General features: G+C 41.3%; 2 protein-coding genes across 2 annotated transcripts; one reads left to right on the top strand and one right to left on the bottom strand.

Annotated features, from left to right (window-relative positions):
• The first annotated feature begins 4,482 nt into the window (after positions 1-4,482).
• On the top strand, positions 4,483-158,295 carry naalad2 (N-acetylated alpha-linked acidic dipeptidase 2). The gene is made up of 19 exons (XM_043691542.2): positions 4,483-5,074; positions 5,332-5,437; positions 28,774-28,960; positions 35,568-35,669; positions 51,415-51,540; positions 52,846-53,032; positions 59,281-59,368; positions 63,082-63,177; positions 68,970-69,055; positions 69,442-69,561; positions 72,070-72,152; positions 73,197-73,260; positions 80,649-80,716; positions 94,702-94,793; positions 121,756-121,846; positions 124,674-124,938; positions 141,488-141,569; positions 143,261-143,353; positions 157,671-158,295. The coding sequence occupies exons 1-19, from the start codon at positions 4,993-4,995 to the stop codon at positions 157,855-157,857; spliced, it is 2,205 nt and encodes a 734-aa protein (XP_043547477.2). The 5' UTR covers positions 4,483-4,992; the 3' UTR covers positions 157,858-158,295.
• An 18,948-nt stretch (positions 158,296-177,243) lies between these two features.
• On the bottom strand, positions 177,244-222,419 carry LOC122550582 (cysteine and histidine-rich domain-containing protein 1-like). Its single transcript, XM_043691539.2, has 11 exons — positions 222,159-222,419; positions 217,703-217,755; positions 209,045-209,101; positions 201,629-201,777; positions 200,700-200,803; positions 198,274-198,332; positions 196,705-196,775; positions 194,757-194,862; positions 187,124-187,243; positions 185,351-185,413; positions 177,244-177,697 (listed from the first exon to the last, which is right to left on the bottom strand). Exons 1-11 carry the CDS (start codon positions 222,220-222,222, stop codon positions 177,539-177,541), a joined length of 1,005 nt encoding a protein of 334 aa, XP_043547474.1. The 5' UTR covers positions 222,223-222,419; the 3' UTR covers positions 177,244-177,538.
• Positions 222,420-243,793: the final 21,374 nt, after the last annotated feature.

Raw genomic sequence — 243,793 nt, 5'->3', positions numbered from 1 at the left:
TTTAGATTAGATTAGATTACTTACAGTGTGGAAACAGGCCCTTCGGCCCAACAAGTCCACACCAACCCGCTGAAGCGAAACCTACCCAGACCCATTCTCCTACATTTACCCCTTCACCTAACTCTACGGGCAATTTAGCATGGTCAATTCACCTAACCTGCACATTTTTGGACTGTGGGAGGAAACCGGAGCACCCGGAGGAAACCCACGCAGACACTGGGAGAATGTGCAAACTCCACGCAGTCAGTCGCCTGAGGCAGGAATTGAACCCGGGTCTCTGGCGCTGTGAGGCAGCAGTGCTAACCACTGTGCCACCGTGCTGCCCCGGTGTTGGAAAAGTTATAAGAGGTAGGATTTATAACCATCTAGAAAAGAATAATCTGATCAGGGACAGTCAGCACGGTTTTGTGAAGGGTATTGACTTTTTTGACAAAGTGACCAAACCGGTTGATTTCAGCAAGGCATTCGATAAGGTTCCCCACAGTAGGCTATTATACAAAATGCGGAGGAATGGGATTGTGGGAGACATAGCAGTTTGGATCAATAATTGGCTTGCTAAAAGAAAACAGAGGGTTGTAGTTGATGGAACATGTTCGTCTTGGTGTTGTTACTAGCGGCGTACCGCAAGGGTCGGTGTTGGGTCCATTGTTGTTCGTCATTCTTATAAATGACCTGGATGAGGGCTTAGAAGGGTGGGTTAGTAAATTTGTGGATGACACTAAGGTCGGTGGAGTTGTGGATAGTGATGAAGGATGTAGTAGGTTGTAGAGAGACATGGATAGGATGCAGAGCTGGGCTGAGAGGTGGCAAATGGAGTTTAATGTGAGCAAGTGTGAGGTGATACACTTTGGACGGAGTAATCGGAATGCAAAGTACTGGGCGAATGGTAAGATTCTTAGGAGTACAGATGAGCAGAGGAATCTTGGTGTCCATGTACACAGATCCCTGAAAATTGCCACCCAGATTGACAGGGTTGTTAAGAAGGCATACAGTGTTTTGGCCTTTATTAATAGAGGGATTAAGTTCCGGAACCAGGGGGTTATGCTGCAGCTGTACAAAGCTCTGGTACGGCCACACTTGGAGTATTGTGTACAGGTCTGAACACTTTAAGTACATTTTAAGTCGTCATTGGACAGGCATATGGACGTACATGGAATAGTATAGGTGGGATGGGCTTCAGATTAGTATGACAGGCGGCGCAACATTGAGGGCCGAAGGGCCTATACTGTGCTGTAATGTTCTATGTTCTAGACGCCATAGGTTTAGTGTGAGAGGGGAAAGATTTAAAAGGGGCCTAAGGGGCAACTTTTTCATGCAAATGGTGTGTGTATGGAATGAGCTGTCAGAGGAAGTAGGACATAGAACATAACAGCGCAGTACAGGCCTTTAGGCCTTCAATCTAAAGCCTATTTATCCTACACTATTCCATTCTCATCCATATGTTTTTTTCAATGACCAAATAATGCCTTCAAAATTGGCAAGTCTTCTACTGTTGCAGACAGGGTGTTCCACACCTCTACTACTGAGTAAAGAAACTACCTTTGACATCTCTCCTATATCTATTACCGCTCAATTTAAAGTTATGTCCCCTTGTGCTAGCCATCATCATTTGAGGAAAAACGCTCTCACTGTCCTCTCAATCTAACCCTCTGATTATCTTATATGTCTCAGTTAAGTCACCTCTCAACCTTTTTCTCTCTATCGAAAAGAGCCTCAAGTCCATCAGCCTTTCCTCATAAGACCTTCCCTCCATACCAGTCAACGTCCTAGTAAATTGCATCTGAATCTTTTCCAAAGCTTCCACATCCTTCCTATAAGGCGGTGACCAGAACTGTACACAATACTCCAAGTGCAGTAGCACCAGAGTTTTGTACTGCTGCAACATGACCTCATGGCTCCGAAACTCAATCCCTCTACCAATAAAAGCTAACACACCGTATGCCCTCTTAACAACCCTATCAACCTGGGCAGCAATTTTCAGGGATCTATGTACATGGACAACAAGATCTCTCTGCTCATCCACACTACCAAGGATCTTACCATTAGCCCAATACTCTTTATTCCTGTTGCTCCTTCCAAAGTGAATCACCTCACACTTTTCCACATTAAACTCCATTTGCCACCTCTCAGCTCAGCTCTGCAGCTTATCTATGTTCCTCTGTAACCTGCAACATCCTTCGGCACATTCCACAACTCCACCGACCTTAGTGTCATCTGCAAATTTACCAACTCATCTTTCTACGTCATCAGCCAGGTCATTTGGGTCCACTGCTGTTTGTCATTGTAATAAAACAGATACCTTGCAGTACACCACTAGTAACTGAACTCCAGGATGAATATTTCCCATCAACCATCACCTTCTGTCTTCTTTCAGCTAGCCAATTTCTGATCCAAACCACTCAATCTCATGCCACTGTATTTTGTGCAATTACCTATCATGGGGAACCTTATCAAGTGATGGAGGCTGGTACAATTGCAACATTTAAAAGGCATCTGGTGGGTATATGGGCCAAATGCTGGCAAATGGGACTAGATTAAGTTAGGATGTCTGCTCGGCATGGATGAGTTGAACTGCAGGGTTTCCGTGCTTTACATCTCTATGACTCTATCTGCAAAAACAAATCTGCAAATGCAAATTCACCCCATAGTTTTACATGTATATTTGCATGTGCGTGGGAGAGACAGAGAGTGTGTGTGTCTGAGAGGGTGTATGTGTGTGTGCATGTGAGGGTGAGAGATGGAGACAGTGTGGGTGAGTATGTGCTTGAGAGGAGTGTGTGAGGGAGTACATGTGTGTGTGTGTGTGTAGTTGAGAGTGTGTGCAAGTGTGAGGAAGTATATGCATGCGAGAGAGTGCCAACCAGACATCCTAACTTAATCTAGTCCCATTTGCCAACACTTGGCCCATATCCATCTAAACTCTTCCTGTTCACATGCCCACCAGATGCCTTTTAAAGGTAGTATGCATGTCTGTGCTTTCACATTTCTTGCGGTGGTTGCCATGACAGGATTGTATAGTGTTGTGGTCAATATTGTCCTGCAGGCTGGACAGTTTGCTGCGAACAATGGTCTGTTTAAGGTTTGGCAGTTGTTTAAAGGTGAGAAATGGAAGCATAGGGAAGATCTTGACAAGGTGTACAAGGTCATTGATAACGTACTACAGGCTGTGACGAATATGGTGTAATCCTTCCGATCCCGGGAAGCACTGGACAATGAAGGGTATCTAACAGTCGTATCCTGTGTCCATCTTTTGAGCAGGTCAGTATGGTTTCTCGCTGTGGCACATTGGAACTGGTGATCGATGAGTTGAGCATCGTATCCTGTTCTTATGACAACACTCTCTGTAGGGTATGTCTATAGGGGATGGCTGTTTCAATATGTTTAGGGTGGAAGTTTAATTTTTTTTTTCGTTTTTTTTCTTTCTTTACTCCTGATTATCTTTTTTTCTCTACACTCCTGGTCCACACCCCCCACCAACCCAACCTCCACTCCCGGCACCTTCCCCTGCAACCGCAAGAAATGCAAAACTTGCGCCCACACCTCCCCCCTTACTTCCCTCCAAGGCCCCAAGGGCCACTTCCATATCCGCCAAAAATTCACCTGCACCTCCACACACATCATCTATTGCATCCGCTGCACCCGATGTGGCCTCCTCTATATTGGGGAGACAGGCCGCTTACTTGCGGAATGTTTCAGAGAACACCTGTGGGACACCCAGACCAACCAACCCAACCACCCCGTAGCCCAACACTTTAACTCTCCCTCCCACTCCACCAAGGACATGCAGATCCTTGGACTCCTCCATCGCCAGACCATGGCAACACGATGGTTGGAGGAAGAGCGCCTCATCTTCTGCCTGGCAACCCTCCAACCACAAGGGATGAACTCAGATTTCTCCAGTTTCCTCATTTCCCCTCCCCCCCACCTTGTCTCAGTCAAATCCCTCGAACTTTCTAACCTGCAATCTTCTTCTTGACCTCTCCGCCCCCACCCCACTCCAGCTATCACCCTCACCTTGATCTCCCTCCACCTATCGCAATTCCAACGCCCCTCCCCCAAGTCCCTCCTCCCTACCTTTTATCTTAGTCTGCTGGACACACTTTCCTCATTCCTGAAGAAGGGCTAATGCCCGAAACGTCGATTCTCCTGTTCCTTGGATGCTGCCTGACCTGCTGCGCTTTTCCAGCAACATTTTCAGCTCTGATCTCCAGCATCTGCAGTCCTCACTTTCTCCTTGAGGTCAGAATACCTGACATAAATTCACCAAAATGAACCTTCAGTGAGGAGCTTGATTCTAAGTCACGCGTTCATATTGGTCAAAGGAACAAAAACATTCTGAAGGCTTCACTTAACGCGTTTCGATATCGACCTTGACGAAACTCATTCGGGATCACTGAACATCGTACAAATAGGAGAAACATTCCTGCACTCGGACTCAAAAACGCAGTGGTCTTTGGTAGCTTGTCTTGTTGAAGCAGACACAGATACCTACTGGAATCCTACCAAATATCCAAAATGATAAATCTTCAACCTCAAGGATGAACAAGAGCCACGTCTTGAAAAGAAAATGATAGCACCGCGAGCTCTACCTGCGCGAATGAGTGGATCAAATTACAAGGTGTAGAGGAGATTGAATTACAGCAGACAGAATTAAGTTACACATTCCAAACTGGTGGATGTGTATAGAACAAAGTTACGGAACAAATAAACAATAGTTAGCGCTGTTTATTATCAGAACTGCAAACTGTGTAAATACTGAGCTCCAAAGTTGCATTGGCTGGACTCAGCCCAGCCACGAAGTAGATCAATTTCTTAACGTCTGCAAAATATCGCGTGCTCCATTTGCCTTAACTGCAGAGAACTAACTTTCCCTCCACTCTCGCAGACTTTTACAGCTGGGGCAGTGAATTGTTTCCAGCTCATAGTTGTTGGTCGAAGTTCAGTTCCGGCATTTCCATCTAAGATACCGGAGACCTGGCCACAACCTCAAAAATGAGGTCGGGTGTGAATTGGTGCAAGTGGGCGCGAATGTTACTGATATTCACCGCAATATTTTTGTTTGGATTTCTAATTGGTGAGTATTGAGTCCCCGAACTGTGCCTTCACGGGAAAGGGGGAGTGAGTTGAAGAGGTGAAAAACAGAGTTGAATTTACTTCTATTAGAACTGGACTGAGTCCACTGATACGAAACATGTCTTGCTAGTACGGCAAATAAATTTTTGCTGCATGTTATTAATCAAAACGAGGTACCGCTTAGCAGGTCATTTCCAAAGACCGGCTGAACAAAAGCTTCGGCAGAATGATTTTGAAATCTATAATTTGTTCTTAAAGGGTGGGTTGGAAGGCCCTGTGTGGATAACTTTCCGATGAAACCTCAAACTATTGGGAGCAAGCTGCTGCATGAAATGCAAGCTGAAAACATGAGAGTACATCTGCGGTAAGAGACTTTTTATGCTTCAGTTGGCCTACGTCAGCTTCTAGTCGTGTTGGTGTGAATACCTAGATTCTGCTTTCAATAAAGTAGTGACTAGACAGTGAATGAGTCCCATATTGCCAGCGGTTTCTTATGTTTAGATCGGGAAACACGTTTTAGATTATCTGCTCAGTGTCACATTATCTGCAAATTAGCTGCAATTATACTTGTGTCACAAAACTATACCATTGATTTGAACATCACAAAGTTGCCCTTCAGCAGTAAGATACTTTGGATTACCCCAGAAGTTGTGGAAATCGGAATGTTACAAAACATAAAGTATTAACTTGCAGTATGTATTCTGTGGAATTTTATACAGGTATAGGAAAGCATCATGAAGTGTTGTACTAAATCAAAATCAAAAGAACTGCAGATGCTGTAAATCAGAAACAAAAACAGAAGTTCACAGTGTGAAGATATATACAAAATATTTGTTGAAAGTCTCTGCCAGTTTCTTGCTCCCAATGATCATTTCTCCTATCTTTGCCTCAAAAAAGCTAACAATTGTTTTAGCAGCTCTTCTTTTTATATAATTGTAAATGCTCTTACAATCTGTCTCTTCCTATTCCTCATTATTTACATTCTGCTTCTCCCCACCCCATCAGCTTTTTGTGGACCTTGGTGGTGGAATCAAGCAGATTCTAAAATGCTCCTAATCCTCAGACTTACTAATAATCTTAGTAATTTTATTAGCCTATTTGTTTAAAATAATACTATCCTGAACCTGAAGTAAAACAGAAATGCTGGAAAAACTCAGTAGGTCTGCAGTTTGTATGGAGAAAGGAATAGAGTTAATGTTGCAAGTCCAATCCATCTCCTCTTCAGATTCTTTTATCTATTTATCCTGTCGTCATTAGTGAGCTTTCTCATTGTACCTGCTCCTTGTACCGATCTAACTGGCTTTATTTAAATTTGTGATTCTTGTTTTGGACTGGAGTATTTCACTTTCAAACTTAACTGTGGATTTAAATTGGATTCCTGTTTCCCAGGAATTTATTTTAGCCAGCTCGGAGTCAGTCCACTGAACTGAGGAGATTCTAAATCTAGAACTATTTTTCTAATCTCCTAGTTTTTTATATATGTATACACACATAGAGAGAGAGAGAGAGAATTTTTTGAAGTAAAGCCAGGAATCTTTTATTTTGAGATTGTTAATTAAATTTGCCCTATTACACAAAACAATGCCAGATTTGAAGTGCCTTTATATTTGATTCGACAACAGACAGCTCATTAAACTAATATGAGCATTCCAGCATCTCATCTTCCAGATCATCAAAAAGTTGATTTGTTTAGTCTTTACGATAATTAAAGTCCCCAACAATTACTACATTGCATTAGTTATAAGCTCTGATAATTTCTTGTTTAGTGCTCTGTCCAATGGTGTAATTAGGGAGCATATAAACTATTCCCACCAGTATTTTCTGATCTTTGCTATTTCTAATCATCACCTATAACTAATGCTACTCTTAATCTTTTGAGCCAAGATATTTTCTTACACATATCCTTATGCTATCCCTTTACTATCAGGACTGCCCCCTCACTTGTTGCATTTTGTCTTATAAAAGTGTTGTATACTCTGGAATACTTATTTCTTGTCTTGGTTATCTCTTAACCGTGTTCCTGAAACCTCTAACAAAAGGTCTAAACCATCATTTGTGTCACTAGTTGTTTCATTTTATTGTTCTCACATTCAAATGAAGACTTTTTTTTGTTTAAGAGCTACTATCTTCTCAGATTTCATTTACTCAATCATGGAATGTGGGCTGCTCTGGCTGGGCCAGCATTTATTGCCCTTCTTGCTTCAGAGGGTCAGGAGTCACATGTAGACCAGACCAGGTAAGGATGACCGCTTCCTTCCATAAAGGACATTAGTGAATCAGATGGGTTTTCCTGACAATCGACAATGAATTTATTTCACCATCTATGCTAGTAGGATATGATCCCAGGTCCCCAGAACATTAGCTGAGTTTCTAGCAATAATATACTAAGGCATCACCTTCCCACAGTATAAGTATTACTGTTGAACTCTCGACCTCTCCTGTCCCTGTCTGCTTCGGTTTGACCATATTGTTATCTTGTTCCATCATCTTAACTTTTTAGTTTGGATTTCTAAGTTCTACTCCCCCCCCCCCCCCAAGCCATTCTGTCCCTGTGTTACTTTTTGTCTTAATGTCCTGGTGAACTGTCTATATTAATGAAGAATAATTTAAGTGAAATGCATCCTGATAGAACAGCTATCTAAAACAAGCATTAAATTGTATAATCTGCTTGAATTACAAGGCAGATGTAATAATGCAGAGATGATTACCATTGAGATTTTTACTCTTTAATCTGGAGATAGTTTCTAATCACATATTCAGAGATATTATGACATATCTGTGGAGCAGATGGGACGACCCTGCGATGGGACAATGATCATAGGGATGCATTGGCCTATTTGTATTATCATTAGACTATTAACCGAGAGATACAGGTAATGCGGTGGGTACCTGGGCTTGAGTCCTGCCATCCTGATGGTGGAATTTGAATTCAACCAAAGTCTGGAGTTAAGAGTTTAGTGAAGCTCTTGTTGATTGTCAGGAAACAAAATCCCATCTGGATCACTAATACTCTTTAGGGAAGAAAACTGCTGTCTTAGCTGGTCTGGTCTACATGTGACTTCTAACGCACAGCAATGTGGTTGACTTTAACTGTCCCTGGACAATTAGGGATGGACAATAAATACAGGCATAAGCAATAAATACAGGCCGAGCCAATGACATCCACGTTCTGTAAATTATTTAAAATTTATAGAATTTACAACAAGCCCATTAGCCAGAAAGGGTCAAAAGTTGATCATATTTTGGAATTTTCTTTTAATAGTGCTAATGGAAATGAAATTTGCCCGAAGGATGCAAATTCCAATTTTAACACATGATATCTGAAAATTTGTGTAGGGATGCTGACAATCCCTTCTAAATAACTTCACAAAATTCAGATCTACAAATTGAGCTATTCACAGTGGAAGACACTTGCGTTTCCTATCTGCACATCTCAAGATGAATTCTGATGATCAATCCATGCTACTGGCATTCTGAAAAAGTAATCTGCAATCACTTGACAGCAGAGTCATAGACATTTACAACATGGAAACAGACCCTTCGGTCCAACTTGTCCATGCTGACCAGATATCCTAGATGAATCTTGCCCTATTGGCCAACAGTTGGCCCATATCCCTCTAAACCTTTCCTATTCATATCCCATGCGGACGTCTTTTAAATGCTGTGATTGCACCAGCCTCCACGACTTCCTCTGGCAGCTCATTCCATACGCGCTAGTCAAGCAAGAGGCTAAAAGCCAGGAAGCATCAAGATGTGGAGAAGTCAATGTTTTGGGTGTAACCCTTCTTCAGGACTGGGACCACGCTCTATGTGAAAGAGTTGCCCCTTAGGTACCCTTTAAATCTTTCCCCTTGCACACTAAAAGTCTGACCTCTACTTTTTGACTCCAGGGAAAAGACCTTTTCTATTTACCCTGTCCATGCCCCTCATGATCTTATAAACCTCTATAAGGTTACTCCCCACCCTCCAATACTCCAGAGAAAATAGCCCCAGCTGATATAGCCTCTCCCTAGAGCTCAAACCCTCCAATCTTGGCAACATACATGTAAATCTTTTCAGAAGTCTTTTAACTTTCACAACGTCCTTCATATAGCAGAGAAACCAGAATTGCAGACAGTACCACAAAAGTGCCTAACCACTGTCCTGTACAGCCACAACATAACCTCTTAACTTCCATACTCCATGCACTGACCAATAAAGGCAAGCATACCAAACACCTTCATTATCCTATCTACCTGTGACTCCAATTTCAAGGAACTATGAACCTGTACTTCAAAGTCTCTTTGTTCAGGAGCACACCCCAGGATCTCGCCATTAAGTGTATGTCCTGCCCTGATTTGCCTTTCCAAAATGCAGCACCTCACATTTATCTAAATTAAACTCCACCTGCCACTGTGGCTTATCTGATCAAGATCCAATTATATGATTAGATTCTCTACAGTGTGGAAACAGGCCCTTCGGCCCAACAAGTCCACACCGACCCTCCGAAGAGCAACCCACTCAGACTCCCCCTGACTAATGCACCTAACCCTATGAGCAATTTAGCATGGCCAATTCACCTAACCTGCACATCTTTGGGAGGAAACCAAAGCACCCGGAGGAAACCCATGCGGAAACAGGGAGAAAGTGCAAACTCCACATAGACAGTTGCCCCAGATAGGAAATGAACCCTGGTCCCTGGTGCTGTGAGGCAGCAGTACTAACCACTGAACCACCGTGCCACCCCACAGCAACCTTTGTTGTCCACTACATCTTCAATTTTGGTGTCATCTGCAAACTTATTAACCATTGCCTCCTATGTTCATATCCAAATCATTATATAAATGATGAAAAGCAGTGGAACCGACACCGATCCTTGTGGCACACCACTGGTCAGAGGTCTCTAGTCTGAAAAGCAACCTTCCATCATCACCCTTTGTCTTTTACCTTCGAGCCAGTTCTGTATCCAAGTGGCAGTTCTCCCTGTATTCTGTATAATCTAACCTTGCTAACCTGTCTACCATGAGAAAACTTATCGAATGTCTTACTGAAGTCCACATAGATCACATCCACTGCTCTGCCCTCATCAACCGTCTACATTACTTCTTCAAATACTCAATCAAGTTTGTGTGATATGATTTCCCACACACAAAGCCATGTTGACTATCCCTAATTAGTCCTTGCTTTTCCAAATTAATGTAAACCTTATCCCTCAGGATTCTCTCCAACAAATTGCCCACCACCAATGTCAGGCTCAACGGTGTATAATTCCCTGGCTTTTTCTCCTTAAATAGTGGCACCACATTAATCAATCTCCAGTCATCCAGCACCTCACCTGTGATTCTCAATGATACAAATACCTGAGCAAGAGGCCCAACAATCACTTTCCTAGCTACACACAGAGTACTAAGGTGTGGCTGATCAGGATCCAGGGATTTATCCACCCTTATGGGTTTAAACCATCCAGTACCAACTTCTCTGTAATATGGGCATTTTTCAACATGTCACTACGTATTTCCCCAAGTTCAATATCTACCATGTCCTTCTCCACAGTAAATACTGATGCAGAATACTTGTTTATTCTCCCACATTTCCGCACAAAGGTGGCCTTGCTGATCTTTAAGGGACCTCTCTCCCTAGTTATCCTTTTAGCCTTAATGTATTTATAAAATCCCTTTAAATTCTCCTTAACTCTATTTGCCAAAGCTATCTCATGTACCCTATTTGCCCTCCTGATTTCTCTCTTAAGAATACTTTATACCCTTCTAAGGATTCATTCGATTTCTGCAATCTATATCTGACGTATGCATCCTTCTTTTTCTTGACCAAAACCTCAATATCTCTAGTCATCCAACATTCCCAACACCTACCAACCTTGCTCTTTTCCCTAACAGGAACATACTGTCTCTGGGCTCTCGTTATCTAATTTATGAAAGCTTCCCATTTTCTAGCCGTCCCTTTACCTGTAAACATCCGCCCAAACCAACTTTTGAAATTTCTTCCCTAATACCGTCAAAATTGGCCTTCTATTAATATAGAAATTTTTTATCCTTTTCCATCACTGTTTTAAAAGTAATAGAATTATGATCACTGGTCCCAAAGTGCTGTCCCACTGACACCTCAGTCACTTACCCCGCCTTATTTCCCAAGACTAGGTCATGTTTTGCACCTTCTCTAGTGGGTATATCCACTACTGAATCAGAAGATTTTCTCGTACACACTTAACAAATACTTCTCCATTAAAGCCTTTAACATTATAGCAGTCCCAGTCTGTGTTTGAAAAGTTAAAATCCCTTACAATAACCACCCTATTATTCTTACAAATAATTGAGAACTCCTTCCAATTTTCGTGCTGACTGTTGGAGCGTCTATCGTGCAATTGCAAAAACGTGATCATCCCTTCCTTATTTTTTCAGTTCCATCCAAATAATATCCCTTTATGTATTCCCAGGAATATCCTGTCTAAGTACAGCTGTAATGTTATTCCTAATCAAAAAAGCCCAAGCAGCTTTAGTAAATCTCCCCACCAGTATATTAGTCCCCTTCAAATTCAGGTGCATTCCATCCTTCATATACAGGTCACTCCTACCCAGAAGAGATTCCAATTATCCAAAAATGTGAATCTGTCTCTTCTGCACCAGCTCTTTAGCCATGCATTCATCTGCTCCATCCTTATTCCTATCCTCACTAGCTCATGGCACTGAGAGTAATCCAGATATTACTACCCTCAAAAACCTTCTTAAATTCCTGCCTAAATTCCTATATTCTCTCCTCAGAATCTCATTCTTTTCTCTTCCTATGTTGTTAACTCCAATGTATACAACAACCTCCTGCTAGTCCCTCTTCGTTTTGAGACTATTCTGCACCTCCGCTGAGATATCCTTGATCCTAGCACCAGCAAGGCAACACTCCATTCTGATTTCTTGCTGTCGGGTGCAGAAACATTTGTCTGTGTCTTATGAAGGTGTAGAGGTACTATACCATTAAGAGAGTTGAAAAGCTAGCAAGGATTGCCTGACCCAGCACACAATGTTCTGAACAAGGTTACACTTGGTTGAAACTAATAGTACAGCTATATTGTTATGGAACACAAAAGCAAATTCAAATTCGGCCAATCAGTTTAAATTATGCACCAAGATACCAGAATCCAATCAAATTTGAATTTAGCATTTTGATAATATTAAAACCAACGAAACAATCTGATTTTTTGGGGTATAAAACCAGACATTTTGAACAGTTAGGGGGAGAACTGTCAAGCCACCAACAAGTACAGACTGCCAGCAGAACAACTCTCTGAAAAGTACCTGGCAATAAGAAGTTTGTGCAGCAGAACATTGAAAAGATAACAGAAGAAAATCTGCAGAGGAAGATACAAAGAGAAGATTTGACAGCTGACTGGTTTTGAAAGTTGAGGTTTTTTGTAAATCTAAATTGGGATTTTTTTTATCAGGCTAGTATTGTAGAGTGATGGTAAAAGATAGGTTTAAGAGAAAGGATTTGTAAATACTTATTGGTTTTAATATTCTCTGTTGGACTTAAAAAGTAAAGTTGTTAATTTTTACTTTAAATAGTGACCTCTGGGGTAAGTCTTTGCCTCTTGAATTTTAACAGTTTACAGCATGAGGTGAATCCTTTCTGTGGCTGGTTTAAATTAGCAGAGGGATTTACCCCATGTTGTAATATGTGCCTCTTGCAAATGTATTTTACATTTAATGTCAGACACTGTGTTACCCAACCCATTCATCTATCTATCTTTTCAAACTATATCCTTATGGAATTTTATAGTATCCTTACAGTGTGGAAACAGGTCATTTGGCCTAAGAAGTCCACAGCATCTCTCCAAAGAACATTCCAACCAGACTCACACCCCCACCCTGTCCCTGTAACCCTGCATTTCCCATGACTAATCCATCTAACCTTCACATCGCTGAGTACAATGGGCAATTTAGCATGGCCTATCCACCTAACCTGTACATCTTTGGACTGAGAGAAAAAACCCACACAGACATGGGGAGAACGTGCAAACTCTATACAGACTTTCATCTAAGGCTAGAATTGAATTCGGGCCCCTGGCTCTATGAGGTAGCAGTGATAACCACTGAGCCACCGTGTTGCCAGTTATCTCTTCCCTCTCTTCCTTCCAGGTTTTTGACTATGTGGTCACCTCATGTTTCCTGAAAATCCATTTGGAATCTCTGCACAGTTCTGTTGAAATGTCATGAGTTGAAGCAATGACCTGTTGGTCAGAAGTGATGCTGGGTAATTGGCATTCTCTGTGAAGATTATTGTGAGCCTGCGTTTTTACAGCTTTACATCTGTGTCTTTTTTGTCCTGGCTGCAACAACAATGCTTCAGTACGGTCACCCATGCAGAAAAATAGCAAAAATGAACTGTGAAGTTGATAATTCCTTTATATGACTTTCAGGTTCAGGTACAGTTATTAAATGATTCAGTGAGGCAGGAACAAAAGTAGTCAGGCCGCAGGATGAGGATGTTTTAATGTCATATATGAAGGGAAGTAGTCAAGTGGTGAGGAGAGTTTGGTCAGGAGAGGTAACTGGTATTTAGCCCAAGACTTCAGTCATAATTCAGTCTTTGAGATATTCTTGTCGTGTCCTAGGCAGTGTAAATTAACCCCTTAGAAAATTAAACTTTAAGGTAATTAGCATGAATGGGCATGGATCAGGACCTCTGATTGTTCACTAAGTTCAATAGTAGGGACATCCCAACATTCACTACTGTGACTTTGGAAGATTCAGCCATTAACTCTGTTTTTATCTTGACAGATGCTACCAGCCCTGCTGAGTATTTAGCAGTTACTCGTATTATTATAGAAGCTTTTCAGTTCGGTTTCCATACCTGCCATGGTGTTGAAATGGCTGATTAAAGTCACACTGATTTGTGACCATAACCATAATACATTAGTGCATCTGTATTTGCTCTGAAGGTTTCATCAGAGAAGCCTACACTATTCTCGTTCTATCCTTATTGTCTCTATCATTGGAATTGCTTTGTTTTGTTTTACTCACATGTGTCCAGTTGTAGTCAAAGCAGAAATGGCTTCTATCTAGTCCAGTTATTTCCTGAGTCTCCCATGAATTTGTCCTGATTGACTTTCTCATCCACATCTATTTGATTTCTCATGGTAATGTCTTCTGAAGATATGGGCAAACACTTCAGTAATGACCCTGATGCTCCCAGTTTTAAATCTCCACTGCCTATCTTGACACGTCCACTTCTTCTGACTTGTCTAACTTCTTACCTGTCAGTTAGTCATAAGAGATCTGTTATTTCCTTTACTTAAACATTGAGAAGACTGAAGTCATTGGGAAAAGTTTTCCCATTCCTGGTGTGGTGTTTGAAATGTAGAAAAATATGGGAAGAACGAAAAAAGTCACCTTCTTAACGTCAAAAAAAATGTTCCCAATTTCTTCCCTCAAGCCATCAGTGGCGACTTCAGAATCTCCCCACTGACAGCCACTACATTATTTCCATACATTTACATCTCCATAAAGACCCAACTCACCTTACTCAACAACAACAACAAAAACAGGAGTTGCTGGAAAAGTTCAGCAGGTCTGGCAGCATCTGTGAAGAGAAATCAGAGTTAAAGTTTGAGATCTGGTGATCCTTTCTCAGAACTCACCTTATTTTTTTGCTACTTCCAGTTCCCTTTCTTTCAGTGAAAAACTGGACGGTGCAAAATTCTGCCATGTAAACCAAAGAGGGTACCTGGTAGCAGTAGCTCACCAAATCCTTCTCGAGGCTATCATGCAACTGTCTATTCAGAACAACGTCCTTGCATACTCCTTGGCTACCATTTTCTTCGATCCTTCATCCACACAAGTCAGCATTGGCAAACCACCATCACATCATCATGCCTGCTCTCACCACTTCAGCAATTCAACTTTTTTCTTTGAAGCTCAGTCACCTCTCGTATTTAGATTCTTCTGCCAGGTTCATTTGCACTCTGGGGTGACACACACATCTTTTCCGTCTGTACTGGATGCATCTCATGGCTGTTAGCCATCTTTCTTTGAGAATTTTTGGAAGCTGCCAGCCACTGTGTGCTTCACATTGTTTTCTTAGTGCGCACTCACTGACTTCAGCACTGACTTATGAGCTGCTGCTGTTTGTGTAGCTTGCATTAATTTTTTGGAGCACTTGGTCTTTAGTCCTCTGTCTTAGGTAGCTAGCTTCTGTGGCTTGCATTGCTTTTGATCACAGACGGTTAGACTGGCAACTTGTAATAGTGGGAGCACTGAATCTATCAGCATGTCACCGTACAGCACTGTGCTACATCGTCATCAAAGCGGTAGAATGAGCCAGTCCTTTTGTGTATCAAGCTCATTACATATGCTTTTAGCAAATGGCTGTGTCTAAAGGTCAAAAGGGAGCAATCTTTTAGGTATTTGTGTGTAAAAGTGAGTTTAAGTAGAAATTAGTACAGTTATATGCTGATGGTTCATACCTTTAGCTATTTATTAGTAATTCCAATGGTGGTTTTTGGTAAGTACAGAACATTGGTCCATGCTTTCTGACAACCTGGAACTAGAAGACAGGTAAATTAGGGAATTTTGCATACTTTTAAAAATGTTTAACTTTGATGGTGACTGTGGGAATGGTGGATCTTGATTTTCAGTGTCCTACCCTAACGAGTTGTGAAAATATATGGTGTACAAACTTGTGGAGTTGGGGATCAATGCATTAGTGTGTCTAGAAGATTGTTAATGGATAAAATGCAAACAGTATTGATAGATGGGATTTTTATTAAATTGTTAGATTGTGATTAGTAGAGTGTTGCAAGGGTCAGTGCTGAAGCCTCAGTATTTGAGATCTGTTTATGCCTTGACAAAGAAACTGAGAGTAATCTACCTCATTTTACTAATGATACGAAGCTAGGTGGAATATAAGGAAAGCATGTACAATAACCAATCGGAAGACAAATAAGGTCTTGATCTTTCTTGCAAGTGTTTTAAAACACAGTGCAAAAATAAAATTGTAAATGAATGAAACCTGACAGATCACACAGCATCAACCTGTGTCAACCTAGGCACTGGCCAACAGCAAAACTAGCATTGTTGACCCTGCAATGTCCTCCATATAAACATCTGGAGGCTTGTACCAAATCTTGAAAAGCTTGTCACAGGCTCATCAAGCCACAGCCTGATATCATCTGATACCTGAATATGATTATGTCTCTGCAATGGTGTGACAGGACATACCCACCAGGAAGGCAGTCGGGAAGAAGTTGCTTGGGAGTCATTAGCGTTGAGTCCAGACCCATGAATTCTTACAGCATCAGGTCAGACATGGGCAAAGAAAATCTTCTTCTTAAACTGTACTCATGCCAGCTGATGAACCAGTACTCTTTCATGTTGTATATCACTTGGAAGAATCATTGATGGTAATAAGGGTACACTGAATGGAATACTTTGATGTCTAAGGACATACCTGCTGTGTGTCTGTAAGAAGTGGTGATGGAACCAATGAGAGGGAGAAATCTACCTCACCTTGTCCTTACCAATCAACCTATCGCAGAAGCATGTCTCCAAAAATGCAATCCATCATGTTGTATAGCACTGCTATTGAGTTAAATGAATGGATGTCACACATACCTGGTGACTCAGGACTGGGTATCCATAAATTGCAGTGGACCATCATCAGCAGCAGCAGAATTGTAATCAACCACGATCTGTAACCTTATGGCCTAGCATATACCATCAAGCTAAGAAATCAACTCTGGTTCAATAAACAGTTGAGAGGGGATACCAGAAATAACACCTGTTCCTATTCTTTACTATTCTATGTTCATATCTAAATATGAGCTATTAAACTAGTGAAGCTACAACACAGGACTACTTACATGCCAAACAGCTGGAGCATAGGCAATAAATTGGTCTAAGTGACCCCACAACTAACAGAACAGCTCAAAACGCTGAAATCCTGCCATAATCAGTTGTGAATAGTGGTGAACAATTAAACCACTCACTGGAGGAGGAAGAGGATGCTCCAGAAATATCCCTATTCTTAGTGATAAGGGAGCCCTGCATGTTAAGGCAAAAGACAAGCTGAAACATTTGCCACCCTTCTTCAGCCAGAGTGGCAGTTTTTGATCCATTTCAGCCTTCTGCTGAGGTTTGCAGTTGTCAATTTTCAACTAATTCAATTCACTCCATGTGATATCAAAAAATGGCTAAAGACACCTGAACCCTGCAAATGTTAAGGGCCCCAACAACAATCTGACAAGAATGTTGAAGGCTTGTGTTTCAGAAGTTTGTGTGTCCCTAGCCAAGCTGTTCCAGTGCAGCTATAAAATTGGCATCGACCGAACAATGTCAAAAATTGCCCTGGTTTGTCCTATTCACAAAAGGCAGAACAAATTCAACCTCGCCAATTACTTTCCTACCTATTTACTCTCACGTATTGGTGAAGGGATGAAAGATTAGATTAGATTATATTACTTACAGTGTGGAAACAGGCCCTTCGGCCCTTTCAGTGGCACTTAAAAATGAGTAACCTCCTTAATGACTCTCCATTTGATTTCTGCCAGGACCACTCAACTTCTGACCTCATTATAAATTTGGTCCAAATATGGACAAAAAATCTGAACTCTAGAGGTGAGAATGACTGACTGCCCTTGATATCAATGCTGCATTTGACCAAGCGTGGCACCAAGGAGCTCTAGCAAATGTAGAGTGAATGGAAATCGAGAGGAAATCTCTCTAGCCGATTAGAAGCAGACCTAACACAAAGAAAGATAGTATGGTTGTTGAGGGTCAATCATCTCAGGTCCAAGTCATCACTACATAGGTTCTGTCCTAGGCTCAACCATGTTCAGCTGCTTCATCAATTACCCTGCATCTATCATAAGTTGAAGATATTGGCTGAGTATTGCACAATGTACAGCACCATTCATGACTTCTAAAGTACTGAAGTAGCCCATGTCCATATACAGCAAGACCGAGACATCATCCAGATTTGATTTGATAAGTAACAAGTAATATTTGAACCACACAATGTCAGTCAGTGGCCGCCTCCAACAGGAGAGAATCTAATAATGGCTCCTTTTGTAATACTTCACCTGGAGCACTGCATTTAATTATTTTTCCTATACAAATGAAAGGTATGATTGTCATAGGACAACAAAGGGTCACCAGAGTTTGAGAGACTTGACCTACAATGCAAGGCTGAGTAAACTGGGGCTATTTTCTCTGGGTTTGAAGAATAAAAGATGATCTCATTGAAACATACAAGATGCTAAAGGAGCTTAACAAGGTGGACATTGAGATGATGTTGCTTCTACCTGGGGAGTCTAGAGCACGGGAACAATCTTGAGATAAGGAACAAATCAGTGAGGATTGAGATTAGACAAGGAGAACTTTCTTCACTCAAAGGACTCTGAATGTTTGGGATTCAGAGATGTGATACATTGTTCAATACATTTAGAGCTAAGATGGACATATTTATGGTCTCTCAGGAATCAAGTAATATGGAGAAAGGGTAGGCAAGTTGATTTGTGACCAATTAGTCATGTTGGGTAATATGATTGCTGTAAAGACTGTTGTGGGTCAGAAGAAATTGAGTTAGGTGCTACGAAGTGTTATGTTAGGTGTTAGGGCTTGAGCAGGAAGGACTGTTGATCAGATGGTTTCAATCTTAGTGATTAAAAACATGCCTGCGAGTTTCTTACACTGAGGGTTGAGAAGTTTGAGGAGAAGGGTTAATTTTTTTTGGTAGAGACTTGAGGCTAGGACATACCCTTTTATTCTTTGTGTGATCCAGTCAAGTATGTCAGTGAATGTCAAAACCATTTATTGCCAAGTGCAATGAAATCTGGATACCTTGTAAGACAACGGAATGAAGGCCAATGCAAGGTAATAAACAATAAGAGTCCTGGTTTTCATGGGGCCTAAGGCAGCAAAGGTGGAGGTGAAGTTAAGGTTGTTTAGGTTGATAATTCCTGAATGTCATGGTGAATCGAAGCCAAATGCGAGATAATTGGGAATTTTATAGTAAAACTGTAAGCGACATTAGAAAGAGTTATTTTTACTGGTGGATGCAGGAGCAAGTTAATTTGAGAAGGAGAAGGGAATACAGGTGAAGAAAGATACAAGGAAGTGTAATGTGTGTTTGAATATGATGAAAGTAACAAGGTCACATGAAATGACTTGTCCAGAGAATGGACATGAGTTTATACTAGCATAACCGAGTTATGAGGGATGAACTGATCCCTTGTCGTTTTCTTCTACTGGTCACAACAAAGATTGAATTTAATAAGGAGGTGACATTACATACAGTCTGCTATGTACATTTGGCAGTGTTATGATTCACTAGAATAGCCGACTGGAAATTGAGCCACTTTATTCCCAGAGTCATCACAAAAAGTAAAGGTTTTATAAAATATATAAAGATCCCCAATTTGCTTGTCTTCTCGATCCAGGTTTATATAAAGCATGGACGAGGTTTCTGTACTGAACAAGATTTACTATTCATTACAAGTAATTAGCCTCTTACTACAGGTAAACTGTTATAAACTGTCTTCATATAACACTATTTATTATAATGTCAATCCCCTTATAAACTCTCCCTTAAACATGCACATGGACAGTCAGACTAACCACAATGGCAAAAATAGGTTATGGCAAAGGAGAAGACTACAAAGACAGTTTTATAATCCTTGTCCCCAGGTTCTGTTGTTGAGATGATCCTAAGATTCTACTGTTGGCCAGTATGCGACTTCAGTCATCTATCTATGGAAACTTCTACTGGGTTGGTGATAAACACAAGGTGGCTGGTTCATTTATAATAGAAGTCTCTGAGTTATCAGTTAAAAGTCACAGCTTCTAACAATTGTTGAAGTCAAGGTAAACTAGTTTTCTTCAGGTTTACTGTGAGTTTTTACTGCAGAGAACAGAGATACCATTTCTTTTTCTCTCTCTTTCTAACACTTTCCCAGCTCCAAACTGTTCAGTTACCCAAGAACCAACAGGTTTTGCAGGCAAAAAAGCTCTCTGTCATAGAAAGCTGTTCACTTGCCCAGAGACCAATCAATGTCTTGCCAGCAAAAGCTGCATTTGTGCACTCCATTAGCAAATCATCTACAACTCAAACTTCAATTATTGCTCGGTCAAACAGTTGGTTGCATAATGCTTGTAATGGCTTACTTTTCTTTTCAAAACAGCCAGCCATCCTTTTAAGCAGTGTTTTTTTTAAAACAGCCCTTTCTCAGTTCAGTGCACAATTATTAAAACACAAAAATTAAAATACTTCATATACACTTTTTCTTTATCTGTTCTGAAAAGTTTTAATTACTCACAAGGCCATAAGAATAGAGGCCAGGGTCTTGAGATTTTCCTGAGAGCTACGTTTGATTTTTGTGGGGTGGGTACTTATAGAGTCATAGAGATGTACAGCACGGAAACAGACCCTTCGGTCCAACCCATCCATGCCGACCAGATATCCCAACCCAATCTAGTCCCACCTGTCAGCACCCGGCCCATATCCCTCCAAACCCTTCCTATTCATATACCCATCCAAATGACTTCTTCATTCTCACTAACTCACTTGACAGATGATGAAGTATGTATTACTAATTCCTGCTATAGTTGTGTTGACCAACAGGGTATTTATACTTGCAACAAAGCAGAATTAGAATTCATCAATATCCTCAATTATCAACCTCCATTAAAGTTAAATCCACCAAACACAAGCAAACTTTGTAGATGTCATGGTAGTTAAATTTCCTGAAGATAACAGGCATAAGTTAGCAACAAATACTTTTTTTCTAAAATAAGAAATGCACACTTCACCACACACACAGATTTCATCCTGCATACTGTGTGGTCAGAGCCAATAGTTATAATCGTATATGCATAAAGCTGGAACATTTTAACAAGGTTAAAGTTTAAAGATTCCAGACTTAACTTTAACAATTAAAACTGTAACAGCTTTGATTACAGTATTATCCACTACCATTTTTACCTCATTTAGAAGATCCTGAACAAATGCTGTTTGAATCAAAAGACTCCACTGTTGATTTCAAGGAATTCGTTTTTTTCACTAAGCTTCTCCAGCTCCCAGTTAACTGTATTTATTTGTTGTCATATTGAAAACTCTTTTTCCTGCTTTGCACAATCTATTACTCAACTACTGCAGCTGTCTTCTACATATACCCTTACCAAATGTTTTTTTTTGCCCTCAGCCACCCTGGACACTACCTTCACCTCCATCTCCCACCCCACAATCTCCCCCCAGCAGACAGCATCCTACCTAGACTTGACACCTTCTACCCTAGGTAGAAGGTACCTAGCCTACAGCACCACTGTGGATGTGGTGTACGTGGATTTTAGCAAGGCGTTTGATAAAGTTCCCCATGGTAGGTTCATTCAGAAAGTAAGGAGGTGTGGGATACAGGGAAATCTGGCTGTCTGGATACAGAATTGGCTGGCTCATAGAAGACAGAGGGTGGTAGTAGATGGAAAATATTCACCCTGGAACTTGGTGACCTGTGGTGCTTCGCAGGGATCGGCTCTGGGACCTCTACTGTTTTGTGATTTTTATAAATGACTTGGATGAGGAAGTGGAAGGATGGGTTAGTAAGTTTGCTGATGACGCTAAGGTTGGTAAAGTTTTGGATAGTGTAGAAGGCTGTTATAGATTACAACAAGACATTGACAGGATGTAAAACTGGTGGTAGGAGTATCAGATACATTAGGCATATCTAAGTGACTCTTGGATAGGTACATGGAAGATAGTACAATAAAGGGTATGTAGGTCAGTTTGGTCTTCGAGTACGATAAAAGGTTGGCACAACATCAAGAGTCTGTACTGTGCTATACTGTTCTATGTTCTAAATTGAGACTTGGCCCATAACAATGTGTGTGACCCAATTTCTGAAGCCAAGTATTTTCCTAGCTGCTTGTCCAAACTTAGGCTGTTACTTGCTAGTGAACCAGTCAGCTGAAAATGAAGATTAAAATTGATCTGTGATTGGAGAACATGAGAGATGCAAAATTTGAGATTGTCCCATTGTTTGTTTCAAGAATTAACTAAGGCAGATAGATGAGCTGAAATTGGATGACAATCTGGGAAGTAGTAATCACAAAACAGCAAATCTTAACATTCAAGCTGAATGTCAAAACGTAATTGGAAAAGTTAGAATATCAAATTGGATAGGGCAGATATTCGAAGATAAAGAGTGATGCAAGTGAGGTTGAAAGGGAAACTGGCATGGCATTGGTAGTATTTCGCAAGATTAAGTGATACAGAAAATAATATATTCCATCAGAAAAGGAAGCGAGTAGTTTTAGAATTGCATTGATAAGTTTAGGTTAAAGCACTCAAGAGTCTATGAACAGGCAGCACTTAATTATATATCACATTCAACATAGTGAAAAAAAGAAAATAGATAAGATTTGACAAAAAAAAATCACATCGGAAGATATTAAGACTGGGAAGCTCAGGGAAAGAGGCCCAGCTACTTAGATGGTATTATTAAAATGTGAAATTCTGCAATTTTATCGTGAAACATAGAATATTAAGGCCAAGGGGTCTATATAAAGCTTCAATTAAACTATTACATTGGGAACCACTCTAAGGAGAATATTGTGACATTAGGGAGAGTGCAATACAGATTCACAAGTATATTCTAGTTCTGAGAAAAGGCCACTGGACTTGAAACATTAACTCTGCTTTCTCTCCATATATTACCATACCTGTTGAGTTTTTGCAGCAATTTCTATTTTTGTTTCAGATCTTCAGTGGTCTGCAGTTCTGAAACAAAATGTGTACATTGTCTACTATCAGGAAGACTTGGAAAGCTCAGAGCTGATTTTTGTAGAACAGAAGAGATAGCTGCATAATTGCACAATAAAAGTTTAGAAAGATAAAGAATAGAACAGAGTACTTTCCAGTAGTTACTTTCCAGTAATACTTTCCAGTATTACAAAGTACTTTTCAGTAGTTGAAGGGCTTAAAATGAGAAGTAAGTGCATAAATACCAGATTAAATATCAGGCATTTTGAACAAAGAATATGAGGTCACATTAATCAGTAAATACAAGGAGAAGTCATATCGATGTAATTTGAACTAATAAATTTATGGCCCTCGTAAAAATTTAAAACACAGATAAGCTGACTGACCATCTGCTAATGTATATCATAAAATATTGCAAAGTGCATTATTGGAGTAGCTAATATGAAGGAAAGAAATTAAAATTAGACATGATCTAGATATAAAAATAATCACTAATTTTTGAAAAATGATGCTGCAGTAATTATGTTAGCAGAGACATGAGAGTGCCTGTTTTCTGCCGAGACCTATTTCAATTATAATGCCTCAAAATAAATTAAAATTCAAGTACTTTGTGATAGCAGTTGCAGGAAGGTTAAAGCATATATAGTGCAAACAGAAATTAAATCATGGAATTATGCCTTCTGTCTTTCACTTGAGGCACCATAATGTTGTTCAGGTTGACTTGAATGGTGCCGTTTTTTAGATTAGATTATTTACAGTGTGGAAACAAGCTCTTCGGCCCAACAAGTCCACACCGACCCGCCGAAGCGCAACCCACCCAGACCCATTCCCCTACATTTACCCCTTCATCTAACACGGGCAATTTAACTTGGCCAATTCACCTAACCTGCACATTTTTGGACTGTTGGAGGAAACCGGAGCACCCGGAGGAAACCCACGCAGACACGGGGAGAATGTGCAAACTCCACACATAGAGTCGCCTGAGGCGGGAATTGAACCCGGGTCTCTGGTGCTGTGAGGCAGTACTGCTAACCACTGTGCTACCGTGCCGCCCAGTTCGGCAGTTCCTCAAGATCGAGGATGACTTTCTTCTGCTTTGGAAGCTGGGTCCTGAAATGTCTAGTTGGATACTGGGTTTGCAAACCCTGCCACAGGTGGGGCAACAGGTGTTGGCTGAAGTGGATGGGTCGAATGCTTGGTTTCTTGAATGTTTCTTCTGCAATCTGCGGTGGCCTCTGTATTGGTTTGTCTGAAATACTCAAAATGGTTACCATCTTTGTGAATGTTTCCCCTCAGTTTGGGCAGTTATGAATTAGAAATGAGTCCATTGAGATATTGCATTTTTTTTCAGGGAGGCTTATGAGAATGAACTTGCAGCATTTCCTCTTTCCTCCTGGTAACTGTATACCATGACAGAGTAGAGAGCCTGTTGAGAAGTCTTGTGTCAGGCATTTGAATAATGTGGTCAGCCCAGTAAAGCTAATTAACTAACTAGATTTTGTGGATGTAGGCTTGAGAGAGAACACTGATATTAGAGCACATATCCTGCCAGAATATTGACAGGATTTTGTGGATGCATTGTTGGTGATCTTTGAGAAGCTTGTGGTTTAAAGCACCTTTTGAACATTAACCGTGTTTCCACCCATACGGAAGTGTTGGTAGATCAGCAGCTTGGAGTTGGATTTGAAGTCTTTATATTCAAACACTCTGGTCCTCACATGGCCACATGCACTGTCATTTTGGAGGCGGTGTGAATTTTGTTGTTGGTATCTGCCCTTGCTGAGAGGAAGCTTCTAAGGTAAGGCAATTGATCCACATTGTCCAGTGGCTCACCTTGAATCACTAGGTGAACCCAGTGTTGTGTGGTGGGAGAAGGCTGCTAGAGGATCTTTGTGTTCAGGATGTTTATAGTGAGGCCCATTCTGTCATATCCCTCCATGAATGCATTGACAATACTTTGATGCCTGGCTTCCAAGTGTGCACATGTGTGGGCAGACATGATATCTGCATACTGTAGATCGATGGTGGAGATTATGTGGTCTTGGTTCTGGCAGGGAGATGATGCAGGCTGAACAATTTCTCACAGATCCTGTAAAGAAGCTCCATACCGGCAGGAAACATCATGGATATGGGGTAGAGAGTTGTAGCAAGGAAGATGGAGTGAGCCTTGGTTCAATGACACAACGTGATGTAATCCCAGTTTGCACATATTGTGTTTGTGGTGAACCCATTGATGAGGATAATGACTTGGATGCCAATATATGGATGATGGTAACAAGTTTCTTCAGGTAGCCACATCTGAGGAACATACTCAATAGGTCCTCATGGTTAAGAGTCAAAGATCTTTGTGATGTTAAAGAAAGAGATTTCTGGAGGTTGATGCTGCTCCCTGCACTCTTGTTGAATGTGCATTGTTGTGAAGATTGTGTCCCCTGTATCTCTTGATAGATAAAATCTGCATAGTGACTCTCATTGGAGCTCTTTGGCAATTGTGGCAGACAATGGGCACAATTACAGCATTGTTTATCCCTGCTGTACTTTCCTGCTTCCTGATGAGGGAGTTGAGTTGGTGTGTACAAATCATGTGTGCTTCCCTGCCATATTTTAGTATTTGCATGCTCCAGTGGCTTATTGGTTCTGAACTGTTGGGCAATGTTTTCAATCTCATGTTGGGCTGGGGTTGTGCTGGGATGATGAAAAGTAAAATGCTGTGGAACGTGGTGTTAGAGCACTTGCATTGAGGACTAATTATGAATGAGAGTGGTGTAATGTGAGAATTCATCCAGGAAAGCCTGCTGAACTTGGTCTGTGGTACAGACCACAACATTCTTTCTCACATGGGCTGACTGGTGATCTCCCCTTCTCTTCCCACCTGCTTTTGGTCTGTATTGAGAGGATTTGTAGCTCTATGCTCAACCTACTTGACTCTGTAAGGAATGAAGCTTCCTTGACTATCAAGTCCTGGGGTGGGACTCAAACCAGAGCCAGGGGGAGGTGGCTGGGTATGGAGCACAAAGAAATAGGTATCCTCTTTTTCTGTGGGTGGGTGAGTGACCCAATGGGCACAGGGAACTCCAAAGGAGGTAACAACACTCATTTCCTTGCTGTCTTTTTACCTGAGATGTTGTGGGTTAGCTACCTTACTATTACCCCACTCCCAGCTGCACATATTATATTGTCAGAGGTTGAATAACGTTCTAGGTGGCTATTAATCAGTCTCTTGACAGGCCAGTCCAAAAATGGTGGGATAGCCATCCATTTTATCATTTGTGTTACTCCTGCCTTCAGATAGGCTGGTGGGGATTCTAAATTTCACTGTGTAGTCTTCATTCGCTAGGTTTGAAAACAGTTATTGATCACTTGACTAGTGATGGATTCCTAGAGAAGACCAAGTAAAGTAACTATATAACATGTATGAAGTATAGAGCTCATATGCTCTGAACATAGAGAGTGCAGTGATTAAAGTTAGAAAATATAATGCTACTATTTAAGAAAAGAAGAACAGAGAAAACAAGGAATTAAAAATTTGTTAGCCTGAAATTAATAGTAGGGAAAATGCTGTGATTCTGTTATGAGGCATCTGAGAACTGGAGACAGATGGTTGGACCAAGTCAATATGGATTTAGGAAAGGAAAAATCAAGGTTGACAGATGTGTGGGAGTGTTTTGAGGATGTACTTAGCAGAGTAGATAAAGTGATAGTAACATAAGTGGTAAATCTGTATTTTCTGAAAGCTTTTAATAAAATTCCACAACAGGTTAGTAAACAAAAGTAGAGCATGTGAGATAGGGGTTGATAGATTGACCTGGATTGAAAATTGGCTGATGGACAGAAAATAGGTGAGGAATCAACTCTTGGGCCCTGGGTTTTCACAATTCATATCGATGACTTAGATGTGGGTATCAAAGGTAATATTTACAAGTTTGCAAATGACACAAAACCAGGTGGGTATGTGAATTGTGAGAAGGATGTAAAGACACTTCAAGCTGATTTGGACAGACTGAGTGAGTGGGCTGTAATGTGTAATAATGATTATCCACCTTGGGAGAAAGAAATACTGTGGAAAATTTCTTAAGTGATGTAGAGAGATTGATATGTATTGACATCCAAAGAAACCTAGGTGTTCTTAGTCACTGAAAACTAACACACTGGTACACTAAACAATTTACCCTTTATTGCAAGAAGTTTTGCAATTGTACAGAGTCTTGATGAAATTAGAGTGTTGTAGACAGTTTTGGTCTCATTATCAAATGAAGGATATACGCACCATAGAGGGAAGACAACCAGTCTGATTTAACCCAGGTTACAAGAAATGAAAAGTAAAAAGATTTTTAAGATAAGAATCACAGCAAGAGATTATAACTGTGATGGGGTGTTCGCCGGTGGGGACTTGTTTCTACCCTGTCAGCAGTCTAATCTAATCTAATCAAATGATTAGTATGTAGGAAATTAAGTGGAGTCAATAAGCTGTGCACTGATAATCATATGTAAAAGGCTAGGTTAATCTAAATGTTTTTGGAATTTGAACTGCAAAGTGAAATTTGCTATATTTCCAGAGGGCCATAGATTGTGTTCTCATTAGAGATAACTTCGTGATAAGTTAGGGCAGTATGGTGACTCACAAATCATGGGCACCGTTTCAAATGGTCTGACATCTTCATTTTGGTTTGAAAATCAATAGAAACCTCATGATTAGATTAGATTCCATACAGTATGGAAACAGGCCCTTCGGCCCAGCAAGCCGACTTGACCCTCCGAAGAGTAACCCACTCAGACCCATTCCCTTACATTTGCCCCTGATTAATGCACCGAACACCATGGACAATTTAGCATGGCCAATTCACCTGACCTGCACATCTTTGGATTGTGGAAGAAAACTACAGCACCCAGAGGAAACCCACGCAGACACAGGGAGAATTGCAAACTCCACACAGTCACCCAAGGTGGGAATCGAACCCGGGTTCCTGACGCTGTGAAGCAGCAATGCTAACCACTGAGCCACCTTGCCACTCTGAAGTGAAATTAATCATAAAAGGAAGAATAAATTATTTTTATTTAACAAATAGATTAACATCTGGAGCAACTCTGGAAAGATGCAACTTAGCATATTTTGTGGACACTTCCAAATGTGATTAATTTGCTCCGTGTACTGTTCCTTGTTTTGTGGCTCTTTTCTTGTGCGTGTTGTTTTTTTTAAACACGAGAAAATGCAGATGCACAAGTTGCCTTGAATGTAATTTTTGTTTTGAAAATTCCATGATCTTTTGCATCGTTTGCACCAGTATCAGGACAGTAGTGATGGAGAAAATCAACATAATTGGGCACAATCTCTTCAGAATGCCATTTATTTCAATGATCAGGTTTTTCTGGCAAATTTGTGAATAATTACTAATATTACTGTACTACGTTTTAGTAAGCATCGCTTTTCATTGTCTTATTATGCCTATAGGATGTGATGTCCTGCCTCTTTTTTGCTAATAGATATAAGTGCTCTCAAATGTGACTGCCTGTCTAATTTGACAAATTCTCACCAAACAAATATAAACTGATTCTTTCTTCTGTTGTTTTAATTGTTCTATAATGAACTGAAAAGTGATACTCTAACGATACTGCAATCAATTTTGAATTGTATCTTTAAACCCTCCTGACATAATTGCTCTATTACACTACACAGAGAGTGACACTGCTAGGATTGAGTTAATTTACTCCTTTGTTTAATGTATTGTTAGGCCATGAATGTCAATGTATAAAACAATACACTTTGAGCCAATCAACTAGATTGATGTGTTCAGTTCAGATGTTATAGAGCCAGACTTTAATGAAATCATGAATCAGTTTGGATTTTTTTTGCATATACTAAATTATTTCCTATGTTAAAATTTTCATTTTTTCACTCTACAGGTTCATCAGCTTTCAAGTATTCAGGAGCATTAATTTGATTTCCTTCAATTTTATTTCATTCAGGAATTGGACGCGATTTCCTCACTTAGCCGGAACTGAAAAAAGTCTCCAGTTAGCCCAACAGATTCAAACACAGTGGAAGAACTGGGGACTGGACTCTGTTGAATTAGTTCACTACGATGTCCTGTTGTCTTATCCAAACAAAAACAATCCTAATTACATCTCTATTATTGATGAGAATGGAAATTCGGTAAAGTGAAAGGTCTTGCATTTAATTTAGATATTTTTGTTAATTTAGTTTTATTTATTTAAACAGCTCCGATTTTATTTCAGAAACCATGAACATTGCGGCCATTAGGTTGTACAGAATTTGTGTATTGCTGAAAAAAGACATACTTTTCGCTTTGCACTCAACAGCACATTTCACAAGAATACATATTCAATGGAAAATCTATCATCTTTAATGGTTGAATTCTGTATGGCAATGACTTTTATCAATCAGATTCCACTTGCCACTAAACTGCAGTCTTTCCTCATGACTATTATTATTGATTTTCCCTTGACTTTGTATTCTTGAGAACTGTCTTAATGAGAACAAATTGGAAAATTATGATTAACATATGTGTTTTTCAGCAGTGCAGAGATTTTAATTCATTTTTGGTATAATTTCTTCATGCTATATGTTTAACTAGTTTATTATACTTCCAATGTAAACTCTAGTTTTGTTTTCCCTTGCCATTAATATTACTCCCTTAATTTGTTCCTTTCTCCTGATCTGTTACAACCCCCTCCATGTTAACTGCATGTGGTTCAAACAGTATTTCAAAGATTTTTACTTTCGAGGTCCTCCTTTCAATATCAAGCTTAATTTCTGATATTTTTTCAGCAGGGCCTACTCTCTGTTCCAACCTTTGTCATTCATTCTATCATGACAGTTCGAGTCATCCATCCCATTTTCAGATTCCTCACCAGCTGCTATGAGGCACCCATTATCTTGGCAGCAGGTTGACAACAACCCTTCAGGATTCTTGGCTTGACTGCAGAAAAAGTTAATTATCCCATATTATAGAGGCCCTATTTACTACCATATTGTATTAACCTCCTGATCCTCATCCTTCTGAGTAACGATCTTATCTTGGTCTGGTGACTGTCCTCCCTGCAGTCTATCTCTTTGCTCACGTGAATATAGTGCACATTGATACTGACTAACAGGTGTCTCGAGGACTTCATTCTCAATCTTTCCTAATTCCCTGGTACCAAGCTCCCAATCAGTCAAACCCTCCTTTTCTTGAGAACGGGACAATATTGGAGTATGTCTGTCTGTATTCTGGACAAACTATCCAGAAATCGTTCCCTCCCTTGTCAGCATCTTTCCAACTCTCACTCCAGCATAATACACCATGAGACTTGGGAACAGAAGTAATCCATTTGGCTCATCAATTCTGCCATGCCATTCAATTAGATTATAACTGATTTGAAAACCCTCAACTCTGTGTTCCTGTCATTTTTAATAACTCTTCATTCCCTTACTGATTTAAAAATCTGTCTATCTGTGTCTTGAATACTCTTAATGAACCAGCCTCAACAGCTCTCTGCAATAAAGAATTGCACGGATTCACTATCCTTAAAGAGAAGAAATGTCTCCTTAACTTTGTCATAAATATGCAACCCTTTATTCTGATGCTATATATGGCCTTAAGACTCCTTCACAAACAGAAACAGTCTCTTAACCTTGTCAAGCCTTCTGAGAAACTTGTTTGTTTCAATAAAATTGTATCTCCTCTTCTAAACTCCAATAAGGACAAGCCCAACCTACCCCTCCTTTCCTTGTAAGAAAATCCCTCCATACCCAGGATCACCCAAAACCTTCTCTGAACTTCTTTCAATGTCAGTATAACTTTCTTTAGATAAGGGGCCCAAAATTGTACACATTATTCTAGCTATAGTCTAGCTAGTACCTGGTATAGTTTTATCAAGACTTCTCTATTTTTATACTTCATTCCACTTGATCCACATTCCATTTGCCTTCCCTATTACCTTCTGAGCATGTATGCTCACTTGTTGGATTTCATGCACAAGGACCCCCAAATCGCTTTGTGTTGCAACTTTATTTTCCTGGTAAAGTTCATACACTCACACTTTCCCTTATTATATTCCATCTGCCAAGATTTTACCCACTCATGTAATCTGTCTACGTCACTCTATAAACTATGTTCACCACAGTGACACTTTCTTTAAATGTTTAATGAAACTCTTACTGTCTGTCTTTATATCATTTGCTAAAATTGTATGGGGATCCATTCCAGGTAACTGGTCATACACTGAAATCTGCAATCTCTAAACCCAGACTTGCAACCCATCTGGCAGGTCTGAACCTATCTGCTGGCCATCTGTTATATGGTCTTCATGCCTTGTCACTGGGCTCTGGACTCTCAATGCCTCTCTTAGGCCTTCTTTGATTTGAATGTATCCCTTGACTCTTTCCATAACACTCTGATGGGTCTTATTATAACCATCATTATAAATGGTAAGATTCTCTAAAATATGTTTTCAGTCATGTTAAGCAGACCGAATTAACTCCTGTTGATGCCTGTTTGAGTCCGGCAACCACCAGCTGCTGTCTGAATTCAGCAGTTGCCAGGTGCAGCAGCTGGTGTGTGCGGAGAGGAGAACAGTCAATTCTTATAACTTCACAAGTTACTTTATTAATATATTAAACCATGCAAGTTATGTCTTATATGTTCTCTTACAAACTAGAGTTTATATATTTCCCACAAACCTATTTAAATGTCTACTCGAGTCCTTGACATATCCTGAACAGTCTCAGAACACAAAAGGTAATACCCAATCTGGATAACTATTTTAAAGTGCTGCTGAGGAGGACTGATGTTGACCACACGCTGCTCTTTCTCTCTCCACATCCCTGACGTAGGATCTGATTTGCGAGGGTTGGTCTCTGGAGTTATTGCTGCCTGTAAGCCTCAAAGATCATCTTTTCACCTCTTGCCTTATCTTTCTCAAGTTGTGGTGCCTTTTTCCTGTTGGCTGAGGCATATCTGCATATCGCATGTCTTTACCTTATTGGCTCCAGACCAAGGAGCTAGGTAGTATTACCTCATTGCCTCTTGTCCAAATAAGGCTTCTGTATTACCTCACCTTACTTACTTTTTCTGAAGAATATGGTTGATACCAAGCAGGACCTGGACTCTGATCATTCTCAGTTCACAAGCTGTTTTTCCCTGTGTGTCGGGAGATATTTTTTATACTGAGGCCTAGTATAAATCCTAACGATTAGTACCTCTGTGTTTCTGCAGCCTCCTGGCTACCATTTCATTTTCTGGAGCATATCTCCAACTTGTCCCCATGTCTCTCTCTGGCCTTCCTTGATTTGGATATACCCCCGACTCTTTCCATATCACTGTGATTAGTCTTCTAATAACCATCATTATAAATGGTAAGATTCTCGAAAATATGTTTTCAGTCATGTTAAGCAGAGTAAATTAACTCTACTCCTAAATATGTGAAAGTTTCTCTATCATAAAATCATAACACTTGCACGCCCAAATAAAACATTTCAAAAAGTGAGGCATTTTTTGTCTTCAGGAAAGCAGACTGATAAAATAAATGTTATAAATCCAGAAAAGATATTGTAACTAACACTGTTCATGATATTGAAAGTAATTTCATAATGGCCATGTGATTAAAATGTTTTGTAAAGAAAGCCACTTTATTTTGAAATTCATAATCAATTGGGTATTCATAATGTTACAAAATGGCTCCTAGATATCTCATGAATATCCTTCTGAATTTCAACTGGTAATGGACTAGACTACTTATCTCCGGCAGGAATAACAAGATGCTTTTTGAAATAGAATGAATATTTCCAAAGGTACCCCAAAACCCCTTGGGATCTTCAAAGCTCATGACAATCTAACATCAGTGCTAAGAGCTGTGGCAGCCAGAAGTAAATTACTTTGACTAAAAGTCTAAAGGATAGGGTCTCTGCCTCAGACCCGGCATCACAGCATTAATATGGAAGATTGGTTCATCAGTTTTTGGTCAGCATCAATGTTAAGTTTTAGGTCATCCTGTAAACAACCATGTTGAGAAAAAAATGGAGGGTGGCATCTTTAATGTGGTGCCTTTATTTAAGAAAGGTTGTAAGGAAAAACTAGGGAACTATGGTCTGGTGAGCCGGATATCTGTGGTGGGTAAATTGTTGGAGGAAATCCTAAGATACAGGACATAAATGTATTTGGAAAGGCAAGGACTGATTAGGAATAGACAACATGGCTTTGTCCATGGGAAATTGTGTCTCACTAATTTTATTGAGTTTTTTTAAAAGTCAGTCATGAAGATTGATGAAGGTAGAGTGGTGGATGTTGTCTATATGGACTTCAGCAAGTCATTTTACAAGGTTCTATATGGTAGTCTGGTTAGTAAGGTTAGATCACATGGAATCCAGGAAGGGTTAGCCATTTGGACACAAAATTGGAACGAATGTGAGGGAGACAGAGGGTGGTGGTGGAGGTTTCCTTTTTGGACTGTGACCAGCAGTGTGGGCATAACAAATAATACAAGATGTAAATCAGTGAGTGAAAGAGAAATAGATTATTTTTAATTTGCAATGAACTGCTGTGATCTAGACCGGAGCCATTTTCTTTTAAATGAAAAAAATCCTTTTGAGATTTTCTTGAGGGTTACTTGTTGGTTTGCCAAGGCTACTTTCTCATTCTTTTTAGCTTATTAGCTAGGCACTGCAGTCATGCAGTAACAGTGCCTCTAAATTTGTGTTGACTTAAAGAATATTTGCATCCAGAAGCAGAAATAGAATAATTCATCAGCATCCTCAATAGGTATTAGGTTTCCATTAAATTTTAAGTCAAAATGCATAAGCATTTTTCAAAATAACTGACAAATAATTCTATGCAAACAACCATCACTCTTCCATACATTAGTGTGTTCAGAGCTAATCCATTTTTATCACATATGCACAAAGCTGCAACACATTGATTTAGCAGTTACAACCCTGTTTACTACATCTGATTTCAATCTCAAATTTAAAATTGAAGTGTGTTCATTATAATAGGAGCCACTGCATTTTTTCCAAGTATAGTAGCTTCATAATATATACCACCTTAATATAGACATTCCGCATTCATTTGAAAGGAATTCATTACCTCAGTTACTTCATCCCAGTTAGCTGAACATTCCTTTGTGGAAACGTTTGAAACTGCTATCACTGTTTTGCAGTCTCAATCTCGCTGTCCCCTTGTAACCTCCCTCTTTCCTAACAGTTCTCTTGTAGACTCATTCTCCTGGTTTTGCTTAGCAGATACTCCAATCCATACCTGACTGACAGAACTCCTGGATGTGGCAAAAGATCTTTGTGGCCTCAGCAAAAGGCCACTGAAGCAAAGATCCATCTTACCTCCTGCCAGCCTCCGTTGCAGGCAGCAATAATTATCTCCCTCCCATCCTCAAGCTCTCAGTCAATACTCAACTGGCAGACAATCTACTGACAACTCCCTTACTGCCAGCATTTGCTTCACTAGGGAGCCTGTCTGCAGCAAGCATGAAACCAGCCTGTAATTGGAGGAGCAGTTGATCACCATTTTCTTCCATTCTTGTGGGAGCAAGTTTTCTCTGGTTGCTGTCTCCCATGAGTGCAATTTCCTGGATATTCTGTGGACTTTTGTCCATGTATGTTGAACCTTGGTCTGGAAAACACTATCTGAAAGAATGTTGAAATAGCTAATATCAGAGATCATGGTGATTCAGTAGTTAGCACTGCTGCCTTACAGTGTCTTAGATATGTCTCGATTCCAGCCTTATCTGTATTAAGTTTGCATGTTCTCCCTATGTCCGCGTGGATTTCCTCTGGGTGCTCCAATTTCCTCCAACAGTCCAAAGATGTGCAGGTTGGTGGCCAAGGTAAATGTGGGATTTTGGTAGGGTTGGGAGCTAGGTCTGAATGGGATGCTCTTCAGAGAGTCAGTTTGGATTCAACGGGCTGAATTGCCTGTTTCCGCACTAGGGATTCTATGCTAATGATCAATTCCAAAATATCACATATGTCAGCCTTAAAATAAATACTTTATTATTTGTAACTTCAACTAAAGTTATTTACTCTCCAAAACCTATACTATTTTGACTCCACAGTATACATAGACTTTAAAAAATGATATCCCTGCCCAGATGTCAACCTGTTTGGTGGGGAGCACTCAGTAAGAGGCTGCATCCATAGATAAGGCACTTTTAGCTGTTAATGCTGAGTGAGGAAGCCTGATCTCCGACTTCAACGAATCATGATTTGAAACCTTTAGATTGCAGAGGTGGGGGAGTAAGTAGCTTAGTAGCCTGTGGGAAAGCACTTCTTATCCTCATCTCTGAGTAGTGCAGGAAGGTACTCGCCTCACTCCAAAACTTGCTTTGCCTCCTTTGAGTTTCTGAGTTTAACAAAACCTGTAAACTCTGCGCTTCAATCTGCAAGGAATTTGAATATGATGCTGCAACCTCCTTTTACCACATTTAAGTGAGTAGCCCATCCTGCTGGGAGCAGGTTGGCTGCCTGTACTATGTCCTGCTGTATTCAATCTAGATATTGATGGTGGAAGTAAGTTGAGGTCAGACTTGAGATGTTATCATATTTAGAATCTCCACCTGTGCAATTTGGAGGTTTTGTAAACCATTACACAAGACTCATGTTGCTTTAGCTGTGAGATAGGCAGGAGTCAGATAAAAAAACTGAAAAGATGTAACAAAACCACAATTTTAATTTTGTACAATATCAAAGTAACAGAAGCTGTCTAATAATTAAATACACAAAAATAACAAAATGTTTACTTTACCTTCAGATCTTCAACACATCATTCTTTGAACCGCTACCACCTGGATATGAAAATGTAGAAGATCATATCACACCCTTTAATGCCTATTCGCCAGCTGGCATACCAATGGTAAGTTCATCTCTCTGTGGAAGTTCTAGGAAAAGAATTCATTTGCATTGCACCACGTCCAGCTACGATATATAATACCGCTGAAGAATGCTGTGATGAACTGCTCCCAGAAAAATTGCAATAAGTCTTATGTGAATGAATCTCTTCTCCTGTATCTAATGAGTTAAACATTGCTCAATTTGCAAATCTTATAAACATTCCATAATTTCATTGCTAGTATACTTTCCAAAGATTTGCCACTTGACTCAGCCAGAATTATGTATAAGAAACAAATTATTTCCTCATTCCTCAAATGTAAAGATGTCATAGCTGATTGAATATAGTGAGAATCCTCTGGGGAAAAATATTTGAAATTTAGTTTAATAAGTCAATTTCTCACACTTAAAATTTAAGCAAGTCTAATACTGCATGCATGCTTTTAAAAATGTTATTGGGCCTTTCAACCTAAAATAAATAAGCCAACACCAAAGTTGCTTCAAATTTACAGCTGAATTGAATTGAAATAGCTTTATTGTCACATGTACTCAAATGATTACAGTGAAAAGTTTATAAGTTGCTACTTACAGCGCCATCTTAGGTACAAAGGTTCAATCCTTAGTTACAGAGTAGAGAAATTAAGAAAAAGGTTCCATTACAGCTATACATAGTATAACCATAGGTCAGAAAAAGTAACAAACAAAGTTAAAAAGATGGACATCACAGTGTCTCTCCAAAGGCATTCTGCAGCAGACCATTGCAGGGGGCTTCTGTCATGTAGAAGGATAATGGAATTGGATACATAGGAACAACACCATCTGCAAGTTACATGCGATCCTCACTGGAAATACATCACCATTCTGACACAGTCATTGAGTCAAACTCTAGAACTCCCTTCTTTACAATATTGTAGATGCATCTACACCATTTAAGCTAATTACTACTCTCGAGAGACATTAGAACTGAGCAATAAATGCCAGCTTTACTAGTGATATTAACATCTTAAGAATGAATAAATTTAAAAAACAAGATTCAGGTGCTGTGTTGATTTGCTTCCAACATTGTTACCTTCAAACCTATATCACATGATATTGAATTTTGATGCTAATATCTCTGAAAGCTGTTAGTTGCGTGCAGCCTGTCTTCAGTACTGTCTTTCATCAAGGAAAGTAGTCAGTTTTGTGTCAGGCGGTGGGGTAGTTGGCTCAGGTCAAGGAAGGTGTTTTCACCTTAGGGATGTTGGAGATAGTCAGACCAGAGGATAAGTGAGTCATACTGGGGAGGCAGTACAATCTGGTTATATAAGGGGCAGCTGTTTGGTTGGTTGGGGTGCTATTGACTAGGGTCAGAAAATAAATGGTTTGGTTCATGTTAAGGATGAAAACAGCTTTAGTCAGGGACTAGTCGGGATGGTTTGGGATATAGTGAATTGTGACAAACAGGGGTGATGAGGGAGTACTTGTTGAATCAAGGGGTTATTAGAATTAGTTTGGTAGTGTGGCTGAGATCTTTGAGGCTATGTGTGGAATGTAGTGAGTTGAGTTCTGAAGTTACACCGATGATTAAACTCTGTTGTATTTTTATTGTAATATATACTATGGTTATCCATTTCTGGAAATGCAGCATGCATCTAGCTCAAATTTCCAGCTCCGAAATCAGGGTAGGACATTCATGTAGTGTTTGGAACAGGAAACATCAGCCCATCAGAGTTTTAAACTTCCCAGGTAATTACGGTGCATGCCTGTGTGTCAGGGATTCTGCAGGGTCCTGACACAACTCATTTGCTTCAGTTCACATTCACCATTCTGAATCACAGAGGACCCAGGCCATAATTTTTGTCAGTGATCAACCTCGTCTGCAACTTATGGTTGTGAGGACCTGAAATTAATTTGAAAAATCTCTTGTCAAATGGACTTTGAAAAATGCTGTGGTAAGGTGCACCACAATTTCTAAACAGCATAAGCCATTTTCCATGTGAAAGACTATTGGTTAAGGTCAAAATGATAGAAATGAAAAATGAGCATATCCTGGGAATGAAAAAGAAATTTAGTTTAAGTTTTTAATTAAATTGGTATGAGGAGCTGAATATTATTTAAATGGAGAAAGACTTCAGCAAGCTATAGAATAGAAGGGTCTCGTGCATATTTCATAAAAATTAGCGTGCATATTTTTCTTTTGTTCATTCATGGGATGAGGGCATTGCATTCATTGCCCAGAAGGCAGTTAAGAGTCAACCAAGTTGTTGTCTGGAGTCCCATATAGGCCAGACCAGATAAGGATGGCAGATTTCCTTCCGTGAAGGACTTGAGTGAACTATGAGTTTTCTGACAATTATCAGTAGTTTCATGGTCATCACTAGACTCTTAATTCCAGTTGTTTGAAAAGATTGAATTCAAATGGCCATCATCTGCCATAGTAGAATTTGAATCTGGGTCCTCAAGACATTACCTGAGTCTTTGGATTAATGGACCAATGATAATATTCCTAGGTCACTGACTCTCCTTCAGCAGGTAATACTGAAGGCAAAGTGAATATTAACGTTTATTTCAAAGGGAATGGTGTATAAAAATTAGAATGTTTTGCTACAGCTATTCAATGCACTAGTCAGATTGTAGCTGAAATGTCTTACTATTGAGTGACTTAATGTGTCTCAGTTTGGGATTTTAAAGGGATATAGCTTATGTTGCACAGTAGTCTTGAGAAATCCATTTTTGTTTGCCAATTGTTAAAGAATATGTTTGTTTACAATAAGTAGAGCTGTTTTCTTGATTACCAACATGAGAGCGTCTTCTCCTGCCTGCAACAATTTTCCAAGTGCCAGTGACCTGGAAAATTTCTTCCTTGCCTAGCTGTGGAGTGTCACAGTGAAGTGCACAGCAGATTGTGGTCCCACATTTCCTAAGCCTAAAGTTGCAACTGAGGTGTTGGTGTCTAAGCTATTGCTTAGACAATGCTCCTTCTGAGGCCTTGGTACACCCAGTTTCAGAAGTTAAGGAGGTTGCTTCTGCTTCTCAGAACAGTTCTAAGGAAGGGTCACTGAACCCGAAACGTTAACTTGATTTCTCTTCACATTTTCTGCCAGACCTGCTGACCTTTTCCAGCAACTTCTGTTTTTGTTTCTGATTTACAGCAGTTCGTTCAGTTTTTATTTTGCTTCTGTGGGACCCTGCTGTTTCACTGTGATAATGGTGAGCAGGTATGGTGACACCTGCAAGACAAAAGTGAGAGAAGGCTTCATAGCCCATAGTTAGAAGAATGATACTGTCACAAAGCTAGTCCCTTGTTTTTTCTAAAATCTATTCCTTGGTTCAAGGAGACTCTGGCCTTGATTTTTTTCAGTGGGACAATAAACCAGGATGGGCTCTGATCAGTCTGGTTTGGTACAGAGATGAAAAGGATTTTGAGAGGCCTTTTGTTCATATGTAAACAGATGAAACTTCAGGCCAAAATGGTCATGTTTTAGAAGTGACCTGTATAATGAATGGGGAGTGGTCAGCTCTTTAGCTGGGCTGAGCAGTTTTAGTTCGGTCTTGAATTGGGAAGTTCAACAAGGAGCTGTGTGAAAACTCTCTCTTTTCTGCCCTTCAACTTCAACCTGTAAGCATGTATTCAATTTAGACTGGTTTTTAAAGGGAGGCTGCTTATTGGGACTGGCGTGTATGTTCGGAACAGCATAATTAAGTCTAGTTGGATAGGCTGAGTTCTGTAGGGTTTTTTTATTTTGTTCTTTGTGTTTCTTTGTGTAAATTTGTGAATCAGTTTTTGTCTGTTTTAAAATCTAGTAGTCAACCTAGCTAACTTACTCCGGGTAATTTTCACTGTACACTTATCGAAACAAATTGCAAAGTTATGGTCTGAGGCTGCCTGCTTAAGAAAGTTTTGAGTGGTCTGGCCTAGTCCATAACAACACTGACAGCAGGATTATTATGAGAAGCAAAGTGGATACAGAATAAAACCTACTGATTTGGCGGGGCATGAATCCTTTGGCATCTCTGCAGGAATCGTCCTGGTCGTCTTCTGAAAGGGCCAGGATTTTCTCTTCATGGAAGTGATGAGTGTAATATCAGGCATTGTGCACCCATACAGGCTCTTTGTATGTTGTTATGAAATAACGGGAGGAATGAATGAGATAAATGTTGGTGGCACAGCTGCCTTCTAGATGGTAGAGGTTATAGATTCTTAAATGTTATAGAGTCATAGAGATGCACAGCATGGAAACAGACCCTTCCGTCCAACCCGCCTATGCCGACCAGATATCCCAACCCAATCTAGTCCCACCTGCCAGCACCCGGTCCATACCCCCCGAAACCCTTCCTATTCATATACCCATCCAAATGGCTCTTAAATGGAGCAATTGTACCAGCCTCTGGCAGCTCATTCCATACATGTACCACCCTCTGTGTGAAAAAGTTGCCCCTTGGGTCTCTTTTACATCTTTCCTCTCTCACCCTAAACCTATGCCCTCTAGTTCTGAACTCCCAGACCCCAGGGAAAAGACTTTGTCTATTTATCCTATCCATGCCCCTCATAGTTCTGTAAACCTCTATAAGGTCACCCCTCAGCCTCCGACTCTCCAGGGAAAATAGCCCCAGTCTTTCAGCTCTCTTTATAGCTCAAAACCTCCAACCCTGGCAACATCCTTGTAAATCTTAACCCTTTCAAGTTTCACAACACCTTTCTGATAGGAAGGAGACCGGAATTGCACACAATATTCCAACAGTGGCCTAACCAATGTCCTGTACAGCCGCAACATGATCTCCCAACTCCTATACTCAATACTCTGACCAATAAAAGAAAGCATACCAAATGCATTCTTCACTATCCTATCTACCTGCGACTCTACTTTCAAGGAGCTATGAGCCTGCACTCCAAGGTCTCTTTGTTCAGCAACACTCCCTAGGACCTTACCATTAAGTGTATAAGTCCTGCTAATATTTGCTTTCCCAAAATGCAGCACCTCGCATTTATCGAATTAAACTCCACCTGCCACTTCTCAGCCCATTGGCCCATCTGGTCAAGATTCTGTTGTAATCTGAGGTAACCCTCTTCGCTGTCCACTACACCTCCAATTTTGGTGTCATCTGTAACCTTACTAACTGTACCTCTTATGCTCACATCCAAATCATTTATGTAAATGACAAAAAGTAGTGGACCCAGCACTGATCCTTGTGGCACTCCACTGGTCACAGACCTCCAGTCTGAAAAACAACCCTCCACCACCATCATCTGTCTTCTACCTTTGAGCCAGTTCTGTATCCAAATGGCTACTTCTCCCTGTATTCCGTGAGATCTAACCTTGCTAACCAGTCTCCCATGGGGAACCTTGTCAAACGCCTTACAGAAGTCCAAATAGATCACATGTAGCCCTGCCCTCATGAATCCTCTTCGTTACTTCAAAAAACTCAATCAAGTTTGTGAGACATGATTTCCCACGCACAAAGCCATGAATGACTATCCCTTATCAGTCCTTGCCTTTCCAAATACATGTACCTCCTGTCCCTCAGGATTGTCTCCAACATCTTGCCCACCACTGACATCAGGCTCACTGATCTATAGTTCCCTAGCTTGTCCTTACCACCCTTCTTAAACAGTGGCACCATGTTAGCCAAACCTCCAGTCTTCCGGCACCTCATCTGTGACTATCGATGATGCAAATATCTCAGCAAGAGGCCCAGCAATCACTTCTCTAGCTTCCCATAGAGTTCTCATGTACTTATGATCAGGTCCTGGGGATTTATTCATCTTTATGCATTTCAAGACATCCAGCACTTCCTCCTCTGTAATATGGACATTTTGCAAGGTGTCACCATCTATTTCCCTACAGTCTATATCTTCCCTATCTTTTTCCACAGTAAATACTGATGCAAAATACTCATTTAGTATCTCCCCCATTTTCTGCGGCTCTACACAAAGGTCGCCTTGCTGATTTTTGAGGAGCCCTATTCTCTCCCTAGTTACCCTTTTGTCCTTAATATATTTGTAAAAACCCTTTGGATTCTCTTTAATTCTATTTGCCAAAGTTATCTCATGTTCCCTTTTTTGCCCTCCTGATTTCCCTCTCCTTTATACTCTTCTAAGGATTCACTCATTCTATCCTGTCTATACCTTACATATGCTTCCTTCTTTTTCTGAACCAAACCCTCAATTTCTTTCGTCATCCAGCATTCCCTATACCTACCAGCCTTTCCTTTCACCCTGACAGGAATATACTTTCTCTGGATTCTTGTTATCTCATTTCTGATGGCTTCTCATTTTCCAGCCTTCCCTTTACCTGGGAACATCTGCCCCCAATCAGCTTTCGAAGGTTCTTGTCTAATACCGTCAAAATTGGTCTTTCTCCAATTTAGAATTTTAACTTTTAGATCTGGTCTATCCTTTTCCATCATTATTTTAAATCTAATAGAATTATGGTCGCTGGCCCCAAAGTGCTCCCCCACTGACACCTCAGTCACCTGCTCTGCCTTACTTCCCAAGAGGAGGTCAAGTTTTGCATCTTCTCTAGTATGTACATCCACATACTGAATCAGAAAATTTTCCTGTACACACTAACAAATTCCTCTCCATCTAAACCCTTAACATTATGGCAGTCCCATAATTTTGTTTGGAAATTTAAAATCCCCTACCATAACCACCCTGTTATTCTTACAGATAGCTGAGATCTCCTTACAAGTTTGTTTCTGAATTTCCCTCTGACTATTGGGGGGTCTGTAATACAATCCCAAGAAGGTGATCATCCCTTTCTTATTTCTCAGTTCCACCCAAATAACTTCCTTGTATGTATTTCCAGGAATGTCCTCCCTCATCACAGCTGTAATGCTATCCCTTATCAAAAACGCCACTCCCCTCCTCTCTTGCCTCCCTTTCTATCCTTCCTGTAGCAGTTGTATCCTGGAACATTAATCTGCCAGTCTTGCCCATTCCTGAACCATGTTTCTGTAATTGCTATGATATCCCAGTCCCATGTCCCTAACCATGCTCTGAGTTCATCTGCCTTCCCTGTTAGGCCCCATGCATTGAAATAAATGAAGTTTAATTTATTAGTCCTACCTTGAACCTGCCTGCCTTGACTGTTTGACTCACTTCTGTTCTCCAACTGTACCAGTCTCAGATTGATCTCTTTCCTCACCAACTCCCTGGGTCCCACCCCCCCCAACCTTACTAGTTTAAATCCTCCCAACAGCTGAAGCAAATTTCCCTGCCAGTATATTAGTCCCCTTCCAATTTAGGTGCAATCCGTCCTTCCTGTACACCTCACTTCTACCCCAAAAGTGATTCCAGTGATCCAAAAATGTGAATCCTTCTCCCATACACCGGCTCCTCAGCCTGCATTCATCTGCTCTATCCTCCTATTCCTGCCCTCACTAGCTCGTAGCACCAGGAGTTATCCAGATATTACTACTCTCGAGGACCTCCTTTTTAAATTCCTGCCAACTCTCTGTAATCTCCTTTCAGAATCTCAACCTCTTCCCTTCCTATGTTGTTGGTTCTGATGTGGACAATGACCTCTTGCTGGCCCGTTTCCCCTGTGAGAACATTCTGCACCCTCTCTGAGACCTCCTTGATCCTGGCATCAGGGAAGCAACACACCATTCTGACTTTTCGCTGCTGGCCACAGAAACGTCTGTCTGTACCTCGGACTAGAGAATTCCCTAACACAATTGATCTTTTGGAACCCAATGTATCCCTCATTGCATTAGAGTCAGTCTCAATACCAGAAACTTGGCTGTTCGTGCGATGTTCCCCTGAGAATCCATCACCCCTTACATTTGCCAAAACAGCATACTTGTTTGAAATGGGAATAGCCACAAAAGTATCCTGCACTAGCTGTGTTGGCTTGGGAGCCACAGTGAATTTTTGTGTCTTTTAGATGGTACACATTGCTGTTATTGTGTGCCACTGGTGGATGGAATGAATGTTTTGTAGGTGTGGTGCCAAACAAGCAGGCTGCTTTGTCCTGGGTGGTAGCAAACTTCTTGAGTGTTGATTTGGAGATGCCAGTGTTGGACTGGTTGTGTACAAAGTTAAAAATCACACAACACCAGGTTATAGTCCAACAGGTTTAATTGGAAGCACACTAGCTTCCGGATCGACGCTCCTTCATCAGGTGATAGCAGAGGGCTCGATTGTAACACAGAATTTATAGCAAAAATTTGCAGTGTGATGTAACTGAAATTATACATTGAAGAATTGATTGTCTGTTAAGCCTTTTGTCTGTTAGAATACAGTGGTAGTTTCACTTCTTTCATGTGTAAATCACAAAACCTTTTTTTAAAAGTTGCATTCTTGGGTTAGCTGTTAACAATGGTGATAGCTAGACAATATGTTAAAGGCGTTAGCCCCCTGTGTTCTCTGTCTATGACCTGATGTTTAGATTGATTCTAATCTAAAAAGTGAGATAACAGAGTTTTACATAAATTCACCCAGTTTTTGAGCTCAGAGTTCTACATGAGTGTATGCAATTTTTGAGCAAAGTGCAATGTAACTCTGCAAGTACAAATTCACCCCACAAAATATATGTGTGCATGTGGGTCTTTGTCTGTCTGTCTGTGTGTCTGTCTGGGGGTGGGGGTTGTGAGTGTGAGAATGTGTGTGTGTGTGTAGTGAGTCTTAAGTCTGTGAGGGGGTGCATGTGTGAGTGTGGGAGTGTGTGTCTATAAGGGTATGTGTGGGTGTCTGTGTGTACCTGTGTCTGTGTGTATGTGAGAGTGTGTGTGTGTGTGTAGGAATATGTGTGTGTGTGTGTGTGTGTGTAGTGCAATGGTGATCACCTATAATGTGACATGAACCCAAGGTCCCGGTTGAGGCCCTCCCTATGGGTACCGAACTTAGCTATCAGCCTCTGCTCGGCCACTTTCCTCTGCTGCCTGTCCCGAAGTCCACCTTGGACTATGGTCACCCGAAGATCCGAGGCTAATTGATTCTAATCTAAAAAGTGAGATAACAAAGTTTTACATTAATTCATGCAGTTTTTGAGCTGAGAGTTCTACATGAATGTATGGAGTTTTTGAGCAAAGTGCAATGTAACTCTGCAAAAAATATATGTGTGCATGTGGGTCTTTGTCTGTCTGTCTGGGGGTGGGGTGTGTGTGTGTGTGTGTGTGTGTGTGTGTGTGTGTGTGTGTGTGTGTGTGTGTGTGTGTGTGTGTGTGTGTGTGTGTGTGTGTGTGTGTGTGTGTGTGTGTGTGTGTGTGTGTGTGTGTGTGTGTGTCTATCTATAAGGGTATGTGTGGGTGTCTGTGTGTACCTGTGTGTGTGTGTGTGTAGGAATATATATGTGTGTGTGTGTAGTGCAATGGTGATCACCTATAATGTGACATGAACCCAAGGTCCCGGTTGAGGCCCTCCCTATGGGTACCGAACTTAGCTGTCAGCCTCTGCTCGGCCACTTTCCTCTGCTGCCTGTCCCAAAGTCCACCTTGGACTATGGTCACCCGAAGATCCGAGGCTGAATGTCTTGGACCACTGAAGTGTTCCCCAACTGGGAGGGAACTCTCCTGTTTGATGATTGTTCTGCAGTGCCCATTCATCCGTTGTCGTAGCCTTTGCTCGGCTTCCCAATGTACCATGCCTCCGGGCATCCTTGCCTGCAACGTATAAGATAGACAACGTTGGGTGAGCCGCATGAGTACCTGAATTCCTGAAGAAGGGCTAATGCCCAAAACGTCGATTCTCCTGTTCCCTAGATGCTGCCTGACCTGCTGCGCTTCTCCAGCAACACATTTCCACCGCATGAGTACCTGCCATGTACAAGGTGGGAGGTGTTCCCTGGACATAGATACCACTATTACGCGTGGGAACACCTCCCACCTTGTACATGGCAGGTACTCATGTGACTCACCCAACGTTGTCTATCTTATACGTTGCAGGCAAGGATGCCCGGAGGCATGGTACATTGGGAAGCCGAGCAAAGGCTACGACAACGGATGAATGGGCACTGCACAACAATCAACAGACAGGAGAGTTCCCTCCCAGTTGGGGAACACTTCAGTGGTCCAAGACATTTAGCCTCGGACTTTCGGGTGACCATCCTCCAAGGTGGACTTCGGGACAGGCAGCAGAGGAAAGTGGCCAAGCAGAGGCTGATAGCTAAGTTCGGTACCCATAGGGAGGGCCTCAACCGGGACCTTGGGTTCATGTCACATTATAGGTGATCACCATTGCACTACACACACACACAGATATTCCTACACGCACACACTCTCACATACACACAGACACAGGTACACACAGACGCGCACACAGACACCCACACACCCTCCCACATGCACCCCCTCACAGACTTAAGACACTCTGCACTCACTACACACACACACACACACACTTTTTCACACTCACAACCCCCACCCCAGACGGACACACACACAGACAAATCAATCTAAACATCATGGCATAGACAGAGAACACAAGGGGCTAACACCTTCAACATATTGTCTAGCTATCACCATTGTTAACAGCTAACCCGAGAATGCAACTTGAAAAAAAAGTTTTGTGATTTACACATGAAAGAAATGAAACTATCACTGTATTCTAACAGATGAAAGGCTTAACAGACAATCAATGTTTCAATGTATAATTTCAGTTACATCACACTGTAAATTTTTGCTATAAATTCTGTGTTACGATCGAGCCCTCCACTATCACCTGATGAAGGAGCGTCGCTCCGAAAGCTAGTGTGCTTTCAATTAAACCTGTTGGACTATAACCTGGTGTTGTGTGATTTTTAACTTTATTCTTGAGTGTTGTTAGAGCTGCACCTATCCAGATAAATGAGGAATGTGCTTTGTAAATAGTGAACAGTCTTTGGGCAGTCAAAGTCAGTTTCTCGTTGTAGTATTGCTGTCCTCTGACTTGCTCTTGTGTGTCTATATGTCTAGTCCACTTCAGTTTCTGGTAAGTTGTAACATCCAGGAGGCTGGTGGTATTGAAAGTGAGGACAGATTTCTCTGGAAATCTTCCCTCTCTCTTCCAATGCACTTCCCTATAGCCAGAAGCTATAGAAGTAGAAATAAAAATATGAATGGATGCAATGGAAAATCACTTGACCTTTATTAACCCTGAGACAAAGTGACATACTTTCATTCCTTCCTCAGGTTAAGTATGTCTTTTTATTTGTAAATGCACTTTGGATTGGAACATATCGTGAATGAATTATAGCAGACCCTTCTAGTTCTGATTGTTTCAGAAAATAGGAAAGTTCATGTTCTAGTGATTATTACAATGATGGTCACAAACAACAAAGGATTAATTGTGCTGTGCATATTTAGAGAGACTTCCTGAAAAATACATTTCTAGATATTGACAGTTAAGTGTTACCAGTTCCAGTAGGAGACAATTTCTGACATGCCATATATTATTCAATGTTTAAAACATGTAAATATTTTCAAGAACTTTGGAAAAGTGTTAATACTGTGTTTATATTTTCTGAATGTTTGAGACAATTTAATTTTCCATTACAAGAGCACCAATTTAAAGATGTGCAGGTTAGGTGAATTGGCCATGCTAAATTGTCCATAGTGATCAGGGATGTGTAGGTTACGTGCCTTAGTCAGAGGTAAATGTAGAATAATAAGGTAGGAGAATGAGTCTGGGTGGGTTACTCTTCAGAGGGTTGGTGTGGACTTGTTGGAACAATGGCCTGTTTCCACACTGTAGGGATTCCGTGATTCTATGATTCTATGAATTCCGAAGAAACAAAACTCTGTATGTGTATTGTTAGATATTTCTTACTGGTGGCTGAAACATCTGTGGACAATAATAAAACATTTGCTCTGCACAGGTGAGCTGAAAAGTTAACCCATCCCAGGTAGTTTATGTTGTCCCATGGCATTATTTTACATCAATGCCAGTACGCTGTTACAGTGGAAAATGGGGATCAAGATTATTTTTGGGTGGATCAAATGCCTTTGATACTGCCACTGGGAGTGAAGGAAACAATTCAGACAAAGGGTTTTGGCTTGAAACATTGACTTTTCCTGCTCCTTGGCTGCTGTCTGACCTGCTGTGCTCTTCCAGCTTCACATCGATTGACCTCAGTGCTTCATTTATTGTCCAGCACCTCATTAGATGTTTGTCCTTTGAGACTACCTAAAGCTATCAATTGGTCACTGTATTTGTGGACTCATGATACATGATCTGCCCATGCCACGACATAGAGATGGACCTTACTCACCTGAACATGAGGTAGGGTTGTGCTACCAGGCTGCTGGCTAATCCTGAGATTATAAAGCAGCTTAGCAGTATCTACAAAATCACACAATGCAGCCAGTTTTGTGTTCTTAAAGACTTTGTTGTTTTTTAAGGAAGCTGCTTTTGATTACAAAAGGCTACCATAATGGAATACAGGAGGCTGCTGCTGAATATTTAGCTGCAGTTGTAAACAAGGAATTTGAGGAGGTTCCATGTGTGATGATGCCACTCCTTTAGCAAGGTTATGTTGCCCTTTTTTTTCAGGAGGTCTTAAAAGTATAGGTTCCGAAAAGTCCAGGCTTGCATGGGCTTTAGGACTAGTTTGATTATAGCTAACAGATGCTACCTCAGGTAAAAGGCTTTCAGGTTTAAAAAAAGTCTCTTGTACAATGCAAGGGGAGTAGCCAGTTCTTTCAGCTCAGCTTTCCTCTGATTTGCTTTTTTTTTAGCAGCCCAACTATTCACTGAAAGCAGTCAGGCAGTTTCAAAGCTGTTGGACCCAAAGAAGCAAGTCCATGCTCAACTCCTCTCTCTCTCTCTCTCTCTCTCTCTCTCTCTCTCTCTCTCTCTCTCTCTCTGGCACCTCTCCTGTAAGACCCCGTGTTTGATTTTACCTTTTGTGCCAAGGATGTTTATGGGGATTGTTGCAAGTATTGTGAACAGCATCATCTAAGTTGGCATGATCTGTTGGGTTTTTGGATAGGTTAAGTAATTCGGTGTTCTGTTCTCGTTTGTTTGTGTTTCATTTGGCAGTCTTGGAAATAAATTCTGGTTTGTTTGAAACTAAGTGGTTTGGCCATCTTTCCTGGAATATCCACTTTACATCTGCTTAAAAAAGCGAGCAAAGTTGGGGCCCGGGCTACTTCCTTGAAATGTTTTGAGAGGGTCTAGCCTGGTCGTTAAGATGTGGCACTGAAAACCTTAGTGATGGAGATGACAAAAGGAGAGATGTCACTGATCCATATGTCAGAGGTCCTGAAAGGACCACTTCAATAGGGAAAGTAGATCACTATCTCCTTCAGGATTATTTGCAGCTGCTCAGTGACATCCTTGACTTGGCATGAGGAAGGCAAAGCAGCATCTTGGAGTCACATTCTTGAACCTGCATCCTCTCTGAATCTCCTGCTCCTTACCTTAAATATATGTCCCTCATCATTGATCCCCATACCAATAGAAACATTTATTCCTGTTTACCCTGTCTTTGCTCCTCATAATTTTATACATCTCCATCATGTTCCCTGACAGTCTCCTGTAGCTCCAAGGACAGCACCGATATGTCCAGTCTCGAAGATACTTTTGATTTGATTTATTGTACCTAGATACAGTGAAAAGTTTTATTTTGCATGCAGTACAGGCAGATTATATGGTACAAAGCGCATTGGGGTCATAGAACAGAGAGAAGAATATAATATTATGGTTACAGAGAGTTTAAAATTTGAGAGGTCCATGATTTGGGTCTGACATTCTGTCGGGCATTTAGGAAGTTTCTTACTTGCATTTACTCTATGTTGCTGCGCTGGAAATGTGTTGAAGGTGAAGGGATGGAGTGGAAGAATACATGACCATGTGTTACGATATGGCGGTGAACACTTCTGTTAATTAAACCAAACACCCCCAAAAGCTCACCTCGCCTCATAATCTGTGACAGAGAGCTCCCAAATTTTTCTATTTAAAGAAAATAATATCAATTTATTCTTTAACTTTAACTTTAAAAGTGAACATTAAACAACAGCTATTCACAACTCTAAGCCCCCCTTTCTCTTAATGGCTTATTACCTCCCTCGAACTCTATAACAATAAATAGTTTCAATAAAATTACTTATTAAAATTACATCAACTTAATTTCAAAACCATGTAGCGGCTGTCACCTTGTGTGTCTGTTGTCTTCTAGCTGAAGATCTCCCTGGGTTGCCTTCTTTCTTTTTACTGTGAACATATTTCATATGAAAAGATACCTTTGATAGTGTTTCCCGATTTCTTGGATCTGTTTGATGGCAGTTGCTCTGTCTGATTTTCAAAATGACTCTTTTTTTATCATCGGATAAACATCGGATTGTCTCATTGGTTCGACATTGGCAAAGCAATAAATTCAAATTCGATTGGAATTTAGTTTCTTGGGGCATAATTTAAACTGGTTAAATTTGAATTCTTGTCAAAACAGCAACCAACACAGGTGACTATTTCACCACAAAATGTTACATATTTTCAATTTTGTAGTACACTCTAAGACTGCTATCTAGTTATATGACTGTTCAGAACAGCACTCACTCTGTCTTAAATATATAGTACATGCCTTCAACTGCGTAACATACGTTAAGCTTCAAGGTATCAATTGAAAAGAGAAGGATTACTACTAGCCACACTTAGAAGCCTTTTTGGAGGAAATTTGTTTCTGGAGTTGCCTTTGCAGAGCACCAATCTTCATATCGCAGCCTCCAATAAAGGTACATTTGTAGGCCAACCTGAATTTGAACTGTCGACTCTCCTGCTCCTCCGTTGCTGCCTGACTGGCTGTGCTTTTCTCGCACTGCACTTTTTGACTCGGATCTCCAGCATCTGCAGTTCTCACTTTCTCCTCTGAAAGTCACAACAGGCAGATTTTTTCTTCAAAGTCAATTTCAAGTTCTACCAACTGCCACAACAGGATTCAAACAGAGGTTCCTATGGAGCTAGATCTCTGGATTAATAGTCTGGTGATAATACCATTTTCCTGCAACATCAGACAGCTCTAGGACACCTAATATTTGACAGTCATTTGTTTTACAAGCTAAAAATGCAGATAACTGTTGAAAATGAACCCAGTGTCTCTAGATCAATGGCACTTTAGGAAATAAACTGTTCTTGCTGGGGTTTTTCTTTCAGGAGAAAACCTGACCATAATATACTTTGGCTTTAATGAAAATTTTTCGCTGTCAAAATGTAATGTGTCAAAAAATATATATATTTCAGAGTATTGGCAGGTATTTGTTCAATTTGTTTTTAGCAATTACAGATCCACCTATTGCCGTGAAGTGTGTGCAAATGTGACATGCACGGATGTGACATGCACCTTCTGCAAGGATTCTTTGAAACCCTTATTGTACAATTCTTTGTCCATCTCTAGGTGGAAATTGGTCTTATTTTAATAACATATTCTTTGCTATGGCAGTGTGAAAGTTTCCTTCACCTGATTTTCTTTTCCTTGTAGCTGTCTATTTTAATGAGATGATATGTTGTTAGTTACAGTGTCCTGCTTTCTTAACTTCAAAAAGCAGAACATCTTTGGCCTCCAGTTCTCATGAAGATGGCTTTAGTTGCCACAAACTATGACGAATATAAAGTTGGTGATAAATTTTTAGTAAACAGCATCTCTAATCCAATTTGTTGCTATTCTTCATTTAATTAGGTGTAATGTATTGCTGTGGCCAAGTTGTTTTTGGTTATTTTAAATTTAGTTCATTACTTGTCATTTTCAAATTTAGAAACTACTTCAAATTCAAAGCCAAATTCAAATTTAATTCTTTGTTATGTTATCTGTGAATATCTGTTATTAAAAGAAGTATTTGCATGATTCATTTGGATGTGCCATCACATTTCTGTGCAGGGTGATTTAGTTTACGTTAACTACGCTCGAACGGAGGACTTCTTTCAGTTGGAAAGAGAATTGGGTATCAACTGCACTGGAAAAATTGTGATTGCTAGATATGGGAAAGTCTTCCGAGGAAACAAGGTACAAATATGTTGTTTATGTTGATTTGAAATATTCTGTATCTGCAGCAATACTATGATCAGCAAATAAAGAATTTTCTTTTGCTTTGGGAGAGAAAAGCTGCCTTAATCAAATTTTCCAGTTTCAAATATAAACTTTAATGGTTATAGAGCACCTTCAGAGTGCTTTGTGTAACATATGGAGGAAGTATGTTAAGTGTTGAATGTAAACTGGCTACAGTTTTAATTATAGTTCAGAACTATTTCAGAAAAGGACTAATAATATGCATTTTCTGAAGAGCTTTTAAAGAAAGAGTCTTTTATAAGTCTCCATTCCAGATTTTATCAGCTATCTGAGTACTTTACAAAACCCACACAGTAATGGAATACAACAGATAAAAGCAAAAACTGTGGATGCTGGAAATCTGGAATAAAAAACAGAAATACTGAAGAAACTCAAATGCTGAAGAAACTCCGGCAGCATCTGTGGAAAGAGAAACATCAGCTATAAATGAAAGTGTGAAAAGGAAAATGGGTCAGCTCTGCTGAGAATTAAGTCAACCAGACACCAGGAAGATTAGGTCATAACCTGCAGATGTGTAACTCAATATTTAGTCCTAGAGTCTGTAAGGTTTTCTCTGTCTTCACTGTCCAAAGCCCCAAACATACTTTTTCAATCTAGTATACTATATTCAATGTTCACAGTGCAGTCTCCTTTGCAGTGGTGAGGCCAAATGCAGACTGAGTAATTGCTTTGTAGAACACCTCTGCTTTGTTCGTAGGAATGACCCCAACCTTCCAGTCGCTGACCATTTCAATAAATCGCCTTGGTCCCTATACCAGTATTTTTATCCTGGGCCTATCTACAGTGTTCTAACAAAACTCAACACAAGCTGGAGGAATAACGTCTCATTTCTTTCTTCTAGGGCACTCTACAGTTTCTTGGAAGAAGAGTTGGAAGATGAGTTATATTGGAGCCAAAATATTAACTTTGTTTCTCCCTCCAAAGATGCTCCAAGAACTGCTGAGTTTCTTGAGCACTTCGCTTCCACTTTATATTTTTAGTCAAGCTTTTCTAGTAAAACTACAATACTGGCATCTAGCAAACAATGTTGAAAATTACCTAGGCGTGTTCTGTTCACAAAAAGCAAGAGAACTCCTACATGACCAACTACCAGAGACACATACAACACTTTCTTTTAGATTAATTCCTTGTTTTTATTTGAATGTTGTGAACTGTTCCTGTGTTTGAACAAATAAACCAAAGTTTTTTTTTTAAGCATAACTTGGATTTTCAGCTTTATATATCATTCTTCCTATTCACTAGGTTAAGAATGCAATGAAAGCAGGTGCGAAAGGAGTCATCTTTTTCTCAGACCCTGCTGATTACTGTGCACCAGGGGTGAAACCTTATCCAGATGGCTGGAATCTTCCTGGAAGTGGTGTCCAGCGTGGAAATGTATTAAACCTGAATGGAGCTGGAGATCCTCTTACCCCAGGCTTTCCAGCTAATGGTAGGTTCTAGAGCAAGCGACTGTATTCTTGAGTAAGACAAAATGAACTGCTACATGTAATTATTTTAAGCAGTGTAATTTGCTTGAAGTCTGGAGGAATGACTTGAACAAATGAAAAGTTAATTATATATAGTGGAAGATGAAAATATGGGCATAGTCATACTGTAATTGTTGCCAGTATTTTTATGGAAGAATTTAAACAAACTGTTTTAATTCAATCAACTCATCATCAACCTAATCTTTACCTTTAATATGTTGACAATACTTTTATCAAATAGCAACAGAATATGAGAGAACTTCATAGTTTCCTGTAACACTGTCCAATCAACATGTAAATTAATTTTACCATGGAAATACGGCAACAATTTTCCATGCCATTCCCTGATGCTTTCATAACTAAGTTTCACAGTAGCCCACCAATACATTTTGCCAATATCCCTCCACTGTCCAGTTTCCAAAATCCTTATTCAAGAACTTCACTCTCTCAAAGACAAACAACATTTAAAACAAGCACTTCACCACATTAAGTCAACATTTCAATTCAATTAATTGTTTCAGATAATTTATGCCTGTTTACATTGAGGAAGATAGAAGAAACCTTCCAGAATTGGAGATCCAAGTGACTGGAAAGAATTGAAATGAAGGAAATTTGTATTAGTAGGAAGGTTCCACTGGAAAAATTAAAAGACTGAAAGTTGGTAGATCCCTGGGACCCAACAGTGTGAAGGAACTGTTTACTGAAGTAGTCAATGCATTGATGATCATCTTTCAAAATTGTATTGATTCTGAAATGATTTCTTCAGATTGGTTCCAGTTGAATCATGCTGAGACCTACAGCATGGAGACAAGCCCTTTGGCCCAAACTGGTTCATGCTGACCAAAATCCATGCCAACACCATTTCCTTGCACTTGGCCCATATCTTTGCACTTGGCCCATATCCTTCTGAATCTTTGCTATCCATATATTTGTCCAAATACCTTTTAAAGGTCGTTAATGTACCCGCCTCCACCACTTCTGCTGGCAGCTCATTCCATAAACATACCATTGTTTGTGTAAAAGGGTTGCCCCTCAGATTCCCTTTTATTCTTTCACTGCTAACCTTAAACTGATACCCTCTAGTCCTCAATTCCCCAACCCTGAGAAAAAGACAGAGTGCATTCATCCTATCCATGCCTTTCATGATCTTACACACTAGTATAAGATTCCCCTCTCAGTCTCCTACGCTCTAAAGAAAAAAGTCCCAGCTTGTCCAACCTCTTCCTATAACTCAGACCTTTGACTCGTGGCAACATTCTTGTAAATTTCTTCTGCATTGTTTCCAATTTAATGATACTCTTTTCATAGCAAGATGACCAAAACTGAACACAGTACTCCAAGTGCGGCCTCACCAATGTCTTGTACAACTGCAACAGACCTTCCCAACTTCTATAGTCTTGATAACCCACCACATACCTAGAGCTGTAAACTGAATGTGGGGGTGGGGGTTCGGGGGTGGGTTTGTGGTTGTTCAGTTGCATGGAAAATTATAGAAAAGGTTAGAGAGAGAGAGGTTTAGGCAGAGGTTACTAAAGTTTCCATGACAAGCAATAGGACAGAGAAGATAGAAACAGCCAAGAATCTAACTTCAGGTACAAACCGATAAAGGGACAACTATCACAAGGGTGATAGTCAGTGCAGGAGAGTGTGTTGCACTATATGACAGAAGGTAAACAAGTTTGCAGTGCAGATTGAAAATGGCAGGTACGATGTGGATGGTATCACAGAGACGTGGATGGAAAGGGATACAAGGATAGACATCCCACTGAAAGGACAGGCAGATTGGGTGAGGGAATGGAGCTGTCTTCTTAATAAGGAATGAAATCAAATCTAGCAGTAACCAGGATGTGAGGAAGAAAATAAATCAGGAGTTAGAAAAGGCATGTAAGAAAGACATTATTACAATAATCATGGGGGACTTTAATATGTAGGTGGTAGCAAATCACATGAAAAGGAATGGCTCTTTGGAACAGTTTGTGGTAGAGCTTTGTAGGGAACAGACGATTCTGATTTGGTGATAAGTAATGAGGCAGACTTGATTAGTAAGCTTAAGATGAAAGAAACCCTAAGGGGCCGTGACCATAATATGATAGAATTCATTCTGCAGTTTGAGAGGGAGAAACTGGAATCAGATGGAAAGGTATTACAACCGATTAAAGAGAATTACAAAGATATGACAGGAGGGGCTGGCCAGAGTTCCTTTGAGGCCTAGCAGGGAGAACAGTAGAGTAGCAATGCAGATGTATCTGGAGATAATTTAGAAAGCACAGCAGAAATTCATCTCAAAGAAGAAGAAACATACTAAAGGGGAGGATGAGGTAACAGTAGCTGACAAGGGAAGCCAGGGACAGCATAAGAGCAAAAGAAAAAGCATACAGAGTGATGAAGGTTAGTGGGAAGCCAGAAGTATAAGAAACCTTCCAAAAATCTGCAGAGGACAACAAAAGAAACAATAAGGTAGAAGATAAAGTATGAGACATGGCAAGATATTTTTTAAGATATCTAAAATGTAAGAGAGAGGCAAGAGTGGATTTTGGACCACTAGAAACTGAGGCTGGAGAAGGAATAATGGTGAACCAAGAAATTAACTAGGAACTGAATAGGTACATTGCATCAATTTTCACAGTAGAAGACATAGCAAAGGTTAGTGATGGGCCACAACTATTCACAATATGTATAAATGATTTGATGTGGGGGACCAAGTTTAATATTTACAAATTTTAAGATGATATAAAGTGAAACAGGATTGTGATGTGAGGTACTAGGAGGATTTGAACAGGTTTGGTGAATGGACAGGAACATGGCAATTAGAATATAGTTTGGAAAAACATGAGGTAATCCACTTTGGTAGGAGGAACAAATGTGCCAAGTATTTAATAAATGGTGAGAGGTTAGAAAGTGTAAGTGTACAAAGGGACTTTTGGTGACCTATCACAAAGTCACTAAAGGCTAATATGTAGGAGCAGCAAGCTATAGCAATGTTAATGGAATGTCAGCCTTTGTTGGAAAAGGATTAGTGATTTTTGTTTCCGTTGTATTGGTCTTGACTAAACCACACATGCAGTATCGTGTGCAATTTTGGTCTCATAAGTCAAGAAAGATATTATCACAATACAGAGCTTGTAATAATGTTATATGACAGTGGGACTGTCCTATGAAATGAGAAAAGTTCTGTATTCTCTGGAGCTTTGAAGAATGATAGTGATCTACTTGAAACTGACAAAATATGTAAAAGGATAGGCACGGTAAATGCAGGTAAGGTGTTTCTCCTGGATAAGGGTTCTAGAATGAGGGGGCACATTTTAAAAATAAGATTTACTGGTTCTTTTAAGAAACTTATTTATCTATCAGTGTGTGTTTAGCTTCTATCATCTGGGAACTAGACTAATAATATAAACACCTTGTTGAACTAACTATAGACTCCTTGTTCCTATCAGAAAGTGAAAAATAGGTCCCCAATGTTCAAACATGTTCAAAGTTCTGACTTCATTAAGTAAATACTTTGTAGTTTGGACTATACATATTCCAGTGTTGATACTTGTTTCTACTCAGGTGTTTCTGTTTATCAGATGCATTTTATCATTTTGTGCAACAACATATTAATGTAAACTATGAAACAGTTTAATTATGAGGGTATAGCTGTTGTTGGAGGTGTTGGGGTATGGGGGGATCTACAAAATGCTTTCATTATTTCTAATCTCTGCCCATACTGACTCTGCTTTATGTTCTTCTAAGCCTTGATTCTTTCTCACTAATGACCTTTTGTCTTCATTAAAAATCAAGGCTATCCTTCCCTTTTCAAAATGTCCTATATCCTGAAATGTTTACCTTCCAACCTTCATCACATCGTAACCGCAATATCTAAGAAATAAAGATTAGATCTACACTACGTATTTCTATTTCTGTCACAGTTTTATCAATGATTTGCTGATAATCTGTGCATTCAGATAAAGTTCTTAATTTTATTTCTTTACTACTATTCCCTGTGTGAACCTTATGACCTGCTTTATTATTACCATAAAAATCACTATTACTACTTGTCATGATCTTCTTACCTCATCAACATCATTATGCTGTTTTATTTGTCTTGACTTTTACTGCGTGGATTTCCAAATCTCTCTTTACCTGACACCTACATATCCAATTTAAAACTGTGCTGGTGCCATATTGCACAAGTTTTTGTGTCCTCCGTGTGAGGAAAATACTTCACTTTCTTAAACATTGGGTGTTGGTCACTACTGCCATTACTGTTATGGACCTATTTATCTATCACAGATAAATTTGAGAGGTCATGGTCAATAATAAAATCAGAGATGGACCAAAAAGACCTGGGTTCAAGTTCCTCCTGCTCCAGAGGCATGCAATAATATTTTTGAACAAGGTTGATTAGAAAAAAAAAGGTTAAATTAAAAACAAAAACACATAATTCTGGAGAAACCCAGAAGATTTGGCATTGTCTGTGAAGAGACAGTCCAAAATGGCACTTCTTCAGAACTGAAAGGTGCTGGAATAGTATCTGCAGTAGATCAAGTAGGTTGCTCCATGTGTTCATTCTCTCACTACCAGCTTGGGCCAGTCTGGCGTTTGTGCCCTTGGGATATGGCCAACCTAGTCAGCAGTGCACCTGAGCTTTTCTTGTTGATGGACATTGCAGTTTGCCAGCTAAGATGTGTCCTGGACCCTTATTACCATCAGTGCTTCTACTAAGTAGTGTTCAAAGTGGAGGTTTACAGATTTGTTAATTGAGGGAGGGTGCTAATTGGTAATCAGTGATAGTTTCATTACCCAGCTTTGATCTGATGTTATGAAACTTCATTGCATGTAAAGCTAATGTTGAGGACTCCCAAAACCCAACTCTGTTCAACTGGTCAAAATGAAGCATACTCAGGAAAAATGTTGAGGACATTGAATCATTCGTAACTGTCAATGAGTATGATAATGTTTGGCTGTAGCTTAAGTAGTTTGTGGGACAACTTTCCAGTTTTCTAGATGGTTCCTAGATACTTGGTTTTTCAGGACTGATTAGTCAAGGTGTACCTTGTTGTTTCTAATTCAATGCCTGATGGTCTGCCTGATTTTTAGGTTTTATACTATTTTTGAGAAAAGACAGTAGATTAAATGTTTCTGAAGACTGTTAAGAACCAGGGGTAGATCTACGGTTGTACATATACAGCTCTTTGAAAGGGCATGCCAACTTGATTTAAAGAAACGTCCAAACAAAAAAGTTCCATAGCTTTATAAACAGAGGCATGGAGTGTAAAAACAAAAAGTTATGCAAATCCTTCTGTCGATTACTTGACAGCCCTTGGTTTGAATATTATGTTCAATTTGAGGTTTCATATTTTTGGAAGGCTGTCAAAGCCTTGGAGAGATTGGAGAGAAGATGTGGTTGAATGTTAACAGGGATAAGGGGTTACAGTTAATTGATTAGATTTGAGAAACGAGAGATGCTGCCTTTGGACCAATGAAAATTAAGGTGAGATTTAATAAAGATGTTCAAAATCCTGTTGTTTTTGTCATAGTTAGAAAGAAATTGTTTGGGAACCAGAGTACACTGGTGTAACTTGTTAAGAAGTCTGAAGAGAGTTTTTTTGTTGTGTGGCATTCTGTAACAGTTGGAATGCTTTGCCTGAAAAGGTGGTGGAGTTGGATTGAATAGTAACTTTCAAAGGAAATAGGGATATATATGATATACATGGTGGTAAATCTAGTTATTGTATGGGAACATTGAATTTGTGTTGCAAAATAGTGCAAAGATTATTCTGAATATGCTAATGAACATTGGTAAAACTTTTCTTAATCATTTTATTGGCTCATTCTGAAGTGTAACCTAAGACAAAAAAAAATGATGATGATGATAAAAATCTGTGGTTTTAGATTAAGATATATCCAGACAAAGCATTTTTAAAAAAAGTCTCCCTTGAAAATTCTTGTAGATGCCTATTCAGCATGGTAATTGTATGATCATTAAGAAGATTTTTAACTTAATAATATGTAGGTAATGAAGTGTCTTGATCAGCATTAGAAGATACAGTCCAGTGTACAACATTAACATTAGTCACACTGGTTATATTATTTCACATGAATGCTTCATACCAGTTCCTAAGAATATTTACTGCATACAACTTACTCAAAATTAGCATGGTATTGACCAGATTTTACCAGAGAAAATGTTTTTGTAATATACCTCATTTTCCATTCTTGTTTTCAGAATATGCATTTAGATTGGATGAAGGTATTGGTCTTCCAAAAATTCCAGTTCATCCAATCGGCTATAACGACGCAGAGGCAATACTACGGTAAGTTGTCTGTAAATGCATAGGAATTTGGTTTAAACCAAGTTCAATTTCATTTCAATTCATGGACTTTGGATTATTATGCTGTCCTGCTCAACACTAGCCCCATAAGGTAATCATGGCACCGCACTTGTATGCCATTTGGAACTTGCATGTGCCTTCCTCTGAACCTTAAGATACAAATATGACCCTTCTTCACAGAAACTGTCAAATCCACTCAATTTTTGATTTTTGTTTTGGATCTCTAGCATTTGTAGTTCTTTATTTTAAATTTATAAATGTGTTTATCTCCAGAAAAAAGAACACTTGCACAGTTTCTTTGTATTGTACTTCACTATTTCCCATAAACTTGTGATGCTGTTGATCAGATACTGCATCAAAATCCATGGATTCAACAGGATTGCCAACTTGAGGAATACTTTAAAGACATAAAAATACTCGTTTGTTCTGTAGTTTTTCTTAACTTGCTATATTCAATATTAAAAATTCATAAGACTTTGGTTCTGCAGATGCAAAGAAGTATTGAAAATTGCAAGAGTCTGTCACTCAGCCAAAGCTATGGACAATCCACAGTTATTAGCAGCAGAACCCATGGCTGCATTTTGCCCATTATAGCCAATCTGTTTTGTTGACATTAAATTAAAGATGGTGGTTAACACCCTCCTCATTGCCCAGATGCTGCTACACCACTTGGAGTTCATAGCAAAGCAATGGCATTGTTAGTGGTAGCCAATGCCCAGCAGTTGGGGAGGGGTTATGGGTTTCTTAGGGCTGGTGGTGTTGATGTTGCATTGTCATCTGGTGGTGGTGGGGGTGTGCTTACATAAGCTAAAGACTGCCTGTTCAGGACTTGCACCCAATGGGGCCTGCTGGAAAGCAGCCTCCTTGTACGAGATTGTCAATTGGTCTCTGGGTGGGAGGATCATCTGCCACCTTTCCTGGCCACTAGCATAACGGGATAGTGACAAGAAGGTGTCCATCACCCATACCCCTCCTTTCTCACAGCACTTTGTCAGTTTTACTGCCTCCAAGCCCATAAAATCCTGGCTTTAACAATATTTTAAATGTAAATTTGAAGAGTATTGTATCCAAATCAGCACTGGCTTACTGAATGCAAACTGTGAATTGAATTTTTCTACACAGTGATTATAATGACAATTGAAACATTTTAAGACATCTTGAAATCATGAAAAATGTCATATATATGACAAAGTCAAAAATCACACGACACCTGGTTATAGTCCAGCAAGTTTATTTGAAACTGTAGGCTTTCAGCGCCCCAGTTCCTTTCTGAGAAAGGAGCGGGAGCTTTGAAAGCTTGCCATTTTGAATAAATCTGTTGGACTATAACCTAGTGTTGTGTGATTTTTAATTTTGTCCTTCAGCCCACCACCAGCACCTCCACATCATATATATATGACAGAGAGGGTTTCCAAAGCCTGAAATTGCTGAAGTTAGAGTGGAATGCTGCAGATAAGATCTTTATGACAAAGGTCAACTTGAACATACAAGAGAATTTAAGGCCTAATATAGAAGTATAGAGAAATAACAGAACCAAAGACAAGTACAAGAATAGACTCATAGTTAACAAAAATAGAGATGCAAACTTCTTCTACAAGCACATTAAAAGTAGAATTGTCAGAAAAACAGAGGGTGACTGGAAACCAAAATCTATCTGTAGAAGCAGTAAGCATACCACTAATGTATTTTATCATTGTTTTGCATCACTGTTTAACAAGGAAATTAACTTTATAAAAGCTGCAGTAAACAATGATGTTGTTAGAATTCTGGATGATATAGCAGTTGATAAAGGGAATCACTAGAAATACAAACAGAGCCATACTGGTGAAACCACCAGGCTGGTTTGGATGGATTCGAGTGAGGGAAGTAAATTTAGAACCTTCAGAGGTGGTGGCCACCATGTTGCAATCCCTCTGAGATACAGAGGATGGGGCCAGTTGGTTCAGTTGGTTAGATAGCAAGGGTGTGCTACAGAATAATGCCAACGGCCCCTTCCAAACCCACAGGCATCTATAACAGCAAGGGCAAAAGATAAATGGGAATACTACCACATGCAAATGCCCCTCCAAGTCACACACAATCCTAACATGGAAATATACTAGCATTCCTTCAGTACTGCTGGGTCAAAATTTTAGCACTCCCTATCAACATTCTGGATATATCTATACCAAATCAAGAAGGCAATTCACCATCATCATCTCAAAGGCTCTGGGATGGGCAATAAATGCTGACACAACCAGCAATGTTCATAACACCTGACTGAATAAAAATGGCTAAATCATTGTACCTGCTGTGGTAGCTGATGGAGGTCTGCCTACTTGTCTTGCTCCATACTTGATGTGGGAGTGATGCCTTCAACATATAAACCACTTGTCTTAAACCACTGTCTAACAGAGAGATGCTTGTAGTTTTTTTGTGGACTATGGCTAATACAGAAATGGTGCCACAGGACTGGGGTGTTGCAAATATTACACATTGTTTAAAAAAGAGAGAAAGAAAAACCTGTAGTTGAAGTCTGCTCAGTTTAACAAATGGAGTGGCCTCAAAAGGCTGAACAGAGAGGGAAAATGAGGTAATGCAGTTGTTTTTGTGTATTTGTACTTTCAGAAATTTATTAATAAAGAATCAGATTTAAGATTTGTTGGAAAAATTGAAGCCCAGGGATTAAAGTGGGTAGGAGCAGCATTGACACTAAACTAAAAGGTGCAAATTGAAATCAAGAGCATGAGCGGAGAAACCTGGAGGTGTTTATGCAGAAATCTTTGGTAGTGGCAGAACAGGCAAACAAAACCGTTAAAATGATATGGATCCTGAGTTTGATCATGAAAGAGCATACAGTACAAAAACCAGGAAGTTATGTTAAACCTACATAAAACAGTAGCTTAACCCCAGCTGACATACTGTATGGATAAAGTGCACCACACTTTTTCAAAGAGTACAAAAGCTTCTGGAAAGGATGCAGAAGCATTTTACTGGAATGACTTCAGGCAACAGGGATTATAATTAAATGAAATAGAGAAGGATTGAGATATATTAAGTGACAATGTTAAAGGATCAACAATAAAAAGACTCTAGTTTAACAAGAATAGTAAAAGAACCAGAGATGACAAGATAATAAATATTTTTTGCATAATGGTGTGTGTTGGATACATATCCATCGTAGCCTTCTAAAGGGAACCGAATAAACACTTAAATGGGAACAACTGTCAGGGATATGGAAAAATAGATGGACAATGGACTGAAATGAACTATCTTCTGAAGAGCCAGCACAGACTCAATGGACTAAATTGCCTCCTCTGTGTCACACTAATCTGTGGTTTCACATGGTGTCACTGGATTTGCTTCAATCAATAGATTATTCAAATATAAGACTAAGAGGAGGAGGAATTTCTTCTCTCAAAGGGTTCTGACTCTTTGGAACTCCTTGCCACAGAGAGCTAAGGGTGCAGAGTCATTGCATTTGAAGGCTGAGGTGATTTTTGATCAATAGGGGAAAGCAACGGTTGCAGGGAAAGGGCAGAAAAGTGGACATGAGGAATGTTGGATCAGCCATGATCCTATTCAGTTGCAGAGCAGGCTTGAGGGGCTGAATGGCCTCCTACTGATCCTATTTCTTGTGGTCTTAGGGTCTTGTAGTTGCAAAAGGAAGTTCACTGTTATTTTCTTTTAATGTAATTGCTCATGCTCTTCAACAGTAACATGGGAGGAATTTCAGCCCCAGGTGAATGGAAAGGGCAAATGAATATTTCATATAACGTTGGACCTGGTTTCAAGAACAGTTATTCCTCAAGGTAAGTGCTTCTGAAACAAAAGAGCAGACTGCAGTGTTTCTGAATATTTTGCATTATTTGATGACATCATATCTTGCCCTTTATAAGTTAGTCCATTGTGATATTTACATTTGTGCCCACAGCATTGAGGACACCAAATCTCAGATTGGTATACATCCTAATAATACTGATATTCTCAATATGAAGATATTTAAAACACACCCCAAAGCCAATTTGTGATCTTGAATCGTAAATGTAAATATGTAGTACAATTGGTATCTATATTCTACTAGAAATGGTTACTGCTGTCAGGATTCTGAAGGTAGTGAACTAGTAGATAAAAGGTCTAGACAAAGGTAAAGTTGCTTTAGTCTCAGAGGACCATTCTTTCATAGAGAGAGGTGACTGGTGATAAATTTAATCTGAGGATCACCATGCCTCAGGTGAGTGACAAGGTTCAGAAGGACAGTGACTTCAACTGGTGTGATATTTGAATCCATTTGGCTGGTGTCATTATGTACTGCAAACCACCTCCAGCCAACTGAACTAACTTACTCCTGATACCACTGAGAATGTAATATTGATGTAAGTTGCAACAATGGGTAATTACCTAATGTGATGTGTCAGCACCAAATAAAAATACTGGTTATTGCTATGATTTATATCTGCAACTAAGTAGTAATTGAAGGGTCCAAAATATAGATTTATTCTTTTCCCTTGCCCCTTCCTTAATTCACCACCTAACCATTCTTGATACAGTTCTTTCTGCTTAGTCGTCACCCTTTCTGCCTTTCTCCTCGCTCACCCACTCTTTGTCCCTACTCATCCTTCTTTCGAACTTTATGCTCTTCTCTCAAATATTTGTAGTTCTTTGAAAGAAACTTCATTAGGTTGATGCAGAATATGAGATGGAAATGTGTTGCTGGAAAAGCGCAGCAGGTCAGGCAGCATCTAGGGAACAGGAGAATCGACGTTTCGGGCATTAGCCCTTCTTCAGGAATATGAATCTGTCAGTTTAATTAGCAGAATTAATAAAGTATGGATTTTATCAAAACCCCATTAACTTCTGAGATTATTGCTAATCAAACCTCAAGATTTAAATAACCTACTAATAGTTTGCCTTCAGATAGTTCAGCATTTAGTAATTCTATGTGATTCCATCAATCTGAAGCTACTTAACCTTGGGGTGGTATAACTAATTCCAGCTCTGTATCACCATACCAAAGATAATCAATTAATTTATCTAAAATCATCTTAGGATTGCCTTTCTGTGATTTGATACTGAACCCAATGAAGTCACAGTCAGAGCATCTGCAACATTTCTGGCTACTGATCCAACTTCAAAGGGTTAATCCTGAATGCATCCAAAGGTTTAACCAAAGTTTCCAGCTCTCCTTCATCTGCATGCTGCAATTTGGAGACATTATTCTCACTCAGTAACTCCGTAGTCAACCCTTTATTTAACATCATATATATTCCACAAATTTCTCCAGTAAAACATTGAGTGGACTTGAAACATTGTGATAGATGTTCTATGGAGGCAGCAATTCCTGACAATCTAGAAGGTTGCACAATAAAAAAGAGCAAATCTAACTTAACCTAGCCAGTTATCATCCCACTAGTCTTCTCTCAATCAGGAATATGATGGATGGGATCGCCAGCAATTCTATCAAGCCGCACATGCTAAGCATGAATTTGCTCATTGACGCTCAGTTTTCCAAATCATTTATGTAAATGACAAAAAGCTGAGGACCCAGCACTGATCCTTGTGGCACTCCCCTGGTCACAGGCCTCCAGTCTGAAAAACCACCACCCTCTGTCTTCTACCTTTGAGCCAGTTCTGTATCCAAATGGCTAGTTCTCCCTGTATTCCATGAGATCGAAGCTTGCTAATCAGTCTCTCATGGGGAACCTTGTCGAACGCCTTACTGAAGTCCATATGGATCACATCAACTTCTCTGCCCTCATCAATCTTCTTTGTTACTTCTTCAAAAAACTCAATCAAGTTTGTGAGACATGATTTCCCACGCACAAAGCCATGTTAACTATCCCTAATCAGTCCTTGCCTTTCCAAATACATGTACATGCTGTCCCTTAGGATTCCCTCCAACAACTTGCCCACCACGGAGGTCAGGCTCACCGGTCTGTTGTTCCCTGGCTTGTCTTTACTGCCCTTCTTAAACAGTGGCACCACGTTTGCCAACAACCAGTCTTCCGGCACCTTACCTGTGACTATCGATGATACAAATATCTCTGCAAGAGGCCCAGCAACTGCTTATCTAGCTTCCCACAGAGTTCTCAGGTACACTTGATCAGGTCCTGGGGATTTATCCACTTTTAACCGTTTCAAGACATCCAGCACTTCCTCCTGTGTAATCTGGACATTTTGCAAGATGTCACCATCTATTTCCCTACAGTCTACATCTTCCATATCCTTTTCCACAGTAAATACTGATGCAAAATATCCTAGGATGCGTCCCTTCAGGTTTAGGGGACTTATTCACTTTTAGGCTTATTAACTGCTTTTGTACATTACCGAACAAGTGCTGCTTGATAGCATTGTTGATGACCACTTCCATCATTTTTCTGATGATCAAGGTAGGGCAGTAATTGGGTGGGCTGAATTTGTCTTGCATTTTGTGTATAAAACATAGTTGGTGTTGTAGCTGGACCAATTGAAGGCAAGGTATCATTTTCCATGCACAAAGTGGAATTGCCAAGACACTACTATGAGGCTTTCAAAAGCACTTGGATGATTTCTAGCATTTTCTATGCACTAATCAGGAAAGTGGACAAAACGTATCAACAAAAAAAAGAGGAAGATTTATCATCATGCATGCAGAGATCACTGGCCTTGAGCATCAATTGATGTTTTTGCTTTCCAACAGTTAATGGATCAGGGTTGTTCAGGATTATAAAAATTGTCTACTGATGTCAGGTGAAATATCAGCTTATTGAGATTGTTGACAATTATGTACAACTCCACTTTTCTTGAGGCTGTAAAGACTATATCTTTTTATTTAACTTTATTTTTGATTGTGGACTGGACTGAGAAAAGGGCTGTTTTACAAAAAAAAAACTGAGGAAGAAATTGTGCTTTTATAAAGGAGGTCGTCATTGTTGCGATGCAAAAGGAGATAGCAAAGCTCTGGGTGTGGACACAAATTGAAATTTGACTAGCAAACAAAAGCTGATTGGTTTGGATTGTTGTGACCAGTTGTGGATGCTAGATGTCATTACCCTGATGACTATCTGAATATTCCTGGTCAGCTGAGCAGTTTATGGGTGTGAATGATGCAGGTAGTGGATCAGTTGGTTTCAATTTTCTGCAATTCTCTGATTCAGGAAAAGTTTTGTTGAACTAGAAAGTAGCAAATTTAATTTCTATGTTCAAAATGGAGGGAGGCAGAAAACAGGGAACTAAACACCAGTGAACTTGATATATGTCTTCGGTAAGTCAGAAGTCACACGACACCAGGTTATAGTCCAACAGGTTTGGAGCGCTGCTCCTTCATCAGATGAAGTGACCTCACTTGATGAAGGAGCAATGCTCAAAAGGCTTGTGATTTCAAATAAACCTGGTGTTGTGTGATGTCTGACTTTGTCCATCCCAAACCGACACCGGCAAATCCACCTCATGTCTTGGGATGGTGTAAGAATCATTATGAAAGAGATTAGAACTGCATACGTAGAAACACTCAGGTTATTAGGAAAATTAAGCATAGTTTTGTCATTTAGAAATCATGTTTAATCAGCTCATTGGAGTTATTGAAGAAGTAACATACTCTCTGAATAAAGAGGAACCTGTTGGCATGGTATACCGATCCTTGGATTTCTGGAGGGCATTTGGTAAGGTGCCATGATAAAGGCTGTTGTGAAAATAAAAGCTGGTCTGGGGGTATGGATTATGGATAGAAGGTTGTCTGGCTGACAAAAAACAAAGAACATGCATAAATTGATCTGATTGCAAGGATGTGATCAGTAGAATCTCACAGGACTTTATTCTGGGACCTCAACATTTTATCATTTATGTCAGTAACTTAGATGAAGAGATGAAGGGAATGAATATTTGCTGGCTATTGTGAAGAAGACATCAGGAAGTTGCAATTGCATGTAGAATGGGCAGAAATCTGGCAGATGGAGTTTATGTGGGAGAATACGAAATTGTTTACTTTGGCAGGAAGAATATAAAATCAGACTTTTACTTAAACGGAAACCGACTGCAGAATTCCAAGGCAAAGAGGATTTAAGTATTTTGTCACGAGTCTCAAAAGTTATAATGCAAGTACAACTCACAACCAAGAAAACCAATGAAATGCTATCCTTTGTTATGAGAAGAATTGCACACAGTAAGTCAGTATGTTATACTTAAGTTATATAGTGCATTTGTGAGACTACATCTCCAATATAAGTGAATATGTTTAATGAAGGATATAAAGGCATTGGAGATGGTTCAGAGGGGTTTATTAGATTGATGCTTGGAATAATACCTAAATATCTCTTACGAGGATAGGTTGGATAGGCTGGGCTTGTTTCCAGTGGAATAGAGAAGGTTGTGGGAAGCTTGATAGAAGACTTGAAATATCCTGAAAGGTCTTGATGAGAAAAATGTGGAAAGGCTGTTTCCTTTTTTGGGGGAGTCCAGAACTAAGGAACACTGTTTTAAAATTGGATGTTGGTCTTCCAGGACAAAGATTAGGAGATTTTTATTCCTCTCAAAGGGTTAGTGTGATTTTGAATCTCTCAGCCTCAGAAGGCAGTGGAGGCGGAGTCTAGAGTCATGGAGTTATACAACACGGAAACAGATCCTTCAGTCCAACTCATCTGCACTGACCAGATTTCTAAACTGATCTAGTCTCATTTGCTAACATTTGGTCCATATCCCGCTAAACCCTTCCTAATCATGTATCCATCCAGGTGCCTTTTAAATGTGTAATTGTACCCACCTCCACAACTTCCTCTGGCAGCTCATTCCATATATGCACTACCCTCTGCGTGAAATAGTGTTGCCCCTCAGATCCCTTTTAAACGTTTTCCCTCTCACTTTAAACCCTATGCCCTCTAGTTTTGGACACCCCCACTTGGGGGAGGAACCTTGTCTATTCACTCTATCTACGTCCCTCATGATTTTAAAAACTTGCACAAGGTCATCCCTTAGCTTCCAATGATCCAGGGAAAAAAAAATCCCAGCTTTTCAGCCCGTCCCTGCAGTTTAAACCTTCCAATCTGGCGACATCCTTGTAAATCCTTTCTGACCCCTTTCAAATTAAATAACATCTTCCCCATAGCAGGGACACCAAGACTGAATGCAGTAGTCTAACAATAGCCTCACCAATGTCCTGTACAGCCCTAACATGACATCCCAACTCCTATACTCAATGGAATGTTTTGAAAATAGAGATTCTAGGCAGGGGAATCAAAGTGGAATTCAAACATAAACAGTTCAGCCATCATCGAAATTCATTCCCTGTCCATCACAAAGACCATCCACCTCCACCACCCTTCCAAACTTTAAGTTCATCTGTAGCTAAATCTTCATCCATGCTTTTTGTCACATCCAGACTCAACTATTCAAAGCTGCTTAGACTGAACTTTCATATCTCAACCTCCAACAGTTCAAATTATCTGAAACATTCTTACTGTAATTTATTCAAATCCTTTTTAAACCCTCACTCCTGTTCTTGTTAACCTGTGTTTCCCCACAGGCTGAACTTTCCAGTGGCAAGAGTATAAAATGGATGAAGTGAATATTAACTTTAGTACTTGAATGACTTCTTTCACTGGAACACTAAAAGATTTATTTTAAATTTTAGCAAAGTCAGAATGAATGTTTATACGAGAAATGAGGTTAGACGAATTTACAACGTGATTGGCAAAATTCGAGGAGCACTGGAACCAGGTGAGAGTATTTCTGGATTTATTTCAATTTTATATTTCAAAAGATTGCATATTTTTGTAGTGCTGGGATTTATTTGTCTTGTAAAACATTGCGTACAATATCCAATGAATAATTTCTAGCAAATTATACAGTAGAGGAGTTCTGAGATTGTATCAAATGTAGAGAACTTTATTTACCATTTGAACCGGAAGTGCATGCTATTGAACACAAAAGCTAAAAAATATTGTTTTCACTTTTAACGTTAACATATGGATACCTTATGGTTTCATAACACATCACTAGCCTTCTATTCAATAAAAAAAAGTGGGATTGCCTACTGGTATTGGTGAAGATTCTGTTGTACATAAAGAGAAAAGAATGGTTTCTGTGTTTCTTTACTGTTACAGATCGGTATGTCATTCTTGGAGGGCATCGTGATGCCTGGGGATTTGGTGGTATTGATCCAATGTCTGGAGCAGTTGTTGTACATGAGGCAGTGAGAAGTTTTACAAAGCTTATGGAGGAAGGTAAAAGTCTCTGAGTGTACTACAAACAATGGCACCATTTTGCTATGTAGATGAATTTAACTCTTTTTTTTAATTTCAGAGACTGAGAAATACAATTGATTGAATCTCACACAATGCAATATCTGTATTTAGTATTTTGAACTGAAAAGTTTAAATTAAATTGCAATTAATCAATTGGTCAATCTTAGATGACCACCATCATCTGGATTTGAATTGGTTAGCTATCTGCATGATCAACTATTGGCTGTACTGTGTAGTCTCAAATTGTCTTCCATTAATTTAGCTATATAAGATTTTTTTTCTATTTGACTCTGATTATTTGTCTGGCTTTAACCATTTTTCTTTGATTTACTGTTCGATTTCAATTTAAGTTGTCACATTTAATACAGCAGTGTCTCCCAATTAACAGCAAGTATCGCAATCATACATTTTCTGCCTAACAAACAGTACTCTGAACTCAAAGCCAACCTGATTACCTTCTCATTACTACTATAACTGGCCTTTTGTCTACTGAATTTTCTCTACTCTTGAAACTTACCAACCTTTCCTGAAGTACAGTTCCACATGCACAAGCAGACATCTGTCACAATATCCAAGTGACAATTTAAACGAGCCTAACCTCTGCAAGTAACATGGAAACAATCATGGTTGAGACTATTCCTGGTTATTCTAAGGGGTGCACTACTAATTTTACAACTAGGGTTGCTGTTTAATAATGAGCCATATTCACCAACTCAGTTGTTCATGTTACAGCCCAAGTGCACAGATTCACAAGGCATAATACTCAGATTTCCACAGAAGTAAATTATTTAATCCAAGTATGCAAAATCCACAATTTTCTTGTCTGATAGAATCAGGTTACTAGAAAATATCGATCATGTTCCTATACTTTATATTGTAAGACCATAAGAAATAGGGACAGGAGTAGGCTGTTCACCCCCTCAAGCTTGCTCCACCATTCAATAGGATCATGGCTGATCCAAACACAAACTACTGTTCATTAGAAATAAGTTCTAGCCATCAGTAAACAAAATTATGAACCATCAACATATAACTTTAACCCCCCCTTTAAAATCCCTGCATACAAACAGATGTACAAATAAAATATGTATGAGTAGAGGAAGATTTACTGGGAACCACAGTTTAGCAGCACCAGTCCATAGGCTTTGATGAGGGGTTTCCTTATCTTCTCAAGATCTTCACGTCTCTGGTCTCCTTCCTTCCAGATTTTTTCTGTTCTTTGCTGAAGACACAAGGGATTTAGACATTAATCATTCAGTGTCACAGTTACTGATGAGAGGCAACAGCTTTTAATAAATGTGGGAGGAATCACTGACTGCTCCAGGCACGAATTACTTTGCTATAGAGAAACAGACAGACCCTGCTTTCAAGTCTGAAGATTTTTTGCCTCTACATAATTCTCACACACCAGCTGTTCAGCTGCCCAGAAAACAGAACTGTTGTTAGATTGATGACTTCTGGCATCCACAACAAGTTGCAATTCCACCAACCAATTATCTGTTCTTGACTGAACCTCATTCTGCACACATAGACAGGCATGCACAAACACAGATAAACAGACAGACACATACACACACTCCAGTGCTATGGCATTTTATCTCCACTCTCCTACCGCTTGCAAAGTAACTGGATAATAAACACAACCCCCAATGAATTCAGTGACCTGATTTTAAAAGTACAGCAATTCTTTCCTCAGTCCTTGGTTGAAGACAGACCTTTTCCCATTTTGGTCGACAATCAAGCATAAAGAAAACTAAAAAGAAGCGGTCTTTACATAGAGATGATGCGATCAGCACTCCAGCCACCGTCTTAAACAGTCACTGGTGCCAAAGTGTATTCTGTCGACAAGATCTCCTACATCTCACCACACCTCCTTCAAATCCATCTCAAATGTATTCAAATCCTACCACCAGGAGGAGAAGCACAACAGATGAATGGGAACATCACCCCTTCAAATTCCTCTCCGAACCACACATCATTGTGATTGAAAATTATATCATTTGTTCACTATCAATAGGTCTAAATCCTAGAACTTCCTCTCCAACAGCACTGAAAGTTTCCCTCTACCCTCTGGACTAGAATAGTTTTAGTGGATTGCCACCACCATCTCAAAGGTAATTGGAGGTAGATAACAAATGCTGGCCTTGAAAGTGAAATTCCCAAAGCACAATCGACTGTACAGATTTGATTGTACAACCTGTCTGTGTGTTTCCTTCTTAACCTGAATTTCTCCAGCATTCTGTGTTTGCTTCAGATTTCCAGCATCCGCAGTATTTTCCTTTATTATTGTATAAATGTTCACCTTTCCTTGTGAACAAAGCAATGCTTAGATGTTTGCCTTATGTAGCATGTTATTACTGTCTATCTTTAGGGCTTAATACTAAAACCAGTTTGTTATTACTACTGTTGGTAAGTGAGAGTTGATGAGCAAAAAATATGCCTTTTAAAGGCAAACATTTTGCATTGCTATTATTTGATTTTATGTAGGCTGGAAGCCCAGAAGAACCATAATATTTGCCAGCTGGGACGCAGAAGAATTTGGATTATTGGGCTCCACAGAGTGGGCAGAGGTAAGTTGTTAGAAATTTTACAACAAAGAATAGGTCCATTATGTCTAAATTTCAATCTCTAAACAATGAAATGCACAATTCTCTTAAAACTCCAACTTCTATTGTAATTTCACCCTTTTTAATTATTTAGTTTGCAACTTTTCATCTCAGCAATGCTATATCTGTGTTGGATTTTAAATTACTTTGGAATTTTTGAAACAAAATAGTTATCTGCCTGAGATTGCCATTCCTTAGAAAATTTGGCCCAAGGTTCCTTTCTCTTTTGTTTATGTAATAAACTTTTATGTTCTTTTTATTAAAAGTACATTGGCTGCCTCTTGTGAATATTTTCAGTGACTGATCACCACAGTTAACAAATCACAAAAATAAAATTTATAATCTTCCAAGCCAGGTCTCTCTCTGGGATGTTGCGTGTTCCATATTACTATCAGCTGGGATCATCACATTATCCCCTAGTAAGGTATCACTGTCCACTCCGGTTAGCTCAGCTTTCATGCCTTTATTTAAGTTTAAAATACTAGTTGTAGCTCCACTCTTCTCCCCTTAAAACTAAATGTAGAATTCAAATTTGCTGTTCTTCTAACAAATACAAATATTTACAGTGAAATAGGAAAATAGGTTAAAAATAGTTTGTAAAGAAACTTGGATTAAATGTTAAAATAAATTGCTATGTTCTGATAATTTCCAGAAGGAAGGTAAATTTAGTCAGAATCGAGGTAGACTGTCTACTTAGCAATAGCTAGAAAGCTTCTATCTCCCATTTTATCTTAAGGAAATTATTCATATTAGGAATTGTTTCTTGAATTCTTCTGAATTTATTACCATTTAAGTAGGAAACTCGCATGCACCATTTACTACCTCTTGCATCTAAAAATACTTTACAGTCAATTGAGTACCTTTGAAGTGTAGTAACTCGTAATATGAAGCACTAACTTTGAACTTACCAATGAATGAGGTAACACATGCATACGTATAGGGACATCAGATAAAGGAATGCATAAATTATTGCTGGTTTCAATAATGTTTTGATATTTTTACATTAAGGACAATGCAAAACTACTACAGGAGCGGGGAGTGGCATACATCAATGCAGATTCAGCCATCGAAGGTAAATAAGACAACTGTATCAGATTTCTTTGTCAATTCTTCACCTATGAAATCAATTTGTAAAGTGTGCGTCTCTGCATACACAGTTATTTTGTGTATCCATCAGTCAATCGTATACCACACTTGTTAATGGTTTATCAATAATAATATCTGAAATTCTAACTATGGACCACCAGGATACATGAGCACCAACTAGCCACCAAAAGACATGACCAACTATCACTAGTATCCATTCACACAGACAAAGAGGGAAACCAATTTGACTGGGCCGATACATTCATCCTGGGACAGGCTAAACAAAGACATGCACGGGAATTCCTAGACTCCATTCACAAACATATCGATTTCGACCCAATATACCAACCTCTCAGAAAAAGAACCCGAAGTGATATCACTCACCACAACAGACCAATGCACATGAATAGCAAGTGGGACAGAACACCAGCACTTCATCGGAGGCTCACTGATGATGTTACCTAGCATGGTGACGGAAAGTTTGAGAACAAATCTACCAGCTCAGTGAGCAAACGTCCAACCTCATGAATCAAAAGTTTGGTCATTGTGCTAGAACCCTAGTGCCTTGGAAATCCCTGCAAGAGAGCAGAATGTACCATTCAAAAACTTGACTACCATCTCAAAACCATATCTGAGCAATTAACTGCTTCATGTTTTTTTTATTGCAATGTTGTCCCATTAGAATGGAAAGAACAAAACACAATGCTTGTGCATGTCAGTCCTGAACTATCACTACTTGTAGCTGCTGTTGCAGGAGATCTGTCATGGTATGTCAACCACTTAGTCTTGAACTCAATGACTGTATTTTTGATTGCATCAAACATGATGTAAATCAAGTGACCTACAATTTAGCTTTGAACCATAACTGAGTTGTAATAGTCTCCATTCAATGCTAAGAAATTTGCAGTAATTGTTATCAGGAACAAAATCAAAATTGCAACCTTAGTATTTTTAGATCCTTTGATAGGTGTGTAATGCCAGCCTTATTTATAGAATTTGACCTCTTGTGAAACGTGCACTGGCTGGAATTCACTTCGCTCAGAAGGTTATGAAGAATCGACTTTTATTATCTTGTCTGAACATACAGCAGAGATAAATTAAGAAGCATACGCGATCTGATTCTATTTTGGGAAACCTAACAGCAGAAATGATATTGTTCCGTTTCCAGGTGATTAAAAGGTGGTGACTTGAGCGTGATCGAGTCAAGAGCTATAGACAGAAATTGGTTACAATAGTGTATTAGTCAAAAAGGAGATTATGTCTCTTTACACTGACTGCTCAGGGGGGCATTTAAAGAAATGAAATGTTATGTTAATTTATTCTATACTTTACAGTTCTCCACCCTGATGTCTAGACTTGCATCATCCTTTTCCATTGTGAAAACTGGTACAAGGTAGTTCCTGAGGACTGTTTCACATCTTCTGTATCTGCACACATTAACTTTATGGTCCCTAATAGGGTCTACTCTTTCCTGAGCTATTCCTTTGCTCTTTATATATTTAAAGAACACCTTTGTGTTGTCCTTTATTTTACCCACCAATGTTTTCTCATGCACTCTCAGCTTTTATAAATTCCTTTTGAAGTTCCACCCTGTACTTTTTATACTCTTCTAGAGACTATGTCATATTAAAAGCCCAGAACTTGCCGTAAACTGCTCTTTTTATTTAGTTCTTTTCATCTGCCTTTTTAGGCTAAGTATTGGCCAAAAAAAATCCCCTTGTTGCTATTTAAGAGTTTTGCTCCCTCCATAACTTGCACACTAAAAACATCCCTGTTCATATTTGGGTATTTAAAGTCCATTGTTGATACTATCAATTTCTTCTTATATTTCTCTAAAATGTGATTACATATTTAATCCTCTATCTCTCCTATTGTTTGGGAGTCTACAGTACATACAGTTCATGGGCGGCACGGTGGCACAGTGGTTAGCACTGCTGCCTCACAGCGCCAGAGACCCGGGTTCAGTTCCCGCCTCAGGCGACTGACAGTGTGGAGTTTGCACGTTCTCCCCGTGTCTGCGTGGGTTTCCTCCGGGTGCTCCGGTTTCCTCCCACAGTCCAAAGATGTGCAGGTCAGGTGAATTGGCTATGCTAAATTGCCCGTAGTGTTAGGTAAGGGGTAAATGTAGGGGTATGGGTGGGTTGCGCTTCGGCGGGGGCGGTGTGGACTTGTTGGGCCGAAGGGCCTGTTTCCACACTGTAAAGTAATCTAATCTAAATACCCAAAAACGAGGTTGCCTCTTCCCTGGTTTTTGCTTCTATGTGTAGGGTTACATTTGATGATCCATGATCAATATTGCAAACCTCTTCCTCTTCTATCGCTTTCTCTATTTTAGATTAATACTCGATGACCAGGAAAACTGAGTTGCCAATCCTCACAATCTTTCAGCCAAGACTTGATATTGCTATGATAGCATAATCCCATATACCATTCTGTACCCTTTGTGCCTGTTCTGAAGGATCATTGGACTTGAAATGTTAACTCTTTTTCTCCACAGATGTTGCCAGACCTATTGAGTTTCTCTAGCCATTTCTATATTTGTTTCCCCTCAGCACATCTGTCTTATCCCTCAGGTTCCTTGTATTCAAATACATTTCATTTAACCTTATTAAACTCACTTCTTGCTTCCTCTATTTTCCGGACTCTCTCACTAGTGTTGTAACTTCTGGCAGCCTTGCATTTTGTGGGATTCTAGTTTGCACCTTGTAGTCAGCAGTGGTAAACCTTGCCTAGTTTTGTTCAGACATATGACTGTGGTATGCTGCACTTGCTGCAGATGGTGATAATGAGCTGAGAAGCTGAAGAATTCACAAAGGTGCAATCTAGAGACCCAGAAAATAGCACTGTCCTACTGCTCTAAAAACACTGCTCCAGGCTAACTTAATCCCTGTGTTTTCTATTTTTAAAGTTTAATCAAGAAACAGATCTCTATAAACTAGAAAGAATTTTGAAGAATAAGATATATCTACACTTGGAGAGATATTGATTTATCCATGAAAGTCAGTATAAATTTGTTAAGGACTTGATTGTAGTTTTTTTGATTACCTTTTTAGAGGCGGTAACCAGGAGTGTTGATGAGGATTCTACATATAATGTAGTCTGCATGGACTACAAGACTGTTGATAAGGTCAATCAAGGCAGACTGGCCAAGAAAGTAACAATTCTTGGGATACAAGTTAAAATGGCACATGGGATTCAAAATTGAAAGAGACAGAAGGCAGAGGGTGATGATAGAGACAGGTTTTGGTGAGTAGAAGTTTGGTTCCAATGAGATTCTGCTGGGTTCTGTGTTCAGGCCCTTGTTGTTTGTGATGTACATTAATGATTTGGACTTAAGTATAGGAGGTATGATCAAGAAGCTTGCAGATGGCAGAAAACTTGGCACAATAGGGAGAACTTAGCCATAAACCTCAGGAGAATATCAGTGGACTAGTCAGCTGGGCAGAGCAATGGCAAATGGAAGAGTAAGTTAATGCGTCTAGCAGTGCTAACAAGGAAAAGGATCACATTGAGTGGTAGCATCCTTGAAAGTACTGAAGATCAGAGGGACCTTGGTGTACATATCCAAAGGTCCTGAAGGCAGCAGTATAAGTAGATAAGATCGTTAAGAAGGCAATGGGTTACTTTCCTTTATTGGCTGAGGCTTAGAATGCAAGAGCAGAGATTTTAAACTGGAACTGCAGAAAAACTATTTGGGACCACAGCTGGAGTACAGCATACTGTTATGATCACAACATAGGAAGGATGTGTTTTCTCAAGGTTGCAGAGGAGATTTGCAAGGAGCTGTCTTAACTGGGCAAGCTAGGGTTCTTTTCTTTGGAGCAGTGAAAGTTGAGAGGGGACCTATAGCGATATAGAGAAGCAGAGAAAATAGGAGCAGGAGGAGACCATTTAACCCTTCAAGCCTGCTGCACTATATGCTATGAACATAACTGATCATACAATTCACTACTTTGTTTCCACTTCTGCCCCATACCCTTTGTTCCCTTTAGCCCTAAGAACTGTATTTATCTCCTCCCAGAAAAAAAATCGTTTTGACCTCAACTGCTTTTTGTTCCTTGGCTTGTCACTTTCTGGGTGAAGACATTTTTCCTCATCTCAATCCTAAATGGTCTACTCTGTAACCTTAGACTGTGGACTTCCTAATCAGGAGCAACGTCCTGCATTTACAATCATCATATTAGAATTTTATTGGTTGCTATGAGATGCCCCCTCATTTTTCTAAATTCTCATAAAGATAGTCCTAAATAAACCACTCTCTTCATATGCCAATTTCCCTTAAATGCTATAAGATTAGTAGGGACAAGATAGTAGTGCAAAGTTGTGTGTGAAATCTGAGGACATGGGGAAGTTCTTTATGAATACTTTACATCAGTATTCACATTGGAAAAGAGCAATGTTAGTGAGAACACAGATGCAGGCTACACGATTAGAAGGGATTGAGGTTAACAAAGAGGAAGTTTTAGCAATTTTGGAAAATCTGAAAATAGATAAGATCCCGAGACCGACGGGATTTATCTTTGATTCTCTGGAAAGCCAGGGCGGAGATTGCAAAGCCTTTGGATTCAAACTTTATCGTTGTCAACTGGAGTAGTGCCAGAAGACTGGAGAACAGCAAATGTTGTTCCTTTGTTTAAGGAGGGGAGTGGGAATAACCCTTGTAATTATAGGCCAGTGAGCTATACTTCGGTTGTAGGTAAGGTCTTGGAAAGGGTTATAAGAGTTAGGATTTCTAATCATCTGGAAAGGAATAATTTGATTCAGGATAGTTAATACAATTTTGTGAAGTGTAGGTCGTGTCTCACTAACCTTATTGAGTTCTTTGAGAAGGTGAATGTACAGGCAGATGAGGATAAAGCGGTTGATGTGGTGTATATAGATTTTAGTGAAGTGTTTGATAACGTTCCTCATGGTAGGCTATTGCACAAAATATGAAGACATGGGATTGAGGGTGATTTAATGGTTTGGATCAGAAATTGGCTAGTTTTAAGAAGCCAGAGGATGGTGCTTGATTGGAAATACTCATCCTGGAGCTCAGTTACCAGTGGTGTGCCACAAGGATCGGTTTTTGGGGTCACTGCTGTTTGTCATTTTCATAAATGACCTGGAGATGGGCGTAGAAGGATGGGTTAGTAAATTTTCAGATGACACTAAGGTAGGCAGAGTCGTGGATAGTGCTGAAGGATGTTGCGGGTTACAGCGGGACATAAATAAGGTGCAGGGCTGGGCTGAGAAGTGGCAAATAGAGTTTAATGCAGAAAAGCGTGAGGTAGTTCACTTAGGAAGTAGTAACAGGAATGTAGAGTACTGGGCTAATGATAAAATTCTTGGCAGTGTAGATGAACAGAAGATCTGTGTCCACGTGCATAAATCCCTGAAAGTTGCCAGTTTTATAGGGTGTTAAGAAGGCATATTGTGTGTTGGCTTTTATTGTTAAGGGGAATTAAGTTTCAGAGCCACTAGGTCATCCTTCAGCTGTACAAGACACTGGTAAGGCCGCACCTGGAGTATTGCATGCAGTTCTGGTCACCGCATTATAGGAAGGATGTGGAAGCTTTGAAAAGGGTTCAGAGGAGATTTACTAGATGTTGCCTGGTATGGAAGGAAAGTCTTATGAGAAAAAGCTGAGGGAATGAAGGCTGTTTTCGTTGGCGATAAGAAGGTTGAGAGGTGACTTAATTGAGATGTATAAGATAATCAGAGGGTTAGGTAGGGTGGACAATGAAGCCTTTTTTTCTCAGATGGTGAAGGCTAAACAGAGAGGGGAACTTGGCTTTAAATTGAGGGGCAATAGATTTAGGACAAATATTAGGCGTAGTTTCTTTACTCAGAGTATTCAGGACGTGGAACGGCCTGCCTGCAACAATAGTAGACTTGCTGACATTAAGGGCATTTAAATGGGCATTGGACATACGTATGGATAATAACAGAATGGTGTAGGTTAGATGGGCATCAGATTAATTTTGCAGGTTGGCGCAACATCGAGGGCCAAAGGGCCTGTACTGCACTGTAATGTTCTGTAGATTGTGTGGATAGCGAGGCTCTTTTTTCCCAATTGTAGAGGGGTCAATAACCAAGAAGTAAGACAGGACATAAGAGAAGAGTTAAGTACACCACTTAGAGGATGGTGGGAATCTCAAACTCACTGCCTGAAAGGATGATTGAGTTAGAAACTCTCAAGATTTAAGCAGTGTTTAGAGATTCAATTGTGTTATCATAGCTTATTGGGTTACGGGCTAAGAGTCAGAAAATTGAAGTAATGTCATCAAATGTTTACTAAGTGGTGTGGACACTATGGGCCAAATGGCTTCCCCCAATGTTGTAAACATGATGAATCTAATAAAATTTGTTTTCCTTAGTGTTGGGAAAACAAAGACAGAGATCAACCAGATTTCTTAACAGAACCTTGTTTTTGACAAAGCAGTTGTCATGAAGTTTTGAAGCAGACATCATTGAGCAGATGTCTGCCTTGACCTATCAACCCTACATTGATGAAATACAGTGAAGTGAAATAAATGAGAATGACTTGTTCCATACCAACGATAGGTTCATTGTCTTAGACAAGTTCCACCTAAATTCCAAGAATGACATTTCCATAAAAGAACAGAGTTAACATGGTTCTATGATTCTATGGTTCTATATTCTATGGTTCCACTGAATGGTGGAGCAGAATCAAGCAAACAGTGACCTCTCCTCCCTCCATTCCTTAAACTATACCAATCCAAAGATTCTGGTTCGAATATCTGTGTTGAAACTTCCCAAGATACATTTATTTTGTGCCAGAGATATTGGATGGAATCTTTTAGGGGCTGGAACAATGTGGACTATGGTAAGACTTGTGGCAGAATTTCTTGAGAAGTCTGGTTCTTGATGTTAGGTGCAACTCACTACATCTCATGCATTTGCACGTGAGGTGTGTTTTCACTGGGCAGCAAGGAGTTACTAATTAAGGAGGATTACAGCTTGTTAAATACCTTATAAATAAATCCATATCTGAAGTTGGCCTTTGTCAATCTTGATAATATCTTAATTATGGAGCTCTCTTTACAGAACTAATTGAAGAAAAATTTGTGAAGAGTATTGACTGATCACCAGCATTCAATTTCATGATGCTTGTTGAACAGGCCTGTGTGATGTCATTCAGCGAAGGTCAATAGTGTTCTTTGAACTGTTTCTTTAAAAAAAACTGCAATAAAATAACTTAAATGCTCAGAAAATGACACCAATATCTGACATTGAAACAATTAAAACATAAGTTTTGCTGCACTTGCAAAGATAAGCATTCCATTGGAACAATTGTGGGCTGCAATTTGTGATTAACTGCGCCTTTTTGTTCGTGTCCTTTTAATCTTGATCTTTCCATCTTTTACACAGGTAACTACACACTCAGAGTCGACTGTAGCCCTTTGCTGTACCAGTTAGTTTATACATTAACCAAAAAGGTAAGGTGTTTATCTGTTTCATATACACTACACGGTGGAATTTATTTATTGAAGTGTGACAACAATATGAAAAATAAAATGATTTTGTTTCTCTTCAGCCAGGTATGGATACAGATATTGTAGAGTATTTCAGATTGAATATAGGGCAGGTTGCTGGGTTAGACATGGTGCAACTGCCTTATCTTTACCAGGTATGGCATGTCTATTTTAGTGGCATGGTGACAGTGTGGTTAGCACTGCTGCCTCACAGCACCAGGGCCTGGGTTCCATTCTAGCCTTGGGCAACTGTCTGTGTTGAGTTTGCACGTTCTCCCCGTGTCTGTGTGGGTTACCTCTGGGTGCTCTAGTTTCCTCCTACAGGCCAAAGATGTCCAGGTTAGGTGGATTAGCCAGGCTAAATTGCCCATTGTGTTCAGGTGCTAGGTGCATTCATCGGGGGAATAGAGTCGGGTAATGGGTCTGGGTGGGACATTCAGAGGGTCAGTATGGACTTGTTGGGCCTAATAGTCTGTTTACACACTGTTGGTATTCTATGACAACTTATATTTTGTACCTTGAGAAAAAGCCTTGTGAAATAAAATTTTGTATGGAGTTCCACAATGTGACTGATTAAATATGGAGTTGAAACATGATATAAAACTATCACTGATTTACTAATATATAGATATGTAGGTGGTGCATCTTTGTGTAGAATAGTAATATGTGAGACTATAATTGGACTTGTGTACAACGAATATCTTATCTCTAGAAAACACAAAGCAGAAATCAACCAGTTTTTGAAAAGACGGACATTTTGGGTATGAAATGCAAGATGTAATAAGTAATATGTCCAGACCTTGGTTAGTAGATGGAAATCAGTTAGGCAAGCAGATTTTGCTTCCCAGAGAGTAGAGTGGAAGTGCTATATCCGAGTGTCAGTACTAATGCACTTTTGTTCTCAATACGTGTCGACAAATGGAACTTTGGCATTAGGAAATAAACTTACAAGTTTTCTGACAAGAGAAACAGGAGTTTAACAAATTACACAGAATTAGAAAGAAAAAAAAAGGAATAGAAAAAGAAAAACACCAACTGGCCACCGAAAGACATGACCCACTATCACTAGTTTCTATATGTACAGACAAAGAAGGATACCACTTTGACTGGGACAACACACACGTCCTAGGTCAGGCGAAACAAAGATACTCACGAGAATTCTTAGAGGCATGGCATTCTAACCAGAACTCCATCAATAAACACATCGACTTCGATCCTATCTACCTCCTTTTGAAAAAAGAACTGGAAATGAGATCACCCAGCTTAAGAAAACAAGACCTATAAATAGAGAGGTGCGACATACTACCAGCACTTCACCAGAGACTCTCACTGATGATGTTACCAAGTATGGTGATGAAGCCTCTGAAAACAAACCTCTAAGCTCAGTGAGCTAACTTATAGACTTAGACAATAGGGTAGCAATTTATATTTAAGGTCACATTTTGAGGAAATAGAGAAATGGGATTGCGCACTCAAGGAAAGGCACAAGTGAAGGTTGATGAGTGTAGATTTTGGTAATTTTCTATAAGTCCTAGTGCTGGTAAATAAAGCTTACAGCATTGAATGCCATAAAGCACTTTCAATTTTTTTAAATAATTTTGGACCAGATGAGCATATACCTACAAACTGCATAAGCACAGATGGTTAAGGCCTTGAGGCTCAGTGATTGCATTCTTAACTCTATACTAGAAGATCTGGAAGTTCCTACCCATCAGAGGTATGTCACAATGTGTCCAACCAGGTTGATTAAAAACATTTTTTTTACTCTGTACATATGAAAATGCATGTCATTAGCAGTAGGCAAGTGTTTAAGTTTTCAAAATAGCGGGAAGAGAGGTGGGTACAATCTTTGAAAACTGCCTTTTGTCCATTGGGAGTATCTCCAAAAATACAGTATCACTGTTTTTCCTCTCCACTTATACTTCAGAACTTAACAGAGAGCATAGAATGTTACAGCGCAGTACAGGCACTTCAGTCTTGATGATGCGTTGACCTGTGAAACCAATCGGAAGCCCATCTAACCTACACTATTCCATTATCATCCATATTACCCAATGGCCATTTAAATGCCCTTAAAGTTGACGAGTCTACTGCTGTTGTAGGCAGTGCATTCTACGCCCTTACTACTCTGAGCAAAGAACCTACCTCTGACATCTGTCCTATATCTATCTCCCCCCAAATTAAAACTATGTCCTCTCTGGCTAGCTATCACATCCGAGGTGAAAGGGTGGACAACGAGAGCCTATCTAATCCTATGATCATCTTGTATGTCTCTATTAAGTCACCTCTCAAACTTCTCTAACAAAAACAACCTCAGGTCCCTCAGCCTTTCCACATAAGAACTTCCCTCCATACCAGGGAACATTCTGGTAAATCTCCTCTGCACCCTTTCCAATATTTCCACATCTTTCCTGCAATGTGGCAACCAGAACTGTATGCAATACTCCAAATATAGCCACACAAGAGTTTTGTACAGTTGCAACATGATCTCACGGTTCCGAAATTCAATCACTCTACCAATAAAACCTAAAACATCATACACCTTTTTAACAACTCTATCAAGCTGAGTGGCAACTTTCAGGGACCTATGTACATGAAAACCAAGATCTCGCTGCTCATCCACACTACCGAGAATCTTACCATTAGCACAGTACTCTGTATTCCTCTTACTCCTTCCGAAGTGAATCACCTCTCACTTTTCTTTATTAAACTCTATTTGCCACCTCTCAGCCTAACTCTGCAGCTTATCTATGTCCCTCTGTAACCTGCAACATCCTTTGGCACTCTACAACTCTATCGACCTTAGTGTCATCTGCAAATTTACTAACCCATCCTTCTACCCCCTCATTTAGATCATTTATAAAAATGATAAACAGCAGTGGTCCCCAAAACAGATACTTGTGGTACACCACTAGTAATTGAACTCCAGGATGAACATTTCCCATCAACCATCCCCCTCTGTCTTCTTTCAGCTAGCCAATTTCTGATCCAAACCACTAAATTACCCTCAATTCCATGCCTCTGTATTTACTGCAATAGCCTACTGTGGGGAATGCTTTATAGTAATCTAGAAAGGAATAATTGAATTTGGGATATCAAACCCTTTACTGAAATCTATATACACACCACATCAATCACTTTACCCTAATCTACTTGTTTGGTAACCTTCTCAAAGAACTCCGTAAGGTTTGTGATGCATGACCTACCCTTCACAAAACCATGTTGACTATCCCTAATCGAATTATTCCTTTCTAGATTATTATAAATTTTCTCTTGTGTAATCCATTCCAACCCTTTACCCACAACTGAAGTAAGGCTCACTGGTCTATAAATACCAGGGTTGTCTCTACTCCCCTTCTTGAACAAGGGGACAACATTTGCTATCTTTCAGTCTTCTGGTACTATTCTTGTAGACAATGACAACATAAAGATCAAAGCCAGAGGTTCTGCAACTCCTCCCTAGCTTCCCAGAGAATCCTAGGATAAATCCTATCTGACCCAGGGGACTTAGCTATTTTCACACTTTCCAAAATTGCTAACACCTCCTCCTTATGAACCTCAATCCCATTTAGTTTAATAGCCTGTACCTCAGTATTCTCCTTGACAATCTTATCTTTCCTTCCAAGGAGCAAGCCCCTCACCACCTAATTTTCACCCATGATTTCAAATTCCATTATGGCCGCTAGGGACATGAATTAACTAAATAATTCTGGAATTAAAAGTAACTATCTGGCAAGCATCAACAAAACTACCAGATCATCATCATCAACCCATTTATTTCACTGTTGCCCGTTAGGACATCTACCATCCTTGCCTGATCTGGTCCATTTGACAATTATGGCATCAAGGGATCATGGCAAGGGATTCTCCTGCTGATTAATACTTAGCTTCTCTCTTGGCTGATGAACCACTACTTCTCCATGTTGAATACCAAATGGGAGAAGCACCGTTGATAGCAAGAGCGGAGAAATTCAAAGACCCTCATAATGAGTCGCTCAATGGTAAATATTCGAGTTATGAATGACATAGCCTTCAGACTAGGCCGTGGCATTTGTTGCAGAACCAACAGGGAAAAAACAACTTGACCTAAATCTCACTTACCTATTGTTGCAGATGTAAGGAGCTGAATTCCATCGTGAAGGGAGACTGACTGTTGTGGACATCATGGTAACATTCACTGAGTGTTGCATTCAGGATCCTGAGTAAAGTTGAAGTAATTAGGAACCACAGGGAAAATATCTGGTGCCCTCTTATCAACCTAAAGGCAAAACATTAGATTGTTGGAGGCCAACCATCTTGGCTAGAGGGCTGTGTTAATAGGCTGTGGGGATTGCTCAGGTCGTGCCTAGTTTCAGACAACTTGGTTGCTTTATCATTAACTTTCTGTCCATCATAAATTCAGAATGATAATTTCAGAGTGTTCTGAACCACATAGCTTTTTAGATAATGAAGTGGATAATATCCAAAATCTAAAACAAATCAGAAGTGTACGGAAATAATATCCGATTGTCTGGATGGTTCCAACAACTCCAGAAGCTAGACATCATCCACTTGAAAGCAGCATGCATGATCAGCACCCCATCCACCACTTTAAACATTCATCCCTTCACTACTAGCTGTGGCTACAGTGTCTCCTATCTGTAAACTGAACTGCAGTAACTTACCCAGGCTTCTATGATTGCAAATTCTAAAGTCTTAACTTTTGTCAGCCAGTTGAACATGTCCAGCCGGTGAATGGGAACACTGGTGTCAGCTGCATATGTCACCTTAATTGAAAACATCGTTAAGTTAAATATAGGTCCTGAGACACCATCTCTACTAACATTGTGGATGTGATAATACCACACATTTCAGCATTTAAGGTAATTGTTCACTACATCCATCTTGAGTAATTTGGGATGAGCAGTAAAATGCAGGCCTTGGCACTTATGTCCACATTGCTGTTTTAAAAAAACTGATAACCACCACCAGTAAAAAGACATGTGTATTCTGAGATAAATCCATGAAGGCTAGTATCCCGTCACCAAGTCACCCTTTATTTACACATGCACTGTAAGTGACACAGACCCAGCTAGCTCAGAACTGGCTACTAGAGTGAATAGAACCACAACACTCGTGTTTATACCAGTCAGCCACGACTCCCTGATTGAAGCAGCCCAATCAGGGAACTTATATTCCATGATGTCAGCCTGACTAACCTCATTCCAATCATCACATCCCTCTGCCTCTAAGTCCTAGCACGTGGACCCATTCTTTTTCCTGTGGCTTCTTCTGGTCTCATTCTTCCAAATCTGTTTTGGTGTACCAGACTACAGCCTACCTCTTACGCCTGGAGCATCTTGGCTGAAATTCATCTTCAGGCAGTAGCGGATTTGAGGTGGTGACATCTGCCATGCCCATTTTGTCCTCAGTGGTTTCTTCAATGCTCAGCGAAAGGGGAGAATGCTCTGGTTCTGATAACCTTGTCAGATGTTCTGAGGGACCGGATATGTTTTACTCCTGCCATATTTGCAAGGTTTCAGTTTTCATGTGGTCCACATGCTTGTTCAGAACCGCCTCTTCTGCTGAAGGTTATACATCACAGGACTGACCTCACATCAGCCAAGCATCTTGTGCATTCCTATGGTTTTGACACGAAACCTCATCCCCTGAAGTAAACCGCCTCTCTCACTTAAAGGAGTCTTGTATTTTGCATTTGTGCTTCTGAATCCCATTTCACCCTCCCTCCTAGGTCTGGGAAGATTAGGTTTAACTTGATGTGGAGTCTTCTCCCCATTTGCAACTCTGCTGGAGCTATCCTTGTAGTTGCTTGAGGTGTGGGCCTGTAATCAAACAAGACCTGGGACAGTTCGGTATTGAGTGAAGCTGTAGGCTGTTTCCTTAAGCCTGCTTTCAACATTTGAACTGCTGTTTCCACCAGACCATTGGACGATGGATGGTATGGAGCTGTTCTTGCATGCTGAATGCCATTTGTGATGATGCTGCTCCTTTAACAAGGTTATGGTCTTCTTGGCTCCCCCCCCCCCCCCCCAGAGAGTTGTAAAAGACAGACTCTGAAAAGTCTGGGATTGGATGGGTTTTAGGGTCAGTTTGATTATAACTAACAGATACTGTCTGAGGCAAAAGGCTTTTTAAAAAAATACTTGTACAAGGAAAGGGGAGTGGCCAATTTTCCCAGCTCAGCTTTTCTTTGGTTTGATTTGATCTGGCTATTCCCTTAAAACAGTCAGGCAATTGTAAAAGCTGCTGAACCCAAAGAAGCAGGTCAATGCTAATCCACTTCTCTCCCTCTCTCTGACCTCTCCTGTAAGAGGCTGTGATTTTTACCTTTTGTGCCAAGGGGTTTTTAATGGGGATTGTTGCAAGTATTTGAAACAGCATCATTAAGTTGGGATAATCTGTTGGGTTTTTGGATAGGTTAAGTTATTCTGTATTTTGTTCTCTTTTGTTTGTGTTTCATTTAGCAATTTTAAACAAAACAGAATTTACTTACAAGATTATATGGGTTGGCCAACTGCATCGTTCTTGGAATATCTGTGGTACACCTGCTTAAAACAATGAGCAACATTAGGTCTGGGCTACGTCTTGCAATGTTTAGAGGGGGTCTGGCCTCGTCCATAACACATTCGACTTTAGGAAATATGCAACTTCCTGATTGGTAAATAATGGTCCATTGTCTGCGGCCTACGCTTCCAATACATGAGTCCGTGTATTGCAAAAGATGCTTTCAACTTTCAGTCATCCTGTTTGACAAATGAATTTTTAAGCAAGTCCAACCACTTTGAATTGGCATCCACGATGATTAAAACAGAGCTCAGGAAAGGGCAATATAGTCAATGTAACTAAGTCCAGGGTTTACCTGACCACTCCCACAAATAAGGTGGAGCTGCTGGCACTAGTTTTTCTCCTTGTTGGCACTGTGGGCACCTCCCCACCAACATGGCTATGTCAGCATCCAGTCCTCGCCATCGGACATAATGTCTTGCCAACATGTTCATTTTGGAAACTCCTGGAAGACCTTGGTGGAGTTCAGCCCGTATCTGGTGGCTATGACCTTTATTTGGGCCAATCACTCTTGCTCCCCATAATATGTTGTCCTTGATGGTGATCTGGTCTCACTGAGTCCAAAAAGATTTCAATTATGGTTGTGATGGCCCTTTTTTTTTCCCCACCATCACCAGCAGCTGTTTTAGTTTTGCCAGGATGGGATTTTGTGGTGTCCATATAGTCTGACAGATGTCCAGAGAATTTAAAACCAAAACACACTGTTCTAATGGTAGAACCACTGGGGATGAATTGTAATCGAATGCACTCAGTTCAGAAGCCCACTGCTGAATTCAATCTGAAGCTATGGGTAGCATGACCCTATCCTCTTTAAGTAGCTCAAGCAGGGGTTTGTGGTTTGTTACTATTATAAGTTTTCATCCATAAAGGTATTGGTGGAACTTTCTTACACCAAAGATGACCACCAAACCTTCCTTTTCTATTTGGGTGTATCTTTGTTCGGTATCAACCAAAGTCTGGGAAGCAAATGCTATTGGTCCTCTCTCTCTCTGCCGGGCCACTGGTGAGTCAACACTGCCATGATACCATGTGGGGAGGCACTGCATGTCAGCACCACATCTCATTTGGGATTGTAGTGTGTCAACACATTAGACAACGAAAACTGATTCTTCACTTCCCTAAAGACTACATTTTGGCTATAAGACCACTTCCAAAGCTGAGCCTTTTTCAATAGCAGATGTAATGGTGCCAGGATGGAGGCCAGATGACGTGTGAACTTTCTGTAATAATTCACCAACCCAAAGAATGAAACCTAAGCTCAAATATAGATAGCAAGATGGTGGCAGAGTAGGATGCTCCACCTGGAGCTTCTCTGCTCTGCCTGTTCTTTTTTGGTCCCCCTCTTTTTAGCAGTCCTGGAGCAGCGCGAGGGGAAAAGGGAGTCCTGGGGCAATGCAAGTTATCTTGGTGTAGCTGACTGGAAGCCTGGAGCTGAGAAGGACTGTTGTTGGACTGGGGCCTGGCACAGGCAGTCAGATCATGTGTCTGCTGAGCTGCTGCAATGTAGTGTAAATCTGAAATTCTTTACTGGACTGTAACTATCTTAGTTCTAACTTATTTTTAGACAGTGTAAGTAATGCTACTACTATTTCCCTTTTATTCCTCTTTCGTATCCAAGATTTGTACGTAGGTGCTTGTATCTAAGATGGTACCATTAGAGGCAGCCATTGTAAAAACCTTTCACGATACTTCTGAACTGGAGTACACATGATAATAAAGGATATTCTATATAGAGGTAAGAGCCAGGACACCTTTGATCACCCTCACTTTATTTTCCAATGGGTGTAACCTGGTCTTATCAACTTTGTTGCCCAAGTAGATCACTTGGGGTGCCTGCAACACATTTTTCCCTCCTAAGGCATACTCCTGCTTTGGAGAAATGGTTAAGCACTATGTCCTAAGTTCTCTAAATGCTCTTTATTGGTCTGCCCCATTATTAGCACATCATTCCAGATAAGTGGTGACCTGGGATAGACCTTTTAAAAAGTTTACCATCATTCACTGGAAAATTGGTACAAGCCCTTATGAGTATTAATCATAGCATACTTCTGAAAATGCACATCGTGAAGGACATCCTCCCCCTGCAATTTTGCGTAGAAGTCCTCTATGCAAAGGAATGGGTATTTATCCTGCTACAAAAACAATTTACCATTTGTTTGAAAGTCCCACAGCCAGTACGACTGGTGCTGCCCATTCTGCACATTACTGGTTGGTTTCCAACCTTCTGATTTCTGTCTCTATTTTTGCTCACAATAGAAATGGTTCTAGATGGCATTTTCAGAATGGTGGAATTGCTTCTTGGTCAACATGCAAGGTGGCCTTGGCCTCTGATAGTCCTAGACTTTCCAGAGGAGCATCCAGATATTTAATTAGGACTTCACTCAGGAAGCCATTTTCTAATCAAAAATGTTGAGCCAAACTGAATCTTTCTCAACCAATTTCACCCCATCAAGGTTGAGCCCAAACCTTTTACTCCAATCAGTTGTAACTGAACCACCTGCTTCTCATAAGAGACTGGAGCCAAAGTTGTACCCTTAATCTGTAAATGTTCCTAGTATAGGTTCTCAGCTTGACAGATCTTATACAAACTTAAGGGTTGGTGTCCAGAGCAAAGTTTGGTTAAGACGGCTTCTGCAATCCCAATAGGTATCAGTATTGACCGCTATTAGAACTGGAAGACCATTTAACTAGACGCTCATTTTGATTGGTTCTGATTTGGATATTAACTGTTCTAAGCCAGCTGTAAGTGGTCTTTCCAGGGTATGCACTCTCCTAGACACTGGCCTATGAGTTCTGTTTCTTAGTTCAGGCCTAAAGAGATTCCTTTGCTGCCTCGAACCTGCATACTTGCATGACTACAATGGCCTGCAGGTCCAGATCCTGAGAAAGTTTTAACTGTTTGACTGAGACTTGGCTTTGTTTTGCTGGAATCCCTCTGTTAGGATATGTCCTGAATGAAGCTATACAACTAACTTCATTCGAATGATATCCCACAAGCTCAATTGGTCTGAGAAGGATTACCACTTCCATCAGAATACCCTATAACTCACATGCTCCCCTTTCTGCATTTTCTAGAGACAAAAGCAGTTGTGCGCCTGTTTGAAGTCCAGTAGGGCACTTTTGCATGATCACATCGTTAATGCCACATATGAAATGGTCTCTCAGCTTAGGCTAAAATCAAAATCACATGCCTCTGCCAGTTGTCTTCATCTCAAAATTCCTGATCTGGATTCCTTGGTTCTTGAACTTGTGGAAAACCAAGAGTGCCTCAGCACTACAGGAAGTTTAGGGCCTTAATTTTCCTCAGTTATGGCAGCAACGTTTGAAAGATTTTAGTATTGGCTATCTCAGGGAATATTAGGCCTCTAATAACTGAAAAAGCTGAGAATCTACAAACTGTCAGGAGAATTATTCATTGCTTTTTGTCTGCCCCAATGCACTTGCTCAGAAAAATAACATTAAACATAGAATATTACAGCACAGTACAGGCCCTTTGACCCTTGATGTTGCACCGACCTGTGGAACCAATCTGAAGTCTAACTGTCCTACACTATTTCATATTTATCCACATGGTTCCCTCATGATCATTTAAATGCCCTTAAAGTTGGAGAGTCTACTATTGCAGGCAGTTCCACGCCCCAACTACTCTGATTAAAGAAACTACCTCTGACATCTGTCCTATATCTGTCAACCCTCAATTTAAAACTATGGCCCCTCATGCTCGCCATCACCAACCAAGGAAAAAGGCTTTCACTGTCCACTCTGTCTAAACCTCTGATCATCTTACATGCCCGAATTGAGTCACATCTTAACCTTCTCTCTAATGAAAATGGCCTCAAGTTCCTCAACCTTTCCTCATAAGACCTTACCCCTATACCAGGCAACATCCTAGCAAATCTGCTCAACCATTTCCAAAGCTTCCACATCCTATAATGTGGTGACCAGAACTGTACACAGTACTCCAAGTGCGGCCGCACCAGAGTTACGTACAGCTGCAGCATGACTTGTGGCTCCAAAACTCAATCCCTCTACCAATAAAAGCTAACACATTATATGCCTTCTTAACAACCCTATCAACCTGAGTGGCAACTTTCAGGGATCTATGGACATGGACACAGATCTCTCTGCTTACCTACACTACCGAGAATCTTGCCATTCGCCCAGTACTCTGTGTTCCTGTTGCTCCTTGCAAAGTCAATCACCTCACACTTTCCTACATTAAACTCCATTTGCCACTTCTCAGCCCAGTTCTGCAGATTATCAATGTCCCTCTGTAACCTGCAACATCCTTCAGCACTGTCCACAACTCCACTGACCTTAGTGTAATTTGCAAATTTACTAACCACCCTTCTACGGTCTCATCTAGGTCATTTATGAAAATGACCAACAGCAGTGGAGCCAAAACAGATACCTTGCGGTGCACCACTAGTAACTGAACTTCAGGATGAATATTTCCCATCAACCACCATCCTCTGGCTAGCAGAAAGAAGACAATTTCTGATCCAAACCGTTAAATCACCCTTAATCCCATGCCTCCGTATTTTGTGCAATAGCCTACCGTGGGGAACCTTATCAAATACCTTATTGCAATCCATATGCATCACATCAATCGCTTTACCCTCATCTCAAGGAACTCAAATAAGGTTTGTGAGGCATGACCTACCCTTCACAAAACTGTATTGACTATCCCTAATAACTTATTCCTCTCTCGATGATTATAAATCCTATATCTTAGAATCTTTTCCAACACTTTACTCACAACTGAAGTAAGGCTCATTCGTGTATAACTACCAGGGCTGTCCCTATTCCCCTTGAACAAGGGGACAACATTTGCTATCCTCCAGTCTTCTGGCACTATTCCTGTAGACAATGATTATATAAAGATCAAAGCCAAAGGCTCTGCAATCTCCTCCCAGCTTCCCAGAGAATCCTAGGATAAGATCGGCCCAGGGGATGTATCTGTTTTCACACTTCTCAGAATTGCTAATACCTCCTCCTTGTGAACCTCATTCCCGTCTAGTCTAGTAGTCTGCATCTCCATATTCTCCTTGACAACGTTGTCTTTTTCCAGTGTGAATACTGAAAAAAAAAATCATTTATCACTTCCCTGATCTCCTATGACTCCTTGCACAGCTTCCCACTACAATCCTTGATTGGCCCTAATCTTTCTCTAGTCATTCTTTTATTCCTGATATACCTGTAGAAAACTTTATGGTTTCCCTTGATCCTCGCTACCAACTACTTCTCATGTCCTCTCCTGGTTCTTCCTAGCTCTCTCTTTAGGTCTTTCCTGGCTAACTTGTAACTCTCAAGCGTCCTAACTGAGCCTTCATGTGTCATCCTAACATAAGTTTCCTTCTTCCTCTTGACAAGAGATTCAACTTCCTCAGTAAACCACAGCTCCCTTGCTCGACCACTTCTTCCCTACCTGACAGGTATGTACTTATCAAGGACATGAAATAGCTGTTCCCTGAATATGCTCCACATTTCAATTGTGCTCATCCCTTCCCTATCCTAAGCATCCTAAATCTTGCCTAATCGCATCATAATTGCCTTTCCCCAGCAATAACTCTTGTCCTGTGGTATATACCTCCCCCTTTCCGTCACTAAAGTAAACATAACCGAATTGTGGTCACTATCTCCAAAGTGCTCACCTACCTCCAAGTCTAACACCTGGCCAGGTTCATTATCCAGTTCCAAATCCATTGTGGCCTAACCCCTTGTTGGTCTGTCTACAAACTGTGCCAGGAAACCCTCCTGCACATATTGGACAAAAACTGACCCATCTAAAGTACTTTAACTGTAGTGTTTCCAGTCAATACTTGGAAAGCTGAAGTCCCCCATGACAACTACCCTGTTACACTCAATCCTATCCAGAATCATCTTTGCTATCCTTTCCTCTACATCTCTGGAACAATTCGAAGGCCTATAGAAAACTTTCAACAGGGTGACCTCTCCTTTCCTTTTTCTAACCTCAGCCCATACTACCTCAGTAGAACGAGTCCTCAAATATCCTTTCTGCCATTTTAATACTGTCTTTGACTAACAATGCCACACTTCCCCCTCTTTTACCATCTTCTCTGTTCTTACTGAAACATGTAAATCCCAGAACCTGCAATAACCACTTCTGTCCCTGCTCGATCCATGTCTCTGAAATGGCTACAATATCAAAGTCCCAGGTACAAGCCCATGCTGCAAGTTCACCCACCTTAATCTGGAACTCCTGGGATTGAAGTAGACACACTTCAAGCCAACAGCTTGCTTGCTGGTGAAATCTTGCAACCTCATTTCTGATCTCACTACTATCAACCTCCTGGACACTGGAACTATAATTTAGGTTCCCATCCCTCCCTGCTGACTTAGTATAAACCCTCCCAAAGAGTGTTAGCAAATCCCTCGCCCCCACCCTCACCCCCCCACCTCCACCCCCTCCCCCCACCCTCACCCCCCCCACCTCCAGCCCCCCCCCACCTCCACCTCCATCTCCACCCCCCACCCTCACCCCAACCCCCCCACCTCCACCCACCCCCAACTTCACCCCCCCAACCTCACCCCCCCCACCTCCACCCCCCCCCCCCCACCCTCACCCCCCCACCCCCACCTCCACCCCCCCCCCCCATCCTTTGCCTTAAAATATTCAAGGACTTTCTTCCACCACCTTTTCAAAAAATGAGCTACGAAGACTCATGATGCTTTCAGATAAAAATATTTGCTTAATCTCTGTTTTAAATCAGTGACTCAAAAGCCGCATTCCATGGGGAATAGGTTTTTAAAAATATGTTCCACTTATGTTGAGCCTGAGGCATATTTTGTTAAAGCCAAAGAATTAACCAAAATCTATCTTTTTTTTTCTCTTTTTTATCAGTGAGTGCTATTTCACATATGTACTAACCACCACCAGTAAATCATTCATGTTTTTCAATTGATTAGTTTTCTAAGCCTGTTAAGGGCTCCAAAATCTTTCTATTTAAGTTGGGTCCTCTCACTAATGATTTAGCAAAGTACCTTGCTGATCTCCAAAGCCAGTGATATAAGATTTTATCATTCTTTCTTAGAATATAGGTATTACTGTTTGGGCCAGAATTTATTTCACAACTCTAATTGCCTTTGAGAAAGTGGTTGTTAGCTGCTGCCTTAAACTACTACAGACTGTGTGGTGTGGGTTCGCCCAAAGTGGTATTAGGAAGGGGGTTCTAGGATTTTGACTCAGTGACAGTGAGGGAATGATGATATAATTCTGGGTCTGGATGATGTGTGGCTTGGAAAAGAAATTAACCTTTATTTTAACAAGGATGTTACCAGCAATATCATTTATGTTACAGCTAAGATAGGCTCACAGTAAACTGCAAAAAATATAATATGGTTTTGTTTAAACTTCCTTTCAGATTCCCAGTCCTGATGATGGTTATGAGGGAAAATCCCTTTATCAGAGCTGGTATGAGAAAGATCCTTGGACAGAGTACAAGGAAGCTCCGAGGTCAGCCAAAAATAAATTATTGTTTTCTTTACCAACCACTTCAGCCTTTATTAAGATTAGAAGGGAAAAATTGTGAATGCTGAGAAAATTGTTTGTGCAAATTCAGTCAGGCGTGTGTTGTGCTAATAGCACACACTTTTCCCAGTATAGTTCTTTTCTTATTATTCACAGTTCAGTACAATTTTGGCATTTTGCAGAATGCTCACCTAATGCGGGGACTGGGAAGTCAAGATGTCAATGAAATTGAAATCATACATGCAGAATCGTAAAGCACTGAGGACCACTGTGTCAATTGGTCAATTATAGTTCGTGGAGCAACTGGAGGTAATTCGTGTAAACGTGGAAATTCACCTGAAGCATTGCACATGCAGAGAAATTACAGTTATATATAAAGTTTGCTTCCCTTAGAATTGAGCACGTTTAAATATGTTTATTTAGACCTTGTTCCAGACATAATGCATTAAAGGCACAATGCAGATTTTGGGCTGGAGGAGAGAGATCAAATAAGAGAATGAGACAATTTCATGGCAAAGTGAACATTATTGTGTACAGTCAGCTTGAGGCTTCTTTACTTCATTCAATTCAAAGTTATCCACCATCAATCAAAATTTGGTTATTCTGACAATAATCTCAAGGTAAAGATTTAAGTGACGTTAACAGTCACTGTCAATGCCATTTCTTTAACAGAGGTTGTGTACAGGCACCTGTGCAACAAACAGAAAGGTTCTGTAACTGATTCCCTGCTGCTATGGTTGTTGCAGAGGAGGTTGCTTTGAAAGAATTCTATGATCACCATGCCTTAGACTACTGCAGTTAAATCTGTGGGTTATGCATCTCCTACAGATTCTCACCTGCTGTTTGTTCCTTCATAGATTCTATACAGTCATAGATTCAAAGAAATGGGCAGCGTGGAAACAGACCTTGGATCCAACTCATCCATGCCGACCAGATATTCTAAATTAATCTAGTACCATTTGCCAGGACGTGACCCATATCCCCCTGAACCCTTTCTATTCATATACCCAACCAGATGCCTTTTAAATATTGTAATTGTACCAGCTTCCACCACTTCCTTTGGCAGCTTATTCCATACATACACCACTCTCTGTGTGGAAAAAGTTGTCCCTTAGGACCTTTTTAAATCTTTCCTTTCTCACCTTATACCTATGCACGCTAGTTTTGGACTCTGCTATCATGGGGAAAAGACCATGTTGATTTATCCTATCCATGCCTCTCATGATTTTATACACTTCTATAAGGTCACCCCTCAGCCTCTGATGGTCCAGGGAAAACAGACCCAGCCTTTTCAGCTTCTCCCTCCAGCTCAACCCCTCCAACCCTGGTAATATCTTTGTAAATATTTTTTGTACCTTTCTCATGCTCTTGTTTTTCAAGGGTATTGGGTGTCTACACTTGCATTCTTGATTGCTGTGCATTTTTACGAGACTACTGCTGCTCTGAATGCTTGGCATCATTAGTTTGTACTCTCTTCAATACACTAATCACTTTATTTACATTAAGATATACAACATATTGCACACAGTTTTTATATGTATTTCTCTTGTAAAGACTCCATTACAAATATCTGTCTCTCTGCTCTTCTGTGTTCTAGTGATGTTAGAGTTGCACCATCATTAATATTACATATCATATTTTACTACAAAAAATGGTTTGACAGGTAGATATGCAATAATCACAGAATCATAAAGTACAGCAGAGGCCCTTTGGCCCATCGAGTCTGCACTGACAATAACAACTCTATCTACATGAGTCCCACCTCTCATCACTGGATCCATAGCCTTGAATATTATATTTTAAGTGCTTATCCAAGTACTTTTGAAACGTTGAGAGTTTTTGCCTCAACTACCTTCCAAGTAGTAATTCCAGATACTCACCACCCTCTGAGAAAAAGATTGTTTCCTCAAATCTCCACTGATCCTTTTGCCTCTAACCTTAAAAATTATGCCCCTTTGTTATTAACTCTTCAACTTTCTTTTTGCCCTGTCCCTTATAGTCTTATATACTTCAATCAGGATCCCTTTCAGCCTTCTGCGTTCAAAACAAAACAATCCCAAGTTAATCCAGCCTCTCTTCATAGCTAAACTGTGCCATGCCTGGCAATATTCTGGTGAATCTCCTATGCAGCCCCTCTGATGTAATTATATCCTTCCTTTAGTGCAGTGATAAGAAGCACACACTATATTCCAGCTGTGGTCTAACCAAAGTCCTGTACAGCTCCAACTTAACTTGCCTGCTGTTATAATCTGTGCCACAACTAATAAAGGCAACTGCTCTGTATGCCACCTTAACTAACCTATTAATCTGTCCTGCTGCCTTTAGTGATCAGTAGAGAAGTATCCATGATCCCTCTGTTCATCTGAGTTTTCTAGTATTCATTCAGTATTCCCTTGTCTTGTTACTTTAGCCAAACCTCTCTCTTATCAGGGTTAAATTCCATATGGCACTGATCTGGCCATCTGACCAATCCATCCAGTACATAAGACCTTCTTGTTCACTGTTTAAACACCTGAACAATCTTCATGTCATCCACAAACTTTATATCATCCCCCCCATATTTTCATCAATGTCATTTATATATATTAGGAACAATAATGAACCCAGTACTGATCCATGTGGTACGCCACTGAACTCATGACTTCCAGTGACTTTTTGATTAGATTACTTACAGTGTGGAAACAGGCCCTTCGGCCCAACAAGTCCACACTAACCCGCCGAAGTGCAACCCACCCAGACCCATTCCCCTACATTTACCCCTTCACCTAACACTACGGGCATTTCAGCATGGCCAATTCACCTAACCTGCACATTTTTAGTCTGTGGGAGGAAACCGGAGCACCTGGAGGAAACCCACGCAGACACGGGGAGAATGTGCAAACTCCACACAGAGAGTCGCCAGAGTTGGGAATTGAACCTGGTCTCTGGCGCTGTGAGGCAGCAGTGCTAACCACTGTGCCACCATGCCGCCCACTTCTAGATAATGAGTCCGAATACTGAACGGAAATGGAGGGTTTGGTGATGTCGTGCATTGAGAACAACCTCTGTCTCAACATTGGTAAAACTAAAGAACTAATCATGGACTTCAGAAAGAAAGGAGGAGAACATGCCCCATCTACATGAACAGAGCTGAGGTTGAGAGGGTAGAGAGGGTCAAGTTCCTAGGAATGATGATAATTGGCAACTTGTCCTGAACTTCCCACATAGACGTGACAGTCAAGAAGGTGCAAGAATGCCTCTTCCTGCTCGGGTGGCTCAGGGAGTTTAGCATGTCCATAAGGACCGTCAACAAGTTTTACAGATGCACCATTGAAAGCATGCTGTCCAGGTGCATGATGGCCTGGTATGACAACTGGTCCAACACCATATGAAACTTCAGAAGGTAGTGGGCGGCACGGTGGCTCAGTGACTAGCACTTACTGCCTCACAGCACCAGGAACCTGGGTTCAATTCCAGCCTTGGGTGACTCTCTGTGTGGAGTTTTCACATTCTCCCCGTGTCCACGTGGGCTTCCTCCAGGTGCTCTGGTTTCCTCCCACAGTCCAAAGATGTGCAGGTCAGGTGAATTGGCCATGCTAAATTGCTCATAGTGGTAGGTGCATTAGTCAGGGGTAAATAGGGGGAATGGGTCTGGGTGGGTTACTCTTCGGAGGGTCAGTGTGCACTTGTTGGGCTGAATGGCTGTTCGCACATTGTAGGGAATCTAATCCAATCTAGTGTGCACAGCCTAGACAATCATGGAAACAACCTTCCATCCATGGAGTCCATTCACATGGCTTGTTGCCATGGAAAGGCTACCAAAGTCACCAAAGACACATTGCACTCTAATAATGCTCTCCTACAACCTCTTCTGTCAGGCAGAAGATACAGATGCTTAAACACATGCACCAACAGTCTCAGGAACAGCTTCTTCCCTCCTGCTATTAGACTGATGAATGGACTGTCTAACTTCAAATAATGCTGATCTTGCCTAGTGCATGTCCTGTGCAACATAATCGGTATGCCTCTATCTAAGTTTGTTTTTCTCATTCTATGATCTACATGTCCTTTGTTACTATGATCTGGCTGTACTGCTCATAAACAAAGCTTTTCACTGTACTTAGGTACATGTGACGTTAAATAAATCAAATGAAATCAAATCATACAAACAGTTTCTATCACCACCCTCTGTCTCCTACCACGTAGCCAATTTTGGATCCAACTTGCTAAGTTATCCTGGACCCCATGAGCTTCAACCCTCTTTAGCAATGTCTCGCCAGGCAACTTGTCAAAGGCTTTGCTGAAATCCATATAAAATACATCAAATTCACTGCCCTTATCTGTATACATGATCACATTCTCAAAAAGTTCAATTAAATTTGTTAAGTTTGATCTCTTCTTCCTGAAGAAGGGCTTATGCCCGAAACGTCGATTCTCCTGTTCCTTGGATGCTGCCTGACCTGCTGTGCTTTTCCAGCAACACATTTTCAGCTCTGATCTCCAGCATCTATAGCCCTCACTTTCTCTCTAAGTTTGATCTCCCTCTGACAAAACCATTCTAACTATTCTCAATCAAACCTTGCCACTCCAAGTGGAGATTAATTCTCTCCTTTAGAACTTTCTCCACCAGTAATGTGAGACTTACTGGTCTATAATTCCCTAATATATCGTTACTGCTCTTGAGGATTGGAATCTCATTAGTTGTGTTCCAGTCCTCTAGCATCTGTTCTCTGGCCAGAGAAGAATTAAATATTTGACTCAGAACTCTGGTAATTTCTTTCCTCGTCTCCCACAACATTCACCATTTGGAGCTGAATTTGTTCACTTTTAAGCCCGTGGAAATCTCCAAGACTGCTTCACTCCCTGTGTAAAACTGCTCAGGAACGTCATAGTTCTTTGTCCTGAATTCTGTACTTACATTTTCTTTATTCATTCATGGGATGTGAACATTGCTGGCCACACTGCCATTAACTGCTCAGTGAGTCAATGAGAATCAATCACATTGCTGTGGAACTGGAGTCACACATAAGGATTTAAGACCAGTTAAGGCGGTTTCCTGCCCTAAAGGACATGAGTGAACTAGATTTTTTTTTCCAATAATCCATAGTTGTTTCATTGTCATCATTATATTCTTAATTTCAAACTTTTGTTGAAGTCAGCTTCCACTGTCTGCCATGGCAGGATTCAAACCTAGGTCCTCAGAATATTACCTTCATTTCTGAATTAATCATTCAGTGACAATATCACTAGGTCATCACCTCCCCTTTTCCAAAGTGAAGTCAGATTTTGTTAACACCCTGTCAATATCCTCCTGCTCCAGATGCACATTCCCCCAACTCTTCCCCTGGTTATATACTTTGCCTTGATATCTTGGGATTCTCCATTATTTTGCTCACTAGTCCCCTCTTTGTGTTTTGTGTGCCCACTCTTTGATCTCCTAATTGCTTTCTTATACTTCACCAGGGCCTCTGTTGATTTGTTCCCTTTGTACCTGTATTCTTTTCCATAGTTCAGTAGTCAGTTGACTGGGTGCATATTTGGGTTAGTGGTGCTGGAAGAGCACAGCAGTTCAGGCAGCATCCAAGGAGCTTCGAAATCGACGTTTCAGGCAAAAGCCCTTCATCAGGAATAAAGGCAGAGAGCCTGAAGCGTGGAGAGATAAGCTAGAGGAGGGTGGGGGTGGGGAGAAAGTAGCATAGAGTACAGTGGGTGAGTGGGGGAGGGGATGAAGGTGATAGGTCAGGAAGGAGAGGGTGGAGTGGATAGGTGGAAAAGGAGATAGGCAGGTAGGACAAGTCCGGACAAGTCGTGGGGACAGTGCTGAGCTGGAAGTTTGGAACTAGGGTGAGGTGGGGGAAGGGGAAATGAGGAAACTGTTGAAGTCCACATTGATGCTCTGGGGTTGAAGTGTTCCGAGGCGGAAGATGAGGCGTTCTTCCTCCAGGCGTCCCCCACCCTCCTCTAGGTTATCTCTCCACACTTCAGGCTCACTGCCTTTATTCCTGATGAAGGGCTTTTGCCCGAAACGTCGATTTCGAAGCTCCTTGGATGCTGCCTGAACTGCTGTGCTCTTCCAGCACCACTAATCAGAATCTAGTTTCCAGCATCTGCAGTCATTGTTTTTACCTGGGTGCATATTTGAATGCAGTCAAACTATTTATTATTAGAAGAAATCAATGGGAGACATTTGGTTCTTTCTATTAGAAACTGCAGATTGTTCTGCAGATCATCCAGCTATATAAAATTTAAGATCAAGATGGTCTTGCTGCTTCTGACAAGTGATACCTGTGTAAATTGAGTTCTGTCAAGAATGGTATAAATAGCTCCTCATTATGTGACATAGCCCATAATAATGCTGACTTCTTTTTGCTGGTTTTTGTATCTCTGAACCAAATTTACATGACTCGTGCATCATGACCCCTAAATTCCTTGACATTAAATTATCACTGCTAAAGCTTCCCCATTTTGACTACCTTCCCAACTCCTGAATGTCTTTTTCCTATTTTACCTCTTCTTTCTTGATGTACTTAGGGAGAAAATAGATTTCATTCCATTTTTATTGATTAAAAAGGTCATCCAACTTTATGGGTAATAGTGATGAATTATGCTAAAAGTGATTTTCAAATTACTTAAAGGGAAAGTATTTCTAGGAGATGGTTAATGTACATTTAAAGTCTGAATTTTTTTTTTGGAATTAGCATCACCAGCTAATTGATCTAGAGAACCTCAAATCTCCTATGAACTGTCCGATATCAAACTCTGCCAAAAATAGCTTAGGTGACAAGATACCACTTTGAATATATGCTCTAATGGAGAGGTTCTGGGCTAATATTAAACAATATCAAGGGAGCACGCCTCCAGTAGTGACATGGTTTAAGTGATTTGAGGTAAAATGGAATATGAGGTCTTTATAACTTAGATAATGTGCTATGATGAAGTGCTATCATGAGATATCTCTTAAAGGCATATTGACATACGGACTGAGATGTAAGACAACGTCCTTTTCCCCTTTTCTCAACACATACGAATATGTAAATACACCTTCTCCATGGGACTGCATATCACAATTCCTAACCACTATAGTTTTGTGTTTCTAGATTCCTTTTAGCTATCCAAGAATCATAACTGGAACAAATTAAACCAAAATTCCTTTCCATTCTAAATCTCAAAGTATTATTATGTCAATAAACAGTCTAGAACCAGATTTCCATGATTGATTTATGAAAACAAAACAAATCAAGGTTATAGTGGCTAATTCCTTCTTTGGATAAAACTGTTAGAAGTGCTGCAATTCATTGACACTTTATAATTGACCATGTGCTTTTGTTCAGCTGTTTCATTTTTGTATTCATTTAAAGACAAAACATTTACTTCACTCCTTGCTTTGGTAGCTTGAACTAAGTGTGACTTCTCTTTTTAAGGTGTGTCTGTAAGGCAAGGCATGGCAATATAAACATTTCATTCAGAAGTGAATCAACACATTTTTAGAAAATAACAGGAAGAAAAAGTTGTAGATCATATATGTGTAAAGCATATCAAAAAATTGTATGTTAACACAACTGTGTTCAGTGGTTATGTCTCTCTTTAATATATATCAGTTTAACAGAAGAGAATATTGCAATTGATTGCTGTGTCTGAAATGAACAGCCTGACATCAGATTAGTTTTAAAATTCATGCCAATCTGGAAAATGTTTGAGATTTATTGTTTTATCTAGGATTTATCAAAATGCCTATTGCCTTGATGTTATCCTGGATAAACCGGCTTAAATGAAAACATACAAACATAGGAATTAGGACCAGGAGTAGGTCATTCAGCAAGTTGAGCTTGCTGTGTCATTCAGTGAGATCATAACTGATCTGATTCTTCTACATTCCTATTGACCCCAAGAACATCAGCCACAAGTGAGGTGCAAGGACTGGTGGGTGTCTAATGTTGTGCCTTTATTTGAGAAAGGCAGCATGGTGACTCAGTGGTTAGCACTACTGCCTCACATCACCAGGGGACCAGGTTTGATTCCAGGCTCTGGCAACTATCTGTGTGGAGTTTGCACATTCTCCCCGTGTTTGCGTCAGTTTCCTCCAGGTGCTCCGGTTTCCTTCCACAGTCCAAAGATGTGCAGTTTAGGTGAATTGGCAATTAATAAATTGCCCATGGTGTTCAGGGATGTGTAGGTTAGGTGCATTAGTCCGGGGAAATGTAAAAATAATAGGGTAAGGAATGGGTCTACATGGGTTACACTGTGGAGGGTTGGTGTGGACTTGTTGAGCCAAATGGTCTGTTGGGATTCTGTGATTCTACGAAAGTGTGTAAGGAAAAGTCTGGGAACTATAGACTGGTGAGTCTGACATTAATGATGGGTAAATTGTTGGAGGGAATTCTGAAAGATAGGATTTACATGTATTTGGAGAGGCAAGGACTAATTAGGGATAGTCTCCATGGCTTTGTGCATGGGAAATCGTATCTGACAAACTTGAGTTGTTTGAAAATGTGATCAAAAAGGTTGATGAGGGCAGAGCAGTAGCATGGACTTTAGTAAAGCTTTTGACACAGTCCACTTGCTTGACTAATTAGTAAAGTTAGATCACATGGGATTAAGGGAGATCTTGCCAATTGGACACTAAATTGCTTGATAGTAGGAGATAGAGGGTGGTGGTGGAAGGTTGTTTTTCATCCTGGAGGCCTATGACTAGCAGTGTTCCACAGGGATTGGTGCTGGGTCCATTTTTCTTTTTCATTTATATGAATGATTTGGATGAAAATTTAGGAGGCATGGTTGGTAAGTTTGTGGATGACACCAAGATATAGTCGAAAGTGAAGAAGGTTATCTAAGGTTATAAAGGGATCTTGATCATTGGGCCAATTGGCTTAGGAATGCCAGGTGAAGTTTAATTTGGATAAATATGAGATATTGCATTTTGATATTAGAAACAAGGGCGGGATTTATACAGTTAATGATAGGGTCGAGGCTGGTGTTGTCAAACAGAGACACCTAGGGATTCAGGTACATAGTTCTTTGAAAGTTGCGTCACAGGTGTCCAGAGTGGTTAAGAAGGCATTTGGCACGCTTACCCTGCATTGCTCAGACCATAGAGTGTAGGAGTTAAGACATCATCTTGAGGTTGAGCAGGACATTGGTGAGGCCTCTTCAGGAGCACGGTGTACAGTTCTGGTCGCCCTGCTATGGGAAGGATATTATTAAACTGGAAAGGATTCAGAAAAGATTTACCAGGCTGTTGCCAGGACTGGAAGATTTCAGCTATAAGAAGAGGTTGGATAGGATGGGATCTTTTCACAGGAGCATAGGAGGTTGAGGGGTGACCTTACAGAGGTTCATAAAATCTGAAAAGACATAGGTAAGGTGAATAGATTAGATTACTTAGTGTGGAAACAGACCCTTTGGCCCAACAAGTCCACACCGACTCTCCGAAGAGCAACCCACCCAGACCCATTCCCCTACATTTACCCCTTCACCTATCTCTATGGGCAATTTAGCATGGCCAATTCACCTTACCAGGTGAATAGCAGAGGTATTTTCCATCGGGTAGGAGAGTTTAAAACTAGGAGGCACATTTTTAAGGTGAGAGGAGAAAGATTTAAAAGTGACTTTAGGGATTTTTTTTCACATAGAGTGTGGTTCATATGTGGAATGAACTGTCAGAGGAAGTGGTAGATGATATACAGTTACAACATTGGATAGGTAAATGAAAAGAATGGTTTGGAGGGATACGGGCCAAATGCAAACAAGTGGGACTAGTTTAGTGTGAGGAAACTTGATCAGCATGGACAAGTTGGACCAAAGGGTCTGTTTCTGTGCTGCATGGCTATTTGAATCTATAAATCTATAACCTGTCATTTCCTTGCTCATCAAGAATCTATCTACCTGACTCTATTTCCACTGACTGTTGAGGAAGCGAGTTCCACATACACTCAACCCACTAGTTCGCCTTTATCCACAGCATGATAGTTCTTTAAACAACTTGATTAAACCTGACCTCCATTTAACAAAGCTGTGTCAATTATCTTGAAATTCTTTAACTGCCAGGATTTAATGTCTTTAATAATAACATGTTTAGTTGGCAAATTAAGAAGCTATTCCTCAAAGATTATGATCTCTGAATTATTACTTGAACCACATAAAAATTGGAATAGTGCAAACAAGATTAGAAAAATAAATGTGTGCCTCAAAGACTGGTATGGGAGAGGCAGATGACAGTTCATGGGGCCCTGGAGGAAGTGTGATCTGGACCATTGTGATGTCCTACACAACCATGCAGAGACCAGTGTTTTAATAAGGTCTATGATTAGAAAGTGGAGAAAATTGAAAATAAAGTAGTAGGGCAAGGAATCAAATGTACGAAAACATTAAATTAAAGCACAGAGATAAAACAATAGATAAATGTATTAATAATAGAAATTATAAAAAGGACATGGCAAGGAGGTATAAATAACATAAATCTAAGAAGTAGTCAGCAAATAAAATTAGAGATTATGAAATTTTGGTAGATTTCATGAAAGGTTTGTCTCTGCATGGCGTAGTGAGTTTTCTCACTGTTCCCAAACTCGTTTCACTCCCTGCGCATCAACCACTATGGTACCCTGCTCAATGTATTCTCTCACTCGTCATAGGAATAAGTATTTAGCATTGCCAGGACATCTCAGGATACCTGGCACCAGAGCTATATTTAAAACTCAACTATGCATCGGGTCAAGTGCTGGCAATTCTGAGTTGCTCTTTCTAGTTCATCTCATTTGCTACAGAAATGTGAGACAAAGGGAAATTTTGCAGGCAGGGAGCTGGAGGTTCAAGTGAATGGGGTGGTGTAGATGAGGGCTGACTTCTTACCCAGGACTTGCAAAGGAGACCATGACTCCAGACCCTGCCAGCCTCTTATGAGGTCACTACCTAGGTCAGTGCAATATCGAGGGTCCTGAAGAATATGCAACAATACCACAAGAAGGTTAATGATCTTCTCAGCTCTGCAAGGGTAAGTGTTACCATCATCATCTCCCTACAGCCTTATACTCACTTTATCTCTGTTACTGCAAATAGTTCACACCAACAAGTATGGTCAATCACTTTCACTATTATATTGCAATATCTTCCCTCACTTGTTGTCATCCAGCCAATCCCCATCTCCAGCTAACCCTGTGTGGCCCCTAGACTGCCTACTCACTTGTCTAGGATACCTTGGCATCTTTCTGCCACCTACACCAGCACTAACAGTTGTTCACTTTCGTCTCAATCAGTGCTTCGCTTTCTCTCATTCCAGGAGAAATAGCCCACAAAAGGGTAGAGAGAGCCAGGATGGATGGTGGGTGCCCAAAGTTTGCTTCCTCACCCTCAATGAGGAGTGGATCCTAGTCCTGGCATGTAAGGAACCACGACCATTCATATGGTGATGCTTAAACTCATCTGTTCTGGCAATCAAGTAAAGGTCATTGCACCTTGCTATGCTGCTCTGCCATTACCACCTGCGTGAATGTGCTCTTAACAGATCAGAACATCGACACCTTATTCACAATGCATTATTTCTTTTGTCTCCTGCAGGTACTAGTGGCATCTGTACATTCTTGAGTGTCCCACAACCAACATTTCTTCTAAGCTGCGCGACTGCACACATGGAGATCAGTATGCCATACTCCCTCTGGCTTGCAAACATCTGTCTGCCTCCATGAGCAGGTTTGGAAACTTATGGATAGCCAGGTCCAGCACGTGCAGAATCTGAAAGCTATTTCCATAGACATCCACCTATCTGCTCCACCCTTCCCCCTCACCCATCACCTTCATCCCCACCTCCATCCACCCATTGTACTCTTTGCTACCTCACCCCACCCTCCTCTCTTACCTATCACCTTCATCCCCACCCCCATTCACCCATTGTACTCTTTGCTACCTCCCCCCACCCTCCTCTCTGACCTATCACCTCCATCCCCACCCCCATTCACCCATTGTACTCTTTGCTACCTCCCTCCACCCTCCTCTCTGATCTATCACCTCCATCCCCACCCCCATTCACCCATTGTACTCTTTGCTACCTTCTCCCCAGCCCCCAAACCCATTTGTCTCTCCACCCTGGAGGTTCCCTGCCTCCATTCCTGATGAAGGGCTTTTGCCCAAAACGTTGATTTTCCTGCTCCTCGGATGCTGCCTGACCTGCTGTGCTTTTCCAGCACTACTCTAATCTAGATTCTGGTTTCCATCATCTGCAGTCCTCACTTTTGCCTAGTTACACCCTATCACTGTAGCCATCAGTGCCAAGGCAAGGTGACCGAGAGAATGAGAAAACCGGTGCCCTTTCCTCACAATACATTGTGTGGTGCCAGTAAGCATCCAGCCAGAGGAGAAACCACATGCAGCTCCCCCCTCAGGTGTCCCCTCCTAGGACACTCCAGAGTTGACCAGGCCCTCAACCTCCACCCTGCTTACCATCATCAACCTTATGGGAGTTCAAGCCAAGGGCAGTAATCCTGCATCTGGGAAGGACACACTCAATATGTCTAAGCCATCTAACCACAAACCTTTCCAGAGTTGTCCATCCAAAACTCCAATGCCAACAGGCTCACTGTTGTGCAGCTCTGTCCAGTTCAGCTCTGAATCCTTTGACTATACCTAGACGTATTGGAAAGGAAACACAAAGGTGATTCTTCTTTGTTTCATTTTTCTTTATCACCTGAGTGACTGAATACCTTTCCAACAACAACTACAACATTGCAAGTACAGACCCTAGTCATGCCGAGTACGACATGAAGTTTTATGGTCTAAGGTGTGCAGGCTATGTGAATTTAACAAGTGGTTGCAACTTTGGCAACTACGGTAAATCATTTCAGGCCACAAACCATTGTTTATGAGTCATAAGCATTTGATATGGTCAGAAGTACTTGGGAGCCAGGGTTTGGACACCACACATGAGGCCAAGGGCTAAGGTTCATGTAAAGCAGTTAGTGCTTGCATTGCCTGTATAATGCTATTGCTCTTTGATGGGCCTTGAAATCAAAGCCCAGTCCTTCACAGAATGAGATACAGTATTTACCCAGCCGATGCCAAGTGTTGTGGCAGCCATTTTTATCCCCTGTGCACACTTGCTATTTGTGTCGGGATGGAAGGAAACAGCAGTCACACTGTACACTTCACACAGTATGCTTCGGGCACGTTCCCATACTCTTTGTTGAAATAACACCACAGATGCAGGTATCCAATCACAAAGTCACCATTTATTTACATACGTATAGTCTTTGACTTTAGTACTGCCTCTTCAGAGTCAGCTATGAGATTGCCAGAATCTCTGACATTCTGCTTTTTATCTGTTGGCCAGGGCTGTCTGGACGAGATTAACTGCTCCAATCAGGGAACTGATATTCTATGAAGTCCATCTCAAGGCTGATCTCATTGTAATCACAACTTCCCTCCTCCTTGGAGTCTGAGGACATAAACCAGCCATTTTTCTTGGAGAGCCTTCTGGGACATTTTAGCACGGGTCAGGTTCATCTGACTTGGCATCTGATGTGGGCTACGTGTAATGCATGTAAGCTCACCACTTGCGCTGGGACCGTAAAATTTCACTTTTTTTTCAGTAGCAAAGGTGTCGAAGGAGCTCCTTCCATCATGTCCATCTCTGATTCTAAGGATTCGTCAACACCTGATGGAGAAGGTTAATCCATGGGTTCCAGCAGCCTTTCTGACTGTTCTTGAGGGACAAGGCATGTTTTGCTGAAACAACATTTGAGAATTTGTGGCTTTCATTTGGTTCACATGTTAATTCAGGAACACCACAACAATCAGGTCTGGGAATATCCAACTTAAACCAGTGTAGAGTCTTCTACCCATTAGCAGCTCTGCTGGTACTATCCCTGCAGTTGCTTGAGAAATATTTCTATAATCAAATATGAACAGTGACAGCTTGGTATCTCTTTTGAGGCTGTAGACTGTTTCTTCAAGCCAGCCTTCAAAGTTTGGACAGTTCTTTCTGCCAGGCCATTGGATGAGGGTGGTATGGAGCTGCCCTGTCGAATCGCATTGGACTTTGGGAAATACCCTAATAACCAACTGGCCCATTATCTGTGACTAACACTCTGGGACCCCATATGTTGAAAAAGATGCATACAGTTTTTCTATCATTGTCCCTTTTTTGATGAATGTATGCACTCTATGCACATTTAACCCACTTTGAGTGGGTGTCTACAGTGACTAAGATCATAAAAGCCCATGAAAGAACCTGTGTATTTGATGTGTAACTGGGTCCAAGGTTTACCTGGCCATTCTGATGGATGTGGGGGAGCTGCTGGTAGTAATTTTTGTCCTTGTTGTCACTGTTGTCACTACCCCATCAACTATATCTGCATTCAGGCATGATCACCGGACATAACTTCTCACCAACATCTTTATTTTGGTAACCCCTGCATGGTCTTTGTGGAATTCAACCGATATTTGGCAGTGACTTTGCTCAGGATAATCACTCTTAGTCCCCACAACAACATGCTGTCCTGTACTGTGAGCTGATCTCTCCACATCCAAAATGGTTTCAATTTTAGTTGTGACAGCCATTTGCTTTCCTCCAATCACCATCCAAAGTCAGCTGTGACTGGAAGCACGTCCAGAAAATGTAATATCATTACAACCCTTCCATTGAGGGCACCACCAGTGGTGTATCTGCTAATGGGAGGTGGCTCAATGCATTCTCATTCAGTACTTGGCCTACTGGATGTTGTTTTTGTAATTATAGGCATTTAATATGAGAGTCTATCACTGAATGTGGCCAAGAGGTATGGGCAGCATTGCCGGCCTCTTTACACAAGCCAAGTAAGGGTTTGTGACCCATGATTATCACAAATCTTTTGACCATAAAGGTATTAGTGGAACTTCCTGACTCCAACTGTGACCACCAATCTATCTAAGTATATTTACTCTCTACATTAGTCAAAGTCCCGGATGCATACGCTATTGAGAATTCCTCTCCATTCGGCCTTGAATGAGCTAATATCACCTCAATGCCCTCAAGGGAGGCATCGCAGATCTTTCTTGGGATCATAGTATGCCACCACCTTAGAGGACCATAACTGTTTCTTTATTTCATTAGGGCTTGTCTGTGCAACCATTTTCAAGAGAGTTGATGCAAAAGTGCCAGAATCGAGGCTAGGCTATGCATGAACTTTCCATAATAATTTAAGGGCTCATGAAATGACTTAAGCTCCTGGATAGGCATGGGGGCTGGGACACCTTTGATCGCCCTCACTTTATATTCCAATGAGTGTAACACAGTCTTTTCGACTCTGTAGTCCAAGTAAGTCCCTTGGAGGGACGAGAACATACATTTTTCTCTTCTTAAGCATACGTCAGCTTTAGAAAAACTTCTTAGGACTATGTCCAAGTTCTCTAACTGTTCCTTATTTGATTTCACTGTTATTAGAACATCATCTGGATAAATGATGACCTGAGGTAGACCTTGTCTGCTGAAAAATTGAACCAACTGATGTTACCCCAAGTGGCAGTCTCATACATTAGCACAAGCCTTTATGGGTACTAATTGTAGCATAACTCTGGGAATCCTTATTGAAATACAATTGAAAGTAAGTGTAGCTCATGTTGAATTTTGTGAAGAACGGCCCCCACCAACTTTGCGTATAATTCTTTTATGTGAGGGATTGGGTATTTATTCAGCTGCAAAAAGTGGTTTACCTTTTGTTTAAAATCCACACAAAGGTGACCTAACCCATCGAGTTTCATAACCAGTATGACTAATGATAGCCATTCCGCAAACAGACCTGATTTGATGATTACTTCACTTTCCAGCTCTCTGATCTTTGCCTCTATTTTGCCTGTAAAGCAAATGGCACTAAATGGTGGGCCTTGCAGATCCATAATTTACTTCTTGGTCCACAATGTTGGTTTGGCTCCTTTGATAATCTCTAGACCTTTGTGGAAGACTTTCAAGCTATAGACTCATAGAGATGTACAGCACAGAAACAGACCCTTCAGTCCAACTTGTCCATGCTGACCAAATATCCCAACCCCCCAATTGAGTCCCACTTGCCAGCACCCAGCCTATATCCCTCCAAACTTTTCCTATTCATATACCCATCCAGATGACTTTTGAATGTTGCAATTGTACCAGCCTCCACCACTTCCTCTGCCAGCTCATTCCATACACGCACCACCCTCTACTTGAAACGGTTGCCCCTTGGGTCTCTTTTATATCGTCCCTCTCTCGCCCTAAACCAATGCACTCTAGTTCTGGACTCCCCCACCCCAGGGAAAAGACTTTATCTATTTATCCTATCCATGCCTCTCATGATCTTATAAATCTGTATAAGGTCACCCCTCAACCTCCTCAGGGAAAACAGCCCCAGCCTATTCAGCCTCTCCCTATAGCTCAAATCTTCCAGCTCTGGCAACATCCTTGTAAATCTTTTCTGATCCCTTTCAAGTTTCACAACATACTTCCGATAGGAGGGAGACCAGAATTGCACGCATTATTCCAAAAGTGGCCTAACCAACATCCGCAACATGACCTCTCAACTCCTATACTTGATGCTCTGACCAATAAAGGAAAGCATACCAAACGCTTTCTTCACTATCCTATCTACCTGTGACTCTACCTTCAAGGACCGATGAACCTGCACTCCAAGGTCTCTTTGTTCAGCAACACTCCCTAGGATCTTACCATTAAGTGTCTAAGTCTTGCTAAGATTTGCTTTTCAAAAATGCAGCACCTCACATTTATCTAAATTAAACTTCATCTGCCACACCTCAGCCCATTGGCCCATCTGGTCAAGATTCCATTGTAATCTGAGGTAACCTTCTTCATTGTCCACTACGCCTCCAATTTTGGTGTCATCTGCAAACTTACTAACTATACCTCCTATGTTCATATCTAAATCATTTATATAAATGACGAAAATTAGAGGACCTAGCACCGATCGTTGTGGCACTCCACTGGTCACAGGCCTCCAGTCTGAAAAACAACCCTCCACCACCACCCTCTGTCCTCTACCTTTGAGCCAGCTCTGTATCTAAATGGCTAGTTCTCCCTGTATTCCATGAGATCTAACCTTGCTAATCAGTCTCCCATGGGGAACCTTGTTAAATGCCATACTGAAGTTCATATAGATCACATCTACTGCTCTGCCCTCATCAATCCTCTTTGTTACTTCAGAAAACTCAATCAAGTTTGTGAGACATGATTTACCATGCGCAAAGCCATGTTGACTATCCCTAATCCATCCTTACTTTCCAAATACATATAAGTCCTGTCCTTCAGGATTCCGTCCCAACAACTTGACCACTACGAACATTAGGCTCACCGGTCTATAGTTCCCTGGCTTGACCACCTTATTTTAAACAGTGGCCACCACGTCAGCCAACCTCCAGTCTTCCAGCACCTCACCTGTGACTATCGATGGTACAAATATCTCAATAAGGGGCCCAGCAATCATTTCCCTAGCTTACCACCAAGTTGTAGGGTACACCTGATCAGGTCCTGGGGATTTACCCACCTTTTTTTTGTTTCAAGATAACGAGTACTTCCAGCTCTGTAATATGGACATCTTTCAAGATGTCACCTTCTATTTCCCTACATTTTATAAATTCCATGTCCTTCTCCACAGTAAAGACTGAGGCAAAATACTCATTCAGTGTCTCCCCCATCACCTGCGGCTCCACACAGAGGTTGCCTTGCTGATCTTTGAGGGGCCCTATTCTCTCCCCAGTTACCCTTTTATCCTTAATGTATTTGTAACAACCCTTTGGATTCTCCTTAACCCTATTTGCCAAAGCTATCTCTTGTCCCCTTTTTGCCCTCCTGAATTCTCTCTTCAGTATACTCATCCTGCCTTTATACTCTTCTAAGGATTCACTCGATCTATTCTGTCTGCACCTGACATACACATGCTTCTTTTTCTTTACCAAAGCCTCAATTTCTCTGGTCATCCAGCATTCCCTACACCTACCAGCCTTTCATTTCACCCTAATAGGAATAATCTGTTGCTGGACTCTCATTATCTCATATCTGAAGGCTTCCCATTTTCCAGCTGCCCCTTTACCTGTGAACATCTGCCCCCCCCAATCAGCTTTTGAAAGGTATTTAATTAGGATTTCATTTGGGCAGCCATTTTATAATCAAAGGATGCTGAGCCAATCCATGTGAAAGTCTCGCAATCAATTTTGTCCTAAGAAGCTTGGGCCTGAGCCTCTTCCACCAATCAGTGTTTCTCATAACAGGCTGGGGCTGAGGTTGTACCCTTAATCTGTAGGGATTCGCCAGTATGGATTCTCAGTCTAGCCAAGGTCTTGTGCAAACTTAAGGGCTGGAGTCCAGAGTGAATTTTGTTAAAAACCAGTTGTGTGATCACTGATACAGCTCCGCTGAGATCGACCTCCATTAGAACCAAATGTGCTTTTAACCAGATGTTTATTTTGATTAGTTCTGATTTGGATGTTGCTGTGCAATTTAACTGTTCCAAACCAGATGTAAGTGGACTTTCCAGATATGAACTCTCCCGAATATCATCCTGGATACTGGCATATCTGTGATCTTACTTAATTTAGATCTAATAAGAGTTTTTAGCTGACTTGAGTCCGCATATTGGCAGCAACTATAATGGCTTGCTGATCAAGATCCAGAAGAAAGTTTTAACCATTTGGCTGAGGTGTGGCTTTGGTTTGGTGTTTTGCTGTGGGCCTGCCTAGAGCCTCTCTGCTCTGGATATGTCCTGAGTGATGCACTCAAGTGGTGTTCCAAAGTTTAGTGGGACGGACAAGGGTATCCACTTCCATCGGAATACCATGAAACTCATATGCTCCACTTACACCATTTTCCAATGATAATGTCAGTTGTAGTGCATGTTTGAAGTCCATGTGTGCTTCAGCTAGTAGTTATTTTTGCATAATTGCATCATGAATCACACATACCAAATAGTCTTTGAGCATCTCATTAAGGGTTAAGCCAAAGTCATGGTCTTCTGCCAGTCATAGAGTCATAGAGATGTACAGCATGGAAACAGACCTTTCAGTCTAACTCGTCCACGCAGACCAGATGTCCCAACTCAATATAATCCCACCTGCCAGCACCGGCCCATATCCCTCCAAACCCTTCCTATTCATATACCCATTTAGATGCCTTTTAAGTGAAACATCCGAGTAAAGATGATACTGTCTCAGAATTAGTAGAGACTTGGGATTGTGATATTCCTTAACTATGTCTGTCAGTTCTTGAAAGGTTTTAATATCTGGTCCTCAGGGAAAGTTAGACTTCACAGGATGTCAGGAGAAGTACTTGTTGCTTTTCTTCTGCCATAATGCTGTTTGCCTGGAAAGAAAAAAAACATTCTTTGTATATACTGGGCCCAGTTCTTGATGGCAGGTTTGAATGAGTCAAGCTTCTCAAAAACAGGCATGATGTTAGAAATCTGGATTAGTGGTGCTGGAAGAGCACAGCAGTTCAGGCAGCATCCGAGGACAGGCAAAATCGACGTTTCAGGCAAAAGCCCTTCATCAGGAATAAAGGCAGAGAGCCTGAAGCGTGGAGAGATAAGCTAGAGGAGGGTGGGGGTGGGGAGAGAGTAGCATAGAGCACAATGGGTGAGTGGGGGAGGAGATGAAGGTGATAGGTCAGGGAGGAGAGGGTGGAGTGGATAGGTGGAAAAGGAGCTAGGCAGGTCGGACAAGTCAAGGGGACAGTGTTGAGCTGGAGGTTAGAAACTAGGATGAGGTGGGGGAAGGGGAAATGAGGAAGCTGTTGAAGTCCACATTGATGCCCTGGGGTTGAAGTGTTCCGAGGCGGAAGATGAGGTGTTCTTCTTCCATGCGTCTGGTGGTGAGGGAGCGGCGGTGGAGGAGGCCCAGCACCTCCATATCCTCGGCAGAGTGGGAGGGGGAGTTGAAATGTTGGGCCACGGGGCGGTTTGGTTGATTGGTGCGGGTGTCTCGGAGATGTTCCCTGAAGCGCTCTGATGGGAGGCGCCCAGTTTCCCCAATGTAGAGGAGACCGCATCGGGAGCAACGGATACAATAAATGATATTAGTGGATGTGCAGGTAAAACTTTGATGGATGTGGAAGGCTCCTTTAGGGCCTTGGGTGGAGGTGAGGGAGGAGGTGTGGGCACAGGTTTTACAGTTCCTGCGGTGGCAGGGAAAAGTGCCAGGATGGGAGGGTGGGTCGTAGGGGGGGCGTGGACCTGACCAGGTAGGCACGGAGGGAACGGTCTTTGCGGAAGGCGGAGAGGGGTGGGGAGGGAAATATATCCCTGGTGGTGGGGTCTGTTTGGAGATGGCGGAAATGTCGGCAGATGATTTGGTTTATGCGAAGGTTGGTAGCGTGGGAGGTGAGCACCAGGGGCGTTCTGTCCTTGTTGCGGTTGGAGGGGTTGGGCCTGAGGGCGGAGGTGCGGGATGTGGACGAGATCCGTTGGAGGGCATCTTTAACTACGTGGGAAGGGAAATTGCGGTCTCTAAAGAAGGAGGCCATCTGGTGTGTTCTGTGGTGGAACTGGTCCTCCTGGGAGCAGATACGGCGGAGGCGGAGGAATTGGGAATACGGGATGGCATTTTTGCAAGAGATAGGGTGGGAAGAGGTGTAATCCAGGTAGCTGTGGGTCGGTGGGTTTGTAGAAAATGTCAGTGTCAAGTCGGTCATCATTGATGGAGATGGAGAGGTCCAGGAAGGGGAGGGAGGTGTCAGAGATGGTCCAGGTAAATTTAAGGTCAGGGTGGAATGTGTTGGTGAAGTTGATGAATTGCTCAACCTCCTCGCGGGAGCACGAGGTGGCGCCAATGCAGTCATCAATGTAGCGGAGAAAGAGGTGGGGAGTGGTGCCGGTGTAATTACGGAAGATCAACTGTTCTATGTAGCCAACAAAGAGACAGGCATAGCTGGGGCCCATACGTGTGCCCATGGCTACCCCTTTGGTCTGGAGGAAGTGGGAGGATTCAAAGGAGAAATTGTTAAGGGTGAGGACCAGTTCGGCCAAACGAATGAGAGTGTCAGTGGAAGGGTACTGTTGGGAACGTCTAGAGAGGAAAAAACGGAGGGCTTGGAGGCCCTGGTCATGGCGGATGGAGGTGTAGAGGGATTGGATATCCATGGTGATGTTGAAGCGTTGGGTGCCGGGGAAACGGAAGTCTTGGAGGAGGTGGAGGGCGTGGGTGGTGTCTCGAACGTATGTGGGGAGTTCCTGGACTAGGGGGGATAGGACAGTGTCGAGGTAGGTAGAGATGAGTTCAGTGTGTCAGGAGCATGCTGAGACAATGGGTTGGCCAGGGTGATCAGGCTTGTGGATCTTGGGAAGGAGGTAGAACCGGGCAATGCGGGGTTCCCGGACTATGAGGTTGGAAGCTGTGGATGGGAGATCACCTGAGGTGATGAGGTTCTGTATGGTCTGGGAGATGATGGTTTGGTGATGGGGGGTGGGGTCATGGTCAAAGGGGCAGTAGGAAGAGGTGTCCTCGAGTTGGCGTTTGGCTTCAGCGATGTAGAGGTCAGTGCACCAGACTACCACTGCGCCCTCTTTATCAGCTGGCTTGATGGTGAGGTTGGGATTGGAGGGCTGCGCGTTGTGAGGGTGAGAGGTTGGAGTGGGGGAGGGGGGGTCGACAGGTTGAGGCGGTTAATGTCCCGGCGGCAGTTGGAAATGAAGAGGTCGAGGGCAGGTATTAGGCCAGCGCGGGGTGTCCAGGTGGATGCAGTGCGTTGGAGGTGGGCGAAGGGGTCCTCGGAAGGTGGGCGGGAGTCCTGATTGTGAAAGTAAGCTCGGAGGCGGAGGCGACGGAAGAAGTGTTCGATGTCACGGCGTGTAATAAATACATTGATGCGTGGACGGAGTGGGACGAAGGTGAGTCCTTTGCTGAGGACTGATCGTTCGTCCTCAGTGAGGGGGAGGTCTGGAGGGATGGTGAAAACTCGGCAGGGCTGGGAGCTGGGAGCTGGTGTGGGTGTAGAGCTGGGAGTGGGGTCGGAGCCAGTACCTGGAGTGGGTGTGATGGTGGGGGGAATGGGGGTAGAGTCATGAGCAGGGGTAGTGTTCTCCTCGGGGTTCTGGGGGCTGGGGATAGTGACAGTGGGGTCTGTGGGGGGCGTGTCAGCAGAATGCAGGTGAGTGGTGCTGGTGGGGTCGGAAGTGGTGGCAGACACGGCAGTGGGGGTGGTGGTAGTCACTGAGCTTGTGGCATCAGCGATGATGTGAGGGGCGGAAGTGGCTGTGGGAGTGGCCATGATGGGGGCAGAAGTGACATCATCAATCAGCGTGGGGGTGGTAGCTGCATCAGCCGCATGGCTAATGGTGTTTCCGAGGCCAGGGGAATCTTCTGGAATGTTTGAGGAGCGCTGGTTATGGAGGTGGGTAGATAAAAGTTTTTACCTCATGATGTTAGAAATGCTTACCCCAACTCAAAGACAACCATTGCACTTAAGTTTCTTCAAGAATGTACTTTACTCTCGTCACCACTGAATAACTCCACAAAGCCAGGCAACCCGTCACCAGGTGAAACTCTCACGATCAGTTTTGTCCCGTGAAGCTTGGGCACCCTTTGCTTACACATGAACAGTCGATGAATTTCCTACTGCATCTTTAGTCAGCTATCAGTGTGCCAGAATCTCTGGCAGGGCTCCCTGATTGAACCAGATTAAGAGTCCCAATTAGGGAACTCATATTCTGTGAGTTCCAGCTACTGATTTTGGTACAATCGGCACATTGATGATCCCCCACGTGTATGCATTCCTTTAACAGTAGCCCTCTTCATGAACCCCAAGGGCTTTGAACTACCCTCGTGTTCTCAACCCACTGATCTTTTTAATTGCTCACTTCCGTAGTTTGCCTCTAAGCCCAAGCATAGCAGGTCAACCCATTGCCTTCTCGAGCTGTACTGTCACTGCCTCTTTAAGTGTTAAGTTGCAGTCCCCTTCACATTTGTCCCATTTTGTTGTCCCAGCCTCCAAACCCTGCAGTTGAGTTCTCTAACTGCTTTCTTGTAGCCATGGCTCCTGATAATCTCTTTGACTTTTAGTGGATAGACCTTCAGGAATGACCATGGCAGATCCCCTTGAGTGATTTGGATGCACAGCCCCGACTGATAAATATCCAGTTGCCTGACTGATGTTGAGGCTTCTACGTGTCCAAGGTCAATATTCCTGAATGGGAGTATGTGTGTGCGCAAAGCTCAAGTTTGTGCCTTGAGATGTTGGTGTCAAAAAGTGTGGTGCTGGAAAAACACAGCTGGTCAGGCAGCGTCCGAGGAGCAGGAAAATTAACGTTTTGGGCTTAAGCCCTTCCTGGTGAAGCCATTTCCTTATGTCTGAAACCTCGATTTTCCTGTGCATTTCCAGCACCGGACTTTTCGACTGTACTCTCCAGCATCTGCAGTCCTCATTTTTTCTCTGAGATGTTGGTGATTGGTGTTCAAGATGGACAGTCAGAGTAGCAAGGGTTGACCAGAAGTTACTAGGCAACCGCTCTGACTTTCATGTCAGGAATTATCACTATCTACTTTCTATCTATGAGTTGGGAGAAAGGAAACTTGCATATAAATTAGGGGAAAATAAGCCAATAATGAAATGTTAATATATGTTAAAACAGGGAACTAAGTCTCTTGCTGCTCATTAGTGAGAATCCTGTCTTGCAGTTCAATACCTGTTTGGAAATTGAGACTTTGTTCTCATTGCGATTCTCCCAAACGTTTCACAATGCCCCACATTATTCACTGCCTAGAAAGTGATTGATGATGATTGGCAAGACATACCATTATAAACAAACCAGATGAATTGAGAGCATAAATAAATAAGTACTGTAGCCATTACTGAGATGTGGCCACCAAATGATTAGGAGTGGGACTTGAATATTGAAGGACAGAGGACATTTAGGATCTAGGAAACTAGGTAAACATGGAGTAGTGGTCTTGTTAATTAATGATGGTAATTGCACAATAGAAAGGGATTTTTCAAGTTCAAGGTAGAAGTGGTTGGGGTCAAGATGATAAATGATAATGCAAGAAGTCATTCGTGGGAGTGGTGTAGGGGCCCCCTAATAGTAATCCTACATACTCATCGCAGACCACTCTTCTCTCCCTCAAACTCACTGTAAAATTTAATCATGTTAAGATCACTGCTACCTCGGAGTACCTTCACTGAAGCACTTAATTAATTAATCTTGTTTAATTGCACAATTGCCTGCTCCCTGCTTCCAAGTATGCTGTGCAGAGATACTATCCTGTGAATCATCATTTGAATGCTTCATCTAGGCTACCTTTGCCAATCTGATTTTTCAATGCCGTGGGTAGATTTAAAATCCCCAATGATTATCATCACAACAACTTCTTCCTAGAACTTGGATCGTCTCACTCTATCTTGCTAATACCACCAATCATTAACAAAACCAAAAAGGGCATTCTGCAATAGTAATGATATATACAGAAACGTGGTATATGAATTTGGAGCCAATATGATAACAGGTATGTAGAGCATGTCCCAGAGATTGACAGATTGTATCAAACAGTATGTCCCTTCAGCTGTTGACAAGAAACACCCAAACAGTTGTACTGGCCAGTACAGGTGCACAATCCTTTATCCGAAATGCTCGGGACCAGCTGGTTTTCAGAATTCAGAATTTTTCAAATTTCAGAATAAGAGACAGTTTGATGGTGAAATTTTAAGAAATATTACTGGAGGAGCAGACTCACTGAGTAAACAGGCCTTGAGACAGAATTGAGGCCTGGCTGTGCTGGGCCATACCCCCCATCACATCTAAGTGACACGCATCGAGTGGGTGTGGCTTGGATTAACTGTTTGTATGCCAAACAACCTTGTTAATGAGAAAACAAACTTCACAAACAAGCCTTCAAACTTTGGAGCCTTTTGAATTTTAGGATTTCAGGTAAAGGGTTGTCTACCTGTACTTGCGAAAGTGTTGAACAGATGTGATTTTTCAATTGAGCATTTGCTGAATATTTCTGAATATGTGATGAATTATAGAGTCATAGAGATGTACAGCATGGAAAAAATACGTTCCCTGACCGGGAATTATTCTGAGAACCAATTTAGAACTGCCATTTGGGCTTGCACTGTAGGGCACTTGAATATACAGGAAGCTACTTATGCTAATATACGGGGTCCTCAACTTTGCAAATTGAAAGAACATGTGCACATCCTGCACCTGTCTCAATTTAATAGATAACAGTAATTTGCTGATTCATTTTTCTGAGAAATATCCTGACCAATCTGTCTGTCAACCTGTCTGTTTTAAAATTTAACTTAGCCTGGCTGTTAACTTTGAATCAACATTAACGGATATTTTTGCCATGGCATGACCTCTGCCAATCAGAGTGCAATTGCCAACTAATCAGCACTATCATGGAATATAAATATTCGTTTTCCCCTTAAGTTTTTATTCTTGGGAAATGTCCTCATGAGTGCAAGAAAATGCTTTGACAAAATGTGCCTTTTTTCAGCAATATTCAAGTTCTATACAAATGACTTTGTATACATATTTTTGTTATGGTATCTATTAATTATTTTGCCAAAACGGTTCAGTGTGCAAAAATTACATTTTAATTCCATCTTCAAGTAGTTTATTCTTTTGTTTGTAGCTGACTTTTTAATAAACTTTGTATTTAACATTTCATATGTACTTTCAACACCATTGTTACATTTAATACTATTTTATAATGTAATTTATATTTCTGATGCTATAATGAACTTACCATCATTGAATTTGATGTTAGTTATTTTGCAATTTTATCTCTCTAAGTCTGTTCAGTTATTTAGATTCCAAGGTATTATTAAAAGGAATATCTGATCGGACATCTTGGTTTACTGTTTTTGGATAAGCAAAGAATACATCAAGCTGTTAATAGATGAAATCTGCTTTTCTCTAAAATACTATTATCACTTTCATAGCATTTGCTGTTAAGTACAGAAAGGCTGTTAATCAGAAGTTAACTTGTATAATTAACGAACTTATCAGTAGAATTGTTCTGTACATATTAACAGTTTAAAAATTGGCACTGGCCTGCATTTTCTGCTGACCATTCAGTTGTTGCTTCCAGCATAGATGGGAATTGTGCATGGGGAACCTGTAGAATAAAAATCAAAGCAGCTTGAAGGAAATATCCAAATTCTACTGGGTAATCCCTCCCTGCTTGGAACCACCAGAAAATCCATATTTAAATTAGATGTTTCTGAGGTTCCTGATGAAATTTAGTGAAAAAAAGCCTTTCAGAACAAGTTAGACTAACAAATACATGCTCCTGAGTAAGTATCCTTACTTACCTCACTCAGCTACACCTCCCTACATCAAATCCCAAACCCTGATGTGACACACATTTGAACTCCACCTCCTCTCTCGTCTTTCACCCTAGGGAGCCAATTTGATACTGTCCACTAGACCAGACCCAACCTCCCTAACTGTACCAAAAAGTATTTTCCAAAAAGAAACTTTCAACAGTTGTTTTTATATTGAATAATTTAATTTGGTGTGACAAAACATCTAGGCGGAGCATAGTATTTTCACAGAGACCTCCATTTTGATTGCCTTTTGCAATTGAGTGAAGTTAGCAATTTACCTTCCCCTGTTCCTGTTCAAATGCAAATGTCAAGACCTGACGGAATTCCCTAGCTCACTGGACCAGAACCAACTTGTCTTCTCCTCCTTTCGCAGATCTGACCCAATTCTCTGCCAGCTCCGCTCAATTAGACTCCGACCACATTGCTGCTGGACCCAGAATCAGCAGTCAGATACATACAGCCCCCTTCTGTAGTTTAAAAAAACCATAGGAGGGGCCGGAATGGCAACCAAACTGAGATTTCCAGTTCTCGGAAAATCCAACCTAAAGTTCTTTGTCTCATTCAAATATTTTGCTGACTGGCTTAAAATGAACAAGTCAAACAAGCTATTGCCATGTTGAAATTACTAGATGCACAACACGTATTGTAAGATTTCTTTAAATTACAGGTTTTACAATTATTCTCATCTATTAATATATTTAGGATAAGAAAACTGGGATCTGGCAGTGATTTTGAAGCTTATTTTCAGCGACTTGGCATTGCCTCTGGCCGTGTACGATATACAAAGAACAGGGTGAGTGCATCCAAAAGGTACATGAAAGTAGATTGTTGGAGCTTTGCTGCATGTTTCCTGATTTTTTTCTTTTCATTATGCTTTTATCATATTTTAATTGCTGCTCAAAGTTAACTACTTTTTGCATGATTTCACAAACTGCACCAAATAGTTTTTTTTAAAGTTTCAAATCTACTGAAATTTCAACATTTTTATGATGAACTATTTATTTGATAAAACATCTATATCAAACATAGTATTGATAATTTTCACAGAGACCAGTATTTTGACTGTCCTTTACATTGAGGTATAGTTGGGAAGTTACCTTTTCTTGTTTCTATTCAAATGTAAATATCAAATACAGGCACCCATTGCCAATGGAATTTTACCAATTAATAAAGTCAACAGTTTGTTAAGGTGTTAAAATCAAAACAGAGATTTGCATCAACCAATTTTCTATTGGTATGAACATAGTTAAATCAAGAATTAATTGCTTTTCTATGGTATTTTATAGTATTCTCGTCAACTCTCCCATTTACTTGAATAACTTGCTGTACCATAGGACCATGTTCAGTTGCTCATCTACTCTGCAGTGTTTGTTGTCATCCACTTAGGTAGCAAGATCTTTCTACCTGTTGGACAAATGAAATTCCTACATTATTGCATGCATGATCCTAATACCTCCCTCATCCACAGCCACATCCTCCTGTCTTTGGCTGTGACCAAATCTAAACTAATACCTAACCTAAGAAATGTGAATGAGTCTTGATCAAAGTATCTCTGATGCATTGTAATGTCTGCTTAGATCCCAACTCAGCAACTGTGAGCCCACATTCCTTGTATTGCAGACACTTAATGCAGGTGTGGTTCATCAGAATTGCATTGATTTCCATCAACATTGACATGCTGAAACCCCATTATTAATATCCCGGGGGTATCTATTGACCAAGAAACTGAACTGAAATGGCCATATGTGTACTATAGCTGTAAGAGCAGGTCAAAGGCTAGAAATTTTGTGGTAGTAACTCACCAATGCCAGTCCACTGTCTACAAGATCCAAGACAGGATTATGATAGATCTACTTGTTTGGATCACCGTAACTCCAAAAATACTCATGAAATGCAACACCTTTCAGGACAAAGCAACTTCTTTGTTTACAACTCTATTTATCACCTTTAACATTCACTACTTTCACCAAGGATATTCTGTGACCATAAAGAAGATGCGAATAGCCACTCATCATGATTCCTGCAACTGCACCTTCAAGCTTCAATTGATCTCATTTTACTCTTAGTCTCTGTCTCTGTCACTGTGCTCATGATGTTGAAATAGATTAAAAATAACTACAGCATTGTGAGACTGTGAGAGCTAAACAAACTCAACAAAATTTCAACAAAGCTTAGTCTGACAAAACAATTGGCCTTTATTAATAAGGAAACTGCATGCAGATTGGCTTAACTTGGAAAAGAGAGAGAGTTGAGTACAGCACTGAGTCTGTTTCACAAGTTCACGCTTACAGACAGAAGAGCAGGAATCCTTATACTTAAAACTTATCAATAGCTATCAATAACTATCATGGGAGTTTAGTCATCTATTAGATCAGTACATTGAATTGTGATTTGTGTTATTACTTCCGAGGTTTATCATATTGACTTCCCAAAACCTGCTTTGACCTTTGTTATAGTCTTGTCTGGTGTTGTATTACAACCTTGGCTTAGCCAGTTTTCCCATTATGTAACTATCTGTTTCACACAATTCCACATTGGGCCTGAGCTACATTCACTGGGCTCTTGTGGCTACAGTTCTCTGAACACTTATGGGCTTCTGTTACTGCCAGAATGTTGTTGAGGTTCTGCTGCTCTTACCATGCTCTTAGGCCTCTGCTCCTCTTGCTGTACTTTGGGCCTCTGCTGTATCCTAACCAGCTTTCTCTGTGCCTCAGATCTCCAATCCTCTTGTTGTCTTACTAGTGGAGGGCAGGAATGGGCAATGATTTGGAACTAAACATTCTTAGTGATAGTGTGGAGACATGATCAAAAGCTCACATCAAAGTCAAATATGACTCAACCTTAACAGTGATTTTGATTTTTTTAAATTCTGCTCCAGTATGGTGACAGAGGCAGAAACCTGATTTGGAGAAAGTTTAAATGAAATTCAAGGGAAGATGGGCAGAGATCCTTTAAGTTGACAACATCATCAATGATTTTGGAAAGGAAGTGAAATTAGAGATGGGGCAGTACATGCACCAACAGAATGTTAGTTTGGGTTTTCTTCAACAGGATAATAACAGCATATTTAAAGGGGAGCTTTACCTGAGGATGGGGTTTGGGTCCTGGTGGGATGCTCTTCGGAGGAGTGGTGCAGACTCAATGGGCTTAAATAGCCTCTATCTGCACTTTGTTTCCATTTTAAAGTTTTTTTCCTTCCTTTCTGCTCCTCTTTAATAGCCATTTAGATATCCTCAGGTCTCAGAAGCATATTATATTCATCTATTTGTTGCTACTTTGTCTTATACTATGTTCATTTCTATCATTTAATTAATGATGCTCTTTCACTTAATTATAGGCAAATTATTTTCTTCCTTTTTTTTCTTTGACTCAAGGTCTCCAGTTTCCTGAAGCATCTTCCAGCTCTGACAAATGCTCATTACCTAAAATATCAATATTATCCTCTACATTCCAAAGATACTGTCTGGTCTGCTGAGTGTTTTCAGTAATTATTTCAAAAGTTTTTAAGTGTCTGGACCTTACAAATGTGAATTGATGAAGATGGATTTGCTTTCAATATGTAGTTGATTCTCACTTCATAATGTTGTCTAATTGTATCTGGTATTCCTTGTGTGTTCCAGAGAACTGCCAAATTCAGCAATTACCCAGTATATCACAGTGCTTATGAAACATTTGAGATAGTGGAGAGGTTTTATGACCCAACCTTTAAGAAAATTCTTACGGTGGCCCAGATCCGAGGAGGACTGGTTTATGAGATAGCCGACTCTATCATCATACCATTTGATTGCAGAGATTATGCTGATGCATTGACCAACTATGCAAATGTCATTTATGAACAAGCCAAGCAGCATGAAACTCAACTTAACAAATATCAAGTTTCTTTTGGTAAGTAAGTCTGTTGTGATTATTAAGTGATGATTCAACTTCAGAAATTTCATGCATTGGTAGGACAGTTTGCTGTTCTACAAAAGTACACATTTACCTATTGATTTCACATTTTCAACCTCAATTAGAGTTATAGACTCCTAAAGTAATATAGAATGGAAACGGGCCCTTCAGCCCAAATTGGTCCATGTTGACCATGGTGTCCACTCAGCTAGTTCCAGTTGCCCGCATTTGGTCCATATCCTTCTTCATCCTTCCCATCTATGCAAATGTTTTTTAAATGTTGCTTCTATACCTGTCTCAACCACTTTCTGTGGCAGCCCATTCCATATATGCACCAGTCTCTGCATGTAGAAGTTGCCCTTCAGGTCCTCCTTAAATCTTGCCCCTCTCAAACTTAAATCTATGCTCTCTAGTTTTCAATTCACCATCCCTGGGAAAAAGACTACGTGCATTCATCCCATCTATGCCCCTCATGACTTTATACACCTCAATAAGGTCACTCCTCATTCTCCTATGTTCCAAGGAATAAAGTTCTATCCTGGCCAACATCTCTCTAGAACTGAGGCCTACTAGTCCAGGCAATATCCTTGTAAAGCTTCTTTGCACCCTTTCCAGTTTAACTAGATAATTCCAATAAGAAGGTGACCAAAACTGTACACATTTCTCCAAGTGCGGCCTCACCAATGACTTATACAACTGTAACATAATGTCTTAACTCCTATACTCATTGCCTGATCTGATGAAGACCAGCATGCTAAATATCTTCTTCACCTCCCTGTCTGTGACACTGCTTTCAATTAATTTCAATGTTAACTGTCACATACATTTTTGATACATCACATCCAACATCTAATGTAACTGTAGAATAACCCTTCAATGGCAGCAGTAAGATGTTTTGCTTTATGGGTAGAATCTTGTTGTCATGTATTGAATTTTGCCTGTTGGCTGGAGAAATATTTCAGGGAGGTTTTGCTGAACTACACACTGGTCAGGCAGTGGTGAGGCCGCTAATGGGCCTTCCTCTTGATTCAAGACCGCATACGTGGATGGCCTGCTCAGAGAGCTGCCAGGTAATCAGAGGCTGACATTTCTTGCACTCAGCAACGTCAGGGAAGAGGTCCTGGCTGCTGCCAGAAGAAGTCCCAGGACAAGGTGAAGTAAGGGAGGTTGTAGTTGCAGTGAAAGAAGGTGAAAGGAAAGGCTCTTAGCCATCATCCTCTGCTCAATGTTCAATCCCTCAATCAGGCATTGATTGTCTTGGTGAAAATTCCCCGATGAAGGGCTCTTGCCCAAAACGTCGATTCTCCTGCTCCTTGGATGCTGCCTGACCTGCTGTGCTTTTCCAGCATCTCAGTCTTGACCCTGCGTTTATGAAGTGACAAGCTACCTGTAAGAAAGCAGCTAGTGGGAATACCACATTCATTCTAGGTTTCCCTTGAAACATGTTGCATTGTGAGAGTTATTGCACATTTTTAATCCTTCACTGAACACTTTTCAATATTCACCTGGGGTAAAATTTGTTTCTTACTTGAATCTGACTCGAATTGCTGTGTCTAGTTTCAGGCTATTGGCAATCTTAAAGTCACATTGCTGCAGTTGAATAGGGTCATGGCGTTAGGTCCACTTGACACTAGTTCATCCCAGCAATATATCCAGAGGACCTTACCTGGTCCTTAATTGACCATTTAAGGACCTTAGTTGATATTGGAGCAGGAAAGTCAGGCCATGAGCCCTTCTACCAAGAATTTAATTCTGATTCATGTAGGAAGAGAGCAGAGTTTGGATACTCAATCATCCCCTCTCATTAAGTGCCATTCCTGTCTCCAGGCTGACCTCTGGGAGTGAAAGAGCCATCCTGTGTGGTAATTGATCAAGTCTAGGAGCTATGAGAGCTGATAAACTGGTCATTCTCATTAAGAATCTACTTGCTGTAAGGAGAGCTCTTCACCCAACAATATGGATAAAATTAAATTCTGGTTTTGATGAAATGCGAGACTATGGACTATAAGAAATAGGAACATCCGTGGGCCGTTCAGCCCCTCAAACCTGCTCCAATAGAATCATGGCTGATGTGACATTCTTTATGTTTACTTTTCTGCCCTTTCCCCATAACCTTTGTTCCCCTACTGATCAAGAATCTTTCTATCTCAGCCTTAAGTACACACAAGGACTCTGCCCCGACAGCTCTCTGTATAATGTAATCTCTTACAGTATTATTCGTTCTCAAATATCCGGATCACCCAGGCTGGTGAAATACTGTTTTAAAAAATTCTCAAGGTCAGGTTCGTAGGAGAGTAGTCTGACACAGAACAAACGACCAAGAGGCGAGTCTGCTAGAATATGAGCATTTTATTCCCCGCAGCGTCGCCACAACCAGGTCTCATACTTACAACGGGTCTGGCTTATACTCACTCTACATGTTACCGGAACTGGGAGCCGTCAGTTCTCGTAGAGCGGTTGCCAACAACCCACGCTCGGCGGTTAAACGTAACCCCGGAGCAGACTCCCCGAACTGGAGACTTTTCCAGCTGATATACTCTTTTCCAGATATAAACATTCATGTGAACAGCAGAGCAAGGCTAAAAAACACATTCCATTCTGGTTACATACAGATAAGAAGATTCACACGGGGAGGTGTGTAATAAGATTCACACGGGACTAAGCAACACCTCCATTCCGGTTAGATTCACACATGTATTGGGACATAATTTTTAACCGTTTCACCACAAATACAAAAAGAAAAATAGATTTTAGCTTATATGCAGTTAAGAACAGAGAATGTTATAAAAAGTGAGTAGGTCAGGCAGTATCTGAGAGAAATAATGTGTAAGATCATTGATCTTTTGTGATGAAGTTATAGATGTAAAGTAGAATTCCAAATAATGGTGACAATATAATAGTGAGACTACTAGTGCTCACCTTGGTCAAAGTGTACGTTTAACAGCAAATTCTGGCAAAACATATGCAGTTGAAATTAGAACAGTGATTAGCACTGCTGCCTCATAGGAGGTCCTAAAGGGATCTGGGTAATCCAAGATGGAGGATGGGAAAAAAATTGTGGTTGTAAGAGCTGCTTCTTTTTTGAGGTATTTTAGGTGTTGGAGGAGATTTCCTCAAATTCCAGGATCAGTAGTTGCTGTTTGACAAGCTGTTGCATTGTTTTCAAACTTTGGGGAAAAAAGATCAAAACAACAGAACTTTTAAAATAAGGAAGAGACCACATGGTCAGTGAGAGAGAGAGAGAGAGAGAGAGAGAGCGAGAAAGAAACCTACATTGCTGACTGATGCAGCAGTGAATCTGCGCAGCTGCTGCCTTTGCTGTTTGAGTTCAAGTATTTCTGGACATTGGAATACATCTAAGAAAAATTAACAGACAATGAAATTCACAGCTGACCTTGGAGGAACCTACTGTCTTTTTTTAAATAGTGAGTAGAGTGGGTTCTTTTTGGTTGCTTTGTACTTATCTCTTGCTAATACCAACCACCACCTTCTCCTATTTCTCTTTTCTATTTCCTTCCCAAAGGAAGGTATAAATTACCTTTTGCTTCTTCACATTGAGTTGGAAAGATCTGATAGGCTGTAGTTGATATTCGATGGTTTCTACTCTGTTGATTTCCACAAAGATGTAGTACTGTACTGCCACAAGTGCTCATTTGGCATCTTAGCCCCAGATGATATGATGTATGTTTTATGATATGCAATGATAGACTACTTATCAGTGAATATCCAATTCTAAAAGTTAGTGACTTATTTTTAAAGTCTGCTGGCCCACTGCTTGAATTTTATTGAAAAATGCATACTTTATTGAGGAAAGTATATATTATCCTCAAGAAACAAGCCTTGTCTTTATTTTTATATTGCCTATCACTCTGCAAAGAAAACACATTAATAAACTGAGATTTTAATAATATAGAAATGAGTAAATGTCTGATCAGTAAGTGTATTATAATTTACATTTTAATTTTCAAAACTGAATTAAGTTGAGGTGCTAAGCAATCCTAAAGCTTTTCAAACATCATTGCATCAGTACTTGTTCCATTTGAGAGCTTTCATCATGAAGAAAATATTGATATTTGTCTGTTGCAACCAAAATGGGTAACCTTACACATGCACTTAACTTATACATACGCTAACCAAGGGGGATCCAAGATGGTGGCGACCCAGCAAGTCTGAGTCTGCAGTGCTCCTCCCAAGACTTGGGTAAAGTGGGTCACCCACCCCCACCACACTCACCAAATCATTTATAATAGTCGTATAATTTAATTAGTTGTTTAATATTAAACTTAAACAATCAAATCTTTAATTAAAATGACTAAAGGGAAGGGAGCCCGCAGCTCTCAACAAGCAGGACCCCCTCCCCCACCCTCTTCAGCTGCAGCAGAGGCGTCCACAGCCGCCCCAGGGGACTTACCTACAATGACAAGCCTTGTAGAGATGATCTCCAAGCTGGACGTGAAGATCGACGCTTTCATCGAGGAGTCCCGAAATCGATGGGACTCACTCTCGGCCGCGCTGCAGAAGCACGACCGAGACATCCAAGAAATTGAGCGCCGAGTCGGAGGGGTGGAGTTAAAGGCCGTGACCTCTGAAACTGCAGCTCAATCGGCCGTGGATCAGGTCTGGACTCTCGAACAGCGAGTCGGGACCTTAGAGAATTACATTGACGACCTCGATAATCGAGGTCGTCGAAAAAATATTAGTTTGCTGGGCCTTCCTGAACGGGAAGAGGAAGGCCAGCTTACAGCATTCTTGGAGCAGTGGCTGCCACAACTTTTAAATCTGGAAGCTGGATCAGGCCAGGTAAGGGTAGAATGGGCCTACCGGGTCGCAATACGCAGGCCCGGCTCGAACCAGCGTCCACGCCCGGTCCTGTTCCGGCTGCAGAGCTATAGGGAGAGGCAGATACTCCTAGAAGCCTCTAGAAATCTTGGAAAAGACCCCCAAGCTATGATCTATAAAGGATCCAAGATCATGCTATTTCAGGACTTTTCCCCGGCTCTGGTTCGAAAGAGGAAGGCATTCGACGAGGCGAAGAAGCGTTTAAGGGACTTAAATATTCAGTACTCCTTACGCTACCCAGCGACGTTACGCTTTAACCATGAAGGATCCGTATATAACTTTGGATTGCCAGAAAAGGCTAAGGAATTCTTGGACTCTTAGATAAACTGTAAGACATAATGGATGTTGGTTTGCCTTTTCCCCCCACTTTGGTTTATATCCCCCCTTTATTTTTCTCTCCTACCTTACTGTTTAATATTATCATGGGGAGTGGTGAGAGGGATTTGATTTTCTCTCCCCCCTTGGGGTTGTTTTCTTCTATTATTTTATGTATATATGAGGGATGTGTGTATATGTGTGTATTTATATGTATGTATGTGTATATATATATATATATATATATATATATATAAAAGCTGGGGGCTTTGGTTAATGTTGGTAGGGGGAGGTGGTTACCTTATTCAATTTTACCTCTGTCTCTAGGAGCGGGGTTGTTTTCCCTTGTTATTTTGTATTATTATATTTAATTATTATTTGTTGAGGTGGTAATTTTATAGTTATATGTTTATATATGGTATTAACATTACCAAATATATCCAGGTGTAGGTATGGGTGGGGGTAGGGTGCTCACTGTTAACTCTAGCTTTGTATTATATTTGAATTTTCCTCATTTTATTGAGGAGTGCCTGGGTCAAGGGTGGGACATTGGTTGGGAGAGGATATGATGGACTTTTGGAAAGGAAGTGACACCCCTTGGGAACAAGGGGGAAAATCTCCACTTAGATACGTTTTATATTTTTTTAATTTAGAAATAGTTTTTTATTGTATTGTTGTGGGTGTATTAGAGAGACTTTATTTTTGTGCATTTTATATGCTCTATGCTCGGGATGTTCTGGATAGGGTTTCCCCTCCCGAGGGATCTCGGATTGGCCCAGATGATTATGGTTGATCAGTCGGTTAAGTGGTGCACCTGGAATGTCAAGGGGAGTAATTCGCCAGTCAAAAGGAAGAAAATATTATCAAATCTTAAGAAGGAAAGAGTTGATATAGCTCTCCTACAGGAGACACACCTGTCAGATAAAGAACACTTGAAATTACGACAGGGTGGATTTGATCAGGCCTTTTTTTCTTCTTTTAGCTCAAAAAGCAGGGGAGTTGTTATTCTTGTTGGGAAGAATTTCCCTTTCAAAATCCTAAAGCAGATAAAAGATGAATCTGGACGATATATCTTGATTAAGGCCCTCATAAATGGAGAAGAATATGGGATTTTAAATTTGTACTGCCCCCCGGCAGACCCCTTTAAATTTATAATGGAAGCTTTTTCAAAATTGATGGCTTTTGGTGCCCGTCATATAATTATAGGGGGAGACTTTAATTGTATTATGGATCCAGAAATAGATAGGATTCCCAAGAGTACTGCAGGAGTATCTCCCAGATCTAGACAATTGATGGATCTGAACAAAGAATTAGGATTAGTAGATGTATGGAGATGTCTTCATCCACAGGGCAGAGATTTTTCTTTCTACTCCAAACCACATAAATGTCATACCAGAATTGACATGTTTTTTGCCCCCTCGATTTTTTTAAATTCCATATCATCCTGTAAAATAGGTAGTATAGTAATTTCCGACCAAGCTGCTGTATATATGGAAACTAAGGCGAGGAACAATGGGACATCCCCTCGGCATTGGCGTATGGACCCCTTCCTAATGAAAGATAGTAAATTTGTAAAATACTTCTCTCAAGAATTTAAAACTTTTTTAGAAATTAATTCAGGTACAGCTAGCAACCCATCAATGATGTGGGAGACCATCAAAGCTTACACGCGAGGTTTGATCATCTCCTATTCAGCAACCCAGAAGAAATTGAAGGGAGAACAACAGCGTCTGCTTGAAGCTCGCTTAAAAGCAGCTGAAACAGCATACACTGATAGACCTTCTATTATTAAATTGCAAAGGATTACAGCTCTTAGTTCAGCTCTAAACACTACGCTTACTCAAACGGCTAAGAGGGAAATATTATTTGCAAAACAAAGGTTATATGAATATGGCGACAAACCAGGTAGATACTTAGCATTTCTTGCAAAGAAAAAAAAGGCCCCTCAGACTATTACGTCTATCAAGGAAAGTACGGGTATTTTGACTCATGATCATAAAAAGATTAATGTGATCTTTAGAGAATTTTATTCTGAGTTATATAAATCGCAGGATTGTGAAGATAGGACGAGGAGGATGCAGTCATTTTTTAAAAATTTGACCTTTCCAGACCTAACTCCGGAACAAGTATCGGTCCTAAATGCTCCTCTTACACTCCAAGAAATACTTGATGCAATTAGGCAACTTCAGAGTGGTAAGGCACCGGGCCCAGACGGTTTTCAAGCTGAATTCTATAAAGAATTTACAGAAATATTGGCTGACATGATTAACTATGCATATAGTCAGGGCTGTCTCCCGCCTTCGCTGAAAGAGGCAAATATCTCTCTTATCCTTAAAAAAGGAAAGGACCCAGAAGATTGTACATCATATAGACCAATATCCTTGCTAAATGTAGATTTTAAAATCCTTTTTAAAACGTTAGCACTGAGACTAGAAAGGATACTGCCACATATTATAAACGAGGATCAGACGGGGTTTATTAAGGGCTGTAGATCATCCAATAATATTAGAAGGGTTTTGAATATGATTCAAGCCTGTCATCAGGGAAAGATACCAGGAGTAGTGGTTTCATTAGACGTGGAAAAGGCATTTGATAGGGTTGAATGGTCATATTTGTTTTACACATTGGAAAGGTTTGGCGTTGGACAGGTGTTTACCAAATGGGTCTCAACATTGTATAGTGATCCCAAAGCAGTTGTGGTTACCAATGGATTAGGTTTGGATAGCTTCAGTGTGGGTAGGGGCTGCCATCAGGGATGTCCCCTCTCGCCATTGTTATTTACGCTAATAATTGAACCACTAGCAGAAGCTATGCGAGCTGATCCTAATATAACTGCCCCGAGGATTGGCACAGGTAAACATAAAATTACCCTTTATGCAGATGATGTTCTTCTATTCCTCAGTAATCCTTTGATGTCCGTACCTCGCCTAATCCAAGTTATTAATACATTTAGCGCATTCTCAGGCTATAAAATTAATTTTTCAAAATGGGTGGCCTTGCTATGATACCCCACTTAGCGGACGGATCCCTTTTTCCCTTTCGTTGGTCCCTGGAGGGCTTCTTATATTTAGGCATTTTTATCACTCCAGTATTTGGTCAGTTGTATAAGGCTAATTTTGTGCATTTACTGGAAAGGATAAGGCAGGACCTCCAGCGATGGGGAGACTTTCCAATTTCCTGGTTGAGTAGAATAGCACTGATCAAAATGAATGTCCTGCCCCATCTCCTATATCCTATGAGAATGCTTCCGGTGATGCTGCCGAGGACGGCTTTATGTAAACTATATGTCTGGCTGGGTTCCTTTATTTGGAATCATAGGCGGCCCCTCATTAAGCTGAAGAAGCTACAGCTTCCACAGACAAGGGGAGGATTGGACTTCCCAGACTTTAGGAAATATCAGTTAAGTTCCCTATTAAGTTACACAGCTGATTGGGTCTTGTCTGATCCACAATCAATCTGGTTGGACATCGAGGCCTCTCAAGTAAAATACCCACTTATTAACCTTTTATTCTCAGACAAGAGGAAAATCATTACAGATCATTGTAAAAACCCTATAATACTAAATACAATTAAGGCTTGGAATATAATGCGGCAAAATGAGGGCAACTCACATAAAACATCCCCTTAAGCAACGATAGTGGGAGCATGGGGATTCCAACCGGGGTTTACAGATGCCACTTTTAAACTCTGGAGATCCAGGGGTATCTCATGTTTAGGGGATCTATTTAAAGATGGGGTCCTGATGTCTTTTGAACAGCTGCGTCAGAATTTCGGATTACCTAATGGAGACCTCTTTCGATACTTCCAAATTCGAGATTATATACAGAAGAAGACTAAGTTATTAGATAGTCTTTATAAATCAGATAGAGAATGTAGTGTCCTACGACCAGTGGGGGTATCTTCTGTCAGTACTATTTATCATTTACTACATGATGAAGTATCGGGAGATATGGATAATCTGCTTAAAACATGGGATCAGGATTTGGGACGAGAAATCTCTATAGAAACGTGGAATGATATTTGGGAAAATGCTAGAAGAATTACTATCTGTAACAGAACCCAGGCTATCCAGCTGAAGATACTTCATAGGGCCCATATAGCACCGGTTCGACTGGCAAAATTTAAGGCAGGAGCATCTCCAATGTGTCCTAAATGCAAAATAGAGGTGGACACTCTTGTACATTGCTTATGGACCTGTCATAAGATCCGTAGATATTGGACTAAAGTAGCAAGTACCCTGACAGAAATTTTAGGAACGGAAATTAAAGTGGACCTTGTATCTCTCCTTTTGGGCTTTTCGAACTTTCCCTCCCTGGACACGTACGGGAAGAGACTATTTTCTATTCTTTCTTTCTGTGCAAGGCAAAATATTTTGGTAAACTGGGTGGCTGAGGGCCCCCTGGACTTTCAAATTGGCACAGATTAATTATGGAATATATTCCCCTTGACTTCCTCACAAATATGATGCACCGAAAGACCGAATTATTTTATAAAATATGGCAGCCCTTTTTGAATTACATAAATACAGATATTTCGGCTATCCTAACAAGGGCTTTTATTTAATTGAGATTACAAACCTGGCTGGTCTGGGGCCCCTCGGGGGAGGAATCCCTCACGAATACAGGTTTTATTACATCTGATGTTAACACATTCCAAGCATGTAAGAGACTTAAATATACACTCTGGTTAGTTGTAGGTTAGATTAGTAGATAGTTGAGTTTTGTTTTTTTTCTTCTTTTTCGTTTTTTTTTGTCTTTTGTTAAATTTTGGCTATTGTATATTTGAGTTTATTGTACATCAATGTTTATATCTGAGAGTTATGTTTATTTTTGTAAACTTGTAAAAATGTTAAATTTCTAATAAAAATATCTATTAAAAAAATACATACGCTAACCAGTGTATCAAAGTTTTTCTAATTGCTCAGCCTGTCTGTGCTCTCAGCCTTACAATGTACAGCTATTAGCTGTATAAATTTGTTACCTTATGAGTTCGGTGTTCTATTTTTCTAAGTCACTGATCTATGTGGTGAAAAGTTATTGTTATTCCAAGGGATGAACTCAGATTTCTCCAGTTTCCTCATTTCCCCTCCCCCCACCTTGTCTCAGTCCCAACCGTCGAACTCAGCACCACCTTCCTAACCTGCAATCTTCTTCCTGACCTCTCCGCCCCTTCCCCACTCCGGCCTATCGCCCCAACCTTATCACCCTCACCTTAACCTCCTTCCACCTATCGCATTTCCAACGCCCCTCCCCCAAGTCCCTCCTCCCTACCTTTTATCTTAGCCTGCTTGGCACACTTTCCTCATTCCTGAAGAAGGGCTCATGCCCGAAACGTCGATTCTCCTGCTCCTTGGATGCTGCCTGACCTGCTGCGCTTTTCCAGCAACACATTTTCAGCTCTAATACTAAACTGTGCTAGTTCTTCTATCCCACTGACAGACTTTCCAAAAAGTGATACATATATTAGAAATGATATATTTTAATGAGATTTTTCTCTTGGGTAAAATTTAAAAATATAAAACATAAGTACTAAGCTTGCCTGGAGCAGTTTTTTTTACAGCAGGAGGATTGTGCTACTTTGTGTAGATTGTTAAGGTGCAAGATGGCCTTTAGTAGAGTGTTGTGCTTTCCTGTCAGATCTGGGAGATTAGGGAGAATTTCCATGTTACTAAGGATTATATTTGCAGTAAGTGTGTTTGATTGCGAATCCTATCAGATTGGATGGATCGATTGGAGTTGCAGAGGCAACAAGGAATTTACAGGGTCTAGGAGGTGTGATGGATGGCAGTTATAGGAAGGGAGAATAACTGCAGATATAGTCAGGTAGATGGTTACCATGTAGGAAAGGTAGGGGAGAGAGGCAGGAAGTTCAGGAGTCTCCTGTGGCTATCCCCATCTCAAATAAGTGTGATGTTTTGGAATATGTAGGGGATGATGGACTCTCAGGGATGCAGTACAAACAGCCAAGTGCCCGGTACTGAGACTGGCTTTAATATAACAAGGGGTACGTCAGGTTCCAAGCAAACGATTGTGATAGGGGAGTCTGGTCAGAGGCACATACAGACATTTCTGCGGCAAATAGCGAAAAATCAGAATGGTGTGTTTCCTCCCTAGTGCCAGGATCAAAGATATCCCGGTGAGAGTGCAGAATATTCTCAAAGGGGAGTGGGACCAGCAGGTTGTTGTTGTACAAATTGGAACTAATGACATAGGAAGGAAAAAGGATGAGATTCTGAAGGGAGAATGTGTGAAGTTAGGCCAGAATATAAAAAGGAGGACCTCCAGGCTAGTAATATCTGGATTACTCCCAGTGCTACAAGCTAGTGAGGATAGGAATAGGAGGATAGAGCGGATGAATGCGTGGCTGAGGAGCTGATGTAACGGAGAAGGGTTCACATAATTGGATCATTGGAATCCATTCTGTGGTAGAAATGACCTGTATAAGAAGGACAGATTGCACAGAATTGGAAGGGGACTAATATACTGGCAAGGAGATTAGCTAGAGCTGCTTGGGAGGATTTAAACTAGTAAGGTGGGGGATAGGACCCAAGGAGACAGTGAGGAAAGAGATCAGTCTGAGACTGATACAATTGGGAAAAGGAGCAGGTCAAACAGTCAGGGCAGGCAGGAGCAAAGCAGAGAACCATGTAAATTAGATTGCATTTATTCCAATGCAAGAGGCCGAACAGGGAAGGCAGATGAACTCAGGGCATGGTTAGGAACATGGGACTGGGATTTCAGAAATGTGGCTCAGGGATGGACAGGGCTGGCAGCTTAACAGGGGGAGTGGTGTTTTTGATAAGGGATAACATTACAACCGTTCTTGGGGAGGATATTCCTGGGATAATGTCCAGGGAAGTTACTTGGGTGGAACTGTGAAATAAGAAAGGGATGATTACCTTATTGGGATTGTACTATAGACCCCCGAATAGTCAATGGGAAATTGAGAAACAAATTTGAAAGAAGATCTCAATTATCTGTAAGAATAATAGGGTGGTAATGGTAGGGGATTTTAACTTTCCAAACATGGACTGAGACACTACTATTGTATTAAGAGCTTAGATGGAGAGGAATTTGTTACATGTGTACAAGAACATTTTCTGATTCAGTATGTGGATGTACCCAGTAGAAATGGTGCAAAGCTTGACCTACTCTTGAGAAATAAGGCAGGGCAGGTGACTGAGGTGTCAGTGAGGGAGCACTTTGGGGCCAGCAACCATATTCTATTTGCTTTAAAATAGTGATGAAACAGGATAGACTGGATCTAAAAGTTAAACTTCTAAATTGAAGGAAGGTCAATTTAGATGGTTTTAGGCAAGAACTTTCAAAATTCTGGATCAGTGGTGCTGGAAGAGCACAGCAATTCAGGCAGCATCCGAGGACAGGCAAAATCGACGTTTCGGGCAAAAGCCCTAAGAACTTTCAAAAGTTGATTCGGTGCAAATGTTCGCAGGTAAAGGGACAGCTGGAAAATGGGAAGCCTTCAAAATGTGATAATGAGAGTCCAGAGACAGGATGTTCTTGTTAGGATGAAAGGCAAGGCTAGTAGGTGTAGAGCTTATCTCAGGAAGGATGTACTGGACCTAGAGAATGTTCAGAGGGGTCCCAGGAATGAAAAGCTTAACATATGACAAACGTTTCAGGACTCTGGGTTTATACTCGATGGAGTTCAGAAGGATGTGGGGGGATCTAATTGAAACATACAGAACACTGAAAGGCATGGACAAAGTAGATGTTGGGAAGGTGTTTCCATTGTAGGAGAGCCTAGGACCCAAAAGCATAGCTTTAGAGTAGGGAAAACCTTTTAGAATGGAGGTAAGGAGAAACGTCTTCAGCCAGACACTGGCGAATCTATGGAATTTATTGCCACAGAAGGCTGTGGAAGCCAGGACAATGGGTATATTTAAGACCGAAGTAGATAGGTTCTTGAGGATCAAGAGAATCAAAGATTACGGTGAGAAAGCGGGAGGATGGGGTTGAGAAACTTATCAGCGATGATTGAATGGTGGAGCAGATTCTATGAACTGAATGGCCTAATTTCTACTCCTACGTCTTATGGTCTTTATGGAATACTGGATGATGAGAGAAATTGAGGTTTTGGTCAAGGAGAAGAAAGAAGCATATGTAAGGTACAGGCAGCAGAGATCTAGTGAATCCTTAGAAGAGTACAAAGGCAGTATGAGTATACTTAAGAGGGAAATCAGGAGGGCAAAAAGGAGACATGAGATAGCTTTGGCAAATAGAGTTAAGGAGAATCCAAACGGATTTTACAAATACATTAAGGACAAAAGAGTAATTAGGGAGAGAATAAGGCCTCTCAACGATCAGCAAGGCAGCCTATGTGTGGAACCGCAGAAGATAGGGGCGTTACTAAATGTGTATTTTGCATCAGTGTTTACTGTGGAGAAGGATGTGGAAGATACAGAATGTGGAGAATTAGATAGTGACATCTTGAAAAATGCCCATATTACGTATGAGGAGGTGCTGGATGTCTTAAAACACATAAAGGTGAATAAATCTCCAGAACCTGAGCAGATGTGCCCTACAACTCCGTGGGAAGTGAAATATTTGGAACATTGATAGTCACAAGTGAGGTGCTGGAAGACTGGAGGTTGGCTAACATGGTGCCACTATGTAAGAAAGATGGTAAGGCAAAGCCAGAGAACTATAGAACGGTGAGGCTGACACCGATGGAGAGAATCTTGAAGTACAGGATTTACATGTATTTGGAAAGGCAAGAACTGATTAGAGACAGTCAACGTGGCTTTGTGCATGGGAAATAATGTCTATCTAACTTGATTTGAATTTTTTGAAGAAGTAATGAAGTGGATTGACGAGGGCAGAGCGGTGGATGTGATCAACGTGGACTTCAGTAAGGCGTTCAACAAGGTTCCTCAAGGTAGACTGATTAGCAAGGTTAGATCACATGGAATACAGGGAGAACTAACTATTTGGATACAGAACTGGCTCAAAGGTAGAAGACAGAGGATGGTGGTGGAGGGTTGGTTTTCAGACTGGAGGCCTGTGACCAGTGGAGTGCCACAAGGATCGGTGCTGGGTCCACTGCTTTTCATCATTTATATAAATGATTTGGATGTGAACATAGCAGGTAATGGTTAGTAAGTTTGCAGATGACCCCAAAATTGGAAGTGTAGTGGATAGCGAAGAAGGTTACCTCAGAGTACAATGGGATCTTGATCAGATGGGCCAATGGGACGAGGAGTGGCAGATGGAGCTTAATTTAGACAAATGTGACATGCTGCATTTTGGAATGACAAATCAGGACAGGACTTATTTACTTAATGGTAAGGTCCTAGGAAGTGTTGCTGAACAAAGATACCTTGGAATGTTGGTTCATTGCTCCTTGAAAATAGACTCTCAGGTAGATAGGACAGTGAAGAAGGCATTTGGTATGCTTTCCTTTATTGGTCAGAGCATTGAGTATAGGAATTGGGAGGTCAGGTTGCGGCTGTACAGGACATTGGCTAGGCCACCTTTGGAATATTGTGTGCAATTGTGGTCTCCCTCCTATAGTAAGGATGTTGTGAAACTTGAAAGGGTTCAGAAAAGATTTACAAGGATGTTGCCAGGGTTGGAGAGTTTCAGCTACAGGGAGAGGCTGAAAAGACCGGGGCAGTTTTCCCTGGAGCATCGGAGGCTGAGGGGTGACCTTATAGAGGTTTATAAAACCATGAGGGGCATGGATAGGGTAAATAGGCAAGGTCTTTTCCCTGGGTTGGGGGAGTCCAAAACTAGAGGGCGTAGGTTTAGGGTGAGAGGGGAAAGATTTAAAAGGCAACCTTTTCATGCAATGGGTGATGCGTGTATGGAATGAGCTGTCAGAGGAAGTGGTGGAGGATGGTACAATGACCACATTTAAAAGGCATTTGGATGGATATATGAATAGGAAGGGTTTTGCAGGATATGGGTCAAGTACTGGAGTTTGCATGCTTCCCCATGTCTGCGTAAGTTTTCACCAACTACTGTGGTTTCCTCCCGCAATCTGAAGATGTGCAGATTACATGGATTGGCCATGCTAAATTATCTGAAGGGATGCATAGGCGAGCTGAATTGGCCGTGGTAAATGTGGGCTTACAGAGATAGGGTGGGATCGATTGGGTATGGAGAGGCTGTAAGGTCAGTGCAGACGCAATAGGCCAAGTAGCCTCTATCTGCACTGTGGGGATTCTGAGTACATCAGAGCTTTACTCAACTCCTGTAGAAAACTTGCTTTAGTAGTATCTTGTAGAAAGATGGAGTATTGAAAGCATGGAAGCCATGATGTTGCTGTACTTAATGTGATTATGTACCCATAATCCTTGGAAGAATGGTTTGGCCATTCCAGTGCATATATTTTTTAATGGTGTAATGAGCCCTAATTGCTGCCAAACAATCTCTCTGGTATAGAAAGTTAACTTTTACAGTTTTTTTTTTCTCTCTCTCTTAATCCCATCAATTTTTTTCATCTCTTTATCTGGTGTTGATAATTCTAACTTGCATGTCCAGTTCAAATTTTGCTGCCACACAATTAGACTTGGTAGAACCAGACGCTAGGTGTGCTAACCAAAATAGTGCACTTATTTCTTTTGCGAATTGCACTAGCCATAATATAATTGAGGAATTAACATGTACAGCTAATGTCTGCTAAATGTATATAGAGCAGGCAGTTCAATCAGCAATTTTGTGATGCTATTTTTAAACTCTTCAGTTCAACCAATGCTTTCTCTTAAGCTCACAGATATACATTCAGCAGCAAGACAGACATCTCCCTCTGGTGCTGTTGAATGGGATTATCAATTAGTTACAAATTAGTTGCTGCTTGTTGTCTATTGATTGTTGTTACAGTTCTACAATTACACAAACAAAATCTGAAATGAAAACAAGTTGGAAGTGCACGGCATGTTGATCAGAATGTGTGGAGAGGGAAGTTAACTTGAGAGATACATCGAGATTCAGGGTTAGTTACAGAGACTGCAAAAGTTGGATTAAGGGCTGTGTAGGTAAATGAAAAGCAAAAAGAATTCTGTGATTGTTTGAAGTCAGGTGAGATTAACTGATTAAAAAATATGATTGAGCAAGCCAAAAATTAATGGAAATGGAACAAGTAAAGAAACAAAGAGGTGACCTAAAGGATGTAAATGGAAACAGCAAGACCACTACTAACTATTGCTTTTGTAAATAATTGAGGCAGGGGTTTTGGTTTACAAAGGGAAAGAATAAGTTTTTTATGCAGGAGAATTACATAGACATTAAGAGACTGACAGCATCCAATCTGAAGCTCTTTACATTGGTTGCCAGTTAAAAGCTAACACTAAAAAACTTAACATCAGCAGAATGCTATTAGCCTTTACAGGCAATCGAAAGTTTTGCTAAAATCTGCTCTTCTGTTTCAGACTCTCTCTTTTCAGCTGTACATAATTTTACTCGCATTGCCACTGATTTTCACAAACGGCTGGAAAAGATCGATGTCACAGAGTGAGTTCTAAAACCTATGGGAGTATAATGAAGTTGAAGCGTACGCATGACACCCCCCTCCCCCTTACTGCGGTTATAGCTTCTCCATATCTTTATTTATGACCTTGTCTTATAGGAAAATGGACCATGGCTTTGTCCTTTATTGAACATGAACCAACAAAATTTGAGACAAATTGGATTAGAAATTGTTCACCTTTCCCTCATGTAGATCCCTTACATGGAAGGCAACAGCTGGAAAGTGTACTATTCAATCCTGGACAGCTGAATGGTTTGTCATGATTTTAACCACAAATGTAGTGCATGAATTCAGCATTGAAATAGAACATAGAACAATACAGCGCAGAACAGGCCCTTCGGCCCTCGATGTTGCGCTGAACTCCCATCATTATCCATGAGCTTGTCCAAGGATTGTTTAAATCTCCCTAATGTGACTAAGTTAATTACATTGACAGGCAGGGCATTCCACGCCCTTATCACTCTGAGTAAAGAACTTGCCTCTGACATCTGTCTTAAAACTACCACCCCTCAATTTGTAGCTATGCCCCCTCATACAAGCTGACGTCATCATCCTAGGAAAAAGGATGTCTACCCTAGCTAATCCTCTGATCATCTTGTATGTCTCTATCAAATCCCCTCTTAGCCTTCTTCTTAATGATTATGAAAAGGGAATAAAATAAATCTGAGCTAATGTATCTAATCTGGCACTATGATGTCTGGCTTGAAAATAATGAAAACACCCTTAACAATGATAGACTTTGATTTATGTCTATGATAGTCTATGATACACTTTTCCAAATATTTTCTGGGATCCAGATATTTAAGTGAGAAATGTAAGTACCTCATATCACTACCATAGTCCTTGATTGATGCCTCCAGACTGTTTCCCTCATAATATTACTATTGTACTGTGACTGAACATCATCATATTAGTTAGCCATTGGCAGGAATTGTCTACATCGCATCATTTTTGGAAGGATGAAAAGACAGCCGATATTTCCTTTGGATTGTGTAAGGTACTTGTACCCAACCACCACTTCACCTGTGTCTCCAACTTAAAAAATGTTTTGTGTTTTGGATGTATTTCATATAAATAGTGGCCGACACAGCTGAAAAGTTTTGGTGGACTAGCAACGTCAATATTAAAAATTAATTCTACAATTCATTATTGAAAGTATTATGCTACTGCTTTTTAATGACAGTACAACTTCTCTGTTAATAAACATTTGTCTCATATTGGGGACATTGTTCCATGCAATTTTGTCTCTATAGAATATTCACATACAGGCTCAGTCTGCCTAATATTAGTTCTCCTACGCACACATGAATCAGACATCTAATCTCTAACAATGATGATCATTTGCTTATAGGGAAAGATGATACAGCATGTATAAAGTAATGTCTCCATCTTGAAAATCCAAGAAGTATTTTTGCCTTTAAGCCATGTTTCAGCAAGAGCCTCATTTTATACGTCTCTAAATATTTTTAATCACACAAATCGTGCTCATTAATGGTAGTACCTGGATTTCAAGTCATTCCTTACAAAAAAAACTAATTGGTTTGATCAAACACTTGCTGTTTATTAGGAAATAGAATTTCCAAATGCAACTTTCCTATTGAAGCAAATATAACAATGTTATTTATATGTACGTCTACATCTATAACTGCATTCACTTGGTCAATGTCTTTTATAGCCCACTCGCTGTACGAATAATAAATGACCAGTTGATGCTCCTGGAAAGATCCTTTATCCACCATATGGGATTACCTGGGAGACCCTTCTACAGGTAAGAGCTGGTATGGTCAGAATCCAGCAAAGATATCCAACATTGCCTAGGTTTCAGTTATCAGATGGTGTTCTGTTTCATTGACTTGCTGAGCAGCATTTAGCTTAGTTAGTCCATTATATTTCCTATTTCCTTTTTAACTTGGTAACAGACTGTACTAATCATGCTGTTTTATCCATTATTGATTCATCTTAGGGATCTTTAAAATAAAACTACAAACTACCTTAAAAGGGCTAATTGAATCACAAAGATTAGAAATTTCTTCTATAATTTGTTTTACAGTGATATTGGGCAAATTGCTGAAAAATTGAGGACATGGCAATCTACAATAACCATCTAGTCTAGAGCAGATTTGCAGTAATAGGTGAAATTTTCCCTTCCCTGAGGTGCAAGGGAAATGGGTAAACTGACTTAGGCCAGAGTCCAAAGTCAGATATCTGACATGAAGAAAACATCACTTGATTTAGTTCTCATGACTTACATGGCAAGGTCAGATTCTCACCATTTAAGTGGTGACTAGCTTATTTCCATGTTCCATTATTAACCTGACCTGCCACTACTGACATTGTATTTCCAGGTTTCCTCTCCACAATAAAGAAATTTGATGATACAAAAAAGGAATCAACCAGTGAAGGTGAATGGTTACCTGGTGACTTGTCCTTTCAGTGGTTGTTGCAACTTATAGAGTGGCTATGCTGAACAACAAGCTTCTCTTTACATGGTGCCACTTGTTCTGCACAGGGTTGCCATGGTCAGTGGGAATGCTCTTACTGAATCCTACATCAACGCAATTCTGCACTGGCACAGCACCAGCCCCAACATCATCAATGCTGCTCTTGGCCCAACTCAGGCATCACTCTATTGCTTGAACCATATAATGGTTCAGAGACCCGGGAAAACTAGTCGGCACGGTGGCACAGTGGGCGGCACGGTGGCACAGTGGTTAGCACTGCTGCCTCACAGGGCCAGAGACCCGGGTTCAATTCCCGCCTCAGGCGACTGATTGTGTGGAGTTTGCACATTCTCCCCGTATCTGCGTGGGTTTCCTCCGGGTGCTCCGGTTTCCTCCCACAGTCCAAAAATGTGCAGGTCAGGTGAATTGGCCATGCTAAATTGCCCGTAGTGTTAGGTGAAGGGGTAAATGTAGGGGAATGGATCTGGGTGGGTGCGCTTCAGCGGGTCGGTGTGGACTTGTTGGGCTGAAGGGCCTGTTTCCACACTGTAATGTAATCTAATCTAATCTCGTCCAGTGTCATTACCACTATGTCACCATCACCACTGCTGGACCTGTGTCTCCAAGGTGGCTGCCCTTGTCTTCCACCTGGGCAGCCTACAGGCTGGAGGTCACAACATTAAATTCTCCAATTTCAAATAACATTCCCACCCATCCTTTGACTCCCTTCCCAGCCCCGCCTCCTCCCTTCCATCCTTCCGACCAGCCCTCTTCGAGCTACCAACTGGATTCATTCCTCCTATCAACTTGCCAGGTTGTACCTAGCACTGTATTCACCTATCACTACCTCACCACTGTGCCCCTCTCCCCACCCATAATCCTTCCCCCACTTCTCTTTGTCTGCAGCTCCCCCAACCCCATTTCCATTCCTGAAGACGAGTTATACCTGAAAAGTCGGCTTCTCTGATGCTGTTTAGTTTGCTGTGCTCTTCCAGCCTCCTGCTTGCCTTTTTGTAAAGACAGCCAGATCTCACATGCTGGAGCCACCACAGTAGTGAAAATGTTGAATGATTAGTCCATCTTTCATTCCAACCCACTGAGGCTCTCTAGCACACCTACTTGATATTCCTGTGTCTGTCTGTGTTGGTTGACAATGTCATTTATGGCTGAGAACAGAGCATCTTCTGCCTGTGGCTGTGCAGATGCCTGGTGTTTGGCAATCTTCTTGCCATAATTTGACAAATATAACTCAATTATTGTGATTAGTATAACTTGGATTCAGTAATTCCAATTGCCAGCAATTGTAGTGATGTTTAAAAAATGTCTTTTGTTCAGACAAGATTGAACCAATTGAAGCAAAACAGGAGTTTTTCAATATTAAATTTTAGAGATTATTGAAGAAAATGTATGCTTAGCAAATTCAGGACAAGTACTTTTCTTTGAAGTGTCAGTCATTGCATTCTCCCTCTCAGGTTTTTGTGGAGATTACTTAGGAAATAGGAGCAGGAGTGTGCCATTTGGCTCCTCAAGCCTGCCCTACCATTCAACAAGGTCACGCCTTATCTGCCTCAGGCCTTAACTTCTCTTTCGTGCCTGTTCATCACAGCCATTATTGTGATATTTCAAAAATCTACCTTCTACTTCAATTCTTTCAGTGATCTATCCTCCACAATTCCCTGATAATTCCAGGCATTAACTACCCTCTTAGAGGGTCTCAGTTTTAAAAGAGTGTCCCTTATTCTGTAACTGTGTCCCCCAGTTCAAGATTCTTCATTCCGCCCCTCCCCCGCACCCACCCCCCTCCCAACCTATGGAAACATACTAACATATTCTCCGTACGTAGCCTATCAAGCCCTCACAGAATCTTACACATCTCAAAAAGATCATTTCTACACTTCTAATGAATAAAGGCTAATTTTTTTTAGTCATTTGTGATGAGCCAACCCTTTTCTCCCAGGAATCAATCTAATAAATCTCTTTAGAATCACCTCCAGTGCCAGTACATCCTTTCTTACTCAGTTGTGGCTTGACTGACACTCTATACAGTTGTAACAAGACTTCCCAATTTTTTAACTCCATCCTTAATAATAAAGGCCAAAATTCCATTTTCCTTAAATACTTCTTACACAAATACACTAACATTATATTTCTTGCACAAGAATACTCTGGTCCTTCCGTACTGCACTTTTTGGCGTATCTCTCTCCATTTAAATAACTGCTTTTTGATTCTTCCTGCCAAAGTGCATAACCACACATTTTCCTACATTAAACTCTATCTGTCAGGTTTTTGCCCACTCACTCAACTTATCTATATCCCTTTGTGGATTGCTTATGTCCTTGTCACAACTGGATTTGCCTTCCCCCACAAATGTAGTGGGAGGGAAGTGAAAATTAAATGCTTCTGAGGGCACATATGAAACGACTGACATTTTATAAAAATAGAAATGTACATTTGTAAATACATTGCTACTTCAACTGTGTTATGGTATGGCATTCTCAATGTGATGCGCGTATAGTCTATAGCACTCTGCACTTAGAGTCATAGAGATGTACAGCACGGAAACAGACCCTTTGATCCAACTCGTCCATGCCGACCAGATACCCCAACCCAATCTAGACCCACCTGCCAGCACCCGGCCCATATCCCTTCAAACCCTTCCTATTCATATACCCATCCGAATGCCTCTTAAATGTTGCAATTGTACCAGCCTCCACCACATCCGCTGGCAGCTCATTCCATACACGTACCACCCTCTGCGTGAAAAAGTTGCCCCTTAGGTCTCTTTTATATCTTTCCCCTCTCACCCTAAACCTATGCCCTCTAGTTCTGGACACCCCGACCCCAGGGAAAAGTCTTTGCCTATTTATCCTATCCATGCCTTGGAGGAAGCCAGCTATGTTGACAAAGCCTACTATCCACACTACAGCACTGACTTAGTCAAGGGGAAATGATATCAAGCGGCATGTTCGGACATGAATTGTATCAATAACAGCTTTGAAAAATTTGTGGGTCAAGGTTGAGCGATCGTATGCAGGTCTCCAGTGAATCCTTGGAAGCAGCCAATTGCTTCAAAGTTTAATATCCCCCTTGGAAACTGGGATAGGTAGCCCACCCCCTTCAGTTCACAGGTCCCATTCCAGCAGTTGGCATATTTCTGTGACAGTGTCCTGAGCCATCTTCAAATTTTGGTGACACTGTGCTCATCTCAACAAATGGCATCAAGGACAATAGACAATGACCCTTCTGTACCTCCCGTGAATCGTGAGGGAATCTTCAGCTCTGAGATCTTCATGTCGAGGCTGTTCACCATTGCTGGATGTTGCTGCTGGTCCTAAGTTTGCTGGTCCGTCTATTCTTCCTGAATTTTTCTGTACCTTCATTACACCAAAGTATCAATGATAATAACCCTTGCTGTGGCTATATTCATTGGTCACAGACCATACACCTGTGTGAGAATACCAAACAGATCAGATCCTTAGTAATAATAAGGCTCAATGCAAGCTGGAAGAACAGCATTCCAAATTCCGCATGGGAACCCAGCAGCCTTCGGACTCAACATGGTCTTCAATAATTTTGAAATTGCAGTATCTTCATATATGTCTTTTACCCACTGCCACATCCCAAGTCTTGTTATTTCACAGACTCCCTTCAGTACAGCCAACCCACGTCCACCTTCCCACGGTCCCAATGATCAACTTTTCTCCTTCCCTGGCATACCATTATCTATCCCTTTGTCTGCCTAACTGTCTTCTCCTCTAGGCTCTGTCTCCACCCATCCTCTCAATATTTTATTCCCCCATCTCCTCACCCAACCCCTTAACCACCACCAACCCTGTCTTGGGCATGTATACAACCTTTTCTTCACTATTACTAATTCTAAAGTTTGGGTCACTGGACCCAAGTCATTGACTCTGCTTTCTCTCCACTGATGTTGCCAGATCTGCTGAGTTTCTCCAGCACTCCCTGTTTTTGTTTCAGGTCCTTGGTAAGGTGAGCAGTCACATTTGCATCCCGTAAAAATGACAGTTTAGCATATGCTTTTATACGTTGGAACGTGGAGTTCCATGAAATGCCTGTATATGGACCTTTGACAGAGGATACTTTATTCCAATGAATGGAGCACAAGCCAAATATAGTGGAAGATTATAAGTAATGTACGCTTTCTGATACTTTATCCTAATCTCTCACATTAACCAAGAAAGGCACCATTTCACATAAAAACATGTTGGTGAATACCTTACACTTCAAAGTGAGAGGAAATCAGCTCTGAGCCCTTGAGCAGATTATGAGATGTTGGATTGTCTTTGTGTATAGGTGTCCCACAGCTGCCATTGTTAATGGCGCCTGTGAGTATTTCTGCTTCTCAGGGGTGATTATGATCACTCTGTAATAACCAATAACTTGGTCAAAATTGCTTGTGAATGTGATTTATATCCCACATGGTTTGATGCTGCATGCAGGGTATTATGATTACAGATGACTTCAACCTATACTGTGAAAGTGTCTGATCAATGCAATTGCCACATGAAAAAGCTTTACATAGCTCAGAAGTAGAACCTGTATGCTCAATCCAAACAAAAATAGTCTGTCCACTCCACATATGATTGCAGCTATTTTCTATTTCCAACTGTGCATTCATGAATCTTATGAGTATGGAAAGCAGTGGAGATTACACTTGACACAGCAAGACCCAAGCTCAGCCTGGTAATAAAGGCTCACCAAACCCACATTCAAACCTTCATGTCCCTTTCTTCCTTGCAATCTCTGTTCAGCCCATCAACAGTGAACTTCCACACATGCCCACTCTTTCAAATATTTCTTCATCTCTCAACATTACCCTCCCCAGACTCATTCCTACAGATTAGCCATGTCCACAGCCATGCTGGACTAAATAAAAAAACAAAAAAAACTGTGGATGCTGGAAATCAGAAACAAAAACAGAAATTGCTGGCAGAACTCAGCAGGTTTGACAGCGTCTGTGGAGAGAAATCACAGTTAACTTTTTGGGTCCAGTGACATTGACTGTGAGTTCTCTCCACAGAAGCTGCCAGACCTACTGAGTTTTTCCAGCAATTTCTGTTTTTGTTTGTGGCTATGCTGGACCACCCTCATTCCTGCAGTGATGAATGTCCTCCAATGTACTATACATTATGTATTGAGTTTCCCTGCTTTACAATTATTGACTTTTCTGCACCCTAGTATGCTGCCTCCAGTCCCCAGAATTGACTTTCCCCTGAATTCCCTACTACAGCACTGGCCTCTGATAAAAGCCTGCTAGGTTTTTATTGAGCTCATCCCCAGGACTGACTTGGACAGACGGTTCCAACTGATGGGTGATGGCGCCCAAGTCCAATCTCTGTGCAGCTCCCTGACTAGCTTAATAAGATTCTCTGATTAATTGCACTAAACCTGCAGGACTGACTGGGGCCCTCTATCTCTACTGTAATGAGACAAACTTCTAATCCTGAATACCTCAAACTACTGACTGACCATTTTCAAGCCTTACTTACTGTATTGGATCACCTGACTGAAAGCTTTCTCCATTGACTTGACTGAGGACTGTACCTCTTGGTTTTTGAGATATTAGATTAGATTCCCTACAGGGTGGAAACAGGCCCTATGGCCCAACATGTCTCTGTAAGAATAATAGGGTGGTTATGGTGGGGGATTTTAACTTTCTAGACATTGACTGGGACTGCCATAGTGTTAGTTTAGATGGAGAGGAAGTGTGTACAAGACCATTTTCTGATTCAGTATGTGGATGTACCTACTAGAGAAGATGCAAAACTTGACCTACTCTTGGGAAATAAGGCAGGGCAGGTGACTGAGGTGTCAGTGGGAGGGCACTTTGGGGCCAGCGACCATATTTCTATTTGTTTTAAAATAGTGATGGAAAAGAATAGACCAGATCTAAAAGTTGAAGTTCTAAATTGGAGAAAGGCCAATTTTGACGGTATTAGGCAAGAACTTTCGAAAGCTGATTGGAGGCAGATGTTCGCAGGTAAAGGGACTTTTGGAAAATGGGAAGCCTTCAGAAATGAGATAACAAGAATCCAGAAAAAGTATATTCCTGTCAGGGTGGAAGGGAAGGTTGGTAGGTATAGGGAATGCTGGATGACTAAAGTAATTGAGGGTTTAGTTAAGAAAAAGAAGGAAGCATATGTCAGGTATAGACAGGATAGATCGAGTGAATCCTTAGAAGAGTATAAAGGAAGTAGGAGTATACTTAAGAGAGAAATCAGGAGGGCAAAACAGGGACATGAGATAGCTTTGGCAAATAGAATTAAGGAGAATCCAAAGGGTTTTTACAAATATATTAAGGACAAAAGGGTAACTAGGGAGAGAATAGGGCCCCTCAAAAATCAGAAAGGCGGCCTTTGTGTGGAGCCACAGAAAATGGGGGAGATACTAAATGAATATTTAGTATCAGTATTTACTGTGGAAAAGGATATGGAAAATATAGACCGTAGGGAAATAGATGGTGACATCTTGCAAAATGTGCAGCTTACAGAGGAGGAAGTGCTGCAAGTCATGAAACGGTTAAAAGTGGATAAATCGCCAGGACCTGATCAAGTGTACCCAAGAACTCTGTGGGAAGCTAGAGAAATGATTGCTGAGCCTCTTGCTGAGATATGTGTATCATCGATAGTCACAGGTGAGTTGCCGGAAGACTGGAGGTTGGCAAACGTGGTGTCACTGTTTAAGAAAGGCGGTAAAGACAAGTCAGGGAACTATAGACCGGTGAGCCTGACCTCAGTGGTGGGTAAGTTGTTGGAGGGAATCCTGAGGGACAGGATGTACATGTATTTGGAAAGGCAAGGACTGAGGGATAGTCAACATGGCTTTGTGCATGGGAAATCATGTCTCACAAACTTGATTGAGTTTTTGAAGAAGTAACAAAGAAGATTGATGAGGGCAGTGCAGTAGATGTGATCTATATGGACTTCAGTAAGGCGTTCGACAAGGTTCCCCATGGGAGACTGATTAGCAAGGTTAGATCTCATGGAATACAGGGAGAACTAGCCATTTGGATACAGAACTGGCTCAAAGGTAGAAGACAGAAGGTGGTGGTGGAGGATTGTTTTTCAGACTGGAGGCCTGTGACCAGTGGAGTGCCACAAGGATCGGTGCTGGGCCCTCTACTTTTTGTCATTTACATAAATGATTTGGGTGCGAGCATAAGAGGTACAGTTAGTAAATTTGCAGATGACACCAAAATTGGAGGTGTAGTGGACAGTGAAGAGGGTTACCTCAGATTACAACAGGATCTGGATCAGATGGGCCAATGGGCTGAGAAGTGGCAGATGGAGTTTAATTCAGATAAATGCGAGGTGCTGCATTTTGGGAAAGCAAATCTTAACAGGACTTATACACTTCATGGTAAGGTCGTAGGGAGTGTTGCTGAACAAAGAGAAACCTTGGAGAGCAGGTTCATAGCTCCTTGAAAGTGGAGTCACAGGTAGAAAGGATAGTGAAGAAGGCATTTGGTATGCTTTCCTTTATTGGTCAGAGTATTGAGTACAGGAGTTGGGAGTTCATGCAGCGGCTGTACAGGACATTGGTTAGGCCATTGTTGAAATATTGCATGCAGTTCTGGTCTCTATCAGAAAGATGTTGTGAAACTTGAAAGGGTTCCAAAGTTTGAGAGAAGATTTGTAGCTCGGGTGCTCATTGTTGTGGTTCTGTTCGCCGAGCTGGGAATTTGTGTTGCAGACGTTTCGTCCCCTGTCTAGGTGACATCCTCAGTGCTTGGGAGCCTCCTGTGAAGCGCTTCTGTGATGTTTCCTCCGGCATTTATAGTGGTATAATGCCGGAGGAAACATCACAGAAGGGCTTCACAGGAGGCTCCCAAGCACTGAGGATGTCACCTGGACAGGGGATGAAATGTCTGCAACACAAATTCCCAGCTCGGCGAACAGGACCACAACAAGGGTTCAGAAAAGATTTACAAGGATGTTGCCAGGGTTGGAGGATCTAAGCTACAGGGAGAAGCTGAACAGGCTGGGATAATTTTCCCTGGAGTGTTGGAGGCTGAGGGGTGACCTTATAGAGGTTTACAAAATTATGAGGGGCATGGATAGGATAAATAGACAAAGTCTTTTCCTTGGGGTCGGGGAGTCCAGAACTAGAGGGCATAGGTTTAGGGTGAGAGAGGAAAGATATAAAAGAGAGCTAAGGGGCAATTTTTCACGCAGAGAGTGTATGGAATGAGCTGCCAGACGATGTAGTGGAGGCTGGTACAATTGCAACATTTAAAAGGCATTTGGATGGGTATATAAATAGGAAGGGTTTGGCGGGATATGGGCCGGGTGCTGGTAGGTGGGACTAGATTGGGTTGGGGTATCTGGTCTGCATGGACGAGTTGGACCGAAGAGTCTGTTTCCATGCTGTACATCTCTATGACTCTGTGTTCACACCGACCTTCCGAAGAGTAACCCACCCAGACCCATCTCCCTCTGACTAATGCACCTAACACTACGGGCAATTTAGCATGGCCAGTTCACCTGACCTGCACATCTTTGGACTGTGGGACGAAACTGGAGCACCCAGAGGAAACCCACGCGGACATGGGGAGAATATGCAAACTCCACACAGAAAGACGCCCAAGGCTGGAATTGAACCTTGCGACCCTGGTGCTGTGAGGCTGCAGTGCTAACCACTGAGCCACTATATGGTCAGTTGATTGAAGTACATGTAGTGTGTTTGCCGTGTACTATACTGGCAATTGCTGCATTTGTGACATTGCCTGCAACACATATAATACAGCAATGTATCCACCCACTTGACTGATGACTGCTGACAATCGTGCCATCTGCCCAACTTGTGTTTGTAAAGCACCTTAAATTATTTTAAAATAGCTCAAGGCAGTTCACAGGAGAGCTATCAAGCACTATTGAAATCAGACTACATGAGAAAGTAAGTATTAGGACAGGTGACCAAAAATCTGTCAAAGTTTTAGTTTTAAATGAGCATTCCAAAATAGATAAGAGAGGTAGAGAGGCTTAAGAAGAGGATTGCAGAGCTTGGAAAATGGCAACTAGTAGCATGGATACCAATGGAGTTGCTAGAATCAACTGATGGCTCAAGCATATTCTGACTGCAGTGACCAGTAAGCTTGGTAAAACAGTTCACATTAAATTTTAAATCTGCCAATGTGTTCTTTAAGAGAGCCCCATTAAATTCAATTTTCTCCACAAAATCATAGTTGTGATATGTAGCAACTCAGAATGAATGCTGTTCCATCAGTTACTGCAAGTGAAGAAATAGCTAGTTGGGTTCCATTCTTTTTGAGACACACTCAGTAGAAACAATTCCCTCAAGCCCAGAATGACAGAAATCACCCCTATGGAAAAAATCTCCTTAACTACTCCTTGTGCTCAGATCAGTACACAAAACAAGATCCGCAAAGTTGCCTTAATAATCCCCCCCATACATCTGCATTTCCTGCCCACATTGAGTCATAGAGATGGTTCCCCATGCTCGGCTATTGCAGAAAATACGGGGGCATGGGATTGAGGGTGATTAAGTGGTTTGGATCAAAAATTGGCTAGCTGAAAGAGGGTAGTGGTTGATGGGAAATATTCATCCTGAGTTCAGTTACTAGTGGGTTACCGCAAGGATGTTTGTCATTTCTATAAATACCTGGATGAGGGCATAGAAGGATGGATTAGTAAATTTTCAGATGACACTGAGGTTGGTAGAGTTGTGGATAGTGCAGAAGGATGTTGTAGGTTAGAGAGAAACATAGATAAGCTGCAGAGCTGGGCTGAGAGGTGGCAAATAGTGTTTAGTGTGGAAAAGTGTGAGGTGATTCACTTTGGAAGGAGTAACAGAGTACTGGATTAATGGCAAGATTCTTGGTAGTGTAGATGAGCAGAGAGATGTGTGTCCAGGTACGTAGATCCTTGCAAGTTGCCACCCACATTGAGCGGGTTGTTAAGAAGGCATACAGTGTGTTAGCTTTTATTGGTAGAGGGATTGAGTTTTGGAACCATGAGATCTGGTGCGGCCACATTTGGAGTGTTGCATACATTTCTGGTCACCACATTATAGGAAGGATGTGGAAGCTTTGGAAAGGGTGCAGAGGAGATTTACTAAGATGTTGCCTGGTATGGAAGGAAGGTCTTACGAGGAAAGGCTGAGGGACTTGAGGCTGTTTTCATCATAGAGAAGAAGGTTGAGAGGTGACTTAATTGAGACATATAAGATAATCAGAGGGTTTGATAGGTTGGACAGTGAGAGCCCTTTTCCTCGGATGGCGATAGCTAGTATGAGGGGACATAGCTTTCAGTTGAAGGGTGATAGATATTGGACAGATGTCAAAGGTAGTTTTGTTACTCAGAGTGCAGTAGGGGTGTGGAACACACTGCCTACAACAGTAGTAGACTTGCCAACTTTAAGGGCAGCTAAATGGCCATTGGATAGACATATGGATGAGAATGGAATAGTGTAGGTTAGATAGGCTTCAGATTGGTTCCACAGTTTGGTTCAACATTGAGGGCCGAAGGGCCTGTACTGCACTGTTATGTTCTACGTACAGCACGGAAACAGACCCTTCCTTACAATTAGTCCATGCCGACCAGATATCCTAATCTAATCTAGTCCCATTTTCCAGCACTTGGCCCATCGCCCTTTAAACCTTTCCTATTCATGAACACATTCAGATACCTTTTAAATGTTGTAATTGTACCAGCCTCCACCATTTCCTCTGGCAGTTCATTTCAAACACACACCACCCTCTGCATGAAAAAGTTGCCACTTAGGTCCTTTTTGTGAAGAATAGGATACAAATGATGATATGCCGAAGTTACACTTAAGTGCCATGATACAGTTTCAGTGAACTAACTGATCTTTCTTTCATTCATTTGTATGATGTGGGTGTCTCTGGCTGGGCCAGCATTTATTGCCTGCTCCTCGTTACCAGCAGGAAATGGTGGTGATCTACCTCCTTGAACTGCTGCAGTCCTTGTGGTTTTGGAAGACCCACAATGCCATTAGGGAGGAAATGACAGGATTTTGACCCAACGACATTGAAGGAACAGCAATGTATTCCCAAGTATGGAAAATGGCTTGGAGGGTAACTCTGAGATGGTAGTGGTCCCACGTATCTGTTGTCTTGTCCTTCTAAATGGTTTTGTTCATGTTCATTGGTTTGGAAGAAGATAACTAAGGATCTTTATGCATCTTGTAGATAGTACACAAAGCTGCAAGCTGAGCATCAGTGGAGTGACTGAGTGTTTGTGAATGGTGCACCAATCAAAAGGTCTACTTGTTCTGTTTGATGTCAAGTTTCTTGAGTATTGTTGGAGCTGCCGCATTCGGGCAAGTGGAGAGTATTCCATTACATTCCAGACTTGAGTCTTTTAGATGGTGGACAGGCTTTGGAGAGACAAGAGATGCATTACTTGCTGCAGTATTCATTGCCTCTTACCTGCTTTTGTAGGAACTGTATTTTTAAGGAAAATCCAGTTGTGTTTCTGTTCAATGATAACCCCAAGGATGCTGATAGTGGTGGATTCCGTGATGGCTACAGCATTAAATGTCAAGGAGCAATAGTTAGATTGTCTGTTATTGGAGAAACACTTTGTTTGGCATTTGTGTGGCACAAATATTACCTGCCACTTGTCAGCCCAAGCCTGGATATTGGATCTGAATGTAACTTCTTTAGTATCCAAGGAGTTGCAAATGGTGCTGAACATCGCAATTTCAATGGTGAACATCCCTACTTTTGTCCTTATAAAGCAGCTGAAAGTAGTTGGGTCTAGGATACTACCTTGAGGAACTCCTGTGGAGATGCCTTGGAGCTCAGATGACTGATTTCCAGCAACTATAGCTATCTTCCTATTTGCCAGGTATGAATCCAACCAGTGGAGAGTTTGTCCCTAAAACCCATTGATTGCAGTTTTGCTGGGCCTCTTTGATGCCCTCTTGATGTCAAGGACATGCGCTCTCAGTTCATCTCTGGAATTCGTCCCTTTTATCCATGTTTGAAACACGGCTATCCTGAAGTTGGAAACTGAGTGCCCCTTGGGGATCCCAAACTGGGCATGAGTGAACAGTTTCTTGCAGAATAGGTGCTGCTTGACAGCACTGTTGGTGATATCTTTCGTTACTGATGATCAAGAGTAGACTGATGGTGCAGTAACTGGGTGGTTTGGATTCGTCCTGTTTGTTGTGTCAAGGACATGGCTCGACAATTTTCCAAGCTGTCAGATAGGTGCCAGTGTGGTAGCTGTACTGGAACAGCTTGACTTGAGGTGCAGCAAATTCTGAAGCCAATTCTTTGGTTCTATTGCTTTTAAATTGCTTAGATTATTCTTTACGTGGTCTTTTTCAGTTGTTCATGAAAATACCAAATAACCAGAAAGATGAATTAAGCAAGTTAATTGAAAGAGTGGTTATTTTTGTTTGTTTTTATGACAAATTCTGCACTTTGAATTTAGAGCAATGTGAAACCTAGCTTGATAAGTCACAAGCTTTATTTTTGTAATTTGGTTACCATGACGATCAGTGACTGAGCAAATTCACAATAGTCTATCAGTGTACATTTAACAAAGCTTGCTTCATAAAAGTAAAAATAAGATGTATAGAAATGGAAAGGGACAACGAGTCTGCACCAATACTCTGGAGAGAATCCCATCTGGACTCAGCCTTCTACCCTATCCCAGTTACTCACATTTACCATGACTAATCTGCCGAACTTGCACATCTCTGGACAGTATCGACAATTTAGCATAGCCAATACACCTAAACTGCACATTTTGGATTGTGGGAGGAAATTGGAGCACCTGATGTAAACCCACATAAGCTGGGGAAGAACATACAAACTTCACACAGTCACCCAAGGCTCGAACTGATCCTGGGTCCCTGGTACTGTGAGGCAGCAGTGCTAACCACTGTGCTCCCCTGACAATTGTTAGTGATAATTTATATCAGCAAAAACAAAGATTCAAATGTTTGCCAGCAATATCCTTTTACAGACACTGCACCCCACTGAAAGATCAAACTTGTCTTCACACTTAAATTTTTTACTGAATTGACTATGTTGCAAGCACTTCCTTTTGGTGAATTTCTGTATATTCTCCCCCCAAGACACACACAGACACACAACACACTGTCAAACTCATTGACTTTTCTCATCTCCACAGAACTTTAAACCAAAAATCCATTTACCTCTAATTTCTACCCAAAGTTCCCAGCATATTCCTAAATAACAAACACCTTAATTAAAAAACAGTACTGTGAATGCACTCTTTTGAGAATCTATTGAGAACAAGCATTGGGTGGGTGAGATCTAATATCCAGAACTTGACATGACATGCATTGGAGTGAACTTGCCAAATTCCTTTTCATAACATCAAGATACTGTAGAAAATTTACACATTTCATCCTGGTTTCTTTCCTCATGCAACAGTATATTTTGAAACTTTCCACTCTAGGAATGAATGTGATAACAATTATTTTATTTTAAGAAAGTATAATTTGTTAAGTCTTCACAGCTGATCAATGTCTATCTTGACAGATTAATTTCAGTAAGCACATCACATTATAACCAGGCAACACTAATGCAAGCTGAATGCTTCTATTTAATGTAATTGATAAATGTGGCATTTGACATTTTTAATTTCCTTTTTCTCCCATAGGCACATCATTTATGCTCCCAGTGCTCATAATAAGTATGCAGGAGAATCTTTTCCAGGAATCTATGATGCTTTGTTCGACATAGCAAATGCTGCAGATGAACACAAAGCCTGGCAAGAAGTGAAAGAGCAGATTGCTATTGCATCCTTTACAGTGCAAGCTTCTGCTGGAACGTTAGAGGAAGTATAACTTTATTTCGTTTTACAGTTTTGAGAAGTTAAATTGGGAGTTTATGCTGTGACAATAAGGTATCTTGTCATGAACAATAACTTAGAAAACAATTCTGTTTATGCTCAACATTAAATGCAATATGTATACTATTCATCGATTGTATACTAAAACTTTGGGTCAGTTAACTCATTAGGCTGGATAGGTGGTTTGTAATGGAACAGAGTGGTGTCAACAACATGCATTCAACTCCCACCCCAGCTAAGGTTGCTATGAAAGATTTTTCCTTTTTAAACCTTCCTGTTGCCTGAAACCTGTTGATCTTTAGCTTAAATCACCACCAATTGTCTCTCTTTAATGAGATAGCAACCCTAAGGTCCAATAGGATTATGGCAACTCTACCCTTATATTCTAAAACCTAGCTGAAAATGTGTTGCTGGAAAAGCGCAGCAACAGTCAGCTTCCAAGGAGCAGGAGAATCGACGTTTCGAGCATAAGCCCTTCTTCAGGAAATGTTCCTGAAGAAGGGCTTATGCCCGAAACGTCGATTCTCCTGCTCCTTGGATGCTGCCTGACCTGCTGCACTTTTCCAGCAACACATTTTCAGCTCTGATCTCCAGCATCTGCAGTCCTCACTTTCTCCTATTCTAAAACCTACCCAACTATACTAGTCATGCTGTTGTATTTTTCAATGGTCAATTTTCAATTGACAGCGCAGTATTCCAGGTAATATGCGACGTTATAGAGAAGATATAGCTACATGAGAACAAATAAAAATTATGTTCAGTTCATATGCGAAATAGAGAAACAATGAATATTTTTACGAACTTATAATTAATAGTTATATGGTTACAAGAAGAAATGAAAATATGCAAGTAATAATATGTGTAGAGTAGCATCAACTTTGAGAATTGGTATTGGTTGCTGTCAATTTAATGCATATGAACATAAGATTCTGATTAAGTTCAGGAGTGTTTTATTAGCACAAGTTAATAAAGAATACATTCAGCAACTGTTATACTATTATACACTAAAAAACATTCTTCAATATTTCATCTACATTTTAAATTTATAGTGAGCTTCAAAAACATGTGAAATAGAGGATATTTGACTAATTATTTAATTGATTGGATTTAAAAAAAAATAAACCACACTTTATGTGCACTGAATGAATCTTAAGTAAATGCTAAACTTTCAGCAGTACTTGGTCAAATCACTGCCCCAGTGTCAAAACATAAATTCAGAATTGATGTCATTTCCTCAGGTTGTAAGTGGGAAACAGTGCTCCACTTGATTCTGATCTAGGATTACACCTACTTACTGAGTACATCAACAACTTTGGGTTAAATGAATGGCATTGTTCACTTCCCAGAGGATTTTTTAGGAAATATGCTTGGCCAACATTTTAAGTTTGAAGAAAAGGATAGTACAGTGGCAGAGTGGTTAGCATTGCTGTCTCGGCTCTAGAGACCTGGGTTCAATTCCAGCCTTGGGAGACTGTCTATGTGGAGTTTGCATGTACTCTCTATGTCTGAGGGTGCTCCACTTTCCTGTGCAGGTTAAGTGGATTGGCCTTGCTAAATTGTCCAAGGATATGTAGGCTAGGTGGATTAGCCATGGCAAGGTGGGGTTATGGCTGTTGGGAGGGGGAGTTCCTTGTGCAGACTTAATGGTCCAAATGGCCTCTTTCTGAACTCTAGGGACTCTATGAAAAGAGCTGAGCCACATAGATTCATTAAAGTATTTAACTTGCTTTCTAGGAATGGGTTTATCTCCTGTTAACGTCTTTACTAGAAATGGAAGTGAACAGGTTAGGTTTGGATTTGAAGTTTTTAAAATTTTTATCTTATTTGCAACTGAATCTAACTGTCAGCATTGTTGAATTTTAATAAGAACTGTCACTTGATATTGAGATTATTGCCCATGTGGAGAATAATTACAAAATGTTATTAAGCTGAACTAATTCAATACTATATCTTAAATGTGATCTTGTGTATTTTTTGTATGAACTTCTCTGCACTTAATTAACATATTTTCAGTGTTAGTCACAATTCAGACAAGGCAATTAACTCAAACTTTGTATTTACATGAAATTTAAAAATTCAAAAGTGATTAAACGTTTGAATATACTTCTATTGGGAAGTGTATTTTTTCCATCAAATTCTGTGTTTCTAAGAAATCTAAAGCTTGAATCATAACTGGCAGCTGGAAACAAAGCCATAGCTCCCCAAACATATTTGTCCTTACAGTTGTGAACATGCTGCAACCTAACTGTCCACTGTGATTAAAAATGAGCTTCAGAATGTCTCATTTATCCTTTGCAGGTAACTTTAACAAAATACAAAACCACAAGCAAGTTCATAGCTCCTTGAAAGTGGAGTTGCAGGTAGACAGGGTGGTGAAGAATGCCTTTGGTATGCTTACCTTTATTGGTGAGTGCATTGAATGTAGGAGTTGGTAGGTCATGTTGCGACTGTAAAGGAAATTGGTAAAACCACTTTTGGAATAATGCATTCAATTCTGGTCTTTGTGATATAGGAAGGATGTTGTGAAACTTGAAAGGGTTCAGAAAAGACTTACAAGGATGTTGTCAGTGTTGGAGGGTTTGAGCTGTAGGGATAGGCTGAAGAGACTTGGGGCTATTTTTCCTGGAGCGTTGGAGGCTGAGGGGTGATGTTATAGAAGTTTATAAAATCATGAGGGGTATGGATAGGCTAAATAGCCAAGTTCTTTTCCCCAGGATAGCGGAATCCAAAAGAAGAGGGCATAGGTTTAGGGTGAGAGGAGAAAGATTTAAAAGGGACCTAAGGGGCAACCTTTCACATAAAAGGTGGTGCGTATATGGAATGAGCTGCCAGAGGAAGTGGTGAAGGCTGGTACAATTACAACATTTAAAAGGCACCTGGATGGGTATATGAATAGGAAGGGTTTAGAGGGATATGGGCAAAATGTTGGCAAATGAGACTAGATTTATTTAGAGCATCTAGCTAGCATCGATGAGTTGGACTGAAGGGTCTGTTTCCATGCTGTACTTCTCTATAATGTATGACTCATACAGTGTCTGAGTCTAAACTAGAGGTTGTGGAAGCAAATGAATTTGTATTACCCATATATTTGAAAAACACAGATTTTAATTTTTTTTGGAATAGACTATAACTAGACTCTTGTACCAGTCTATTAAAGTCAGTTCTCAAAGTGCTATATTAACATAGACAAAATAAAAGATGAAAGTAACTTTATTGGTGTGTGATGGAAGTCATGCAAAATATATCATATTTTTGAATTTATTTTGTTTAAAAGGGGAGGTACATACTTTTTTAAAGTCAGAAAGTCATTCTGGAGGAGTGACTTAAATATACCAGTTACAAGAAGATATAATACTGCAATCAGAGCTTGGGGGATGTACTGGAGTGGTAATAGAATAAGATGTAAGATTTTTAAACCTGTGGGTTTGTGACAGGTAGTGTAACACATTAAGTCATTGGCTTTAATTTGGCTTTAAGGCAGAGAACTCAGAATTTCAGTTGCAAAGAATTGCATGGAGTTCAGAAGTAAGTCTTAGTTTCTCTCCTAGCAGGTTTTTATTTCTGTTCAGAAGAGATTGGTCATTATAGCAACAGTTTGTTTCTAGTTTGTGAAGTTTTCAAGCCAGGACAATTTCAGAAAGAAATCTTCAGGTTGTTGGAATTGAAAGGTTTAGACATGAGACTTGTGAAAGGTGTAGACATGAGACTTGGTGAGTAATCATAAAATTACCTGTACATTTCAAGCAAGAGATATGGAAGGAGTTGGTCAAGTAGAAATTTGAACATTGAAATAGGAGGATTATTTCTCTGAACTTGATCCTTTATAATTAATATGTTGAGGAATGAGTTGAAACTTTGCCTTAATGTTTGTGTTAAAATGTTCTAACTAGCTCGATTTATTTGTTTCCTTTCTTTTGTACAATAAATTTATATTCTGTTGAGAAAAAACTTCAGTATCCTCATGTGAAAATGTTTTGGTGACTAACTTTCATACTTAATAACTAAACACGCAAAAGAGAATAATTGATCAACTCAGGTTTCAATCTGGAATCTGACCTGTCTCATTGTACTATCAGAATGAAGGTCAACAATAAAATGCAGTTGAATTATGCTGTATTTGTATTTTTTTAATATATTCACAGACAATCATTTAAGAAGGATAACTAAGACTAGAAAAAAGAGCATGTCTATGAAGCACAGCATTGGACAATCTCAAAACCTTCCAAATTTCTTCAGTGGAAATGTGCGCCTAATCTTCTCTCTCCAATGGGCTCTTGCAATTTCTAACCTACTATTGAAATACAGCTAACTGTATTGAAAGTGTTAAAATATGATTTTTTAAAGCCTGTGATTTGTGTGACTTTGAATATGATTCAGCAATGCACCAGTGTTTGGCTTTTTTTGGTACAGTGAGAAAGATTGTCAATAGCGCCATCAAGTGTAGTGTATCTGAAATCATTGACAAAGCTTTACTGATAAAGCAATTATTACAAACCACTATATGTAATCCTCTTCACATTTGTTGGTGAGAAAAATGGAATTTGCTTTGTTTTAAGATTTTGGCATTTGTAAAATATGGTTTAAAAATAGGTTCACTGTATAAATCTGTTTAGGTGTGAGACTTTGATACCTAATACCGCAGAAAAGATATTGTTAATTGATACATATGTAAAAACACTCTTTGGAGTCTTACAATTTATCAGTTGGAAAGACTCGAGATGCAATAAGTACAGACTCTGACTCTGAGCCAGATGTTCCACTTTCAAATCCTATTCCAACATCCAATGTTTTAAAATTATTGTTTTAAAATTAGGAGCTTCCCTTTTAATACAGAAGACATTCTTTTTTTTTCTCAAAGGATTATGTGAATTTGAAACTCCCTACCTCAAAAATCAGTCAAGTAGGATCTTGAAATATTTTTAAGGCAGAAGTAGATACATTCTTGTTAGGCAAGGGAGTCAAATGATATTGGCGATAATGGAAATGTGGAATTTGGAATACAAACAATTCAACACGGATCTTATTGATTGGCACAGCAGTCTTGATGGGTTGAATGATCTACTTCAGTTCCTGTTTTGTATGTTTGTCAGGCAAAGCTTAGTGTATTATTTAAAACTGTTTGTTTTGGCTGATAAAATAATTAACATATTCTAAAACCCTTAATTGTGAACCATGTCTACACTATGCCTGAATTTCACAGTACTTTTATACAACCCAAAGTAAAACCATTATTCATATCATGAAAGCAGTTCCATCACCTAAGATTGTAGAACAGCTTTCATGATATGAATAAAATATTCACCGAAGGAAATTAAGATTGTTTAAGGAAGTTTTTAAAAATTCTTTTCCATTCAATATTTGAAAGAGCTGATGTGCACGGTGGCACAGTGGTTAGCACTGTTGCCTCACAGCGCCAGAGACCTGGGTTCATTTCCCACCTCAGGCGACTGACTATGTGGATTTTGCACATTCTCCCCGTGTCTGCATGGGTTTCCTCCGGGTGCTCCGGTTTCCTTCCACAGTCCAAAAATGTGCAGGTTAGGTGAATTGGCCATGCTAAATTGCCCATAGTGTTAGTTGAAGGGAAAATGTAGGGGAATGGGTCTGGGTGGGTTGCGCTTTGGCGAGTCGGTGTGGACTTGTTGGGCCGAAGGGCCTGTTTCCACACTGTAAGTAATCTAATCTAATCTAATCTAATCAAATGTATACATGTTTTGAACAGCAGGAATATAAAGACTCTATTACACTATTAGCTCTTGTGGACATGTTGTAAATATCAAAACAGTTCCATGATAAAATAATCAGAATGAATGAGTTGATTTGAATACTAATCTTATGAAAACTATTTCTCCTCCTATTCCTATGCCAATGTTGAAACCAAGCTAATAATTGAGTGTCAGTTTCAGCTAACAGTCACATGAGGGATATTATCAGATGCCTTTTGGAAGGTACATAGGGCAGAACTATGTAGTGTGGATAATGCAGACTGTGTTTGGAAAACAGAAATGTCTGATTCATGATGTTGAAGAATAAAATCTGACTGTCCCTTCGTGTTAAAATGGTGAATTCTGAATCTCCTTCATGAATAGCAACTACCTTATTTCCATGAATTTGCATCTCATTATTATCTAAACTAGTTTCACTATCATGCAGCTCCAATTCTCTTTTCTCAAGAAACTACACAGCACCAATCCCCGGCTATAAGTTAGAACAGTTACCTGGAGATAGCAACTCACTGCTTGATTTTCCAAGTTTTCAGCCAATTTTGTCTTCACTATAAAGTTTCAGCATGCTTCATAGGCAATGTTCTCTTCCACCCTTAATCTATGCAAGTGGGCATCAGAAATCCCAGTCTCAACACATCATCTGCTTTCAGAACAACTGACAGGTCACTTCAGGAGAAAGTGAGGACTGCAGCTGCTGGAGAGTCAAGGGCTTATACCCAAAGTATCGACTCTCCTGCTCCTAAGATGCTGCCTGACCTGCTGTGCTTTTCCAGCACATGTTTCGACACTGACAGTCCACTTCAGTCCTTCAGGACTTCACTTTGGAGCTCAGGGGCACGTGACTTCCTACCTGATAGTGAAAGACAACATCTCGGTCCTGACAACTTCACAGACTGAACTGTCCATATGCAAGGACAAGGTTTGTGATGTTCAAAGTTGACTTTTTGGAAGCTGGGGGTGTTTTGGTGGAATAATGCCAGAAATGTACTTTGCCAATGCAACGTTAACACTTTGTTTCTGCAACATAGATTTACATAGAGTTACATATTTCAAAGGTTCTTATCAGGGCATGACATTGGCTTCTTGAGTACTCTCCATGGCAGACTGTATCAGAGCATAATGCGATGCTTCATTGTGATCGATGTAAGAGCTCAGGAGTAATATTCTTGAAATTCTGTTCTTCTTCTCATATTTGCCACAGGTTATTGGCTCATACATCTGATGTGAATATCACAGTTAGTGGATTCTTCCTGATTTTAGAGCACATGTAAAAGTAACATTGAAGGAGAGAACAATTCAGCATAATCAACAAGGACAGTAACATCCAGCAGTTGCTACAGAATATTCAGAGGAAAAAAAAAAGCAGGTGAATATCCACTAAGAGAAGAATAATTAGTTTTGCTGTCATTTACTTCAGCTCTTTGAAACACAGTGTAAGTGGCAGACTAAGGATGCCCTGGCCCATCACCACTGAACTGTGTCATCTGCTAGAACAGGACTTGACTCTGAAGTCAAGATTACAGATGTGTTCAATTTTTATGCTAGCCCTGTTGTAAGAATTAACAAGGGACTTATGTGGTAGGGAAACTACTTGTGAAAATTTTGAAGAGGTAAGATTCATCCAGAGGTAACATGGCTAGGTAGAGGGAAATCATGCCTAACAGATTTGATTGATTTTTTTGAAAAACTGACCAGATGTGTAAATGAGGTTAATGCAGTTGATGTAATTTATACAGATTTCAGAAACGCCTTTGAACAAGGTACCACACGTGAGACTGGAAAAGAAGGTAAAAGCACATGGCATTCGGGGTAACTTGGCAAATTGGATCTAAAATTGGCTTATTGGCAGGAGACAGAATGTGGTGGTGGGAAGCTGCTTGTTTGACAGGAGGTCCACTTAAAAGTGGACAAATCCACAAACCTGAATGAGATCCCAGGTTGTTATGGCTTGAAAGGAAAGATATTACAGAGAACTGAACCAAATTTTAAATTCCTATCTGATTGCTGGGGTAAAGAAGTTGGGGACAGTTTGGGGGCTTGGTTAGTATCCACAGAACTAGAAGATAGCTTGTGTGGTTTCATTTTCAAGAGGAGTGGTTGAGATATACCAAGGAATTACAGGCCACTGAGTGTCACATCGATGGAAGAGAAACTAATTGAGAAAATTCTGAAGGAAAGAATTAATGTCTTCTTGGTGAAGCGAAGCAAGGTTTGATAAGGGATGGTGTTCATTGGGATTGCTGGAATATATAGACAGACTGGTCAGAGTGGATGAATCAATGGCAGATAGAATTTAATTTGGATAAATGCAAGATGCATGAAGTTATAAGTAACAAAGAGGAGTGCTCCATGAACAGAAGCACACTAGGATGCTCAAAGAAACTGAGATTTTTAGGTGGTAGGACATGTTAATAGGGTAGTTACGTATGCATACGGGGCACTTACTTCTAACAGTTGTGGCACTGATAATAAGAGCTGGGAGCAATACAGAATTGTGGTTAGACCCACAATGGAGTGCTGTGTGCAGCTCTGATCATGGCATTATACGAAGATATGATTGGAGGGGGTTCAGAGGAAACTAACCAGGTGGTTGCCTGGGATGGAGCAGTTTAGCTATGAAGAAAGTCTGGATAAGTTAGGATTTAGAGATGCCAGTGTTGGACTGGGGTGTACAAAGTTAAAAATCACACAACACCAGGTTCCAACAGGTTTAATTGGAAGCACACTAGATTTTGGAGCGACGCTCATTCATCAGGTGATAGTGGAGGGCTCGATCGTAACACAGAATTTATATCAAAAATTTACAGTGTGATGTAACTGAAATTATACATTGAAAAATTGATTGTCTGTTAAGTGTTTCATCTGTTAGAATATAGTGATAGTTTCACTTCTTTCATGTGTAAATCACAAAACCTTTTTTTGTGCATTCTTGGATTAGCTGTTAACAATGGTGATAGCTAGACAATATGTTGACGGTGTTGGTCCCCTGTGTTCTCTGTCTATGACCTGATGTTTAGATTGATTCTAATCTAAAAAGTGAGATAACAGAGTTTTACATAAATTCATGCAGTTTTTGAGCAAAGTACAATGTAACTCTGCAAGTACAAATTCACCCCACAAAATATATGTGTGCATGTGGGTCTTTGTCTGTGTGTGTGTGTGTGTGTGTTGTGTGTCTGTTTGTCTGGGGTAGGGATTGTGAGTGTGAGAAAGTGTGTGTGTGTTAGTGAGTGCAGAGTGTCTTAAGTCTGTGAGGGAGTGCGTGTGGGAGTGTGTGTGTGTGTCTATAAGGGTGTGTGTGGGTGTCTTTGTGCGTGTCTGTGTGTACCTGTGTCCATGTGTATGTGAGAGTGGGTGTGTGTAGGAATATGTGTATGTGTGTGTAGGAATATATATATGTGTGTGTGTGTGTGTGTAGTGCAATGGTGATTACCTGTAATGTGACATGAACCCAAGGTCCTGGTTGAGGCCCTCCCTATGGAAACTGAACTTAGCTATCAGCCTCTGTTCAGCCACTTTTCTCTGCTGCCTGTCCCGAAGTCCACCTTGAAGGATGGTCACCCAAAGGTCCGAGGCTGAATGTCCTGGACCACTGAAGTGTTCCCCAACTGGGAGGGAACCCTGTTGATTGTTGTGCGGTGCCCATTCATCCGTTGTCGTAGCCTTTGCTCGGTTTCCCCAATGTACCATACCTCCAGGCATCCTTGCCTTCAACGTATAAGATAGACAACGTTGGCTGAGTCACATGAGTACCTGCCATGTACAAGGTGGGGGGTGTTCCCACGCGTAATAGTGGTGTCTATGTCCACAATCTGACACATCTTCCCTCCCAGTCTGGGGTGGGGGTTGAGAGTGTGAGAATGTGTGTGTGTGTGTGTAGTGAGTTGAAAATGTGTTGCTGGAAAAACGCAGCAGGTCAGGCAGCATCCAAGGAGCAGGAGAATCGACGTTTCAGGCATGAGCCCTTTGGGAATAAGGAAAGTGTGTCCAGCAGGCTAAGATAAAAGGTAGGGAGGAGGGACTTGGTTGAGGGGCGTTCGCAATGCGATAGATGGAAGGATGTCAAGGTGAGGGTGATAGACCGGAGTCGGGGTGGGGGCAGAGAGGTCAGGAAGAAGGTTGCAGGTTAGGAAGGCGGTGCTGAGTTCGAGGGTTGGGACTGAGACAAGGTGGGGGGAGGGTAAATGAGGAAACTGGAGAAATCGGAGTTCATTCCTTGTGGTTGGAGAGTTCCTAGGCGGAAGATGAGGCGCTCTTCCTCCTAGGCAAGTAGGCAGCCTGTCTCCCCAATATAGAGGAGGCCACATTGGGTGCAGCGGATGCAGTAAATGATGTGTGTGGAGGTGCAGGTGAATTTGTGGCGGATATGGAAGGATCCCTTGGGGCCTTGGAGGGAAGTAAGGGGGGAGGTGTGGGCGCAGGTTTTGCATTTCTTGCGGTTGCAGGGGAAGGTCATGCAGGTCCTTGGATTCCTCCATCGCCAGACCATAAGAACACGACGGCTGGAGGAAGAGCGCCTCATCTTCCGCCTAGGAACCCTCCAACCATAAGGGATGAACTCAGATTTCTCCAGTTTCCTCATTTACCCTCCCCCCACCTTGTCTCAGTCCCAACCCTCGAACTCAGCACCACCTTCCTAACCTGCAATCATCTTCCTGACCTGTCCGCCCCCACCCCCACTCCGGCCTATCACCCTCACCTTGACTTCCTTCCACCTATCGCATTTCCAACGCCCCTCCCCCAAGTCCCTCCTCCCTACATTTTATCTTAGCCTGCTGGACACACTTTCCTCATTCCTGAAGAGGGGCTCATGCCCGAAACGTCGATTCTCCTGCTCCTTGGATGCTGCCTGACCTGCTGCGCTTTTCCAGCAACACATTTTCAGCTCTGATCTCCAGCATCTGAAGTCCTCATTTTCTCCTGTGTGTAGTGATGCAGAGTGTCTTAAGTCTGTGAGGGGGTGCATGTGTGAATGTGGGAGTGTGTGTGTCTATAAGGGTGTGTGTGGGTGTCTATGTGCGCGTCTGTGTGTATTTGAGAGTTCCCTCCTGTGAGAACCTCCCATTGCTTGTCTCCTAGACTTGAATAACTGTGTTTGTTTGAAGATGATAAATATATAGAATCAACCTCTCCTCCAGAGCTATGTAAAAACATCACTAATTCCATTATATCAGTCAGACGTGTCTGTGTGTGGTAGATTTATGCATGGCAGGCTTTAAATTTAAATTTTGAGTCCAGCATGACTCCATTCTCAATAGTAGTCAAATAGAAAATGCTGGAGAAACTCAGGAGTCTGGGTGGAGACAGAAGAAACATAGTTAATGCTTCATGCACGATACGACTCTTCGTCAAAGCACTTTCCACAAATGTTGCCAGATCTGCTGAGTTTCTCCAGCCTTCTGTATTTGCTGCTGATTGTCCGGACAAATTGACATGCCAACTTGATTCTATTGTTTTGGCTATCTCTTCCCACACTGCAATTGAGAAAGGCTATTCCTGGTTTCCAATGTTTGAGCTAGTGTATAGCTGAGTTTTAAATAAGGTGCCAAAAGCAGTGAGTCCTTCCACTTGTGATGTCTGAGAGATAGCCATGTTTTTGTTTTGATGTTAGAACACCCGTCCTCCAAATTTCATGCATAGAATCTGTGTCAATGTTGATGGTATTTCTCAAAGGCCTTGAAGTGACCTCTATATATAATCCACATTTCACTGTAAGACACATTTATGGATTTTGAGAATTAGAATATGGACATGTTTGGATATTACTGTGTTGCCAAGGATTCATCATGTGATTACTTGAAAATGTGAACTCAAAACGTTGAAGGATTCTTTAGAAAGCAATATTCATCAACTTATTTAGACAGAGATAAGAATGGAGTTTCAATTGCTTTAATCATATAATAAAAAGAGGTGGATGACCCTGAAACTGTCTAGCAGCCATGTCTGAAATAAATATTTTTTCAGTATCTCTTAGAATATGTGAGCTATTGCTGGAGAAGTTTAGAAGGATACAGCAGTGTCGCTCTTTCACAAACAAGAGTCAGAGCTTGGAGCTGAGAGCAGTACTCTGTATATCTCTCCAATTGGAATAGTTGGAACAAAAAGATAATGTTTCAAGTAACAGGATGCCTACCTGTTTTTTGGCTGAAATCTATTTTGAACGTTTTCCATTAGTGTGTGATCACCAATCAGATCCTTTGACACAAGGAACTGAGAGATGTTGACCCATTTTTGTCGTTTGAATTTACTCCTTGACCTGTAGGAATGCTGTGTTTTTAGCTTTTTGCATAACCTTTCCCTGCCATAAGGTTTGGAGGGATTATGGCCAGGTGCTGGCAGGTTAGATTGGGTTGGTATATCTGGTCAGCATGGACGAGTTGGACCAAAGGGTCTGTTTCCGTGCTGTAATCTCTATGACTCTATATCTGCAAAGTTGTATATGTTTTTGTTCTGGATGAATGTATGTGTGAAATTAGATAATCGGTGTGTTACTTGAAGAAAACTTGTTTGAAGAATACATTTACCTACAATAACCATGTTTGTTTTTAGTTTATTGAAAAGCCTAGTAAAAGTCTCTTTTGGTCTAGTTAGCAGTAATAAACAAACATGTTAACCGTTTTTCATGATTGAGTAAGACATTTACACTGTTAGTGCAGGTTGTGATATATTGGGTCTTAATTTCCAGGACTGTCATCCCATTGGAGCCATAATGATACTCAGTTGTTTTATTAATTTTATCTGCAAGACTGTCCTGTTCAGAGGGTTTTTTTGTTTTCCATTCTGTATGTTGTCATACAGAGATGAAGCAGCAGCTTGTGCCATTTCAGCTGCTGGCTTTTCTTAAAACTGAACCGCTGATTGTTTGGAAAGTTGGTTTTCTATTCAGCTGTTTCCTCTTTTCCAGCTGATCTTAGATTTGTTTCTTGATCATCATATCTGCCATGATTTCATCGACAGCAAATCTTGAGCAGCCATTTCCTTTTGCCATGTGCTTCATAATTCATGATAGGTTTTAGGTTCAAACAAGCCAAGTGAGGGGAAGGCAAATCCAGGATGGTAATAAAGGCTTACTCTTTCGAGTAAGGCAATTAATTTGACTTCACATCAAACATGATAATGCATGGGAATCTGATACCAGGCTCTGATTCACAAGGAAGTTAGGTACGTGATTGTCTACCTTCTTTGAGTATTCATGTCCATGTGCTGCTTGTATTTCTTTCAGAGAGTTTTATATTGGTGTGCCTTACAGAATGTTTCTTCTAGACTGTTCTTTTTCCATGTACACTGTGATAATTATACTTAATTATGTGCAGTCCATGACATTTCCTGATGAAGGGCTTTTGCCCAAAACATCAATTCTCTTGCTCCTCACATGTTGCCTGACCTGCTGTGCTTTTCCAGCACCAGACTCTCAATTTTGATCCCCAGCATCTGCAGTCCTCACTTTCATCTCCATGATATCATGTCAAGTTTGCTTCAGGTTCCTCTTGCCTTAATACAACAGGCTTCAATGTGTTTGTGGATTTTGGCCCGTTCATTTGGATTTGGAAGTGTTTGGTCCAAGACATGATACTGAAGCCAATTTATGCCTGTGGCTTGGTCTGGTAAATAGAGGGATTAGTCATGAGCATGGATGCAGTTGGATGTTATAGTCTGGGAGTTCAAAGCTAAGGCTAAGGTCTTGAGACATAACAAACATCACAGCACAAGTGGCTTCAATCAGGGAAGGGTAAAATACATAAGGGGAAAATAGCATCTTGACTGTGAAGGGCTCCAGGCAGCTTGGGGACCTTAAATTGGAGTTTTATGGGCTCTATAAAATGGCGTGAGGATGGATAGTAATAATGGTAATTCTAACATAGAAACACAAAAGATAGAAACAGGAGGAGGCCATTCCACCCTCCTCAGCCGTTCATCACAATCATGGCTGATCATCCAACTCAATAGCTTAACCCTGCTTTCTTCCCATAACCGTTTATCCCATTTGCCACTAGTGCTAAATCTAGCCACCTCTTGAATACGTTCAGTGTTTTGGTGTCAATTACTTTCTGTGGTTCAACACTCTTTGGGTGAAGAAATGTCTCTTCATTTCTATCTGAAATGGTCTACCCTGAATCCTCAGAGTATGACCCCCTGATTCTGGGCACACCCACCATCAGGAACATCCTCCTTGCAAATCTCCTGTCTAGTCCTGTTAGAATCTTAAGTTTTTGTGAGATCCCCCTCATGCATCTGAACTCCAGCTAAAACAATCCTAACCTAGTCAATCTCTCCTCATACATCAGCCCCACCATCTCAGGAATCAGCCTGGTAAACCTTCGCTACACTCCCTCAAGAGCGAGAGCTTCCTTCCTCAGAAAAAAAGATCAAAACTGCACACAATATTCTAGGTGTGACCTCACCAAGGCCCTGTATAGCTGCAAAAACACATCCCTGCTCCTGTACTCAAAACCTCTCGCAATAAAGGCCAACATATCATTTGCATTTTTTACAGCCTGCTGTACCTGCATGCTTATCTTCAGCGACTGATGCACAATCCTGCTGCATACTTCGCTATCCTAATTCATAGCCATTCAGGTAGTAATCTGCCACCTTGTTTTTGCTTCCAAAATGAATAACTTTACATCTATCCAAATTATACTGCATCTGCCATTGATTTGTCAACTCACCCAACCTGTCCAGATCATGCTGAAGGATCTCTGCATCCTTATCACATTCACCCTCCCACCCAACTTGATATCATCTGTAAACTTTGAGATGTTACATTTTGTTCCCTCATCTAAATCATGAGTATATATTGTGAATATCTGGGGTCCCAGCACCGATCCCTGTGGCACCCCACTATTTACTGCCTGCCAATTTGAAAAGGACCCATCAATTCTGTCTTTGTTTCTCTCTTTGCTAACCAGTTTTTTTTTATCCATCTCAATACATTTGCCCCAAACCCATGTGCTTTAATCTAGCACTATAACCAGTATAACAGAATGAGTGTTGGATGGGGCTTAAAGGGATGAGTTGGTATTTGAACAGCTCAGTTAGCAAGTTGAATCACACCATACCTCTTTCAAGGTAACTGTACAATATTCTCTATGAAAGTAAAATAGCTATGCCCAATGTGGAAGGAGATTTTCTGAGATTCAAGTTACATCTTGGATGTTTTGGCCATCTGATATGGCCTCTATATTAGAGCTGTAGGGCTGTACAGCATTGAAACAAACCCTTCAGTCCAAACATCCTAAATTAGATATCCTGATCAGATATCCTAAATTAATCTAGAACATTTTGCAAGCATTTGGCCCTTATCCCTCTAAACTCTTATTATTCAATAATCCATCCAGATGCCTTTAAATATTGTAATTGTACTAGCCTCCACCACATCATTTGGCAGCTCATTCCATTCATGCAGTACCCTCTGGGAGAAAAAGTTGACCATTATGTCTCTTAAATCTTTCCCCTCTCACCTTAAACCTATGGCCTGTAGTTTTGGACTCCCCCCCCCCCCCCCCCTCCCCCCCACCCCACCCTACCCTGGGGAAAAGACCGTGGCTATGTACCCTATCCATGGCCCTCATCATTTTATAAACCTCTGTAAGATCATCCCCTCACCTCCGACCCTCCAGGGAAAATAGCCCTAGCCTTTTCAACTTCTCCCTTTTGCTCAAACACTCCAACCCTGGCAACATCATTGTAACTCCTTTCTGAACCCTTTCAAATTTCACAACATTCTTCCTATTGTGGGAGACCAGAATTGAACACAGCATTCCAAAAGTGGCCAAACTAATGTCCTACACAGCTACAATATGATCTCCCAACTCCTATACTCAATGAACCAAGAAAGACAAGTATACCAAATGCCTTCTTCACTATCCTGTCTATCTCTACTTGCAAGGAACTATGAATCTGCACTCCAATGTCTCTTTGTTCAGCAACACTTCCCAGGACCTTACCATTAAGTGTTCAAGTCCTGCCCCTGATTTACCTTTCCAAAATGTAACACCTCACATTTATCTAAATTAAACTCCTCTGCCACTCCTTGGGCAATTCACCCATCTGATTAAGATTCCATTTCATTAATCATGAATTGATTACACAATATTAGGAAATCAGCCGTTCCTGGAGATTTGTCTACCTTATGGCCCATGCTTTTCTCAATTACGAGTTTAGAAATCCTTTATATTTCTCACCTCACGTCTAGTTGAGTAATAGACTGTTATCAGCATATATAACTAGCTTAGTTTGTTTTTGTTCATTGAAGAGATGTGGGCATCACCGGGCAAGCCAGCATTCATTGAACAGCCCTGACATTCAGAACGTAATGAACTGCTGCAATCATTGGTGTAGAAGCACACCCACAGTAAGTTTAGGAATGTAGTTCCATGATTTTGAACTAGCAACAGTAATATTGTTCTCAGTTAGGATGATGTGTGGTTTGGAGGGGAACTTACAAACGTTAGTGTTCATGCATCTGCTGTTCTTCTTCATCTGGGTTTGGGAGGTGTTTTTGATGGAGTCTTGCTAAGTTATTACAACGCAGTCTGTAGATGCTACATGCTGCTGTATGCTCAGTGATGAATGTAGTGAATGTTCAAGGTAATAGATGGTGGCAATCAAGTGGACTGCATTGCCCTGTTTGTTGTCAAGCTTCTTGAGTGGTGTTGGAACACTAATTCTGGCAAGTGGACAGTAATCCATCACACTTCTGACTTTTACATTGTGGATGGTGGACAGGCACTGGGAAGGTAGGAAGTGAGTCACCTGCTGCAGAAATCCTAGCCTCTGACCCACACTTGTAGCCACAGTATGTGTATGGTTGGTAACACCATTGAGTATCAAGGAGAGATAATTAGAATGCCTCTTGTTGGAGATGGTCTTTACTGGCACTTGTGTGGGAATAAGTGTTATTTCCACCTTATCAAGTGAATGTTGCTACAGAGGAATATGAAAATTCTTGTGCATGAGTCATTGAAATCTAGTATGTGGGTACAGCAAGTAATAACAATGGTGGATGAAATTTTGGCACTTATTGCTAAAGTAATGGAGTATAAAAGTAAGGAGGTGTTGTTGCAATTATGCAAGGCATTGGCGAGACTCAGCTGGAGTACTTCAGAGTTTTGGAGCCCTACTTGGATGCAATTCAGGGAAGATTCACTAAAATTATTTCAATAATGAAAGACCTGTCTTTTGAAAGATTGAACAGTATATGTCTGTAATTGCAAAAGTTCAGAGGAATGAGAGAAGATATGATTGAGGTGTATAAGATGCTAAAGAAGATTCACAAAATAGATATCAAGTGTATATTTCTCCTTGTGAGGTAGCCTAGAATGAGAGGTTTTAGGCTAAGGGATGGCAGAATTAAGAGTAGTAATAATTACTCTTCTCAAAAGGTTGTAAATTCACACTAGAAAAATTTAAGGAGGTAGAAAGATCTTTAATTAGCAATTGGTGGAAGGGTTATGGGGAACGAACAGGAAAGTTTTGAAAGTTGATGATCATCTTGAATGGCAGAGCAGGCTTAAGAGGTTGAATTACATCCTCCTGATCTTAGTTCTATGAAACATTCTTGTCCCCAGTCTTGCTGCAGACACAGATTGGAAGAGTCAGTAGTGCTGAACATTATACTATCATCAGTGAAAATCCTCAATTTTGTCCTTCTGTAGGGAAGGTAATTGAAGTCGCAGAAGATAGTTGGGCCCAGGATACTACCCTGAGGAACTCCTGCAGTAATGTTCTCAGGCTAAGTTGACTGACCTCAACGACCACAATCATATTGCTTCTTCTGGGTATAACTCCAATCCAGAGATTTCTCTCATTTCCACTGTCTCATTTTCCAAGGGTTCCTTGATGTCATACTCAGTCAACTGCTGCCTTGCTGTCAAGAGCAGTCATGCACACCATATCTCTGAAGCTTATAAAAACATAAGGAATAGTAACAGGAGTTACGCATTCAGCCCCTGGGATTCAGCATCACCATTCAACAAGATCATTGCTGATCTGCCCAAGGATTCATGCCAGGTCAACATAGCCACCAACCGAGCTCCTCAGTTTTTGTCCCTGTTTGGACAAAGACCATAGGTTTGGAGACGACTGTCCCTGGCAGAATCCAAAACTGAACTGGATAAAATTCTTTTGTCACGACTGTTTGATAGAACTATTGACAACCTCTTCCATCACTGATAGGGTGGCAATTGGCTAGATTGGATTTGACTTGTAAGATGCAGTGGATTCGGAGTCTATAGGTGTATTGATCACAAAAGGTGACAATGCAATTACAGCAAGCAATCTGTAAAACAAATAGAATGTTATCATTTGTTGCATAAGGGAATTGATTACAAACTTATGGAGGTTATGCTTCAATAATCTAAAGCATTGGTATAACTATGTCAGAACTACTGCCTGCTATATTGGTCTCTATTTGAAGGGGTTATGTAAGTTTCTCAGCCAATACCGCAAATAGGCAGGTAGTCTTTAAATTATAAAGTTTATACTTAAATCAAAATAAAATTATACAGTTGCTCATCATTTCAATAAACCATCTGTCCTGGGCCTGCTGTAGTATTCCAATGCAGCACAGTGCAAGCATGAGGAACAACATACTTATCCACTTATGGATTTTGCAGTCTGTCTCAATATTGAATTCAATAATTGTGTACTAATTGTCTATTATCCATTTTCGTTACATTCTCACACACAATCCCCCACAGCCTTATTTTTTTGTTTCACTTTGCTGAGTTTAGAGGACATTCCTTCCTGTCCACACATTAATTTACCCCTATTTTACATTTTTCTATTTCCACCATTAACAATCCCTTTGACTTTTGCATGTGGAGAAAGTGAGGACTGGAGATCAGTTGAACATTGTGGTGCTGGAAAAGCACAGCCAGTCAGGTAGCATCTGATGAGGACAGTCGATGTTTCTGGTATGAGCCTGGGAGGCTGAGGGGAAGGTAGCTGGAAATGTGATAGGTAGATGAAGGTGGAGGTAAAAGTGATAGGTCAGAGAGGAGGGTAGAGCAGATAGGTGGGAAGGAAGATGAACAAGTAGGACTGCTCAACAGGGCGGAGCCGATTTGGAAGGTGAGGATAAAGTGGGGGGAGGGGGAAGTAGGGAAACTGGTCAAATCCAAATTGATCCATGTGATTAGAGGGTCCCAAGGCAGAAGATGAGATGTTCTTCCTCCCGGGCATGGGTGGTTGGGATTTGGCAGTGGAGGAGGCACAGGACCTGTATGTCCTTGGCAGAGTGGGCATGTCCACAGAGTGGTGGGGTTGGTTAGTGTGGGTGTCTCCGATGTTCTCTGAAATGATCCGCAAGTTGGCATCCTGTCTCCCCAACTTTGTCAAATATGAAAGGATCATTTGGGGCCTTGAACAAATGTGAAGTGTGGGTGCAAGATTTGCACTTCTTGCAATGGTAGGGGAAGGGATCGGGACTCTACTTCCTTTTAAAATAAATTCCATGATTCTGACGAAGAGTCATACCAGACTCAATATGTTAACTCTTTTTCCCTCCACAGATGCTGGCAGATATACTGAGCATCACTAGCATTTTCTATGTTGTGTATAAAATTATACAGATTGTTGCACTGCATTAGTTATGTGGCTGACTTTCAAAACACAAATAAGATGGGATTTTTATCAAGGTCATAGGAACAAAATTCTAATAGATAAATGATCTTTATTTAAGTTCAATCAAATTGTAAGGATGCTGCATTGCTTTCTGATTTTAATACATGTACTGGATATTACAGATCATACAATACATGAACAAATCTATACAGCTAAAGACAAGGTGTAGTTCATAAATATCTCAGCTTTGCAAAACATTTATTCTATGAAAATTGTATGCAAAATGGGAATACAGACTGTAGAATTACACAATTAATTCAATTTCAACAGTAAATGCTGCTATCTACTTCCACCCACTTTTTCCTAAATTGGTCCCAGCTTCTTTCAATCATCTTCATCATTTGAATCTGGTGCAGGCTCGTTTTTCTCAGGCTGTGGTGGAGGTAGTTCAAGCCGAGTCCATAATATTGGTTCAGCTTTCTTCATAGCAATCTCAATTTTGGCAGGTGTCATACTCATTTGACTTTTACTAACATCGATGATCTTTAGGAAGGAGAGATTTTTAAACAATTTACTTCACTTTCTTTTCTAATTTAAAAAAAATCACAGGTTTTTAAACAAGCATAACAAACAATATGTTGAGTCTGCAACAAAATGTGTGAATTATTAATTTCAATATTACTCAGCACTAAATAAACCAAAATCAGAGTTTGTTGGAAAGGAAAAAGGAAGCAAATCTGACTGGTGGCAAATACAGAATTTAATTCTGTTGAATTGAAAACAAATTGCAATTCTCATCTTGCGCTTAATGTTTGAAAACGCACAAAGCAGTTCACAGAAAAATGGCAGTCTAAAAATTCTCACTGAGCCAGTGTAAAATATATTGGAAGAGTGCCTAAAAGAGTGATCAGATGTATGTTTTAAGGAAGGTTTGTGCAGAAGGAAGGTCGAAGCTTTAGGTAGAAATTCTAGAGTTTACAGAAGGGTATTTCCATGAACGGATATAAATCTTTTATTCTCTCTCAGGATGTGGATATCAATAGCTGACCATCATTTTATTGTCCTTTCCTATTTGCCCTTGAGGTGAGAGTGAGCTGCCTTCTTGAACGACTGCAGTCTACATGCTGTAGGTTGACACAATGTATTTCCAAGTCAGGATGGTGACGGGTGTAGGGGAATCTGTTGGTGGTGACATTTCCGCGTATTTGCTGCTCCTGTCAGAATTTAGAGTCAGAGATATACAGCATGGAAACAGACCCTTTGGTCCAACTTGTCCATGTCTACCAAATATCCTAAACTGATCCAGCCCCATTTGCCAGCATCTGGCCTATATCCCTCTAAACCCTTCCTGTTCATGTTGCCATCCAGCTGCCCTATAAATGATAAAATTTTATCTGCCTCTACCACTTCGAGTGACAGCTCATTCTATACATGCACCACCCTCTGCAAAAAAAGGTTGCCCTTCAGGTCCATTTTAAATTTTTGCCCCTTCTCACCTTAAACCTATGCCCTTTAGTTCTGTTCTCCCCTATCCTGGGGAAATGACCTAACTTTTCACTCAATCCATGCTCCTCATGACTTCATAAACTTCTAATAAGGTCACCCCTCAGCCTTTGGCAATCCAGGGAAAAAGCCCCAGCCTATTCAGCCTTGCTTTATAGCTCAAATTCTTCAATCCCATCAACATCCTTATAAATCTTTTCTGAACCCTTTCAAGTTTAACAGCATCTTTCCTAAACTAGGGAGAACTTCCAGATAAAAGTGATCATGGATTTCAAAGCTGTCTTAAGATCTCTGGTGAATTTCTACAGTGCGTCTGATAGTACGTACTGCTGTTATTGAGCATTGGTGAAGAAGAGAGTGAATGCTTGTTGATGTGGTGCCAATTCAAGCAGGAATCTTTGTCCTGAATGGTGTCCAGCTTCTTCAATGTTGTTGGAGCTGCATCCTATCCGGCAAGTAGGAAGTATTCCATCATGCTCTTGCCTTGTGTCTTGTAGATGATGGACAGGCTCTGGGGAGTCAGGATGTGAATTACTTGTTGCAACATTCCTTGCCTCTGACCTGCTCTTGTAGCCATTATGTTTATTGTAATAAGTTTATTTGAGTTTCTGATTAACGGTAACTCAAAGATGTTGATAGTAGGGAAGTCAGTGAATGTTGAGGGATGGTGATGAAATTGTCTTTATTGGACAAGACTATGATATATCAGAGTGTAGATTGGTTAGGCCGCTTTTGGAATATTGCGTGCAGTTCTGGTCTTCATATCAGAAGGATGTTGTGAAACTTGAAAGGATTTAGAAAAGATTTACAAGGATGTTGGACGATTTGAGTTAGAGAGAGGTTGAATAGGATGGGGCTGTTTTCCCTGGAACGTCAGAGGCTGAGGGGTTACCTTAGATGTTTATAAAATCATGAGAGGCATGGATAAGGTAAAGAGACGAGGTCTTTTCCCCGGGTTGGGAGAGTCCAGAACTAGAGGGCATAGGTTCAGGGTGAGAGGGGTAAGATATAAAAGGGACTTGAGGCGTAACTTTTTCAGAGAGCGTGATGCATGTATGAAATGAGCAGCGAGAGGAAGTTGTGGAAGCTGATACAATTACAGCATTTAAAAGGCACTGGATGGGTAAATGAATAGGAAGGGTTTAGAGGGATACGGGCCAGATTTGGCAAATGGGACTAGATTAGGTTAGGATATCTGGGCGGCATGGACGAGTTGGACCAAAGGGTCTGTTTCCGTGCTGTATATCTCTATGATTGGTCAATTTTGACAGTATGAGGCAAGAGCTTTCAAGAGCTGACTAGGGGCAGTTGTTCACAGGTAAAAGAATGGTTGGAAAATGGAAGCCTTCAGAAATGAGAGAGAGTCCAGAGAAAGTATATTCCTGTTAGGGTGAAAGAAAAGGCTGGTAGGTGTAGAGAATGCTAGATGACTAAAGAAATTGAGGGTTTGGTTAAGAAAAAGGATGCATATGTCAGGTATAGACAGGATAGATCGAGTGAAGAGTACTTAGAGTCCTTAGAGTATAAAGGTAGTAGGAGTATACTTAAGAGAGAAATCAGAAAGGCAAAAAAGGGACATGAGATAGCGTCGGCAAACAGAGTTAAGGAGAATCCAAAGGGTTTTTACAAATACATTAAGGACAAAAGGGTAAATGGGGAGAGAATAGGGCTCCTCAAAGTTCAGTAAGGCGGCCTTTGTGCGGAGCCGCAGGAGATGGGGGAAGATACCACAGTCTTTACTGTGGAAAAGGACATTAAAGATATAAAATGTAGGGAAACAGATGGTGACATCTTAAAAATGTCCATATTACAGAGGAAGAAGTGCAGGATGTCTTGAAACATGTAAAAGTGGATAAATTCTCAAGACCTGATCAGGTGTACCCTAGAACACTGTGGAAAGCTAGGAAAGTGATTGCTGGGCCTCTTACTGAGATATTTGTATCACTGATGGTCACAGATGAGGTGCCGGAAGACTGGAGATTGGCTAACATGGTGCCACTGTTTAAGAAAGATTGTAAGGACAAGCCAGACAACTATAGACAGTGAGCCAGACATCAGTGGTAGGCTAGTCGATGGAAGGAATCCAGAGGGAGAGGATGGACATGTATTTGGAAAGGCAAGGACTGATTAGGGATAGTCAACATGGCTTTGTGTATGGAAAATAATGTCTCTCAAACTTGATTGAGTTTTCTAAAGTAACAAAGAGGGCAGAGCCGTGAATGTGATCTATTTAGACTTCAGTAAAGGCATCTGACAAGGTTCCCCATGGAAGACTGGTTAGCAAGGTTAGATCTTGTGGAATACAGGGAGAACTAGCCATTTGGATACAGAACTTGCTCAAAGATAGAAGACAGAGGGTGGTGGTGGAGGACTGTGACCAGTGGATTGCCACAAAGATTGGTGCTAGGTTCACTGCTTTTTATCATTTATATAAATGGCTTGGATGTGAGCATAAAAGGTATAGTTAGTAAGTTTGCAGATGACACCAAAATTGGAGGTGTACAGGACAGCAAAGAAGGTTACCTCAGATTACAACAGGATCTTGATCAGATGGGCTAATGGGCTGGGAAATGGCAAATGGAGTTTAATTCAGATAAATGCAAGGTGCTGCATTTTGGGAAAGCAAATCTTAGCAGGACTTATACACTTAATGGTAAGGTCCTAGGGAGTGTTGCTGAACAAAGAGACCTTGAAGTGCAGGTTCATAGCTCCTTGAAAGTGGAGTCGCAGGTAGTTAGGATAGTGAAGGAGGCGTTTGGTATGCTTTCCTTTATTGGTCAGAGTATTGAGTACAAGAGTTGGGGGCGGCACGGTGGCACAGTGGTTTGCACTGTTGCCTCACAGCGCCAGAGACCTCCCACCTCTGGCGACTCTGTGTGGAGTTTGCACATTCTCCCCGTGTCTGCGTGGGTTTCCTCCGGGTGCTCCGATTTCCTCCCACAATTCAAAAATGTGCAGGTTAGGTGAATTGGCCATGCTAAATTGCCCGTAGTGTTAGGTGAAGAGGTAAATTTAGGGGAATGGGTCTGGGTGGGTTGCGCTTCGGCGGGTCGGTGTGGACTTGTTGGGCGGAAGGGCCTGCTTCCACACTGTAAGTAATCTAATCTAATCTAAAAGAGTTGGGAGGTCATGTTGCTGCTGTACAGGACATTGGTTCGGTCACTGTTGGAATATTGCATGCAATTCTGGTCTCCTTCCTACTGGAAAGATGTTGTGAAACTTAAAGGTTCAGAAAGGATTTACAAGAATGTTGCCAGGGTTGGAGGATTTGAACTATGGAGAGATGCTGAACAGGCTGGGGCTGTTTTTCCCTGGAGCATTGGAGGCTGAGGGGTGACCTTACAGTGGTTTATAAAATCATGAGGGGCATGGATAGGGCAAATAGGCAAAGTCTTTTCCCAGGGGTGGAGGAAGTACTGAACTAGAGGGCATAGGTTTAGGGTAAGAGGGGAAAGACATGAGAGTCCTAATGGGCAACTTTTTCTTGCAGAGGGTGGTATGTATGTGGAATGAGCTGCCAGAGGAAGTGGTGGAGGCTGGTACAATTGCAACATTTTAAAAGGCATCTGGATTGGTATAGGAATAGGAAGGGTTTGGAGGGATATGGGCTGGGTACTGGCAGGTGGGACCAGATTGGGTTGGGATATCTGGTTGGCATGGGCAGGTTGGACCAAAGGGTCTGTTTCCATGCTGTACATCTCTGACTCTATAAAATGTTTCCTAAACTGGGCATCACTGAGCAGATGCTGCTTGATAGCATTGTTGATGACACCTTCCAGCAATTTACTAATGATCAAAAGTAGATTGGGGTGGTAGATGCCAGTGTTGTAATCGTACTGAAACAATTGCACTGGCTAGGGGAGTGACAAGATCTGGAGCATTCGTCTTAGGTACTACTGCTAGAATGTTGTTGGGGCCAGTAGACTTTGCAATATCCAGTACCTCCAACCATTTCTTCATGACATGTGGAGTGAATCAAATTGCTTGGAGACTGGTACCTGGAATATTGGGAAGCAGTGGAGGAGGTTAAGATGTATCATCCCCTGGGATGCATCAGCCTTATCTTTAGCTAAGTGTTGGACTCTTCCATCATTGAAGATGGAGATACTTGTGTAGCCTCCTTCACCAGTGAGTTGTTTATTTGTCCACTACCATTGATGACTAGATTGGGCAGGACTGCAGAGCTTTGATCTGGTTGTGGGAGTTTCGCTCTATCACTTGCTGTTTATGCTGTTTGGCATGAAAGTAGTCCTGTTTGGTATCTCATTTGCAGGTATGCCTGATGCTGCTCCTGGCATGCCTTCCTGTATTCTCCACTGAATCAGGGTTGATCCCCTGTCTTAAAGACAATGATTGATTGAGTTGGGGGATATACTGGGCCATGTTGCAGATTGTAACCAAAAGAGAAAATGCTGGACAATCTCAGCAGGTCTGGCAGCATCGGTAAGGAGAGGAAAAGAGCTGACATTTCAAGTCTAACTGACCCTTTGTCAAAGGAGAAAGTGAGGACTGCAGATGTTGGAGATCAGAGCTGAAAAATGTGTTGCTGGAAAAGCGCAGCAGGTCAGGCAGCATTCAAGGAGCAGGAGAATCGACGTTTCGGGCATTCCTGAAGAAGGGCTTATGCCCGAAACGTCCATTCTCCTGCTCCTTGAATGCTGCCTGACCTGCTGCGCTTTTCCAGCAACACATTTTTCACCTTTGTCAAAGGGTCAGTTATAAACATAAGCTCTTTTCTCTCCTTACAGATGCTGCCAGACCTGCTGAGATTTTCCAGCATTTTCTCTTTTGGTTTCAGATTCCAGCATCCGCAGTAATTTGCTTTTATATATGTTGGAGTACAATTCTGCTGCTGATGGCACACAGCGCCTCATGGATGCTCTATCTTGAATTGCTAGATCTGTTTGAAATCTGTCCTATTTAGTACAGCAATTGTGCCATACAACATGATGGACAATGTGTAAATATTATAATGATCATTTTAAACTAGAGGTGTTGATTGGGAGTGTGTGTGACTTTATGTAGATAAGAATATGGGCAGCTTCAGAGTTTACTTAACTCTTAACAGCTCAAAGCTGAGCATCAGTGGGGATCTGTTGGTCAGGAGTAGCAAGAAATTGTATTTATCTATCATCAATGACTACTGTAGCAAAAAATGCCAAGGCATTATTAAATGCAGTGAAGCTACAACATGTTACTACTTGTATGTTAAAGAGCATAAGTAACATGCAATATTGAGAAAGCCAAGCAATTCCACAACCAACAAACAAAGCTTTGCAAGTCCTACCAGTTTTGAATGGTCCTGAACAAATAATGGGAGGAAGAAACTCCACAACTATCCTCAGCTGTGTTGCTGGCACAAAAACAAAGACTGAAGTCCTTGCCTCGACCTTCAGCCAGAAATACCAAGTGGATTAATCCCAGCCTCATGTCTCCAGTATCATAGATATCAATCTTCAGCCAATTCAATTCGCTCCAACTGATCTCAAAAAATGGTTGAAGAGATCAGATATTGCAAAAACTAAGGCCTGGCAACATTCCAGGAAAAATACTGAATATGAATGAAGAGGTAAACTCTAGAAGTGAGGCAAGAATAACTGTTCTTGACATCAAGGCAGCATTTGGTGGGGAGTGGCATTAATGAGCCCTAGCAACTGACCAATGGCTAACAGAGGGAAAATTCTTCTCCAACTGAAATCATATCATGCACAAAAGAATATGGTTGTGATTGTTGCAGTCCACTATCTTAGTTCCAGGCCATCACTTCAGGAACTCCTCAGGTTAATATCCTAGGTGAGATTATGCAGGCCAGCTTCTGCATTACATTGCAGCAGGGCTAAAAATTGTAATTCAAATCAAGAGCTTCAGGACAAATGGAAATACCACCCAAGCAGAAATGTGGGAAACAGAGATCATCCATTTAACATAGATTTTTACTAGAATAAAATTTACATTCTCCAAGTACTTAAACTAAACTGGAGAACTGTAAGCAGTGGGGAGGTGATAGGATAATTGTAGCAGTCAGTGGGCTGGTGATTCCTGAAGAAGGGCTTATGCCCGAAACGTCAATTCTCCTGCTCCTTGGATGCTGCCTGACCTGCTGCGCTTTTCCAGCAACACATTTTTCAGATCTGGTAATCCAGAACCGAGGCTAATGTTATGGGAACATGAGTTTGAATCCTAACTTGGCAGATTGTGAACTGTGAATCCAATAAAAATGGTGAAATAACAAGCTTCTTTAAATACCATTATTAATCGCCATTAAGTTCACATTAGTTCAATAATATACTTTAGAGTAAGAAATCTGCTATCTTTTTCTAATCTAGCCACATATGGCCTCAGATTAAAAGTAACGTGGTTGACTTGTAATTACTCTCTGGTAATAAATGCTAGTTGAGCCAGCAATGCCCCTACCCCATGAACAAATCTAAAGGTAAAAAGCAAAGAAGGTATTAACATGGAATTAGGAAAACTATAAATTTTTCATTCATAAATGAGACAAGTTCTATTTTTGTTTAAACAGAGAATCACAACCGAGTGCACTGCCATCCCAATTCTAAGGAAACTTTTCCTTTATAAAAAAGAAATGAGTTAATATCCTGCTAATTGACAGAAAATAGGCATTTGTGATAGTCAAAATTAGTGCATTCACTAAATAGTAGCTGAAAATCATATCGTAGAATCTATACTTACACCCCACAAGTTCACTGTGTGTTCAAATTCCTTTTCCCTTTCAAATAAAATGTGGATATGCAGCTGTAATTTTTTTTTTAGAAGAAGTAGAATTAATTTGCAGTATTAAAATACTTTGGAATACACACAAAAAAGGTCGGTCAGTGATAATGCATGATGCTTTCTGCTTCTGTGATTACAACTCTGGCAGTGAAACTTCAGTGTTTATCCGAATGACTTGAAGAATTTATATTAACAAAATGCAGCATCTACTAGTCAAAGCACATATGTTAGCAACTAGTACAACGTACCTTCAAAAAAATTTTAATTCAGAAATTATATTTAATGGAAAATAACTCCAGTGTGCTGAAGGTGGGGCTTAGAATCCAAAGAACTGTACTCATTAAAGGACTGGCTATGGAAGTATCAACTGGTAACACATTTATAAAAGGAACCTGAACCAATACAGGAAGTGATGAAAGAGAAATTTGACTCCAAAATTTCAATTCCAAATCACTGTGAATCAGTATCTTATTGAAAAATTTCTTGCTATATTCAATTCAAATCAGTGATCACAAAACATTTTTTCTGCCCCACTTAAAATTCTCCATTGACAGAAACATACACCTGTTACCTGCCTGCAAATAAGTGATTCAATTGACAAAACAGCCAGTAACTACAGGAAACAGATTAGGTTAATAGTTCAAAGAAATCAGAGACAACATTTGAGTACTTGCAATACTATGGGGAAAGTAGAAGGAAACAGGACTAACTGAACAGCTCTGCGCTCTGTCATGCTGATATAAGACCAAAAGTTCAATATTTAATGATTACTTGCAAACTTCCTCTATCTAATAGTGAAGGCAAAGTTGCCATAGTTCTACCTTACCACAGTGCTGCTCTCTCATTATAAAGAGCTGACTGGTGAAGGGCACCATGTATCAGGCGGCAGGCAAAGTTGAGGTGAGACTACATATTGCAGGAATTAAACCTACGGCATCCAGCCAACTAAGGTAACAAATCACTTCACTTCACCCAGTTTAATGGTTAACAGCTCTATCAGCCAAAAAAAAATCTGAACTCAAGTCTAAATACTTCATTTTTGAAAAATAACCTAATTTGGGCATCTTGGTGGTTTGCCAATATAGTTCAATATCTGACTCTTAATTGTAGAAAACTTACCAGAAAGAGGGGCTTCATAATTCAAGCACTTATGCTGTTTACATTTGCAAACTGGTCCTTTCTCAGCTTATTTATCGCTATAAATATTGGAGCATTGTTTTCCTACAGAATGCAGCTTTGATTTCTCCATTCTCTACATCCCTAGTTTCAGCTATGCTGCTGCACAGAAACAAAGCCCAGAAATGGAAGGGAATGGAAAGGAAAACTGATGTGCTTTACCCCTTTACAGTTCTATTGATGCATTTGGCTGTCCCTGGATGCACTAAGTTAATCACTTCATGTTTCTGCTGCAAAACCTCACAGGATGGATCAGAGGGAGAATGCAAGTGGTCCATGGGCTGATAAATACCCGTGAAAAAATCTTATAATGATTATTTCCACTGTGAAAAAACTTCAATCCACTGACTCCATCAACATTTCTCATTGCCGCGGAAAGGCAGCCAACATCAAAGACGCCTCCCATTCATTTATAAATTTGATTTATTTTTTAAAAAAAACAATTAATTTGGGGTTCACCTAGCTATTTAAAATTGCAATCTTTGCACTATTGTACTTCACCAAAAAAATCTTGGATACTGTTATATTTTGTACAAGCTACAGAGTTATACTTACCACTGAGCTGTTTGCTTCAACGTAACTCAGCTCTGGGTCGGAGTTTTTGGCATAAATGGTAATTATGACTTGTCCCCCAGTTTGGTGCCAATCATGTCTGCACGGTACAATGTTAGTGGCCTGCAAGAATAGAAGCCATCTAATGAATCTGCTAACTCTGTATTAACGTCCCGAAGTGGGGCTTTTGAGTCAAACAACAATTATGGGATTAAAATGATTCTTGGATGCAAAGCTTAAGTGCACAAGAAACAAAGCAACTTTATTGCAGAAGTGTGAATTACTCATTTTTTTTCCACTAAATAATATTACAAGCATATCTCCTGATGTTCCGTTGAATAATTGGTGCATTGTACCCATTTTGATCCTACAAATCAGTTCTAGACAGACACAGTGCTGATGTTATTTCTACAAGTGAAAATATATTCCACCAAGGTGAGGCACCTCTGGCTGTCCATCTGATCATTTATGTAAAAGATGTTTAATCTCTTTCAGTGCCAAGGGTGAATGAAGGTTGTCTGGGCCATTCAATTGTGATAATGGCCTCATCCATTTCTTAATTAGATGACATGATGGTGGTTGCCCTAAATTTCAGTATTCCTTAATCTGAGGCGGCACAGTGATGCTGCAACAGAAATATAACAGTTCATAAACTGTTTAAAACTCTGTATTGTTAGAGAAATCTCCTGTTTACCAATGAAGACTGTCTTCTCATCAGTCTAAAGTAAAGGCTACTTGATGTTGACCACAAGACCCTGATTTAAAATAACCAACAGTTCAAAAAAATCAGAAGAACCCTTGTATTTTGTGTTGAGTTGTTATCTGCTTTTTTTTTTTAAAATGCCAGTTTTCTAAGTTGTTTCATGCCTACTAGTCAAGCACCCACCAGCTCTGTGAAGTAATGTCATCAATAGGGACTCAAATTTGTTCTATGTCACATGCACTATTAAAAGAACAATACAGGACATGACAGGGCAGTTCAATGGCATCTAAAACTAGGAACAATGCTATTGGATGGATATCCAGTATACCTAGCCAGTAGTCTAGTTTCCTGGAGCTGAGTGCCTTCGCATCAGTCCTCAATTGCTAACATGAATTTTTCCAGTATTCTTTTCTGGGGTGTGGGGTCATTGGCAAGACCATCATTTGTTGCCCATCCCTAACTGCACTTTAGATGCTGGTGAGCAGTCTTCTTGACCTATGGCTGGGAGGGAGTGAGGCGGGTGTATACACCCACAGTACTGTTAAGAGTGCTGAATCGAGTTCTTGGTTTTGACTAAGCCACAGAGAAGGAATGGTGAGCCCTGTAACTTGAAGAAAACTTTTGAACGTGACCATGTTCCCATGAATTTGGTCCTCTTGTACTTATAGGTCATAGCGTTAGTGGGCGGCACGGTGGCACAGTGGTTAGCACTGCTGCCTCACAGCGCCAGAGACCCGGGTTCAATTCCCGACTCAGGCGACTGACTGTGTGGAGTTTGCACGTTCTCCCCGTGTCTGCGTGGGTTTCCTCCGGGTGCTCCGGTTTCCTCCCACAGTCCAAAGATGTGCAGGTCAGGTGAATTGGCCATGCTAAATTGCCCATAGTGTTAGGTAAAGGGGTAAATTTAGGGGAATGGGTGGGTTATGCTTCGGCTGGTCAGTGTGGATTTGTTGGGCCGAAGGGCCCGTTTCCACACTGTAAGTAATCTAATCTAATCAGATCTGCAACAACCACAGCCATCTTGTTTTGTGCTAGATAAGAATCTAACCAATGGAAAGATTTTTCTGATCCTCAGTGACTTTAATTTTGCTCAGGATCTTTGAGTTCATACTCAGTCAAACATTGACTTGATGTAAAGCGCAGTCACTCTTATTTCTTCTCAGGATTTCAGTTCTTTCGTTTCGATAAAGGCTGTAACAAGGTCAGAAGCTGGATGTCCTGACAAAGAACAAGCCGAATGTCAGTTAGTAGTAATTGTCAAGCAAGTGTTGTCTGACAGCACTGCTGATGGCACCTTCCCATCACTTTGCTGATGGGATTGTAATTGGTTGGGTTGGATTTGGTTTTGCTTTTTGTGGATAGGGTATCCCAGACAATTTTTACATTGTTGGGTTGATACCAGTGTGGAAAATATACTAGAACAACTTGGCTAGGGTGTGACTATTTCTCAAGTGCAAGTCTTCAGTACTATTGCTGGTACGTTATCAGGACCCATAGCCTTTGTAGCATCCAGTGCCTTCAGCCATTTCATGATATTACATGGAGTGGAGAGAATTGAGACTGGTACCTGTAATGTTAGGGCTGTGATAGAACCATAGAAATGATACTGCACAGAAAGGAGCCTTGCAGCCCATCTTGTCCATGCTGACCCAAAGACACCTAGATGCCCTTTGTTAACCTATCTTCCTGCACATGGCCCATAGCCCTGCAGCTTATACCACTTTAAAGGTGCAGATTTAGGTACTTTATTTAAGAGAGTTATGGGTCTCTGCCTCCAGCTGTACTCAGGCAGAAAATTCCAGACATCCATCACCCTCTGCATTTTCCTTTTACTAATTAGACATTGAGTAAAGGAGCTGAAACTTTATTGCTGGAACAGCACAGCAGGTCAGGCAGCATCTAGGGAACAGAAGATTCGACGTTTCGGGCACATGCCCTTCTTCAGGAATGAGCAGAGAGTGTTCAGCAGGAGAAGATAAAAGGTAGGGAGGAGGGACTTGGAGGAGGGGCGTTGGAAATGTGATAGGTGGAAAGAGGTCAAGGTGAGGGTGATAGGTCGGAGTAGGGTGGAGGCGGAGAGGTCAAGAAGACGACTGCAGGTCAGGAAGGCGGTGCCGGGCTGGAGGGATTCGGCTGAGACAAGGTGGGGGGAGGGGGGATGAAGAAACTGGTGAAGTCCAAGTTCATCCCCTGTGGTTGGAGGGTTCCCAGTCGGAAGATAAGACGCTCCTCCTCCGACCGTCGCGTTGTTGTGGTTTGGCGGTGGATGAGTCCAATGACCTGCATATCCTCGGTGGAGTGGGAGGGGGAGTTGAAATGCTGTGCTACAGGGTGATTGGGTTGGTTCGTCCGGGTGGCCCAGAGGTGCTCTCTGAATCGCTCCGCAAGTAGGCGGCCTGTCTCCCCAATATAGAGGAGGCCACACCGGCTGCAGTAGATAATGTGGGTGGAGGTGCAGGTGAATCTGTGGCGGATATGGAAGTTTCCTTTGGGGCCTTGGAGAGAAGTGAGGGGGGAGGTGTGGGCGCAAGTGTTGCACCTCCTGCGGTTGCAAGGGAAGGTGCCGGGAGTGGAGGTTGGGTTGGTGGGGGGTATGGATCTGACAAGGGAGTCGCGGAGGGAGTGGTCTCTACGGAAAGCTGATAGAGGAGGGGAGGGAAATATATCCTTGGTGGTGGGGTCCGTTTGGAGGTGGCGGAAGTGACGGCGGATGATGCGCTGTACATGGAGATTGGTGGGGTGGTAGGTGAGGACCAGTGGGGTTCTTTCCTGGTGGCGGTTGGAGGGGCGGGGCTCAAGGGCGGAGGAGCGGGAAGTGGAGGAGATGCGGTGGAGGGCATCGTCGATCACGTCGGGGGGGAAATTGCGGTCCTTGAAGAAGGAGGCCGTCTGTGTTGTGCGTATTTTGAACTGGTCCTCCTGGGAGCAGATGCGGCGGAGACGAAGGAATTGGGAGAATGGGATGGCGTTTTTACAGGGGGCGGGGTGGGAGGAGGTGTAGTCCAGGTAGCTGTGGGAGTCGGTCGGTTTGTAGTAGATGTCCGTGTTGATTCGGTCGTCTGAGATAGAAACAGAAAGGTCTAGGAAGGGGAGGGAGGAGTCCGAGACTGTCCAGGTGAATTTGAGGTCAGGGTGGAAGGTGTTAGTGTAGTGGATGAACTGTTCAACCTCCTCGTGGGAGCACGAGGTAGCGCCGATACAGTCATCAATGTAGCGGAGGAAAAGATGGGGGGTGGGGCCAGTGTAGTTGCGGAAGATGGATTGTTCCACATACCCTACGAAGAGGCAGGCATAGCTGGGGCCCATGCGGGTGCCCATGGCTACTCCTTTTGTTTGGAGAAAGTGGGAGGATTGGAAAGAAAAGTTGTTCAGGGTGAGGACCAGTTCAGTCAGTCGAAGGAGGGTGTCGGTGGAAGGGTACTGGGTGGTACGGCGGGAAAGGAAGAAGCGGAGTGCTTTGAGTCCTTCGTGATGGGGGATGGAGGTGTACAGGGACTGGATGTCCATGGTGAAGATGAGGCGTTGGGGACCGGGGAAGCGGAAATCCTGGAGGAGGTGGAGGGCGTGGGTGGTGTCACGGACGTAGGTGGGGAGTTCTTGGACTAATGGGGACAGGACCGTGTCGAGGTAGGAGGAGATGAGTTCGGTGGGGCAGGAGCAGGCTGAGACGATGGGTCGTCCGGGGCAGTCAGGTTTGTGGATTTTGGGCAGGAGGTAGAAGCGGGCGGTGCGGGGTTGTGGTACTATGAGGTTGGAGGCGGTGGATGGGAGGTCCCCTGAGGTGATGAGGTTATGGACGGTCTGGGAGATGATGGTTTGGTGGTGGGGGGTGGGGTCATGGTCAAGGGGGCAGTAGGAGGAGGTATCTGCGAGCTGGCGTTTGGCCTCAGCGGTGTAGAGGTCGGTGCGCCAAACTACTACTGCGCCTCCCTTGTCAGCTGGTTTGATGGTGAGGTTGGGGTTGGAACGGAGGGAGTGGAGGGCTGTGCGTTCCGAGGGTGAGAGGTTGGAGTGGGTGGGAGGGGTGTGGGAGTTCAGGTAGCGGTTAATATCGCGGCGGCAGTTTGCAATAAAGAGGTCGAGGGCAGGTAGGAGGCCAGCACGGGGTGTCCAGGTAAAGGAGTTGGGAGGTCATGCATGTAGACAGGATATTGGTTAGGCCACCTTTGAAATATTGCATGCAATTCTGGTCTTTCTGGTATAGGAAGGATGTTGTGAAACTTGAAAGGGTTCAGAAAAAGTTTACATGGATGTTGCCAGGGTTGGAGGGCTTGAGCTATAGGGAGAGGTTGAATAGGTTGGGGTTGTTTTCCCTGGAGCGTTAAATGCTGAGGGGGGTGACCTTATACATATTTATAAAATCATGAAGGTCATGGATAGAGTAAATAGACATTGAGAATCCCTGGACTGGGGTAGTCCAGAACTAGAGGATATAAAGGTGAGAGGGGAAAAATTTAAAAGGGACCTAAGGGGCAACTTTCTCTTGCAAAAGGTGGTGTGTGTATGGAATGAGCTGCCAGGGAAAGTGGTGGAGGCTGGTACAATTAGAACATTTAAAAGACATTTGGATGAGTACATGAGGAGGAAGGGTTTAGAGGGATATGGGCTAAGTGCTGACAAATGGGACTAGATAAATTTAGGATATCAGGTCGGCACGGATAAATTGGACTGTACTTGTACATCTCTATGACTCATGTCCCATCTAATTCATCCGTCACTTAGTTTGAATCCATGACCACTGGTTTTTGATATCTCCGGAAAATAGGTTCCTCCTATCTCGTCTATCCCTCATGATTTTATATGTCAATCATGTTTCCCCCTCAGCCTTCCCTATTTCAAGAAAATAATCCCAACCTCTCCTCATAGCTACAATTCTCCAGCTCTGGTAGCATTCTAGTAAATCTTCTCTGCACTCTCTCCAGAGCATTTTTATATACTTCCTGTAATGTGGTCACCAGACTGCACATAATACCCAGTTGTGGCCTCACCAGTGTCTTATACACAGTTTCATCATTATATTTCTATTTTTATATTCTATACCACTGCCGATGAACAAGAGCATTCCATGTGCCTTCTTTACAACTTTATTTACCTGTACTTCTACCAGTAGGGACCTGAGCAACTTGTATGCCAAGATCTCTCACTTCATCTACCCCTCTAAGTATATTCCTGTTTATTGTGTATTCACTTTTACTGTTTGACCTACCTAAATGCATTACCTCACACTTACCAGAGCTGAATCCAGCTGTCATTTTCCTGCCCACTCCACTAATTCATCTGTATATCAGTTTGGAGCTTACACCTATCCTCTCTCTTTCCATTACATTATTAATTTTTGCGTCATCTTCAAATTTTCCAATTATGTTCAAGTCCAAATTGTTAATGTATAAAACAAACAGCGGCAGTCCCAACACCAAGCCCCACAGGACATCACTTGAAATAGCTTTCCATTTGCACAGGCAGACATTGATCATTACCCTTCATTTCATGTTACTAAGCCAACTTTGGATTTAATTCCAACACACCACCTTGTATTTCATGAGCCTTTACTTTCTTGGGTATCTGTCAGGAGGAACCTTGTCAAATGCCTTACTGAAATCCATGTAGACAACAGTCATTGTATCAGCCTCATCAATACTGCTTGTCACTTCAAAAGAATTTAAATTTGTAAGGCATGAACATCCCTTAAAGCCATATTGACTACATTTGACTAGCCAATACCTTTTTTAAGTGAGTCCTAGAGATCTCTCAGGATTGATTCTAACAGTTTCTAACACTGAAATAAGATAAGCTAGCCTTTAGCTGTTTGACATTTCATTGAGTCAGAGTCAAGCACAGAAACAGACCCTTTGATCAACTTGACTGTGCTGACCATATATCTCAATCTGACCTAGCACCTAGCCCATATCCCTCAAAAATCTTCCTAAAACACACACACAATCAGATGCCTTTTAAATTTTGTAGTTGTACCTGCCTCCATTTTTCTCAGGCAGGTCATGCTGTACATGCACCACTCTGAGTGAAAGTTACCCCTCAGGTCCTCTTTAAAATCTTTCCCCTCTCACCTTCAATCTATGCCCTCTAGTTTTGGACACCCCACCCTAGGAAAAAGACCTTGGCTATTCATCCTATCCAAGCCAGTCATGATTTTATAAACCTCTAAGTCTAAGTCTCAGCCTCCGCCTCTAATGTTCCAGTAAACAACAGAACCGCACTGTACCATTGACACGGACCACCTACGTGGCATTTCTGGTTGCAGATTCTTCAGTGAGTAGCAGCATTATATGTGGCAGAACCCAGACCTCAACCACCGATACTAGAAATCACTTAACTTTGGCTATATTATGCTGCTTTGCAGGGGAGTACTCCTGTGCATATCTTCTCCAGTTTGATATTTTATTAGAAAAGCCTGCTGCTGCTCCTTGTTAAACAGAATTTTTCTGATTCTGATTGTGCAGTGCACGTGCCTTGAATTGCTAGATTGGTTTAAAATTTATCCCATTTAGCAGAATAGTAGTACTATTTCCTCAATGTGGACGTTGGTGTTCATCTCCCCGAGGACTGTATAGTGGTCATGCTTACCAGTATGGTTATGGACATGTGCATCTCTTACAGTAATCCAGATAAGGATGGAATCAAATACATTTTTTGTCTTGTTAGTTCCCTCAGCACCTGCTGCATGCCCAGTCAAATAGCTGTGACCATTAGAACTTTCAGCCTGGTCAGTTGGGACAACACTGAATCACTATTTGTAATGGACTTTGATGTTCCTCAGCCAGAGTACATTCTGTGCCCTTGCCATCCTCATGAGTCTCACACTGTAATAGTGAGAAGATCTTTATATATTTTACTTTTATAGATAAAGCGATTTATAGTGCTGGATAAAGAAATGTTTCCAAGTGACACCAAGAAGAAAAAAACTGTTAGACTTACAGCAGTTGCTTTGGTCCACATATGCTTGCCTTGTGTACAGCCCCGTTGGGCCATGAAAGAACTGAAATCAGAAGTTTTTCTCTTACAGCAGCTCCAGTATTTCATCCTGGAGAAAAAAAATTAAACAAAAACATTTACTGAGGAACCTCGATTAACCGAATATCAATTATACGAATATCGGATTATCCGAAGGCGATCTCGAGGACCCGACTGAAACATTACATCAGAGGTGTTTCCAACACTGATCGCGCCTTTTTCTTTACAATGATTAAAAACGAACTCGGCTTACTGAAATACTGCCGAAAACATCAATGGGCACCCAGGCACTGTCTCCAAATGACTGACTGCCTACCCTCCCTCTCTCTCTCTCCCCCCACACTTTCCCTGGAGTTCTACACAGGGGTGTACTCTAAACCCCCCCTTTCTCCAAATAATCTTTCCAACACTGGGCAAAGGTGGAACTTAAAAGGTTGTGCGCGCATGTCCGATCTGGAGAAGCCGCCCCCTCCCCACCCCGCAAAAGACAGGTGCAGTCTTACTGCTGGTGTCCAGTCGAGCTGGCAGGGGTGGTGGGGTGTTTGTGGACTGGGTTGGTGGGTTGAACAGGGGCAGGGCTGGACGGATCTGGGGTCAGACGGGGGGTCGCGTGCAGTGTGCTGCTGCCTAATGTCCTGACCGGGGGGCAGACTGAGCAAAGGCTCGCTGTGGCACTCCCATTGCACGGAGTGTGTGTGTGTGTGTGTGTGTCAGTCAATGCTGCAGGTCCCTTACACACAAGTGTGTCTCTACTCAGAAACAAACCCCGAGACACAGAGGGAGTACGGCCGGCAGAGGGAGGAGAAAGGAAACTGAGCTTCAGAGGAAGGGCATTGAATCAATTAACCGAATAATCAATTATCTGAATGAAATACGGCCTGTCTCGATTTCAGATAATCAAGGTTCCTCTATAAAATGATTAATTGCATACCAGGAGCACAATTTCATCAGTCAAGAAAGAATGCAAAACATCAGTACAGTTACATATAATGTGAATCTGCCAGTTGCATAGGGCTGCTCACTCATTCAAACGAGACAGCTGTGGAGATTTTAAGCTACAGATCACCATACCACAGGTGACTGGTGAAGTTGAGAAGGCAGGACCTTCAAGGTGACCTGTGCCAGTACAGGAATTGAACCCAAGCTATTGCTGTCACTCTGCATCTCAAATCAGCTATCCATCCAAATGAGCTAACTAATCCTCGCAGTTACAGAATGCCAGTATGCAGTGTTTTCTAGTGAATTTGCACAAGATCCTTAACATCCATATATATTTTACTCATTCAAATCTTGAGCACCACTTACTCCACCAGCCCACGAAGCTATTTGTATCATTGAACTGATTTGTATGTTTACTGGCTATTTTAGTATGTAATATAATGATATTTATTTAAAAGTATTCATTTGAGCTGGAAGTGTGCATTGCTGGTAAAGCCTGCATTTATTATCCATCAACCCTACAAATGAGTTCCTGTACATTACAGTGGAATATATTATTACTGATGTAAAAAGTGTAAAAAAAAAACTCACTGAAATAGACAAGATGATATACAAATATCTATATTCAAATATCTAGCTATACAAATAGATATTTAACAAAGAAAATGGAAAAAGTATAACAAAAACACTTATTTACCTATCTGAGGGAGATGCAGGAAAGCATTTCTGGACACACTGTACCTCCTGATTGCTGTACCGTAGGTTGTATAACATCCACAAGATCTTACACCTCGGTATATATGACAAGATAAAACTATCCCCCAAAATTTAAATTCTAATGAGGTTTCTGCGCTGTAACAATATAAGGTTTATGCTACTCCAGAAAATTCTTTGTTCTTTATCAGTCAAGGAGAAAAATTATAGTCCCTACATATTATTGTCTTGGAACGCAGCAAAGATAAACTATACATACCCTTCATGGAAAATGGGCACTCCTGAGTGATAAACACATACCTCTTCATTGCTGTCTGCATCTATAAACGTCTTCAATAGGTGTATAAGGGCAAAATTTAAAGATAAATCAGAAAAGATTGTAAATTGGGTTAGTAAGATAACTCAATATATTTGAAATCTTATTCTTCCGCACCGGTTTTGACTATTAGAATATTAGGTTTTCCAATAACAAAGACTAAACAGCAAATTAACAATGTAACGATTTGCACTTGAGTGTCGTAATTCAAAATTACATTTGTTATTTTGTTCCAGGACATTTCAAAAGCAATATATCTTAAATAAAATGTAAAACAGACACTGCTTTTTGGCTGGAACAATGTTGTTACAAATTCATCTATTCTTCTTCTAAATTATGATAGTAAAAGAAATCTTCAACAAAAATATCTTGAGTGTAAAAACAAGTGGATTGAAAGTGGCTGCAGACAGCTCCATGTTAAATATATTCTCTCCATAAAACTGAGAAATATTGTACACATTAAGTAAAATTAAAGATAATGAAGAATAGCTTTCTCCTCCTTCCCATTATCAATAAATATGACGAAAAACTAAAAGCTTTTAACTACAATCATTTGAGAAAGATGCTTTCCTCCATTAGAGTGCAACTAGCTCAACTATAATTTACTAGACACAGAGCATCATTTCTTCACATGGCTTAAAGAATGGAGCAATTTTATTATTCAGTTATTTATTGTGCATTTATCAGTGATAAACAAGTTAATATAGTAGAAAATCTTGCTTGATTCAAACAGAACAAAAGGCATACTGCTTGAATAAATAATCTACATATGGCTTCTAAATGTATGCTTGGAATGTGCATATCCTAAAGGTCAAACACCCTATTACTGTCTTTCAGAAAATCCCCAATGTCAAAACAAACAAATGTTTTGTATTACTATAGAACTACAGGAAATATTTTGATTTTTACAGCTGATCTTGCAGAAATAAAAAGTGATTCTCTATCAGAATGGAATCAATCCTCGTCCATAATAGGAAAGCTTATATCAGTGTACAATTTCTATCCGGTTTTATAAATTTCTGTAATGGAGAGAACGCAATTAAACTTGCTATGCCGCTTGTGTCCTCCCACCAAAACCAATACTGTAGCAAGTTAGTGTTGACTCTCCAGAAGATATTTTCTGACCAATTCCCAAATTATTTATGACTGCATGATTTTGAAGACTGAATTATATTTGCACACCATACCCTTTTTTTCTTTCCACCAACTGCATTGCTCATTTTCTGATGCCTATTTGCAGTACCAAAGAAGGCTAAGCATCTGATATGAAATCAAATCAGTTTTAGATATTTGTTAGGAAACAACAAATTCCTTTAGAGGATACAACTTATCATAGTCAGACAAACACATATATAGAAATTTAGCTGCTGTCTAGCTTAGTTAATAGGGACCTAGCCTCCTTTTATTATTTTCAAACACACTTTCTTGACTGCCCCCTTTTATCAAAAGAGGTGACATATTAAAAGAAAGTAAGTTATAACAATAGGGCTTAGCTCTTTTTCAATTGCTTACCTTGTTACAACCTGCATTTTTACATGTGGTCCCAACCTTTACTTCATTACTATCCTCTTCTATAAAAGACAGAATTTTTGCTTTTAGTAAACAACTATATAATATCAGGGAGTGTGTGGGGAAAGTTGCAAATTTTTAAATTCACATTGGCATTTCCAGACTGAGATTTTCAAAAACGCAACCACTCATACCTTTCATGTAAACATTAGACAATGAATTAGAACGAAGAAAATTTTCAGCCCAGGAGCAGGCCCTTCGGCCCTCCAAGCCTGAGCCGATGCAAATCTACTGTCTAAACCTATCGCGCAATTCCTAAGCATCTTTATCCCTCTGCTCTCCAACTACTCATGCATTTGTCCAGATGCACCTTAAATGAATCTACCGTGCCTGCCTCTACTATCTCTGCTGGCAACGCATTCCAGGCACCTCCACCTTCTGTGTAAAGTACTTGCCGTGTGTATCCCCCTTAAACTTTTCACCTCTCACCTTGAACGCGTGACCTCTCATTATTGAATCCCTCACCCTGGGGAAAAAGCTTATTTCTATCCACCCTAGTTATACCCATTATAATTTTGTAGACCACAATCAGGTCCCCCCTCAATCTCTTCTGCTCTAATGGAAACAATCCTAACCTAATCAACCTCTCTTCATAGCTAGCACCTTCCATATCAGGCAACATCCTCGTAAACCTTCTCTGCACCCTCTCCAAAGCATCCACATTCTTTTGGTAATGTAGTGACCAGAACTGTACACAGAATTCTAAATGCGTCCGAACCAAAGTCTTATACAATTTTAACATGACCTGCCAGCTCTTATACTCAATATCCCATCCGATGAAGGCAAGCATACCATATGCCTTCTTGACCACTCTATCTACCTGTGCAGCCAGCTTCAGGGTACAATGGACCTGAACTCCCAGGTCTCTCTGCTCATCAACTTTTCACAACTCTTCCATTTACAGTATAGTTCGCTCTAGAATTAGACTTCCTAAAATACATCACCTCACATTTGCCTGGATTGAACTCCATCTGCCATTTCTCTGCCCAACTCTCCAGTCTATCTATATTCTCCTGTATTCTTTGACAGTCCCCTATGCTTTCTGCTACTCCACCAATCTTCGTGCCATCTGCAAACTTACTGATCAGACCAACAATACCCTCTTCCAGATCATTTATGTATATGACAAACATCAGTGGCCCCAGTACTGATCTCTGTAGAACACCACTGGTCACCTTTCTCCATTTCAAGAAAATCCCTTCAATTACTACTCCTTCCCAACCAGTTCTTTATTCATCTAGCTAGAACACACTGCACACCATGTGAATTCACTTTCTCCATTAGTTTAGCATGGGGAACCTTATCAAGCACCTTACTGAAGTCAGTGTATATGATATCTACAGCTTTCCTTCATCTATCAGCTTGGTCACTTCCTCAAAGGACTCTATTAGGTTGGTAAGGCACATTCTCCCCCCGCACAAAACCATGTTGCCAATCACTGATAAGTCCATTCCTTTCCAAATATAAATTGATTTTATCCCTCAGCACCTTCTCCAGCAATTCCCCACCAGTGACGTCAGACTCACTGGTCTGTAGTTACCTGGAATATCCCCACTACCCTTCTTGTACAGGCAGATAACATGAGCAACTCTCCAGTCCTCTAGCACTTCACCTATGTTTAAGGATACTACAAAGATATCTGTCCGGCCCCAGCTATTTCCTCTTCCTCCTCCCTCAGCATTCTAGATCCCATCCAGTCCTGGGGATTTGTCCACCTTAACATCCTTTAGCCTACCCAATACATCTTCCCTCCTTATGTCAACGTGATCCAGAGTAAACAAACTTCTAACTCTAATCTCAACATTCATCATGTCCCTCTCCTCAGTGAACACTGATGCAAAGTAATCTTTGAGAATTTCACCATTTTCTCATCTTTGACACACAGCTTTCTTTCTTATCCTTTAATGACCAACCCTTTCTCTAGATACCCTCTTGCTTCTTATATATGAATAAAAGGCTGATTAAATTAGATTAGATTCCCTACAGTGTGGAAACATGCCCTTCGGCCCAACAAGTCCACACCAACCCTCCGAAGAGTAACCCACCCAGACCCATTTCCCTCTGACTAATGCACCTAACACTATGGGCAATTTAGCATTGCCAATTCACCTGACCTGCACATCTTTGGACTTAATTCTGCTCGCTCAAAGAATTATAAATTAAAAATAAGAACTAGTTTATATGAGAATATTACCAGCAAATTATGTTTTTATGGAACAAATAAACTCTAATTAAATTCATTTTCTAAGATCTTTATCAGCATTAATCACAATTAAAAATCTTTAACTATCTACAGTACAATTAAAAACAAAACCATTAAGAATGTTTTTAAACTAAGTACTGCAGCTTGAATGTCCAAAACTATTCACCTTCCTTTCTGGGTCCATTGTCAGCAGTTAACTTGAGTTTTTCTAGTGCTTGCTTCAATGACGAAGAAACCTTTTGTTCCAATCTTACTAAAGGGGCATCTGGGCTATTAGGATAAAATAATATTCAAATCATTTTTTGGATTGTCACATATGTACATTTATTTTTTCTTTTAAAAATAGATTTGGTTCATCTGCCTCCATATCTACTTTTTTTCCAAAGCAAAACCCACAGCAAGCTTACGCAAGCATAAGTGCAACACTAAAGGACATTAAGACAGTGACCTGTCAAGATATAACAAGTTCAACCTACAGTTTCAAACGCAAGTCAAAAAAATTAAAAAATCTCCATTACTTATATTTACAGCCAGATCCTGATATAGATTGTGAGACCAAGATCAACAGAGATCGTTATCACAAGGATACAAGGAAAGCATATGGATGATTTCTTCTATTTTGAAAGCGGAGTAAATATCAATAATCCATTATAGATACAGATTAAAACAATTAGGAGTGAGCAACATCTAGCCATGTAGAAGTAAGGCAACTTTAGAGTGCATTAAGTCATTAAATTAGTTTAACTCCCAAAGTCCATTGACTCTGTATTTTACGTCAATTTGGAGAAATAAGAATATAAACTCCATGCCATATGCAATACATATTCACTCAATGTTTTACGATACAAGAAATTTTGGCACAGAATTTTCAGTTCATAGAAAGCAAAGACTTGTCCACGGAACGGATATTCATACAAAACATGTCTAATGTATTTTGAAAAAGAGCACAAACTAATGAATAAAACAAAACAGATCTCAATAACAGATTTCAAAACCTCCCAATGATTTGATCTTCAATCATGACTTTGAATAAAGGCACATTTCTCAAACTACAACAAACGTCTCACTTCTTTCTGTTTTATATACAAAGTTTACCTTGGCCTTACAATTGCTTCAACTGGTCTTCGGCTCTGCATAACATAATCATTACTCTTTGGTTTCAGCTCTGGTTCTGATGCGATCTTCACTTCAGGTTTGACAGGGTCAGGAGGTTTTTCATTGGAATGCTTTCCTTTAGTACAACCCTAAAAGAAAAATCAAAATAGAAATCTAGCTTTCAAGCATAAAATTTGGTTTCCTTCAAAATGTTAGCTCAGATTTTAAGTGACAAAGGGTTGGGGCTGCCCAATGAGAGGCAGCTAGTTTTATGGACTTCCCATATTATAACATTAATTTAATTGTATCTCAGTCTATAGGAAATCTTGAGCATCAAGGAAAACGGGAGTTATCTGATCAGCCATTCACACTAAAGAATACTCTGACGTGCAAGTTCATTTTTTTAATCATTTACAGAAAGCAAAATAAAGATTAGTTTATGCCAATGGAATTACACATTTCTTTGTTCCCTTTACACCAATGTATAACAGAAGTAGCTGTATGAAGTTTCAACATTATGAATCAGGCATTCCTATGAGAGTAGTAAGGCTTATGCATAGCAACTGACTATTATTTCTGAAGTCCACAACCTTCATGCAAAGTTGAGAATTCTCAAGTCTAGCTGCTGTCGAGTCCACTTCACCTATATGCTGTTTGTTTTGAGGGGCAGCATTCAAAGAATCTAGCAGTTGTGACAGTTCCCTGGATAGTGTGCATGACTTCAGGAATTGTTGTCTGCAGTTACAAATAAGTTCAACATCGAGGAAATGAAGTTTCTTGTTGAGGAACCTGACTGAATGATGCAATGGAGCTCTGAATGCCACACGGTGCAGTCAACAGTGACTTGAAGAGAAACTAGAAGTTGCTAAGAGAAACCAGAAATTGCTGCAAATCTCAGCTTGGCTGCCTGGGTCCATGGTGACTGCACTAGCAATTGTTTTCCTTTAAAGGGCATCTGGAACCTCACAAAATGTATTTGTGGACTGCCAAATAGAAGATGCCAAACCAATTCCCCAGTTCACCGCTGTAAGGTACCAGTAGCAAGGAAACTCAACTCTATTATGGTATTCAAACCTACAGTCATTGTGCTTCTTCCCAAGCTGAGTTGCATATCTGTCTGCATGTGGTGGCAGATACAATGACAGCTTCTCTAGCTATAAAAATCCTTCTCCACATTCCTGCATAGATTTGGAGGCTACAGGGACACCTATGTATGCCCTGTACACTGGATAACATAGGTGGAGGCCCTGGTTCCCCTCTGTTTGCTCACCCACAGTTGCATTCCCCTAAGCTTCATGTCTCGAATTCTGCTGTCCTTGTTCTTTGCTTCTTCCCTTGTTTTCTTCCTTCATCTTTTGAAAGTTATCAATGACAGCTGTTGGATTTGGTGCTCCTTACAGCCAGTATGGAATTACTATTCCTCTCTGAAGAAAATGCAAGAATTGAGATGCACACTTTCCATTAGACAATCTTGTCAGAGTTGAAGTAACTCTAGGTCTTTATCAGGCTGGTCCTGTCTTCAGTGAAAGCTTACCCTGTGCCATTTGTGCATGGAGAGGTGCAACCTCCACAACTGGTTCTGCTCTTTCCTGTTGTGACGATGTGTAAGATATTGTGATTTATCTGAACATTCTTTGCGGGCATTTGTCAAATAACGCAATGTAAATTTATTGGCCATTTATTACTCTTTGCAATGCAGTTTTTACTCATTGTAAAGTTCAGCCTGCTTAAGTTTCATCCCCAAGTTGTTAACACATACATGCACAGGCCAGAGAATGGTTCTCTACAGAAGAATGTGCATTAACTTCCCATACCCTTCCGATCCCAAACCTTTATCATCACCGCTGGTGAATCGCAGATCCCTACCTGAGAAGGGAAGATGAATGAATGGAAATAGTATAGAAATAGTTATTATATAGAAATAGTTAATGTGATTCAATGTGACTGCAAGAATAAAAAAATCAAATTATCTAAATGGAGAGAAACTTCAAAATACTTTGGTGTAGTGGGGTTCTGGTTGTCCTTGTCATAGGTCACAGGAAGGAAGTTTTCAAGTTCAGCACTTAATAAAAAAGTAATTTTTCACGAAAAGAACAGAGTATAAAAGTAGGGAGTACTGAAGCAATTGCTCAAGGTATCGATGACGCTGCATCTGGAGTACTGTGGACAGTTTTGGCCATCAGCACTTGAGGAATTATGTAACTGCACCGGAGGTAGATCATTAGAATAATTCCAGAGATGAAAGGTTTGAGCAGTTTAGGCCTAAATTTGCCAGAGATTAGAAGGATGAGATCAAATTAAGGTACAGACAATGCTAAAGAGAATTGACAAAGTAGACATGGAGCGAACATTTCTCCTTGTGGGTCAATCTCAACAGGTCATAGTTTTAAAACTAAGAAGAATAATTTTTCACTCAAATCTATGGAATTCACTATTCCAGAGTGCAGTGGATGCCAGGATACAATAAATTTGAGATGGAATAGACAGATTATTAATTAGTAATGGGTTAAAGGGCTTTGGGGAACAGGCAGGAAAATTCAGTTGAGGCCAAGGTGAGACCAACCATTATCATATTGAATGGTGGAGCAGGCTCTAGAGTTTGAATTGTCTCCGCTTGCTCCTGGTTCTTATATTTGCAATTTTTATGATATGGAGGTGCTAGTGTGGGACTGGATGTCAAAAATCAGAAGTCACACGACACCAAGTTTCTTTGCAATCACAAGCTTCACTTGATGAAGCAACAGTGTTCCGAAAGCTTATGATTTCAAAATGAATCTGTTGGATATAACCTGATGTCGTGTGACTTCTGACTATGCAATTTTTAGACCTTGATCATCTTTTATTTGTCGCGATTATTTAAGGTCACTTCAACAGCCTGAAGGAAGGGACGGCTCATGCAGTAGCCATTGGGACTTTTAGATCCGATAGCTTCTTTTGGATGTGCGCTAGCTGCACTAAGAGGTGCAAACAGATTTGGGTCCCCTTCCTTTTGCATTCTTAAAAACCTTCATTTAGAAAACAATTTGACAGAAGATAGTGGTCATTAACTTTGATTTTAATTCTTTCATCTCTCAAAGCATACTTCTCCTCTCCCCACCCCTACAGCCCCTCCCAAACTAACTTTTGATAGCCTTTTCATCTCTCTACCTTTCTTTAATCTCCTACTTTGTTCACTGACCCTTTCACCAGCTCCCTAAATATTCCTGCTTTTCTCTCAACTCCTCCCATACTTAACCTCATACTTAACCTCATCCTCACAATTCCTCTCATTCAGTCACAGTGCTGTTCTTCCTCCTAACACACCAATTTACCCCATTGTGCTCCCTCCTCTCAACATCCAGCTCCTAAGCTTCTTTGCTTTCATGGCCCTATATGAATGTTACTTCTCCTCCTGCAGTAGAATTCATTCCCTCCGTTGCCTAGGATCCCTCCAATACCTCCCACAATCATAAACCTTATGTTCATTCCCTACCTTTTCACTCAACCCAACTCTCTACCCAACTTTTCAGTTAATTCTCTCTTTATGTTGGGCCCCGCTTGCCTGGCACAGTTAGGTTTACTGGAATCAGCCGGTGTGGGGCTGCTCACTTGGACAGGTATTGAAACTGCTCAGTCTTTAGTTAGAATTCTAAGTATTTGAGCAGAAGATGGCAGATTTTTCATGAACTAGTCACAAAGGATAGGCTTCACCTCTCATCACAAGTGGGTGCACAAGAAACGGCTTTCTGTCCTGGGGGTGCCAGGTTAGTGAAGATGTTTGTACTCATCAGAGCTTGAAGGAAGAAGTTGATGCTGCTGGGAACATGCCTGGTATATATAATTGGGTTTGTGAACAGACATGGCTGCTATTTCTGGCTAACCAAATTGTACTTTTGAGCAAAACTGGAGTGGGCTGAGTTGTTAATGCGAATTTATTATGTGCTAATGAATGCAAAAGAAGTTCCCAGCAATTATGGTTGGGGAAGCCAACCTGCCTGAAGAGGCTTGAGAAATTAACAGCAGATGTTTAATGCACAGTCAGGATACAAATTTTCCCAATCTGGTGCGAGGATTCTATGCAGTATCTGTGATTAGAAGAAAAGCTGTCTTGCCCATGCTGTCTATTCCTCTAATCATAATTCTGCAAATAGCTCCCCCTGTAAAGACAAATGATTAGTCCAAGAAATTGAGAGCAAATCTGGAGCTTGGTGAGAGGTAGTTAGGTGAATGGGGAGGAAGATATTTGTTTCCTTTTGTTTAGCTTTTCTACCATTCCTAACTGTAGGAACAGGTTCTTGCTCAACTCCGAGGAAAGGAGCTAATTTTGTGGTGAGTGTCTGGTCGATTCTGTTCTTAAGGTTAACACAGTATAAAATCAGGGAAGCTAATAAATTAATAAAAAAAGCAACATAAATAGCCTACAGACCCCCAACCAATAACCACCAAGATCAAAGTATATAAAACATCATACTGGGTACCTGCGACAAAGAGATAGCAATAATTATGACTTCTTCAATCTTCGTATAAAGTAGAAAAATCAGGAGGGTGGCAGTAGCATGTTGAGGAGTTTATAGAAACTTTTAAGAGTTTCATAGAGCAGAAACTCTGTCCCTGGAAACAACTAGACAGCAGGTTACATTAGACTTGGTATTGTGTAATATGACAGGATTAATTTAAGACCTCAGAATAAAAGGTACCTGTACACAGCAGTTGTCACAATGATAGCAATAAAGTACTGGAGAAATAATAGCTAAAAATCCACCATTTTGCAAGTCTCCATTTTGTAATAACTTAATTTTTATAATGGCTAAGCTTGGTGACCATGGGAACGGAATAAGGAATGCACGAATTTTGGCAAAGGCTAGCATTTGTCTCTTTCTCATGACAGGTGCTAACAGGCTGACAGGTGTAACCATAGGTGTTAATCTATAACTGACGAAAATAATGCTACATAAATCGCTTTTGTTTAACTTATGTAAAACTATACTGAAAGCATTAATTATCTGGCGCATATGCAGTGATGCAAATAAAAGCACATCAGCAGCCTGTTTAACAATACTAAAATTTATTAATTATCTGATAACAACCTAATTAATAAAGAAACATTATATGGTAAGAAATAGAGAAAACAAGATGATAAAGGATATAAATAATGCTGTCCCTTTACTAAGATTTAGCAATCTTTTATTAGCATGTATGATTGATACTCTGGATTACTGCCTATTGATCACTCACTGGCTTAATTGCAAAAAAGTGTGTTTTGTTTGTAACTTGCACATGGTCCGTGAATTTCTGAGTTAACAATAGAATAACCAGATTCCAAAAGGAGAAGGTTCACTTGAAGACTAATATTTTACACTTGAGGGCAAATATGTGTACATAAAAAGCTGAGCTAGTGGAACTGGACAAGCATATGGACATACATGGAATAGTGTAGGTTAGATGGGCTTCAGATTGGTATGACAGGTCGGCGCAACATCAAGAGCCAAAGGGCCTGTACTGTGCTGTAATGTTCTATGTTCTATAAGTGAATTGGCATACATGGTGAGGTGCCAACATAGTGTTAATTTCACTAGACCCGTATGATGGTTTGGGCCTTTAAGAAGGATTTGTTCTGTGTTGGTTCTCATGCAGAAAGGTGTTGCCAGTGTGCCAGAATATCTGCTTCAAAAGCAGTGGATAAACAGCTTGGAGCTCCAAGTGTTTTTTTTCTTAAATTAGACAAAGGAAGCCTGAGTGGGTGGAATCAGGCTCACCCAGATTCAGGGTTTTAATTTTGCTTCCAGTTGAAGTCTGGGTTTTTGGCTGTTGAAGTTGCTAGATACAGCTCTGACTACTGCAGCTGGAAGTCTGAGTTCTTTCTCTGCTAATAGATTCATAATTTCAGTATTCCTTTCTTCTGGAATGGAGACTGCATGTGAGGAAATCTGTTTGCTGAATTTGCCTTTGCCAAAGGCTGCTTATGGAACTTTGCCACATTGGATTAATTGATGAGTGGTAAACTATACTGAAATAATTAACAAAATAGTAAAGTTAAAATTATACTAATTCTTATTTTTGTTTATATTTTAATTGTGGTGTTAGAAATTGTGGTGTGCTTTGTTTAATATCTTCCATTGCCCTTTTTTTAAGTTACTAAGCCAACTTGATGTAATTTGACATATTATCCTGTGTCCTGTTGACTTTTACATTTTTTTGACTATACTGCCATATTGGACCTTGTCAAATGCCTTTCTCCAAATAGACACATCCACTGCACTAGCCTCACTGATACTCATTGCCTTCCTCAAAGAATTCAAATTTGTAAGGCATGATCTTCCCTTAACAGAACATGCTGAATATCTCTGTCTGATCCATGCCTTTTAAGTGACAGTTTATCCAATCTCTCAGGATTTATTCTAACAGTTTGCCCATCATCGAAGAAAGACTATTTGACCTACAACTGTTTGGCATTTCAAAGTCAGAGTCACGCAGCATGGAAACAGACCTTTCCTGAAACAAAACTAATTACAGCAAAGTCACCTTTGATGAACAATATTACCTTAACCACCTTTACTTAGCCTCCTATCCTTCTTGAAAGTCTGATACCTTTCCTTTTTTTAAAAAAAAAATTCACTTGTGGGGCTTGGGAATCGCTGGCTGTCTAGCATTTATTGCCCATTCCCAGCTGCCCTGGATAGGGCAGGTCTGGTTGGAAGCTTTTCAGAGAGTTGGGGCAGACTTGATGGGCCTATCTGCACTGTAGAGGTTGTTTAATTACTGATAGACTTTGGGGAGTTAGGATGTAAGTTACTCACTGCAGGATCCCAAGCCTCTGACTTGCTCTTGTCATCACTATATATGACAAGTTCACTTGAGTTGTCTGACAATGGTAACCCCCATGATAGTAATTGTGGGGGTTTCTCATGAGGAAGATTTCAGAATTAAGCATTTAAAAAGTTATAGCTGCGCACTTAGAAAAAGCTGAAAGTAATTGGGAAGCGTCACATGGTTTTTGAGAAAGGAAAAAAATCACATTTAACCAAATTTACTGCTGAACTGTATTGCAGGGTGGACATTTACTGTGGAGAAAGGGAAGTCTGTTGAACATAAAGCATCCAGTAGGTTTGAATTTTTTTTATTAGTGTTCCCAATGCAAGCTCTCAAGAATCAGGAGGAAAATAAATAAAAGCTATTAAATAAAATGCAATCAGGAGTTTATATCATATCAATTTACTTAGTTGTGCTAAGCTATAAACTGGGACCAGATTTCCTGTCAAAAATTGTATTCGCAAATTTTAGTTCCACTTGTTAGAAAATGAACACATCATCACAACAATATTTTGCCACACAAACATTTGTCAGTATCATACTTCAAAACTGTCACAAGTTCAAGAAGTAATTGACTTTAAATCAAGCTGCAAACCAGTATCTCAACTACACTTAATGTAATCTTACCGGAATATTCAAGAAATCTGAAAAATCTGTTGTGCGCCTCTTGCAGCAAGACCATCCCTAAAAAACAAATAAAAGCTTGTAAATTACATAATGAAGTATTTCTTACATTGTTATTATGTTAGATGTACCTTTTAAAATATTTCAGTAATTATCACTACTTTTTATATGACAATGGTAGATGCTGTGGTTCTGTTCGCCGAGCTGGAAGTTTTTGTTGCAAACGTTTCGTCCCCTGTCTAGGTGACATCCTCAATGCTTGGGAGCCTCCTGTGAAGCGCTTCTGTGGTGTTTCCCCCGGCATTTATGGTGGCCTATCCCTGCCGCTTCCGGTTGTCAGTTTCAGCTGTCCGCTGTAGTGGCCGGTATATTGGGTCCAGGTCTATGTGTTTGTTGATGGAGTTTGTGGATGAGTGCCAAGCTTCTAGGAATTCCCTGGCTGTTCTTTGTTTCACTTGCCCTATAATGGTAGTGTTGTCCCAGTCAAATTCATGTTGTTTGTCGTCTGCGTGTGGCTACTAGGGATAGCTGGTCGTGTCGTTTCGTGGCTAGTTGATGTTCGTGGATGCGGATCGTTAGCTGTCTTCCTGTTTGTCCTACGCTACATTAGTTTTGTTCATGCTGGGTATCGGGTCCTTCGTTCTGGTGAGTTGTTGTCTGAGAGTGGCTGTTGGTTTGTGTGCTGTTATAAGTCCTAGTGGTCGCAGTAGTCTGGCTGTCATTTCAGAGATGTTCTTGACGTATGGTAGTGTGGCTAGTCCTTTGGGTTGCGGCATGTCCTCGTTCCGTTGTCTTTCCCTTAGGCATGTGCTGATGAAATTGCGAGGATATCCGTTTTTGGCGAATACCTTGTATAGGTGTTCCTCTTTTTGCAGTTCTGGTGTGCTGCAGTGTGTTGTGGCCCTTTTGAATCGTGTCTTGATGCAACTTCGTTTGTGTGTTTTGGGGTGGTTGCTTTCATAGTTCAGGACTTGGTCTGTGTGTGTGGCTTTCCTGTGTACCTTAGTGGTGAATTCTCCGTTTGGTGTTCTCTGTACCCTCACATCTAGGAATGGGAGTTGGTTGTCCCAATGTGGAGGAAACACCACAGAAGCGCTTCACAGGAGGCTCCCAAACACTGAGGATGTCACTTAGACAGGGGACGAAATGTTTGCAACAAAAACTTCCAGCTCGGCGAACAGAACCACAGCAACGAGCACCCGAGCTACAAATCTTCTCTCAAACGTTGAACACCTACAGGCAAGAGACGCTACGACAAGCCAGGAAATGGGAATCCTGCGCTAACCGCCTAAGCGCCACATACGAACAACTCCGGTTCCTGCATGAATGCCGAAAGAATCGAATCCTTCCACCAAGTGTCAGATACAGACCACCAGTCAACAATCCACAAGCCAGAGACACAGCCAGACAGAACGGACTCAGGATGATCCAGGTAATGATTACAGACGCTCACAACAGACTTCACAGATACAGACAAGAAATTGCGCGCCAAAAGTCGTTAATTTCAAAAACCACTAATCAGGAATGGACCCGGACCATAGAACAGGCTGTCACCATAGGACAGAACAGGACTACACACCGCACTCAAAGAGAAAATGGCCAAACTAACACACAACAAAGAGGACACCACAACACACACCTGGGTTAAAAACCTCTCCCACAGACAGCTCACAGACACGGAAAGAACAATACTGGCCAAGGGACTCAACTACAACCACAGGGACGCCAAGACCGCAGACTTCCTAGCAGCACTAGAATGCACACTCAGGAACAATGGACTGACAGAAGAGACACAACAAACAGTGAGACAAAGTATCGTACCCCGATAACAAGGAAAAGACAAACACATAACCTCAACACCAAGGAGAGGGAAACACTAAAATCACTAAGAAACGATAAGAACACAATCATACTACCAGCAGACAAAGGCAGAATGACGGTCATCCTGGACAAAGCAGAGTACATCCAAAAAGCACAACAACTACTTGCAGATACCAACACCTACCAAAAGAGGGAGTTCGACCCCACCCCACAGCTCACCAATAGGATAAACAACACAGAGGAACCTACAAAAAAAACGGACAGATAACCAGGTCGGACCTACAAAGAATGAAACCTGAAAGCAACAACACCCCCAGATTCTATGGACTACCTAAAGTGCACAAACCAGACATCCCACTCAGACCCATAGTATCACTACCAGGGACACCATCGCACAAACTGGCGAAAGAACTACAGCAGAAACCGAAACACCTGATCAGCGGATCTAGACACTCTATGCAATCAACACAGGAATTCTTGGACATCATCAGAAATATACACATAGACAAGGAAGAAACCATGGTCTCATTCGACGTAACGGCACTGTTCACGTCTATTGACAAAGCCCTAGCCAGAGAAACAATAGCCAACCTGCTGAACAGACATAACAGACAACAGGACGTTGAACCCATCAACAAAGACGGCATACTTAAACTACTGGACTTGTGCCTCACAACACACTTCACATTCAACAACCAGGTATACGAACGAATCAACGGAACACCCATGGGCTCACCGATCTCAGGACTCATAGCAGAAGCAGTAATGCAAAGGTTAGAACAAACAGTCTTACCACAAATTCAACCCAAACTCTGGGTCAGATACGTTGATGACACCTTTGTAATCATTAAAAACACGGATATAGAGAAAACACACCGGATCATCAACTCCACACTCACAGGAATCCGATTTACGAGAGAGGAAGAAAAGGACAACCAACTCCCATTCCTAGTCGTGAGGGTACAGAGAACACCAAACGGAGAATTCACCACTAAGGTACACAGGAAAGCCACACACACAGACCAAGTCCTGAACTATGAAAGCAACCACCCCAATACACACAAACGAAGTTGCATCAAGACACTGTTCAAAAGGGCCACAACACACTGCAGCACACCAGAACTGCAAAAAGAGGAAGAGGAACACCTATACAAGGTATTCGCCAAAAACGGATATCCTCGCAATTTCATCAGCACATGCCTAAGGGAAAGACAACGGAACGAGGACATGCCGCAACCCAAAGGGCTAGCCACACTACCATACGTCAAGAACATCTCTGAAATGACAGCCAGACTACTGCGACCACTAGGACTTATAACAGCACACAAACCAACAGCCACTCTCAGACAACAACTCACCAGAACGAAGGACCCAATACCCAGCATGAGCCAAACTAATGTAGTGTACAAAATCCCATGCAAGGACTGCACAAAACACTATATAGGACAAACAGGAAGACAGCTAATGATCCGCATCCACGAACATCAACTAGCCACGAAACGACACGATCAGCTATCCCTAGTAGCCACACACGCAGACGACAAACAACATGAATTTGACTGGGACAACACTACCATTATAGTGCAAGCGAAACAAAGAACAGCCAGGGAATTCCTAGAAGCATGGCACTCATCCACAAACTCCATCAACAAACACATAGACCTGGACCCAATATACCGGCCACTACAGCGGACAGCTGAAACTGACAACCGTAAGCGGCAGGGACAGGCCACTATAAATGCCGGAGAAAACACCACAGAAGCGCTTCACAGGAGGCTCCCAAGCACTGAGGATGTCACCTAGACAGGGGACGAAACGTTTGCAACAAAAACTTCCAGCTCGGCGAACAGAACCACAGCAACAAGCACCCGAGCTACAAAACTTCTCACAAACTTTGGACAATGGTAGATGTTTATCAAATATTGAGTAGCTGTTTTATTGAAGCGCCCCTTCCCATCCACTTTGCATCTTTGCCATATTGAGTCACACTGATCCTGTTCTTTTAAATTTAATTGCACTTACGAGGCAGAATAATTTCTAAAATAAGAATTGCTGATCAATTATCAATAATACTAAATATTTCAAAAAAAGAGATCCACATTCATTTTTATTTCATTCTTGCCACTATGCGTACCTCCAAAGATCTTTCAAAAGGAGGACAGACATTGCAGCAGTATATATATGAACCATGTGAAAGTCGTCATATACCTGACCCCACATGAATTAGCGCTGAAAATGTGTTGCTGGAAAAGCGCAATAGGTCAGGCAGCATCCAAGGAGCAGGAGAATTGACGTTTCGAGCATGAGCCCTTCAGGATTCCAGAAGAAGGCCTCATGCCCGAAACATCAATTCTCCTGCTCCTTGGATGCTGCCTGACCTATTGCGCTTTTCCAGCAACACATTTTCAGCTCTGATCTCCAGCATCTGCAGTCCACACTTTCTCCCACATGAATTACCTAAGAAGTTTACATTTTTGAAGAGCAATTTACACAGCATCTGGGACCCTCTGAAAATGTCAGCAATTCTGTTGTAGACTTGACAGTTCTGTCTGCTTATTTAACCAGTATTTAATCACTAGAATTCATTAAGGAATACTGCATGTTAAATTAAAAAAAACCAGTGGCAAAAACTAAAAACAAACCATTAAACCTCTGTAGAAATTTCAAAATATTACTTACAATTAGTCAGCGATAACAACATTAAATGTTTAAGAGCAAAAAAAACTATTTAGTATCTAAAAAATGCCACAGAATTTTAATTAATATGCAGTTTAAATTTATTTTGTTATCTGCAGTTGCACATAAGTGGTGTTCCCAGCTCCTCTGCTGCCATAGTTTTGCCTCCCTTGCCCTGTGTCGAGGTCTACTCTCATTTTAAAATGAAGAAGGCATCAAAAAACTGACAACATTAGAAGACTGGCTGTAAACAACCTGGGCACGTAGTGGGTAGTTTATCCTACAATTTGCATCAATTGGAACAAATCTAATACCAATCAGAAGTTCTGGGCCCACATTCAAAGCTCTAACGTAATTAGAACATAGAACAGTATAGCACAGTACAGGCCCTTCAGCCCACGATGTTGTGCTGAGCATTTATCTTCATCTAAGATCAACCTAACCTACACAACCCTCAATTTATTGCCGTCTATGTGCTTGTCCAGCAGTCGCTTAAATGTCCCTGACTCTACTACCACTGCTGGCAATGCATTCCATTCTGCGTAAAGAACCTACCTCTGACATCTCCCCTATACCTTCCTCCAATCATCTTAAAATTATGACCCGTTGTGATAGCCATTTCCACACTGGGGAAAAGTCTCTGGCTATCTACTCTATCTATGCCTCGCATTACCTTGTACACCTCTATCAAGTCACCTCTATTCCTTCTTCTCTCCAATGTGAAAAGCTCTAGCTCACTCAACCTCTCTTCATAAGACATGCCCTCCAATCCAGGCAGCATCTTGTCTGCACCCTCTCTAAAGCATCTACATCCTTCCTATTATGAAGCAACCAGAATTGGACTTAATAATCTGGGTGTGGTCTAACCAGGGATTTATAGAGCTGCAGCAAAATCTCATGGCTCTTAAACTCAATCCCCCGTTAACGAAAGCCAACACGCCATATGCCTTCCCTTAACAACTTACTTATGGTCAGTTATGTACTTGTGAAAGTACCTATAACATCCTCATTAATGTGGTCGCATTGCAACCAATTAAAATCATAAACCATACCCTTGCAATAATTCAATCCATCATAGTATGAATTGCAAGTCCAGGTAGTCCTCCTATAACGCGATGGTTACGTTCTTGTGTCGTCCCAGATTATAGAAAAAGCGCTTAAAGTGTTGGCGATGTAATCGTGTTACAGCCAACACAAGTTTTAAACGTTTGCACTTTTGAAACAGTGTCCCCAGTTCGTCAATGAATTTGTTTTAACAAAATGTGCATTATCACATTTCTTTGCTTCTTTCATTACAGTGTAAGATGACACAAGTGAGGGAGCATTTGAAATCAGGTGGAGAATTCCCTCCTTTAGGGAAACTTACACCTCCTCCCTGGATGAGCACAGAGCTACAAAGCTGCTACGACTATGTGAGGCTATGGTAGAGGTCAAGACAGGTAACATAGCTAGGTGAGAAGATGTCCTCTGTGCAAGGTCATGAGAATTCAGCCTCTCATCAAATTTGATTTTTTTTTAATACTACTTCACTCATTACCTGTTCTATCTATTGCCATTTACAATAGAGTCATAGAGATGTACAGCATGGAAACAGACCCTTCGGTCCAACCCGTCCATGCCGACCAGATATCCCAACCCAATCTAGTCTCACCTGCTAGCACCCGGAACATATCCCTCCAAACCCTTCCTATTCATATACTCATCCAAATGCCTTTTAAATGTTGCAATTGTACCAGCCCCCACCATTTCCTCTGGCAGCTCATTCCATACGCGTACCACCCTCTGTGTGAAAAGGTTGCCCCTTAGGTCTCTTTTATATCTTTCCGCGCTCACCCTAAACCTATGCCCTCTAGTTCTGGACTCCCGACCCCAGGGAAAAGATTTTGTCTATTTATCCTATCTATGCCCCTCATAATTTTGTAAACCTCTAAGGTCACCCCTCAGCCTCTGACGCTCCAGGGAAAACAGCCCCAGCCTGTTCAGCCTCTCCCTATAGCTCAAATCCTCCAACCCTGGCAACAACCTTGTCAATCTTTTCTGAACCCTTTCAAGTTTCACATCATCATTTCAATACGAAGGAAACCAGAATTGTAATGGGATTCTTAAAATTAATATATTACACAGAATTCATCCCACACAACAGTCTGAAAAGCAATTTGCTGAAGAGCACACTTTTTTTAAAAATGAAATTGCATCAACTCTGTAATGCACAGGCCAAAATCCTGAGACAAGCTATTGATACTGCACAGTTTGCTGAATGTTATCACTCCACTCCCTGTAACACAGTCTTGCATTTCCTACAACAAAACTGCAATCCAAAGTGGTTCAATTCCATTAGTCCACTGTGGCATAGTGGACAATGGATCATAGGGCACAGATGAAAGAATGGGAGCATGTAAGAAGTGGAGGGGGAAGAGTAGCTTGTATTTTTCAATCATTTTTCCCTTTGATGTGGGCATGGAGAAAAAAAACAAAAGCCACTTTCCTGCTCTTGTATGTTGCATGGCATCCTCCATCAAGCTTTACCAAAACAGAATCAGAGTCACCTAGCTTCCTTGTTGCAAACATCAGTGTGCAAACATAACCCTGAAGTAAACCAACAACTAATTATTCGGTGAATTCCATTTAGATACAGCAATTCTGGGGACAAGGGAGACTCCAAACAGGTAAAAGAATTTAGTCACTTTTCAGAGAATCTGGCTTGAATATGGCTGTGGACTGATGAGTCAGGGCTCCAAGCTAACAATTGCAGATACTAACAGACACCAGTTACAAGAGTATCAGAATAGCCCAAGATCCCTCAGCAGTAATGTGGAGCTACTTTAAGAGTGCTGTTAAATAAAATAGAGCAAGACATTTTGGAACTCTATCAACTAACACAGCATATGGTAGCTGCATTATCGTGATATTAAAAAGAGTTAATTTGTTCATTGACCTGCAGGAAATTGGATGTCCCGAGGCTAGGCTGAGATGCCTCTAACTTACAGGCAGATTGTAAGGAATTCACATTCCTATCCCTTCCCATTCACAGCCATTTACATTTGCATCATCATCCTATTCAAAATCAACAAGAATATTGCAGTTGGCATTCTGACTACTCCTGTAGTTAAAAGCAATCATGTGAAACAGATTTGACCATAAAGGGATGAATTACATTGTTTCTGTAGATGATTAGGTCACTGCATTGTGTCATGAGTGCCAGGTGACTGTGAGGGAGTGGCTGGGGGTTGTCTTGTGGGCATCACTGACTGTGATGTAAAGAATTAGATAAAGGAAGAACTGTTTCCTTTGTTCAGTGTGATCTCTCAACATGTTTCACAAGCATGACTTTTTTCCACATGGAGTGTTTCCACAGTTTGTACTGTGCAAGCTTCATAAAATGTGGTTGTTCAACGAAGTTGGCATATTGCAGTTGCATCCAGTGTATAAGAATCTCAGAAAAAAAGAACTTAACATTATGACATGCCAATCCCCGATCAGGAGGTAAACCGATCAAATCAAGACCATAGTTATGAGGCCCAAATCCAAAAAACAGATAGCATCTCAAATAATAAGTGCCATTCTTTAATCAAAAAAGTAGGATAACTTGAGTCCTTGCAGAATTTCACTGTTGTGAGCAAGTGGGGCTGGAAATCCAAAACAAACTGGAAACGGTAATGGTGCAGACAAAAGGCTTACTAGTTTCTGCATCGTGACGTTCCAGAAAACAAGTACGCTGCTGCCTGGACACAAAACAAAATCAATTGACCTTCGAGAGGCACATAACATTTGCTCCGATGAGAAAAGATGCACCATAGTCCTGAGACATCTTAGAAATCCCGAGTCTATCATTTCCTATGGTTATAGCCTCATGGAATACTATCACTACTATTGTTGTTATAATTCTACTTTTACAGAGTTTGGCATTAGACAAAGCGGTGCTTTACCAACTATAAATTTTGGGTAAAGCCAAAAAATTAGAAATAATGCTCCAACTGCCTTATTGCAAGCAGCAATTTCAATGTGCACGTAGCCTGATTTGGACAGCTTTATAATTTTCCAGAAACTAACATGAAATTTTATCACTTCAGTTGAATCTCTAAAGATAATGCAAAAATATCATTAAGTAGACAGCTGCCACCAACCTTTGGACAGGAAACAGTTCAGATAAAACAGATTTCCTACCTTCAATGCATCATGAAACACAGGAACGCCAGGATGGTATGTACAAGCATTTTCTAAAAAAAAAAGAAAAAATTACATTACATCTTTAATGAAGTTATTTTAAGGAACAGCATTATTGCTAAACTGGTGAAACTCCCAAGGCATTAATCATACACAGCATCTTTAGTCTTGTATTACATCCCAAGGTGCTTCACAGAAGCAGTACAAAAGTTGATATAAAGATACTGTAAAGAGTACCTTCAAAGAGGAGAAAAGTGCAAGATTCAGGGAAAGAATGCGACAGAAGGTATCACTGTTAATGGTGCAGCAATGAGAACAGAGAATACGCAAGAAGTAAAAAAAAACAGATTTTAGAGGATCTACGGTGGGACAGAGAGGGATTTGAAGATTAGTGTATAATTAAGGAGTTTTCAGGCAGGGAACCTTGGAGTGCAGTATATCATAATCATGGAGCGCATTAACCTTGAATGCATTATGCTGTTACAAAGCCGCCGTTTCATGTCAGGGTCAGAAAAAATAAATGCTATTGAGAAAAACAGATCAAATGTCATTTATATTGTTACTTAGGTAGAGTCATAGAGATGTACAGCTTGGAAACAGATCCTTCGGTCCAACCCGTCCATGCTGACCAGATATCCCAACCCAATCTAATCCCACCTGTCAGCACCCAGCCCATATCCCTCCAAACCCTTAGAAAATAGTTCATCTCAGCCTTTAAAATATTTAGTGGCAAAGCCTCTGCAGGAGATTCCACAGAATCACCACCCTTAGAAGAAATTCATCCTTATCTCGGTCTTTAATGGACAACTCCTAACCCTGATGTTTCGCTCTCTCGTCCTAGACTCTCCCATAAGCCCTGAAGAAGGGCTTTTGCCCGAAACGTCGATTCTCCTTCTCCTTTGATGCTGCCTGACCTGCTGCGCTTTTCCAGCAACACATTTTTAAGCTCCGATCCCCAGCATCTGCAGTCCTCACTTTCTCCTAGACTCTCCCATATAAAGAACAAGAACAAAGAACATAACAGCACAGGAACAGGCCCTTAGGCCCTGCAAGTCTGTGACAATCCAGATTCTCTATTTACACCTTTCGCCTATTTTCTAAGGATCTGTATCCCTTTGCTCCCTCCCCATTGATGTATCTGTCTAGATACATCTTAAATGATGCTATCGTTCCCGCCCCTACCACTGCTGCTCGCAACACATTCCAGGCACCCACCACCCTCTGCATGAAGAACTTTCCTTTAACTTTTGTCCCTTTAACTACTCGTCTCTCACTTTGACCTCGTGACCCCTAGTAATTGAGTCCTCCACTCTGGAAAAAGTTCCTTGCTCTCTATCCTGTCTACACCTCTCATGATTTTGCAGACCTCAATCTGGTCCCCCCTCAACCTCCTTCTTTCCAATGAAAATAATCCTAATTTACTCAACTTCTCCTCATAGCTAGCACCCCCCATTCCAGGCAACATCTTGGTGAACCTCCTCTGCACCCTCTCCAAAGCATCCATATTCTTTTGATAATGTAACGACCAAAAGTGTATGCAGTATCCCAAAGTCTTATACAACTGTAACATGATCTGCCAAATTTTGTACTCAATACCCCATCCAATGAGGAAAGCACGCTGTATGCCTTTTTGACCACTTTACTGTCCTGTGCTGTCTCCCTCAGGGAATAAAGGACCTGGACACCCACATTGCTCTGAAGATCAACTTTCCCCAGGACTTTTCCATTTACTGTACAGTTCGCTCCTGAATTGGATCTTTCAAAATGCATCACCTCGCATTTGATTGGATTGAACTGCATCTCTCATTTCTCTGCCCAACACTCTAGTCTATATTCTGCTGTATTCTCTGACGGTCCTCTTCACTATCTGCTACTCCACTGAAGAGTATCCCATCAGACTCACCTGCCCACCTTATTCCTGTAACCCCACATTTACTATGGCTAATCCACCTAGTGTCCATGCACATCCATGGACACTATAGGCAATTTAACCTGGCCATACCACCTACCCTGCATATCTTTGAACTGTGGGAGGAAACCTGACCACCAGCGGAAACCTACGCAGACAGAGGGAAAGAGTGCACAAATTCCACCCAGACAGTTGCCCAAGGCTGCATTCGAACCTGGGTCCCTGTTGCTGTGATGCAGCAGTGCTAACCTCTGAGGCATAGTGCCTCAAATGAAACAAAAAAAGTTTGAGAAAATCAACAGGTACGGCAGTATTTGTGAAGAGAGAAAGAGTCCATGTTTTGATTCCAATACACCTCTTCCACTTGCCTTCCTCATTATCCTCCAAACTTGGATACAAGGTTATTGGATTTATGTATGAGAATCTTCAAATCCCTCTGTGCTGCATCTTTCTACAGTCTTTCCCCATTTAAGTAAGATCTAACTCCTCTATTCTTCCTGCCGAAGTATGAAAATGCAACTTCTCACATTATATTACATCTGCCAAGTTTCTGACTGCTCACTTAATGTGTCTAAATGCCCCTACAGACTGTGTCTCAGCCTCACCATTTGCCTTCCCACATATTTGTGTCATCCACAAACCTGGTGATGGGTACATTCGTTCTTTCATCCAAATCAGTATTAAATATTATAAATTACATCCCCACACACGATTCCTGTGGCATTCCAATAGTCACAGATTGTCATCCTGAAAATGGTCCACTTATCCCAACTCTGTTTTCTATTAGTTAGCCAATCCCTATCCATGCTGATATATTACCTCCAACACTTTTCATTCATCTTATTGTAGACCCTTTACAAATCCAAATACAGATTGCATCTACTGGTTTCCTTTTATCTATCCTGTTTGTTACCTCCTCAAAGAATGCTAATAATCTTGTCAAGATTGACATTCCCTTTATGAACCAGTGTTCTGCTTGAATAGATTATGTGATTTTGAATGTTATGCTGTTACATCCTTTATAAAGATGCTTTATAGTTCCAATGATAGATGATATTCTCAAGCCATCAGTCAAAGCTTTATAGGAAGTTGTACAGATTGTATTCTGATCTCTGAACTTTCTAAAGACCTACTGTGGAAAATAAAAGGAAATACTAACTCCTAGCACCAAGTGAAATGAGCCAGGAGCAGTTGTATTTGCATACTCATCCTTCATCAACTCCAGCATAATTTTAGAATGATATTTAACATTACTTAGGTTTTATGGCAGAGGAAGTATACACAAGAACAAAAATAGTTTGTATCATTTAATCCACAATTTAATTCTTCTTTGATGAAAGACACTGGTGTTTCTCAAATGTTAAACAATAACACCAGTGAGCTAAATCCTCCAGTCTTGGGATTGTTAGAGACCAGGTATATAACTGTGCATAACTGCCTTATGTGCAGTTGCCTGGAAAGTTTTAACTTCTAATGGCAAATTCGGACTCTCAGACTTTGAATGATTCTGTGGTCCTTAACTGTGTAGTGTTGCAGGAAATACGAGGACACTTTAACCTAGTCTAAAACCTGGGTGACCACACAATCATTGACTCTTACTCCACTATCCACCGAACAATCCTTTCAATCAATACCTCTGATATGCATCCTTACCTTGATTATTCCCCTGATCAGACCCATAAAATCTCATCACTTCCTTCACCAATTAGTCCCCTGATCTGACTACTCTTCTCATCTATTCACATATCCATAACATTCAAAGACTGGACTGGATTTAAAAACTTAGAACAGGGCAAACTGGAGTGAACCAGACAGATCACATGCTGCTGCTACTGTGGGATGTGAGGGCTGTTCTGGAGAAGAGTGGAGATGAGAGCATGATGAGTGTGACAGCATGTGCAGCCAGCCATTTGTTGCAGGTGAGTCTGAGGGACTACCTTTCCCGAACCCTGCACAATGACAGACAGTTGCCGCCACCAATTACCTGACTCTTCTCCACGACTGGACCACATGGGAACCTCTGTAAGATGTGTGCATGTTGTAAGAGGCGCCTGGATGATAGCTGGATGGATGGCAGGTGGGCAGCAAGAAGGCCCTCCTGAAGGCTCCCCAATGACCAGTGCCTCAATTCCTACCAAATGTAAATGTTAGTTTAGGAGAAAGCAGCTGAAAAAGTGGATGTGCCATGAAATTGTATGCCTCGATACTGAAACGGTTGGGAACCGCTGCTATTCTGAATATTAGTAATAGTCCAGAAATAGCTGTCAATCAGGAAGTGGAATGGAGGGAAGAAAGTTATAACTCCCAGGTAACCTGAGGACGTCCTGATGGTCTTTGAATCATACAACACGGAGGCAGACCTTTCGATCCAATCAGTCTATGACGAACATTATCCCAAACTAAACCAGTCTCCTCTAAAAGTCTTAAAAGGGGCTGGTAAGATAGTTATCCATGTGCACCGATTCCATCAGTATCGTGGCCCTCAGCATCAAACCTGGATTAAACATGCAACTCAAAGACAAGAACTTGTGGCTGCAACCGCCTTACCATCGTTGTTTTCATCGGTGTTGAAACGCTGTCCACAGCCCTTATTATAACACAAAAGAGACATTTCTCCAGAGAAGATACGATCGTCTACTAGTCCGAACACCCCTATGAAGGCGCAGTTCGGGAACGAGAAGCTGTCGCCAGCGACCGTAAACTGGCTCCTCCGCTGTCTCGTTCGCGGCAGTTTCCGGAAACACTCGGCCGTTTCCGCCCTCGTTCTCGAACATTCGAGTCAGTGGAGCGTGCGCAGAACCATGGCACTTTTTGAACAGAATGCGGGATAGAATGGTTGACAAAGTTAAAAAATCAACGAGGTAGAAATCACACAGCTTATAGTCCAACAGGTTTATTTGGAAGGATACCTGATAAGAACGCCGCTCCTTCATCAGGTAGCTGTTAAAGATAAACGAGAAGCAACAGTGGACCCTGGACTGCTAGAAAATCAGGCTGGAGAAGGAGTAATGGGGAACAAAGAAACGGCAGGTAGCTGATGAAGGAGCAGCACTCCGAAAGCTAGTACTTCCATAGAAACCTGTTGGACTATAACCTGGTGTTGTGTGATTTTTAACTTTACCCACCCCAGTCCATCACTGACATCTTCACATCACAATGTCAAGCTGATGAATAGCAGGCTTCCCAGAATTAAGTCCTTAAGTAGTGTTTGGGTTTCAGTTAGCTGGCTGAGGTTGATTGGAAGGGAAGCCTAGCAGGGAAAACAGTAGTGAATCCAACGTCAGGAGGTATTGAGGGAGGCACAGCAGAAATGTATCACAAGAAAGAAGAAACATTAACACAAGGCAACCATTGTTGACCATATAAAAGATACAGCTTAATGGGAAACCAGAGAATTGGGAAACTTAAAGACCAGCAAAGGGCAACTAAAATAAGCAATGGGGAAACAGATGAAAATATGTGTATAAGATAATGTTATAAAAGAAGATTGCAAGGGTGTTTTAGATATATAAAAGACAAGCGAGAAGCAACAGTGGGCACGACTGCTGGAAGATCAGGCTAGAGAAGTAGTAATGGGGAACAAAGAAATGGCAGAGGAACTGAACAGATACTTTGCAGTAGTTTTCACAGTGGTAGACACCAACAGCATACTCTGACTTCAAGAGATTCGGGGTCAGAGGTGACTGTACTGGCAATAACTAAGGACAAGGTGCTGGGGAGGCTAAAGGTGTGAAGGTGGATAAATCACCCAAAACACCCCATTTTTCTGAAGGAAATAGCTGAGGAGACTGAAGGTACTGGTGGTGATTTTTCAGGAATTACTGGCACCACAGAGGGTCCCAGAGGACTGAAAAATAGCTCATGAACAGCTCTGATAAAGTATGCAGTGATGCAGGAGACAGAACTATAGGCCAGTTAGCCTGACCTCTGGTTGGTAAAATTTTAGAGTTCATTATTAAGGATGAGATTGTTGAGTAATTGACAATGCATGGTAAAATAGGGCTGAGTTGGCACAGCTTTGTCAAGGGAAGCTCATATTTGACAAATCTTAGAATTCGTTGAGGTAAAGAGTAAGTTACACAAATGAGCATGAGTTGATCTGATTTAGTTAAATACCTTTGACAAATGGTGCCAGACAGGAGGCTGCTAAATAAGAGCCCATGCTGTTAGGGCAGATTATTGGCAGGGATAAAGGTTTGACTGATTGGCAAAAAGCAGAGCGTAGGAATAAAGGGGTCTTTTTCTGGATGCTGGCTGATGACAAGTTCTGGCGGGAGTATATTGGGACCCCAATTGTTCGTGTTATACTTTAACGATCTGGATGAAGGAACTGAGGGCACTGTAGATGACAACTATAGTTGGAGGCACAGGTAGTGTTGATGAAGCAGGGAGACTAAAGAAGGACCTGGACAGGCTAGGAGAATAGCCAAAGAAGTGTCAGATGGAATACCATGTTTGAAACTGAGGTTATGCACTTTGGTAGGAAGAATAGAAGCATAGCTGAAAATGTGTTGCTGGAAAAGCGCAGCAGGTCAGGCAGCATCCAGGGAACAGGAGAATCGACGTTTCGGGCATAAGCCCTTCTTCAGGAAGATTCCTGAAGAAGGGCTTATGCCCGAAACGTCGATTCTCCTGTTCCCTGGATGCTGCCTGACCTGCTGTGCTTTTCCAGCAACACATTTTCAGCTCTGATCTCCAGCATCTGCAGACCTCACTTTCTCCAGAAGCATAGACTATTTTCTAAATGGAGAAAGGCTTGAGAAATCTGAAGCACAAAGGTACTTGAGAATCCTAGTCCAGGATTCTCTTAAGGTTAACATGCAGGTTCGGTTCACAGTTAGGAAGGCAAATATAATGTTGGCATTCATTTTAATTGGGCTAGAATACAAGAGCAGAGATGTACTACTTAGGCTGGAATATTGTATGCTATTTTGGGCCTGGTCTCGAAAAACGAATGTGCTGGCATTGGAGGGGATCCAAAAGAAGTTTACAAGAACGATCCTGAGGATGAAGGTCTTTTAATATGAGGAGTGGTTAAACGCTCTGGCTCTGTACTCAGAGTTTAGAAGGATGAGGGAGGATCAGACTGAGACTTCGGTCTATTGACCAAAGGTAGGCAGAAGGGATTAACTTAATCTGGCATCATGTTCAACACAACACTGTGGGTGGAAGGCCCACTCTTGAGCTGTATTGTTTTATGTTCTAATACTGACAGCCTTGACAGAGTGGATGTAGAGAAGATGTTTCCACTAGTCAGAGAGATTAGGATGTGGGTGTCCAGCCTTACAGTGAAGGGACAACCACTTAGAACTAAGATTAGGAGAAATTTCTTTAACCAAAAAGGTGGTGAATCTGTGGAACTAATTGCCACAGAAGGGTGTGGGGACCAAGTTACTGAGTGTATTTAAGACAGAGACATCTTAGTAAGGGGATCAAAGGTTTTTCATTTATTGTAGTTACATGTACGTGGGTACAGTGAAAAGCTTAGTTTTGCAAGCAGGTCAGGCAGATCATAGCAAACAAAGATACACAGATCAGAGGGTGCTTAGACAGAGTGAGATATACAAGGTCACAATTGCACAGGAGGTGTGCAAAGCAAGATTGACATTATTTGAAGTTAGAGAGTTCCATTCAGCAGTCTAATAACGGTAGGGAGGAAGCTGTTATAGAGTCATAGAGATGTACAACATGGAAACAGACCCTTTGGTCCAACCCGTCCACGCCAACCAGACATCCCAACCCAATCTAGTCCCACCTGCCAGCACCCAGCCCATATCTCTCCAAACGCTTCCTATTCATATACCAATCCAAATGCCTCTTAAATGTTGCAATTGTACCAGCCTCCACTACATCCTCTGGCAGCTCATTCCATACACGTACCACCCTCTGCGTGAAATGGTTGCCCCTTAGGTCTCTTTTATATCCTTCCCCTCTCATCCTAAACCTATGCCCTCTAGTTCTGGACTCCCTGACCCAAGGAAAAGACTTTGTCTATTTATCCTATCCATGCCCCTCATAATTTTGTAAACCTCTATAAGGTCACCACTCAGCCTCCGACACTCCAGGGAAAACAGCCCCAGCCTGTTCAGCCTCTTGCTGTAGCTCAGATCCTCCAACCCCGGCAACATCCTTATAAATCGTTTCTGAACCCTTTCAAGTTTCACAACATCTTTCCGATAGGAAGGGGACCAGAATTGCACGCAATATTCCAACAGTGGCCTAACCAATGTCCTGTACAGCCGCAACATGACCTCCCAACTCTGACTGATAAAGGAAAGCATACCAAACGCCTTCTTCACTATCCTATCTACCTGTGATTCCATTTTCAAGGAGCTATGAACCTGCAGGCCAAGGTCTTTTTGTTCAGCAACACTCCCTGGGACCTTACCATGAAGTGTATAAGTCCTGCTAAGATTTGCTTTCCCAAAATGCAGCACCTCGTATTTATCTGAATTAAACTCCATCTGCCGCTGCTCAGCCCATTGTTATTGAACCCATTGGTGTGTGTGTCCAAATTTCTGTATCTTCTGCCTGACGGAAGAGGTTGAGAGAGAGCATTACTGGGGTAGGAGGGGTCTGATAATGTTACGAGGAGTGAGCAGGGAAATGGGGTTGAGAAACATAGCAATGATTAAATGGCAGAGCTTACTCGATGAGGTGCATGGCCTAATTTAAATAAAGGCCATTCAGTCTCTTATAAGTATATCCCAATTGTAAAAATTAACTCGAAAAACTGCCTGGAATGTTTGTTCTTATTTAAATAGGACTGATGTATGACAGAGAATAGTTAATATCAAACCAGGCTGTGATGAAAGGTACTTCTTTATATACAAATATATTTTCCCACAATCGCTGGTTTGAGTGGCTCGTGGAAGAGAGGGCCATGGCCGCAGAGGTGACCAGAGTTGGGGATGTGCTGGGTGGCGGGGGCCTGGGCTGGATGCTAGCACAAGAAATGGCGTGTCATCAGTGGTCATCCAACTTGCAATGACCGCTGTCCAACACCTTAAATTGGCAATGCTTGAACCTGATATTGTGACCAGTTGGAGGATGCTTAGGTAGGTGATTGAATCCTCTCTGCGCATATGGCTATCCAGATGAAATAGTTCCCATTGGCCCCAGAATTCTGCACTTCCTCCAGGCGCCTGTGCCCCACCACTTGAGCTGACTCTGAAATAGTTGTAATATTTAGAGAAGCAAAATGGCAGGCCATGTTCAGACTGTTGCTGCACACCATCCACCGCCTAGACATGTCTTGGCATGCCTATTTACCACTGGGCAGTGGGGATCCCCAGTAGAGGGCTGTTGCTACAAGAGTCCTCCCTCTCTCCCTTGGGGATCTGGGGTGGAGGGTGCTGCACGCAGCAGTTGCTTGCAACTGCAGATTGAGCTGATTCACGGACTCTCAGCCCAACTCTTTTGAAGTGCTGTGGAGTCTGTGGACCATATGTATATTGTTTGCTGGCATTTGCACTCCCATTTAGTTACCTGAAGGGCCTTCTACTCTGTTTTTGGTTGAATTTCAGCCTCACACTCCTGATCTTTGGGCACTGGTGCAACAGATTGTGTGATCTTGTAGGTCTGCTCCTGGGTTTGGCCATGTTGGCTGTAAACAAGTGCAGTCAGCAGGCTGTGAAGGGAATCATTTCAACCTGCTATCTGCCCCTTTTCTGTGGTTATGTTCAAGCCTGGGTGTCCTTGGAGAGGGAGCACGCCATGTTCTCCATTGCTCTCTTTAGAGACAAGTGGGCACCACAGGTGATGTACACTATAGTGCTTTATTTCCCCCCCAACTCTTCTGATTTAATCCCGAGTCCCTCTTTCACTATGTTTTTTTCACGTCAGCATTGCCCCTACTGGGCCTTGTTTGTTACTGGTTCCCTGGCCACATGGGTATTTTTCCCACGAGTGGAAATATTGAATACAATTTACACAACGGTCTTTTCATTAAGTCCCAGCACTTACACACACAAAAAAGGAATAATAAAAAACATTAGTGTGGATTTCAAACTGGAGTACAAATATAGGTATTGGTTACTTTAGTGAAGTTGTTACATAAATATCAGAATTCTTCCCAAACTATGACTACAGGTGACAGAAATCCCCTGTTTTTAATGGGACAACTGTTCATTTACATCTTGGCATGTGTAATCACTAAAGATATTTGCTTGTTTTTTAGTTTACGGCAGTAAGCTCTGTCTACGTATCACTTGGGGCAGCATGGTGGCTCAGTGGTTCGCACTACTGCCTCACAGCACCAGGGACCTGGGTTTGATTCCTGCCTCAGATGACTGTGGAGTTTGCACATTCTCCCCGTATCTGCGTGGGTTTCCTCCGGGTGCTCTGGTTTCTTCCCACAATCCAAAGATGTGCAGATTAGGTGAATTGGCCATGCTAAATTGCCAACAGAATTAGGTGCTGTGGTTCTGTTCGCCGAGCTGGAAGTTTTTGTTGCAAACGTTTCGTCCCCTGTCTAGGTGACATCCTCGGTGCTTGGGAGCCTCCTGTGAAGCGCTTCTGTGGTGTTTCCTCCGGCATTTATAGTGGCCTGTCCTTGCTGCTCCCGGTTGTCAGTTTCAGCTGTCCGCTGTAGTGGCCGGTATATTGGGTCCAGGTCTATGTGTTTGTTGATGGAGTTTGTGGATGAGTGCCAAGCTTCTAGGAATTCCCTGACTGTTCTTTGTTTCGCTTGCCCTATAATGGTAGTGTTGTCCCAGTCAAATTCATGTTGCTTGTCGTCTGCGTGTGTGGCTACTAGGGATAGCTGGTTGTGTCGTTTCGTGGCTAGTTGATGTTCGTGGATGCGGATCATTAGCTGTGTTCCTGTTTGTCCTATATAGTGTTTTGTGCAGTTCTTGCATGGGATTTTGTACACTACGTTAGTTTTGCTCATGCTGGGTATCGGGTCCTTAGTTTTGGTGAGTTGTTGTCTGAGAGTGGCTGTTGGTTTGTGTGCTGTTATAAGTCCTAGTGGTCGCAGTAGTCTGGCTCTCATTTCAGAGATGTTCTTGACGTATGGTAGTGTGGCTAGTCCTTTGGGTTGCGGCATGTCCTCGTTCTGTTGTCTCTCCCTTCTGTTGATGAAATTGCGAGGATATCCGTTTTTTGCGAATACCTTGTATAGGTGTTCCTCTTCCTCTTTTTGCAGTTCTGGTGTGCTGTAGTGTGTTGTGGCCCTTTTGAACAGTGTCTTGATGCAATTTCGTTTGTGTGTATTGGGGTGGTTGCTTTCATAGTTCAGGTCTTGGTCTATGTGTGTGGCTTTCCTATGTACCTTAGTGGTGAATTCTCCATTTGGTGTTCTCTGTACCCTCACGTCTAGGAATGGGAGTTGGTTGTCCTTTTCTTCCTCTCTCATGAATCGGATTCCTGTGAGTGTGGAGTTGATGATCCGGTGTGTATTCTCTATTTCCATGTTTTTAATGATTACAAAGGTGTCATCAACGTATCTGACCCAGAGTTTGAGTTGAATTTGTGGTAAGACTGTTTGTTCTAACCTTTGCATTACTGCTTCTGCTATGAGTCCCGAGATCGGTGAGCCCATGGGTGTTCCGTTGATTTGTTCGTATATCTGGTTGTTGAATGTGAAGTGTGTTGTGAGGCACAAGTCCAGTAGTTTAAGTATGCCATCTTTGTTGATGGGTTCAACGTCCTGTTGTCTGTTATGTCTGTTCAGCAGGTTGGCTATTGTTTCTCTGGCTAGGGCTTTGTCAATAGACGTGAACAGAGCCGTTACATCGAATGAGACCATGGTTTCTTCCTTGTCTGTGTGTATATTTCTGATGATGTCCAAGAACTTCTGTGTTGATTGTATAGAGTGTCTGGATCCGCTGATCAAGTGTTTCAGTTTCTGCTGTAGTTCTTTCGCCAGTTTGTGTGATGGTGTCCCTGGTAGTGATACTATGGGTCTGAGTGGGATGTCTGGTTTGTGCACTTTAGGTAGTCCATAGAATCTGGGGGTGTTGTTGCTTTCAGGTTTCATTCTTTGTAGGTCCGACCTGGTTATCTGTCCGTTTTTTTGTAGGTTCCTCAGTGTGTTGTTTATCCTATTGGTGAGCTGTGGGGTGGAGTCAAACTCCCTCTTTTGGTAGGTATTGGTATCTGCAAGTAGTTGTTGTGCTTTTTGGATGTACTCTGCTTTGTCCAGGATGACCGTCATTCTGCCTTTGTCTGCTGGTAGTATGATTATGTTCTTATCGTTTCTTAGTGATTTTAGTGCTTCCCTCTCCTTGGTGTTGAGGTTATGTGTTTGTCTTTTCCTTGTTATCAGGGGTACAATACTTTGTCTCACTGTTTGTTGTGTCTCTTCTGTCAGTCCATTGTTCCTGAGTGTGCATTCTAGTGCTGCTAGGAAGTCTGCTGTCTTGGCGTCCCTGTGGTTGTAGTTGAGTCCCTTGGCCAGTATTGTTCTTTCCGTGTCTGTGAGCTGTCTGTGGGAGAGGTTTTTAACCCAGGTGTGTGTTGTGGTGTCCTCTTTGTTGTGTGTTAGTTTGGCCATTTTTTCTTTTAGCCACAGCTCACCAATAGGATAAACAACACACTGAGGAACCTACAAAAAAACGGACAGATAACCAGGTCGGACCTACAAAGAATGAAACCTGAAAGCAACAACCACATTCCCAGATTCTATGGACTACCTAAAGTGCACAAACCAGACATCCCACTCAGACCCATAGTATCACTACCAGGGACACCATCACACAAACTGGCGAAAGAACTACAGCAGAAACTGAAACACCTGATCAGCAGATCCAGACACTCTATACAATCAACACAGAAATTCTTGGACATCATCAGAAATATACACATAGACAAGGAAGAAACCATGGTCTCATTCGACGTAACGGCACTGTTCACGTCTATTGACAAAGCCCTAGCCAGAGAAACAATAGCCAACCTGCTGAACAGACATAACAGACAACAGGACGTTGAACCCATCAACAAAGACGGCATACTTAAACTACTGGACTTGTGCCTCACAACACACTTCACATTCAACAACCAGATATACGAACAAATCAACGGAACACCCATGGGCTCACCGATCTCAGGACTCATAGCAGAAGCAGTAATGCAAAGGTTAGAACAAACAGTCTTACCACAAATTCAACCCAAACTCTGGGTCAGATACGTTGATGACACCTTTGTAATCATTAAAAACACGGATATAGAGAATACACACCGGATCATCAACTCCACTCACAGGAATCCGATTCACGAGAGAGGAAGAAAAGGACAACCAACTCCCATTCCTAGACGTGAGGGTACAGAGAACACCAAACGGAGAATTCACCACTAAGGTACACAGGAAAGCCACACACACAGACCAAGTCCTGAACTATGAAAGCAACCACCCCAATACACACAAACGAAGTTGCATCAAGACACTGTTCAAAAGGGCCACAACACACTACAGCACACCAGAACTGCAAAAAGAGGAAGAGGAACACCTATACAAGGTATTCGCAAAAAACGGATATCCTCGCAATTTCATCAACAGATGCCTAAGGGAGAGACAACAGAACGAGGTCATGCCACAACCCAAAGGATTAGCCACACTACCATACGTCAAGAACATCTCTGAAATGAGAGCCAGACTACTGCGACCACTAGGACTTATAACAGCACACAAACCAACAGCCACTCTCAGACAACAACTCACCAAAACTAAGGACCCGATACCCAGCATGAGCAAAACTAACGTAGTGTACAAAATCCCATGCAAGGACTGCACAAAACACTATATAGGATAAACAGGAAGACACCTAACGATCCGCATCCACAAACATCAACTAGCCACGAAACGACACAACCAGCTATCCCTTGTAGCCACACATGCAGACGACAAGCAACATGAATTTGACTGGGACAACACTACCATTATAGTGCAAGCGAAACAAAGAACAGCAGGGAATTCCTAGAAGCTTGGCACTCATCCACAAACTCCATCAACAAACACATCGACCTGGACCCAATATACCTGCCACTACAGCGGACAGCTGAAACTGACAACCGGAAGCGGCAGGGACAGGCCACTATAAATGCCGGAGGAAACACCACAGAAGCACTTCACAGGAGGCTCCCAAGCATTAAGGCTGTCACCTAGACAGGGGACGAAACGTTTGCAACAAAAACTTCCAGCTCGGCGAACAGAACCACAGCAACGAGCACCCGAGCTACAAATCTTCTCACAAACTTTAAAGTATTAGGTGCATTAGTCAGAGGTAAATGAGGGAATGGGTCTTGGATGGGTTACTCTTAGGAGGGTCGGTGTGGACTTGTTGGGCCTAAGGGCCTGTTTCCACACTGTTGGGAATCTAATCTAATAATCAAGGATTGATTTTTATCCTAGAAAAGCCAGAGACTGAAAACTTTAAGAGTAGCGAAGAAGGAAACCGGTCTGCGGTGAGTTTTAAAAAAGGTCAGATTTTCCAGGGAGCGACATTCATACGCTGAAGAGGGGAGCTTCACATTTTTGTAAAGGGATGCGGTTCAACTTTCGCTCAGCAGTCGGTGCGGAATTGTGTTTGCGGATCACCTATCTTGGACAGTTGTCTTTTAGGTCCTGACTTAACGAGGTCTTCATACGGTTATATCGGGTCAAGTCGGGGGAGGGAATCAGATCCTGAGGTAGTGTTCTTTAAATTGTTTTGGTTGGGAAAATAACTTAGCTAAGGGTTATGTTTCAGGATGCAAGATGGCAAGTCAGGATTTAGGGTAGTTTCGGGATGGACTAATGAGACATTTCCCCCAAAAAACTCAATTTTCAACTACTCTGTACAATCTGAAAGAGGGTTTCACATGTTTTAAGTTCGCGCCAGCGGCACAGCCTTTCTCCAAGTCTCGGCCGTTCCATTTTCGATATTCTCCGGATTCGCTCGGCCGTTTCCGCCTTCCTTCTCGAACATTCGCATCAGGGACTGCGCGTGCGCAACGCACTTTTTTTAAAACAATAGGACAGCCTGTTTTCAGACCTTTGCTAAATCAGAGTAAATGATGGGATATTGTGGGAGTTCCTGGTGAATAATAGATTTCACAAAATTAGTTTGTTTTTTCCCCATGTTGTGTGTGGGCAGGTATGAGCCACCGTGAAAAAAATTAGTTTGTTAATATGCAGTGTTGAGTTATAATTAAGATTCAGAGCTTTGAGGGAACAAAATTCCATTAAAGGCAGTTCTCTAAAAGCTAGAATAATCTAGAAAAAGTGTCCGGAAAGTAAATGATGATTGATAGAAATAATTTGTTATTGGCTTTCACAAACTGTTTTACAGATGCGATGAAAGATGTTAGTATATAAACAGTTCAGAGTTTGGATTTCAAGATAGCAGCATATATATGAGAATATAAATAATCTACTGGAGAAACACATCAAATGTGACAGCATTTATGGAGAAAAACAGAGTTTACATATCGGGAGCATTGTCACTGTCAGTGTGACGCTTCCCACTTAAAACCAGAATTCTTCAGATGATTTGTGTCAGTTTCAGAATTTTCAACTTGCCAGTATTAGCCACCTTGTCTGCACCATGAATTTGCAAACCCTTGACAAGTACATTCCCTGTCAAAGTTCAAAATCACACAACACCAGGTTATAGCCCAACAGGTTTAATTGGAAGCACACTAACTTTCGGAGTGCCACTCCTTCATCAGGTGGTCCGAAAGATAGCGTGCTTCTGATTAAACCTGTTGGACTATAACCAGGTGTGTGATTTTTAACTTTGTACACCCCAGTCCAACACCGGCATCTCCAAATCATTCCCTGTCAAGATGGTCCTGTTTCCTTTTCTTCCTTAACTAAAGGCTTGAACCATCCTCATCCTCTTTATCAACCTCCTCTGTCAGGCTGAGGTCATCTTCAGTTTGAACAACTTTTCCTTTAAGTGAACCTTTAGAAGAGAATAAAGGCATTAGGAGTATACTTAAGAGAAATATCAGGAAGGAAAATTGGGGAGTGAGGTAGCTTTGGCAAATAAGGTTAAGATAATCCGAATTGATTTTATAAATAGAGAATAGGACCCCTCAAAGATCAGCAAGGCAGACCATGTGTGGAACGGCAGGAAATGCGGAAATACTAAACGGGTATTTTGCATCAGTGTTTACTGTGGCGAAGGACATGGAAGATGTAGAATGTGGGGAAATAGATGGTGACAGCTTGAAAAATGTCCAAGCGCAGTGGCTCAGTGGTTAGCATGCTGCCTCACAGCACCAGGGACCCGGGTTCGATTCCCACATCGGGCTACTGTCTGTGTGGACTTTGCACATTCTCCCTGTGTCTGTCTGGGTTTCCTCCTGGTGCTCCGGTTTCCTCCCACAGTCTAAAGTTGTGCAGGTCAGGTGAATTGACCATGCTAAATTGCCCATAGTGTTTGGTGCATTAGCCAGAGGGAAATGGGTCTGGGTGGATTACTCTTCGGATGGTCGGTGTAGACTTGTTGGGCCAAAGGGCCTGTTTCCACACCGTAGGGAATTTAATTACAGAGGAGGTGGTGCTGGATGTCTTAAAGTGCTCATAAAGTTGGATAAATTCCAGGAACTGATCAGGTGTGCACTAGAAATCTGTGGGAAGCTAGGGAAGTGATTGTTGGGTGCCTTACTGAGAAATTTGGATCATTGATAGTCACAGGTGAGATGCCAGAAAATTGAAGGTTGGCTAATGTGGTGCCACTATTTAAGAAAGATGGTAAGGAAAAGCCTGGGAACTATAGACTGGTGAGCCTGACTTCGGTAGTGGCAAGTTGTTGGAGAGAATCTTGAGGGACAAGATTTACACGTATTTGGATAGGCAAGGATTAAGGATAGGCAAAAGTGAGGACTGCAGATGCTGGAAACCAGAGTTTAGGTCAAAATGGTGCTGGAAAAGCACAGCAGGTCAGGCAGCATCGAGGAGCAGGAAAATCGACGTTTCGGACAAAAGCCCTTCATCAGGAATAGAGGCAGGAAGCCTCCAGGGTGGGGAGATAAATGGGGGTGGGCTGGGGAGAAGGTAGCAAAGAGTACAATAGGTGAATGGGGGTGGGGATGGAGGTGATAGGTCAGAGGGGAGGGGATAGGTGGGAAGGGAGATTGGCAGGTAGGGCAGGTCATGAGGACAGTGCTGAGATGGAAGGTTGGAACTGGGGTAAGGTGGGGGGGAGGGGAAATGAGAAAACTGGTGAAGTCCACATTAATGCCCTGGGGTTGAAGTGTTCTGAGGCAGAAGATGAGGCATTCTTCCTCCAGGCGTCGGGTGGTGAGGGAGCGATTGTGGAGGAGGCCCATGACCTACATGTCCTCAGCAGAGTGGGAGGGGGAGTTTAAATGTTGGGCCACGGGGCGGTGGAGTTGATTGGTGTGGGTGTCCCAGAGGTGTTCCCTGAAGTGCTCTACATCTAGTCTCCCCAATGTAGAGGAGACTGCATCAGGAGCAGCGGATACAATAAATGACATTGGTGGATGTGCAGGTGAAACTTTGGATGTGGAAGGCTCATTTGGGGCCTTGGATGGTGGTGAGAGAGAAGGTATGGGTGCAGGTTTTGCAATTCCTGCGGGGGGTGGGGGTGGGGGGGGGGGGTGCCAGGACGGGAGGGTGGTTTGTTGGGAGGTGTGGACCTGACCAGGTAGTCACTGAGGGAACGATCTTTCTGGAAGGCGGAAAGGGATGGGGAGGCAAATATACCCCTGGTGGTAGGGACTGTTTGGAGGTGGTGGAAATGTCAGCGGATGATGTGGTTTATGTGAAGGTTGGTGGGGTGGAAATTGAGGACCGGGGGGTTCTGCCCTTGTTATGGTTGGAGGGGTGGTTTTTGAGGGTGGAGGTGCAGGATGTGGATAGGATGCGTTGGAGGGCGTCTTCAACCACGTGAGAAGGGAAATTGCGATCTCTAAAGAAGGAGGCCATCTGGTATGTTCTGTGGTGGAACTGGTCCTCAAGGGAGCAGATTCGGCGGAGACAGAGGAATTGGGAATACGGGATAGCATTTTTGCAGGAGGTAGAGTGGGAAAAGGTGTAGTCCAGGTAGCTGTGGGAGTTGGTAGGTTTATAAAATATGTCAGTGTCAAGTCGGTCGTCATTAATGGAGATCGAGAGGTCCAGGAAGGGGAGGGAGGTGTCAGAGATGGTCCAGGTGAATTTAAGGTTGGGGTGAAATGTGTTGGTGAAGTTGATGAACTGCTCAACCTCCTCGCGGGAGCATGACGTGGCGCCGATGCAGTCATCAATGTAGGGGAGGAAGAGGTGGGGAGTGGTGCTGGTGTAACTATGGAAGATTGACTGTTCTACGAAGCCGACAAAGAGACAGGCATAGCTGGGGCCCATGGCTACCCCTTTGGTCAGGAGGAAGTGTGAGGATTCGAAGGAGAAATTGTTAAGGGTGAGGACCAGTTCAGCCAAACAAATGAGAATGTCAGTGGAAGGGTACTGTTGGGGACATCGGGAGAGGAAGAAACGGAGGGCTTGGTGGCCCTTGTCATGGCGGATGGAGGTGTAGAGGGATTGGATATCCATGGTGAAGATGAGGCATTGGGGGCTGGGGAAACGGAAGTCTTGGAGGAGGTGGAGGGCGTGGGTGGTGTCTTGAACGTATGTGGGGAGTTCCTGTACTGGGGGGGATCGGACAGTATCGAGGATTAGGGATAGTCAACGTGGCTTTGTGCATGGGAAATCATGTCTCACTGACTTGATTGAGTTTTTTGAAGAAGTAACGAAGAGGTTTGATGAGAGCATAGCAGTGGATTGGATGTGATTTACATAGGCTTCAGTGTTCGACAAGGTTCCTCATAGTAGACTGATTAGCAAGGTTAGATCACAGGGAATGCAGGGAGAACTAGCCATTTGGATACAGAACTGGCTCGAAGGTAGAAGACAAGGTTGTCGTAGAGGGTTGCTTTTCAGACTGGAAGCCTGTGACCAATGGTGTGCCACAAGGATCGGTGCTGGGTCCACTGCTTTTTGTCATTTATATAAATGATTTAGATGTGAACATAGAAGGCATAGTTAGTAAGTTTTCAGATGACACCAAAGTTGAAGGTATAGTGACAGCAAAGAAGGTTACCTCAGAGTACAACGGGATCTTGATCAGATGGACCAATGGGCTGAGGAATGGATCATTATTTTTGTGTGGGTTTGCCTAAAGGGTCCTAAGCAGTGTTGCCAAGCAAAGAGATGTTGGGGTACAAGTTCATAATTCCTTGGCGGTAGAGTGGAAGGGTAGAGAAGAAGGTTTTTGGTTCAATTACCTTTATTAGTGTGTTGAATATGGGAGTTGGAATGTCGTGTTGTGGCTGTACAGGACTTTGGTTAGGCCACTTTTAGAATACGGTGTTCTATTCTGGTCTCCTTACTTTAGGAAAGATATTGTTAAACTTGAAAGGGTGCAGAAAGGATTTACGCAGATGTTGCTGGGGTGAGAGGATTTGAGTTATAAGGAGAGGCTGTTTTCCCTGGAGCATCAAAGGCTGAGGGGTGACCTTACAGAGGTTTATAAAATCATGAGGGACACTGATAAGGTGAATAGCCAAGCTCTTTTTCCATGGGTAAAGGACATAGGTTTATGGTGAGAGGGGAAAGGTTTTAAAAGAATCTGAGAGGTATATTTTTTACGCACAGGGTGGAGCTTGTATGGAATGAGCTGTCAGAGGAAGTGGTGGAGGCTGGTATAAATACAAAATTTAAAAGACATTTGGATGGATATGTGAAGAGGAATGGTTCAGAGGGATATAGGCCAAATGCTGGTGGACACGTTGAACTGAAAGATCTATTTCCATGCTATACAACTCTTAACTGTCTCTCCCACCAGATATGCCCACCTGAAATAAATTCTGCTTCTCTTTGAAAGGATTTCCATTGTAAGCTTTCTTGGTCACCATCAGTACTTTCATTGTTTCTCCTAATATTTGCCAAAACTTGTTTCCAAAGCCACATCTCATTCCTCATTGACTGCCTCCTGCTCAGACTCACTGTATGTGGATTCCAAGTGAAGCTTCATCCTTCATGTTTTAAATGCACCCAGGACTACTGGCTTTTCTGAGTCAATGCTCCTCAGACAGCTGTTCTTGCTACATCCTTATGTGCACTCGACCTCGCCATCAGAACCACCTCACCCTATCTCAGACCTGCCCTTTTCTCCTCATTCCACTTTATTCTCTGGCTTGTTTGGCATTCTAGCAAGAAATCTCCTTTTTAGGCATTAAAGAACACAAGATACAACAATTCAGAGGCGCACCCTTTGGAACCTTCCTCACCTCCCCTTCCCTCTGTCTCCATTCCTTCTTAATATTTACTATCCCATCTGACCTTTTGCTTTCGAATGTTGAATATTCTATGCTCTGTAAAGGTCCTAGTTTTATCCTTCTGCATTCCCACCTAAATGAAATTCAAGCATGGCATAATGTTGAACTCTCCTCTAGCCTTGGCCTCCATGACAATTTCTTTGAACAAGCGTCTTTTCTCCATCCCACAGACCTCCAACATTCTCTCTCCACCTGGATTCCTCCCAGTGACTTTTTACTTGCTTTTGACTTACTTACTGAGATCTATCGATTTGATATTGGTTCCCTTAATTTCTCTGTCCCTGTCACGCATTCGTACTCATCTCCCTCTCAACTCACTGCAGTCTGTGCTCTCTGATCCAATCCTGAATTTGTAATAAGCCTGCTGACAAGGATGGTGCTACTCAATGGTCTCCTGGCACAGGCAACATTCAGCTTTCTGGGACCTCCTATCTTCCTTGACCATGAACCCACCATTGATCATCAAGCCATTGTGTACCTATCAGTCTCTAATCTTATCGTAATTGGGGATCTCTTCCCCAAAAACTTCCAAGATCATAGTCCTCCAATCGTGTACAGTCTGCTTCTACTTTGTTCCTGAAATTCCCAAATAGGACTGCCTAGGCAGCCTCATTGTTTCTGCCTCACAGAGTGTATCTCTTCCAACCTTGACTCAATTTTTTTTCTTTCCTTGTCCAAGTGTTTCTGACTTACATCACGATTCTATTGACAAATGACATCAGTTTCAGAATTTCCAGTTCATGAAGACCAACCACCTCTTCTTCATGGATATGCAATTCTACATGTCCCTTCCCCATCAGGATGATCCTGGGACTCTGTTTCTTCCTGGACCAAAGGCCTGAACCATTCTCATCCATCACCATCCTGCTCTATCTGGCAGAGCTCATCCTTACTTTGAAAACTTCTTTAATTCCTCTCACTTCCTTCAGATCAAAAATGTAGCTGTGGTTCTTTCTGTGGGGTACGTGGAACATTCTTTGTTCCAATTCAACATGGTGCCTTCCACTACTCTTTCTCTTGTGCATTGATGACATCATCAGTGCTGCTTCCCTGTCTTATCTGGATTTGCAAGTATTTGTCTATTTTTGCTTCCAGTTTCTAATCTGGTCTCAGCTTCACCTGGTCTAACAGTGACTCCTCCCTTGCTTTCCTCAACACCTCTGTTTCCATTTCTGAGGATAGGCTGGCCTCCAATATGCCCTACAAACACACTGACTCCCACAATTATCTGGATTGTACATCCTTACACCCTGTTTCCTTTAAAGACTCAATTCCATCCTCTCAGTTTATCCATTTCTGTTGCATCTGTTCTGATGATGCTATCTTCTGAAGGGCACTTCTGAAATGAGCACCTTTCCCAACTGAGGATTCCCCATCATCATGGTTGATGTGGCCATCAGCCTGCTGCTCCTGCTCCTCTGCTCTCATCCCTTCTCTTCCTTCCCATATGGATAATGTCCCCTTAGTTTCCACCTGCCAGCCCACCAGCATCCACATTCAATGGATCGTAATACACCATTTTCACCACCTTTAGTGGGGTGCCACCAAAGACAGATATTGTTCTCTCTTCTGTTGTCAGCATTCTACAAGGACAATTCCCTCTGGGACACCCTGGTCCAGTCCTCCACTCCCAGCACCTCCCCAGACCACCATGACACCTTTCCATGCAATTGCAGAAGGTGTAACAAAATCATTTAACTCCTAACTATCCACACTCCACAGCAGCAATAGGACGTGGACTTAAGAAGTCAGATTGGGTGTGGTGGAGTGTTGGTGTGAAGGGCTGAGTTGGAGGGGTGTTGTGGTTTGGTGGGGGGGTGGAGGAATTGTGGCTATGTCCAGTGAACCATTGTCCTCTGCATTCTGAGGTACAGAGTATTGGGTCCTGCAATGGAAGTGTCTGAGGATACTGAGAGAAGTGGGGTGCTAAAGTTCTGGGGCAGGGGGTCCCAGGGACTGTTAGTTTCTAGGGTCGGGGTCCTGGGCTCCAGGGAAGGTGTCAGGTTCTGAGGAACATCTCTGAAGAGGTTGATTAGAAAATAAGGTAAGTGTGATGTTAGGATGCCAGATAGGTGGGGCCATAATGCAGATGGTAAGATGTCAAATGTATCAGGGTTCGGTTTCCAGGATGCTTGGGAAGTAGGATGCCAGCTGAGTAGGGTTCCAATCCGGGTAGGGTAGCAGATGGCATCATAATCAGCAGCTGTCTCAGCGCCAGCGACCTGGATTTGATTCCAGCCTTGGGTAATTTTCTGCGTGGAATTTGCACTTTCTCCCCATGCCTGTGTGGTTTTTGCCGAGTGCTTTTGTTTCCTCCCACAGTCTGAAGAGGTGCAGGTTAGCTGGATTGGCCATGCTAAATTGCCCTGTACTGTTCAGGGATGTGCAGGCTAGGTGGATTAGCTGATGTAAATGTGTTGCAGGGATAGGGTTGGGGGAGGGGTGTGGTGGAGGTAGGTCTGGACTGGAAGCTTTTCGGAGGGTGATGCAGACTCAATGTGCTGAATGGTTTCTTTCAATACCGTGGGGATTCTGTCATTTTAACTGGATTCGAGGTAAGCAGCCCACATGGTAGGATGCAAGATTGTAAGGGGTTAGTTACGTCTGTAGGATGGGCCAGGGTTGGCTGGTAAAATTGGATCCAGTGAGGAAGAGAAAATTGGAGCTGTGGGATTCAGGTCTACAGCAGGGAATTGGTGGTCAGCTTGATTCTGGTCTCATGGGGGAGCATTGGTGAAGTCCAGTGGCAGTGGGGATCAGGTTGTATTGGGTTGGGTAAGACTCTACAGCTGGTTGGGGACTATGTCCAATGGCAAGTGGGATGGGTTGTCTGCTGCAGCAAACAGAATTTGTGGAATCAGTCATTGCAATGACAGGGAAAGGGGTTGTGGTCACATTGTGCCAGGAAGTTCAACACTAGGACCATATCTGAGGATGGGGTTTGATGAGGGTCAGTTCTGAGGGCAGTGTTGGGGATAATGTAGTTGTTAGGTCCTTAGGCAGTGGCAGGGGATAGGTTTTGATGGTCAGGTCAGGTCAGGTCTGACAGTACTGGTAGAGAGGAAACTGCTCAGGTATAGTGGAATGGACAAGTCTGACTGGTAGAGGGGTATGTGTGTGTGGTGACAGTTCCTGTTGTGGGGTGTTTGGGCGGGGGAGGTGGTCTTATAGGAGTGACAGGACCCTGAGTACGTGTCTGTTTCTGGGGCTGATGTCGGGTTTCAGTAAGATTTTGTGCCTCTCAGGGGTCTTGGGACAAGGTCTGGAATGTGCAAGAGGTATGGAGTCAGAGTTTCACATTCCTTGAGTAACTATTTTCCTTAATTTATTTGGCATCATCCAAAGTCTCTGATTTTATAGCTGAAAATGTGTTGCTGGAAAAGCGCAGCAGGTCAGGCAGCATCCAAGGAACAGGAGAACATTTCTTCAGGAATGGCTTATGCCTGAAACGTCGATTCTCCTGTTCCTTGGATGCTGCCTGACCTGCTGCGCTTTTCCAGCAACACATTTTCAGCTCTGATCTCCAGCATCTGCAGTCCTCACTTTCTCCTCTCTGATTTTATAGTAACTTTCAGAGAGTTTGAGTGATTACCAAAGCAGGATGAGAGGATTGTGTAGAAAGTCAGCATCACTGAGAAGACAACTGGGATAAATGGAGTATTCTGTAGTGATTTTAGAGATTTTGACACAGACAAAACAGACTGTGTGTGTGTGTGCGTGCATCAGCTAGAGTCACTGTGAAACCAACTGCAAGGTGTGTGCGCGAAGTCATTATCAGTATGAAGCCAAATGAGAAGAATGTGCAGTGAATCAATATTGCTATAAAACCAATTGGAAGATGTGTGCTGAAAGTCAGCAGCATTGAATCCAACTACGGTAAGTGGATAGCATTCAGAAATACACTGAAACAGCAAAAGAGGTGCACTGAGTCAGAATCACTAAAGAGATTAGGTGGTATGTGCAGCAGGCAAATGTCTCTGAGTCAGACCTTTCAGAGTCAAATCAGATGAGTTGATTCAGAATTGCTGTCTGATGAACCCTGGGAGGAATATGCAAGAATCAGTGTTAGATTCAATATCAAATCAACTAGTAGTCATCGATGTGAAGCCACATGAGTGGACTATACAGTGAATCACCATCACTGAAGACAACTGAGCAGTGTGTCCACCAAATTGGAGTCATGGTGAGCCAGATTGAGAGGGCAGTTGCCAGAATCACTCCAAAGCCAATTTAGTGAAGTGATCAGCATTCAATGTTACTGATGACAACTGAGAACAATGTGCAGTGAGTCACCATCACTGAGAATGCAGTTGGGAAGAATCTTCACCAAAGTCAACATCATTGTGAAGCCACTGGTACATGTCTGCATCAGTCAGAGATAAAGTGAGTCAAACTGCTATGGAATTTGCAGGGAATCAAACTGTAAGGATTCATAAAATCCGAACAGTGTAGAAACAGGCCACTTGGCCCAATAAGTCTACACCAACCCTCCAATAATATCCCACCCAGACCTATTCTCCTACCCTATTACTTTACATTCCTCTAATACACATAACCTACACATCCCTGAACACTATGTGCAATTTAACATGGCCAATTCACCTAACCTACGCAAATTTGGACTGTGGGAGGAAACTTGACCTCCTGGAGGAAACCTATGCAGACACAGGGAGAATGTGCAAACTCCACACAGACAGTTGTCTGAGGCTGGAATTGAACCTGGGTCCTTGGCATTTTGAGGCAGACGCTAACCACTGAGCCATCATGCAACAAATCTGCTTAACTTTAAAAGAGACTGGAAGACCTGTTCTGAATCAGACTCAGGATATAGATGGAAAATATACTACTTTATTGGCTAATGTGATAATCCCTATAAGGCCCATGGGGAATTACTAATTCATCTCCTTGAGTTTGTTGAGTGTGAGTACCCTTACTAAAAGACAATGGCCTGTCCAGCTGGAATTCTTCATCTGAACCCTTTATAATGCAGACCCATTCATATCTGCCAATTGTCTGCCCCTCTTCCGTGGTTATGTTCATGCCCAGGTGTCCTTGGAGATGGAGCATTCGATGTCCATTAATGCTCTTGATGCATTAGAGAAAGGTGGTAATTGGCTACATAGATGATTTACTTGCCATGATTAACAATTAAAAAGAAAAAAAGATGGTGATTTGTCAGTAGAAAAGCCATTCAATTGTATGTAATAACACCTCCAGATATAAAAAGTGCAGGCCTATTTCTATCTGCTGACTGTCGGAGCTTGTTCCGTGGTTACATATGTACTTAGTGTCCTTGGAGAGGGAGCACACAGAGTCATAGGGATGTACACCATGGAAACATGGTTCAACTTGTCCATGACAACCAGATATCCTAGATAAATCGAATCCCATTCACCCAGCATTTGGCCTATATCCCTCTAAACCCTTCTTCATATACCCATCCAGAAATCTTTTAACGTTTGTAATTGTGTTCAACAGTGTTCTCGATACATTTAAAGAAAAGTGGATACCATGAGGGTTCCAGAGCTTCATTTCCCCCTCCACCTCCATTTTGATTTAGCCCCTTCCTGTTCTCCCTGGCCCTCCTTTGCTCTTGATAGTTTGCCTTAATGAGTTTTGCATGTAGAAACCCAATTGGCTGCATAGGTGTTTTACTGTTTCTGATTAATAGCTAAACAAAACAAAGTCACAATAATTTGATAGTGGGAAAACCATTCAGTTGTTTCTGATAATACTTCAGATTTCTTTTTTAAAAAAGTAGACCCAGTGGCTACATACAAGATTTACTGGTGGTGGTGAGTTGTTGGAGAAAATATCAGGGGGATTTGGTAGTGGGAAAGCCGTTCAATTGTGATAGCTGTTCCAGATATGAAAAGACATCTGCTGACTCTGTGCCCCTGTTCCGTGGTTATATT

The sequence above is a fragment of the Chiloscyllium plagiosum genome, unplaced genomic scaffold (assembly GCF_037043375.1).
Source record: "Chiloscyllium plagiosum isolate Xiang-an unplaced genomic scaffold, Cpla_swu_hap1 HiC_scaffold_6, whole genome shotgun sequence".
NCBI classification, from domain to species: Eukaryota; Metazoa; Chordata; class Chondrichthyes; order Orectolobiformes; family Hemiscylliidae; genus Chiloscyllium; species Chiloscyllium plagiosum.
This window is presented reverse-complemented; position numbering and strand designations above follow the sequence as displayed.

Coding starts and splice junctions, on each gene's coding strand:
- naalad2 (XM_043691542.2), top strand. CDS start 4,993: ATGAGGTCGGGTGTGAATTGGTGCAAGTGGGCGCGAATGTTACTGATA. Junction 53,033..59,280: donor CCCAGGCTTTCCAGCTAATG/GTAGGTTCTAGA, acceptor TCTTGTTTTCAG/AATATGCATTTAGATTGGAT. Junction 72,153..73,196: donor GCTCCACAGAGTGGGCAGAG/GTAAGTTGTTAG, acceptor TTTTACATTAAG/GACAATGCAAAACTACTACA.
- LOC122550582 (XM_043691539.2), bottom strand. CDS start 222,222: ATGTCTCTTTTGTGTTATAATAAGGGCTGTGGACAGCGTTTCAACACC. Junction 201,778..209,044: donor CAGATTTCTTGAATATTCCG/GTAAGATTACAT, acceptor TTTTTCTTTTAG/GGTTGTACTAAAGGAAAGCA. Junction 198,333..200,699: donor CAATGGACCCAGAAAGGAAG/GTGAATAGTTTT, acceptor TGTCTTTTATAG/AAGAGGATAGTAATGAAGTA.